This window comes from Cyprinodon tularosa, unplaced genomic scaffold, assembly GCF_016077235.1.
Source record: "Cyprinodon tularosa strain WSP-4 unplaced genomic scaffold, ASM1607723v1 ctg10, whole genome shotgun sequence".
Classification (NCBI taxonomy): domain Eukaryota; kingdom Metazoa; phylum Chordata; class Actinopteri; order Cyprinodontiformes; family Cyprinodontidae; genus Cyprinodon; species Cyprinodon tularosa.
This window is the reverse complement of record NW_024037782.1, coordinates 2788495-3076852: the sequence shown is the minus strand read 5'-3', so window position 1 is coordinate 3076852 and position 288358 is coordinate 2788495. Positions and strand designations below refer to the sequence as shown.

At 37.3% G+C, this 288358-nt stretch overlaps 3 protein-coding genes across 7 annotated transcripts in view; 1 reads left to right on the top strand and 2 right to left on the bottom strand.

Annotated features, from left to right (window-relative positions):
• The window catches only part of cbfa2t2 (CBFA2/RUNX1 partner transcriptional co-repressor 2), a 30322-nt gene extending 4710 nt beyond the window's left edge, over nucleotides 1–25612 (bottom strand). Inside the window, exons 1-7 of the mRNA XM_038303207.1 lie at nucleotides 25161–25612; nucleotides 6488–6646; nucleotides 6105–6346; nucleotides 5915–6004; nucleotides 3929–4113; nucleotides 3576–3829; nucleotides 923–1008 (exon numbers count right to left, since the gene is read on the bottom strand). Coding sequence (XP_038159135.1) covers nucleotides 923–1008; nucleotides 3576–3829; nucleotides 3929–4113; nucleotides 5915–6004; nucleotides 6105–6346; nucleotides 6488–6620 — 990 coding nt within the window. The 5' untranslated portion in view covers nucleotides 6621–6646; nucleotides 25161–25612. The remainder of the gene's footprint in view (nucleotides 1–922; nucleotides 1009–3575; nucleotides 3830–3928; nucleotides 4114–5914; nucleotides 6005–6104; nucleotides 6347–6487; nucleotides 6647–25160) is intronic.
• A 42044-nt stretch (nucleotides 25613–67656) lies between these two features.
• snta1 (syntrophin, alpha 1) lies at nucleotides 67657–122740 on the top strand. The gene is made up of 8 exons (XM_038303096.1): nucleotides 67657–68003; nucleotides 80088–80273; nucleotides 113930–114125; nucleotides 114391–114580; nucleotides 117678–117808; nucleotides 118436–118632; nucleotides 119156–119343; nucleotides 121579–122740. The coding sequence occupies exons 1-8, from the start codon at nucleotides 67721–67723 to the stop codon at nucleotides 121669–121671; spliced, it is 1464 nt and encodes a 487-aa protein (XP_038159024.1). The 5' UTR covers nucleotides 67657–67720; the 3' UTR covers nucleotides 121672–122740.
• Nucleotides 122741–143448: 20708 nt separating this feature from the next.
• tox2 (TOX high mobility group box family member 2) lies at nucleotides 143449–263355 on the bottom strand. Of its 5 annotated transcripts, none has more exons than XM_038302706.1 (10): nucleotides 262769–263355; nucleotides 224851–224943; nucleotides 201553–201612; nucleotides 179939–180226; nucleotides 162245–162514; nucleotides 159776–160018; nucleotides 150087–150167; nucleotides 146273–146680; nucleotides 146033–146181; nucleotides 143449–144296 (listed from the first exon to the last, which is right to left on the bottom strand). In XM_038302706.1, exons 1-10 carry the CDS (start codon nucleotides 263048–263050, stop codon nucleotides 144254–144256), a joined length of 1917 nt encoding a protein of 638 aa, XP_038158634.1. In that variant the 5' UTR covers nucleotides 263051–263355; the 3' UTR covers nucleotides 143449–144253. The 5 variants fall into 5 exon arrangements, with proteins under 5 accessions (XP_038158634.1, XP_038158700.1, XP_038158773.1 ...); XM_038302772.1 differs by having other exon boundaries at nucleotides 159776–160006; nucleotides 262769–263354; XM_038302845.1 differs by lacking the exon at nucleotides 224851–224943.
• Nucleotides 263356–288358: the final 25003 nt, after the last annotated feature.

Here is a 288358-nt window from a genome sequence, read left to right as displayed (position 1 = left end):
AATTCCTTGTCACATTGCAGAGAAATTATTTTATATCAAAGATGATCTGGAGAAACAGACATTCAGACATGGCTGCTTATGAAGGGCATTTGGCTGTACTCTGAAAAAGGTTTAGCATTGTTTATTTGTAAATATAAATAGGAAAAGAAACTGAATGTAGTGTGAATGTGAAACAATAGCAAATGAGGAGAAAAGCTAAAATTTGCTTAGTCTGATTTTTCCTTCAAAACAGCAGTGTAGTGGATACAATTTAGAGGACATCCAGTAAAATGCTTTCCAGTACAACAGCTTTCACTAAGGCAGCTATAACAGAATTTCTTTTTTAATTTGGACAATAAACCTCTAGCTTTTTTCATTTCCAACTTCGAGCTCACAGGGCCTTCCTGGTAATTCTTACAACTCAGAATGATCAACGTTTTTGTACCGATACAAAAGCATAATACAGTATCAAATCATGCAGTGATTGGACACGAAAATTTTTATAATTTCATGTTTTAGTTCATATTATGCGGTTTGTGCCTGTATGTCAAGTTTTTTAAGCTAAATACCCTCCGTGACACAACCAGGGTCAAACCCAGGTTCCATGGGTCACAAGACTTTAACCACTTTACCATTGGGTCTCAAAATATACTTTATTTGGGTGGTAACTGGGTGTTATTAAAGGACGTCTGAATGATGAAAAAGATGATCTTCAACAATTAAGGTGTATAACTAAGAAATGCTTTAAACTTAAAAAAATCATCAGCCTTACTGAAAATTTGATTTATAGCATTTATGTCTGTCGGGGAATGTCCCACTTATTTATCTTTACTGTCAAAGCTGGGAAAAGTAAAAAATTTCTTCTCAGGACCTTAGTAAAACAAATTATGTTCCTTTTGTATCACAAACCATTAGCAGCAGCGGTGCCTGCCTGCAGACTTACATGATCCAGATGCCTCCATTCATCAGCCCACTCTCTGTCTGTCAGTCTGTGGTCCACTGGCTCCTCACGGTAGCCCCCGTTAGTCCCTGATTAGAACACACACAAGACAGATAGCAGTCTGATGTGATTAGCATTCCTTTGAATGAGGGATTAGCCACAAGTGACAATGAGTGAGCAATAGATATGGAAGATCAAAAAAAATGTAAATGTTTAGATTATTTGTTCATCATGAACAAGAGCACAAAATATCCCTGTATGAACTGTAGTCAAAAACCAGAACATGTTTAAAAATCAAAAGGCAGTCTGACGGCATTGATGTGAGGATACAGCTTTGGGAAATAAAACTAAAAAGTAGGCATGGGATAGTGAGCAGCAGAGGTGGAGTGAAAGGGAAAACCTATGATGCAAAACAGACTCCTAGCACGCAGAGCCTGCACACATCTGGAAGTCAGCTGTCAACCGCACACACAAACTGACACACTCAGTACCCCCACAGCACCTCCCCTCCTACTGCTCACAGCATTCCAGCAGGGAGACACTAAGGCTGAGTGGAGTGGCTCCACTCCTAAACACAACCAGCCGCTCTGACACTCGCTGCGGATCCCTGCGTCCCACATACACACAGCTATGTGATTCCCATCATTGCCCGACTTAGGCAATACCTAATTAGAAAGAAGAGAAATAACAGTTTGCACACATTGGGTAGAGCTCACGCAGAAACCAAACAACATCTTGAACCAATGGCTACATACATAGGATCTGCATTTAAAACTCACATGAAGAACAAAGATGGGAACTGCCATCTCTTCAATCTGAGTAAAAAAAAAAGAAGGGCAGCAAGAAGAACGATGAGTGCACAGCTTCTCGCACACATACACACATGCTTCTGCCTTCCCAAAAATCTTCTCGACTTCTGGATCTCATCAGCGTTCATCAGTTCAAAGCTACGACTGGGGGGGACTGATGTGTTTATCCTTGTGTGTGTGCGCTTGTGGCGGCAGGCGGGTGGGAGGCTGTCGGACAGACTAAAGGCCTCGTAAACACAGCACCTCTACCCTGAACACATCTAGGTGTGTACGTATACTTGCACGTATATGTGTGTGTATGTGTGAGCTACTGCTGTTTCCACTAAGTGCTGACAAGCCTCAAATGGAGGGGCAGATATACACCAGAGTAGAACAGAACTCCCCCTGCCTGGACAGTACAGCTCTGTTTATACACATTTCTGGACCCCAGAGATATACCAAGATTTTAAACAAACACACAGACCACCCATTCTTGCATACAGATTAAAATATGATATGTATGCGTCTGTTTTTGTGGTGAATTTTGAAACTCAAAGTAGGGCTGTTTCCAACATCGTTCTGATTGTGGAAGGGATTTATTAGAATAGATATACATTTTATTTTTTTTGTGATTTGATAACATATGTAAAAAAGCATTTGTGAAGGTAAAACACTTGTAGAAAAAGTCAGGAAGTGTATCAATGATATCTTTCATTCATATTTCTAATGCATTTATTAAAACTTTGTCTGGAAATAAAATAAAAACCCAGCAGTAACATGTATTCACTTTAGTTCTCATTGTGCTCTCATTGGGCATGTAATGTCACCTAATGGTTCAAATGTTTTGAAAAGAAAGTACTTTCCAGGAACAATTTTTAAATGTTCCTGTAACTTCAGTGATTTCTTTTTTGATTGCATATAAATGCAAAGCTGCTTTGGGCTTTTAATAGCTATTAATAACTTTTATCTATATAAAAGGAAATTTGTATAGTCAGATTGCTAGATTTTTATTGTTAAAATTATAGATATATGCAACAGGAGTTGAAAGTTGAAAACAAGCTGAAACTTTTGAAGTTATTTAAGACACAACTCAAAATAATGTGTCGTTAAAGCAATTGGTACAAACACCAATAGTAGTGCTTTGGTGGGTTCCATTTGCTCTCAGAGGTCTAAATTTACAACTTCCAAGTTGCAAATTTTAAGTTTAAAGTTGGAAATACTATTCAGAAAGTCAGCAAAACAGGATGGTACCTTACTTCCTAATTTGAGATTGATGCTACTCTCACCAACGGTATTGACATTTTCATACACTGACCATTTTTGGAAGTTCCTTATTATATTTGTTTTATTAGGTCAGTTGCTCAGGCACTATTTGCGTTAATAGAAAGATAGGTTTTATAGTTGAGTATATGTGCAGAATATGATGTAGAGCAGAGTTTTTGTTATTGTTATTCGAGCAGTGGTCATAGTGACCGTAGAGAATACAAGGGTCTACAAACTGAACACTGGAACGCATTAACATCGGAGGTTACATCACTCCAACTCGTTAACTTCAAGTTCCAAGGATAATGGGACGCACCATTAGTCTGCCTCCAGATGTGGGAATGACATCAGGAACAACATGGCCGAGTTGCTGTACTGCCATTAGCAAAACCAGCTAAAAATTGTATATATTTATACATATACACATACATACATACATACATACATACATACATACATACATACACACACCTGCATCTATTACATTTAAAATCTGCAGTAAACAAGTCAGTAAATGAGTGTGTAGAGTACTGTTTATGTAAAAGACTTTTTTGCTGCTGCGAATTTTGCATTTGACCCATCTCATAGAGATGTCTGTCACCTACCAGGGAGTATGGGCCTGTCCTTAAGTTCACGGATCTCCAACACACGTTGGCTGTGCTCTCGGTGCAAGAGGTGTGGAGCTGCTATATCATCCAGGGCGTAGTGCTGCAAGGGTGGAGGAGTTGGGTGAAGCTGGGCGGCGATGGGGAGCGGGTGGGCGGGGCTGTGGCGAGGAGCAGGGCTGATGGTGCAAATTCGTTTTGCTGCAGGCTCCATTGCTACTGAAGGACGTTCGTGGAAGCCGTTTTCTTTCACTCTAAACACAAGAAAGTAGTTCTTAAGTGAACACTTATTTCAACAAACTTACTGTGGGTTGTGTTTACTTTGAAAAGAATGCCTGCCAAAGTCATCTAACCTGCTGGGGCTGTGTCGTTTAGTTGCTGTCTCAGGAGGTTCCATCAGCAACTCGGAGGAGTCTGGAGAGGAAGTCATGGTGGTGCTCAGCAGGAGGTGCTCATGCTGAGACAAGTACTGAGCTGGGGTCTGCTTGGCTGCTCGTGCACAGTGGAGCAGCTCTCTTTGCAGCAGGGGAAGGTTTGCCTATAATATAAGGAATAATATTGTTCCAAATTACTCCACGTAGACCATTGACCATAGCTCTTAAAATTAAAGCTTAATTTAGGGTAACTACTTTTTAAAAAAATGCAAAGTAAAGATGACAACGTTGCTGTTTTAAAACAGGCCAGGTCTCCCATAGTATACCAGTAGTTAGATTGTTTTTGCAGCTCTGCAGCAGAATTGTATATAGTAAAAATATATAGAGCTGGTAACTAAAATGAAAACAATGTATACGTTTACAGAGCCAGATGACATAAATTTGGCCTAAGATTTTCATACAGATCAGGCACCAAAGAAAGCAAAAACAGGGAGCTTGACATCTTAAGTTTCTGATACAAGGCTGGCTTTGGGTGTTGTTGCTGTGGCTGCCTCCATAGTGGCTGTGGTTTTCCTGATTCAAATAAAAAATGGCAGTGCTACCACGGATGATGATTGTTAACCTCCCACACAGCGGGCTAAGCACGCTTTGTGTGTGTTGGTTGCAGTAGAAGTATGTATGACCGTACTATGCCTTCAGAACCTTTTCAAAATAAAAGAAGCAAAAGCTCCACTTCTCTGTCCTCTCTTGCACCGTCTGGTTTTACATCCATATGTACATATTTATCCATGTCTCTCTGCTGAATCTTTCCATCTTGCTTTTGTTCCCTGTATTTCCCTAATTGGGAACAGACTCCAGTGTGTTTGCAATTACACTACTTCCTCACCCCCACTGCTCCCTCTTCTTGAGCAACCAAATAAATAACCATTGCCTTCTCATTTTATGACTGACCTCAGAGTATCACAGAGCACTGCCAAACGGTATTTAAAGATTTTTTTAAACTGCACTTTTTTCTGTTTAAATATGACATTTTGTTTGAGGGTCTTTGTAAGCTTAAGTTTGATCTTCTGCACCATTATCCTAAAAGATGCTCTGAAACACCCATGTGCCTATCTCTCAGGCTCATCTACATCTTCCCCTGAGGCCCCCAGCTAGCAGACACATGTGCGGCATGTAGGGGCTCTCAGGGGTTCAGTGAGGCGGATGCTAGTTTGGAGGCGCCTTAAAAGCTGAATGCTCTTTTAAAATAGGGACAGCAGCTGCATATGGCACACTGTACACCATAAAAACAGACGGGAACACTTTATAGGCATGTTTCACACTTCCCAATTCCCACTCCACCCCCCTTCTCCTCTTTTCCATGTGCTTACAGAATTTGTCCTATCTGTCCCATCTCTTTCTAAACCCTAAAAGAGTTTGGATTAAAGTTCAGTGGGATCCAAATACAATGTAATAAATTAGTGGACGGCAGTGAACAGAGAATTCTCCTCTCAAGAAGACAAATGGAGGGGCTTCAAAGGTGAGTAAGAAATAAGTGCGGAGGAAGAGATTTTAAGTGTTTAAAGAATAGTGCTACAACCGACTGAGGATTTATGGCCTGCTTTGCAGATGAGAGCTCTTTAAAGGTGTACTGTTGCAAACATAGTTGGTACAAAGACCCCAGAGAGGCTGTTTAACAAGACGTCATCTGCTACTTGTCAAGTCAAAGTGGAAGCTCTGATTGGCGCTTTTAGCCATTTCAAAGAAATAATATTAAGCCATCAAGGCTACACAAAAGATACATCTTCTAAAGGGATTTTTTTCTCATGTCTAGAAAAAAATTAACTTTAAATTAGGATTTGCTGTGTTTCTTAATTTGTCAGAATGGGGTAAAATAGGCTGACTGTGTTACTTCAAAAAAACAAAACAAAAAAAACCCCTGGAAATAACCCAAAAGAAAAGTCATTTGTGATAAGGTATATTTACCTTGAGAAAAGGAATAACAAAAGGCCTCAAGGGGAAGTTAGTGGCCTCCTGAAGCCGTGAATGAAACTCTTCAATTGTTACTGTTGAGTTCTGTGTAAAAAAGGCAAAGAGAAGCATATGAGAGTAGTGAACAGATGAATTTCTACAAAACGCTCCCCTTTCCCCTCCTCTTCAACATCAAAGGATTTACCACAAGGGCCAGAACTAGGCTTCTGACGCTGTCTCCAATCTCAGGAGATATGTCGTTGCCAAACTGCTGCAGCGTGGTCAGGAAACGTTTCAGCTTGCTCAGCTGGCGAGCTCCACAGGTGGCTGGCAGCTGTTGATTGGCCAACGACGAAGATGAAGAGGAGGATGGTCCATTACTGTAACGCTGCGGCGGAGAGGGCACTGCATTCAGTGTTGGTGGGGAATGATGATTCCCATTGGTCACTGGGAAGGAGAGATAAAGTAAACATAGGCTCCAATGAATGGTTCTAGATAGTTTTGACATAATTTTGTTGTGGAAATGACAATCCTTGTTGAAGTGAACTAAAAAAAAAAAATGTATAGATGGTGTGAAGGTTTTCTTACATGCTGTGGTGGAAAATGAGGCCGGACGAGGGCCACTGGGGTTGACAGAAGGCAGGGGTGGCATTGTGGAGCTGGCACTGCTGCTGGGGGCTGATCTGGAATGAGTCTTAGCATCCACAGGCGAACCGGGCATGGCAGGGCTCTTCTTCTCTCTACTGCCTGCAGTGAGATAGCAAGAGGTCAGATATGGGTCAGATCCTATATATATATATATATATATATATATATATATATAAAAAACTTGCTCTTTAATAATGAAACTTTTCCCAAGAAATATCACAATCCAAAAGTAACTTTTACTACCAGTGGGTAAAATAAGCCGGTTTATAGAGCTGAATATTGAGCAATCAGAAAACCGCAAAGTGAAACTTTAGTAGGAATACTGTCAGTTTAAAGATCACAAAACTAAATAGTATGAATACAAAACAAAAATACTAGTTTAGCATTTTAGATTCCTGCTTAAAGATTCAAGTCTTTATGGAAAAACCAGCCCCCAAATACACACACTTTTTAACCCATTTCGTAACAAATAACACATACAGCCAGCCAGGGCACCAACCACCCTGCCCCCCCATCAAAGAACCAGATGTCTAAAGTTTAGCCCCTCACTCTCACCCATTCAGATCAATAGCAGCAGAAATGCTGAAGAAATCTATTGTGTGGGAGTAGAATGCCCCCTCATTGAGATCCCCACCAAGCAGTGTGTAAGGGTAGTCTATGTGTGTGTGTGTGTGGGGGGGGGGGGGGGGGGGGGTTAAAGAAAGAATCCAGGCACATGAAGAAAAAAGGACAGAGCCATTTCACGCTTTACTAACAAGATCGGCAAAGCTTTTGAATGTTAAACGCAACTTCTCAATATGCTATTGATGGTGAAAGAGACCACCAGATAAGGGGTTTGGAGAGAGTGTAACAGAGGGCGTGGTTGTGGTCTAGTGGGGGACGTGGGATCAGAAGCTGTCTTTGTCTGGACGAGATCCATGAAGCCCGGGTCCTGTCTCCTTTTTGACTGGATCAGACTTTTCTAACTGCTTTAAGAATTGACGATTAATAGACAAGTAGGGTCTCATGGGTCACAGGTCAGGAGAGAGCAGCTTTTAAAAAGTGGTTTCATGGTTTTAGGGCTTCTGCTTGAATAGCACTCTTTATATCTTTTTCACAGCTATGAACTCTTGATAGCCTTGAGCCATAGCTTCCCACTTTATAGAAGGTTGAGGTGGAAAGTGCTCAACTGTCAGTAGCCGCCTCTGAAAGCCTATCTAATGATTATAAACCTTTGTATAAAAACATTGAAAAAGGACTTACAAGGGTTACTGAAAATTCAAAATGACAAATTTGGAACAAATATTCATATAAACAGTATTCTTAGTCTTGTTTAGATTTTGTGTACTATCTGCAAACTGTTTGACTCCCCCACCAACTCATCTGTCAAGCTTGCAACTCATTATGCAGCTTTGATTGCTCATCTTTCGTTTTCCAGTCCTCTTCAACCTCTTTTTTCCCCCCTCCATCATTCCTGTTCTCTCAGTTCAGCCCTCTGGCCTGCCTGCCATCGCTCCACCTGTTCACCGACACAGGGGACAGGATGGAGGGATCTACGCAGACATTTGGATTGCCATACCCACCACACACACGGTCTGCCAGCACACCGCAGGAAGCAGCCTGCGGCAGGCAAGCAAGCACACACACCAATTCCAAAGCCCTGCACACTCTGTCCGTATGGCCAGGAAATTAGACTGACATCTCAATAACAGAATCAACGGGGCATATGGCCTTAGTGTCAACATTGTTACCATGTAAACAATTTTATACAACACACAACATACCCAGGAGCAAAGACTCTGGCTCTCTTAGTTTGCACTGCAATGTTTTCAAAAGCTCTTTATGTAAAAAAAGGAAAAACAGTTCTACCATTCTATTAAAATTAAATATCCTTAGAAGAGTGTAACTGCGTTTGACTTATATAAATATAGATGGCAAAAAAGATCAACATGTAAAACAACTTATTTCATGACCTATTTTGGAAGGGAGCTGGGAAACAAGGTTGCAGCTGTGTTCACACAATCTTAAGACATGGCAGAGTCTGTTGTGAGCTGTGCCAGAGGTAATGGCCTAAACAGGAGACATCAGGTGTGTGTGCATGTATTGCTGACAGCCCACAGAGAATTGCCTCTGCTTGTCAATTAGATGGCACACATAGCTGGATGACTTCATCTGGATTGCAAGCACCTGAGGTCTGTCGTATATGGACGCAGGACTTTCAGAGGGGAGGCAGCTGTCGCCGCAGCCACAAAACACACAAGTGCCGAGCGCATAAAGTGGTCTAATGTTAACTCAGGTGAACATTGGCTCAAAGGAGGATGTGGGGTGTTTGGTCTAAATGCCACCTGTCATCCTTGCTCTAATGGAACAAAGGAAAGATACACAAAGCTCCTAAACACACATGGACAGTAGCATAATAAAAATGGGACATATTTTAAGGTGGTTTCACAGCATATAAAACAGACAGAATGATTTGTGGCTATTGCATCAAAACGTTTTCTTTTAAATTTTCCTACCAGTCATTGCTGTTCTTCTCTCTTATGTCTGTTTGGAGATAAATTAAACTGCTATAGACCCTAAAGGCTACTTCTTGTGTATTTCTTTTCTATAGCAGCTGTTAAGTGTCTTATAATTTCATGGCTTCCTACACTTGAAAAGGAGGACTTGAAGACATCAGGAATTCACTCAGTCTTTTTATTTTCACCAATGAGTGAGAACCAATAAACAGAACAGAGCAGGTGAAAAACCTACAAAACACATACAAAATACTTTAACATACATTTTAGACATTTGGTTCAAAGTTAATAATTATCTTAATGACTATTTCCATTTTTAACCTTAAACATACATTTCTTTTATGATTTTAACCATAAATTCAAGTGTTAAATTATTAATTTCCATATCTGGTTGAATTGGAACCAAACAAAACCAAACATTTTAGAATTACATTTTTTTTCTTTTTCTTAGGACATAAGTTTTAACATTAGAATTCTTAAGTTACATTTAGTGGAACCAAACTGTAAAACTAGCATTGCAAACTTTTACTTCAATAAATTCTGCATTTAATTAAATGAAATAACTAACCTGAAACTACAGTTAAATTGCAATCAATTGAGCCCAGTTAATGGCTTACCGGTAGTCCTTTTAAGTCCTTTCCCATGAAATGCTGCTTTGGAGGCTGTGTTTGCCTTCCTCAGCTCTGTTGCAAAACCAGTAAAGCTGTTTGTGGATTCCTTATTACCTGAGTTGAGGGTGCTGCTGATTGGGCCAGATTTCTTTCACCTGCTGAGAAGTGCTGCAGAGTGGCACACTGAAATGTGTGTGTGTGTGTGTATGTGCACACACAAATTTCTGTTCATGCACCTCCATCTGAACTAATGAGCAGATCTGCGCAACACCTCCCACTCGATCTTGCAAGGTTTTACCTGGGAAGATCGCATTTTTTAAGTAAGCTGGTTCCCTCTGCTTGGTCTTCTGCTGGGATGAGCACTACAAGGCGCCGGACGTCCCGATGGAGTATGGTGCCCTGAACCTCCTTCACCAATCCAGAACATTTCACAGAAGGTTTGGGTGCATTTCCTGAACTATACCCACTTGGAGAAACTTTCACATAAACATCCCGGACTATGCCCTTGCAATCAGGATTCACAGCAACAACTCTGCCCATCTTGAATTGCCCTCTTAGCGTGTTTTGGTCGCAGAGCCAGACCACATCGCCAATAGCAACATTTCTTTCAGCAGTATGCCACTTGCCACGGACAAACAAGTTGGGACCTGCAAGTTGACTCCAGGACCTCCAAAAGTAGTCAACTTGAGTTTGTATTTCTCGCAGCCTTTTAAAGGGATAAGTGGTATAGTCAAATGTCTTGAAATCTCCACTTTGTGTAGCTCGACCGAGCAACAGGGTGTTTGGAGTGATGTACTGGATTCGATCTTCATGACTCTGTACTCTAGCATCAATAGGTCTTTCATTGGCTAGATTGGCAGCTAGCTTAACTGTCGTAAGAAACTCACTGAAGGTAAGACCTTCCACTCTGCCAAGACTTTGTAACGCTCTTTTAATGATCTTGACAGCAGCTTCAGCTGCGCCGTTGCGATGTGGTGAATCGGCTGGAAGAATTTTCCATGTCCAGTCAGTCCCATTTTTTGCAGCATACTCTTCAAGTGAGAATTTGTCTTGCTGCCTCAGGTATGCATACATTTCTTGCAGAATGGGTTTTGCCCCAATAAAGTTCGTACCTGGGTCAGACCACACCTTCTGGGGATGACCTCTGATGGACGTAAACCTCTGATAGGCAAGTATGAAGCTCTCTGTAGATAGCGTGTTTGCCAGTTCAACATGAATGGCTCTACTTGACATACAGCAGAACAACACACCCCAAACTTTCATGCTCACTCTTTTCTTGACGTCATCTTTCACTTGGTAAGGGCCAAACAAATCAACAGAAATGAACTGAAATGGTGCACTTGGATTAGACCTTTCTTCAGGCAGATCCCCCATTATTTGCTGACAGGTTTTTGCTCTCATCTTTTTGCACAGTACACACTCATAAACAACTTTTTTCTGGCTTTGACTCGTCCTTGATGCCCCCTGCTTTTTTCCGCATACCAGCAAAGTTCCTGCCACTCTCATGTCCTTCACTGGTGCTGTGGGGCTGAAGGGGGGGAGATCCAAGTTTGGAAGGGCAACGGGGAATGCCTCGTGGTCCCCCTTTAAAGTCGAACTCTGCCGCCACACATCAAGAGCCCATTTGTTTCTCTTTGTAGACGACAATCTATCAGTCGTTGTAGTTGGAAATTGAAACCCCTTCTTGTGCTGCTGGGCTGGTCCTAAACCATCTTGTCTTTCCCCCAATGTAATGACCCCAAAATGAAAGGGACCGCCCCCCACTTTTCTTATCTGTGACCTTAAAAGCGGAATTTTTTTTTGCTGCTCTCCAAAATCCTGCAACTACCCCCTATCATTTTTCTCAACGCTAAAGGGGCTACGCCACTATTTGCTGGGCTACGCACTGAGGGGGCCTCCTAGAGATGACAGTTTACTCTTTTTTTTTTCAGTTGATTTCGGGTAAAAAAGTACGCAACAAATGTTTCTTCTGTATTTTTAAACTTTGTCTCTTGCCCCACAGCAACATATTTCAGATTTTTTTGGGCCCACTCAATTTCAGGGTTAAAGGAAAAACTTGGCCCCAACTGCCCTTGATCTTTTTTTAAGTAAGCGGGACCTGCCCCTCTGGTGTAATTCTGAAATATTTGCTGATCCTGGAATCCACCACCAGTCTTGGCATTAGGTGTTTTGGATCTCTCCAACCCTTTTTGCAAAGAAGGTTTGATACCATAACTCTCTCGCTGTATTGCACACAAGACATTTTGACTGTAAACGAGATGGGAACCATTCTAACTTTTTTCGGAAAATGTTTCTGGAAATAGGTTTTTACCGGGCTGCAAGACGCTCCGCTATCCGCTTTCACGGGGTCCCATTGCGGTTGAGAGGAGTCAGCTTAGCTTTTAGACTAACCCCAAACCTCACACTGCACCACAGTGCATTCCCAAGTGGGTACAAACAGCACCATATGCTGGTCCTGCCACAGAAATGTATCCAAATTGGACCTGAAAGTGGCTCTGGGTGGTGTCAAGGATCTGGATCTGAGATGGCTCAGGTAGCTATTCTTCTGCAGCTTTATGGATTCCCTCGTATTTTTTTTGACAGTGCAGCATCCCTGAGTCTTCGGGCCAATACATTACTTTGTTTCTTAAAAAAAAACCCCCCTTCGAACCCAGAATAGCTCCTTTCTGCTTTACAGGAGCACGGGGCCAAGTGGATCATAGAGAGCAGAGCTTGACTTAAAAGTTTCTCCTGGTAAGAGGATTTTGGCGTTTTTCCCCTTTATTTTTCTCTTAGCAGGTCCTGACCAATGGTATTTTTTTTTTCTTCCTTTTTGGAAAAGTTCCTGCAACCATGACATCAATTTGTATCTCCAACGGGGTTAACCCGACGAGGGCCCAGTGATCTTTTTCAGTGAGCGGTTAGGCAAGATCATGGGCTTTACCTCCCTGTTAAATTCTCTTGATCCTCCTCCCACTTTGACTGAGTAGACCCAGGGCTTTTTAAAAAAAAACCCCCAGCTTTAAGGTTTGCTCGATGTTGGATGGAGGAGTTTTAGGTGACAAGGTTTTTTGAGATGTCAAGATGTCATCGACGTAGACGTCTTCTTCCCGCACCGTTTTCCTCTTTTTAATTGTGTGAATTGGGGGAGGCGGCGTTCCCCCCATGGCAACTTGTGCTATACAGCCAGCGGTTTTTCTCCGATATTGACTCTTTTATGGCAAAATCTCTTTTTCAGCATCCTCTCTGTCCGCCACAGAAAAACCCGGCAGATTAATCTTTCTCTTTAACCCCACAGAGTTGTACATTTTTTGGGATTTTTTGGATGTCCCAAGGGCAGCAAAAGACACCCCCGGAACCTCAGGAGGATTCTGATCGGATTTTAAAAAATCAGGATTTAATCAAATGTCATTCAAAAAACAGACCTCTGTACTTTGGCTGCTGTTCCACACTCCTCACCCGGGGTAGATATGGGAAAGTGGATTTAGGGCAATCAGATGACTTATATCCCCTGGCCCAGTCCAGCTTTTGCGTACTTCTTTGGACAGTTTCACTGCAGCTTCGATCAACCATTTTTGAACTTGTTAAACATGGCCAATCTCCACTCTGGTCCTTTTGCCAACTGTTTTTTTTTTTCCCTCCTGAGGGGGTGCTTCTACTGCTTTCTATTGTTGGGGAGAGAAGCCAAATCTTCTCCATGGATTTTGGCATGCCGTGTGGTTCAGGAGTGGGGTGGTCCCATTCACAATGTTAAGCCTTTTCACCTTTTTCCCTCTCTTTCTCCTCAGCCAAAAACATTTCCTTCCCTCCGGGTTGGCAATTCCCCCAGCGACATCCTCCACATTTTGGCACCCCAGGGTGCTCCCATGCTTACCCATTCCCACCCCTTCAGAAAATCTTTGCTGGGTAGTGGCTGCATTGGATTGGTGAAAAAGGGTGACTGGGAGACTGACAGGAAACTGAAGATTGAAGGCGGGGGGTTTCACTGTACTTAACTGCTGCAGTCCTATTGATCTTGCAAAATGTGTTTCTGATGTTTTGGGCAATTAAGGTAACTTTTTCAAATAGGTCCGGATGTGTGCCTCAATCGTCTTGCCAAGTGGTCCCCCTAAAAATAGGTCCCCCACAGAACGAAACTTTCTGAGGTACAAGTTGACCTTTTTTTGGCTAATCAGGGAGCTGTATCTCTTTAGGTCTTGTAAAGGGCTTTCAAGAGACATCTGGAAAAATACTCTGAAAATTTGTGGCAGGAAAAGTCTATGAAATTTGCAATTTTTCAAGCCCATAGCAGATCATTGATGTGATTTGAGGGTCCCTTTTGGTGTATTTACACGTATCTTTGGGATAGCGCTTCGTTTCAAAAGACACCCGCATCCCCCCAACCCCATGGACCACAAGGTTACATCTTTCACTTCTAATTTCAACTTACTTGCAGCTTTATGAGTAATGTAGTTCGTATCTGATGCCAGGTCAATGAGGGTTCCAATTCTTTGTCCATCATTGGCTGTGACATTAAGAATCATCAGGATAACTGGATACTCATTTAAGCCATTCTCCTCTAGAAGGCCTGTCTTAGTAACAGTGGAGTTGTGCACCCTTGACACAACATTGCAGAAGGCATCCTTACATTGCTTAGCCAGCTCAGGTGGGAGTTTTGAAAGAAACTCTTCTTGGGCTTCAGTATGTCTTTTGCCCTCTGCTTTCTCTGAACCAGATCTAGGTGTTCTTTGGGACTGTGGTCTAGCGAGTAAACAAAGAAGCAAGTGGTTTTTGTCTTTACACTCTGGGTTCTTGCACAGGTAGTCAGTTTTCTTACAGTAATCACCATTATGGATTTCAAGGCATCTCTTGCAGGCACCGAGCTGCTGTACTATATCCCTCTTCTCTGATGGCTTTAGATTGATTCTAAAGGTTCAGCAGAAATACAGTTTCTTCCTGTGCTTTGGATTACCACAAACAATGCAGCCTGATATGTCACTGCTGTGCTTGGTTGTCTTGGTTCTGGCACATTTTAAGAACTTGGATTTCTCTCTGATTGGTTCAACGAGATCTTTCAGTTGATCTAGTTGTTCATATATGGATTCTTGTGATCTAAGGAACACCATAAGCTTGTCAAAGTAATTCTGGTGACTAGTGTTGTCTTTCTCAGTTGCATTATAGGTTAGCCAGTCTTTCTTTAAAGTTTCTGGAAGCTTACTTTCTATGGATTTAGTCACCAGTGGATTCTTTATGGCATCTACATTTCCTAGCTCATTTAAGTCACTAAGAGCCTTCTCCAAAGTTTGGATGAGTTCTATTATTCGTCTAGGTTGACCATTTCTCACTGGTGGAATTGCTTGTAATTCTTCAATAATCTCTAGAGCAATGGTAGCTTTGTTCCCAAAACGATTGTCCAGAACTCTGAAGATCTCATCTGATGAATTGTATGATGACAGGCGTAAATCCTTAGCCACTTTCTCATCAATACTATCAAGCAATTGAAACTTCTTTACTTCTTTCGAGCCAGATGGTTCACCTTGCTTCTGGAGAGCCTCCCATTCTTTTCTCCATCTGTAATAGTCTCGTTTATTTCCACAAAACTTTGGTAAAGCTGTGGCTTTCAGTTTTATTGCAGCTGCTGGAGGTAGACTGTAGACTAAGGCTTTTTCCTCTCTTGTGTCCTTCTTACTTGCTGCTTCAATGAGGACAGCCTTTTGGGATATCAGCCTAGGGAGGCACACCTCTAGCTCCCTTACACGATAATTAAAATCCTTTTCCTCGGCAGGTGGGGCCCAACGGTTCCAATTTTGGTTTGCTTCCTTTGCTTTCTGGATCAATTTCTCCAAATGGGTGAGCATAAACTCGTATGCCTCCAGAGTTGTGTCTGGCCCGATGGATGAAACATTCTTACACTCATTCTCTGCAACTTGTAGAGCCAGGGACAGTTCCTTCTCTCCATATGTGGCCCACATTGTCTCTCGGATAAGGAGTTTAGCTTCTTTAAGCTTTTGTTCACATTCTTTCTCCGTCTTCTCTATGTCAGCTTTCTGAAGATTACTCAGCTCCTCAGCTGCAGTTGCTTTGCACTCAGCCATATAGGCAGCCTCCACATCCTCATTTGCCTCCATAACTTTGGAGCTCTCTAGTGTAAGCTTCTTGTAGTTCTCCTCCAATTCCTCTTTAGACATCTCCATGTAGGTCCTCATAATGTTGTTTGCAAAACGGGAGAAAAGTCTTTTAACTATTGTCCTCTCTGCTTTGAGGTCATCAAGGGATTTTAATTCAGCCATTTTCCTCCTTTGGAAGACAGCAGATTTCAGTCTCTGGTTGCAGAATGGAATCTCCTCTGGTTGGAGCGGTTTTTCACTGTTAAGTGTCTTATAATTTCATGGCTTCCTACACTTGAAAAGGAGGACTTGAAGACATCAGGAATTCACTCAGTCTTTTTATTTTCACCAATGAGTGAGAACCAATAAACAGAACAGAGCAGGTGAAAAACCTACAAAACATATACAAAATACTTTAACATACATTTTAGACATTTGGTTCAAAGTTAATAATTATCTTAATGACTATTTCCATTTTTAACCTTAAACATACATTTCTTTTATGATTTTAACCATAAATTCAAGTGTTAAATTATTAATTTCCATATCTGGTTGAATTGGAACCAAACAAAACCAAACATTTTAGAATTACATTTTTTTTCTTTTTCTTAGGACATAAGTTTTAACATTAGAATTCTTAAGTTACATTTAGTGGAACCAAACCGTAAAACTAGCATTGCAAACTTTTACTTCAATAAATTCTGCATTTAATTAAATGAAATAACTAACCTGAAACTACAGTTAAATTGCAATCAATTGAGCCCAGTTAATGGCTTACCGGTAGTCCTTTTAAGTCCTTTCCCATGAAATGCTGCTTTGGAGGCTGTGTTTGCCTTCCTCAGCTCTGTTGCAAAACCAGTAAAGCTGTTTGTGGATTCCTTATTACCTGAGTTGAGGGTGCTGCTGATTGGGCCAGATTTCTTTCACCTGCTGAGAAGTGCTGCAGAGTGGCACACTGAAATGTGTGTGTGTGTGTGTATGTGCACACACAAATGTCTGTTCATGCACCTCCATCTGAACTAATGAGCAGATCTGCGCAACAGCAGCTGTTATTGGAGGGATGGAAAAGCAAGAATACATCTTTGGTGATGGTTGTTGCTAGCCAGGTGTTCCATGTTTGCTGAGCTTCAGGTGACGCTCGTTTGCATTAAAATATTCAGCCAGCGTTAATTGCCTCTGCTTCCGCAGGTGATGACTCAAAATGAGGATACAATTGAGAAGAGAAAGCAATTACTGCTGCTGAACCACATTATATGGAAGCAATGATGTGCTGAAATCAAGAAAAAAAAAGAAGAAAAGGCAGCAAAATCTCTAACGTATCTTACACCACATGAGATGGTGCATAATTTGAATATGTGGGTAAACATAAATCATGCGTTATATACTGATTAAACACATGTGCTTGCTCTTGGTTTAACTCTAAACTCTAGAAAGCGGGCAGCTGTGAAGCGTTGGCCTGCCGTGCACTCTGCTATCTCTGTACTGTCATATAGATGAGGTGAGAGAATATACAACACATGCATGGTTACCGGTAGTTTATCACTGAGAATAGTATAAATAAATCAGAGGATGTGGATTGGAAGGATACTTTGTGGATCCAGTTCAATATCCACAAACACATACTGCAGTTGTAACAAAGATCAACTTTAAAATTGTTGTAGCATTACTCTAAAATCAGCTGAGTATATTTTGTATCAGCAGTTGAACTGAAATATTACGGATTTTTACTTCAGTAATTTGGCTAACTGAAAAAAAAAACATTAATCTAGACACTCAACTGGAAAAGCTCTTCAGCAGATAAAGTAAGGAAGCAAAACAACTACTAATGCATTACAGTTCTTTAGCTAAAGAGTTGTTTTTTCAATCTAAAATACTTAAGATTTACATTTTTGAGCAGGGAATATTTTTACTAAATGTAGGAAATTTTTGTTTAAATGTTAAGGTTTATTGCAGGTCTAAAACTTATTTTAGACATCAAGGTGTTGACATTCAGCAAAAATTAACAGTACAAATGCATCTCTAACTAAGAGGTGGAACTATACAATATAGTACAATATAAAAATAAATGGGGTTGAACTACATATAAAACCTGTGATTACATCATCAAAAAAAATTATGCTGCAGGGATTTTCTTTTTTGGGGGGGTTTGAATAGGTAGTGATGTGAAGATAAATAAAGAAATCATATGACTTTCATGGAAGAAAGCCATTAAGCTGTGTTTAAGAATCTACTTTAATGAATTGTCATATTCTCTAGAGTTTCAACTCCAAGTAAATGCTAAAATGCATAAGACATAACCATTTCGTCTTATATGACTCTTATACGACTGGGGGAAGATTGCATTTTACGCCTGTACTCGGTTACTGTTTCTGCATAGGGAACAAAATACGAATAAAAAATCAGATAAAATTATATTAAGAGTTTGTGATACTGCCTTTAATTACTTTTATTGCTTTTTATATAGGTTTTTGTTCACCATGTATAATTATTCCACTATAAAAAAATTTTTTTTAAAGCTGTTATATTTTTATGCACTGTATATAATGTATATATCCATGCAAAAGTTTCTTCCTTTGGAACGTTCTTCTTCTTTGACTATTTGAGCTGATGTACAGTAACAAGTACATTTCTACACTGTGAGATCAATGAAAAGATCAATCAATCAATTTTTACATTTTGTACTGGCTTGGAATGTGTTTAGATATGAACTTGTTTTTAGAAAAACCAAAGTCTATGACTAATTGAGGCAATGTTAAAAGCATCTAACTTTGTATTATATTAAGGACATTTCGAGACATTCCGAAAAATGGAGGAACTAACTTTTACATTGAGATTAGAGCAGGATGGTTTTTAACAGTGATGGACATGTTTCACTTTCTTATACACTAGATCTAAAACTAACCAAACAGAGGTGACAACCATTGTTGTTCCAATATTTGCATACAATTTACATATGGAAGCATCATGTATGTATATGTATGTGTGTTGTGTGTATATATATATATATATATATATATATATATATATATATATATATATATATATATATATATATATATATATATATATATATATATATATATATATATGCTGAACTATAGTAACATGTATCTTGTGTATATTAACACTGCGAACTGGATAGAGGCTTGTAAAACATTGTTTCATCATGTGAAAAGAATATACATTATATATGTATACATATATATTTCCTTTTCAAGTTGTTAAATACAGATTTGAGTAAAAGAAAATGCTTCTGCTCTTTACAGAGTAAAATTAGGCCAACTCAAAACTGATATTAGTTGGCTTAGGCTTTCTGAAACCTATAGTTCATCTGCAGTCTGCTACTTTATAGATATACCAAGTGGGGGGTTAAGTCTTATTAAGAGTGGGTGGTACACTTTTAGTTTGCAAAATATGACACTTAAGCTTTTCTGTAAAAGTCACCAAAAATCCAAGTTTTCTTACTTTAGAAAATAAGAAAGGTGTAATCACCAAATGTTAAGCTTAAAATAGGAAAGCAAGTACATAAGGATTTACAGGAGAGTGCTGGGAAAGCCCAATCTCCTCAGTTATTAAAATAAGTTTGTAGGACTATTACTAGCCGATCTTTGCCCCAAAGGGGAACAGTGTGACATCGCTCACTAATTTATTTGCTTCTCAAATGATAAAAAGCAACTTAAATTTCAATGTCATCTTAAAACCGGACAAGAAAACCCAAAATGGCTTCTCTATATTATCTAAAACCCACAATTTATTTGCTTAGAATAATGAATTTACTCTATGCTACATGCAAAATAACAAATGAATATGGTTTTCAATGTATGTGTAACCTGTTTATGTTAGAAAAGTGTATTTTCACCTGTTGACAACCCTTGGACCAGGCACTAACTGTGATGCAAAAGAAAAAAAAAATCAACTAAAAGCACAGATAATGCCAATTGATTTGAACATTAACCAGGCTTTCTTTCCTCCTCCTGTACCATATGGATCTAATCGGCCAAGAGCAAGCCAGCTGGGACCTCCAACAGTCACCTGTGAGGGAGGGGGGAGGCATAAGGGGCGGCTAGAGCCTTCTCCTTCAGGCCAAGGCAGCCCCAGCCAACCCATCCGCACATAAATACAAATCTCTTCCTTGCCGTCAACGGAGAAAAGCGAAAAAGGCGGCGGGGTGGGGGGTTGTTAGGGTGTTGGGTGGCACGAGGCAGCTGAATGCGAGCGAGTGGACTTAAAGGCTGCACCTGGTCTCCGTCCGTCCGCGCACACAGTCACAATACAGCGCACATCTGTTCCTCTATCCTACTCTCCCTCCTGACCTTCACCCATACACACACACACACACCCACAGCACAAAGATGGGGCAACACAATCACATCCATTTAAAATAATTCAACAGTGCATGCATGATCTAGCAAATGTCAATTGTTGGAACCTAGGAGATAAATAACAGGTTAAGTGCCTGCATGTTAAAACATCTTTAAAAAAAATGTGTCCTTAGTTACTTTACTGAGTTCAAGCTTCTTCTCCCCAGGGACTGCAAGGCTTTTCAGCTATTTAGAGTTCAGCAAAACTCACTTTATAGAATGATTTAAATGTCACTCTATAGAGATAGACACATTTTCCTTTTCACAGTTATTTACTTTACATTTCTCTTCAATTACGTTCCAAAATATGTATGTGTAATTTCATGAAAATTAAAAAAATGTTACTGCGCTATCATACCAAAACCTTTGATGACCTTAAGAGTGTTTAAGCCAAGCTCTGACGGCGATGGAGAAATTAGTCAATTTAAAGGCGCCAGAGCTAGTGAAGGGAGGATATGAACTGTGAGGTAAATATGGAGGATGGGAGGGAATAACAGGGAGAAAAAATACTGTTTTCATTTGGTTTCATCAGGAAGACAAGCCTGGCTGTCAGACTCAGAGCCAGGCTGTTTTTCTTGGCTCTCATTACCACCTTCCAGGCCTGTAGACTACATATTTGGATAAAACCCAATGTCAACACTGGGAGGAAGGCAAGCTATGGGGAGGTGGCAAGGTTACCAGTGAGAGGAAAGTAAAAAAAAAAAAGATGTATACAGTGACAGAAAGGGGAAGGATGGGCAATTCTGGAAGATAATAAACAGAGGTAAAAACCCCTCCAAAACCTGAAGCTGGCATATGTGTATTTGAAAAAGAAATATCCCTGAAATAAATTCCTCCCAAGTCCTTTGACAGAGTAATGGTGGGAGAAGCCCTTGCATAACCTCTTTCCTCAGTGAGATAATTACAAAAACATTGCTGTAATCCAGCATGCCACATAGGGTAAAAGAAAAAGACCGATGGATGGAAATGTACTTAGTGGCAAACTGAAAAAGAAAACGAAAGAGGGAACGGCAAGGCAGACAGACGCTGTCCATAAAACGGAGAATGAGCAATAAAAAGAGGTTTGGTGAAGTGATGCTGGAGGGAGTAGGAGGTTTGGCAGATGTTGGATGCACAGTGTCCACGTGGATGTGAAGTCATGTAGCTGGTTCTGGAATGACAGGATGGGATCTGGAGGTTCCACCACACTAAATCTGTACTTTGCTAACTTTCATTTGCAACACATAGACTAAACATTTAATATTTTATAACACAGAAAATTACTTTTCTTAAGAAATTATGGAAATATCTTACTCAAAAATATGCTTCAGTACAATAACTTTTAAATTAAGTTTCAGATGAAACATACCACAAAATATTGTATTGGGTTTAAGAGCCATATTATTAGTGGGTCCATTTTAACTATAAAGCTTTAAAACTTCAAACAAACAAAAATAATAATAAAAATAATAAACAAAAAACATGAATAACTTTACTTATAATATTTAACATTGGAACGATCAAAATCACCTCAATTTGTATCATTCTATTAACATTTTAATGAATGGAGAGACCAACAGAGCAACATTTTTTAGCAAGTTTATCTTAATTTTTTTATGTTAGAACATTTCTCTCATTAAAGACATTGTTTAATTGATAAAAAAAAATAAAAGATCCAGTTTCCATGATTAATATGTCAAATACGAGTGAAACTAAAAAGAATAAAAAAGCTGAAAATAGACTAAATTTAACAGTAGTTGGGTTATTCATCAAATGATATAGACTAATACGCCCTGTCTAATGCCAGTCTGAGACATGTACACACACTGATCACCAATGCAAACAACAAAGCTCTCAGACCTATTACAGTAGATCATCCCTCCATCTGGACAGCATTTGTTGTCTATGACTGGTTAGCACCTGATTAGTGAATTATCTTTTGTTCTAATGAAGAAGTGAAAAGAAAACAATAAGCTGAAACATTTAGGCCTGACAAAAAAAGGTTTGCCTTACTGACCCTTCTCTTCTGCACATTTGAGATGCATAAAAAAATAAACATATATTTAATAAGCTGATATACGTATTCATGTCTCTAGATGATTGGGGGTAAGTGTTACCTTTATCCTATAAACCCAGACAATAATTCTACACTGCAGCTTTTTCTCTAAGGCCATAGTAATACATAAGCGCACTGTTTAAGTCTGCAACAAAATCAATAAAACTAAGTGCAGAGGAAACAGAGCTAAAGATGGAGCTATCCTGTACTAAACCAGGTGTGACAGGGTTTAGGAGCCAAGTTGACTAACTTGGCAAAGGTCCAAGCAGATGTGATCACGACGTACCATATTGGAGACTTTTCAAATTTTCATTTGTGCAGGAAGAATGTTCTAAAAAGCAAATCTACATAACTGGACTTAAACAGAGAAACAATCCTGATTCAACACTCTATAGCTTTGGTGATGCAATGAATTAAAGCCAGGCAAAATAGCACAGTTGGTTCGGAGAGTACATCAACAAAGCTGTGGGAAGGCTCAGAGCCCAGCTGCATGGAAGAGCAGAGCTCAACAGCCTCTCAGAGAGACAGATAAGTAAAACAAAGAGGCCAGCTGTGCTTAGAACAATGCGAAGAAAAAGACGCCGAAAACAGTGGAGGATGAGTCTGTTTGTGTTGTATATGAGTTTAGGTGCAAATGCTTCATAATGTTGGAGGTTGCATGCAATTTCTTTGTTTATGTCACAAAAACACATCCATAGAAGCAAAGCACTAAAGCAAGAGAACACAGAATTTTAGGGAACACATACGTTTTATTTTTTAATGCTGTCCCAATTCACAGAAGGCAGTCAATGAAATTTAATCTTTTCATGTCCAGGCTTCCTCATGATGACATGGGTAGAAAGAACATTGGAGAATATTTAACTCTATTCATGGTAGCAATTCATTAAAAAAGACAACACAATATCTTCTCTGCCAAAGTACAGTTTTTTTTTTTTTTTTTATTTTGTTGTTCCAAGCATGGAACTTTGTATTATTGAAGTTGTGTTCCCCCAAAACAGTATCCTATTGCTAATAATTTTATACACCCTTCAAGAATAAAACTCTATTACAATATTCTGTTCATAGCAATGTAGTAATTCATAGAGTGTAGCCAATAGATTAAAAGAGAAACAGAGCTGTACCTGCCAAAATCCCATTATATTAGTTTTAACCTGATTCTTGACTGATTTGATCAATATAGGAATAATCTAAAGCCTGTCACAGCTCTTGTTAAAAAGTGATTTTAGAGCCTTTTAAGCTTTTTAAACCATACAAAACCAGCGAATAAAGGATATTGAAAGGAAAGTGAAAAAGATATTTAAAGAGGCTGCACCATCAGATGGAGGGCTGACTGTCTGAGATGCATTTCTGCATACTAACCAACACACATTTTTTTCAAAAAGGTTGACAGCTGATAAAACTATCTTTTAAATCACCTCTATGTGAGAAGTCTATGAAAAGAATACAGACTTTAACCCTGGATAAACTTTAAAATACACAACCGCTCACTGAGCCCTGGGGCAAGATATCACCGCCCTTGCCAATGGAACTAATAGAGCACTTCCTGCAGCAAACTCTACAAGCAGCTGCTGTGTTCTGTGTGAGTACATGATGAAACAGACTGGGGCTATATGATGAATTCTTTAGAGCAACCGGGCAGAGGCCATTGTGTTCTTATTCCCACTTTATTCCGTCAAATTTAGCGGAGAATCCCACAACTGGGGAACAGGTCAAAAAGATAAAACATACCAGAAAAAAGGTGAAGAAAGTTATATGACAAGTAACCTTGCAGTCTCAGCAGACACAATGTCTGCAGTACACCTGGTTCACACATGGAGAAACACTCACACTTTAACAAAAACATGTGCTTATCATGGGTTAGATAAGAAACTTCAAAGCAATGCAAATCAAAAACACAAGCTACAGCAGCCTGCATTAAGTTATGTTAGGTACAATAATGTTTCTGAATTAAAAAAACAAAACAACAAACTAACTGGAATGGTCTCTTTACAAACCCACATGTGACTTACCTAGATGCAGCACAGAGACTGTTGTCAAGATTATGATGAAGTCCAGAAAACCAGACAGGGGTTTCTGCTCTGAGGCTGTGCAGTCGACAGTTAGTCGCTCCTATCTCCCTGATGGCCTGGCCAAGCCTTAAGTGACACTGGCCAGGTCTCCTTTCTTTTCTCTCCCTGTTTCTTCTTCACAACATCCATGTCAGACCACACTCAGAAAACAGCAACATGACTTATTTTGCAGAAACCTGTACCTAGGCAACGCTGAGAAAACAGGGGTGTAACACTCCTTCTTTCTCCTAAAACACACTTATATCAAGCCTCCATCTTTAGACACAGCATGAAAGTTATACAGACTCTCATGCAGTATCCCTCCTCTTCCCATATGTCCGGTTTACCATACAACAGATGCACATGTCTTTTTTATACTTTCTTCTGCTTTGCTTGCCAAGTGGAAAAATTAATTGCTTTCTGGGTAGATGAGAGCTAAAGAATAGGCTGATCACAGATTTAGATTACATTAAATGTTTTTAAATGAAAATAAAATCAAGGATATAAAAGAAAGAAACAAAACAGGGAATATTTTTCTTCACGAATGCATGAAAATGCCGCTGTTTGTCCCTCTAAGAATTTGAATAGTTTTCTTGAAATCTTTCCAGATAAAATAGTGAAAATGTCGTACTGTTCCTCCTAATTTACAATCAAGTTCAGTGTAACAAATTAGCCTGAACTACAAAAAAAAAAAAGGAATTTTATTACATGGTTATTAATATGGACCATATGGAAGGAAAAGCTGTGCACAATTTCAGAAAGCCTCCCTCATACCTGAGTCGACAAGGATGAAGAGATAAAGAGGAGAGGATGATGTACCATCTGTACAGTACAGAGCAGCTTTAGGAATTAGGACTAAACACACAGACACACACACATGCACACAAAGTGAACTGTTTGCCAGAGAGTACACTCTCACTGATCCTGCTGAGACATATACTGACATTACAAATACACCTTTTAGCAACACCAAAGTAATCTTCAATATTTGCTCCTACCTCCACTCTAGTAGAGTCCGCTCTTCAGTTCTTGAAGAAAGTCAACTGCAGTGACACAGTTTTGCTTTCTGGTCCTCTGCTTTTTGTCCTCCTTTGTGACTCCACGCCTTCATATGTCAGGCATGTGTTTGCATTCCCACATATGTGAGCTCCAGCGCAGCGAAGGCCAAAGCCAGAGACACAGATGGCACCCAGATGGAGATGGATAGCTGAGCAGCCCAGAAGACAGCACTTAACAAATTCAAATAATATTGCCTACTTCCCTCTTCTCCTTGGGGTTTTCATAGGTCTAATGTGAAGCGTTCTATCACTGTCTATCTCTGTTACTCAGTCTGCTGGACCAAAGTCACTCTCTCTGATGGAGTCCCTGAATATGCCTCCTCTCTCAGCTGGCTCACTCAAGCTCTGAGCTTCCTACTCTCTCACTCTCTGCCTTTCAGCTCAGGCTCCTCCTCAGTTTTCCCACATGCTGTTCTCTTCTCTCTTTCATGGGTCGAGTGCTCAAGCTACGTCACAAACTGCCTCCCTCTGAGCCCCACCTCCCACTCTCCACATGGATTCTGGCCAATCCTCCAGTGCAGACCGGCCCCATTCAACTTGCATTCACCGGCAATGGACCCTACAATTAACATAACTAATTGCTTTGGCACATAAAGGCTAAACAACAGTCTGTGCCAAAAGAAGACAATCATAAGTGTGTGTGTGTGCATCTGCATCTGCGTTAAGGCAAGTCTTTCATAGTTTTGTTGCCTGCCAGCCTGCCCTCTACACTATTGAGAAAAGTACGGATCTCCCTTTAAAGAGTTTTTATGCCAGAAACGCCACCTCCTCTTCTTAAGATGAAGTTTGCTTTTGTCTATTTAATGCAGCCAGCTCCGCTTTGAATCGCCAGTCAATGAAAAGGGGAGACACTTGAGGAGTGTGAAAGCGTTATTCTGCTCAATATCCACTACTCTCTGTCTTTACTAAGTTAAACCTAAATTACCAACTGATTTATGTCTGGCCTTGTGCAAACAGACACATTGCAAATCAACAGAATGGTCCTTAGTAAAGAGCAAAGGATAGGCTGCTTATAATTCACTCCTTAGTCCCAACACCTAAGTTTCTACTAATATTCTACTTATAAACTGAGATACTGAGATTTGGGCATGTTTCACGGAGGTTCCAAGAAAGCTCAACTGCAAAATGTGGATAAAACCCTCTGGGTTGGTTTTCAGTCTATAGCTCAAGCAGAAAAGTTAAAATATATAGAAGTTTGTTCAAAGGTGAGGGTAGGATAGATGGATTAAGGTCTTATTAACAGTTATGCAGACACAGCATGAGTCTGCTGAGCAAAGGAAAGAGATGAGCTGATAAACTACCATCATTATCTATAGAGATGGATGGATGGATGGATGGATGGATGGATGGATGGATGGATGGATGGATGGATGGATGGACAAAGAGGCGGAAAATGTGTTTTTCAGATTTTCTAAGTGGAGAATGTGGGTAAGTTAAACTCAAATATCTACTCAGTTTATTGAGATCCCTCCCAATTAAAAAAATTGGGAGGCCGCTGACCTCGGCTGCTATGAGCCAACCGCTGGGTGTTCCATCCCTCTCCTAGGGAAGGGGCCTGATTCCCAGGATAACCAGTTTTAACCTACTGCTGGTTTGAAGTTCTGGATGGAAGTTAAACTTAAAACTTATGCAGATAATATCGAGATTCAAATGTTGGGCTTGAAGTAGACTTATTTGTTGTTCTGAGAATCTCTACTGACATTAAAAGTCCCACATTATGCAAAATACACTTTATAAACATTTTTAATATGTGTCCTGATGCCTGCATTTGAGGTTCACAAATATAAAAAAACAAACCTTTCACCTCTATATTTGATTTTCTCCACCTCTTAGCTAATGTGTGATCAAAATGGTCGGTTTTAAAATCAACCCCTTTATGATGTCATATGGCGAAATAAGCTATCCAGAGCAGTCTGTAGCAGACCATTGTTCAAGCTCCAGCCTCCATCTTATGTATTAAGGTGTGCTCAAAGGCTATCTTTACGAAGTCTTGACGGTTATCATGGTTTGGGACGTGGAAAGCCAAAACATCTCGTCCAGAGGAGGGCTTAGTAAGTAGATTTTTGGTAAAGGCTGTCTGCCTAATCGGAGAGGTATTTCCTGCACAAATGAAAAAAAAACATGATTATGTTTTCCATTTATATCAGGATAAATGATATTAACAAAGATCGTGTTTAGACTTTAAAAAGCCTCATGTTGCTATGGTGGAAACCAAAGTTACAATGAGGTTATTGAGTGACTACTGCTGAAGACACAATTTATATCTCCTCTGACCTCCATCGTTTTTGGGATGTAGTCTGGGTCCTTTAAAAGATGTAGTCCCCGAATTAGGACACACCCTTTGTCTGGTTCTCAGGGTCTTTCTTCTGCAGGTTTACAGGTGCTGGTCATAAAATTAGAATATCATGAAAAAGTAGATTGATTTCAGTAATTCCATTTAAAAAGTGAAACTTGTATATTATATTCATACATTACATACAAACTCATATATTTCAGATGTTTATTTTGTTTAATTTTGATGATTACAAATGACAACAAATGAAAATCTCAAATTCATCATATCAGAAAATTAGAATATTACTGAAGACCAATAAAAACAAAGGATTTATAGAAATGTTGGCCAACTGAAAAGTATGAACATGAAAAGTATGAGCATGTACAGCACTCAGTATTTAGTTGGGCCTCCTTTGGCCTGTATTACTGCAGCAATGCGGCGTGGCATGGAGTCGATCAGTCTGTGGCACTGCTCAGGTGTTATGATAGCCCAGGTTGCTCTAATAGTGGCTTTTAGCTCTTCTGAATTGTTGGGTCTGGTGTATTGCATCTTCTTCTTCACAATACCCCATAGATTTTCTATGGGGTTAAGGTCAGGAGAGTTTGCTGGCCAATTAAGAACAGGGATACCATGGTCCTTCAACCAGGTACTGGTAGCTTTGGCACTGTGTGCAGGTGCCAAGTCCTGTTGGAAAATGAAATCTGCATCTCCAAAAAGTTGGTCAGCTGCAGGAAGCATGAAGTGCTCTAAAACTTCCTGGTATGTGGCTGCGTTGACCCTGGACCTCAGAAAACACAATGGACCAACACCAGCAGATGACATGGCACCCCAAACCATCACTGACTGTGGAAACTTTACACTGGACTTCAAGCAACGTGGATGAAGTGCCTCTCTTCTTTTCCTCCAGACTCTGGGACCTTGATTTCCAAAGGAAATGCAAAATTTACTTTCATCAGAGAACATGACTTTGGACCACTCACCAGCAGTCCAGTCCTGTTTCTCTTTAGCCCAGGCAAGACGCTTCTGACGCTGTCTGTGGTTCAAGAGTGGCTTGACACAAGGAATGCGACAGCAGAAACCCATGTCTTTCATACGTCTGTGTGTGGTGGTTCTTGAAGCGATCACTCCAGCTGCAGTCCACTCTTTGTGAATCTCCCCCACATTTTTGAATGGGTTTTGTTTCACAATCCTCTCCAGGGTGCGGTTATCTCTCTTGCTTGTACACTTTTTTCGACCACATCTTTTCCTTCCCTTCGCCTCTCTATTAATGTGCTTGGACACTGAGCTCTGTGAACAGCCAGTCTCTTTAGCGATGACCTTTTGTGTCTTGCCCTCCTTGTGCAAGGTGTCGATGGTCGTCTTTTGGACAACTGTCAAGTCAGCAGTCTTCCCCATGATTGTGTAGCCTATAGAACTAGACTGAAAGACCATTTAAAGGCTTTTGCAGGTGGTTTGAGTTAATTAGCTGATTAGAGTGTGGCACCAGGGGCCATCAATTTTGAACCTTTTCACAATATTCTAATTTTCTGATATGATGAATTTGAGATTTTCATTTGTTGTCATTTGTAATCATCAAAATTAAACAAAATAAACATCTGAAATATATGAGTTTGTATGTAATGTATGAATATAATATACAAGTTTCACTTTTTAAATGGAATTACTGAAATCAATCTACTTTTTCATGATATTCTAATTTTATGACCAGCACCTGTAAATGCCCCAATTCTACACACCTTATGCAAATCCAAATGATTCCCTGATTTTGGGAAACCAGCAAAATCTAAAAGAAGGAGGCATCCCCGCAACAACTGTGAACATGGCACAGTAAATCCTAATTATTCTTTAATACTTTATATGTTACTTCTTCTATTTTTTGTATGGTACTCTGGTTATCTGGTAGATGAAGTAACAGTATAAATAAATCTTTTTTCATTTTGGTCCCTGCCTAAGCTAAATAAAACTTAGAACATATAACTAGATAAAACCAATAACAGGTAGACAGCCAAAATGAGAAGCTGGACATCTAGGGAGACACTAAATGCACATGGACCCAATCTTCTGCAGCTCAGTAGAGCAGCTTACAAAGTGGATTTGAAATTCTTCCTTGAGCTTTTTTCTGCTAACTATACAACATTATGGTAGATAATTTGTTTTCATTTAAATGTTTATTTGCTCAACAAACTTACCAGGATATTTCTAGTTCTCTTTTTATGTATCTTATTTCTGCTTGTCCTCTCATATCAAAGCCAATTCAACTGTTCGTGATGTTTCCCGCTTTCTGTAGTTTGGGCAGAGTCTATGGTAGTAGTGCAGGGGGATTATGTGCTGCATTCATGCACACTCATATTTCTGAGTGTCAATGCAGCAACAACATTATATTTTATATCAGATTTTATCGTCCCAGCTTAGGGGGCTCATGGGGTGGCTTGAATGACTAGTGGGTTGGCATAATGCCCCCCCTGGGCATCCCTCTGGACATGCCCCTGTTGATATGATCAGGGGTAGGCTTACTCATCAGACATTTGTGATAAGTGCAAATTGCCTAAAAAAAGAAAACCGTTGAGAAGTAATGGAGAAATAGATTTGTTTTTCCAGCTAATTAAATATTCTTATACAAGACATTTTTCTTGTATAAGAAGACACAAATGTCTTATACAAGACATTTAAGCTCATATTGTCATAGTTCTGTATAATATTTGACTTCAGTAGAAAAATGGAAGCCAAGATTTAAGTACAAGAGTACCAAATATTTTAAATATGAACTAGAAGAAGGAGTGATGACCTAAAAGGTAAGTACTGCAAACAGCTAAAGCATGGAGGTGGAAGGATATATATTTAACTTGTAAACGACTGATTTTGAGAATTGAAAAGAAAATTCACATGAATGCCTATTACTTGATTCTTTGTTTTATTGTCACAGGATTGTAGCAGTCTACATTTGACAGAATGCTCATCAATAAGAATCACTGTCTCTCCTCTTGTAGGTCCGCTCTATTCAGGGTACATCTGGTCAGTCAGCAGGCTCAGAGACAAGGCCAGGTGGCCGAGAGGGGGAGTAAGGAAGGGGGTGAAAAGATGGGAAATCACAGACGGCCTAGCATCTGTAGATATGTATGGTAACCAACATGATATTGGAGCACTCAGAAGGTGGAAATCAGGACAACCTATTGATATGCAGTTTTAACTCAAACAATAGAGTTCTGATATTTTCAAGAAAGTAGTAGTAGAGGAAATTATCTATCAGCATACAGATTGGGGGCATCTTTGTGTGAAGCTTGTGAACTCACAAAGTGTATAGGTTGAATATGTCCATCCACAGGTCACCAGTCTATCGCAGGGCAACATAGAGACAAACAACCATTGACGCACACACTCACACCTAAGGAGAATCTAGAGAAGCCAATTAACCTAACAGGTCATGTTTTTGGACTGTGGGAGGAAGCCAGAGTACCCAGAGAGAACCCATGCATGCTCAGGGAGAACATGCAAACAACATGCAGAAAGACCCCAGGCCATGAATTGAACCCGGAACCTTCTCACTGCAAGGCAGCAGTGCTACCCACTGCGCTACTGAGCATCAGTGTGTAAGTAAATTATGCTTCTCTCTTTAAATGATTATACCCGAATTAATGTTTACTCAAGTACTCAATGTACTTTGGGTCAGAAGTTCCTACGCTGTTTCTGCGGATGTGACAAGTGCATCCATGTTAAATGGATCCAATCCAGCAAACAATTAAAGTGTTAGATTCAATATGGATTTTGCAGACAACTTGAACTTCACATGAGGTGAAAAAAGTGAAGAAAAAAAAACTTGTCAAGTATGAGCACGAGCTACAACAGTATAATTAGAAAACTCTGTTATGCCTCTTTTGGCCACTTATGGTCAGTAAAAAGCTACAAAATATCTATCTGGGAACATGTCTAACAAGGACAATCTCAAGGCCTGGTTCTCAAAAAATGGTCCGAACTTTGATGAGTGCATGAGAATTGTGCAAAGAACTTGGATAATTGGATTTTTTCATTATACTCATAATCATCAGCCACATTATCTAACGTTATGTAACAGACCTAACCAGTTTAAATATGCAAATGTTTTGGGGCATTATTTGATAGACAATAATTATAACTTACACTAGCTGTTTCTACGTGTTCCTGCTAAAATAAGATGAAGGGTTGTCTTCACATCTGGCAGAAGTTGAATAGCACCTGTTGTACATGTTTTTTTTTGCTTACCGTTGCAACAGCATCAGAGTCCTTTAAATTCAGTTCTGGTTTTAGATTCTGCTCATCCAAGTCTCTACAGAGGGACAATAAAAAGAGAATATTTGGCTAAGTGCATAATCATTTTTCTCTACTGGAACTGTGTTTCACACAGCTGTTTGCCATTGTCTGCATGTGTGTGAAAGATAAGGCGTGAGAGAGGGAGGGAACTAAAAACCATGCAGAGTCCACGAGTGTTCACACGGTCAATTTCCAAACTTCTATTATTAGAAAAGTAAACAGTTTCTTTTTATGGGAGATGTGGGGGTTTCATGATAGAGAGAGGACACTTGTAATAAAAATTATTCAAAAAATGTTGAAATAAAAGTTAAAATGCTTATTATCTCATTTTATTAACTGTAAATACTGTAAATCTTTTCCACCCTTGTTAAATATATAGCATAAAAATACTAATAAAAAAGTATTTTATTGAGGTGCTAGATTATAAGCAGTAATGGGAATAAAAGCATACAAATAAATGGTGTTACTAGTGACATAACTTTTTCCAGCAAATGAGTAATCAAACTAATACAATTTTTATACTTTTACAACATATTTATGTTAGTAGGAAAAAAGAATCAGGCAAAGAAATGTTAATGTAATTGAATTGTCTTCAACTTATCTGAAGCTAGGAGGTTTAAAACAATTGTATAATCTAAGTATTTCTGATTGGTTCATTAGGAATAAAGTAGTCTTACAATAGTTAGAGATGGATCATCGTGGAAAATCAGCAGCAGCACATGCCGGTTAGACTAATGTCAAACTAATCACTAATGTCAAACTGATGACTAATGCCTAAATAATAATTATTGGCCTTAGAAAACCTGTATCTGTCAATCTCTGGTCATGGTAAACCAACCATGGGCAGACTTGGACAGGCTTTCTAACAGAAAGGAATATACTCAATGAGAACATATGATCAAAAAGGGCAGATGGAGGACAAGTCATGGAGAGCTCATGTTACTCAAAGATATTTAAGATTTTTACAGATGTCATTTTTTCTTTTTCATCTTTTCTCAAAAAAACAGAACTGGACCTGGCATAAACAAGATATAATATCGGCCCATTTTTTACTTGAAATTACAATACAGTGAGATTAGCAAGAAAGCTAAAAAAAAAATAAAGCTCACTTATTAAAAAAAAGTGTTTATTTTTTTCTTATGTTTTTTTCAAAAAGTTCCAAAATAACTTATCTAAAAATGATTGCTTTGGAGTCATCAAAGAAAACATATCCTCTCTCCTACCATCAGTAATGTAAATGTGTGGCAAAAGGCTGCTGGGAGTTGACCCGAACAGTCATTACCGGTAACTGTCAGATCAGTACTAGTTAATATGATAATATGATGTAATAGAACCAGGACTTTTCAATGAATTGCATTCTTATCATAATCGCAGTTTGACAATACGCTATCTTTAAATTGTGAAGGCACTTTGTCTTTTTTCATGTCACATTCAAAGACACTGTCCTTCTCAATCCAGCCCTCTATGTGGCAATTTTACGATTAAAGTTGCCAACGAGTGGTTGGAGGTCGGTTGAGACACCAGGGGAGAACCGCCATGGGGAGCCAAGTAACAACAAGAAACCAGCAATGAAGTACTACAGAGGAGGTGTATACACTCCTGATCAAAATCTTAAGACCAGTCAAAAATTTGCAAGAATTCGCATTTTGCACTATTGGATCTAAAGAAGGTTCTAAGTAGAGCTTCACAATGTTAAAAGAAGAAATCAGCGTAAGAGACAAAAACTTTTGAGCAGGGAATTAATTGAAAACTTTACACTCAAACATGATTTTTTTCAGCTGATCAAAAGTTTAAGACATAGCTCAAAAAACAAACAAACAAAACCCTCCAAAACAGAAATCAAAGTGTCAAAAAAAGGACTCAGTAATGAGTAGCTCCACCATTCTTGTTGATGACTTCAAACAATCGTTTAGGCATGCTTGATGCCAGTGTTTCCAGGAGGCTAGTGGGAACATTGCTCCAAGTGTTGAAGATGGCTTCACGAAGGGCATCCACTGTCTGGAACTGATGTCCAATTTCGTAAACTCTTTTCTCTTGGAAGAACTGCTGCTGTTTGATGCCCCTGCACAACCAGAAGCTCCATTGTTCCATTGAAGGAAAACACACCCCAAAACATGATGGTGCCCCCACCACTGTGCCGTGTAGAAAACATCTCAGGTGGGATCTCCTTGTCATGCCAGTAACGTTGGAAGCCATCAGGACCATCAAGGTAAAATTTTATCTCATCAGAGAAGACAACTGTCTTCCACCTTTCAATGTCCCATGTTTGGTGCACCCTTGCAAAGTCCAAATGGGCAATTTTGTGGTGTTGAAGAAGACGTGGCCTTTGAAGACGTTTTTTGTTTCTGAAGCCCTTCTCTCGCAGATGCCGTCTGATGGTTATTAGGCTGCAGTCAGCACCAGTAATGGCCTTCATTTGGGTAGAGGATTGTCCTGTGTCTTGACGGACAGCCAATCAGATCCTGCGGTTCAGAGCTGGTGAAATTTTTTTTGGGTCTACCGCTTGATTTTTTTGTTCCATAACCCTCAGGATCATTTAAAAAATGCTATATGCCTGTCTTACTGCGTCCAACCTCAGCAGCGAAAGCACGTTGTGAGAGGCCTTGCTTATGCAGCTCAACAATCCTACCACGTTCAAAGTCAGTGAGTTTTTTTGCTTTTGCCATCAGGAAGGTCTTGACAGTGTAAAGACTTGACAGAAAATGACATGGAATCCAGATATTTGCACAGCTTTTTGGATTTTAAAGACTATGGTCTTAAACTTTTGATCAGCTGAAAGAAATTATGTTTGAGTGTAAATTCAGTTTTCAGAAAATTCCCTGCTCAAAAGTTCTTGTCTCTTGCACTGATTTTTTTCCTATAAGGCTACAATAGACCAATTTTAGATTTGTTGATTATTTGAACATTAAAAACATAAGACATGCTAAAATGTTGTAGAATTGCCTTATATTTGTGTTGTCCATTTTGCATTTATTTTTCTTCTTATCTAACTAACATATTATTTAGGAAAGCATATTTTAAGCTGAGATTAGAGAAAGAGAGTTTTTTTAATGTTAAAAATACTTTTCATTTCTTCAATATCTGTTATTTTTTTAATCCCCATAGTTTGGAATATTATATTGAGTATTGGATATGTCGCTGACTATCGATATAGAGTTTGAAAGTTTAGTACTGTGACAACCTCAGTTATTATAGATTTCTAATAATTTTAAATCATTATGGTTTGCTGATATTCTGGCTATGTATTAAGGTTTGACCAAACTATTATCAATAATAGACAAGACTGTTATTTAAATAAAGCAGCTAAAGAGTCGTCAATCAATATAAGATCTGGTAGTGAAAAGACTCTATTATAGTCTGTAATGGCATAATTAAACTGTCAATACTTGCACTCTCCTTAAACCAACTAGCTACAACATAAATACTGAATAAGCTAAACATTACATATTCAAATGTTGGTTTATAAAAACGAAATAATTTTTTCAACAAAAAGCAGCTTTGAATTCATAAAGAATGAATGTAACCTCAAGAGAACCCTGTAGGCTTCTTAAAAACTGTTGAATTCATTTTCATAAGTCAATGTAACACACATATGGTGAGATCATCTTGTTTTCAGCACTCCAAGAAGACTGAAATGTAACCTTGGCAGTTACATTTCACTGGAACATTTTATGCTGTAAATTAATAGCAAAGATCTTTATTAGTCAAAAGTGAAATTGCAGTTTTTTTTACCAACTTCAATTTTTTTTTTAAATGTCAACACGCTTTTAGTCTAACAGCAGCTGATCAAATACTACTAGTTTTGTCTTAATACGTCTCTCTTAAATGTAAAAGTAGCTTAGTCAGTCACTTAATTACCTTGTATAAGCATTATTACCTCCTCAACTTCTTCAAAGTTTGGGATATCTGTGCTCTTCACAAAGTTTAACTATGAAGTGGATTGAAAAAAAATAACTTTTTGTTTCCTGTTTAATAAATGACCACAAATGTTGTGGTGGCGTGCTTATATAATAATCAGTTAATTCCTCAATGTTATCCCCAAATTTATTCGAAAAAAAAACATTTGTCATCCGAAGTTATCAAATTAGCAAAAATTTGATCCACAACTGAGATGCAAAAGTCTGTTTAAAATTATGGAGACGTTCACATACTCAAAGACGGTAAAGAATTAAGCATAGAGATGAAACTGTACTTAGCAGGAACATCTGTTCATCCAAAACTAACTTTTCAACCTTCATAAAGTATTTTCTTAACTTTTGCAATTATATGTAGACTTACAACTAGTTGAATGACACCTCTATCATGGCCTGAGGGGTCTGTATCACTTTCCCAACACTAATCAGCTTTGAGGAGGATGGTAGTAACCCTACCACAAAAAATAGCTACAAATGTGCAGACTGCTGTAAGGCATAGGTCACTTCCCCCTTTCCTCATTCGTTGTCAAGACGGGAGTCAGTGTGACTAAATTTCCCTCAGAGACTGTATATTCATGCAAATTAAGCAGAGTTGACATTCAAGCAATACAGCAACTTCCTGTTGCGATCTATATGTGTGTTCACTGTGAAATTATGAAACGTGGCATTATATTTATTAAAGTGGGTTTGAACACATCAGCATTGTTTTCATGTGTGCATCTGTGGTGGTAGCTGTGGGGGGTTGTAAGGTTCCTTATTTTTAACCCTATTATACAACTTTGTTTTGCCACAATTAGATTCAATATAATAATAATTGAACTTTATGAATCTCATACTGGAGAAATTTATCCCTGCATTTAACACATCCCCTTGGGAAGCAGTGGGCTGCAATTGTGCTGCGTAGGGAAGCAGTATAGAGTTAAGAATCTTGCTCAGAGACCTGGAGTGGTGGCTGTGCAGATCGGACTGGATACTTGAAACCTTTTCAGTGCACAAGCGCACTGCTCTAACCCACTAGGCCAGCACTCTCCCACAATTCATTTATTAGTATCAAATTCAGTTTATTTAATCTCTATTCATCTTTTACATGGCCACTGGAAACACAATTGTAGTTAAAATCAAATGCAGGTGGTTAAAAACAGGATTTTACCACACTATGCACTGGCCCTCATAGGAAATGGTGTCTTGCTACAGGCAAAACAATACAGCTTCCTTCCATCGGGCGGAGCCAAATCAACCAAAACTGAAAGTTCTTTAGTACTACTTTAATGAATCTATTATCGCATTCACACCACCCTTTGAAAAACCATGCAGAGAACGGTTACGAGAATGGTAAACAAGATAACTGTTGAGCGTATATGGCACACAAACTGAACCGGATCGTGCTAGAGATGACCGAACCATGCTGAACTATTACTAGTTCAACAGTAGGGCTCAGCGCGGTTCAGTTGAAGCACGGTTCTCAGATAACAAAGAGCGCATGAGCAGACCACATCATCTCCTTACAGTCAGTCTCCGTAATTAGATTTTCATGATGAAAGAGGAATAGAATATCTTAAAAATGAGATGCTCAATAAAGACAAGACCATGTCTTCATAATGACAACATTTTTCACAGTAGCTTTAAATTTACAAATGGACATGAGAAATTCTAACTTTAGCTCCTTCTGTAGATTATTCCCACCCCCTGGTTGGCACATTTGAAAGCAACCACTTTGAGGAACAATGTGGATCGGTAACAAGAAAAAAGAAAGAATAACCGTCTTTTACAAAAAAATAAGATTTAACACCAGGTCAGCAGTCTAAGACCCCGTCCACACGAAGTCAAAACGAACACGAAACGCTGATATTTTCAAAAACGTTTGCCGTAAAGGCGGAGACGTAAAATAAATGTGAGCGTCCACACGAATGCATGAAAACGCTGCAAAATGTATGCCAGGCCTGTAAGTGGCGCTGTTGTGCCAAAGCAAAAATAAGCGACGAAATGTTGGGCATTCACTAATATTTATACATGGTTGCCCTGCGGGTCTATTTTCGTGGTTCAGTCAAATTCAGGTGCTGAACTATGTCGTCGATATTGCTCTGTTCTTCCTGGAGATATTCCAGAAGAAGAAGATTCTGTTGTAAGCCCGACAGCAGGGTGAGTAGCATTAGCAGCAACGGCGCCATTGTTGTTGTGATGTGTCGCGCATGCGTGTTTAGAGACGACGCTATGACGCATGCGTGTAAAAAAAAATATGCGGTTAGAGCGTAAAGATGGAAACGCGAAAACGGCGTTTCAGAATCTTCCCACTCTGAAGGCTGAATAAAAAAAAGATCGTTTACAGACCCCCGAAACGCCGGCTTCGTGTGGATGAGAGGCTGGTTTGGTGAAAAATTTGTGCGTTTAGGCCAGGGTTCGGCTTCGTGTGGACGGGGCCTAAGCATTTAGTGAAGCATTTCAATCAAAGTTTTAGAACAGTGATAAATGTCCCTGCAGCTCCTGATAAAATACTATAATAAAATCCTTAGTCATTGAAGTAATCAATTAACATTACTGGTCAATAGTTACCAAAGATTGCGGAAGAAATGACAAATTCATTGTCTTTTTTAGCTCTGTCCCAACAGCAGCCTTTCAAACTAACTGACACTGAGATGTGTTGGAACAATTCTCTCCGTAACTCTCTCTATGGTGCTGGTTTGCATCGATCCCTTTAATTCCAGTAAACCAAACATAATATATCTTCTTTCTCAAACGGTGTTAAAGTTAATCTAAACATATAATGCAAACACTCTGTTGATACTTTTGCTTTTTCTGTATTGATTTTATTGACAACATAATTAAATAATAGAAATGTGTAATAATTTTAAATAAGGTATTCTTTTAACAACTGTTTCAGTAACAGAGGCAGTCATAATAAAAAGAGATAATAATGTAGCAATACTTTGTAAATATTTGCTTGCAATCTGTCATTGACTCTTCAGCTGTCCCTCACACTGAAAATGCATGCAGTGAGAGTAGAGAGAAAAAACTTCCTTTTGACAAGAAGAAATCTCCAGCAGAACCAGGCTCCAATTGAGGCTGGCATACAAATGGGAACATAGAACCACTGATGCATAAATACTTTCTGTTAATAATGGTTCGAAATCTCTGCACATAGCTCTGTGTAGTAAAGAAACAGTTAGGCAGAGGCTCGTGCCACAAAGCGTGCTCAATTTAGCAGGATTATTTCAAGCCTATGCAGGTAATCCAATCCAAAGCAATTGTAATCACGATCAGCGTTACCATGAAGCTGATTATCAACTTCCTAACTCAATCCAGCTTTGACTGACTATGAATCTCTTAAGATATTCGTATACAGGGTTGGGTTCCATGTAGCAGATCAATCATAAATCATGAACGCAGAAGTGAGAGCACTGTATTTCTACTGTGAGGAACAAAAACTCATCTTACAGAATTAGTTAGTGGTATTGATAGAGCAAGCTGAGAAAAGACTTGAGATTCATTCACCTTTGTTCTATCTGTAGAGAGCTGATTACAAAAATATTGAAAACCATGTTTTTTCACCTTACAACTATATAATTTTTTTCAAAACCCGTCTTTACATTTCAAAATGTCAAAAAGCTAAAGGAACAGTAATACTATTGCATCACAGTGTTTCTTATTCAATGTTCAAACCCCTTTTTTAAGTCTTGATATACACTATATTGCCAAAAGTATTTGCTCACCTGCCTTGACTCACATATGAGCTTAAGTGACATCCCGTTCCTAATCCATAGGGTTCAATATGACGTCGGTCCACCCTTTGCAGCTAGAACAGCTTCAACTCTTCTGGGAAGGCTGTCCACAAGGTTTAGGAGTGTGTTTATGGGAATTTTTGACCATTCTTCCAGAAGCGCATTTGTGAGGTCGCACACTGATGTTGGACGAGAAGGCCTGGCTCTCAGTCTCCGCTCTAATTCATCCCAAAGGTGTTCTATCGGGTTGAGGTCAGGACTCTGTGCAGGCCAGTCAAGTTCATCCACACCAGACTCTTTCATCCATGTCTTTATGGACCTTGCTTTGTGCACTGGTGCACAGTCATGTTGGAAGAGGAAGGGGCCAGCTCCAAACTGTTCCCACAAAGTTGGGAGCATGGAATTGTCCAAAATGTCTTGGTATGCTGAAGCATTCAGAGTTCCTTTCACTGGAACTAAGGGGCCAAGCCCAGCTCCTGAAAAACAACCCCACACCATAATCCCCCCTCCACCAAACTTTACACTTGGCACAATGCAGTCAGACAAGTACCGTTCTCCTGGCAACCGCCAAACCCAGACCCGTCCATCAGATTGCCAGATGGAGAAGCGCGATTCGTCACTCCAGAGAACGCGTCTCCACTGCTCTAGAGTCCAGTGGCGGCGTGCTTTACACCACCGCATCCGACGCTTTGCATTGCACTTGGTGATGTATGGCTTGGATGCAGCTGCTCGACCATGGAAACCCATTCCATGAAGCTCTCTGCGCACTGTTCTTGAGCTAATCTGAAGGCCACATGAAGTTTGGAGGTCTGTAGTGATTGACTCTGCAGAAAGTTGGCGACCTCTTCGCACTATGCGCTTCAGCATCCGCTGACCCCGCTCCGTCAGTTTACGTGGCCTACCACTTCGTGGCTGAGTTGCTGTCGTTCCCAAACACTTCCATTTTCTTATAATACAGCTGACAGTTGACTGTGGAATATTTAGGAGCGAGGAAATTTCACGACTGGATTTGTTGCACAGGTGGCATCCTATCACAGTTCCACGCTGGAATTCACTGAGCTCCTGAGAGCGACCCATTCTTTCACAAATGTTTGTAAAAACAGTCTGCATGCCTAGGTGCTTGAATTTATACACCTGTGGCCATGGAAGTGATTGGAACACCTGATTCCAATAATTTGGATGGGTGAGCAAATACTTTTGGCAATATAGTGTATATTTCTAAACTGTTGCCATGGTGCAAACCACAAATAAACTACTAAATCTGAAAACCAAATTAGTTCATTATGCTGCTTCAAATTACCCAACATATTTATCCTGCCTGAATCCATTGCTGAGACAGAAGAAACTACTTATGAGATTTGAGTGTAGGGATGGTTGAGCACATCTGACAGTAACTACACTGAAAGACAAAAGAAAAGAGAATTATAACCAATGATATTGGGTTATATGGACCTTTTAAAGGTAATTTGAAAATATGTTTTCATTTTGAGTCTTTCCCTCATGATTATCTTGTTGGTGCTGCTTTACATAACCTGATTATTGTTGCCCCCACTTTCTGTATATATTACCAACATATTTCCCGTCGGCCACTCCACTCCTTAGTGTCCTTCCGATCAATTTTCAGACTCTTGATGTTTTCTAATCTGATGCAGCAGTAGATTTCCCTCTCTGATCTTACAATACCCTATTTTCCATTACATTTTTGAGAGCACATTTATCTAATAGGGACATGGCATTTTCCACGTCCCCATCTGTCTGGCCGATCGTTTACTGTTTAAAAAAAAAAAAATCTTTCATATTAAATAAGATCCTTTTTGGTGATAATTAAGGGTGATGTGGAGGCTTTTTTTCTCTTAATGTGCAGCTCCTAATAAAATATTGGGTCATATGAAAACAGATATCGTCTTCTGTTTACCGTATGTATCGGTTCTGGTTTGTGAAAAATTAAAGGGTATGATGAGGTTCCCAGAAAATCCAACCCATGTTTAAAAAACACATGATCCTAACAAAAACATGCTAGCTTGCAAGAAAATCGTCAAGCTTTAAATTTACTTTATTGATTTCAAAAGAAAATTAAATGTTGTTGCAACTCAAAGTTTTTGTTTTTTAAAGGTTATATAGCTTTAGGCAGGAAGGATCTTATGCAGTGGACTGTCTTGCAGCGGTATCTGGAGAAGGCTCTGACTGAAGACACTGTTGTTGTTTAAGTCTTCTGCAAAGAAAGCTCATAATTGTCAATAACATTCTTCATTTAATTCTTCTTTGTTAATTTGTCTCTAGAGGAGTTCGTAGAAAAGAGTCGGCCTTCTTTACCAGCGTGTTGAGTTTTTTTTAAAGTTATTTGCTCTGATGCTGTTAACCCAGCGTATGATGGAGGGAGAGATCACACTCTCCACAGTACCCTACTAGACGATATTCAGCATCTTGCCGTCTGTAGTCTACTCTGTCAATTCTTGCAGATGGCTTCGCAGTTGCATCTTTAGTTGTTTGTTTTCCAGAAATCTACAGTCATCTCTCTTGTTTTGTTGGCATTCAGGATCAGATGACTGTTTCCACACTATGCCACAAAGCAGTTCACCAGCTCCCTTCTTGTGTATCTTTGATGCACCTGATGACTGCAGAGTAACCAGGGTACAGAGTAAAAAGTGACTATGAGAGTATTCCCATGTAGATGCTGACAACCTGATTAGACAGTTAATCAGGTATTCAGACAGTTATTTAAATAATACTGTCACATTTTATGGAGGTTTGTATAGGACCCAAAGGAAGAAACGGAAGCTGAGGTTGTTCCTTGCAGATTTAATGACCACTGGTGGCAATGGAAGCATAAATCCAAAAATAAGTGAAAAAGGAACTAAGGACCCAGAACAAAGGGGAACACATGGGTTAAGGGGGGAATTAATGAATATAGATAATCCAGCAAACAGTAACTGCAGAGGAGGAGTATAAATGCCAAACAGAAAAAGGAAAGGAGTAATCAACTGATTGGGAGCAGGTGTGGACAGTAGGATCTAGAAGGGAGCTAAGGGAAAGGAGACTGACACAAGGGGGCAACAGAGAATAAACAAGAAATACATAAGAACTTAAATACAACCAGAAAACAACTAGAATGACACGAAATGGAAATAAAACCAATGAAAACTCATCATTTCTAAACACTAATCAGCAAATAGCTTATCAGTCAAGTAATGCATTTGGCTTCAGGTTTATTCATATTCAATTGTATCTATTAAATCAGATCATGCCTGCTGATGAAAATATCTGTCATATTAAAAGAACTTTTTAAAAAGCAAACAGCTTAAATGGAAATGCAGTGTTTTTTCTTTTGGTTATACTTATTTTTTCTTCTGGATTCCATATTTCAAAACTAGCTTATTGTGGAAAAATAAAGACATTTTTATTCTCTTCTCTCTTTGGATGCAGCTGCATTTTTTACATAGAAGTTAAAACAGATAAGCAGCAAGGATACACTTTGAAAAAAAAAAATACATATGCTGTATATAATATACATACCCTATATGTAACTCAGGAAAATAATCATTACCTCTCTCTTTAGTGCACTGTCCAAGTATATCTTCATTCGTCATCTACCATCCTCTTACCTCAAACGTACCACTGTCACATGACTTAAGTTAATCCATCAAGTAGCAAATTTAGTTTGTAGCTCAACAGTATTGCCTGTAGCACAGGAAGTATGGGCTAGGTTCCTCCTAGTTGTGCTAAAAGTTATTTTCATCACTTCTTTTAAATAAAATAGCACTCTTATTAATTAAATGTTTGCATTAAGCACCAACTACCATGACTTTCCATCATGTTGAGGAGTCATGTTTACAAATAACTTGAAATACAAAAAAATTACTTGGAAATAAAAGGTTGCCTGATACTGATTTAGTATATCATGTAACAATGCATTATGTTTCAGATTTTCTCTCAGTACTATGATTAAGGCTGCAATATTCTTTACTGGAAGAAAATGAACCCACCACTGTTTTGTTTTATTCAGTTTAGCTGATAGTGAACTATCAAGGCATTACAAGTATTTGTTATTGTGGGAATGTCTTCCCGAAGGGAAACTCCCACTGTGTGTAAACAAGCAACAACAGAGAAAGTCCAGACCCGGTGCTCTGCACATTCTCCAGAGATTTTCTGGCATTCATGACAGATTCAGGAAGGCTAGAAATTGTGTGAAAGCATAGATTTGTGCATAAAGTTTAAGCTTCTGTGTATATTTTGTGTTTATTGTAACTTAAATGATGAATAACTCTTCATTACTTAAATTGGGTAGCAAATAAGTGCAAAGCTTATTGATGTAAGGGGACTCAGAGAACTAACTGCTGTGCTATTACGAAGTTCAACATGTCATCAAACCATGTCAAATAAATGCTTGAAATTGAATCCGATAGTCAATAACTGACGGAATAAGACAACAGGATAAAAGGCAATTACAAACTGTTCTAGGTTTTAAATTATTCAGTCATGTTAATTTCTTTCATGCATAATTCAGTTTACACTTTCATCATTGAAACAGTTCTATTAGTTTGAAAAATACTATCAGTTCAAAGCCTCAAATTCCCACAAGACTCATTCGCAGCTCATCCCAAAGACATTAGGAACAAATGAGAGGCTGCTCAGGGGGTCCCACGGTGCTCTTACACAAAACAACCACTGACTGGTACTTTACCCCCTCCTGACATCCCACAAGCCGAAACACGCCTCTCCCCTCTCCTCCTCCCCCACAGTCTACTAACCTGCCCTTACCCCATTCTGTCCTCCCATTCAAACACTATTGTGCCCTTCTTTTCAGTCATCCCCATATCACCCATAACAAATGAGTCCCGTATTTTCTTCTCTATCCTCCTCTTTCTCCATCCCCCGCCTTTCTCCCAATTTCCCTGTCTCTTACTCTCTCTCTTTTTTCCTCCTTCACTCGGTGCCGATGAAAGGCAGGCATTGAGCCGGCAGTGGCATTCCAAAACCTCAGGCCTCGGCTCCAGTGTGTCTGGCTATTCAACACTGCTGGGAGCCATTAGTTTAAGTAAAGCCTGACCCGCCTACTCACCCACGAAAAACCATCAGATCTCTTATTACACTCTGCACATGGAGGGAAGACACACGGCTTCTTTTTGTGCAACAAGTGGGTTTTTACATGCGGACCAAATGAAGAGATGAGCAAATATAAGAAATGGGAAAATCATTTACGAGAGCGAGATGGTGAATAAGAGAGAAAGTGTCAGTGTGTTGGCATGAGAAAGTGGCTGCATGTGTGCTTAAAATTTATGAGTGGTGGGTCACACGCTCACTTGGCTGCATCTTCCTTAAGTTTCCACACAGTGAAGCCAAGCACTTAGCCAGACGCCAAATCCTCCTCACCAATAACTCCGCTTAAACGATTATCAACAACCACTCACTTTTCAAAGTCTCTGCAGCCGCTTGTTCATTTAACTTATGTAGCAGATCCACTGTCCGGGACATCCATCCCTCCACAGGGCTAACAGTTAAATCCTTGATTGCTGCAATTTCGCTAAGTGGAAAATGATACAGCAGACTAGAGATTGCTCTTCATTGCCAGCTTCACCTAATTGAGAGCACATAAACATAAATAGTTCTCATAAACAGCTCCATGTTTGGTAGAGGTCGTGTGTTAAAACAGTTTATACTCAGTAAGAAGCTGACAAGCCCACACACAGATATTACACAACCAGTGAGTAACTATGGACCCACCATCAATATAATAACAACAGGGTTTTTTTAAGGACGGTTATGAACCATCTATGTCTACAGTTGGATTCTATAAGAAATGACGTTGCAACTTAACAGCTTGTTCTAAAACTTGTAAACATATTATCTAAGTCAGCTTCTGTGGAAATGTGAAAAGATTTGCTTTCAATTATATTAGGCGGTTGAGGTAAACTTAGATCATCCTTTCGTGTTTTTTTGTGAAAATTCCGAAGCCATCAGAGTAAAGGTTTGTTTTTGCTCACTCTCACCACAAGTAATTCATTTTTCATAAGTAACTATCTGGTATTTTTGTACTAAATAAAACTCCTGATGTGGAAAATGGACATGTCATAGGTTAGGGTTTAAAAAGGGAATTACTCAGAAAATATATGGACAAACACCAAGAGAAAACATACAGTTTCTTGAATGATAACAGATTAAAATAAGTAATTTAAGTAATTTTTGTAAAGGTAGTTTGTTATGCGACAATGTTGACTCTTTAAAAATGATAGAACCATTTATCAATATATTTGACAGACTATGACAGTTTGTTTAGATTTTGTTCAGATAAACATATAATATTAATTGGCTGATCTGATCTAAAAAAGAAAAAAAGTTGTCCTCAAGTAGTCTTTATTTGTTTAATACAATGGAGTGCTAAGGCCAGACTAGAGATTTTTTTTATTTGAGACTAAAGTCATAATATTATGAGAATTAAGTCAAAAAATTATGAGAATAGAGTCTTAACATTACAAAGATTAAAATTGGCAATACATGACACTTAGCTGCTTAAATAACCAAGCAATTGCCAGCTGACTGTGAGAAGGAAAGTTGTCTTCACTGTGAGGTGTAGAAAACCACCTACATATTCATGTAACTTTCAACGGTTTCTTCTTGTATGATGTAAAAAGATTCCGGCTTCCAAAAGTGATTTCTGCTCACACCTCAGGCTGCAGCAGCTGTGTTGTTCTCTTGCCCGCTAACGGCCACACCTGCAATCTGCAGGTGGTTCATCTGGCAGCGGACTTGGGAACACCTGGCCATGCAGAGATAGCGCCTCTAGGCTTTATGTTCTACGGGCGTGTGTTTGTCTGTGTGTGTGTGTGTGTGTAAAGGTAAGAGTTTTGGGTATTTCTGAATGGCTTTCTTAAAGCTGAGGAAGATAACGCTCGGTTTTGCTCTTGCACGCCCACTCCCAAATTCAAGAACATGTGCTGGCATTTCCCACAGCCTCAGGGATGTTTGGGCTTGTCAATGTATCACAATACAATCCTTAAATGCTTTTGTGCAATTATAGAAAAATGGTGGATGTATTTACAATTTTACTTGTTCTCTCCTTCATCTAAAGACATAACAAACCTCATCATGGGAGAAATCTCTGCACTGCTTATTGTCGTGGATCAAAGTGAACAACAAAGCACTTTTGGAAGCACCTGCCTTTTTGGTTGCCTCCCTCACTACTGGTATGACATTTTTCTACAGCACTCTCTTTGGATAAACGAGAAAAGACAACAAGCAGAGCGACCAGCTGGGGACAAGATACATAAACAACAGAACCTAGAACACCATCCATGCTGAGAGCAAGAGCAGCCAGTGTGTGCACTGCAAGTTTGTTTGTGGTGAGAGAAGAGACCAGGCTCTCTCATCTCTGACAGCACAAAGCCCAGCGGGGGTGAAATTAGAGAGGGGACAGATGAGGTGAACTTGACTAAAGTCATAAAACTCACAAGTGCCACTAGAGAGGAAGAAAAGTGGTTTTAAATTGTGCCAGAAGTCTCTGCTACGTGTGTTTTGATCTCAAATTTATCAGGCAAGACCAAGAATTATCTTTTTTTTTTTTTCATTTATTTGTTATAATGTGAAAGACTTAATAATAATGTTGGAGTGTTTGTGACATGTGCTTTCCATAAAGGTTGTCTAAGTAACATTGAATAATCGTAGATAATTTCAGTTCAGAAAGATTATATATAATTGCAGTATTTCTATAAAAGTATTCAGAGAAGTAAATTTAAGCAGGAAAAGGAAGAAATGGTCTCATATTGTCTACATCTTGTCTGACATGGCTCTGAGACTTCTCAGACCAACTCTTCAATAATAACTCATAAGCAGCTGGATGTTGGCTTTTCTCTCCTCGATGACAGGCCAGCCGCAGTCTGACTAGTGTGGTCGCCAAGACAGACAAGTGCAGATTTAGAAGGATGCATAAAGGGACAAGGAAAATGAGAGGGAAAAGACATATAAAATGGGAGCATTGGGAACAAAGACGGGAAATAGATGGAGGGAGGCAGAAACATGAGACAGAAACAGGAGGCGAGAATGAAGCACTGGAGTTACCCTGGAAGGCGTGGAGAAAAGGGTAACCAATGCTAACTCCTCTTTGTTTGGGCCAAGTGGTAAATGATGGAAAGGGGTGAAAGGCAAGAGAAATACGAACAGAGGGACAGGCATTTAAAGAGCAAATACGTTTTTTTCAAAGACTCTTTCTCCCTCAAAGTAGATGAGGGAATAAATGCCTGCACACAGCCAACAGACCTGCCACCAACCATTCTGACAAATATACATGCTTTCTTTTCCCATGAAGATCGAAATGAAACACTTTTAACAGATGAACACACAAAAGGAGCTATAATCCCTCTTCGTTGAATGCTTTAAAAGCCATATGAAGAATATGCAAAACCACTCTCAAATCCCACTGACCGCCTTTTCGGAACAGTCAAATGTGTCAAAGCAATGTTTACGCTACTCTGAGACACCTGAATGTGAGGGTCATGGCGGCGGCCGCAGTATAACAAAATGACAGTGTTAACAACTCTCAGAAGCCATGCTGAGATCTGCAATCCAGTGTGAAAAGCACAGCTGGGTTATCTTTAAGAGGGGGAAGGCCAGCAGAGACGCTCTAATGTCATCTGTCTGCTGTATGACTAGTGTTTCTGAACTCTGCGATTGCTAGGCGATCACATCTGGATTCTATCCTTGCAGCCGCTCTGCCGGTACTGCAGAGCAACAAGAAACAGCTGTGCAAAACTGGCTTCAATTAGCCTTACATTTCTCTTGACAGTTAAAATCCCTTCACTCCAATTCTTTCACTGTTTTGTTCCTTTAACTTCTTGGTCAATTCCGTCCTTTGATTTGGTAAATCTTTGTATTAGTTTTATGTAATGTCTGAAGTCATACAAAGAGGGGAAAGCAGTTTATTAAATTAGAAACAGATACTTACAAACAACAAGCTCTCTAAACATTCGACATTAAAGAGTTTGTCTGTTTAAAAAATGCTGTTTTTTTTTTGCTGGTTTAAGCATTTTAGGTACTATTAGTTTTGAAAAACCTGGGATCTGATCATTGCGATGTCTGGGCTATATCACAGGTTTTTTTTTTGTTTTTTACATGTCTACTGAAAGCTACAGTGTGTAATAATTACAGGGATATACAGTCAGAAATGTAATATATTATACATAACTATGTTATTTTATCATCATCTATGAGCTCAGCCTCTTAACCTTAATATTTGCGTTGCCTTAGAATTCGTTATTTATAATTACATAGGAGCGGGTCTCGCAGCCATGGAGGCAGACATCTTTGCGCTACGGCAGCGCAGAGCCAACAAACTAGTGATTGCGAGATCGCCAAAATGTGACAACGATGTAGAAAAAATAACAGGTATATTTATTATCTTAAGTCTATATGAAATCTATACCCTACACAGACTAATGAAATACTATCTGTAAAATTATCTATGTAAACAAACCTCATCACTTGAGAAGGTAGGTGATGCGGACGTCGTGGAAGACATTTTGTCCCGTAACGCTCGCCGTACTGTTGGGGGGGAGAAGCGGTGTGGGGGAGATGTTCATGTTGCTGCAGTCTGCAGTCTGACCGCTAGATGTCGCTAAAAGTTACACACTGTAGCTTTAAGTTATGTTTAATCTGACTCTTCCTGGTGCCAAGAGAAACCAGATAGGGACATTTTGTACCAGGTTATCTGTCAACAAAGAATATTTCACTCCTACTTTGATACCTGGTGACTCAATAAAATTTCATATGAAATAATTATGCTCTATATGGGAATGTTGCTACTTATAGTATGTGTCACCAGTGAATAAACATCTATTGATCCTTTAGCCACCACCTGTCTGCAATGGATGTAATGGAGTGGAGTGTCTTGTTGCCATGAGGGAATTTGCAATCTCAAGTGGAAAGTAAAGTGTGTAAAAGTGACTGTGCAGAATGTGTTAAGATGCTAAAGACAGCAAAATGCCAACTTGCCCCCCCCCCCGAGGAATTTTAAATAGGCTGCAAATGAGCACAATGTAAAACTTTCACAATTATTAATTTTAGGCAATTGGAAAAAAGTTCAGTTTAGGCAACTGGATGTTAAGTTATCTGGAAAATTTTACTTCCAGTTGTCCAAACTGAACTCTATAAGGCTTAGAGAGTTCAGTTTGGACAACTGGAAGTTAAATTCCTACAGTATAAAGCTTAGAGTCTACAGTAAGCTTTATACTGTAGAAATGTTCTCTATATGAAGAACTATAGCCCCATTTACACTACCCTTTGAAACCGTGCCAGGAACGGCCCTAGCACGGCAACCAAGATAACTGTTGAGTGTAAATGGAACGCAACTGGACTGTGCCAAACACATTCAAACCACGCTAAATCTAGTTCTAGTTCAACTATAAGGCTAGTCACAGTTCAGTTGTGGCTCGGTTCTCTGATAACAAAGAGTGCATGAGCAGACCGCGTCATCTCCTACCATATTTACAATCACCTGACCCATTTTGCGGGTTTTCCGGCGTGTCTGGGTTTGCTGTTCAAAGCTCTCTACACCTGTACACAGCACAAACTTCTTCTCATCATATTAACAATAAAGGGCAGCAAAAGAACGTGGTGCAACCTGGGGTAATGCTGAAACAGAGGCTCTCATTTAAATTTGGGCAGGGGATGCTATCCAGGCACATAAATTCCTGAATGTTATGAGCGCCGCCATTTTTTTTTTTTGCGTAATTCCTGTCTTGACAGCTGTAGTATAGTGGACCGCCAATAGGAGGCGATGAACCATGCTAGCGTTATATATAAATGGTCGTAAGAAAAATGGTTAACTGATCCAAGCTCAGTCTGAACTTGGCATGGATCGGTTTCACAGGGCTAGCGTAAATGGGCGTTGGACTATATTTCGACTGGCATTAGTTTAAGGCAGGGGTCACCAACGCTGTGCCAGTGGGCACCAAGAGGCCCTCAAGGACCACATGGGGGGCCCTCTTCGTCTTCTGAAAACAGAAAAACTCACTCAGTGGGTTAAGTTTAATTTATTTTTTTTTTTATTGTGTTGCTCTTTTTTGTTTTATTTCATCATGTTAACTATTTCATCATATTTCTGTGGTTTCAAAATGACCTAATTAAAAAGAAAATTATAAATGAATAAAAGAATAAAATAAGAATAAAATGAATTTCTTATGGATGAGATTGACTGTAGGTGAACACTGATCCCTCCAGTTCATAGGTCAGTATTGATAGCTCTTCCTATGACTCGGTAGCCTTGAGGTAGCCCTCAGCCTTAAAAAGGTTGGTGACCCCTGGTTTAAGGTGAGCTGGAATAGTTTCCTTAGAGCAGCTATGTAATGATGTATGAATGCCAAATTTCTCTTCTTAACTTTTATTGTAATTCATTATTTTTCTAACTGGAATGTTTTGTGTGTTAGTTTTGTATTTCTATATCAAAGTTTGTATGATGTTTTCATTGTTTTATATAACAAATAGCCCAGCTAGCATCAGACATGAAAGTTTGGCTTAATTAAGCTGATTATTTTTAGCTCATGATGAGTAAAAATCAATAAGACTAAGAAGTTTTAATCTGAAACAGTAAATGCAGAGTTCTAAGTTATTGTTGTGGCATTAGGCAGAGATGGCAAAAGTACTCACTTTCCGTACTTGAGTAAAAGTACAGATACTTGTGTTAAAAAATACTCTGGTAAAAGTGGAAGTACTGATTAAACTTCTTTACTCAAGTAAAAGTAACAAAGTACAGGCTTGTAAATTTACTTAAAGTATAAAAGTAAAAGTAGAAACCACTTTTTTCATGCCATTGCCTACATTTTAAATGGATGTCTGCCAATAGGACTAGATCTCCGTTGTGTTCATTTTCAATCATCTCGTCGTCCATACTACTATGCTAACGCCACCGCCACCAAGCTGCAATGATTTGCCGCGAATAAATACCGCAGAATCTGTCGATTCAAATGCAACGTAGATTCCCATCCAATTAGATTGAATTTGGTATTGATGACGTGAAAAATAATAACGGTAACTTCATTGAAATGATTCAAAACTAAAGTAACCAGCCAATTTTTTAAAATGTAAGGAGTAGAAAGTACAGATATTTGTGTAAAAATGTAAGGAGTAGAAGTAAAAAGTCGCCATAAAAATAAGTAGTAAAGTAAAGTAAAAATATCAGAAAAATCTACTTGAGTACAGTAACGAAGTATTTGTACTTCGTTACTTCCCATCTCTGGCATTAGGCAAAGCAAGGATGTTTGTCTAGCCTCATTCATACACATGCTAATATAAGGGAAGAACAAAGGAATAACAAGGGCATGACTGGGTAAATAAAAACTAAATATTTTACCTAAAACCTAAACTTGATAAGTTTAAATGGTATCTAACAATGCAGCATCCCAAACAAAACTTTTATCACTCATGAGTCATTAATCAAACTATAAACCTAAACTTGTCCAGAGACACATACTCTTGACTCAGCAAAACAGCCACATGAAACTAGTTTCAGATTAGTCCCACAGTAGAGAATGTCAGCTAAATTTTAGGAAAAGGATCCAATGAGCTTGATAGGCAATTCTGGAATTTTCTCGAGACATTGTAGCCCCAATGGGCTGAGTAAAACACTAACAGGTGGTAGTGATGGTGGAAGAGACCCACGCATAGACCAGAGGGAGTGAGAAGGAGACTGGGCTTCCAGCCTGACATGCATAAACTCACAGCCAACGGCACACATTTCACGAAAACATGGCCAAACTCATGCAATGACACATACACATATATATAGGTGCACATGGAAAACAATTTCAACTTATCTGGACAAATATTCCCATGCATGCAAACACATCCTTACAGTCAGCAAAGACTAAAAAAAAAACAGTGACACAGAAAAGATCTGAAAGCACCTTTCTACCTCTGATGGGGAAATTCTCCCAAATGGCAAAACACAAAAGGGCTCAAGTCTGGCAATGTTAGCAGCTCACTCAAGCCAAAACCAATTAAGACTCTAATGCAAACCTGCAGGGGCCCTTTTGTCGTTTATTTCCCCTTTTAATGTCAGAGGATTGGAATCCGAGTCTACAACCCACCCGAAAGAAAAGAAGAAGGCAAAAGCAAAAAATTATCAGGGCTTCCAAACTGTCCACATGTTTTTGAATAGAGCTAATTGAATCAAGAAGGAATGGAACTGATTGACTTGTGCAGCAATGTTGAGACTGTGAGCCTTATAACACATTTTCTTCTTGTGAGCACGAATCATACATGCTTCCCAGCAGGCTGTTTGGCTTTCAGCACTGAATTACTAAGACTAAATGGAAATTCTGGTAAAATAGAAGAATATTAATATTTGATCTGCTTTGAGCCAATGGTTCCAAAGAAGGGTGTTTCTATTTACAGTTCACAGCTCACTTTGCTGCTCCCTGCTGGTCATTAAATCAATTATAATATAATATAATAATCATCAACATCATCATCTGAGGTAAATAATTAATTCAATAAGAAGTTCCTTTTAAAATTATAAAAACTTCAGTTTCTACTGAACCCATTGCAACAAAAAAAGGAAGAATTTTCTCATGATATTGATCCACTATCACACATCAAACAGAGAATGCGTGACTTTTTCCCATATATATATATATATATATATATATATATATATATATATATATATATATATATATATATATATATATATATATATATATATATATATATATATATATATATATATATATATATATATATATTAACATATTTGCCTCCTTTAAAAATCTCTCTAAGCTGACAGTAATGTGCCCCAAGCCCCTATGATGTGTTGACCTCACTTGTATCACAGGACTGTACTATTGACCCCTTATGAAAAGCAGGCAAAAACTGAGAAAAAAAAAAAACTCCCCCTGGCATCAAGCATCAGATCCAGCCTGGTTTCACACCGCCTGGTGTTTTTGTCTTGAAAGGCTGTAAACTCCAGATGGTGGAAAGGAAAAAAAAACTTAGCCTGGTGGATTAAGGCTTCCAAATCCTCAATTGAAAAGACACATAGACCACAAGCTGCTATTCAGTCAAATAGGAGCACAATAGCAGGTGTGTAAGGGCTATATAAGAGATAATGCATCTAATAGAGTATGTGTTATACATAGTTTATTCTTGGGACTTAATAGATTGTAATGAGCGTAAGATCTCAGCGCACAAAGGGGTGGCAGGTTTTGAATGCAAAATATAAAGCATTTTGTTTCTTTTTTAATAGCCTTCTCTGTGGGATACAGCTCTCAAAAACAATAAACCTTACTGAAAAATAACACAGAATTTATATTAAGACTGCTTTATTTTCATTACTTAGCTAACTCTTGGATGCAGATGGCGCCCCCTGATTGATGGGGATATTAAGGCTAAATCCTTAATTGATTAAAAACATTATCCTTAACAGTACTTAAATATATATTTATATATATATATATATATATCAAAAAGTTTTTAAACATTACTCACAAGTTGTAGCGTTTTGCCTTCCAACCATGCCTTTGTTTGTTTGAGAAGCTCTTGTTTCGTGCTTTCTGCTTTTCTCACTCGCCCTGTTTGGCTGTGCTTCCCTGTTATAAACAGTATCTGAAGCACTTGTTCTTTAAACTAACAGGGATTTCAGCCCCAATATAACAGAGCCAATCAGTTCTATTAACTGTTAGGTTTCAGATATGTTATGGAGAAATACAGATACAGTTTCTTTGTGCAAAAAAGACAGTAACCATTATGAAGAAAGCTTCTAAAAGAATTCAAATGTCTCTTTCATGATTCCCTCGGCATTGGCAGCAGTTTAAATATCCTCCCTTCAGACTGCCTTCAGCAAAGTCATAGACAGAGTTACATTTTGTTGTATTGATTTAATTCTTCCTTGTTTAAATAACCTGAAATTCCTCAACAAGTTTCATTTCAGGTTTTTCATAACTTTTGTTTTTATTTCTAATTTTCCAAATCCTTGAAAAAAAAAATCTTTGTTACCACTTGAAATTGTTGACTGTGTAATCATTAACATTAAAAAAAAAGGTGTGTCATCTGTTGCTTCTGACTGTGAGCCAGAAACCTAAAGCTCACACAGTCTGGATCTGGATTCAATCCAGAGTCTCACGTGTTATTCTTCTTTACAAGCATAATATTTGGATGCTGGCAAAGAACACTGTGAGCTCTAGCTCCCACAATACATATATGCGCACAAACAGCCGTCCACACTGCTATCTCTCCATCCTCCCCTCCTACAGCCACCCACATATGCCACATGCTCCTGTCCTCCCCCCCCCTCCTCCGCTTCCCTCCAGCTCCCCCCATCCTCCTCTCCTGCCAGGCTGCCACCTGCTATCTGCAGCATGCCGCACAGCTGCTCAGCTACAATAACAAATTAAGGTCCACCGTGGAAAGCAGGAGTCATTACCTAACACTCGTGCAAGGGAAGATATGAGGAGCTATCAGCTACCACCTTTGTGTGTTTCCCCCAATTATGAAGAACTGGAGGGAAAGGGGATGAAAGCCATAGTTTGGGATCATATCAGCCATGAGTCACTGTGACGTGTTAGTCTGTATGGGCTTGGCACTGATATTTCTGCCTTCTATTATTCTTAAGCAATTTTTTTATCCTTTTGGATGACTATGACATCAATAAAATAAAAAACGCTGCTGCTTTAGAAAAGAAAATCAGTCAACTGTTTCCCTTATGCAACCTGCTGTTAACTGCAGAGATTTATGCCCAATATTTTAAAAAAAATTGTCCCTAAAGAAATGTTACAAAAGGCTTAAATTTGTAAAAATATATTTTCTTAATGAAGACAAGGAGGGATTGCATTTGAGCAAATGAGTCAATGTAATCAACTGCAATCAACTGGTTTTCCTTAGATAGAAAACTTTGAATCAATTTGACTGTATGGTCTGGTGAACTGTAAAGTGCCTTGAGATGACTTGTGTTGTGAATTGGCGCTATAGAAATAAACTGAATTGAATTGAAGGTAAATCAGCAGGTCTGGTTTTCTTAACCCAGATCCAGCATTTCCAAAGTGGAGATCAGGTTTCCAATGATGGTCATCAGACGACAAAGGAAGAGTCTTCAGACAATTTCTACAAGTTAAATTCCATCTATAAGCTGTTTTATTACAGTGGTGATAAGCGATAAAAACAGTTGAATGAAATACAGACATTTCCATTTTTTTTGTTTTTTTGTTTTGTGTTTTCATTTTATTTTTTTAACACACTAGCAATGTTTATATGTCAACATACAACAGCAGGTGTCAGACATCTCTGTCACTCTCTCTGAGTTAGAAGATAAATAAGGTTAGGCAAAAAACAGCATCTGTTAAAGTTACAGTACTTTTTTATGTTACATCAATTAAGTGAACAAATAGGGAAAAAATGCAGTTCCCTTATTCATCACATTATTTTTCAATTTTATTTTAACTATTGTATGTCACCTGAGAACCAGGAAGGATGAAACCTGGACACTTAGATCTTAACTGGCTGAAACACCCTTTCAGAGAACTACAAAATACAAATAACTGCATGCAAAGAGTAATTAATTGTTGTTAAGTTATCACATTTCAGCTCCAATAACTTCTCTCATAAGTAAAGGAGAATACAGAAAAAGGAAAAACAAAACCCTGATTCTATCAATTCGTCCGAGAAATTTCATAAAATCCCAACTAAGCATCTTGCCAACCACCTCTGTGACAGGTTAACAAAGAACTGACTTGTCAGTTAGCAGGAGGCTAAAGTCCGTAAAGTAACGGACTGAGCCGACGGTGGGATTTTCAGTAACCATTATGGTCCCTCTGGGTGACAGCTGGCCATTGCCCCCCCCTTTGTTGCCTTACAGCGTCTTTGTCACAGACTCTTTAATCACACCAGCAGGGCTGTTACACAGCAAATAAGCTGACCTGACCTATGAGCTGGCTGAATGGCAATCTAAACGTACAATCCACCAAGGTGTCACAAAGTTCCTTTTCTGTTGCCATTATACCATTTCTCTTTGCCCTATTAACTTCAACCATTGGCTTCAATCATTCTTAAGGTTTACCTTTTTTCCAGCATAAGATTCTTTAACATCTCACAGGTTTCTTTGAAATCTTAGTTTTACTGCTCACTTTAAGAATAATAGTCCTGCATAACGGAGTACATTTATTTGAGTACTGTATTTAAGTAAATTTTTTTAATATCTTTGCTTTTTTTTTGAGAATTTATGATCTTCACTACACTACATTTCAAAGACAAATATTGTATTTTTGACTCCACTACATTTCCAGGAAGCTGTTTGTTGCTTGTTTCATTTTCTATCAACATAGCTTTGCAGTCCGCTGTTGTTGTTTTTTTTGTTTTTTACTGAAATAGAGGAGGCCACATGCTAACCTCCTCACAAGAAGGAGTAAAGTAGAAACCAATCACGTCATTTCTTGATCTGAGCCCTCAATTTATTTCCAACAGAACAAATGCTAGAAGAAAAGCTAGTGCATCCATGGCCATATCTGAGATGGCCTAGTGATGAGGTAACTGAAGATGGTCTGACTGGCAGACCCGCTCACCAGGTCATGTCACCATGTCATGACCTGGTGAGCAGATAAATATAATCACCTCACTGTTGCCAACTCAGACACTTTCTTGATATTTATTTAACAACATTTATAACAACAACAACAAAAAAATCTATATCTGCCATTAAAGCTACAGTGTGTAATTTTTAGCGACATCTAACGTTCAAACTGCAGACCGCAGCAACATGAACATCCCCCCCCACCGCTTCTCCCCCCCAACAGTACGGCGAGCGTTACGGGACAAAATGTCTTCCACGACGTCCGCATCACCTACCTTCTCAAGTGATGAGGTTTGTTTACATAGATAATTTTACAGATAGTATTCTCAGGCATAATACTGCCATCTATTGTTCAGTACCGTCTCAGTTCATCTCTCTCAACTTGCCGTAGTTACTTTCGAGCGTAATGGGCGATCTCGCAATCGCTAGTTTGTTGGCTCTGCGCTGCCGTAGCGCAAAGATGTCTGTCTCCATGGCTGCGAGACCCGCTCCTATGTAATTATAAATAACGAATTCTAAGGCAACGCAAATATTAAGGTTAAGAGGCTGAGCTCGTAGATGATGATAAATAACATAGTTATGTATAATATATTAGATTTCTGACTGTATATCCCTGTAATTATTACACACTGTAGCTTTAATGGACTAGTATGTCAGGCTTTTTAATGTATCATTGTCCAGAAAACTACAATCAAACTGCTTTGTACACCAGTAACTTATAGTTACTGATGCATATTTTCTGTATTTTTATTTAGGTGGATTGGGTTGATGGTTTAAATAAAAACAAAAGATATAAATAGCTGCACTTTTATATTGGATTTTAGGCTGAATCTTTTACGGATAATGTAGGCCTTTGTTTTGCATCATCAGGTGATTTAAGCAAATTACAAGGTTCTGTAAAAAGCACTCAGAAAACTTAGCATCAATGTACTAACAGTCAAAATAATAACCTCTATGTCTGAATACTTAAGTATCTTTAAAAGTAAGTTTTTCAGTACTTTTACTTGAGTAAACTTTTGATTGAGCAACTTTTATTTGTAGTTGAGTAATATTTGATTGTGTGTCTATCAACACTTTTACTTAAGTACTAGAGTTGAGTACTTTGTCCACCACTGCCTCCAAGCCACTTCATGAAATGTATATTTTATATCTCCTGTAAACTGAAATATTGAATTATCCACTCAAATTAGAGAAACTCCATTATCAAAGTATACTGAAGATTTTCTTGTGGGAATTCCAACCATGCAATTCGATGGAAAAAATTACCAACCATCTCTCTGGGTAATTGATAATAGTCTAAATGAGTGAAAAGATCCTGTTAGTGGCAGTGGTGTGGAGAGAAATGCTTTGTTGCTATTAGAGGTCAGACAGAATTGGGCAAACTGGATTTAGATGAAGGAAGCTTATTGTTCAGTAATCACAGCCACTACATTCTGGGCCAATTCTATTTCCTCTAAATATATTCTTTCACTTGATAAAGTCTTTAGAAACAATAAGAAGCAGCTATGTTGATAAAACAATACTAGATTTGTTCATAGAGCTTGATGAATCAAATCAGTTAATTAGATACTAGGTATGCAGACATATAAAGGCTGGATGACTTTTATTTATTTTTTCTAATTTTAGAAGGGATGCAATTTAACCTCCAGTAATAATGAACAGAATTATCATCTTTAACCATGATCTATCCTTTAAATGGCTAAAAAAGGATTTTTAAAACAGTTATTTCATTTGCACAACGAATGAATAAATAATTTATGTCAGAACATCCTGATAAAATTACAAATTATCACATACAAATATTATGTATATTTAAATACATGTATGTACATTATGGGTCTGATCTTCAGAAGTAAAACAGATGCAAACATGTTTAGACTTGCAGAGCAGGGATTCAAAGAGGCGCAAAGGCATTAGCGAATGTACAGATCTCTTTGTAACAGGGATTTTCTTCCTCAGTTTAATAAAAACTAACTGTGCAGAAAGCAACATCATAGCCAGCCTTATGTCCTACCCTAAAGGCTCTGTTCTGACATGCAGATCTATACTTTCTTTATGATTGTCAAATAACAAGAATTTAGTTTTGTCTAGATTCATGACTTGTTTTCTCTCTGCTTTTTTCATTGCTATCATCCAAGAGTAAGTCCTCACCTATACAGATAATATTAGTATCATATCCAAACGAAAGAAAATTTAATACTTTTGAAACTTTACATATGTCATTTACATCGAGAATAAACAGTATCAGTCCTAATACTGACCCCTTGGGGAGACCACAGCAATTTCCAAGTACTCGGTCTGATAGCCTTCCATTTTGACAACCTGTTTCCTGCATATATAGCTCTTCATTCTCTCCAGAACTACCTCCCGTACACCATATTAGTCTAAGTTTCTAATTAATATATTTAAATTAGTTGTTGCAAATGCTTTTTTTTTAATCATCCACAAACAAACCAATTGCAAACCTCTTGTTATCTATGGAGCTATGCGGCTCAATTAATTCCAGTACTCCAAGGCTGTGAATCTTTTTTATCTATTTCCATGTTGACTTACTAAAATAATTTATGTTCATCAAAGAGGTTCCCCAGTATGCTGATAACTTGTTTTTTTTCTAAGATCTTGTAAAAGTGGAGGTAATAAAATAGATTTAGACTTTGGAAATTGGTGTCTTTACAAGTTTTGTAAAACTGTATGATTCTTGACACCTGCCCAACATGACATGTGTATGGTAGGGCAGGTGGTAGCATTGTTGCCTTGCAGCAAGAAGATCCTAGCATTTAAATCATTGTCTTTTTGCTCAGTCATGGTCTTGGTTCTCTTACCTAATGGACTTGCATCCTATGCAATGTGTAAAACATCTCTATCTCAATGGTAGAGAGCACAAACAAGTTGGCATAAATGGATGGAAGACAAGATAAAAATGAAACAGGTTTTTGAGGTTATTCATAATGATGCAGTAAACATGCAGAAGAAAAACTGACATCCAAATAAGCACTTTCCTCTCTGACTGCTGGTTGTTATAGTATAGAATGAGATTCAGATCTTTAAATTATCTGGCTCCTCTTCTGTAACATCTAATGTTTTTTTGTCTATGAGCCAGACCCGATTCCTTTTAAAGAATAATCTTACAGCCTTACTTTCATTAAAGCTTATAGTTAGATGGATTGGATTATCCTTAATTATCTCTGTAGTAAGGCTCTGTAGCCTTGTTCTTAATCTGATGGAGGGCATAAGGCACCTTTACTTACTATAGTGTTTTCTCCTACTTTATAGAATATCTACAGTTATTACTAGTGTTAACTTTAATCATTTACTTCCCTTTATAGGAATTACATTTGGACAGTTGTGATTAGATTTCTCAGCTTACAGGAGGGGAACATCAGCATGGCTTTTGCTGACCTGTTAGTAGCACTGTGTTCTTCTTAAATACCCAGATTTTTGTCATATCCTACTGCTTCTATCCTTTGTCTTTAAAGGAGTGTGTGAAATGAGTGACATTTTCAGACATCAGCGTCAAAACCATGACACAGTAGGCCTGCAATCAGTAGAAATCAATATAGACATGCACAGCATAATGGATTTTAACCTTTTTGAAATTAACATAGTGCTGTTGTACTATTCAAAGCTTTCAGGAGCAACAGTTAAACATGTCTTCTGTCCATATAAACATTTAAGTGCCTTCCATTCTGAGAGTGTATATTGCGGCGTTTCTACATGGAGATCGCAATTAGATGTAGATGTGGTAACAGGAGAGAAAAAGAAATCCCATTCTTTATGCATCTTTTTCATGTGAACAGGGAGACATGGATCTACTACTAGTGATAGTGACCAGCTCAATTGAAATTAAATTCCCATGAAAAACAAAATTGTCCGAAATCTGTCTTGGGTGCAGTCTGACGGTGCCAACAATACTTTATGGAGCTCAATGAGTAAATGAACTGCCTTATTCATTCACCTTGTGCAGCCCTGTTTCACTGTACAGTGGATGACTGGACAGATTTTAAATCCTCATGTGTGAATGTTTTCTCCAATTGTTTGGCAATTGTTTCACTTCCCCATACAAAGTCAGGAGAGGGCACGTCATTAACTGGGACTGTTTACCCTACTTTCCCAGCAGTCATGCCATCTGCGTGTGCTCCGTAGGTTGCATAAGGCCTGGCAGATATGACACCTCCGCAAAACCTGTTTCTTTCCAGCCATTGTTTGCTTCTTTCTTTCAAATATTATCCTTATTCTCTGTGTGCCTTTATTACTGTCCCTTCTGTTGGTTTTTGAACATTTCCAGCTTCTTGATTATTATTTAATTAATTGAATTTTAAAGTCTCAATGTCTTTAAAAAATTCTCAGTTAGATACTTCAGGACCATTCCCTCTACATCTCTCATCTTCTGTCCTGTTCTCTCTCTCAGTCATCGCCAACAGCTGACAGACCAGACCCTGCCTGGTGGTGACACTTCACCCACACTGACACACGCCGACCTGAGCCAGATCACTTGTTCATTGTGGAGCCAGAGCCAGGGCCAAGGCCAGGATGGAGGATGAGGTTGGGTGGAAGGGGGGTGTCGATACTGAGGCCAGCAAGATGGCCCTAGTCATCATAATAATTCATTGCCTGCTGTTCTATCTGTCCCTGTACTCCTCCCACTCCTCATGTTTTTTTGTCTTCCTCATGTCAGGGCCACAAGGCACAAGTATCAGCTGAGCGCAGGACGGTCAGAGTCAACGGGGTCAGGTGGCAGACGCCTAGTTAATTCTCCAGGGGCTGCAAACTGCTCACGTCAGCACAGGCAAACGGACACTGAAAATGCACAGATAAAGATAAACCCGCTTGCGATCGCTTTGACGCATATGCCCAGTTCTCCTAATGTGGGGGTGCGGATCAGGCACAATATTATTAGAGAGGTCTAAAATGTTGGAGGATGGGGAGAAGCTATGTGTCAAGCAGATAGATCAGCATAAAGTAGGAGGAGGGGAAGATTATGAAGACATGGACAGATGGAGAGAGAGATTGCCCTATTATGTAGATCCTTCCAACCCTCATCCTGTCCCCTCTCCGCCGCTCTGATCCCTCATGCATATATACCTTTACATTATTCAGTAGGTTATAATGAGTAACTGAAGACTGCTGCGGTTAAAAATGTGGTCGCGGGGCAGTTTGGATGGCAGAAGGTGGGCCACAGGTGTAGGAGACTGATTCGTCAGTTTGACCTCTCATTATCACCCTTCAACTTCTCCTTCATTATCATCCTGTGTCCTCTGGTTTTCAGGAGGCAGTCTGTTCCCTGAACACCCTGTTATTCATATTTCTGGAATAAATTATTCAATTCTTATAATTTGTTATTGCAAGATTCATTTTTTTCGTTTGCTTTTTATGTCCTAGGCTGGGACATTTCCTTCTTCCTTCATTGCGATATTCCAATTACAGTTCTTACTCTCAACATTAGCAACAATTTTTTTTAACATTCCTAAACTTCACCCTCTGTCCGTCAGTTTTGACTGATCTATTTCATTCTAGAGGAATAAAGATGCCATACTCTGACTGTCGCTTAGCGGAAGTTTGCCATCCCCTAGGCTGCTTTCCTTTTATTTTTCATCAGCTCACCCATCTATCTAGCAGCCTGTCATGGAGGGCCTGCGGATGAGAGGTCTGGTCTGTTGTTAGAGAAGAACAGGTGGGGCAGGCTAAACAGTCAGGACAGACTTGACAACCACACACACACAGACCCACACACACACACACACAAGCAAGCTGCAGGGAGGGATGCAGACAGATAGGCAGTCAGCCGCTCAGACCCTGGCCCATATGGTGGACCTCTGGAGCTTGTTGCCTCCGCAGATAAGGGAGGGACGGATGGAGCAGAGATGTTTGGAGGAAGGCTTAGAGGAGAAGGAGGGGAGGTTGAAACTAATCAGGCAACCCCAACTGTCCACTGTCTTTGGGGAGTTTAGAAATGAATACATGTGGCTGATAGATCTACACAAGTGGGGGGTGTAAGTCTCCCATCCGTGCCATTTTTAGATGGACCGTTTTCATTTATTATTCAATAGTTATTTGGATTCTCAACATATTGTCACCATAATTATGTTCGTTAGCAAACCGGTATATATGATTAATTGTAGCGCAGAAATAGTTTAGTTTTTTATGTTTTTCAGACTCAATAAGTGTTTTATCTAAGAATATCTATAATGATGATCTGTAAACAAAGTATTTATTGATTTGTGAATTTCTATTTGTAAATGCTAAAATATTTCATTTATTTTTATTAAATCACAACTGTCACATATCTGTTTCCTACTATCTCAGAGGCAGATATGCCACAAAAAAACAGAAAAAAGAAACAGAGCTAATGACATTTTATTCCTGAAATCTCAATCGTGATTTAAAGATTTAAAGTAATTTGTTTTCTTTGAGTCTTTGTTAATCAGATGTCTTAAACAAAAGCATAACACAATAGCAAATGTCTTTTTTGTCTGTTGTTATGGTCTACAGGTTAAATTCCTGATTTTCTTTTCTCTGTGCGTATTAAAGACAGATCATTGAGATTAAGCCACTTCGTCTGTAGGTGTGTTTGACAGAAAATATAAAAACTAACACAAAAACCTGGCCAAACTGTTTTCAACATTGCAGCCACAAATTATTCTTGACAAATTGGAATAATTACAATTAATGAGAAGTGAACATTAAAAGCAAGAAAAAAAATTCAGGCATATTCTATCCAAGCACTTAGGATGATAAAATACTGGAAAACTCAAAATCTATACAATCATTGGGAATCCTGAAACATCCATCTCACATAAACACCTTTAGAAACCAGCTTACAGTCTAAATACTTACACACTATTTAGGCTCAAAGCAGCTAATATTGAGCAAAAGTAACAGAAATACATGATTTAAGAAATGGGAACACAAATTATTGTAAGAGCACTGCCACCCTTTTACTATAAAACATCCTGGCATGATTAAATGATAGGGTCTCTCCCCCCACATATGTAGACCTTTATTAATCCTCTTTAGAGTTTTTAAAACACATCAAGCCAAGCCTCTGAGGGACCTAAAGGCTGGCCACCTGCCACTCATAAGACAAAGTAATAGACAGATCTATAGAAAACTGGTCAGATGGTCAAACCCTTTTGTCATAAAACAAAACATAATCATGTAGATGCACTGTTTAAGTCAAACGCTGCATTTAAGGTAGTTTGTCTTTGCTGCTGAGTTGTTTATTGTGTTTAGTTTGTGGAGATACATACAACCAAAAACAGAGGGATAGAAGGCAAACTACAGATTTATGAGAAGAACCAAAATAAAATGCTTCATATGAAATAGGAATAAATAGTAGTTTAAAAACGGTGCAATCACAGAAATATTTGATCCATGATTTATTACATTACAAATTCACATTTACATTTTTAATATAACATTTTTAAAAATCTATTAAATAAACCGTACATCATACAAATTCATTTGTATAATATAGCTTAATTATTCAAAACAACATAATCATCAAATTTATGTATCTTGTATTAATTAAATATACTTACTCAAAATGAACACTAATAAGTTTTAATTTCAAATACACACAGTTTATTGTTGAAATTGCATGAGGGTAACCTGATTATCATGTAATTCAAACAATAAAACCTTGTGTATTTTATAAAAAAACACAGAAATGAACATACATTTTCAGTAAATATACTTAATTCATATCAAATGCATAAACCTGACGCTTAGAGGTTTTTGTATTTTTAATAAATAAGCAATTACAGACTAATGAATCATGTTAGGTCAATTTTATAGGTTTGTGTTAAATTATTACAAAAAAGGAATTGAGAATTTGTTATGGAACAAAATGACAAAAATCATAAAATTTGGGTGAAATATTTGTGTGTGCTATATGAAAAATTCAGTACTAATGATTGAGTTACTCTAAATGGCCTCTAGAGGGCACAGCAACGGTATGAATCATGTTTACAGCATAATATATAAATGTTACTGTTTCTGTTCAGACTTGGAACTAATAACTTTACTGTGAGACAATATATATTTCATTGAGAGTCTACGTTAAAAAAAATCACATATGACTGCTTTCTGGTGCTAATAAATTATTAATACAAGAGATATATTTGTTGGAAGCATTCCAAATGATTACTCCTCGTGTTAGACAAACTTCGGACTTTTATTGGTAGTTTTTTTTTTTTACTTTTTTTTTTCATCAAGTAATTTTATTTTTGTCTGATGTTTGCTTATATAAAACTTTTGCAAAGCATCACAAGCCAAAAATTCTGGGCATTTTGCCTTTTTTAATGTAATAAGAATATTTTACCAGTAGAGGGCGACAAAAGATTGCCAAAAAAAGTTTACAAACCAAAAATTCTGGTCGAAGTTACCAAACTGTATGTCAATAATAATAATAATAATAACAATAATAATAATAATAATAATAATAATTAAATAAATTAAAAGAATAAATTAAAAAGCACAAATAAAATATAAGTTTTTGGAAGTAAAACTGATAAGCTGCTTTAACCTCCTAGGAAGTTGTCATGGTAACAGATGGTCATCTATAAACCATCTGTAAAGGTTTAAAGCAATTTATAGTCAGTGAGCCAAACTTGTTTTCTTTCTGAGAGCAATTGGCCTAAAATCAGCCCACCCAGAAGCAGGTCTTTAATATTATGTACTGGAACCACATTGGTGTTTCACCTGCTGTGAAGCAGATGCAACACAGGCTGCCACACACACACCTACCACACACACATAGATTAGGAGCTGTGAGATCACTCGCAGATGCAAAAGTCTATTGAAATTGCTGGCTGCCTCATCAGCTTGTATCAATGACTCATGTTTGTTTTCAACTGTGTGTAATTAAGTGTGCCTCTGCTGAATCAGTATAACGACACAAGATTTATCAATGTTAAGTAGGAGTCTGGACCCAGAATAACTGACTTGGTAATGGAGTGTTGAAGACATAGTTTTAAGATATGAATCTTTACAATTCCTATAACTGACCATAATCTTTTTAGAAGACTAATCACCACAAAAATATATTTGTTCATAGATTTATATTCACAGTGTTTTTTTTTTCATATGCATGTTTTATTTTTTTTATTATTTTTTTATCAATCACTAAAGACTGTTGCCTGCTTGCCACTGTTAGGAAAACCACATGGATTCCTTGCATTCTGCTTGTAGTGATCCAATCGTTTATCTGTCACAGCTCTAGCAACAGCTGTTTTAACTGGAGGTTTTACAACTTTACTGCCTCTTATCCACCAAACACTCATGGAAGGCTACTGAGTTGGTTTTGTATGGAAGGATTAAAGGGAACGATAACACAAACAGCTCAAACAATTTTTTTTTTTAATTATTAGTACCGGTTTAGTTATAATCAGTTAGAACCTTTAGAGTATTAATATATTTTACAATTTAATATCTTATTTATTTTTTTATTTTATTTTAGTAGAAACCTTCTCAAGTCAAAGTTTCATCTTACCCCAAATTTAGAGGCTGCTGGTCAAAGCAGGCAAACATTTTTTTTTTCTATAAAAAAAAAATCCTGAACCAAATCCCATACATTTTAATACATTTGAAATTTAAAAAGTTGTTTTAATTATTAATCTCAAATTTGAGTAGGCCTATATAATATCTGACACAGACCATGAATTTAATTTTGTTTCATAAAAGATAAGACAAACTAAGTTTTAAGACTGTGCAATCGGATTGGTCCAGGTTTCACCAGTTTATGGATTGTATGTTTCCACTTATCTCAATCTAATTATCTCTGCTTCAAATCAAACCCCAACTTTAGCATGAACTCCCATTGTGCAGCAACAACTGTACAAGTTGTTTAAAGTTTCCACATCACAGATGGATGCTAGCCTGGCCAACCATGCACTGAACTAAAATCAGTTTAGTAAAGCTCAAAACACTCCTCTCTAAAATGGACCTGGCCAATCACAGCGCAGCAGGCGGGTCCAAAATGCAAAAGGGACTTTATATATCCATAACTGTCATATTGCCACAATGGAGCAACATTTTATTGATGTCCTTTATTATAAGGTGGAAAAACGGTTAACATCATTAAAACTTTAATAACTGGCTGCTGTAAGAGCTTTTCTTAAAAGGACAACAACAACAAAAATAGTTTTTGCATCACACCCGATTGGTTATCCGATTGGTTCTAAGCAGTCTCCTCTGAGTCCATTAGTCTTGCCTATAAAAACGGGCTCTACCTGCTCCTTTCAAGATGAATATACTGTTTACACTGTGTACATTAGTCTGGTTGACCAGGGTATAGATGCACATGCAAATACACAATAAAAACGCTGACCATTCACTGTTTCTAAAGGTTTGAGGCGCCCACTAGGCAGTTCCGCCCTGGGTTGTGAGCCATAGCCCATATCTAAAACCAAAAGCTTGGGAATCAAGGATAAGGGATTGGATTAATCTTGCATGCAGATGGTATTTATGAAAAAAAAAAGAAAAAAAGAAAAAGAACTCAGTGTACTAAAATGAAACTTCACCAAAGTTCACCATACTTACTGAATGGATCAAACAAGTTATTCAAACTTTGTCAACTCTTTTTATTCACTTAAAAACCTACTCCAGAATAAACTTCTCTGGAGAAGGTGAAATCAATCTGAGAGGGTTTGGTTATGTTGGGTGTGTGTGTGAGTGTGTGTGTGGCTGCATGCCCCCTACCCCAGCCCTCCACCCCCTCTTTACAGGACTGCCAGACCGTCTACAGTTATTCCAGGAATGTGTTGAACATGGCTGCCGCGATGAAGGCGCAGAAAACGGGACTGCTGGAACTTCGAATCACCGTGGACCGCTGGATCCGAGTGCTGGCCACGCTTACCGAGGACACTCTAAGCGTAAACCCCGGCGAGGGCGCAGAGGAGCGCGCAAAGCCAAACCCGAGTCCCGCAGGTGCTGTCAACGGAGACCCTCCGAACCTCAGCTCGTCCCCGGTCCCGGAAACCATCACCAATGTGAAGCGCACCGTGAGAGTGACCAAACAAGATGTGGGAGGACTTGGAATTAGTATCAAAGGTAGGGCGACATTAAGGAGGGACTTCATAATAAACAGAGGATCACTGTCAGTTAATAAGTTTGACTGGGAGTTTGAGAAATAAACACAGCAATCAATCAGCCTTTAGAGTCTAATTAACTCTTGAAAACACGCTTCAAGTTAAACCAAACACAACTTCTGGTTCTTATAACTATTCATGCTGATTTTCTGAGTATTTTTGTCCAAAGAAAAAATATGACAGCTGTGATTATTCTGCAGCCTTGACTCACCTAAATGGAGAAACCCTTTCTGTCTCAAAGTCACAGGAAGCAGGTCCTATAGTGGTTGGATCAGAGTCTCAAGCTTTTATGATCAGATAAGATACATTTTTATCCTATTTAATCTTAAATTGAATCCCTGCTGTGAAAGCAACGCAAAACTATGCAGGTATGCTGATCATATATGTTAGTATAACTGGAGAAATAAACACCTTTCACAGGACCATGTGTTTTTGCTTGCCTTTGTTCTCAAAATGACTTTTTTGTGGCTAAAAAATAGTAACTGTGAGAGATTGAGTCAATAAGTTGATGCAATCAACTGATTTCCCTTAGATAGAAACCTTCTAATTGAAATTTGACTGGAAGATCTGGTTGAATTGTAAAATGCCTTAAGATTACATGTGTTGTGAATTGGCTCTATATAAATAAACTGAATTGAATTGAATTAACTCTCCGTAGATTTGCAGCAGACTGCTCTGTTTTGCAGACCTTCCAACTACCATAACTCAAAAAAGCTCGACTAAAAGCTTATTGCTCTATATTTGTGCATTTGTGCATCATAAATTTAACATCTTCTTTTGCAATATGAATCAGTTAAACAATATTATGCATTAACTGACTATAAAATTAAAATAATTTTAAATGATCTGTTTTCTACTGTAGCAAATGGAATAGTAGTTGTTTTTTATACTTATAAAACTACCTATTTAATTCTTTTTTGGAGAAATTATTGTGAGGCTTATACTGGCAATGGAGTGAATGAACATTGCCAAACAGAATGCTCGTTTATATGAGTTATGCTTTTGTAAACTCTTGAGAGGATTCCAGTGCTCTTGGGGTCCTCCTCTGGTGTGGAGGCCGTAATTAGCTGATGAGGTTACTTGTGCTTTGGGCGACACATTTCATAAAAAAAAATTAATAAATAAAATGTCAGTAATTATTAACCAGAATTGTTCGTTGAATGCAGAAAAGTTGTATTCACCATGAAACTATAGCTCCCTTTACATAAGTGGGTATTGCCCTTTAAATCTTTGGATTTTTGAAATTGAAAAAGCTTCCTGGATGGGAAGCAAAACATCTTCAAACTTGGAAACAAAGTCCAGTGGATTGTTTTTTTTTTACTTTTTGGAATGACTATGACCTGGATGACTGAAAATCTTCAGCAGGATCTGTAACTAATTGGTTAATTATACATTGGTTGGTTCTTTTTTTATACCTTTTGTTTGTTGACTTGTGTTCCCTGTATTAGTAATATGACTTGATCAAGCCTTTCTAACATTCTACAATATAGAATAAGCAATAAAAGCAAGTGCTAACATCGTATTGGGTCAATATCAGTGTCAGCCAATTCTCAAATTTGCAATATCATTATCGTGTCGGACATTAAAAAGTTGTATCGGGACACCTCTAACAGTGGATCCTGCAAACATAAACCCATCTGTCTGTCATTATTTCTTTTTACAGAATTGTAGGTTTTTGTGAGTTTAGTCACTTTCAAAGCAGAAGTGTGCTTTTTGTCACTTTATGCCAGCTTGTAAACACTTTGATTGGATGACATGATTCTATCTGAATTGTAGAGACTTTTTTAAACATGGTTGCTACCATTGCCAGTGATGAGCTAGGGTTAAGTGTTTTTTGAGAGAAATAGCCCCATCTCATTGCTAGATGAGAGTTATTCCTACACAGTATCCCTTTAATTATTAAACCCATTAACCGTCCATTGTCCACTGGTAAAGACTTAAACTTCCAATAGTTTTTAGCTAAGACCAACTGTTAAGGGGTTAATTTCAGTGGATAGAAAGGCATCTGTCTAAACATTCCCAGCCAATTCTATTGAGTAGACCTCCTCAGCCCAAGGATGCATGTAACAATCCGGGAGAGGAACCTTTTCCTTTCAACAATAAAAAAACCTCAAACAAAACTAACTTAGGGTTAAGAGGCCAGAGACAGGCTTAAAAAACAGCAGAAGAAGTAGTCTTACATCTGTTAGAAAAGAGTGCTTCAGGTAATTAGAGACATAAGCTCAAAAGGTTTTTCTACTTAGAGAAAAACTCAGCTAAACAGATTCAGCTTTAGTGCTATCCATGGAATAAAAAAGTAGGAACAGAGCAGACAGTTAATGAGAGCCCAGGTAAAGAGCCTTTTTAAGAAAGGGGATGAGATATGATTTATTTTCAAGCAAACAAACCAGTGCACAAGTTGCCTGACTTCCATCCTTATTTTTGCCATTAATGCTTTAAAAGTTATTTAACTTGCTGAACTGTAAATAATTAATATGCAAAACATATCCATTAGATAGAAAAAAAGAACAACTATAAAAATTAAAGTCTTGTGTCTCTTTTTTAATTTCTTGTGAACAGAACTGGAACGGATTTGAATTTACTGACTCTTAAGGCTGATTTATACTTGCAGACCAGGTCGTCTTCTTAGATGTTGCAGTTAACGCAGATGTGCCTCCGCCCCTCCTGCAGACACTTTGGTGCACCTTTCCAAAATTGTAGGTGACCGCAGACAGTGCCGCAGACAGGAGGCCTCTGGTTCGTCAAATCTACATCCACTCTACACTATGCGTATTTCCTGTTTGGTACCTTACCGGCTTGTTTTGTTTGTATGACCGCCATTGTGGAAAATGACTCATAAAGTTGGACCAGCTAGAAGAGCGAGCTGCACGGGAACGCTGGGACCCTTTTTCCACCTGGATCCCTGCTCTTTTTCATCCTCATGTGCCTCTGTTGTTGGACAAACCCACTTCCTCACCGCCGTATCTAGACCCACAGCTAGTTCATGATTGTCCCTTTTGTGTTGTGGAGTGGAATAACATAATACAGACAACACTTCAAAATTGAGCGTAAAATAAGAAATGTCTGCGTCATACCTGCGACAAGCTCACTGTGACACACTGCTGTGGGAGCATAACCAGCCTGTTACTGTCACATTTCTTTTTACTTGTACCACTTTACTGTGTATAAACATATTAAGGCGATTGCACACAAATGTGACAACATTTTAAGTGTGGTTAACCATAAATTCACACAATATAACCATTTCTGGATTTTTCCAGTTAGACCATGCCTTTGGATGTAAGACATCAACTGTCTGCAGTAACAGTAAGGAAGCAGCTTGCACACAGAGAGAGCTGCTGCACAACAACATTGACTCACAGAATCAATGCTGCTTTTTTAACTTTTTAGTCAGATAAGTCTGACCTCTCTGTATCTTTCAAGCCAAGCTAGCATTCTTGTGTTGTGTAGCTCTGTGATGCCGATAAAAGTCTTTTCATCATCCTGTTTCTTCGACCTGCATTAAAGGCCATTATCTTTGAGGCACGATCACAATGAGAAGAAGAATGGAGAGGTGAGGTCTGAAAGACAATGTAAATAAAAAGATTAAATCATAGGGGTGTCAAATGGATAGTGGAGAAATGATTACATTTTATTTATTTGAGTTCCTGGAAAGGTTTGCCTCTCATAAATGCAACATAGAATCAAACCCTAAAAGTACTAGGAAGAAAAGAAACAGACCTGATTTTTAATGGATGTGTTTGTTAAGTTTTCTTGCAATTTTATTAATAATTACAATTTAATGTACTTTATATCTATTTGGACCCAATTGAATTAGGTCAGTTGGTTTGCGACGGTACACTTTAGTAGTGTTGTGTGCAGTATTCTAACAATGTACAGTAGTATATGTGTGATAAGAGATGTTTTTCTTTTGACTGTATGCAGTATGTGTTTGAACTTGCATTGAAGTGAGCTACATTCTCCTCCCCCTGGAAGACTTTATGCACACAGGTAATCACTTGATTGTTGGTTGACAGCCATGCGTTGAGTTTGCTTGATGGCCTGTTGTCAGCTTGCACTACTGTCGTTCTGCAAAGATGGCTCATCATTGTAAAAATGCTAATTTAAACCCTCCACTATTGTCAGCAGCGACAGAACAAAGCTAAGCCCTTGTGACATAAACGCAATGTCCGTCTTTTTAGAAATGGGTGGTTATGAAAACAAGACAGCATGTTATTAAAATAAAGTCATGGCTGGCAGCCTGTAGGATTGACATTGTTGTGATGCTGGCTGCTCCAACGCAGAGAAGGAAAAAATAGTGCAACAAAGCGGTGCAAAGAGCATGCTGCAGATGAGATGGGACGTGGATTTAGCCAAATAAGGTAAATCAGAAAGGAAGAAAAACATTGGGAAAGGTGTCAGACTGAAGCACGGGAATGCAAATGAAAGACGGCAGAAGTTGTTGCGGGATAGCTGACACCACATTGTGAACAGCTGAGTGGAGAGGTCCGCAGCAGTCAGTTGTCATTGGCCTCAGATGAAAGCTATGTGGCTGGGAGTGGAGTACTCCACTGGTGTTAATTTTAGGGAGCCCACCCTAGCTTGCAGAAGAGCATGGAGGCAACCTTTAGTCATATGTCTAAATTTAAGAGTGGAGGCTGGGAAGCTAGACTTCTGGTCTCTGGATCAGACCACTTTCCTGAGTGAGAGGTAGAATGGTTTCTGCTGACCTTTTGTTTTTTTTTTGTAAGCTCCTCATTTGCATGATTTGGGATTTCCCTGTAGCAGAAATAACAGAAGGCAAATAATTTTTTTTTTAAAAAAGATCATCAAAACAAGCCATCATGTGTGTTGTTTTAGTGACTTTGTTTTAAAAGAAACAGTGGCTGCTGCAAATTGTTTTTAAGTTTTGTTCTAAACCTGTTGTTTGAAGTTTGTGATATTTTTTAATAATGCTGTAAGAACCTTTCCTCATAAAGCTCAAAGTGCTGATTGTGTAACATATGTGACAGCGCTTTCCTAACAATTGCACTGTTGGCACAAAATTACCTAATTAGGCCCATGTCAGTACTGTGCATGTCAGTACAGTTCAGTTACCTGTCATGAGTAGCTCCAGTAGCTCCACCTTATCTCCACTGCTGCCACCCACTTGTCAGCTGACTGACAAGCCACCAGCCAGAAGGCGCTGAAGTATTTGATATGGAAAGTTGTAGAATGGAAAGTAATAGGAATGCAAAGAGGATAAGTGTGGTGTTGGATTGGAATCATGATGATGGTTATTTTCAGTCAAATATGTCAAAGCTGTTCATTCAGAAGTCATTTTAATGAATTATATTTCAGACTAGAGGAAAATGTCAGAGTATGCGACAAGAGGAAAACAATGAACATCAAAATGGGAAAGGGTTCAACAGTGACATACAGAAATAATTGATCCCTTACAGATTTCTTTATGATCTTAAAAGAAAATGTATTTTAACACTAGACATATTTACACTGAGCAAGGAAAAAAAACTTGTTCCACCCTTGCAAATTCCCTAAATTATCAATTAAGCTGTTTTGTTTGTTTGGTATTTTGTTTTGTCTTTTTTTGGTACAACTGATTTCAATATAATAACCACAGTTGGTAGAATGAGGACATCTCTTAAATAGAACCACTGGGGAACATTAAGTAATGTAATATAAATCCCTTTACTGTCCTACAAATGGGAAAATTGTTCCCTGCATTTTGACCCATCCCCTTGGGGAGCAGTGGGCTGCCATTGTGGGGCGTCCAGGGAGCAGTTAAGGGTTAAAGGTTAAGGGTTTTGCCCAGGAACCCAGAGTGGAGGATGTGGGAACCGAACCAGGTACTTGCAACCTTCTTAGAGCACAAGCAAACAGCTCTTACCCACTAGACCAACACTCCCAAGCAACACTATGTAAGTTTTAGTCCAAGTTTTTACTTAAGTTAAGATATATTGAATACATTTTTAGGTCAATAAACAGCACCTAACACATGTCACTGCTCACTGCATGCAATACTTCTCAAGAACTCATCTAAGTAACTCAGAGGATCAGATTCATCACTGAAAACACCCATCCATTCATCCTTTTCTGCTAATCCAGGGTCGGATCATGGGGGTAGCAGCTTCAGTAGGGAGGCCCACACATCCCTGAACACCTCACGAGTGAGGCGTCCAGGAGGCATCCTAACCAGATGCCCGAGCCACCTCACCTGGCTCCTCTCGACATGGAGGAGCAGTGACTCTACTTTGAGACCTCCTCAGATGTCTGAGATTCCAAAACTTTCTCTAAGGAAGAGCCCAGACACACTGTCGAGAAAACTACTTTGGCATTTGGTCGTACATCCAAAGCTCATGACCATACATGAGGGTAGGAACGCAGATCGACTGGTAAATCAAGAGCTTTGCCTTTTTGCTCAGATGTCTCTTTATCACAACGGACCTGTACAGCACCCGCTTCACAGTGGATGCCGTACCAATCCGCCTGTCCATCTCCCGCTCCATCTTCCCCTCATTTGTGAACAAGACCCCAAGATACTTAAAAGGCACTCTATCCTTTTCCGGCTCAAGACCATGGTCTTGGATTTGGAGGCACTGATCCTCATCCCGGCCGCTTCACACTTGGCTGCAAACTACTCCCCTGAGAGCTGTAGATCACACCCTGATGAAGCCAATAGAACCACTTCATCGGCGAATAGCAGTGACACGATCTTAAGGCCACCAAAATAGATTCCCTAATTACCATAGCTGTGCCTAGAAATTCTGTACATAAAAGTTAGGAACAGAATTGGTGACAAAGGGCAAACTTGGTGGAGTCCAACTCTCACTGGAAACGAGTCTGAGTTACTGCGTTCAATGTGGACCAGGCTCTGACACAGGCCATAAAGAGACCTAAAAGCCCTTATTAAGCTGGGCTTACACTGTGTGATTTTTTGCCCTTTTCAGGCCGACTTTCCGGTCATGCGAGAATTTTTCGATCGACCTGACTTTCAGCCTGATCGTGCGTCATGTAGTGTATAGGGGGTAACAAGCGGCGATCAGCCTCTCACGACCACCTCCCGATCAAGAATCGTGAGGTCAGGAGAAAATCAAACATGTTTGATTTTTAGTCAACCGTCATGGGCAAATCGCTCAGTGGGCATGCGCAAAGAAGGACTCCTCTTCCTTCTCTCAGATGAAACCACAGAAGCATGGTGGGGTTGCGGTTTCTTCATACAGTTTGAGCTGCAGCTGCGTGCAACGACTGAAAAAATTGTAAAGTGTATGCCTGCATTTAAAGGGCCAGGTATGCCATACTCCCGGAGCACCCACCACAGGACCCTGTGGATCCAGGGGACATGGTTAAATGCCTTCTCCAGATCCACCAAACACATGTAGACTGGTTGGGCTAACTCCCATGCACCCTCCAGGATCCTGCTGATGGTGTAGAGCTGAATGTTCCACGGCGAGAATGAAAACCACACTGCTCCTCCTGAATCTAAGATTCGACCATCAGATGGACCCTCCTTCCCTGAAAATATATTGCCCTCAATCTACAGAAATCCCCTAAGTAATGTGAAAAAAAGTAAAACGCATGTATTATCCTGGTAAAGGCTGCAAAACAATTTTTTAGGGTTTAGTACTAGAGCACAGAATAATTAAACTGTTTTTTTACCAAAGTAATTGAAACATGATGGAAAAGTTTTTCAGACCAAGTCATTCTAAAAACACCCTGCTGGCTAGGCCAGGATGTCACATAAAGGCCCAAACAAGGTGTAATGCACTATAGGTGTCAGTTTTCTCTAGTAAAGTTACAATTTATAATTCCAGAGGAAAGCGATTGTAAAACCTAAGCTTTAGGGCAAAGGCACTGCTGACCAACAAGAATAGAAGGCACATTTAATGAATAGAATATTTCAACACACCAACCTTTTTGAAAAACTGTGGACTGATAAGACAAAAGTTGAACTTTTTATTCTGTTATATTTATGATGAAACCCAACACAGGTCTTAACGGAAATAATTTGATTCTTAAGGTCAAACATGATGAGGTCAATGGGATGATCTGCAGCAGCTTTCCTCCTTTTGAATCTGTAAACTTACAAAAAATTATGGAAGCATGCAAACTCTAGCAAATCCTTAATTATAATGTCTCCCAATCAGTTAATGGGTGTAAGCTCAAGCACCATTGATTCTTAGAAATGTATGAAATAAACAGGCCATCCATGCCCAAAATATTGTGACTGAAATCAGTCCTGAGAAGAAGATTTGCCAAATGTACATTCACAGCAAAAAGACTTAAAATCAGTTAATGAAGTGATGGAAGGAGTTAGGCTGTTACTAGGTTACAGAGGCAGTTACTTCTTAACTTGGACCAAGTTTAGTTTTACAGTTATTTTCTCATTTGAAAACTGTATTATGTTGTTATTAAGTTTGTCGATGTCTGATATGAAAGTTTATTTGCTAAAATCAATCTTTTGACAAAGAGCTAAAAACATAGGGCTTTATAAAACTGTAATCCAAATTGCCATTCACCTTTCTATACTGGAGCTGTTGTCCTGATGTGCCCTGCATCCATTTTGATGGTGACATTAAATTATTTTGACAGAAATGACATTGCCCTGTCACTTCGATGCCCATGGCATTATTAGCTCTCTTGTGGGCTCTTAGAAGTAAGATGTGTTTTCCTCCTTGTCCAGATGAAAAGAGAGAGGCAACCTACAAAGTGTGAAGTGCTGTCATAATTACTCTAGTGGCATAAGATGCACCAAACTTAGCTTAGATAAACATGAAGGTCCAGTCACTGAGTCTGGGTCAGTTTGCCCCTTTTTCATTTTGTTCCCCTATCTTTCACTTATACATTTCCATTTTGTCCCTGTTTTTCATTTTTACAAAAGGAACATAATTCAAAAGCTTCTCAGTTACATATATTGTTACATTTTGGATATCAAGAGGTTCAAATTTAATATATTATTTAATTGAGATTTATTTTGTTTTGATACAATTTGATATCAGCTTTTTTTAAAATTAGATTATGGATGTGATGATGTTTGGGCCAGTTGACTCATAGGAAAAAATAAAAAATTGCCAAAATAAGTTTAAGACACAGATGATGAGTAATAACATCCTGAAATTCTGAAAAAAAAACATCCCATGCAAAATGGGCCACAGATAGGCTAAAGTAAAATGAAGATTCTTTTGACAGGATCATGTCATTTTAATGCTTGAATTAGCTAAGGGAGTTTGAAACTCAATCAGTCCAAGTTTCTTTGCTTCCTTTACCTGGTCCTCCATGTGTGCTACTATTGGCAACACAACAATCATAAGCGCATTGAGACTCATCATTTGTTTTTCCATCTGCAGAGCGAGCTGTTATATGAAATATTAGCCCAGTCAGCATTAGTCTAAATACATCTTTCTTTTCAATGACTGACCACAGTACTACGATCTGTTCTATCCTAAAAATACCTGTGGGCTAGTGGAAGCCATTGTTTACATCACACTAAGACTCTCCTCTTTGCGATTTGATTGGCACAACTCATTCAATTCATTTCAGTTTATTTATATAGCACCAATTCACAACACATGTCACCTCAAGGCAATTTACAAAAACAATTTAACCAGATCATACAGTCCAATTGGTTCAAAGTTTTCATTCTAAGGAAAATCATCTGATTGCATCGACTTATTGACTTGAAAGCAATACCTCAAACCAAGCACACTCATCTACGGTGAACCAGCCATGCTTTGAATGGACAATAGCTTGACATTCCAGGGCTGGAAAAGCCATTTGCTCTTGCAAGTTGTAGATTTAAGGGCTAGAAAGCGGGTGCTTCTGTTGGGGGTTTATTTTGGTTCATTATTTTCTCATTGTACTTATCTCTTTACAAATACAACCCTCACTTGTCAAGTCCTGTCTTAGAAATGTTTTTTTGGGGGGAATTTTAACATGTTTTGTTACTTTAATTTTAGTTCTATAGTGGCTATTCATGTCATTGTAACTGACATATGCATGTTACAATAAAGTGACTTTCAAAGCCAAGAAACATTGTAAAGCAGAGTAAGGAAGTGTGATTTTTCTTTATCTAGCTTAGGGCTGTGTAACTCTTCTCTTTTATTTGGCATTAACCCAAAATGTTCCCACACTGCAGTTGTGAAGTGATGCTTTTAAACATGGACCATCTGGTCCCACCATATTGTGCCATGCTTTTTTTTCTGCTGGGGTGAAGCAGTCTAAGGAAATAACTATTCTGGTGGAATGTATATTCAAGGCTTCTTTTTTTGCTTCAGTTTACTACCATAGTTTAACTTATTTAATAATTACTCTACAAGTGTTTAATTCGAGGATAAATTTTTTGTTTTAATTTTGTTTCTGAGTCATCGTGGTTTTGAGTTTGTGTGAAGGAGTTGTGCCCTCCCCAACAGTTTACCGCCTACTCATCTTCATCAACTTTAGCTTGATCCTTTTTAGGATACAATAAATACTGGGATGAAAACAAGAAATATTGCATAAGCCTGGAGAAATCTGGCAGCAGGCAATTTAAGAAAACTACAGTGTTGTGAGTATTTGCCTCTTAGTTTTGCTCTGTTTTAGTTTGTTTACACACATCCATGTTTAAGATCACTCAACAAATTTCATTGATAAACTGAGTATATATAAAAAGGTATAGGTATAACGGTATAATAGCCAAGGTGAGAAAAGGCAACCCAGTTCTTTTTGTGTGACAGAAAATAAGTGTCTCTCAACCACTGGTGGAAACAACAGGTGTTGAGCATGTGCAATCAAAGGCAATGTTTTAAATCATTGTAAAGGAATGTTGGCATATTCTGCTTTACAGACTGTTTTTAGAGACATTGAAGTTTTTTTTTTATTTTTATTTAGCTTAAATGATCTATTCAGTATCAGATCTAAGTCTGGAATGTAACCGAGTCAGGTGGTGCACACCCTCCTCTCGGCCACTTCCTCCACTGAATCCAAAGCACAGCCCAGGATAGAAGTGGCCCTTCTCACCAGCTTGTTTAGTCTCTTTATGTCCCACTCTACGCTACCTGGGGCCCAGCAGACGATGGCATAGAGGAGGGCTGAGGGATACAGAGTCATCGAAAGTTTTTAGCAGGGGCGGGCTCATTAAAAGGGACCTTAGCCTCAGCAGGTGGAGGCAGCTCTGGCCCTTCGTGTACAGGGTGACGGTGTTATGAGTCCAGTCCAGTTTATTGTTGACATGAACACCCAGCTATTTGAATCTCTCCACAGTTACTATGTCCCCCTGGAAGTATGTTAAATTATTGGTTAAAATGTTTTTGATGATCTGAAACATTTAGTTGTGACAAAATAGTTAAAAATGAAGAAATCAGAGACAAAAACTTCTTTCATACCACTGTACATGAATATCTGTATCTTTTGAAACAAATTCTACAGGCACAAATGGCGATTTAAGACTTTTGCACAACAGTCTGTTGAATAGATTTAAAGGGATAACTATGGAGATACAGATGGTTTTAGGTGTATTGAAAATTTAATGGAATCTAATCCACTTTTTAGATTATTTTTACTAGCTGGAAGGCTAGACTGCCATCTGGCATTAATAGAGACATTTCTTGCAACGAATGGCAGCCCACAGCAACAAGTAGATGTACTGACATACTACGTGACCTTCAGTTAATGACAAAGGGAGAAAAAGAGGGCGAGGGTGTGATAGGTGGCATCTGAAATTAGTACAGGCGGAGTAATTGCTGCTAAATGTCTGCCCTTGTCTGCTTTTAACCACATTTCACATACATTCCCTTAATTTAGAGGCTTAAATATGATGAATGCAGCAGTCAGAGTAATAACAGTTGTAGGACTTACTTTACAAGGCACTTACAATCCTTGTTTTCTTGTTCGATAACTCGGCCGCTACAATTTTTCAAAGATATTTCCATATTTTTTATTTACTTTTCTAATAGATAGTATTTTTAGAAGATGTTTTAATATATTAACACTGTTTTCAAATTTGTAATCATTGCAGTGTGCCAAAATGAATGTAGGCTGCAATTATTTGAGACAGTCCTGAAGGTAAAACCATATTTTCTCTTTTGGTAAACAGGTGGTAAGGAAAACAAGATGCCCATCCTCATTTCTAAAATTTTCAAAGGCCTTGCTGCTGACCAGACTGAGGCACTTTATGTTGGAGACGCCATTCTGTCCGTCAATGGATTTGACTTGCGAGAGGCCACGCATGATGAGGCCGTGCAGGCACTTAAAAAAACCGGCAAAGAAGTCATCCTTGAAGGTAAGATATTTATGACTCACAGAGAGATAAAAAACTGAATAAACCCTTTGCTTTCTGTCTGAGAAATGACAGGAGAATAGAAAGAATTAATTGCAAAACAAATGTTGTCAATAAAGCAGGTTATTATCCACTGCATGTGAAATATCCTAATGCATATCCCGAGCGTTAAAACCTGTTAACACACCTCACCACTGATTTAATCTTAATAGGTTCTTAAAGTCTATGACAATCCTCAGGAAATAAGCAATAATAAGCTCAGGTCTCAATATGTTTCTGTGCATTTGTACAGCCTTTTGCTTCCATTAGCACCAGTTTGTTCTGAGCTGAAAGAGACTTTATTTCAACCTCCATAGAAACGGTTGAGATTATCTTTTGAAAAAAAGATGTAAAGACTTGTTTTGTTTTAGCTCTAAAGCCTGAGAGAAGCTGCAAGTTGCCAGAACAAGCATGTTGAGCCAAATGTGGCTCGCGAGCTACGCAAAGAGTGTCATGGGTGTAAGATATAGTTGGTATTTTCATCTAACCCTGCAAAACATGGTTTTATTTAAAAGATACAAATGAGCAAATACTTATATAACCAGGTCATTGCACCTTTTTTTTTTTTTTTTTTTGCATTTTTCACTCTGACAAATGTGTTTATAACTTATATATTTTTTTCATTATTATTATTATTTTAATTTTTTATTTTTATGTATTTTCTTTTTTCTTTTCTTTCTTGTAGTACTTTGATGTCTTTTTGATGAAAAGTGCAGTATAAATTAAATGTATTATTATTATTATTATAACTTACTATGTTCTAAAAGTATTTATTGTGGAGTCTTTTTCACAACAAAAAAGCTGACAACTCCTGTACTAGAGCCGCATGATTAGGAATGGATGTTACAGAAGATAACACAAATAAATTTCATGATAACAATATAACAAATTATAAATCAATACGGAAAAAAAGTATTGATGTCTTTCTGCTTTGGCCTTAAATAAAAAGTCTATCAAACATCTGGAGTAAAGATAGTAATATTTTGCTTCGATCCTCGAAGATTTTGTCTGCCTGACTATTGCTGTTTTGGCAATGTAACAACTTAGAATTTGTTTCTTACTGACTTACCTCCTGTCCATGTCTTTTCCTTCTAAAAGATGTTCATGCTACACTGACCAATATGGTTGAGAAAAAAAAAATCACAGGCAGACAGAAACGCTTTGTGTGGTACTTTAATAATTATATAATATTTATTGTAGTCCAAGCAGTTCCTCTGAAATGTGATGACAATAAATTAGCAGTTTATTGCACAGCCACATCTTGCAGTTATGTTAAACAAGCTTCTTTCTCCGTATGAATCATAGCTGACCATGCCATAGCATTTCTATTAGGTTATTTTTTAGTTGGCCAGCATCACTGGCACACAGATGCAGACAAGACACAGCTAGAGCTCCTGTCAGCCCAAATCATTGCAAATCTCTGATGTGACATGTCCACAGTCAGGCAGAAAAGTGTTGATATCAGACATCTCAGCTGGCACTGCTCTCTGATCCGTAGTGTCGGGAATCATTTTATGGGTTTCCCTTCCCAGCGGACCAGATAGTGGAGGGAGGAGAGGAATGAAGCTTGCAGGCTAGCTGAGCCAGTATGATGTGTGTGTGTTTGAATCCAGATCCAGCTTTTTTCTTATTTTTTGATGTTAGATGGGTCCATCTGACCTGTAGATGACAGGATTACTTGATGTCTATCTGTAAAGTGATTTTTTGGGCATATAAGGAATGCAGAAATTACATTCTTGCCTGGTAAGCCTAGAACCTTTTAAACTCCAACTTTAAAAATCTGTGTACTATTTTATTTCTCCTAGACAATCACACAAGTATGTGTAAATACAGATGAGAGAGAATGTGCATATTTAGTGTTCTCCTTTGCTTTTTGGCATTTTATCAAGATTTTCAGAATCTAACTCATTCTTGTAACAGCTGCAGTGTTAAAGTTCAGATCTTTTTTATGTACCCAACAAGAAACAACCACCTCTGTTGTGCTGAAGGCGATTGTCGGTGCTCTGGTGAATTCATTGCACAGACAGCCTTGACTGAGATGAAGGTGAAACAGCTTTCATCACATTAAAATATCTGGAAAGTGTGAACAGAAGCACTTGAACATTTCAGATAAGTGCTTTCAGGAAGATAAATTAGCCTCCCTGGTTTCTCACCTGTGCCAGAAAAATAAATGCAAAAACACTTGTAAATTAAACTTTTGCAGCAATCCATGCAGGGAAGCTGAGTTAGCCCCTCTCATGACATTCACATGCTATTATTATCTTATAATAGAGATTCCTTTCATACAGAATTGTCTGCATCTGATTTAAACATTACAGAGGGATATTGGAGGGATTTTGATTTCCCAACTGCATATGTGACACAGTTGGAAGTATTTAACCATTGTACATTATTGAGTTTTATTAAATCATGTGAATTCAATGTCCCACACGGTTGCTTAGCAGCCAGAAGAGCTTGGAAAGGGCAGCACTGACCAGCTCTCTGGTGTAATGTGAATTTTTGTGAAACTTTTTCAGCATTTGCATTTTTGAGTTGAAAAGGAAAAAAACTAGCTTACCTTTCGACCTTAATGTTACACCTTCTATCAAAATGGAGAATGAATAATCAATGTGTTTGTAAGAGAGGGGACATGGGAGGGTCAGATAAATATAACAGACCAAATGAAACCATAAAAGCACAGCTGCCCTCATTTCCTCCCAGTGACATTTACTGCCCCACTCACTGTGTCTGTGTTGGGTGTGTGGGGTTATATGTGACTGTAAGAAACCATGTTCTGTGTACATGCTGTGTCTGTGTGATTTTGCTTTTGGTGCAACTCTCTAGCTAGATTAAACCATTTCTCTAGTTACAGAGAAGGGATGAAGGTCAACTGCACTCTCACTATTTTCTTTCCAACTTACCTATTCATAAGTTCATCTCAGGGTTTGCCAGCCAAGTCAACCTTTCTTACTTGTGCACACATTCACTGTTGCACAGTAATAGAGAAATAAAACATTGCATTTGTCCTTGCTTGTTAATGTGAAATATAAAAAGGGTGGTCTGGAATACCGTAGTTGTAAAGCTGTTCCCTGGGAAACCAAGATTTGAGAAGAAAATAAGCATGGACATACACACTTTTACACGTTGTTATCAAGGAGAGGAAGGAGAATATATAAATGAAAACAGGGCTGGATGATGAAATAAGTGTGATTGATTACAAGGGTCCAGGTTGAGTTTATTTTTCCCTCCTTTAATGTGTGTATGCCTTATTTCCTTGTTATTTCCATGTGTCTACTTAGTAAGCTACTGCAAAAGCTCTGCCAACGAGAGAATGGATGGAAAATCCATTAGGATTTTTTTTTATGCCAGTGACCTTTACCCCTGTTCAAACCATTGGATTTTGTCATAGTTGTTGTTGTACTGAGTTAGTTTAAATCAAGAAAATAATCAGAACTGAATCCACACTAAACCTCTTAGAATTCTGATCTTAGAACCATACCATGCCAAAGTATTCATAACACTCGAACTGTTTTATGTTTTGTTATATTGCAACTATAACAATACAAAGCAGTGCATAATGGAGAAGTGGGCCTGTTGTTATTCATTTTTGTGAATAAATAACTGAAAGTGTGGTTTGCATTGGTTTATAGAAATAAATAAAAAGGATGCATCTGCAGCAAAAAGAATAATACAAAACATCAGCTTCTATCTTTGTGGTTGAATTATGGTTATTATGGTGCAAGCTACAGCTTTATTGAAAGTGGTCATAAATGAAATGGTGCATTAAGTTTTCATTACATATTGTATTCTAGATTTTGTTTTTGTTTACATTGAAAGCATAGTTCTGTTCAAATAAAATAGAACTCCTCATATTGTCTTTGGTGCAAAACAGACTTAATAAAAATACACATTCATCAAAAAGGTAAACTACTGTTTCAAATTATGATATAATACAAATTCTGCTCACAGCTGCACCCGCCTGAACCCTCTCTTTGATTTTACATAACCATCCAAAAAGTTCTGTTGAAATCAAAGGTTGGGTGTAGGGTCGAGTATTTTTAAGGATTTATCATTACTTTAGTTTTAATCAAACAAAATGGTTAAAATTTAATAGTATACAGTATTAAAGATGAGGTCTAGATCATATTTAGATTGCATTTTGCCATCTAAGGTGGGATTAGTCGAAGCTTTGCTCATGCAACACGACTCATTGTTGGAAAACAGACGATTAGCTGTCTTCCCCCCTGACTCCTGCTCAGCGGGGCTGACTAACTGACTAACACCTTTCTGAGCCTTTATAAGCAGGAGAGGCTCAGTCCTGCAGTCACTGAAGACAGTAAACGCGTCACGGTTAATGGTTCTGACTTCTCACATAAGTTTCAAGTAACACAAATAAGCTAGTAGAATCATCACTACTAACTATTGGATAAAAGCAAAAAGTAAGTCATTCTGAAATGTCGTTAAATTTACAATAGTGTTAATAAGATCATAAGCAAGTGTTTTCTGAGCTGGACTGTCCATGAAAAGTGAAATGGCACCTTAATATTTACGACTGAAGCTTGTTGCTCCATGAGGACGGTCTGAAGGTGTCCCCGGGGCCGTTTTGATACCGCATTTCAGTGCCCATTCCAAGTAGGGGAACAAGCAGAGTGTGAGGATTCCTGAGGAGTGCTGAGAGGTAAAGTTGAAAGTGAACCTGCACCTTAATTACTTTATCTATTTCTCTACACTACTATCTGCCCTTTGTTTCTCTCTCGATTGCTAATGAAAGCACATTGCCTTCCCTGTATCAGCAGGGTATCATTAGTGGTATCCACCCACCCAGAATACAGTGGCTGTATCATTAAACAAAGTCTTGATACAGATGATTTGCCTCGAAGAATCAGTGTCCTCGAATCATTTGATAAATCGTTACAGAGATATGTCTTCAGTTTTATTCATAAGAGTCTAGAAAAGGTCTTAAAATGTCTTGATTTTGAGTTGGTAACTCCTGCATGAATCCTGACATTTCTTGTTGCCATATACTGGACTCTGACTGGTTAATTGTCAAACACTTTGCTTTGGTCTGAACCATCAAGCCATTGACTACCTTCCCTGGATCTGAAAATTTTTTTTGTCCCCATAGCATAATGCTGCTTTCCACCATGATGCACAATGGATGTGGTGTGTTAAGCATGATGTTTGGTATTTCTGTATTCAAGGTGTGTGCTCTAAGCATCTGTGGATCAGGTCGCTAACACGTCCGACTTTGACTGCTGCCCAATTGTCTTAGCACCGGTCCCTTATGGTTCCCCCTGCAGGCGATGGGCCCACTGGAGGAGGACCTTGTGTTAATTCTTCCAGCTTGGTCTGGTCAATTCCCATGAGGAGGAACCCGAGCGGCAGGCGCTTGCCTACAAACCTCCATCCCATGCCTGGCTCCATGGTCAGATCCCAGCTACGCTATGCAGATCGACTCATAGTCCCCCCACAGCCCAATTCCAGATAAGGCCAAAGTTGATGAGTTCAAATATGAGGACATCTGCTTTGATTTGGTTGAAAAAATGAACTACATCATCCAAAACACTTTTAAGTAATGGTGTCTTTTTTCTACTTTCACTATTTCCCTGGGCAAGAAAGTGCATAGACTCACATTCAGGTAGAACTTCCTTAATTCAAACAGTTAAACCAGACAACTGTCTGGTCATGGCAGCAGCTGTATCCGTGTATGTCGATAAATGTCCATTTAATTTTTTCACTGATATATAATTTTCCAGCAACATGAATAGATCTGCAGCTGTGGTTCTTGTTGGCAACAATAACATATCCTCATGAACATCCTCCTGATAAACATATTTTAAATAAACAAGTATTGCCTTGTTATCAAGATCTGTTGACTTGTCAACCTGGAGGGCATACCATGGTAATGTGTTAGTTCTCTCCCACAATTATATCTCACTTTCCTCTGCTGTTTCTCTAATGTGTCAAGTAGTGTTAGGAGAAAGAGGCACCTTTGCTTTTTTAACCATAGCCTCCCCTAGAATTTCACTGACAAATATTTTTAGTGACCTTAGGATCAATTCTTCACCAATAGTAAATTCATTCTTAGCCATAGCAATACAGCTACTCACCAAGAATGATACTATCAGTGCTCTCTAATTTGTTTATGTGGTGGCCTTCAGGAATAGATTCTCTCCTTCTTTTTCATTCTTGTTTCTTTCAAATACCCCAAATTCTTTTCTTTTAATGCAGCCCCAAAGTGACAAAGCACTTTTGATGTCTTTATTATGTCAAATGAAGCATTGAAGCATATTACGGAGAGTGGGCATGTACACTGGTAACCTGTTGCAATAAAGCCGTATTTTAACAAGACCTGCTGGTATTGTCTACAAAATGCAGCTTTCTTTTTGTTTAAACTTGAAGGCTCTACTTCTGTCTCCTTGTAGACTCTCTTACCATGCACAAAGAAACTTTCCAAAGACATTTGTTTTTGTTTAACTTAGAGAGCAAGATTGAAAAGTGATTCATGTGAAAGAAAGGATTTGATAATAAAAACAAAAATAAAACATTACTAAGACTCAGATTCTAAATAAAATGAGAAGTCCATGGGTCCATGGGTCAAATACTCTGTGGCCCTAGGGTTTGGAAGGGCTGCTCTAAATGATGGCTTTGGAGGTTTTAAAACTCTATATTTTGTGTTTAACTGCCAGTTTTGAGCATCAAACACAGAGGGCCACACCTATATGTCTGGGCTTCGTTTGGTTGTGGCACTTCCTTTTGTTACGTGTTTGAGCCAATAAATTGCGTGCTTGAAGTAAGCACATGGACACTTATGCCAATAGGCACCCCGCACATGGGGCTCTGCTTACATCTTTTCCATACAGCATTCATATCTGACGTATGTATGTGTGCTACTGTTGCAAGTTGCAGCTGGCTTTTAGGATGGGCAAAATAATGTCAGAAAAGTAAGGAGTGCACTTATTTGCAGATTTAACAATAAATGTTTTTTGAAAAGTGTTGCAAAAGATTAAGGAGACATTAAAAACTTGAACAAACATTTAGCAAATTTTTGACCAACAATGGTGCACACTTTCACACAAGATCATTGTGTTTTACCTCTGATGTAGGAAAAATAAATATAGACAAAATGCACATTTAGGAGGGATTATAACTAGGAAAGAAATGAAGTACATGATTAAAATGAATGCTAATCAGAGAAATGCATTTATCACCAAGCCCCAAACTGTTTTTTCAAAGCAAATTATACCTTCTGTTGAGTGATAAGTTAAGGTTTAAGTTATGATGCAACTTGCAGACACAAAATCTATGCAAGGATAAAATTAAATGGTTGACCTTCATCGGTTTTGTAAATGCCAAGTTTTTTTTTTAAGTTTTTAACTTTGATGTGTATGTTAATCTTGATTTTAATGTTGTTACCTTTTTGCACTTCTCAAATATGTTTATCTGTGCAATCACAGATATAACACAAATATTGTAATGCAGTGCTGTTAATTACCTTCACATATATTATAGTGTAGTTTGTTGAAATGAAGCCTTTGTTGACAAGAGGTATTGGAGCAAGTTATGCAAAGGTATTTGAATGAACACTTTTTGCAACTGCTCAGCAAAATTGGTGAACCAAAATTGATGTGTCAATGCCAATACAAGCAAAAAAAAAAAAGCAAATATTTGCCCAAAATACCAGCCAGTATTGGTATACCTCTATTGATTAGACAGAATGGATATAAGTCACCTTTACAAGATTGTGTACCTAAATTCAAATCATTTTACCTTCAATTGGAGTGCACAGATGCGCAAACGGAAATAAAATAAAAATCTAGAGTTGTAAAGGATATATCTATTTTTTTAATATTAATAATACAGGTTTTAATAATTGTTTGAAAGAACTACATTGATTATAATGACATGACTTTTAAAACTGGCCTTAACAAATGTATCTTCAGTTTTCTGTCAGTGCACATCAGCAGTGTCAAACACACTTAAAAAATATCTATTTCATGTTATGTCAAACAGTCCACACCAGCTGCAACTTGTCTGATTCCAACATACTAAGACCAGGCAGCAAGCAAATTATTTTCAAACCAGTTTCATTGAGGGGTGTTGAAGCTTCTTATAATACTCTGCAAAGCCTAAGTCAACTATCTGGCTCATTTCTGCTTGACTCAGCCAACATGTGTTAAAAGAGGTAATTGATGTGAGTTAGTTGAAAAGATGCACTTTGGTGCTCCTCAGGGGTTTTAAGTTGTGAGATTAGATTTGAATGGTTCCATTTGTGCTGGTTTGGAATGCTTCGTCAGCATTCAATGGCTGCTAACATGAAACCTAATACTGTATGTGTGCATATCTCTATGCCTTACATACTGTATTGTCTCATGCCTTCATCTAATCTGTTACCTACCTCATTATAAAAAAATAGTGCATCCATAACTGCACACTGGTATTTATTTGTAATACTTTTTTGAATTAACTGAATATCTTCTGTTTAGATATAGGTATTGCTTATCCTGTTAAGGTGAAAGAGAAACGTTGATGATGAGCTCAGGGCATTTATTAGGCTCGCTAAGTTGAATACTGAACTCAAAGGACTGCATCATGAACATTTATTCATGCCTACTTAAGAAAATAACAAAAAGAAAATAGAAAAAAAAATAGCCAAATTCAAATTAGAAACATTTGTTTCCTGTAAATGAAGAACTAATTAAAAAATATTCAGACAGTCTTATAGAGCTGGCAAAGAATTTGAATTACATTCTGCTTTAATGGTCAAAAATCCTATTTGTTATCTAAAAATGAGGTTCTTCAGGGACATTTGTGAAAAGATGCACTATATAGTCTTTTTAAGTAAGATCAGCAAAGAAATTCATTCTCATCTTTTCTTCCCTCACTGATTCAAATACGGTTATGTTAGTGATTTATGTAATATCATGAATTCAGAGAGCCGACTCTAAAGCTCCACAGAGGGACACAGCATGCCCCTGGCCAAGTCTACGATACTCATTCTCTGTCAATTCATTTTTCACAACTTTAGGTTTTGTTACTGTGGTGGCATATAACTCATTCTTATCTTCTCACACATCATTTTTATTTAAAAAAAAAGAAGAAAAAAAACAAATGGACTAATGCATGCCAGCACATTCACTTGCAAGTCAATTTACACTTATTTCTTCTGATACATGTGGTTCCAATCCAGAGGATTTCTTTTTTTGATATGCCAGAGAAGTAGTAAGCCCAGAGCAAGTGAAATTTTCTTAATTTACAGTTTGTGAACATGGTTCTTTCAGTTTTTTGCTTTTGATTTTTGGGGTTTTATTTTTATTTATTTATTTATTTGAGGTTAGCAGCGCTTGTTTCCTGTATATTGACTAATCTGCTGATCTGGTGGGTGGAGGCAGAGGCAGCATCGCCCTGATCTTTGAAATTATATTCCCAAATGCCCTGTGGTTTCTTTATCTCCTGTTGTTGGTGGGTTAAGGAATGCAAACCACAGCATTTTCCTCAAAATAAAGTGTATAGACAGTGATATATGAAACCTTGAAGAATTTGGTTATAGCCTTTTTTTGTCACACATTGTTTTGAAGGGTTCAAAACACAGAAAGGACGAAGTATGCAAGCGTACTGCTGAATAATAATGCACTCTAATAATATCTAAATATATTATGTATACTGAAGCAAGACAACATGGTATAAACTGAACATCTAAACAGAATAATTCATCACAGACTTAAACAGAGGCTGAAATAATTAAATCTATACTAAGAAATGTTTACCCAAAAGAACTCTAGTAGTACAGTACAATGCAGTGCAGTATAATTACTGAAGTATTTATATTCCATGACCTTGCCTGTGTGCATAGGGTTTTATCTCATTCTAAAAATTACATGTAGATTCACACTTTGCTGTTATCCAAATTAAGTTGAACATTTTTGTCCTCTTTGCAATATAGACTGAGGTCCGGTTATATTAAGAACATCAGTTAGAATCAATCTTAAGTCATAAAAATATCATTAACGTCAATCAGTTTCCCAGCAAATCATCAAAACATAAGAATAATCACACAAAATCATAAAAATCATAACAACCAGATACACTTACATAAGATATTTTGTTTAGAGCAGCTTTCCAACCACATTGTATGTAGATTACTTATCATAGTATTTGGATAATAAAAAGGCAGTTCTGAACAGGTCAGTCTTTAGCCTTGATTTGCTGTAAAGGAATTTAAATGTAGGAGTATGTTCCAAATTGTTTTGTATTGTGCGCATATGTATAAAAACTGATAGTTGCTTCTCCATGTTTGGTTCTGGTTTTGGGATATAAATTAGACTAGAACCAGAAGACCTGAGAGTTCTGAAAGGTTGATACAACAATAGTAAGTCTGTTCAGCAATTTATAGACTATTAGAAGTATAATGTATTCTCTGAGCTACAGGTAGCAAGTCTAAAGACTTCAATGCCAAAATGATGGGCTCATTTTTTCTAGTTTTAGTGAGAAGAAAAGCAGAAGCTTTTTTGGGTTAGCTGCAGCTGTCTGATTTTTTTGTCAGGAATGTGAAGATACTGTGGCAGTAATCACTGCGATCAAAGCTAAAAGCAAGGATGAGTTTCTCTTGTAATTGTTGTGACATTAGAATGGAAACATTCTTTAGGTCGCAGAAAGCTCACTTTTCAAAATGTTATCATTCGTTTCTGAAGGTTCAGATCTGAGGCCATAATGAAGAGGATGTTTAATTGGTGATTGTACACACTCTAATTTTATTTTTTATCTTCTACATCTAGAGCACCTGTAAAGAGGCTTACAGTGATCTTTAACAGCAGTTTGATTTGACAGGGCCAGATTGACTGATCAGGGGCCAGATTTAATCCATTATGTCTTTTACCAAAGGTAAAACAGTTTTAAAACTGTATTGATCTTGAGAAAACTATCCACATATTTTTAAGCTTGAATTGACAGATGGTATGCAGTCTATGTCGGTGTCTTCCTGTCGTCAATCAATCATCTTCAGTTGGTTTAAAAAGCCAATGCCTGCTATTTATCCAGCTTTCCCTGATGACAGCACTCTTTTATTTCTTTACTGGCTTCGAGTTTCTTTTTTCAAATTTTGCTCTTTGTCTTTAAAGCCCTTAATGCTCTTGCCCCTCCATACTTGTCTGAACTGTTGTGCATTTGGAACCCAACTAGGGCCTTAAGGTCAACAAACCAGCTCTTGTTAGAAATCCCTAGAGCGAGGTACAAACACGGGGGTGATTGAGCTTTCTCAGTCACTGGGCTCAGGCTTTAAAACAAATTGTCTCCTGACATTCACACCAATACTGACTTTGGCATTTTTAAGCAAGGCTTTAAACCTATTTGTCCAGACTGGCTTTTAACATTTAGTAACAGTGTGGCATACTTCCTACTTTATTTTGGGCTTGTTCATTGTTTTTTTTCCTCATTCTGTTTTTTATTCTGTTTTATATTTTATGAACATAACTTTGGTCACCTCATGTGTTTTAAAGGGCAAGGTAAACAAAAGTTGATTGATAGATGGATTGAAATGAGATACATTAGAGTATGCACCAAATATGAGTTTTAGTCACAGAAATACCTGCTAAAAGAGCATACTAGTGCTAAGTAAATGGTGTTTTTTTTTTTGTTTTTTTTTTTTTTTTTTTTTTTTTTTTTACAATTATTTCTCTTGTGTATATGGTAGAAAGCTAAAGTATGAACCCAGTCGGTGCTTATGGCAAGATCTCCTACGTAATTGTCAAAACCCTTTGATAGTATTGTATGCGCTCTGCTTTTTACAGTAAAACGACAGGAGGAATGTTTTCCTGAGGAAAAGCAGAGCCAGATACATGGATGTATAAGATAATTAAACTTTCTGGATTTTCCTTTTCTGACAGTATAATTAGTACTTGTGAAACTCTTTTACCCTCATACTCTGAAGCTGTTTTTCCACATTGCCTGAGATCCTTAAGGATTCAATATTTTTCACAGTGTACTTATTGCTTCTTTCTCTACTCTTTGACTGATGTACATAAAAGGACAGAAATTAGATATTTTTTGTGATTTAAGATGGATTGTTCTGTTCTTATGAAAGTCTTTCGAATAAATTGTAAACAATGCAAATTTTATTGAGCGTCTCAGAATTAAAAGAAATTTCATTTTTCATGAATTATATGTTTATTTAACTTATTCATATAACATATTCACATTAAAAAGACCATGTAAATATTCGGGTTGTGTGATATCCATGATGAAGGTTTGAAGCTGCACAGTTCTAATAGCTGAGGAGCATCAGAAGTCATTGTGTTTTATTATTGATTTACTTTGACATCTCTGAATTACTTTAGGATAAACTGTTGATGGACTTTAATATGTGACTGCTGCCAAGATACAAAACCATATGCTTTTAAAATCAATCTAGCAAAATCTTAGAAATTATTCCCTCCAGTCATGAGTATTTTAGCTGCCAGGAGACAAATTGTCTTTATGGATTTTATTTTTAGCTCTTTGACAATTTCTGAAAAAATGATGAATATGTGTGTTAGTTGTCTAAAATTTCCTAGCGTCGTACCACAAGAAAGTGCAGTGCTTCGAGCTTGCTGTGTCATTAATCTTTCAGAAATATTTCAGAGTATTGTTTTTTTATTATATTATTATTTTATTATATTATTCTATTTTATTATATTGTTATATTATTATATTATTTTAGATGAATTGTCTGTATTTTACAGTAGCTGTTGAGTTACAATATTAATATCTACTGTTGAACCTATTTTACAAAATGCTTGATGTCTTAGGGTTGCAAACTCATTGCACTCACATTCGGCTTATTAACTATTATTGATTAAGATTAATGAATGGATAAATTTCACAACAGTTTTTAGTATAGTAGCACACATTTAGAAACAGAAAATTGGGAAAAAGACTCAAATTAAGCTCAAGTCATTCTATATGGATCTAGATTGGTCTCAATTTTCACAAATACACACACATGATTCATACATGCACAAAAGAATCCAAACACAGTACAAGATCCACAGACACACAGCAAGATTCAGGCAAGCACACAAGATCCACACATGCACGGAACAAGATCCAACAATTAAATTACAAAGTATCAGTGGTTTTTAAACTTCACTTCATGTGTGTGGATTTTTGAGACTGCGCTGATAGCCTTGATACACAAATACATTTTTTAGGCAGGCAATGGTTTGCCAGCAATCACAAAGCTCTCTTGTACAAGCCAATTACAAGAAAGCACTCCACATGGGATGACTAACCCCCAGATTCCATATGCTCTGTATCCATCCTGCTCCGCTCCAGACCGCCTGCACAAAGCAAAGTCTACATACTCCACGGTTCCTCCCGTCCTGCTCCGCTCCGACTTCCTCGGAGCTCGAGGAGAGCATGCGCTATACAATTATTTAATTCACTAGAGAAAAACATGTATTAATGAATGCTTAATTTAATATGATATAGTTAAATCTCACCATCAGCATCAATTACTCACATTTCTGCCCAAACATTATGTTTTCGTTGTGGGTCTTTGTAATAGGAATAATCACACAAAGTTGGTTTGTTCTCTTCCTCCAAACTCAGCATCTCTTAATCCATGCCACCCAGGCGCTCTTGGAAGCTGTTGTGACTGGATTTGATTAAAGTTTTAAGCCTCACAGTATAACATAAATATTTTGATGGAGATGAGAAATCTGCTTCCAGGTATGTTGAAGAATCAATAGTTTGCATCCAATAATTTAATTAAATGGTCTTAGCTTTTGGCAATATATAGAAATTATGCTCTAATTTGTAGTTACCGATCTGTCGTTACCATATTTTAATTTGATAAACCGGATGTTCTTGCCGTTCTTTTTCCTGTCTGGTGTGATTGCAATTGCAGATCTTGACCTGGCCAGACTGGAGCAGAGCGAAACATAGCTCAGCTTCATATTTTGAAGTAAAGGACAGAGAAGACATATATGGATGGTGACGTTTGAAGGATGAGGATGAGGAAAAGTTCTCATTGACAGACAAGTACTCCGCACAACGTACAGTGGAGCGCTGATGGAGTATGTAGAATCTGGGGGTTAGTCATTCCACGTGGAGTACTTTGTTGTGAAAGGCTTACTGTATACAAGGGAGTTTTGTGATTGGTGACAAACCCTTGCCTGCTTAAAAAAATGCATTTGTGTATCGAGTCGCATTAGGTCAGTCTCAAAAATCCACAAACATTTGCAGTGAAGTCTAAAGACCACTGGTACTTTATCATTTTTTTCAATTGTTTTAGGACCATAAATACTTTGGTGAATCTTATTCAGTGCATTGGTGGATTTTGTGTGCTTGCCTGTATAATTTTTTTGTGCTTGTGTGAATCGTGTTGTGCATGTGTGGATCTTGTCCTGTGCATGTATGAATCACATATGTGTATTTTTGAAAATTGAGACTGATCTAGCCATTATTCTACAATTAATTTCTGGCTGTAAGTTATCTCATCAAGGTCCCATTTGAACCCCTCTACCCCAAAACCGGGCCTCTGTTGAAATGGTGACCAACTTTTACTGCCACTCTGGGTCACATTCCCCTCAACACTCTCTCAGTATTTTGCGGCTGCATGTGTGCATGCTGGAGACAGAAGGTAGTTTCCTTTTGCTGAAAAGTTTGCAGACTTTAATCTCACTGCTGTTTTGCTGTTCTCATTTTCTTCAAACTTAGAGTGGAAGTTTAATTCATAATTTGAAAGGAACTTAACTGGTTTAGGCCCCTCAGAGAAAAATACCAATATGAAGAAAAAACAGAATAGAAGAGAAAATAATTCGAAATTTTAGGAAGCCAATGAAAAGAGATAAAAACTAAAGTGTGACTGTCTGAAGTTGAAGCTTTATCTTAACTTATCGTCTCTTTTTCTATACTTGACTCTATCCAAGTTGTCTTCACTTTGTTGAGTTAGGATAATTAACTCTCCTGACACACTGCAAAGTAATCAAATCTGTGCTTTGGCACTGTATGAATTATTTTAAAAGTCTGATTCATTGGTCTCTTCTCCCTCTCTCTCTCTCTCTCTCTCTTCACATCATACATCCCTCCCATTCTAAGGTTGGCATTTATCCACAATTCTAATTAGATTGGCTTCAGGAATGATGGTTGTATCTAAATCATACCTAACATAGGAAATCTTCTCTAGATCTCTGGTAGAAATACATGCATAGAGGCATATTCATAAGGGAAACACAGTTGACACCTAAAGCTGAGATATGCAAAAATGCTGCTACAAAAATGAGCATTACAGAAAAATGTTTTTGACATTAGCATTTTTGTACCTACACACATCGCAAAAAATTTTCACTTCTCACACTGACAGCAGAAAGCATGATGAATGTTGTGAATGTTATACTACAGTAGCTTGCCTGTTTTGAATTAAACAACAAGGAGCAGCATTCACTTCTCATAATAATCAGCCTTAGCCTCAGAATCATTTGCTAGTTCACCACTGAACTGACCAATGCTGTCCAAGACTACATAAGGGCTTCAGTTATGGAGATGCACTGCCACCTTCCCAGTCAGGTTATCAAAAGTGTTGTCTGAATGTGCAACTAGAGCATAGGTAGGCCTAAGTCTAACTAGTCTAACTAAAACAGAACTGGCTCCACAGTTAAGCTTATACTAAAAGCTATAAGAACAATGAGGTGAGACAATTCTTGATAGTTACAGGATGTGAATAGGCAGTTGTTCTGAGTCTGCATAACAGGGAGAGCAAACTTGCTGCTAATTTATATATTTTATTTGGCTCAGAGAAGGCTTCTGTTATACTGTATATGCTGGCCGATAAGCTGAATGCTAAAGGTACTACTTATAAAGATGGGCTACTTCTATTTATAAATAGAAATTTGTGTTTCTTGAATTTTGTTTCTCTCTCAACCCCCTCAAGCCTCCCCAAATGTTCTCAAGCCCACCCAAATTATTTTTGTTTTTATATCAATTTTTTGTTGTTGCAAATTTCATGTGTTGAGAATACAGGTTTAAATAATTAATCATGTAACCTGTCATTATTATCTCAACTGCGCCTATTGGCACTACTAAAGAAGGGAGTCTGCTTTAGCTTGAGTGTGTGTCAGTCTTTCCCAAGTAAACCCCAATGTAGACAGTTTTTTGTTGTGTTTTAAGTTCATAATAATGCTCCAAAACACAACAGCTCGATCACTGAAATAAAACTCTCCCTCAATACAATAATCAGATAGACAGAACCTGAGCTCTGTGATCAGGCTGAGAAAGGAGCTGTAGGTGTCAGGGTTGGGTGGTGGTTGGTTAAGGACCCAAATGCAGAGATGAGTTCTTGTAGGTTTTATGAAATCAAAAAAGGGAACAGAAGCAAAATCCAAGAACAAAATATAGGCAACCAAAAACCAGGGGAAAACACACATGAGGAGCCAAGTAATGATGAGAAACCAGCCCTGATGAACTGCAGAGGTGTATATATATGGGAGAACAAAGAATGGGCTAATGAGCTGATATGGAGCAGGTGTGGATAGAAGTAACTAGAAGGGAGCTAAAGGAAAGGAGACTGGTACTTTAGAGGACAACAGAGAGCAACAACAAAAAAAAACAACACAACCCAGCTTAGATAAAATACAAAATGGAAAGAAACCAAAAATCAACAAAACAGAATGGCCTAGATAATTGAAAACACAAAAAGAAACTCAAATAGAAATCCAAATGGGGAGAAACATAAGAGTAGGTAGATGTCTTTTTATATGGATGTGTGTTCTTTAAATGCTTTTTAATATTTCTTATGTTTATGCTGTTTCATGAAGCAGGTTTACCGAAAACTCTTAAGATGTTTGAAACTGAAAACAGGGAAATATCGTATTTTTCCAGTTCACAAAGAGAGTTTCCTCAACCTCTGTTTCAGTCACCGTAGTAACATTCTTCCCAGAGCTACCCTGTTCGGTAGCAGATTTTCTTCAGTAAACTCGGTGTCCTCTGTCTCCACTCTCATTACAGCCAATCATGTTGTCATATTTCCAGATATAGTCAGATTTTTGTCATAGTTTTGTGCATAGTTCCAGTGGGGTGAGATAGGCACCTCCTGTTGTCATGGGGACTTGTCGAATCGGTGCTCCACTGATAATGGCTTTCCGTACTTATTGCACATGCGTTTAAATGTGAGTGCACATATTTGTGATAGAACATATTTGTGATAGAACTAATTCATAGCCGTTGTGAAACCGAACACTCAGAGTTTCTGCCTTTTGGCTAGATCAATGTAGAGTTGCGGATTTGAATCTTAATTTGTTACACCTGCTTTATGAAACGGACCCCTGCATTGTGATCAGACATACACAATGACAGCTCCCAAACTGATGTCTTTCAGAATACTGTCTTTCCTATTGAACGGTCTATTGCTGAAAAGCAAAAATAAAAATTAAAAAGAGTGGAAATAATAATCTAACCAATATGTTAATTTCAGACCAAGTTGCAATTATGACGCAACAACAACAAAAAGATGGAAAGATAAAACACTTCAATATTTGACAACGACCAGTTTTGTAAATGTCAAGTTTCACTCAGTTTTTTATTTTATTTGTATGTGTGTTTGTACGTATGTGTGTGGGTTCCTCTGCCCATGGATGTTTTATCCCTGAAATCCCTGAAATTTGCTATATTTTTGGGACTTATATATATGGGGACCAACAGCTGGTCCCCATGTGAAGAAGTTCTCTTTTTGGGGTGTGTTTAGGCTTAGGATTAGGTGTGAAAGAAATTTTGTTTATGTTAAGGTATGTGTTGGTAATGGTTAGGGTAAGGGTTAGTGTTAAGCAATAAGAATTAAAACCAAATTTTCTAGAAAAATAGCATCTTATGGGGACCGACTGCTTCTTGTGGGGCCCGATGCCTTAAACCCACACGGATTTACGGAAGTTAATACACCAGGCCAGCGAAGTCTGATTCATCAAGCCGAAACATCTCTGTTTACATTTAATAAACTTGACACAGCTCTTGTGAGAATGATTCGGAAGGACAAAAGAGCAAAACAATAACGTTCACTTGCTATGCTCTGGCTCCATTCCATGTTGCTCTCCATTTTTTACTTTTCTGATTTATGTCACACTGGTGACTTCATCAAAGCTAACCCAGCCTGATGGTGTCACACGACACACAGCTTTGGGGGGAAAGAGACCACGCAGCTTTCAAGTGGGGGGTCAGACCCAGCTTTTTTTGCCAGTGGGAAGGGAGCCAAATGCCGATTGTTTTTTGATGCCTGTTTTTTTTTTTGTCTAAAGTACTTTGAAGGAACCACCATTCAAATGGTCATATCTTCATTTCTCTTTTGAGTTTGACATCATTGGAAAGTTAGACTCCACTCTTGACGGATCTGAAAATAACTCAAAATGACCCTTGGTAGAACTATTCATGGTTTTGCCACAGTCTCCAAAAGTTTTCTTCGAAGCTCAAGAGTTATGTCAAACACTCATTGGAATGCTTGGACTTACAACCTGTAGAGTATATGCTAAGTAAACCTGGTTTAAGGGTCAGTTTTGTCTCTAGCTTGACATGTTGTCACAGAGAAAAAAACGCAACAATAAAATTGAAAGTTCTGGTAATGTTAGTACTGTCAGTGAATCTATATAACTTTATTCTGAGTTGTACTATTTTAGGCAGCACTTAATATTTGAGCTGCACTCTCCCCACAGGACCCTTCAAAAATAGCACTGTTGTAAACACTTACTGCCCTCTGTGTGCCCTGGACCCCACAACAAGACTGCACTGTCATTCTCTAAGTAGCTGGAAGACCAATATTGATTCAAAATATCTGAAGAGGTAGGCAGTATTGTATAATATCTAATTTAATATAATGTAAGCCAGTACACAGCAGCTTTTTTGCTGCAAGTTGTTACTCAATAAATATAGATATAACTGCAATAACTTGTACAATAATTAATGTGCAATCACTATTTAATACCCTGTGCAATAACCAGTTTTATATTTAACACCCAGAGCAATAACTATATATATAAATACATATTTATATAAATACCCATTTAGAACCTTGTGCAATAACAGTGTGTAATGATGCTGTTGAATAAGAGACTTCAGCTCACCCCACCCATGCACCTTTTCCTCCTTTTTGGCACCTTCCTTTTGACTATTGAGCCGATGTAACAAGTACATTTCTTCACTGTGAGATCAATAAAGTCTATAAATCAATCAATCAATATCAGTTAAGTGCAAGTCTGCCTCTTGAGTAAATGTCCTAATCTAGTGCACTTTTCCTGTTTCTTTCCTCTTTGGACAGAGATTTCCATTGCCTTTTTTCTTGCTGTCTCTAGAAGTGTTCTATGATCACCTGTGAGTAGCGCAGCAATGGAAATGTGGCTCTTGATGCCAGTGGGTTACATTGGGCTGCCATAAAGCTGCAGTTCACTGTGAGAACAAGAACAATACTGCGAAAATGCCACTGTGTTGATGACATTGAAAGTTTCAAGTGTGGTTTTCTGGCCAGAGGCAGAAGTAGTAGGTTACAGACCCCCTCAATCATTTCATAAACACTTTTCATAAACAATTGTCATACTGAGGAGAGGATTTATTAAGGTAAAGATATTATATAGTGCACCTTTAAAATCATAGTTCGGCATGGCTACAGTACTTTTTAAAAGTAATTTAAATAGCTTTTTTTTAGGTCCTGGTTATGTGTTGAACTTTAACTCTAACGTAGTTTCGACACGAATTAAAGCTTATGTTAAAGCTTGAGGTATCTAAAAATAATCTATGATGCATCAGACTTTTTCACTTAAGCGAACATGTTTACACTGATACTTTTCTAAATTTGCCACCAAGTTTGTCCAAACCTAAGCCTGCTCAAAACACATTTTCGTAATTAGTATACTTACAGAATTTACATACATATATTCTCTTTTATTTTTTCCTGACCCCAGTGCATATATTAAAAGCACGAAGGGTTCTGTTGTTTGTGGAGTTATTTATGCTCTTGTTTTGGCCCTAGACATATTCCCTCAGGGAAGTGACATCGTGGCATTCTGTTCTTGACATATTTAACAGAGACAACAACATGTTTCTGAGGTTGTTGGCTGGATTTCCAGATTCCATCCACTCCCACAGTAACCAGTGGTGGGAGAATGAACGACTGGTTTTCATGTGTATTGCACTGATTGTTTTCCTAGAAGAGAAGGCCCCTTTTTGACTAAGAAAAGTAGAAATGTGTTAGAAGACCTTGCAACAACAACCTGCTTCTGATGGACCATAGAGAAGTTTTAAAAATATGTTTTAATGACTGTGTAAAGTGGATTCTGTGTAACTACAGTAGTACAAGTGAATTAGCATGTGGTTTGTCAAATTTAGATAATTGTCAGTTTGGGTCCATTTTGTCTCTGTTGCTGATTCAGGGATTTTGCAAGAAGGTTTTCCCCTGATATTTATAACTTATCAGAATTTTTAGGTTCCAAGAGCAGTTCAAAAAAAGCCAGACGCAGGGTTTCATTTTATCTTTTCATCCATCCATCCATCCATCCATCCATCCATCCATCCATCCATCCATCCATCCATCCATCCATCCATCCATCCATCCATAAGCAGATGCTTATTTGCAGTAGTCATGGTACCAGAGCTTGTGTGAATTAAATTATACTTTATATTATACTTTATTTATTATACTTAATAAAATTATACCATATACAGTTATCAAGTTCTGATAATTATTAACAATAAAAACTCCCGTCTCCAAATAAGGCTTTTTAATATATCTGAAAATGGCTTTAAAAGTGCAGATGATGAGTTTAGAGGTAAAATAAAAAGTTGAGTAACTTTTCTAAAAAATATCTAAACAGTTCTTATGAGGTTCAGCGTAATAGTGGGGAACCGAGTAGGAAAAGCTAAGTGACAGATCCTCTGCAAGAGGAAAAGAAACTCTGTGACTCTCACACAGTGCAAAACTAGTTTCGCTGGCTGCCAGATAAGCAAAGTAATAACGGGTCCATCTCAGCTAATTTTAGCTCTGTATTGAATGTGCTGTCCCTGGTATTTACTGAACATATCCAACCGAGCTTGGCTGTGTAATCTGTTTGCCTGTTTTGTCCCTTTTACTTTTTTACATTCTGTCTTAACATAACTCCTTAATTCAACTTGATTGAACTTTTTTGAAAAATAAAAGAAAAAGAATGTTTGACATTGAGGTGTACTTGTCAATTAGAAGACATAGAAAGGCATGAAGACCTTGGGTAACATAATGTAGGCTTAGATATTTTTCTTTTTCTTTCAGTTTGACTAATAATATGTAGAAAAGGGTAAAAACCTCATGTCTTCTTAAAAGTTCAATTATTAGTATTAACTCTCTCCAGAGTTTTCCTAAACAATTTCCATGGCGGTGCACTTTAGACTTAGACAAACAATATTGTAATTTTGTAAACACAGTATGTATACAAAACAATATTTCTATATGTACAGCTTTCAACAATGAATGAGCAGCTTACAATAGTATAATTAACATTACCATTTCTGAAGTGCAGTAGTGATTAGAATGTAAACAGTGCACGAGGAACGGAAAAATACATTTAAAGTCATCGTGCAAAAGGCATTGACGGAAATGTTCAGTGCAGTGCAAAATAAAAAATTAGGTGCAAACATTGAGTTGTGTTCTATTTAAAGGGATTATGAAAAAAATCAGCTACGTTGGAATTGCAATATGTTTTCAAGTATGATGCAGAGAATTGATTAGAGTTTCAACAGTGCAACATTTCAACAGTTCAACATGCAGCGGATGCTTCGAAGCCTCCTCCCAGAGGGCAGCAGAGAGAACAGTCCATGGTGGGGGTGTGAGGGGTCACGGATGATGTTATGGGCTCAGGACACGCAGCGCTGGGATGAAATGTCTTTAATGGAGGGAAGAGGAGCCCCGATGAGTCTCTCTGCTGTCCTCACCACTCTTCTTACTTTCTGCCAGTCTGAGACGCTGCAGCCTCCACACCACACAGTGAGACAGCTGGTCAGAACGCTCTCTATGTTGCTTCTGTAGAAGGTGGTGAGGATGGGTGGGGGCAGGTGGGCTTTAGTTTGTGTTCTTGTTAGAATTCAAAGTTTCCCCTCTGCTTTAGATTCAGAGTTCCTTGTGATTCCTGTGTTTTTATTCATCAGCCACTCTCATTATTATGATGTTGGTGTGCTTGATGCGATTTGTTTTGATATGAATATAATATTTACAACTGATTGCTAAAATAAGGCTTGACAATGCAATCTTTGACATCTTTTAGTTACATAGAAAAAATCCTTCTCATAAAACAGACATTTTGTAAAGGTTTTTAGAAATGCTCAACGCTCTATTTATTTCATGTTCCTGTTGTGTATTAAGATACTACCAGCTCAAAGCAAAAGCATACTTGCTGTTAAACTGGAAGTTTTCAGTGAAAAAACAGGTTTTAGGACGATATTTTGTAATGAATTTTTTGGAAGAGACTATGACCACAAAAAAAAAAGTAGTTTCGTCAGTCCCATGTTGTAAAAAAAAAAGAAACAGTCATTTATTATATAAACATTCAAATTTCAGCAAGTTGATTTAAGTCCGCATTTACTGACACTTATTGAATTTATTGCTTTGTGACAAAGTAACTGACAATATTGATAAATACTTTCAATGTAGACAATGTGATTTTGGTAAAAAAAAAAAATTTGCTTATCTATTAAGTGTTTTTTTTTTAACAATATGGCAATTATGTTTATCATCTTTAAAATATAAATCTGGGTTTTGTACAGGTTGTTATTAGCAAGGAGGCAGGCTACACTCTGAATTCCTATCACTATACAAACATATCTAACACTGCATGCTCACTTACTCCAAAGGTCAGTAGAGAATCACCATCTTTATTGACTGTGTGAGGAATCGGTAGATTGGTCAAATACACACATGAATGGGGAAAAACTTATTCCATGCAGAAAGTACCCTAATTTAAATGAGATACATTTTTGCTGTGATATGACAGGTCTTTCACAGAAACGAATATACATGCATGTTCAACATTTTTTATTTTTATTTGTAGGTTTTTTTCTAAAACTTGCATAAGATAAACTGAAGTATCTAACAGAACCGTTTAAAGCCTGTCTGTTTTTTCAAGACTATACATAGAATTAGGAATTTTGGTCAAATTTTTCAATCTTTATTTCATCACCTCAAAGGATTTTGGACATAAGGATTTAATCAGTCGAGGTAAACTCTCACAATAATGAATAACAGATATAGAATTTTCATTTATTAGAAATCTGAAAGCTTTAAAAAGTATCCACAACTTTAAGTTGTTGTGTTCAAAGTTCATATGCGGCCTCTTCAACTTGAGGCATTAATAAGCAACTCTATTTTCCAGAGTTTTGCCTGGTGCAATGAGATAAATCTTGAATGACATAAATCTTATATGACTTCAGTGCACAAACAAGAACCAGTTGTCTGTCCCAAAGATATTTATGCTGGCACAGGAACAAATAGGCAGTTGATTTCCATGAAAAATAACATATGCAAGAGGACATTTACTTCAAAGCTCTTTGACTGGATTCATACTCCCTCTCTACACATGCCTAATAAGTAGGAATTTGTCTACTGAAGCCTTTTTTGGATTTCGTTATTTTATTTTGAACATTTGTTTGAGGCATATAAACTAGAAATATTTTTTTCTTTAAGTGAATAATGTTAGAATAATATGAGTATAGAGCTGCACAGAGCTCATTAATACTTGAGATGGATATCAACACTGGTCTTTTAGTGTTATAGTTAAAAGTTTGTGTATAGAATTTTTACAAATCCACTTTTAATTTCTGAGAGCTCCTGTATAAAAAAAATGATAAGAAGGGCTCAAAAATTACCTTATATTATTTAAACATCATATAACTGAAAATAGTGAAAAGAGGATAATTTAAGCATTATGAATCTTAAGCCAAATTTGGAAGACATATGAACTTCACATGGACCACCTGCTGAAAAACCTCCCCCCAGGCTCCTACCAATTGACATGCGAACCTCACCCTCTCCAAAGCCAATCATGCTCCAAATCGCTCTTCATTAATCTCCTGGCCCAGCTGCTCTCCTGCGCACCAGCAAAACCTTTACCCACCTCTGCCTCCCTCACTCCTAGACTATCTGAGTCCCATTCATCCTCCAGCTTATTCCAACAACACCACTGCTGTAGTCCTCCTCCTAAGGTATTCATCTGACCAAGTCATCTTACAGCATAAAAGCTTTCTGCCGGGGTCAGAGCGCCAAAGAATTTATTTCAATCATGTCCATAAAATCTTTCTAATTGCATCTTTTCTTCATGTGAGTCTCTCCAGGTTGAATTCAGAATGTTCTAAAAACCCTTTTTTTTTTTTTTTGCCAGAACTTTATGTCTCGAAAAACTTTTTAGTGAATCTTTATGAGAAAGGACTATTCTTTATGGGTCTGTTTACCACTCAACATCCAAACAAGGACAGAAAAATCATCTCTCTTCGTTATTGTTGGAAGCTGGAGAAGTACCTCCTTTCTCCAGCAGAGTCCGCCGTGGATCCTCCTGAGCAGAGCCTCCTGCACAGCTGCTGCTCATTACCATCATCAAGAGGATCCACTACTTAAGCTGCCTTCAGACCTTGCCTCAACGCCGCAGTGTTGAGCCAGTTGGTTAGAACCTAAACCTAGAACCTCTGAGAACTTAGTTTGCTCTGAGTCCTGACTGGATCCTAATCTTGTCTCTGTCTTTCCAGGAAAACCTGATCTTCCCTTGCGAAGCTCAGGAAGAGCTTAACCTGCCGAGCCTGCCCTCTGAGCCAAACCTGAAGATTACCTCTGGATTCACATGCAGCTCTGGACCAAGAGCTGGAAACCCAAAGTCAAGGTCTGCTACCTTCCTAGAAGCAAGACGCTGAAGCAGCTAACGGACTCTGCTAACCAGACTCTCTCCAGTTCCAACAACCTTCCTCTCCAAGTGCTATTCAAGGACCCTCAAGGTACAAACCAGAAACTATCTAAGGACAGTCCTCTAAGAACCCAACTAACTAAACTGTCTTCCTCACAGACTCCGGTGAACCCGTTTTTCCCAGGACCAGAACCTGAACACATTATCTCTGAAATTGTATTCAATAAACTCTGTGAACTTTTCAACTGTTTCCTGCCTCGTGGTGTTCTGCATAATTGGGTCACATTCGTGTACCGATCATGACAGTTATTCTCCATAGGTTTTAGTGGAAAAGATTATTTTGTTTCTTTTTTCTATAATAGAATTATTCTGTGAGTGGGAAGACTGGGCAAAAAAGACAGGGCATGGGGCATAAAGTGCATCCTGTACAGCAAATATGTTTTTAGTTTTTAATGATAATTTAACTTTCATAAACTAACTTAAACATAACTTAAAATTTCAAAACTGTGCCCCTAATGAATCGCATAAAAATTAAGCATGCAATATTCTCCATAAAATGCATCTCTAACAAAAGAGGCAAGGATCTACATGGATATTTATGTTATTATGTGGATATTTATTGTTTAAAAAAAATCAATGAAATTTTAGAACTGTAAATAAATAAATACAGTCATATGTTTATGTCACTGTTTTTATAATTTTTTTACTGTTTTCAAGGTTGTACTAAAAAAAATGAAATTGTCTTGAGAGCTGTTCTTAAGGAAATGTCTTTTTGTTTACATTCATGTATACAAAATGACAAAATAAATCTGTCCAAGTCTCTAAGTCTTAGACTATTTAGAGTCTTCTAAATATGAAGAAAGCAAGATTGTTTAAAAAGTTTTTTCACTTAATTATTCCTCTTATTGCCATCTTTTTGAAGATTTTAAGTCCTTATTGTGTCACTATAAAATGCTGGGCATATAATTATGCTAGATACATAAAATCTTAGAATTAGACAAACTTTATTTTCATTTTGTACACACAGTGTATAGAAAACCAAATTTCATTCAGTACAGCTCTCAAGACATTTCCATTTCTTAAAATGCAACAGTGATAAAATGTAAACATGGTGATCAATGTAAACATAAGACTGAGATGATTTATAGTTTTTCCAACATTCAGCGCATTTTTTTGCATTTTGTTCAAAATTCAGCAGTCTAATGGCAATGGGGAAGAAGGTGTTATGGAATCTGCTGGACCAGCATCAGATGCTTTCGAAGCCTCTTCCCAGAGGGCAGCAGGGAGAACAGTTCATGGTGGGGGTGTGAGGGGTCATTTATGATGTTACGAGCACGGGACACGCAGCGCTGGGATGAAATATCTTTTATGGAGGGAAGAGGGGCCCCGATCAACAGCTAATGAAAAGATAAATGTGAAATTTCATGTTAGATGTCAAACGTTTTTTTTCTTTTGGCTTTTTACAAGAAAATGAGGTTTTAAATGAAGCAATGCTATTAACCTGGTTTACTTCATAAACACTTTACACTGAAGTGTCTGCAAGCCTGTTTGCTGCAGCTCTCTATATCTCCCTTTTGCTCTACATATTTAAGATCAAATTTCATAAGTAGCAAGAAGCACAAAAACCTTCAATAACATCCCTTTGTCCCAAATTAAATGTCATCAATAAGCTCACCTTCTTCGTTTCCTGCCACTGCTTGTGGAACAAAGCACTTCAGGATATCTTGCTGTACATAGGCTTGCGTCTTTAACTAGCATGGTTCATTTGGAAAAGTCCTTCTGCTGTAGAAAGACCAAAGCCACAGGGAAATAAGGCACTGAGAAAGTAAAATTATCTTTTTAAATCTGTATTGAAATGCTACATGTGCTTTTTTAGAGGTAATGGAAAGAGGTTTATTTTGTGCACAACTAGGGATGCCTGCCCTAAATTATTTAATTAAAGATCGAATCCCAATCGCATTTAGCAAGATCATCATGTTTTCATTCCTTTGTTTATTTTGTAAGGATTCTTGATTCAGTTTTTGGGTCATCAGCAGATATACAGGTCCTTTAACATTGAATTATTGTTTCTTCCAAAATAGTCTTTCTAACAATTTTTTTCTGCTGCACAAGCGCAAGCTTATCATAGGTAGGAAATAATCAAACTGATCAAGTAAAGACATCTAAGTCCCTTCATAATGATAAGCTAGGCAAGGAGGGTTTATTTGTGTAGCACAAGTCAGTACAAAGACAATTGAAAGTGCTTTACATGAATTAAAGAGAAACAGAATAAAAGCAAGTGAAGATACAAACATGATAGGCGCAGGTAGTTAAAGGTACACTATGCAACCGGTGCTGATTTTCCAGCGAGGCTCCCCCAGAGGGCGAAAGTAAAAGTGCACTGTCGTAAATATGCACAGCTGTTCTCCTGGTTTCTCCGTCAAGCCAGGCGCAGTTGTTTTGAGCTTAGCAGACAGGCGAACGCAACGAATGACTAAGCATCTGACCCGCGTGACGCGCCGCAAACGCGCTGCTGCTCGAGATGAAAAAAAATTAAATTTTTGCTGCTCGACGCGTCGCGTCAACCAATCAGAGAAGCTCATCTGGGAGCTGGCAGGGAGAGAGAGACAGCGCTGATGATCAGAGCGCTATGATCACTCCTTTTAAACAGTTTATTGATGCCTAAATTAACTTAAAATGCAGAAATCTGCCGGCAGAATATGTTCGCTTTTATTATCCTGCTGCCTGCAGTTTAGATTATTTAGATGAAAAACACCTACCAGCTGCCGCGGTGAACCGCGAGGAGGCGATCCTGCCAGAGGCTGCTGATGAAGGGATTCCTACTGTCGGCACACCGCTGGTATGTGGGGGTCTGAGCGGCTCCGACAGAAAAAATATTGTAAGGCAGGGTGATAATCTGAATGAACTGACGGCACTGATTACATTTTCAGGTGTATTTTTTCACTTTAAAACATATTAAAACTACTTTATTCCCACTGATCACAGCAAATATAGCTGCAAGGCAGAGAAAGGATAGAGTAGCTCCGCCCAACGCGCGTCAGACACACTTTTGCACTGCGCAGCCAGAGCAGCAAAGCTGCTTCAGCTGCACGTCAGAACTAACTGGTACAAGCAGTAAAAATGAAGCAGCACTACTTTGCTACTTTTGCTGCGTCCGGTGTGAAAGCAGCACTGCACAAAGATCGCCACTGTGCTAGCAACGAGCATGCTTTTAACTGGGGGGTGTAGCAGTTCTCGCGTAAAGCAAGACCGACTCTCGCGAGACTTCTGAGCCTGTGGGTGCGGGTCGGTGCTCCTGCAATTGCAAGTGCGGTATTTCCCCCACAGACCACCAGGGCGGCCGAGAATACCTTTGTTCAACCTGAAATGACTCATTTAATCATCCAAAACGTTATGGAACACATTAATTAACTGAAAAATGTTGCATAGTGTGCCTTTAAGCAAATAAAACAGTTAAAATTAAACTAATGATAACTTAGTTAACAGTTTAACTCAGTGAGTTCTAAACAAATGGGTTTCAAACTTTGATTTAAAAGAAGTCAGGCTTTCAGCACTTTAATAGTAGATTTCTAAAAAATCTAAATAGTTTTTGCTAAAAAAGGAATCAGCACACTGACTAACGAGATAACTGATTAACTCTTTGCTGGGCCATTATATTTAGATATAAGAGGCATCCTTCTCTCTCTTCTTGTCCAGTGCCGTGACTCCTCTGCTTGCCCTCTGGCTACTTGCCTCTTGTACTGTGCAAGGAGAGCACTTCACACTTCCCCAGTGAAACCAGAGCCTTACCTTCTGACTTACCATGTCCTTTGGGCTATTTTTACTCCAGCAGAGGCTACAATTGCTGAACCCATACCACAGCCTGCTGAGCCGGAGCTCCAGTGTGGCGGTGGTGTGTAGGTGTATGTACTTGGGTGTGTGATTGAACTAACTGCAGAAAAAAAATATATAATTTCTATAAAACTGAATTTTATCGTACCTAATTATAAAACTCTGCATGCTTGCAAGGATTAGTTTTACCTTTATTTATTTTTTCAACAGCAGTTATAGTCCAATTACTAATATAAAATATTTCTTTAGCTTATGGTCCTAAGATTTTAAAGGCCCAGATGACACTACAACTAACATGACATTACTTTAGTTGTTTGATCCTCCACAGAATTGAGTCATCAGTTTAAATAGACATAAGGATGTCACAAAAAACATAATCAGATTGGCCAGACAGCGTGAGTCCAACATTGGTAACAATGAACGTAATGAAGTGAAATTCCTGAATAAGCTGAAAGGTCAGACAGAAGGGAGGTTAGACTTGATTCACTGGCATAATACCTCTGATCCAGCTTAGGAGGTACTCAGAGAACCGTAATGAATTTGAGGGATGACGGTGTGACAGGTTGGCAGATTGCATTGTCTGAATGCTCACATAGACCCTGATGTACAGTAATATATTTGCATCATCAGGATGTAAAGATAATCCATAAAGGGAAGGCTGATTGTAGGTCTAATCAAGCACTGACCTAAAAGGGGCTTTGGTGAAGGAGCAAGGCCACCCTGTGCTGCCCCTCTAATCACACGGCAAGCCTCTTACTATCGGCTCACCAGTGTAGCACATTTTATCTTCTGCTCTTTACCCCACCCTCCTGGCCATCATCCACTCATCCTAACTGTATCAATACTGCTTTTCTTTCCCTACCAAATCTGCTTTTGTATACAATTCATCTTTAGATTAGTTTTTCTTATCTGTTATTTTTATTACAAACCATTTTTGTTCACCTTCATGTAACGTTTTATTGCCTCATTTCATCCCACTCTGCCTTTTCATCTGTCTTTGACCCTGTTCTCTTCTTCATAAAAGAGCAAATACTATCATCCTTCCTTTTGTAGAAGTTATAATATACAGTTAAGCTTTTTACTCAAGTAAAAGTGTAAAAGTATCATTTTAAAAACTACTTAAAGTATAAAAATAAAAGTAATGCAGGGAGAAATGTTAAGGACAGATGCTTTAAAATTTTTCTACAATTCTGGATGATAACTGTCTTATACTTAATTTACCTTGTTTTATAACTAACAACAACAGTATTAAATTTAACTCTGCATCATCTTGAAAAACGATTTATTTTGGTTTGTGGTAAACAACAAGTTCCAGAAAGGAAATTGTCTGGATAAGTTATTTAAATAACAAGTTATTTTGAAAATGTTCCTTTTTGCAAGGAGTAGAAAGTAGAGATAATTTCAAAAAAAAAAAAATGTAAGGAGAAGAAGTTAAAAGTTGTCTAAAAAATAATTACTCCAGTAAAGTATAGATTGGCAAAAATCATAAGTAAGTAAGGAAACAAAGTGTTTCGCATTTGTTACTTGACTCCTCTAGCTGCATTTAATGTACTGTATATCAGGCTTAATCACAACAGACTTATTTTGGATGGTCACAAAAAGTATCTTAAGAAGAAGACACATTTAGGTTAGCTTTAATCTTATTTAACACCTTTACAAGGGGTCCTACGTTTTACCATGTCATTTGTAGACTAAGGTAGTGTTCCTACTCAGAAGTCCCTGAACCTCTCTCCATGCTCTCTTCTCTTTGACTGAACCATCAAACTCCCACTGTTGTGGTGTGGACCTTGTAAGATAAATCAGGTTAAGTCAATAATGAGCTGTGTCTGTTCTCAAAGGTTAATTGATTGTTCAGCTGTTGAATACAAGCAACAAGACGCAAGAATGAAGACAAATGAATAGAAGCGTTCCACCATGCACTTTAAGCAAATATTACTAATTTCTTGTTTTTATTTTTTATAAAAAATTCAATCAAATATATAAAAATGGGCTTTGATATTAGGCCAAGATAACCCAAGTATACACAGAAATGTAGTTTTAGAGAAAAAAGCTATCCAATCCCAATTGTCCCTTTATTTGAAAAGTAATTCCCTGCAATGTCTATTAATTTGTTAATTTGTATAATACTTATACATGAATACTACCAGGTCTGTATAATTAAGGAATCACTTAAGAGTATGTTGATAATAAAAAGCAATACATCATTGCCTCATAGAAGGAAACTAAAGAATAAATGAGAAACAAAGTCACTGACATCTGTTGGTCTGAAAAGGTAGTGGCCTTACGATTATTACACCAGGAGAACCAAAAGCATCAGAAATCCTGCAAACCATTGCTGTTGCCTCAGTCACAGTTATTTGACATGATTTAACAATGAAGTGGCCAAAAGTGTCATCCACGACACGGGAGACTTCCAAGGTCAAAGCTACAGCTGGTCGAATATAAAGCAGCTTTTTGCATCAAAACTTTTCTCACATTTGATAAAAAAAACGACATCTGGAGAATCACCAAGACTATGGGGGAAATATGCAGGCTAATGAGGCAATGGAGGGGCTTTTCAGAAGGAGCGTTTCACAAAAAAGAACATCTTTCCGACTTAAATATTGGAATGATGGTGTTGGTCTGCGGGCTTTGCTGCTTCACTTTATCTATCGGCAAATTATGTGGGAGAATGTCATCCTAATGTGGCAACTCTAGATGACCAATCCACCGGCATATTTAAAAAACTATTGCCAGTCATTTCAAACAGCAATAGCTGCAAATAGTGGGACAAGTTTTAAGGGGGTTGTTTTTATTTAGGACATGACTTAGAAATTATTTAAATTGTCTTTTAAAAACTGCTTTTTGTATTTATTCAGGTTGTTTGTTGTTAAATTCAGTTTTCTTATACAAAGTATTTAAGTTGAAAAAAGCAAAAACTTATTCTCAGCTCCATGTAGGGTAAATGGGTCCATGTTTTTTTCCCCCTGTGACTGTCATGGTTTTCTTTGGTTTGGTTTTCTTGTATTGGCAGTAACGTTTTGAGACCCTTGTTGTTGCTGCCCTTTACTTGGTCCATGACTTCCCCAAATGACCCAGCTGGCCTCAGTCACCCATAGTTTAATGTTAGTGAAAAACTAAAGTTGGTTACATCCTGTCAGGTGAGTGGAGGTTTTGGAGGCTCCAAATGCAGAGACGGATGCTGAACTGGTTCCTTGCAGATTTAATAATAATGTAATAATGCCACCCTTTTGAATTTAATAATTCAAAAGGGTGGCAACTGAAAAAAAAAAAATCTAGTGATGAGGCGAGGCTTCGAGGCATGTGTCGAGTAGCGCAAAGCACGTTTTGAGGCATGATTCATTTAGGGAATGGGCCAAAATTGATGATGTCCGAAGCCTCTCTACCGTGATACCACGTGAACACTTCAGGAAGTGGTTTAGCCCGCGCAAGAACTTCGACAGGCATAGCAGCCTCACTACTCAGTCATGATGTGGGAGTTTGTAGAACAGTTGCAGTCAGTTGGATAGAGTTTGGATGTATTCTAAGAATAAATTGGTTGGAAAAACAACCAATCTATTTGGTTAAAACTATTTTTGTTAGATTAAACAATGTAAAATCTGAGCAACAATCTTAGTAATATTAGTCTTAAATAGTATTGCTTTCTGGTGAGCAGCTATCAGTAGCATCATCTGTAAGACATGAACTTCTACTCCGGAGGTTGTTGTTTCGAAACCTTCCTTAGACTTTTGAAAGTTGCGATAATAAATAACAAGTATTTTGGCTAATGTGACTAATTTGTATGGTTTGCCCTTGTACAAATATAGATTGTGTAGCACACTGCCAAATTAGATTAGTTCGTTTAACCAAAAGATTGATTCAACACAAACTTCTCACCCGATTTAAACAAAAAACTGTGGAAAAACTATTATGTTTGAATAAAAATAACTCACATCCTTCATTTTGCATATCTTTGTCCAATTTGCAAACACTTTTACTGTCTGCTTGAGCTTATTTCACTAAAATGGCAGAAAAACAGTGTACCCTAAAGGATTTTTCTCTTCTAAGACATTTTACACAAACAAAACTTGAAAAACATTTTATTATACACACCAATCATTAACAATTTCAGAGGGACTTAAAAGGAAAAAAAACAAGAAAAACAACTGCAAAACAATCAAAAATCTGATTTTATTACTGACTGTAGTTATGTTCTTCACCAGTAGGTGGTAACATGTTCACATGGAGCCTCACGAACTGTGGGGATCGTTGAAGCAATTAGCCCAAACGGTTTAATGCCTCATGAGGCTTCATCTCACTATCATGACAAAAATCCCCTAATAACAAAATACAGAAAACCAAAAGCTAAAAGAGGTTAGGAAAAACACACATCCAGAGCGAAGAAACTACAAGAAACCAGAAAAGAGTAACTGAACAGGAGGTGTATTTATGGGACAGAAACAATGGGAGGACTAATTAGCAGATGAGGAACAGGTGTGGACAGAGGAATCTAGAAGGGAGCTCGGAGAAGGAGACTGACACAAGAGGGCAACAGAGGGTAAACAAGAAATACATACAAACTCAAATAAAACCAAAAACAACACAAAATGAAAATTAAACCAACCAAAAGAAAACTTAAACAGAACCAAGACCATGACACATCCACTTTATCCTCCAACTGGTACTCAAGGATTCACCATTTTCAGTAAGAAGCTGAAAAAATTATTAAAATCATACCTAATTTGCAATATTGTATTCTTCGTGTTCAAGTTGCTTTCATTAAAGGGGCTGCCATGTTCTGTATTCGAGTTGTTAGAGACGGGTTAGGGCACAATTTAAGACAGCTCACATATTCAGCACCTTTCTCATATCACAGTTGAAGGCTCCATGTTGAAAAAAGACTCTCTTCTTCTTATCATGCTTCATCTTGTTTAGTATCTAATTCTCCCTTTTTCTGCTCTTTTATAGTGAAGTACATCAAGGAGATGTCTGCATTTTTTAAAAGCTCTGGTTCCCCTGGGGCAAACCTCCCGTGGGACTCCCCCCCTTCTACACCTCAGAGGGGCACTGAGGTCTCCCCCACCGAGGTAAAAGAGCCTTGCAGCATCCCAGTGAAGATGTGTCAGGTGTCACGGAAACAGTGCCCCCCAGACACAGAGAACAGGTACCACCATGTTAAACGTCCTACACTTTTCATGTTTAATTCAGTTAATATATCTCACAGAATCACTGACAAGTTACAAAATGGCTTTGAAAGATTATTCAAAAAGGGATTTTTTTATATCCTACTTTGATATTCTCTTTAATATGCGAAACTTTCTATGTAGCCTCAAGCTTTGCCCTTTTTGAGGTTTTTCTTGTTTTTTTAAGCAGCCCACTTTTTCCATCTTATTTCCTCCCTCCCCTCCTTTTATCACACTTCTTGCCAGGTATTTTGAGGTGATTTCATCCAACAGAAAGAACTCAATGTTCCTGCGGGCAAAGGACCCAGCCATGGCTCAGTCGTGGTACAATGCTATCCAAAGTGCTGCTGCCGCCCTTTTACCACAAGTGAAGGAGGAGATGAAGAGCATGCATCCTGGCATGGACGTCAAACATTTGGGCTGGCTTACAGAGCAGGTATTGAAGGATATCAATGTACAGGGGAATCAGAGAATAAATCACATTTTCTATTCTTTTAATTATTTAATTTTCATCTTTTGTTGGCATTTACCCTTCTTACCTTCTTTCCAGCTTTTGTATTCAGTTGTGTACTGTGCTTCTCTATATGGAGGTTTGAGCGAGTTTGCAAAAAAAAAAAAAGACTTCAAGGGTTAACTTATGTTCTGGAAACAGCATTTACAAATGAAAACTGTAATGTTGGTCAAAGAGTTTGTTAATACATTGCCTTAAGAGTTTTATTTGCCATTCAGCCTATTCATATTTGCTTACAAGAACAAATATTACACCACAAAGTAGTTCAGGATTCTTAGAATAAAAAGAGTGCATGGTTTTTTCGTCTTTTAAGTCTAGAAATCTGAAGAGTGATGAGCATTCATATCCAATCTTGCTTGGTTGATACTTTGTAGAACCATATTTGACTGCTGACAGGGGAATCTCTCTACCAGCTTTTCACATCTACAGGCTGAAGGTTTGGCTGTATTGTTTCCCTCAATAGCTTAGTTCAGTCAGAGTGGATGGAGGGTATCTGTGAACACAGATTTTTAAATCTTAGTCTTAACAGGATTTAAAGGTATAGCAGAGAATGTTCTTTTTGCAGGTGGGTCATAAAAATAAGTGGTCCAACTTATTGTCAATCATTCTGCTGATATGTTTACGTAATTCCGTCCTACGTGCTTGTCCTGTTAGCTATCTTTTCTGGGCATGCGCACTTAAAGGCATATGTGTGGTAAGCTACGTTTCCTGAAAGTCATTGAAGCTTGCCTTTGAAAAGGGCCGAGGGTTGTAAGAGAAAAAGTGTCTATGAAGTGTATGAGAAGAAAAAGGCCTCAGAAGAGGCAGATATATCCTGGAATACTTTATGCGGAGAGCTCTCTTCTCAAAGCGTTATGTGATTTGCTGTCCGAGCAGCCTGCTGTCACCATAGGCTGTCACTACCCAACAGTGGTGACTAATAACAAAGATGGTACAGGCACAGTGGTGAGGAATTACGTGACCAACAGGGAGCAAAAAGTAGTATCTGTCCGAACGGTAAGTTCACTATAAAGTCCACTATATTCCCCGCTCTATATAGTGAGGGATTTAGGGGTTAGGATGGACATTCGGGCACTGTAAGCTTGTAGGAGCTATGAGAACAGCAACATTTAAGCAGAGGATGCAAGAGAAGAAATGGGCTCATGCATGCTCTTGCGCTCGTTTAATGGACGTTCACTCTCGGGAGTGGGTTCAGAGTTGTGCATGTGCAGTTTTTTTTTAAGGTGGAGAGGGCGTTTGCCGTTGAAAGAATTCATGAAAATCCTCCACTACATTTTTGAGTTCAGATTTCCACCTGATTTGTACTTGCATCTTTTGCAGTTTGTAATCATTATTTATCCAGGATTGCACTGGATTTAGCTCAATCCGTTTTCCTCAACTCTTTCACTGCATAATTAAATGTTGTTTTCATTCTCTGGCAGACAGTTGACTGCTTTTAAATTTTTCTTTTCTGACACAAATTTAAAATATCACAGTAGATAACTTTTGTATTAGTGAGGGATTAAATGAAAACTAGAACAACTGTTCTAATATTTTAGAAGATATAGATTCCTTTGAAGAATTGGTCAGGAGATTAGTTATTGCATCAAGAGAGAATCATTTTAAGGATATTAGGATAAGTTCTGTTTGGATCAACATAATAGAAGATTTGTAGATGGTCTGCAAAAGTTTTTACGTTTGTAGGGACACAGTACCAATGCACTTTATTGTAGGCAGGCAAATGTAAGGTTTTTAAATTAGAGATACTGTTTCATAAGATTGAGTGGTGGTTAATTAAATGAGGTAGAAATCTCAAGAAGATACAATTTATTTAAAGGAGAATTCCGGTTTTTAACACTTTTAGCCCATTTTCTGTAGTGTCCAGGATGAAATCGAATGATCGACACCAAAATTTTGACAACTGGTCCTGTCTCTGCTTTTTGGCTCATTTAGAATCCACCCCTGGCTGCTTCAGAACGGCTTCCATAGTGCATGTCCAATAATGTCCTTAAAACAACCTTAAACTTTCTTTTTTTAAAATATGCTACTCACCGGGTCACCAGCGCTGTTCAATGACGTTCCAAAAAAAGTTTCGTAAAGAAAAAACGTTCCTGTAGTGTTTTATTTAGCATTTTGTAAATCCCATTGAGTTCTGTTGGAATAGTCAATATTCCGCTGCCACCGGAAACGGAAATGGGGCCTGTTTACACAGTTGTAGTCTTTTCGCTTCACTCTGTGTACTCCGACGTCGAGGTTCTAACGTCTCTGTTAAACACTTTAAAAAACTCTGAAAATGGAATACGAAAGGTGGATTCTTGATTCTCGACGTCGGAGTACACAGAGTGAAGCGAAAAGACTACAACTGTGTAAACAGGCCCCATTTCCGTTTCCGGTGGCAGGGGAATATTGACTATTCCAACAGAACTCAATGGGATTTATAAAATGCTAAATAAAACACTACAGGAATGTTTTTTCTTTACGAAACTTTTTTTGGAACGTCATTGAACAGCGCTGACGACCCGGTGAGTAGCATATTTAAAAAAAAGAACGTTTAAGGTTGTTTTAAGGACATTATTGGACATGCACTATGAAAGCCATTCTGAAGCAGCCAGGGGTTGATTCTAAATGAGCCAAAAAGCAGACACAGGACCAATTGTCAAAATTTTGGTGTCGATCATTCAATTTCATCCTGGACACTACAGAAAATGGGCTAAAAGTGTTAAAAACCGGAATTCTCCTTTAATTGGCAGAATGACTGGACTTAATTGTAGGGATAGGACAACAAACGTAACTATTCAGAAGAACACAGATTAAAGCCATGGTTTAAGGTGGTCCATATGATTCATATATGGGCTCTGTCCTATAAAGGCGCTTCAGATGCTTTAGAGCTGGAGAAGCATGATCTGTGAGCACAACCTAGTCTCAAACAAAAACCAAACACATCAGGGGATGGTTTCTTAGAAAACAATAGAAATGGTAAACCCAACCTGATGTAACTTTTTAAAATTTTATTTCACAGTAATACAACTGTCTGTTTGTGCAGATGTCGCAGGGTCCAGAGAAACCTGTCCTCGCAGTGTTGACAGAGAAGGACCTTCTTCTTTATTCCTCCTTCCCTGAAAGCAAAGATAGCCTGAGGAACGCCACCAAGAGTCATAGCCTCATCACAACCAGGTTAGAGATCTTTGAAGACACATTGCTCTACATCAGATGTGTCCAAATTACATCCCGGGGCTTATTTTGGACATTTGAAAAAATTTTCTGTGTAACCTCACAGATCTTTTTCCATCAAAATCTGGTTGCTTTGCTTGTTTCATTAAAATATGTTTTTTTTCATTTACTTTTAAGCTGGGAGGAAAAAAAACACAAATTATTTTCTGTGATTTGTGTTTAAAAATCTATTTTTATGGTAACTTAATACTTTTTGATTCATGTGGCAAAATGTTTTGACCTCCGAGTAGGCGCCCCATAGAATAATTACTTTTTAAATAGACACATATTTTCTTATATAAGCCTACCAAATGTATACCCCTCCCTGATCAACTCATGTTTTTCCTCTGACTTGAAAGCTCCTGCTCAAACTTTCCGTAACTCAACTGCTCAACATTTTGCGTCATTCATAGTTGGAAAACATTACTGTTAGCAGAACTTTTGAGTTATGTATATTTTCCATTTTATCCCCCCTGTGTATTCCACACCTCTTTTTACTCATAGGTAGCAGTTTCTCCCTTAGCCACAGTCTATCCTATAATTCCTAATTATAATCTATTCAACCACAGTTTCCTTCTTTCTCCCCAAAAGATTGGTCCACTCTGGTCCTGGAAAAAGCTCCCCTCTTTTGGACTCTGAGCTGTCGTTCGGACTGCGTTCAGGCACCAAGCAGGGCGTAGAGACTCACGTGTTCAGAGTGGACTCTGCTAAAGAACTGTCCATATGGACTCATCTGCTTGTAGAGGGTTGCCACAATGCTGCAGAACTCATCAAGGAGGTTACAGCAGGTAAAAAGATCCAAATTACAACTATTTAAAATATCTGTTTTTTTTATTGCTTAGTAGAAAAAGATCTTTTATCAAGTTTAAATGTTAAACTGCTAGAAGTTTGAAATTCATAAATTGAACTCTTACATTATTACATCAATATTCTTTTTAATTTATTTATTTTATTTTTATATAAAGCATCCTGAGTAATGAGGTCAAAGGCTGTTTGGGGGTTTTGGCCTACTAGTTGAACATAAGCACACTCAGCACATAATGTTCCATCATCAGATAGAGTGATATTATTGCACTGCCCTCTGCTGGTAATCTGAGGTGCTACAGAACACCTAAAGATTCATATGTAAAATAATGTTTACATTAAATAGAATGTCAAAAATAATTGTGATTTCATGGGAACAAAGAAATCTAATCCTCCTTTTGTCCTCTCGGCACAATAAGGTATCTTTGGAAACTGCAGGAAAGATTTGATTTAGTGGCCAGTAATAACATTCCCTCAGCTTTCAAACTACCTTTTGTGTGTTTGCAGCCTGCAGCTGGAATGGAAAGGAGTGTATTCTGGGAGTGCACATCGATGACGGCTTCACGCTATTCACAGAGGAAATGGGTGTCAGGAAAAATATTCTCTTCCAGCAGCCTTTCGAGCGCCTACGAATGTCCTCAGATGATGGAGTCCGTATGATGTTCCTCGACTTTGGTGGCCCTGAGGCTGAAATTGTGAGCAACACTTTATAGGTTTTATTGGAGAATTAGAACCGAAAAATGTTCTGTATGTAAGAGGATATATTGAATGTACCAAACTTGAAAGTGGGACTGTGATTGGGGGCAATATACTGAATTGATTAACACAGTCATGTGAAAGTTGTGCATATCAAACGGATTGCTGGGAGTGTAATATGGGTGCCCTTCTGTGTGCAGGGAGGCAACATGGTTTCTGGGAAACATACAGACAGAAAACGGTTGTTAACAGTTATCTGGAATAAAAAAAAAATATTTGTCAGAAGAAAAAAAAAAAAACAGGCTTTGGTATGTTATCAGCAGGGCTACAACTTTAATTTTAAGGATTGCAAATATGCTTTAAATGCTCGTGGAAGGAAAAGGAAAAAAATGTTGCAAGGGCATTTAGTTGGAATGTTGCCGGTGATCTACAAAGAGTGCGTATAGAAAATTCTTAAATTGTTTGCACTGTCCTATTTAGATTAGGAATGTTGCATGTGTTAGTGGCAGTTTTGCAGTGGGCCTGAGAGCAAGATGAAGTTCATAGCACTGAAGTCAAAGGTAATATTGATGATAAGTTAAAATAATAACAATAATAGTAAAGATAAATATTTATAATTATGTTCACATGTATATATCTTAAGGTGAAGCAGAAAAAAAATTGAAAAAGTTCAAATAAAAAAAGTAAATATACTGTTAATGATAAAACATGGAAAAGCTGACTTCTTCAGCTACCCCATGTCAGACAGAAATTAGTCCAGGAAGGAACTGCTCTGAGATTTATTGCAATATTATGTTCTGAATATTTTTTACATCTGTCACCTTCTCTGCAACCTTCTTTGACCTTAAATAATGCATACCAATGTATGTCCATAATCACAAAATAGGCTTAAATTAGCAAAGAACTTGACTTTTGCTCAGCTTTTTTGTCTGAAGACGTTTTGACACTTATTAAGGAGTCTTTGTTAATTCTCTCTGGTCATACCACACCAAACTGTAGTTGGAGTGCTGATGTATTTAAGCAGCATGGAGGTCCATCCTCCCAAGTCACATGCAGATCAAATAGTCACCCCTTATTCTCCTGGATTGTTAAAGTCTTTTGTTGTGCACTAGCTATGTGATGGGCCTTTTGAATCATGTGTGTCATCATGTAATTTCTTTGGAGTTAGTTCCATGACTGAAATGTAAATGCTTGGATGTTGAAACCTCAACCCTCCCCCTTTGGAAGATGGCTTACTTCATCCCTCTTTGAAACAATCTGTCCTCTCTGTCCAAAATTGGCAAAGTTTGACATTTAAAAGCGTGTCCTTTGTTCTTGAAGTGCAAATGTACAGTAGAACCTTGCCAAGAGTGGCTGGCCCATCTATGCTGTGCCATGGGTTTATTTAGTTGTTGTTTTGTTTCTTCAATATAGAAGGCTGTACAGTCCTCACTGCAGTGGACCGTATGCACAACGCCACTCAGCTTAGGTTTGGGTGTTCTGCCTTTTCAGTTTCTATCTGTTTGTACTGATTGGTTTAGAAAAAAAATATTTTAACTATATACAACAAGGACTTGCAAGAATTTAAGTTTGTTTTCCACAATAAGGATAGACAAACAAATGAAAAAAACAGCCCCACACTCCAAATTGTTTCAAAACATAAAATCTTTCAGACATTACCATGACAACGAGGAGAGCCTATCTACTCTTTATACAAACATTTTGTTTTGGAGGCCTACCAGGAACAAAGCTTCTTCTGTACTGCTATCTTAAACACATCACCTTTTTATAGGAAATCGGTGCTTTAGTCAAATGAGACTTGAATTAAGCTTTTGGTTCATAAACACATTCATTTAGATGTTTCTGGAGTAAAACACTTGATGAATAAATAGAATTTATTCTTTAGTATTATAATGCATAGTGGAGGATCTATGAGGCTGTGGACTTGTTTCTTTTATTATTAGGAAGCTTTGAAGGAAAATCTGGTGTTGGATGCATTGGTAACCTGGGTTTCATTCAGACAATGATTCAAAATATATATTTTAGAAATATATTTATAAATATATATTTAAATGTACATAAAAAAATCTATACAATGTATTTTTTTGTGCTGTATATAGATCATTCTGTGCTTGATGGCATATATTGCAAGTTCAATGTTAAATATGTAGTTTAAATCTATTTTTTAATAACCTAGAAATGACTAATCTATATACAAACATCCTGATTTATTACTTGTCTCTCTCTGCTACCAGCAACTGGACCTTCGCTGCTGCCCAAAGACCATAGTGTTCATCATCCACTCTTTCCTGTCTGCTAAGGTCAAGCGACTTGGTCTCCTGGCATGATAAAGGCCGGCCATCCATAACATCAAAACAGGAATATTTAGTGATAAATACACCAGCCTGTGAAGACCTTCGAGATGAGGGCCAGAAAGGTGTTTGTGATAAGCTCACCTTTCCAGCCTTTCCTCTGCCTTTAAATCTTACTGTGTTTGGTCAGAATCTCTCTGGGCTCTTTGGATAAATGAAGAGAAAACTGGAACATTGATGGACATTTTTTTTTATATGTAGTCGTTAGATAAAAAAAATGTTTTTACAGATAATTGAAGTTGGTAATCATTTAGTCTGTATCTGTCAAAGTTTTCTAAGTAGGTCAGGCTACTTTATGATGGGAAACTGTAAGAATGTGACAGGCTGTATTTAAATGTTTTTAAGCTTGAATGCAACCATTTTTTTTTCTTAGTTGGATTTTATGAGTCACAGCAGGCTTTTGTCATAAACGTCTTTTCAACTTTCAGTCTCTGCTTCATGGACGTGGTGAGTGATGTTGGACAAACAGTTTTCAGTTTCAGAAGAGTGACAGATTGACGCGGCTGATTGTAACAGGATCAATAGCTTGTACTAAACAGAGTCATGCTGTTCTCTCAGAGTTATTTATGAATTTATTGAATTCGGTTCCCCTACTTTAACTATAAACTATGGCCTGTCATTGGAAAAAAGCATATCTTTATTAGGTCCTAAGTTATAAAAATAGAGACCGTTTTAAATAGAACAGATAGAAACTTCTATTACAGTAGGTGAATAAACTGAGCTTACTTGGCATATTTGCCACATTTTCATTGACATGCAGCAGACAGCTTTTACATTACATAAATGATTTATATTTTGTTAGTTTAAATAAAAAAGATACATCATAAAGTGTGTGATTATTTTATTTTATGTTTAAGTTGACTAAACATCTTTTTGTAGTTTTGGGGCCTTCTCTCATATCTTAATACTAAACACATATATAGTAATATATGTTCTAAAACCTGTTTGTCTGAGAAACAAATGTATTGTATATTCTTATTTAAACGGAAGTGTGCCTTGCAAGGTTGTTTGTATATAAACATGTAATAAACTTTGTTAACTTTTACTGATTCATTTGACTATCTGTAATTCATAAGACTCTCTACACTGAAATACTTCCATTAGTTAAATCTTTGACCATTTGTTTTCTTGTTTTCTTTTTTGCTCTGGCTAAATGAATAAGATTGGGACAATCTTGGAACATAAATTTGTTCTTTCTGATGACGTTAGATTTTGGTCAGGCCTATGACTTGGCCGTTCCAATTCATTAGTATGTTTTGATTCAAACCTTTCCATTGTACCCTATATGTTAAAGGACATTATCTTGCTGTAATGTGACTCTCCACAATGTCTTAAGTCTTTTGCAGCCTAAACCAGAGTTTCTCTCAGAATCTAGGTGCAAGTTGCTCATTTGGTTTTCCCATCATCTTAAAAGGAGCACTAATGTTTCTACCACCATGTGTCACTATGGGGATGGTGGATTCAGGCTGATGTGTAGTGTTACAGCAGTGTTGGCGTTACAGTGTGGGGCGTACTGTCACCAGCTTGTCCTTTTAGATTTCATAAGATTTCAAAATAAAGCTTAACAATTTCTTACAATTCCCACGTTTCTGCAGTTTGTTTTTACATATAAGAAAGCTCTATTAAAGAATTTTAACATTTCAGTTTTTTGGGTGAGATCATGTTCCTGTTTGTAGTCATAATAAAGGATCATTTTGCAGATTGAGATTCCTAGAATTGCGTTTAGGCCAAGAAAGTTGCTTATTTGGTGTCATCAAACAGAAGTACCTTCTTTCTTATGTTTGCTGTGGCTCCTGCAGTGTTGCAAACTATTAATGGGACTTAAAGGTCCTTTTTCAGGATTGGTATTCTTGACACTCCATAGAGGATAGACCCATTGAGTCAACAATCTAGAGTTATCTTGTTAAGACATTCCTTCAACTGAGCTGTAGTTCACTGCAGTTCATCTAGACTAACCATGTACTGTACCTATTGAATGCTACTCTAATGAATGATTTTCTTCTTGTCAGGTTTACTGTTGTACAATTCTCTTTATTTTTTTTTTTATAACAGCTTAAACGGTGATATACTCAAACCTTTGGATTATTGAATATGCCCTCTCTCTTCTCTAGACTTGTTCACAGCTACATCACAAACCTCTCTGATGCTTATCCTGGTCTTCATAAATCAGTTTCTTCACAAAGGTTCTTACAAAAAACCTCTTTACCTTCCCAGAAGAGCTATTCATACTGATAGGAAATTACACCCAGATGTACTCACTAAAGAAGTGATATTTGAAACAAGTTGGTTCTTGCTTTGCATGTTTGAGCATTAGGTTACTTGTCTTAGTTTTTTACCTCACTACAATTGCATCTTGGTCTCTCAACAACTATTTTTTCATCTGGCCATTGATTTACGTTTTATAGCAATCATATTCAAACTCCTTATTATAAATAATCCTTTATACAATCTCTCCATATCAGAGCCTGCTGTCAACTGTCCATTCTTGGCTCCTCAGTTGTTTTTTTAAAACCTTTTAGTTCCCTACGCTCTTGCCATCCTTGTATTTCCATGTGAGTGCCAATGAACATCAAAAAATCTAAGCATAGTATATTTTTTGTTCCACTCTACAGCCGTGCAGTAGGCCTACCATGTGTTTGTCTATTACCTAAAAGCCTTAACAAAAACATGGTGTTCTATATTTTGGTGTGCTAGAGGGTGTTGATACATTTTCAAGGCACCATAAAACCAGGTTTTACTTGATAAAATCTGAAACAGTATTCTTTTCAGTGATGCTTCATTCAGTACTGCATGCTGTTTTTATTAATAGTCCTAGTTGGTAGTCTCTTACTTTCATTAAGGTTCGAATAGATTTGTAGAATGGACAGAGCAAAGTGATGATGAGGATGATTATAATTATTTGAGGCTTAAGTCAGCAGGGTGGGTAATTGGAACAGTTAGTCCTGCTGCTAGCCATTGCAAAAAGGAGCAAACAAAGACTATGCTCTCATCTGCTTTTTATTGGCATTAAACGGTGTTATCAGCGAGAAGCAGATGCTGTGTCAGCTTTTGTGTGTGCTTTTAAAAAACCTGTTTCCTTCTGTGTGTGCCTCAACTGCAAATACAAGCAGGACAGTCCAGTAATAACAACACGAGCTGGATAACAAATCACAATATACTGTTCATATTTAATCATACCCCCTCTTTCATTTCCACCCCACCCTCTTGTTGAAATGTTACTATAGTAACAACAGGGTGCACTCACCCTCACGGCATCTTTCTTTTTTTTTTCATTGAACTATGGTTTTGCTGTTGAAATTGGCAATCAGCCCCTCCGATCCAGTTGGTATGGAAGGAGGAGACAGTGTGAATATATTTTGATTAACAAGAGTGGAAGGACACTTTGGAGGGAGATGAGGAGGAGAAAAAAAATGGAGCAGAAGAAGACGTTCATTGGAGGAGAAGGAGAGAGGATGTCTCATGAAATAACGCACATGCTGTGATCTTTTGTGTTGCATTTTGGAAAGCTAACAATATCACATATCTCTACATAAGTCTGAGGAAATACCTTTCCCTGCTGAACCATAAAAGACTAGAAAATATTGATTGATGTCATTGAATAAATTCTGATAATGGATATTTAGTGTTAGCTGTTTTATTTTTTGACTTGATCCAATTAGAGAATTTCATTACAAATATGCATAATCAAAATATACCAATCTCAGTGTATCATAAAAATTAAGTCATTAAGTCAAATTAAGTTTTTTTTTTTTTTTTTTTTTTTTTACATCTCTTTCACTTTTGTTCTGGGTTTATTTTTCATATTTATCATCTTGGGAACACATAGCCAGTCTCCCTCCCTATGATATCTGGGCATCCCCATTTTGATGTGTTTCATTTCCTGAACATGATTAATGAGGAACCTCCATACATCTGGACATTGGACCAATCGGGCTTATGGGAATCTACAATTCTTACTTTGTTTTGATTTCCCTATAATGTCACACAAGTGAGGACGCCATGGAGCCAAATGTGCCTATATTAGAAACACATGATGTGAATCAGAAGGTCACCCAGCTAATATACAAGAAAGTAATAAATAAATGTCATACATAATTACGATTTAGCTATTACAAATGACTTTAGGACTCGTAATTTAATTAAAAGAGGGAGAGCTTTAGGCTGCTTTAACAACAGATTGAAAAAAAGATTATGTGTGATAAGGTATCGGGAAACTTGGGTTAAAAAAAGAGGACACTTTAACCCATAAATGTAAATCAATCAAAATAGTACAACTATGTGAAAAGTTCACATTTTGTAAACACATAACACACTAAAGCTGTCTTGCTTCCTCGTAAATGAGCATAAAATTATGGTAGCATTACACGTGATTCTTATGTCACAGAATAAAATAACAGTAAGATTATTATAGGATGTGAAATCATCAGTTTATGCTTCCTATCCTCTTGAATATTTAAAATATTTATAACTTGTAATATTTGTTTATTCATTTACACTCATACATTTATATAGATGTGTTTTTTCTTCTCTGATTTTGCTAAGTTTGTCTGTATGTTTCTTTGTTTTGTTTAAATATGCACAACATTGTTCTTATTGTTACATCTTAAAAAAAAACATAATAATGCTTGGTTTATAATAATAATAAGGTGGGAGGTTGATAGACCTTACTGTTTTGTTCTATTTTTTCAACGTACTTTAAGCTGAAGCTGTCTAGTTCACCACATTCAAGGTTTTATTAAACAAACAAGTACTTTTTATTGTTAGTACTCCTTTTACATTTTAGAATTTAGCAGGAAAAAAGTATAGTATTATTTGTGCTCTGAATAGGCAAACAGATGCTAAAATTAAAAAGGTTTTAAGATGAAAAACCAAAGCCTATAATAGAAATTAAATAGCATTACCCAATACAAAAAAAAAAAAAGAAACATTGTGTCACTAGCATTAGCACTTACCGTACATAAGTAAAAAACAAAGGTTTCTTGCTCTGAGAATTTTAAGAATCTGTTGAAAGTCACGCTATATCATTGTATTTTCCCAATTGATTTAATAAGGGCAAAGATAACATAGATAAAAACAAAAACAAAAAAACATTTCCATTCTGTATTAATGACTATAATAATGGGTTCAAGCATGAAGGCCAGTACAGTCTGGGGTGATTATAAAACAAAATTACATTATATAAGAAGAACCCTGCAATAATCCATCTAAAAAATAGCAAGTATAACAAATACTCTTTCACCTCGTGTTTGGCCACAAGGTAAAAGTCAGGCGAACAATGAAACACCTTATGCAAACTGTCAAGTACGGTGGTGGAAGAATGATGATCTGGACTTGTTTTGCAATGACACAGCCCTTTACTGAGCTGACCGTAAACTCCTCTTTACACCAATTTATTCTGGTGTAAGATATAAGGCCATATCTCAGACAATTAAAACTAGGTCATGAAACAATCCTTTCCTAACCATAGAAACTCTCCTGCAAGACTTGTCAGGTAAGGTTCTGAATCATCGAAGTCATGACAATTATTTAACTATTTAAGCCTGCTGCCTAGAGCAGCGTGGCAAAAAAATCTAATTTTTAAATCAGACAGAAATGCTTTTTAGCAGATGCATAAAGCTATATATAATCATCAAACTCAAGCATTTAAACTGCTTGGCAATATGGCACAGCAAAAATTATAATACATCTTTATAGTTAAATCTAAAAAAAAAAAAAAAAAAAAGGAAAAATATTAACAGGACACATTTTTAAATCATTACATTAAAATCTGGTTTTACAAGAATTTTGAAACCTCCTTTTTATTAAGTCAAATACATACATTTGGTAAAAGTAGTTGATCTGGTTCTCTTCCAAATTGCATTCATTAGTATTATTTATATAGGCTTCACTAAAACATTAAATATTAATGAATGTGAGATGCTCTTTCGTGATGTGAGAATTGGCAGAAATTGTGTTTAAGATTATATCTATAGCTGGCAGGTGGCAGTAGAGCATTAGACAAGAGAGAAATAGTCCTGCTGTTATTCTCTGCAGACAGTAGGGGTCGCTATGTCTCCACAACCAATATCTTTTAAAGAGAGTGATGGTGTTAAAACAGGGGAAGGAGACTGACAGCATTACAGCTTTTATTGGTTCTGACCAAATTTTGAACAGGACATCTCACAATATCCCTAACTGTATCCCACCTCCACAACAGCCTCTCCACAAACACAAAAGAATAGGAGAAAGGGAAAGAGGACAAGAGATTAATACCAAGGCTTTCTCTGAGCAATTCATATTCCAACTGGAGAAGTATGTTATCTATTTTCTCACACTCATCCATTGTACTCCTTTTCTGGAGAGGCATTCGAGCAGAAGGAGGATCCGACATGAATCAAATAGGACCTTTAAGGAACCACACAATGGTGGCAACACTTAGTACAATGAGAAAACATTTCAGACTCAAACAGAATCCAGAGGAATTGTATCACTTTCTCAATAAAACCATGTCAAATCTGTACAGAAGGGATGGGCCAAGGCTGCTGCTGAATCCTCTGTCATTGGAAAGTCATTCTTCCAAGCTTAATCAATCTAGGTTGTTTGATTCAATTCAAACTCCCTCCCAGGCAGAAGAGGGGAGAGGAAAAAGCAAAGCAGAAAATGAGTCGACTTGAGCCGACTCTCTCTAACTTTGACAAGGATTCTCACCATCTTTTGTCTACTTTCTGTCTCACTTTTTCTCTCATCGTCTGCCTGCAGGCAGGAATTATGGCTGCTCATTTCATGCTAAGCCATATTTTGATTTATTTATTTATTTTCCAGTCACCACTATTTAAAAAAAAATTTTATTACTGCTGTATGTCTTAAAGACTAGGTTAGGGTTATTAAATATTCCAAAGCGAATAGTATATCCTCTCAAGTAAGCTCCTTGGAAATTTTCCATCAGGGCACCCTTTTATTCTTTCCAAATGTAGTTATGAATTTTAAAGTAGACTTGTATTACTTGGGGAGAGAGACGTGTGATCAGAATACAGAACAAAGCTTAGATTGGACTTTCTTCCTCTGCGAACATTGAGAATGAGACAGCTGAGGATAAAGAGAGGAGGACATTGTGTTTATCTTGGCTAATGACAACTAATCATAATGTTTTTTCCTCTTTCCTCAAATTACAATAATAACATTGAGCCAAATCACCTTACAATCTCTGTTCTAATCAAATGTAAGTTATCTTTAGTTTGTTTTTATTTCAGTTCCAGATTTCTTTTCCTTAGCATTTCTGCTACAGTATTAAGCAGACAATCAGATTCAGCACCATCAGCCATTCCTCTCCTCCAGACAGATTTTTTATTTTTAGTATTCATGAGCATATGCTACTGTGTGAAGTCTCCTGTCAATAAATATGCACCGTCTTAATTGTTCCCATCATAATTAGACTACAATTCTGTTCTTTTTGGCTCAGGTGTGTTAAAGCCCTTTCTTTTGTCTGCGACTTGGCACGTCTAATGATTTCCATGACAATCATTTGAGTGAGTGAGGAAGTGAGAAGGAGAGAGAGCGAAAGAGAGAGAGATGAGGTGAGAAACAGTTGCTGGAATAAAGCCCCTTTCTCAATCTGAATAGCTTATTAATAGAGTTGGTCCTGGGCAAACAGATGGCAGCTGCCAAAAAACAAACACAGAAATCACAGAAATGAAAAACCCTAATTCAATTAAGCGGGAAGCATTCCTCTCTGCAGCGGTTATTGAGCAGTTTCCTTTAATTTGATAATCCATTTTTCAAAAGAAATGGATGAAAACGTGTGTTCCTGTAAGCACACTCTTGTAGTTTTCATCGGAGACTGACAAGCAGAGAATGCAGAGGCTGCAGGCTGCATGTGTGTGAATGATGGGGGGAAATCTGGAATTAAGCCATTACATGACTCATAATTAACAAATCTAATTAAACGTACTAATGAAGATTTAAACTGGAGTTGCAATCTGAATTAGTGTTTCAGATTAAAACAGTCCATATGAATAAGTGAGTTCAAGTAATAATTACATATTAGAAGAATATATGTTATTTTATCTTAAATAACAGACTAATAGGTAAAGGGGGGAGGAAAATATTATTTTCTGAATGTTCTTTATTTTGAAACACAGAAACTAGCTTTTCTAATTCCAGCAAACAATAAACACTCCAATTAGGTGACACCTATTAGAAAGGAGTGATCGAGCTGGAGAGCTGCAGCCCCTCTTTTGGTGGATGAAATATGAGCTTCCTTGTGCAGAGGCTTTTATCATGGCGTAAAGAAAGCCACACTCTTTATGTGTTTTCATAAGTAAAGATGCTTAAAAAAAAACACTTTTTTTAACCACCACAGCTACAAAGGAAGCCAGAAGCAATAATACCGCAACTAAACCCAAATTCTACATAGTCTCTGTTGCTTATGTTAAAGCTGACATCATCTCAGCCTTACAGCTAGATGCTTTGGGGTGTGCAAACCAGCTGTTTAAGAGCTCCATGATTCTTTACTTAAACAGGTTTGGACTTGTTAATGATGTGTTATTTCTGCTGTGCCATACTGCCAAACTAATGATGTTATTCTATCCAATTACACCCATATATAAAGTTCAGTGCCTAGTCATACAGACTTCTCCAATTTAAAGCACAACTTGGTCATACTCGGGGGCTTAGGGGACCCCAGAGTGGTATTTTGATAAAATGCCACCAGTATAATAAGACATAGTCATGAAACCTAAGATTTTGCTGTCTACTTTTAATGGTGAATGTCCTGCAATCCTATAGTGACTATTCAAGACAGTGAGCCCTTAAATGCTTTACCCTGCATTCAGTCATTAACAAACACTAATGATGGCTAGCTACATTGTAGCCACAGCTGCCTTGGGGCACACTGAAAGATACATGGCCTCTGTACACAGGCACCATCAGCATCTCTGTTCACCAACAGTACATAAGGTAGGATAAGCGTCTTTTCCAAAGACACAACTTCGGACAGGTAACCCTCTAGTAGAAGCACAAACTCCTGCATCCCATGCCGGAGTTAGAATGTATATTACCAACCTTCTAAACAATCAATTGTTATAGATCTTCAAATGTCCTTAGACTTAATTTTCTTAGTTTTATAACTAATGGCAACACTGTCAAATTTAACTTTGCATCATCTTAAAAAACTATTTATTTTTTTAGGTGGCGAAAAACAAGTTGGTGCAGTACCAAAAACAAAGAAATGAATTGTCTGGATGAAACAACTTATTTAGATGTTTCTTTTTTTTTTTTTTTTTTTTTAAATACCAACAGGCATAACAAAGTGAGCTTAAATGAAACAAACACACCTTTTTTTAAAATATCATTCAGAAAGTAGAGATAATTTAAGGAGTGGAAGTTAAAATTTGTCTAAAAAATAATTACTCCAGTAGAGTATAGGTAGCCGAAATGTCTACTAGAGTAAGATAACGAATAATTTGTACTTTGTTAATTGATACGTCTGTGTAGGACCAACAGTGGTATGATTAAGAATGCACACAAAAATAAATTAATTATTCAATTAGTATTTACTGGATCGGAAAGTATTTAGTTTTTCTTAAATAATGATTTTCAATCCTACTTCTTCTTTGAATTCTATATATTACATTTGCTTATACCCATTTTATTATTTTTCCTTTATTACCACATAATAATAATAAAAAACAAATCCTCAACAATATACAGTATAATTTTTCTAATTATTTTACTGTCCTAGTCTCTGTGTTACCAATAGAAGCCTATCTAGTTGATGTGGTAATTCACACTGGCTTTGTGGTGCAGCAGCCTGATGGTTAGGCTTCATCCATCAGAGTCTTTTTTTGACAGATGATGGAGCATAAACCTTTTAAAGACCAAATTAGCCACACAGGAGGACAAACATGTGGAAAGAAAAGGGAATACATTACATTTAAAGTAAGGGTCAGGCTCAAACATTTGTTTGTACTAAGACCCCTTGGTCATAAAAGCTTAGCGGATGTGTCTGAGGCAACACCTCCACAGAGGCTCTGGCAGGTGCCTTCAGAGCTGAAACAGTATGATTTGGAACTCAAATGTGCATTTTGTTCAACTAAAGTTTTTTTACATAATAGTTTGAAATATATTGTAAAATAATCAAAATTTGCCCAAAAACCTGCAGATTTTTAAATAATGTGAAGCCAATAAACTAATTGTACATCTACAGCTTTAATCGCTTTAATAGCTGTTTCTTTGTTTATTTACTGATCGTTAAATAATGTTGATAAGAATGAGGGTTGTCCTTCTTGCGTTTTAGTTGCTGATTTTTATTTTGGTTAATCTGTAGAGAACAGATGCTTGGTGATTGATAGTACATTTGATAACAGTGACTCTCTGCAATAGTTATAAATCTTTGTTCTTTTTTCAGTGTGTGACCTAGATAACTCTTTCTGAAAGGGAAAGATTCAGGGTGATCAAGGCAGTTTTTTAAAAGTGTTTATATATATATATATATATATATATATATATATATATATATATATATATATATATATATATATATATATATATATATATATATATATATATATATATATATATATAGTCTAAATTCTCTGCTTTACTATAACAATTAAGCACCAAAAAAAAAAAAAAAAACCCTTTTCACATATGAAACTAAGACCAAAGCAGTATTTCTAAGAAAAATAAATAAAAATCTATCCATGTAGCTATTTGAGCCAATCCAGAATATACTGAAGAACAAATCAATGCCTTATTTCTTATCTAATGCTTTTTGGGCTGCAAATGATCACCTAACGTTTCTCATTCTCAGGTGATGCTCTACAACTTTGACAGAACAGAAATAAAACACTTTCATCACATTCACTCTTTCAGCCTTGTTTTCACAGCGTAACCTTCATCAGGATTTGTATGGAGGCACCTCAAGCTCTCTGTGAATGACTTTCACCAGGATGATTTTTTTATTTTTTTTCAAATTTAATCCCAAGTTAGAATTCAATCCCCATTTTTCACTCGCGCTATGTCTTTGAAGTCAATTTCTCTAAAACCTTGGAGACTGATTGAAAACACTTTGGAGTGATAGAAAGTACCATTACTTAGAGAAGACACAGACAGGGATAAGACTAAAGCAAAGAGAGAGAATACACTCAGGTAGATTTGATTCTAATGAATGCAGATGCATCTGACGAAAATAAATGTCCCATGGGAGGAAAAAAAAGTTTATCACACAGACCTAAATAGAAAGTGAGGGGCTTTAAAGATTAAGCGATTTATTGGATTTGAAATATGAAAATTACAATCATGCACAAAGCATTCTGCATCTGCAGGTACATAAACACTGTAATTGATGAGAGTAGAAAACTGCTTGGGCATAACATACCATGTGTCAGATACAATAGAACTTACAATACATAAACAAGACAATCTTATTAGTTTGCACTTTGACTTTGGGTGAGCTCACACTGAAATCAACAATGAAAGAATTGATAGTTTTCATATTTTTCACAGAAATATCCAAATATGTCACAATTTTCAAACAGAAAATCTGGTTGGAGTTTATCAGTGGTGACATGACAATCATTTAATTTAGTTCATTCTTCCTAGATGCTGTATTATCCTCCAGAAAATGGCCAAGGGATCTGCTTTTTCATTCCCAGTAATGTATTCAACATTTTTTTGATTGTTGAATCTTCCAACTTCGTTGTTATATATAATGTGGTCCAAGGCTTTTTATTTGGGCTTACTTTGGTGTTTTCTTTGAAAAGGGGTTCTGATTATTTTATTGTTTACAAAAGATACTTTTATATTGTACTTTACAAGATCTATTCATATAAAGAAAAATAAAAGTGGGATTTGTATTAAAGTGCACTAGCAATGATTATTTAATAATCATTCTCTAAGCAGCTAGAAGACCAATATTGATTCAAAATATCTGAAGAGGTAGGCAGTATTGTATAATATCTAATTTAATATAATGTAAGCCAGTACACAGCAGCTTTTTTGCTGCAAGTTGTTACTCAATAAATATACATTCACCGGCCACTTTATTAGGTACACCTGTCCAACTGCTCGTTAACACTTAATTTCTAAGCAGCCAATCACATGGCGGCAACTCAGTGCATTTAGGCATGTAGGCATGGTCAAGACAATCTCCTGCAGTTCAAACCGAGCATCAGTATGGGGAAGAAAGGTGATTTGAGTGACTTTGAACGTGGCATGATTGTTGGTGCCAGAAGGGCTGGTCTGAGTATTTCAGAAACTGCTGATCTACTGGGATTTTCACGCACAACCATCTCTAGGGTTTACAGAGAATGGTCCGAAAAAGAAAAAACATCCAGTGAGCGGCAGTTCTGTGGGCGGAAATGCCTTGTTGATACCAGAGGTCAGAGGAGAATGGCCAGACTGGTTCGAGCTGATAGAAGGGCAACAGTGACTCAAATAACCACCCGTTACAACCAAGGTGGGCAGAAGAGCATCTCTGAACGCACAGTATGTCGAACTTTGAGGCAGATGGGTTACAGCAGCAGAAGACCACACCGGGTGCCACTCCTTTCAGCTAAGAACAGGAAACTGAGGCTACAATTTGCACAAGCTCATCGAAATTGGACAATAGAAGATCGGAAAAACGTTGCCTGGTCTGATGAGTCTCGATTTCTGCTGCGACATTCGGATGGTAGGGTCAGAATTTGGCGTCTACAACATAAAAGCATGGATCCATCCTGCCTTGTATTAACGGTTCAGGCTGGTGGTGGTGGTGTCATGGTGTGGGGAATATTTTCTTGGCACTCTTTGGGCCCCTTGGTACCAATTGAGCATCGTTGCAACGCCACAGCCTACCTGAGTATTGTTGCTGACCATGTCCATCCCTTTATGACCACAATGTACCCAACTTCTGATGGCTACTTACAACAGGATAATGCGCCATGTCATAAAGCTGGAATCATCTCAGACTGGTTTCTTGAACATGACAAGGAGTTCACTGTACTCAAATGGCCTCCACAGTCACCAGATCTCAATCCAATAGAGCATCTTTGGGATGTGGTGGAACGGGAGATTCGCATCATGGAAGTGTAGCCGACAAATCTGTGGCAACTGTGTGATGCCATCATTTCAATGTGGACCAAACTCCCTGAGGAATGCTTCCAGCACCTTGTTGAATCTATGCCACGAAGAATTGAGGCAGTTCTGAAGGCAAAAGGGGGTCCAACCCGTTACTAGCATGGGGTACCTAATAAAGTGGCCGGTGAGTGTATGTATGAAGTAAGTTTCCAATCCTCAAGGTCTTACTTACATTTACATGGCAGTTCATCTGCTGTAGACAGCTTTTTAGTTAAGGATAATACTTTTTCTTTACACACAGTACAAGAGGTAAAACCTAAGTAGTTTCTTGTATCTTAGACTGTTTTAAGGTAATTCTGTCTTTGGTTTTTCCATTTGAACCCTTTTGAACAATGACAACCATCTCTGCTTTTTTTTGGAAAAGGGAAAATGCACTACAGTGATAGTTCATTACAACCAAATAATTGAAAAATACTTTGACTGTAAGACTCAGGCTGACTCCTTCTAGCAAACACTTGGTGAAAACATTTTTCATTTAAGTAAGAAATGTTTAGACTTTTATCAGAGTACAAGTATCATTATTTAGCTAAGTGGTAGACCCAGCTTTCCACATTGCATTAAAAATATTTGTCAATGCTTTTAAAGCTGGCTTGATTATTTCTGGCCTACACTCAAAGTCATGTTGAGTCGTCTTTGGTTTTGAAAGTGGAAACATTTTTATCAATGAGTATTAGAGGAAAGGAAGGGAAATAGCAAAGCATTCATTTTTCATATATGTGTTTGTAACACAGTTTTAAAAAACAATACTTTGTTTTATTACACACATAAATAGTTTTCCAAGTTGTGCCATGTGTCATACAAAATCCCAACTGTATTAATCTAACATTATTCATTTTTAAAAATAAACATTGAAAATATCCAATCACCTCTCTTCATATACTATTTCTTTAATTAAAAAGTAAGGTGTGTTAGGCTGATACGTTATACTTGCTGTATATTGGCAAAGCTGGTTCCACAGCTTGGTTGCTATGGTACTGATTTTAAGAACAAGGATCTTATTTTGCCAGCCAAATGGTAGGACTGTCTATTATAAAACATGCCAACACGCTGCACTACATTCAGCTGAATCTGTTTCCAATCTGATCTTCAGGCTAATTCAAACATTTTTACATGCGATATGCATGACAGAGACAAAAACCTAACTTCCCAAGTAACTAACAGCGTTATCTCATAACAACCCTTCAATCCCAGACATCTGGAGCAGAATCTCATTTCAATAACAGAAACGTTTGTTTCACAAACTCTCTCCATCACACACTTATCAGAGGATCTGAGGTGCAGCGTGTGTGGGCGATATTGCTAAAACAGAGCAGCTGTGGTGTATAAAAACATTTAAAATGACTACGTATGGCCAGTCATGTTTCTGCGGCTCTACTGTGAGGTGATCCAGAGCATAACGAGACCTGCCTTTCACAGACGACTGAAGGGGGTTATGAGAAAATGGTTATGTGTGTGGTTCTCACTCTGACTCAACTGCACTTTAAGTCTAGATTTAAGAACTGCTGAGGTGTGAGAAAAGTGTGGCTTCTTTATTTTAGCTCTTAGTCAGAGAGGTTCTCTGTGGGGATGAGGACTCCTGTCCCATTAAGCCGCCAGGCAAATATGATGGTTGACGTGTAGAAGGGGGGCTTCACTTCTGATTAAGAAGTTTACCTGCATGACACCCTTGTCCTCATACTCACAACCACAATCTTCCTAAATCTGCAAAGAATATAAAGCATTTGATTATATTTATGACTTGTGTCATTTTGAGAGGAAAACTACATGTTGAAATGTAAACAGCCTATAAATTATATGACTGAAATGTCCAAACTTACATGTATTTGTAACTCACAATTATACAACTAAATCTGTACATATATCGCTTCAGAGAGGTGACTCTAAATGCACTGCTTCATATGATTGTACTTATCTTACAGTGTTGGTAGTTTGATATTGAGAAATTTAAATTGGGTTGGCTCAAGTCATAGAGAGAAATTCTCCATCACCTGATGTTTCACAATGATTCATGGAGACAATTATAAGCTAAAAAAAAAAAAGAACAGCTAAGTTCTGACACTAACCTGAAGAAGTTTAAATGTTTTATCACTAAAGTAGGAGCTGCTTATAGTTTGGCCACCAAAAGGAGAAACTAATGGTTTTAAAAGCTGACACGGCAAGTACTTGGATTACGTAAATATCTACAGGTGTGAAACCACAATTGCTTCTGCCAAAACAATGCCTATGTTTGTTGTGCTTTGTTTGGTTGCTGTTTTATTTTGTGCAAGAAAATGAAGACAGCAAACAATTCCAATAAATTATGACCGTTTGTTCCTACTGAAAGGATTTATATAGATTTACTGTCATTTAATCTCTTGTAAGGACCCTATCTTGTATTCTATTCCAGAAACAATGCCATAGATTACCTTTGTTGTGTCTGGATTATTTAATGTTAAATCTTTTAATTATATGCTGTACATTCAGCATAAAAAAGAAACCCTAACTGATTCGGAAGACAAAGCGATACTCGTTTCTTGTCACAACCGCCCACATTTCCTGCCGTTTGGTTCTCTGTTGCGCCATCAAAGTTGCAACTTAAAGGTTTTGGGTGAATGTGATAGCTTTAGTGCATTTAGAGTTCAAACTGTTGACTTACATTTGGTTTAACAATTTATGCGCTTACCACCTGATATTTACAGTTTTTTTGGATTGCTTACACACTAAAGTTAAAAGTAGTACACTATTAGCAAAACCTTACACCCAAGAAGCAAAACATCAGCCCTTATTTGCACAACTATAAGCACATTGTCAACCTCACACTTGTTGCAAAACTCTACACACAGTGATTTGCAAAACACTAAACACACTTAACATACATTACACACAAAAATCTATTATGAAGTCTCTTCCTTGTAATACCAAAGCACTGACTGTCAAATTACCACACCTTCCAACCAATTGATTCAACACAGTCATCAGGTGTGCAAACACTTGTTTGCTTAATTGTAGACACACCAATCAGGCGTATAAGCACTATAAAAAGCAGCAGGTGAGTTCATCGGTCTTCAAGCACAATGGAAAGAGTCAGAGAAATAGTAAGATGAGGTGGAGGAGAAGGAGGAGGAGAAGGACAAGGAGGAGGAGAAGGACAAGGAGGAAGAGGAGGAAGGGGAGGAAGAGGAATCAACAGAGGAGGAATCAACAGAAGAGGAAGAGATGGAGGCCATGCTGGAGGTATAGGTAGAGGAAGAGGAAGACAAGAACGTGCTCAAAGAGGACCGAATCTGACAAATGAGATCCGCGCAACACTGGTTGACCACGTTGTCAACCACGGCCTGACGATGAGGGGGGCTGGACTGAGAGTACAGCCAAATCTAAGCCGATACACAGTGGCAAGTGTGATAAGAACATTTCGACTGGAAAATAGGTATTGTAAAAATATCATCATATCAAAAACATCTGCACGGTTTCAGCAACTGCCTACAGTACTGTATTCTATGCACTATCATCACTTCTGTTACCTTTTCCTGTGAAATTACTGTACTATTGTTTACTGTTTTTTTTCCTACATAGGATTGAGGGTCAGGAACGACGAGGGGGAAGGCCTCCTATGTTCACAGAACAGCAAGAGAGGGAGATAGTAAACATGGTTTTGGCCAACAATGCTATAACCCTCAAACAGCTCCAAGCTAACATTGTCAATAACCACGTCGGTTTCAACAATATCCATCAGGTCTCAACATCAACACTGGCACGCATCCTAATAAAAAAACATATTCAAATGAAGAAAATTTATCGAGTGCCTTTCGAGCGCAATTCCGAAAGGGTGAAACGACTGCGGCATGATTATGCAGAGGTATGTATTCACCTTAGCATTGTGATCTTGCATACTGTCTAATAATCTTTTACTGTACTGTAATATGTATACTAGATCTACACTGAACACAATTTTGCCTGACACTGTTCTTCAGAGAGTTTTACAAATGGATGGAGAGGAGATCCAGCATGAGTTTATCTACGTAGATGAGGCTGGGTTCAACCTGACGAAAACACGAAGGAGGGGAAGAAACATCATTGGCCACAGAGCTATAGTATAGTCAATGTCCCAGGGCAACGTGGGGGTAATATAACACTCTGTGCAGCCATTACACAGAATGGGGTCCTCCACCACCATGCCCATATGGGCCCTTACAACACAGCACTCATACTTACATTCTTGGACCAATTGCACAACATAACAGCAGCAAATCAAATCGATCATATGCAATACATTGTTGTCTGGGACAATGTGTCTTTCCACCGCTCTGCTCTGCTTCAGAACTGGTTTCAGCAACATCCACATTTCACCGTCCTATATCTTCCACCATACTCTCCATTTCTCAATCCTATAGAAGAGTTTTTCTCGGCATGGCGGTGGAAGGTATATGATCTCCGTCTCCAGGCTGAGGTACCCCTCATCCAGGCCATGGAGGAGGCCTGTGACCAGATGGAGGTAGCAGCAATGCAAGGATGGATTCATCATTCAAGACGTTTCTTTCCAAGGTGTCTTGCTAATGACAACATTGCCTGCAATGTTGATGAAATTCTCTGGCCAGATCCAGCTAGGCGAAGAGACAATGTCTAGTTTTTGTTTCGTTTTGTTTTTTACAGTAAACTTACAGTACAATACGTAAAGTGACATTTTGTTACAATATTAGGAATCTCCATGTCAACATTTTGGGCGTGTTGAGAAATAAATGAGTTTCTTCAGTCTGCAACATTGGTCTTGTGTAGTGTTTGGTGAATTTACATTATATTTGTACTTTGTTGATGGTAACCAACTCTAATCATAGGGAAGTAGAAGTGCTAAAAGTGTTTTAGGTTTATCACAGCAGAGTGTAAGTCGTGCAAACAGAGTATAGTAATGTGAAACGTGTGTGTTTCATATGGTAACAAAGTGTGGTTTTTAAACAGAAGTGTATAGTTTTTACAAGAGTGTTTAATTATGCAAAGGATCTGTAGTGTTTTGCTAATTGGGTGTGTAGTTGTGCTAATTGTGTGTAGTGTTTTGAAAACACGGGCCCTGTTTTGAAAATTGTGCTTAAGCAATCCAAAAAAACTGTAAAAAATAAATAAATACATCTAACTATGTTCATTGTTTTTACCTCTCACAAGTCCTGGAAAGAGAAAATGCTGATTACAGGAGATAGAGATTTTTATTCCCATAATTTGGTGAGCCGATTTTATATAATTGCTTCTCGGCTGTCCATCTTTCCATTTTGGATCTTAATCTGAAGAATACCTGACTTTCTTCTGCAGGAAAGTGATGCAGAGCAATCTAGAAAAAAAAAGAGTTTTTCAAGTATAATGATGTGATTTAAAAACAAGACTACACTATCTTATGTTCCAAAAGAACTTTGTCTTGAATAGTTATTATTTATAACCCTCTAATCCCGTGGAATGAAATATTTTCCACAGAGAGTGGTATGCAATAGCTTATTCCCACAATCTAAAGGTACTTTTTTGGCAATTATTGCAATTGCTTGATGATAATAAAACAAAAACTGTAAATTACTTTAGAATGCAATTTTCTTCTTTATACATGTGCGCGTTATAGTTTATGTAACTATATCCCCACAGTTTATGGAATTAATGAAAAAATGCCTTTTATTTTTACTCTTATCATATTAAGAATAAAATATTAGGATTAGTTTTGATAATGCAATTTGTTTTGTGTATCAATTTTTAGCATGTCAAAAATTTTAACTAAGGTATTAAAAATTCTGGGGAAAAAAACATGTTTTTACTGTACAGTAAAAAATATCCACTATAATCAGTGTAAAATAGTCAGCGTTGAATGCATCACATGGCCTATCTTATTTAATCCTGATGTAGAAATTAATAGAAATATTTGTTTTTCCAATATCCCAAAATTGATATAAAAAGTTTAATGAATTCAAAGTTATCTTTAAAGAACATCTGGAAAGTCAAGAACTGTACTGTTTAGGTTTGGTTGTTTCTGTATATTTTTCATTTTTTAATAGGAATGACCAAATGGTGTAAAAATAGAACAGAGTACAAATTTCTTTGAACAGTACAAGCTGTTCAATGTAGCGCCATATATAAATCAGAAACCAACTTTACTGTCATTAGCTAGGCACAGTGTGTGTCAGCATTTTCCTGTAATGCTGACACACATGCACAACACAGGAAGCACCCACCTTCAATTAACTAGACATGGAATTAAACAACAGAAAATCAGTTTGAAAAAAACAGACGATAATTGTTTCTTTTTTTAAGTGCTCAGCTCATGGCGAGCGCATAGCCATGCAGCCCAAGGCAGTAATGAAATGTTGCATCAATATTTATCTAATACTAGCATTCTTTGACTCTTAATGTAGCCTACTCATGTTCAGGGCAGCATATTTAAAAAATAGCAAATAAATAAAATAATATTTTCTACATATGTTTAAAATGTAGTATGGCACTTTAAAATTGATACTCATGTACTTATTTATATATTATATACTTATTGTAATTCGCTAAATAAATCTGTCTAACAACTAACTTAATCTATCTGAGCAAAATTCCTTTTTTATTATGCTCAGCCTCATGACTTCGGCTTAGGGTTGAAGAAAGGCATTAAAGATGCTTTGCAGTATTTACTAAAATATTATAGACAATTAAGGTATGGCTTGAGATGGTGGAGCACATATATACATTTTTGTAAAATAAGTAAAAACTTTTGGTAACCTCAGTTTTTTTTTTATACATAAAGCTCAAAGAAAGAGGCTACGTGCAAAAACAAAAAACACTCAGATTCACATAGGAAAATATTCATTTATGTACATAAAAGGCACAGAGCCGAGCCTGTGTGGCTGTGTCCAAACCCCTTCTTATTTGACACTGCATTAAGAATGTATGACTGTGATTTTCGTATAATGTGTGTCATATCACAAAGTGGTGGGTTTTCCAATTGTCCAATAATGATCTATTTGCCAATTCAATGCCACCGAAGAAGAGACGGCAGGCAGGCGTAAAATGAATAAAACATCGAATGACATGATCGCGACAGTTTCATTTCAATCTCTTCAGTCTCTGCTAGCTTTCTTTCATGAAGTCTCTAAGAAGACTCGTGTGCATTTGGGGTAAAATCAGCACTTGGATCCTTGCCTGAGTTTGTATGTGCATTGCAGTTTTTTTTCTGTTCTCTTTATCTCAGACTAGACGCCTACGATGCACTACTTTCACAAGCATAAGCACAACGTCTCCTCGCATCTGCTCCCATTTGTTGAAATAGTTTACTGGCAATATCCATGCTGGCTGGTGAAGATTGTATACATCCATGGTTAATTAGCTAATGCCAGTAAGTTTAAATATAAATATGTGAGACAAAATGTGACCCCTCTTAAGTATGGATATAAAGTGCAGATGAGAGTTGGGGGTGAATCTCTCCCTTTACGACAGCTATTATCAGGTCTTCAATAAAAGGTGTGATTGTCTAATTGGAGAAGAGGACAGAGGAAGAAAATATGTCTGTGGGGAATAAAATGACATATGTCGGGCTCACTTTTTGAACTTTTTTTCTTTATTATGCAGGTCTGAAATAAAAGAAGCATTATGACAGAAAGTGATGCTGCTGGCAAGGAAAGACAAAAAAGGCAGCATCTAAAATATATATATATATAAAAAAAATAACCAACAAAATCAGCATTGTGATCGTCATCATTATTATTTATCAAACCAAAGCAGGAAACAATAAAATAAGAATAAAAATACACCTCCATTGTAAGAAGCAAAAGTGATCTCATTTCTTTTATAAATAAGAAAACCTGTCAAACAGCTGATGGCTAACGCGCGCAAAGAAAACTCCAAACAATGTAGGAATAACGATTTCAAATATTTATCATTACTGGTTTTACAAATAAAATAACTACAATTGGCAGTTTGTTTGTTTTTTCTTGTTGGTTTTGTATTTTTTTTTACACAACTTAAAATGTTATTGTATTGCGGCGACTAAAACTGAAATTCTGCTACACGAAAGGAGATCAAAACGAGATGTCTTTGTCAGCAAAATGCATTTTCCGTTAATCACACAAAAGTTAAAAACACAACCAAACACGAACCAGAAACTTATTAAAAAAAAATCACTTGCGGTGTTCACATGTTGGAGGTCTCCCCCTCCTGCATGGTTAGGGGACAACATGGACATAACAGTGGGATAGCTAAACAAAAGATGGGAGGGGTGGGCATTTTGAGTCAATAGCCCCCCACCTCCGACTTCCCTATCTGAAACTTTACATCTCATTTCATCTCACAGCCTTTCTATCCTGCCTCTGCGCTCTCTGTTTCTCTTCTTGCTCCGAAAGGAGCAAGAAGGTTTAATGATCTGCAGGACATATATTGTGTATTCAGTTTCAGATTAAACTTTGTCTGTAAAATAACAACACAGACGTGAGCACAGATTTAATGCACGAGTGAAAGTGTGAAATAGTCCTCTGAATTTCAATTGTATGGGATTGTTAAAATTGACAAGACTCAAAGACCGAGACACTCACACTTACTAGTCCTCTGCTCGCACACTTATGCCACGTCATGAATGGGGTACATTCTAACGTCCAGACGCACTCATACACACATACAATAACATACATGTACTTTTAGAGGAACAAATCTATCTGGACTTTTAATTTCCAATTCAATTCCACAAAAGTGATATTTACAATCACACTGTGACAGCTCAGTAGACCTCTACAGGTCTTTATTAATAATAAAAAAGATTTTCTTCGTTTTTTCTGTCCTATTCCCCACCAAGCTTTTAATCTGTCGCCCGTAAGCACAGCTACCATAACATCAAGGCCTATGCTCAACATACTAGGAGTTAATATTTCTCTATGATACAGGGCCCATTGCTTACTAGAAACAGAATGAAAAAAAAGAAGACGGAAAAAAAAAAATAGCCAGCTTGAAATAAATAAGACAGAAACATCAACAAAAAGGAAATGAAACTACAAAATGGGTGGAAAAAGGAAAAACATGTTTTTTCTTATTCTACTTAAAGCTGGATGGGATCCCTAGCGGTTCGTTTTGATGGTGGCACACAAGAGGGGCGCTCCACAGCCCACGTCGGTGAAGGCTCAGACATATAACTGAGGAGGTGATGAGCGAGGGCAGGGAGGAAGAGGGAGGGGAGGCTTTATAAGTGCTTGGCAAATTTAAACAGCAAGAAGACCATTAATACAATAAGTTGTACAGACAGTAGTCATCTAGTCAAAAAACTGCTCACAAATTCTAGAAACTGCGAAAAATAATGATTACATTAATTATGAAAAACAAAAACGTTGTCGGTGACAGTTTATAGGAATCTGAATGTGTTTGTTTATGTATCTGGCTGTATGTCAAGGTACACTGGATGTAAGAGGGAGAAGGTTGGGGCTGGGTGAGGAAAACAGAGCGGGTCGACTCCTCGATGTCATCATTTGTCAGCAGAGGATAATCTTCAGTTTCAGGTGAGGTAGAGGGGCTTGTCCCTGCCTATCATGCTTCCACTGTAACACAACAAGAACCAGTGGAAAATCAATTAAATCAGAAGCATAACAAAGTCGCTAAGATAACTAAAGAGAACATATTTATAACAAAAGAAAATAAAAATACTTTGATTTCAATGTAAAATCAGGAGGTTTTTTTTTTTATATTGTTTTAACACTTAAAGCTTACAAACATGCCAATAATTTTGGTCTTATGAGCACAAAACAACAGATTTTGTGTTTATCAAATCCCCAAAAAGTTTCTTCAGGTGATTTGTTTTTTTTTTCTTTTTGATAATATAAACCCATTGGAGCCTTTGGCTTTAAAGCAAATACTGGTACTGCTGGTCTGAGCATAAGTGTTGGTGGAAAATGAAATAATCTCCATAAAACCCAAAGGGAGGGAAGCCTTTTTTTCTGGTATCATTGGGTTTCAGGACTGGCTTAATAGAAGGAAAGCAAGAGTTTTAGCCAACATACTGGATATGTCTGCCTGTAAAAAAAAATAAAAATAAAAATTAGCCCTGACACCATCCAAACTATTTATTGGCCTTTGCTTTACCATCCTTAAAAGTCCTGTAGTAATGTTTCTAACTAAATGCGATGGAAATGTTGACCAACCCTTTAAAGCTTTAAAGAAAAGAAAACAAAGAAAATGCAATTTGGACATGTCTCCATCCAATGGAGCGATTTAACGTGGCGGTGCAAATTGTAATGTTTTGATTCGTTGATGTTACGCTTGCTTTTAGTAAAAAGGAAGTAAAGTCACAAAGCTCAGCAATGGAGCAAGGTTTTAACAAATGTGTTCCAATCAGGCAAGTCTTACTCACTTTATCATGTAGGCTAATATTAGCGATGGTTCATGCAATCTGGAGACAATGAGAGAGAAATATGATTCTAATTCTGCATTCAGGAGGCCAGCCAAGGCGGAAAAAACTCATGAGTCATGTGAAATCTTGTTTCCATCTCCTCATTAGCACATTAATGCTTTTTTTGTATAAAGTAAAAAACCAGCTTAAGTGAACTTAAAAACTTTTCTAGAAGATGTTTGTAAGTTAATTCGAATTTTACCAATTCTATCAAGCTCCTCTGATGGGATACTTCAAAATTAACAAAATAAAAGGGTGATGGAAACACTTATTCTGGGTATCTCTGAATGCACAGACCTTCTTCAAACACTTCCAGCACCCCATTATATTTTCTAGAAATATTCTTGGATAAAGTAGTTTGTGAAGCTCCAGCTATCCTGGAATGGATTCAATTAGATATCCTTCAGTTGTCAATGATCTTTAAGTAAAGTTACGTTTATGACTGTGCAGGCTTGGGGTCTCCAGCTCTCAGTTGTATATATATTAAATAAACAATTTATTAGATTAAAGTCTCTTGAAGAGGATACAGATATACAGCTTTAAACCATTTTTTATCCCTCTCATGTAACATTAAAATTTTCTGATTAACTAGATTTGAGTTTTTATGTTGATATAATAAGCAATGATCATAAAATTAACAGAAAAACACATGAAATAATCAGTGTGTAATGAATGAATGAATGCATTTATATGAGTTTTCTATTTTGATGTGAATTATAACTTATCCATTCAAAATATTCCAATTTATTGTAGTGTCTGGATAACAGACTTTTGGTGTACAACTTTTACTGTAGAAAATTGGTAAAAAATAAATCTGCTTTATAAAAAGTTCTTGAGGTGGATCATTGTAAGATTACCACTTGCATCAGCTCCTGTATCTACACTGACCTGCAGTGGTTGCCACACTCCCGATTGCAGTATTCTCCATCCCACTCGTGGTTCTGAGCCACTCCAGGACCTGGCCCAGAGCCAGGAGCTCCTGGAGACTGGGAACCTCCAATACTCTTCTGGTACTCTGACTGGAGGTGAGAAAAACCCTGAAGGACATAATTCAGAAAAATTGAAGCAAAACCCCTGAGTAGACACCTCATCACACTCACATCAACAAATGTCTCAATCTATTTCTACCTGCTGCCCTGGAGGTGGAGAGTGAAGAGAGGCCTGTAGCCCCATCTGGTGGGAGATGATTGGCTGAGACTGGACCTGCTGCATGCGGATGGGTTGGTTGAGGAGCGAGCTCTGGTGCAGAGAGAGCTGCTGGTGTGGGTGAAGTGGTGGGCTGATCTGGAAGGAGGAAGGGGGAGAGGCACTAATGCTGGGCAGCATCGGCGACTGGCTGAGCGTCTGTGACAGAGTGTGGCGAGGGGCGTGTCCTGCGTAGCTCTGCAGGTCGGTAAGAGGGAAGGCCCCCGGTCCTAGGTATGGCGATGACGGCTGTGGGGGAGGTGGCACGCTGTACAGCGAGTTGGTTGGCATCATATGAGGAGAAGCCTGACTTGTTTGGGCAGTTTTAGTCTCCCCAGGGTCGTTATATGTCTGAAAGGAAAACAAAACACACTCAATCACAGTGATTACAACCACTGTAAAAATACTTTCACAATAAAATAAACAAAAGGGTTTTAGTCAGCCAATTTTCATGTATATATTCAGAAACTAGAAGGTGTTAGCTTTCAAATAACTTATCACACGAAGCAAACTATATTTCATTACATATAATTTACTGCAGGAGATACTCCTTTATAAGCGTATAATCTAAGTTCAGATGCATTCTGCTGACTGAATTAACATTATCATCATCTCTGCATTGTGTTATAGTTACTGCAAAAAAACATATATGTATTCAGAGTGTGTAAAAAAAAGAACTATTCTTGTGTATATCCTTATCCAGTGGTTTGTTCAATCTATGCAATTGCTTTTTTTGTTTTACAAGTAGCTGGCATTCCTGTTGGCTACATAATAGCAGCTATATCAGCTACTCATATGAGGTTATATAAAACGGGAAAAAAGAAAACTTTATTCTGACTCAGTGCAAAGACGTAAATTTTTTTTAAAATAGAAGAATCTTTTTACCCCCTTTGAAAGAATCCAGACCAGCATCATAAGTGACAAAGAATTTAATGACCTCATCATTTCAAAAATTGCCTTAAAGTCTTTTAATTCTTGACAGGAGACTCTAGACAGACTTCTTTTAAGCAAAAAATTATTACTCGAAAAAGGTCTATTTGTTTTGTTTTTCCTTAATTTAGTACTTGATAGCTAATTTAATTTTGATAGCTTCCTGCTACCCTGATAAGGCTGCAGCTGTGACTAATTAGACAAACTCTAATTACTTTTTTTGGTTAATTTTAGATTTATCTGCTACAAATAATTTATATGATGTTGATTACAATAACTTTTAAAAATAATCTATTTTTGCACTATTTTTGAAAACAAACTATATTTGTTAACTCTGGACAGGAAGAATCTGCTAACCATTACACTATCAGCCAACTGTTGCTTTGTGGTCATAGTGTTATTAAAGTTTGAAATCGAGTCAGAAGACACACAATGTATTAAGCTAAACAAAACGAAGCTGCACTCATCATTTTATACGTTTTTATGATTTTTTCCCAAACTGTGGCTAATTATTTCCCTTCCCCCATTCTACCGATTTTCCTTCCTCCACAGCTGTTCCTAATTCCCCTGATCAGCTCACCTGCATCCAATACCATTCTTTACAGTATAGATATTTTTTTGCTTTTTAGTGCTCACTTTTGTTTTCTCCAGATCATGCTCCATGTCCTGTACTCCCTTAATTTTTAAAGGTCTTTTTTTTCTGTCAAAATCAGTCGCTGCATTTGAGTGCTTTAGAAATCACACCATGAAATTTTTACTTTAAATCAAGGAGCTCACAGTGTTAAGTTCTGTCCTTTTATTATTTATATATTCTTTATTTATTTACTGCACCCATCTACCGTGGCACTGAGCTGCAAACATACACATTCATTTGCTAGGTCTGTCCCTCTCCTTTCCTTTGCCTGTGGAAGGTGCACGTGTACGTATGAAACACATGGACTGTTTCTCATTAGTGTTCAGACTTGCTGGAGTGATGTGGGGTGGTCTGTTATTTAGTAATGGCTCCCATCCATCCAGCCAAATCCCTCAAATAATCAATGGAACGATATGAAGGAGCGGATAAGCAGGGGAACGGGTACATTTTCAGGGGTCAAGTGGAAAATGAAATAAGGAAGAAAAGAGGTGAATGGAGGAGGGGAAGAATGAGATGATGGGTGTTATTTGTTGAAGCTCATTTTTAAGTGGATAGACAACGATTGTGTATTATAGTAGATGGACTCTAGATTGTCTACACTAAAAGTCAGGCAGACTGAAAATGTTTTGTCAATGTCTCCTTTCTATCTCCTCTTTCTTTCATCTTTTGTTCTTTTTTTTTTCTTTTTCTGTTTTCTTCTTCTGTTTTTCTGCTCTACTTACATTGCAGTGTCCATATAAACTGTAAAACTCCCTGCATAATTATAATAAAGCAATTTATATGCATGAAACAAGTGGAGCAGTATGGTAATTGCCATACCGCTACACTTGTGAAAGTAAAATCTGTTGGGCTCCTTTTGGCATCAAGACAATTATTCTTATTGCCACCTTGCCAGACAGGACACTGTAAAAAATAAAGTCAGGTTATTTTTAAAATTCAGTCCACACTTTCAATGTTACCCCTTTATTTTTTTATTTCCCTACAAGGGAAGGGCCAATGCTATTTAGTGAGTTGCAATCAAACTTTCTTTTTTTCTTTTCCTCTTATATAAACTAACAAATGTCACAAAACAAAAGGGCAACAGGTGCACACACAGGATGTAAATCCTTGAAATGATCCTCTAATTACCTCCAATTCCACCAACTCCTATTCACTCTGAAAAAAGTCCTTCATCTATAATTTCTAAAAAAAAAAAGTCATTTTGAAGGATGAGCTTCAGTCATTCAGTTAGAGTGGCTTCTCCTGAATGAGAGACAGTGAAGGTTTGCATGTTTATTTTTGTCTGACAGGTTTTCTTTTTCTTTTGACTCTCCAACTACCATCATATGGCATCAATCAAGCCTCTGCATAGGATACCCTGAATATGTAATCGCACCAAAGACAAGAGATGAGAATAGTCTTTTGAGAAGAAAGTATGGCAGAGTGAAGAGGCTGATGAATTAACTATTCATGCCTTAATCAAGGTGCTTGTTTTCTGCTCATGAGCGAAGGAGGAAGTGTGGCGTCCCATTCGGGGGAGGAGGACTGGAGAGCGCGAGGAGGAGGAGCTTGGCATATGCTAATGTAATTAAGGTTTGAATACGAAGAACAATATGGAGACAGATATGAAATGAAGTTCAGAGAGCTCTTTAACTGCTTCCAAGCTTTGTATATGGGGTTGGTATTTTTCAAACAAACAGATAGAAGAAAATCTTAATGGTTTGACTTTAAACCGCTTCACAGTGAGGGGATAGGATGTGAGCAAACCTCAGCCAACACATTAGCAGCTCAACAGGGAAGAAGCAAGCACCAGGAGGATGGCAAATGACAGGTAATGTCCACTCCTGCTCTTACACATGCATGCTGATAAGCAGGCCCGTAGACTTGCACTATTACTTTTTATTTCTCCCCAGGTTACAAATTGAGGTGTGTCTTAGGCCTAATTTACCCTGTTTTCTTTTGAGCACACATACAGCCTTTCTTTTTTTTTTTTACCTCCACTCATAAATTTATTTACATATTTACATAATGACAGTAAAATCTGCATTAGATTCATATCTATAATCATTTGTATATGTCTACAGGAAGATGCACTAAACATTCTTTGGATTTCGTGAAGCTTTTTATAGGAATAAGAGCGGAATTCTGTCTAATTTATTATCCCTTATATTGCAGCTGACCCATGTATATCAAACATGTGACCCCCGCTGTTACCTTGGAAACCAGACTGGCTCTGTAGGCGGCCAGGGCTTTCAGGTACTCCTTCTTAGCAGCCTCTGTTTTCCTCTTGTAGCTCTGCAGGAACAAACACAACAACAATTTTTGATTATGAGCTGATACCAAAGGTTGCAATGACCCAGCTTTCCACATTGACTGATGCATTTGAGACTCTGGGAATCATGGCTGTAATGAAAATAAAACAAAAAACAAAAAGCATTTCACATGCATTTGCTTCACAATCTGCACAATTATCAGGTCAAGGGGATTTTTTCCCCATTCAATGATGCCGGTGCATATGAATCATTTGCTTCTTAAAAAAATCCAATTCAGCCCAAAATGAAATGTCAAGAAACATTCTGCACAATAACATGAAAATAGAAATTAAACGAGGAGTGAGAGCCTGTTTGTCACTTTGCACACTGCTTTTTCAGTGTTATTCTCTATTAAGGCTGTTGCTCATCTCTTAATCAGAGCTGATGTCGAAGCAAATCACTCAGACGAGAGAGAGAGAGAGAAAAAAAAATAAAAGAACTCAAAACAGCTTTAGCAAAAAGGCAATCTTGAACCGTCTGAATGAACCTCAAATGATGCGTTGAGACAGGGAATTCAAGTTAATGTCATCACATGTCACTCACAGCCTGTGTGCAACTGCTGCTGCCTTTTTCACACAGCAAAAAGTGAAGGATAGAAAGTCCAGCCTCAAATCGATAAAGGCTCAGATCTCAGCATTTTAATACGAAGGAGGGCACAGTTATTTTGTGAGTGATTTCAGAGGGTAATTACTGATCTTCTATGAGATACTGTCAGTGGCAACATGGGCAGGGTCATCTTTTCTCAGAGAGGTGGGGTAGAATAACCATTAAGCATTCATGGGTTGCCAAGTGAGCATAGGCTGGCAGCTGCTGACGTGCATACACTCAATAAACAAACAAGCAAACAAACAGGACAGCAAACAAAGCGGGATGAAGCCGGATACAATCTCTTGTTCAAACAGCTCATGTTTATCCTCTCTCTCACCCATATTTACAGTATTATCATTATTGCTTTGACATACAGTGGCTTCCAAACCTGAAACTTCACATGCCTTTTTTTATATTTGTCATCTTACACCATTAATAATAATGTAATTATAATTTATTTAAAGTTAAACAAAGTAAAAAAATGCATTTGTATGCAACTCTCTTAACTATCATACCACTACATAATATTTAATGTAGCAAGTTATGATTAAGCTATTGTTCACCTGTGTTCAATTTGATTAAAACAGGTTTTATATCAATATGTCAGGGGTTTAATAAAATCTAAAAAATAAGAATGCCATTTTAAACTTCATACTTCAACATATTTAAATATTAAAACTTTTTTTTCTAAACAGGTTTGAATAGGTGGTGTAGGATGCAGGAGAATGTCCTGCAACTGGAGAGTTGCCGGGTCAAACCGTAGCTCTATCTGTCTCAATTGTTGTGTCCTTGGGCAACACACTTAACCTGGATTGCGTACTTCTGTCAATGAGCGCCAGGGTAGCTGTGGCTATGACATAGCTCACCATCATTTTGTGTGAATGTAAATGACTAAATGAAGTGTAAAGTGGTTTGAGGTCCTTCAAACTGATGAAGCCCTAAACAGGACTCACCATTTTACCATTAAAAACACATGGGAATCTGCCCAAACTGCAGACAAAGAGAGCAGTAATGAGAAAGACACACAATTATCCCATGGTAACCCAGGAAGAGTAAAGATCTACAGCTTTGGTAGGGTGTCGAAAGGAGAATTAGAACTTCCAAATTATGGCCTTTGAGGTGAGAAGAAGCCAGGGTTGCAATATGTTTTTTTTAATTTATTTTTTGCTCTTTTTTTTTTTTTTTTTTTTTATATATAACTGGGAAAACCAAAAAACCAATAATGAAACATGATGGTGGCAGCATCAGGCTGTGGCAATGCTTTTTATCAGTGTTCATGAAGAAGCTGGTCAGAGGTAATGTAAAGGAGGAAGGAGAAAATTTAACTTTTGCATAACACACTTTTAGGCCACTTTCAGACTGAAAATCTGTGTTTTTCAAAACCGGGTTGACCCGCTAACAATCAGATTTTGGCTATTTTTCCATTCAACCTAAAAGCTGGGTCTGACACCCTGCCGGCAAGCTGTGTTGCCTCGGTCTCCCAACACTGCGTGTTTGATGACGCCATCATGCTGGGTGCGCATTGCTGATGTTGCTGAAATCTGTGAAGTAAATAATGGAGAGCAACATGGATGGAAGCCAGAGCGTATCCAAGTATTCTTTATTGTTTTGCTCCGCTGTCTGTCCTCAGAACAGTAAATTTAAACAAATCTCCACTTCTCCTAGGATTATTAGGAGCTCACATATCTCTCTATCTTGCCAGTGCTGTGCCATGATTCTCGATTACAAGCAGAGTTGTTTGGACTTGTTATTTAATAAGCGACCAGCGTGACCAGAATGTTGTGACATACATATGCTGCACTAAACGTCATCGTGTAATTTAGCAGGTCAACCTGGGTCTGTTGTTCCCAAAGCATGCTGATCACAACTTAGGTGATTTTAACGTGGGTTGCTTGCCGAGTCGCTTGACCCGGGTAGACTCGTTAGTGAGCTGTTCCCATTGCCACTAAAGGCCGATTTTTCCCGGGCTTAAACAGGTTTTTTGGTGGCTCCAAATAACTTGACATTCATGCAAAGATTAAGTTTGACTTGCTGCAGTGGTTTTAGCTAAGTTCTGAGGGAAAGACAAATGCATGCCACACTTTTTAGCTGTTTCTGATAAAAATGTTGAATCCCAGGTGTCATTTACCTTCCACTTTACTGATATGCAGTGGTTTGTGTTGTGTTATAACAAAAACCTTTGTGGCTGTAATGTCAACACTCTATGAAGCAAGTCTCCGAACTTGAAACTACAGTCAATAATCATCAGAAGAACAGCTCCCAGAATAAATCTTTAAGTGACTACGCACATCTTATAGACTCGTTTTCTTTGCATTTATTAACCTAAACTACTCCCAACAGTCTTGATTTAGAATTAATTTAACACAACTAATGATCTACACAGAGACAGATACTTTTAGGCAAATTACTATGCCTAAGGATGTCTAATTATTCTGAAGTGAGCGGATTCATTACTGGTTAAAGCTGTCAAAGACTGTCGGTCACTATGAATAAAAAATAACAACGCTGCTAGGGGGGATAGCATATGCCTCCAAAGTAATCCCGGCACAGAGGTGTCCCATCTGAATTAGCCCCCTAATTGTACCTTAATGAATTGTTCTTGTTTGATAACCAGTTAATTACAGGAGACAATAACCCTGCGCCCCACTGACACCGATGGGAGTGATTACCCTGCGAACGTAAAACAGAACGATTGGTGAGAAACAGAGGTGAGGGTGGATGTGGGGGTGTTGCCAACGGTACTGTAGTTAAGATAAAAGACATGGTATGCAGTAATGGAAAAGAGGTTAAAAGGGGGGAGACAAAAAACTAACATAAGGTTTACAAAGGGGGAGAAATAAAAGAAAACAAAAATACACTGCAGGTAATATCTGAGCCAGGAGTGTAATATCCAAACATGCATCTTAAATGAAGTGACAGTGTGTTTTTTTCTTTAGATCTCTGACCTTTCAAGAGTACACAAATCCAAAACACAGACTCAATTAAATAAAGCTAAGGTTTCCCCTTCACTCCTACGCAAATCCATTTATCATTCATCCCCCTTTTCACTGCTCTAAAGACTGAAAATTGATCTTAATCTCAAATAACCAAAACAAGAAAAATTTTCTTTTGTGTTTCTGGGGCAGCCGTTACATGAAGTCATGTTGTGGAATAATGGAGCCCAAATAAAGCATTGATCTTGCACTTTAAAGCACAGCCCTTTTGAAGCTGCATAACTAGAAAAAAATTATAATGAAAAAGAAAAAACAATGAACATAAGTCTTTGTTCTGCTGTGCCTTTGGACAACACAGAGAAGGCAGAGAAAACACAATAAAACAAATGACAATAGTGAAAATGCTCCTCATTTCTACAGAAGAAGACGATCGTGAGTTTCTTTTATTGTATTTATGTGAATTTTTGCAGCATGGTATGTTTAAGGAGTGCTACAGATAATTGGAAACAGGAGCCTTGATTTAGTTAAAACAAAGCTGAGCGTAGGGGAAGGGTTCTGTTTACATTCTGGTGTTCCTGCAAGGCTCCAGAGGGTCTGACTGAGACATTAAAGAATACACCTCAACAATCCTGCAGAGATGATGTGACAGGCGCATGTTGGAAGAAAAAAGCATTTGGACATATATGTAAACACATCAGGAAGAGTTAGCTTAAAAATTAAAACTGAATGTTGAAATGTTTTCAGGAATAAGAAATTGCTATAAACAGCTTTCCTTACATATGCATGTTACTGTAGTGTTACTGGAAAAAATATAATTATGCATGTATGACACTTTCAGGAGCAATTGAATATACAATAATGACTTTAATTAATGGTAGATATACCCCATTAAACTTCTTTACATATGAACATGTTACAAACACAAATCTGTGCATGTTATTTGGACCTTTTTTGGTAAACATATATAAGGCAACACAAAATTATAAACCTCCAACATCTAATAGGAGGATACTGTTTAATTAACTAAATGGTAAGTGAATGGCACAAATGCATCTCTTCAAGACATGGCAATACACACTGACTAACATGTGTAAGAACGCTATCAGTCAAAGAAGCCGCCAATAGCCCAAAAACTCTGGAGAAGCTGCAGAGCACCTCTGCTCGGGTGGAAGAGGTTGTATTTTATGAATTGTTCACTGAACAAAAGTTGTCCTTATGATCAGTGGCAATAAGCTGTTCGACTTGCAGGTCTACAAGACATAAGAAACGACAAAAGCCCAGCTTTTTTTTGCCAGCAAGCAAAAAATTGTGGGTTTCTAATTAAGCCATAGTAATGGCAGGCTTATGTTCTTGGAATACTCTTCTGCGTCATGGAAAGGGAAGGTAAATCTGGGATGTAAACATACAGCTATGGCTACAATGGAATGCTTAAGATAAAAGCATATTTATTTGTAGAAGGAGGTCTAAAGCACTCAGGAAAAAAGTTATTAAGGAAGCCATTATTGGTACATAGCTAATGTGATGAAAATGTGGCAACATGTTTTGGCTTGGAGATAAAAACACTATGGACATCAAAAGAATATTCACCTTACTATATAAATGGGATTCAGAGAAAATACATTTAAAAGAGAGAATGTGAGTGAGAGTAAAAACTGCCATAAATCCAAAAAAAAACATTGATCTACAGGATACCAGACAGAATGAGGATAATTGAGACTACAGAAAAGGGTGGACAAGTCAAGTTCGCCATTTAAATCTGCTATTCAGTAGCTTTTAATGTGTAGTTCCAAAATTATTCTCTTTGCAGGAGTCTTTTAAGTCGATTACCATCTCTAACTGACTTTTGTGCTCTGTACTCAATATTTTAAGGAAGTCATAGCTAACATGATTTACATCTTTTTTGTGGACTGCGAAGCACTACAGTACTGGGGGGTTTCCTGTAGTCTCTTATCTTCATGCTACCTGTAGAGAAATGTTTTCTTTGAATAATGACAGTTTTTACCCTCAATGTGGTAAAATGATTTTTTTCCTAGTCCTATTTATATAGAAAGGTGTATAGTTTTTATCTGTCTGGATAATGCTCTCTTGTCATTAGCAAATCATGCTGATCATGTGACCACTTACCTGCACTAACTAAGCAGCTGTCTTTAATTGTACATTTAATAAAACTTAGGAAAGACTGACAAACGTTTTGCCATTGCCCTGACGAAGGCCCCTCTACCCGAAATATGTTGGCACGTTTTTACTCCTTCAGCCATGACCAAAAAAGGCCTTTTAATAACTTTTTTTCCTGAGTGCCTCAGACCTCTTAAATTTTTTACTTGGATACTTTACTGAAGAGCAACATAGGAACATACTCGCACTCCCTACAAGTACTCCATGCTCAGTTTCTTTGATTTCATATTTATTTGTAAAAATGGCCTAGTCAAAGTCCAAAATGTATGTTCTCAAAAATAATCTGGCTTGAACTTGGCTTATTATGAAGAGCTATATTTATATATATATACATGTATATGCACACTACACATGCACATAACACTTTTTTTTCTTTTTATTCCTAAAGAAATTTATAGTTGTAATGTTAAGACAGTCTTAAGACACTTTTTGTTACCCTTTACAATCATATTCTCCATTGTGTTGATCTATCACATGATGTTGTAAGGTTAAATGACAGTCGTAGTCTTTTGCAATAATTAAGGCAATCACAGGGTTATTACCCTGACAGAGAACTCTATTTCACTTGATAATGAATCATTAAGTAAAGTTCATTACGTGTTCAGTGGAGTAACACGTCTAATTAAACACATGATGCACAAATAAAGATAATAGCTGTGGAGTGACACACTAAATTGAGTATTTTTACTGGTGTACTACTTGTTTGCAATTCTGTTCCTTTTTTTTGTCTTCCTACGAAGGGTTATGCATTTGCATTATGTGAGATAAGAACAGAAAATCTAAAGAGTTTAAAAAACTACCAGGACACCAAGGGTTAAGAAGCACAAACAATAACATTTCTGGAGCAGATGTCCTTGAGGGAAAACCAAGGACAAGGCAATTGCTAATCTTGTATTCCCAGCATGATCAAATCACCAGGCAACAGATATAAATAAAAGGACAGGAAATGAGGAATTCACATTCAAGGGTGTCAGTGGCGAAATGAAGATTCATGGTGAAGAGCCCTGGCGAAGGTGGCAAAAATTAACTACAAATAAAAGGGACAGCCGGCCTCCAAAGTCCAGCGTATAAAGCAGTTGTGGATAGGAGAGAAAAAGACATGCTGGAGAGGGGCGCAGAGGAGAATGGGCTGCACTTTGTCATGAAGACAGGTGCTTTTATTTGACATCCAATAGGATGTTCCCTTCAACTGGATATTCTAAAAATATGAGTCTGCGCACGATCATCAGACTGTCTCGTTTTCCGTTCATTTCACACTATCATTTGTTACCACAAAACACACAGAAACCTATTCAGCTCTATTGGCCTGGAATGTTTAAATGAAATTGAAACTGAGCTCCATTGTGGGAATAAATAAAATGCAGTAAATGTTAAGGCAGTTTCATATGCACAGGTTGGGATGTAATAAAAATGAATTAGGATGATTACACCGACGCCGCTGATGTCTAAAAACAATGTTTCGCTTCCTTCAATAAGAACATTTGAAACCTCACTGATTGTGAATGCCTGATCAATAAATAAACATATGAAACAAGAACGAAAAGCTCAAATGTGACTATGAATAAAGAAATGTGTCAAGTCTCATGGTTCTGCAAGCTGTTTTAATGCACAGCAGTTAAAATCTAAATCGGTGCAAATGCTGCTTGTTAGTTTTACTTCAAAAATACATTACTTTGTATAGTTTTAGCAAATAAACAACTGGCAGATTTAAAAAAAAAATTGAAAAATGAACCGTAAACATTCTAATTATCTTTGATTCAGTGGTAATAGTAACTAGTTAGTAAGCTGAAACCTATATGATGGGCCTACTATCATTAATGTCTATTCAATTCTAAGCTTAACGAGTTCATCAAACTAAAATCCATAACTCGCTCAGGTTTTTCACATTGTCAGGTTACATCCACAATTAGAATTTGTCAAGTCAGGTTCACATTTTAGTCTGATCTCCTCTAAAAATCCAGAATGAAGGTATCTAGTACCTAATTAGTAAAAATACTTCTATGTTTAATTGAATCACAGTATAAACATGTCTGTTCTGGAAAGGTGTTAGACAACATTAGAGAGCGAAGAGCATCATGAATGCCAGAAACGTGGCATGAAAAAGAGTGATAAAGTTTTGTCCTGTTGCAGTGCTCAATCATTCGAAAAAAGTTGTGTTGCACCGATACCGATACCAGTATCAGGCGGGGTCCCAATACAGCCCTAAAATGGTGCTATTGGTATAGCAAATAGGGCATCGATACCATTTTGAGAGCCAAAAGTTTATTGAACTACTGTCACCCATTCCAGGTAGGCAATAAAAAGTTCTACTTGATTCACTTTATGTTAGTCTTTTTTTTCCTGCTTCACAAAGGTAGGCAGCAGCTTGACAAAGTCATGATGGCAATTATTTTACATCCAAGTAGTAAGCCGTTCCTCATATATACACACACACGGATAGGGCTGGGTACCGAACTTCGGTTCTTTTATGGTACCGACCGAAATGCTTCGGTTCTACAGAGTATCGAAACATGCCTCGTCTTTCGGTACCAAGTTTCGGTGATTGGCTGTAACACTTAACATGATTGCGTCATCCAGGAAAAATACATAGGAGGTCACGCCTAGAGCCAGGGTTCATGTGTATCTGTTGTGAACTGGTTGCGAGCGTCGTGGAACCCCTTTAAAATGCCCCCCAGGTCAAAAGTGCGGCTTCACTTTATTAAGACTGATGCTAATAGTGCGCTTTGCAATACATCGTGCACGAAAACAATTTAAGAGCAGAAAGTTGCACGGTGTTTGACTGCAAGAAGAGCGGACCGCAGCCAGCGCGACCATCCTCCTCTCAGCAGCCCGTGGGCAGAGAAAAGCCAGAGCGGAGTGAGTCATGCTGCTTTCAAACTGGACGCAGCAAGAGCAGCAAAATCGCGTCTGCTGCTTCCCTTTTGCTGCATGTACCACCTTCTGACGCGCGGCTGAAGAAGCTTTGCTGCTCTGGCTGCGCGGTCGAAAAGTGTGTCTGACGCACGTTGGGCGGAGCAACTCTATCCTTTATTTGCCTTGCAGCTATATTTGCTGTGATCAGTGGGAATAAAGTAGTTTTATTATGTTTTTAAGTGGGAAAATCCACCTGAAAACTTAATCAGTGCAGTCAGTTCATCCTGCCATCCAATATTTCTGTCGGAGCCGCTCAGACCCCCACATACCAGCGGTGCGCTGTCAGTAGGATCCCATTCAACGGGCTTGTTTGTCAGACATGGTAATTTTTCTAAAGGAAAACTGCTAAGTAAAAAGGTCCTCACAATGTAACAGTGAATATTAGACACTGAATTTTTTTTTTTTATGTAAGAGGAAAAATGTAAATGGAAAAATCAGATCTTAAAATAAAACTCAAGATTTGTACTTTTTTATGTTGTGTAACTTTCTTTTTATTTTTTTTATTTTATAAAACTGGTATCGAAAAAAGTATCTTTCAGGAACCGGTATCGAAATGAAGGTATCGGTATTGGTACCAGAACCGAAAATTTTTGAACAATACCCAGCCCTACACACGGACATCAATTTTAAACAGATGGTATCGATACAGTATCGGCCAATGCTGCACAGCCAGGTGTCGGGTATCAGGGCCAAATGGCATTGCGCTAGAAAAAATTTTTACCCACAAAGACAGGGTCTGTATGTGTGTAGGAAAACCAGAGCTGCACATCAAGCTACAGATAAAACGTATTGGTGGTATGTGAAATGGTCAGTGCTAATTAGAAAAATTATGCAGCTTCTAATAAAAGGAAGATCCTGGAAGAAAATCTTTTAATGGCTGCAAAAGATTAGAAACAGGAAGAGAGGCTTTATCATCTAGCAGGAAAGTGATCCTAATCATACCACCATTTCTAGTGAATAGCCATAGTTTTCAGATTTTTACCTGTTTCTGCTCCTCTCCAAGTCCGTCCCACATGGAGGCAACTATTTTGGAGACATCTCCAAAGGTTGCGTTTGGATTCTGTCCTTTGATGGCTGCCTGGGTGTCTCTGAAGAACAAGGCATAGGCCGACACGGGCTTAGTTGGCTCATTAGGGTCCTTCTTCTTCTTCTTCTTCTGGGGCTTGGGCTTGGGTTTCATCATCTCAGAAGATGGTCGTTTTTCACCAGTTATCTGGAAGGCAATCAGTGCACACACAACCAAGAAATAGCTTATTGACACTGAAACTATTTCATTTTACCAATTTCTTGTAAAAAAAAAAAAAAAAAAAAAAAAAAAAATCTTCAGCAAATGAATAATTACACCTCTGATGAATGGCTGTAACGCTGGGTCCAGGTGAAGCATATAAACCTAATTACCTCTATAATTTGATTGCTCAGTTCAATAACCAACATTTGAATATTGCAGTAATGATTCACTGACAAGAGCACTTTCAAACGGAGGCGCTAGTTGACAGCAAACCGTCTTTTCTTTTTCTCCTATGACACTCTGTCAGAAATATCATGTGCTAGTTGAATTTATCAGACCTTTTCAAATCTTTATTTTGCAGTTGCTCAGCAAGTCATAAATTCAGACTTTTCATGCCTGGGCTGAAGGGAATTTTAAATCGTCTGATGTATCTGCTCTGGCTTTGATGTGGTCTCAGAATGAATTGGAGAGAGCAAATGGAATTACTTACTGATAGAAGAGATGGTAATCATTTTTATTCGCATGCGCCCTGTGAAGCCCAGCAGAGATGTATAGGACTAGAAATATATTTCTTGAACTAAAGCATCCCCTTTACTTACTTTACTTATATTGTAGCACTATGAACTGGCAGCTAAAATGAGATGAATCTGAAACATTGATGAGGTGGAGAAATTAGTGAAATACTAATCTGAATTCCTACTTATTAAATTAATCAAATATAAGTAAAATAGGATGCATAATCAAGTTAAAGTACAGCTTGCATGAAGACATAAAAAAAAAGACTATAATTGAACATGGATTTAGAGCAACAGTGGAGATCAGAACCGGGGAAAATTGATGATAAAAAGTGATTGATTTAAAAAACAAACATTGTTCACATTTTGTGCTGTAAGAAAAAATAAGAATAACCCACTGAATATCTAGTTCTTTATAGAAAGATTTACATTCTGATCTTTTATAGCTCTAAAAAGAATTCAATTGAATTACAGGTTGTGAGGAATATATAGATTGTAACCCATTGATCCAAAGATACCAAAAAAAAATGTACTTTGAAGTTGAGCAAGAACTTAGGACACCCCAACATATAATAACTAGTCTGAGGATCTTAACTTTGACTCAGTAAGGGACTTTCCTATTTCTCAATTCTGAGCCAGGGCCCAGTTCTTTTTCAGCTTATTTTTTTTTTTAACAGATAGTCTACAATTTTCTTTAAGTTCACCCTGATAAATGGCAGAATTCTATTGTGGTTAAAAGGCCTGGTATACAGCAATGCATCTCCAAACCATGACACATCCACCTCAGTGCATCACAGTTTGCGTGACAATCTTTCACTGCCAACGCTGTACTAGGTTTATGTGAAACTTGTCCTTTTCCTTCTAAAAAAATATATTTTTATTTATTAGTTCTGAAATGTCTTTTTTTATATTCGAAAAATCTCACAATCTTTGCTACTTTGTCTTTCGCCTACTTTTGTCTGGTCTTTGTGTTTTTTTTTGTAGGGCAAAGGTTTCCTTCTTGCATATCTACAATAAAAGTTAAACATGTGCAATCTGTTTCTGATTGTATAGACATGTAGCAAGAGCCTTCTGTAAGCCAAAATTGCATTTGAGTGTTTTTGAAGAATTCTTTTAGCAGTTTAGGGCCTGCTTTCAGGCGAAGTTGCATGGATGGTCAGACCTGGTAATGCTGGAAGTTGTTTTAAATGTCACATGCTTGTAGACTACTTTTAATACAGCTGGATATCTATTTTTTTATTTGTTTGCAGACTGCTTTCAATCCAGTACAAGAATCATTAACTGTAAAAGTCTAACTGGCTTTCCTTTTCAACATAGGGTTTAACAATGAAGCCTTTAAATTTCTAAGTAACACCTATCTTCCACAACAGATCACTTTTATCATGTTTCACAGGTAAAGTATTTTCTTCAAATATCCAAACATGTCAGAAAATCTCTCAGGGCTCTTTTTATAAAGAATATTAAGTGTGTGTTTTTAAGATTTCACCAACAACCAACCAAACATGGAAAAGGGGCTGAACCATGTCAAAATAAAACTATGCTCTGTAAAACAGTTGGAAACATATAGAAATGACTTAACAGTTTTAAATTCAGCTCCAGGGAAACTATCAAAAATCCCTGACAATTTATATTAGAATCTAACTGTAGTTGTCTTTAAGCCATCTCAGACAAGCCCCTGCCTCCATCTTCAGAGAAGCCACATCAGTACCTTCGAATGAGGATCTGTCTCCTCTTCCTGATTGGAGCTTGAAGGGGAGGGTGTGGCTGATTTACTCCCAGGAGGCGAGGGGGAACCATGAGGCAGTGCGCTCCGGCTGACCTGAGGGTTTAGCTGAGACAGTGCACTCATGGGATTGGGCAGTATCGGAGGTGAGCTGTTTATCATGTGGTGGTTACGGGCAGGATCATAATGAGCGGCGTCAGGGTGCTGGTGATGGTGTTGCTGTTGGTGGTGGTGGTGCATAGCCATCTCCTGCATCTGGGATGAGAGAAGAACACCAGCTTTACTATCTTCTCTGCTCAAAAAAATAATTGTTGCCAATTAGCCAAATTTGCAAATATTTTTAGGTGGAGATGACATTTCTTATTTGGTATGGTTTGTGTTGAATAAAAACCATTACAGGCCCCAAATTCTGCCAAAGCCTGCAATCTTTACTTGTACCATTTGAAAATTTGAAATCAATTTCTTAATCTGCAGTAGAACAGCTTCACTCAAGTTCTCCTAACTTTGGAGGAGACTAAAATTCAACAATGCCTTAAATATTGACATGTTTTTTTTTCTGATGGGGAAAAAATAATTGGTATGCACAAATCAGAAAATATGGCCCATGTAGATATTTACCTCTTTAAAACATTTATCTAGTTCTCTGAAAACATGTATTACAAATTCTGATTGAAACAGCATCGCAGCCACCCATAGAAAGCAGTAACTTTTTTTTTGATTTCTCACTTAACTAGTTGGTTTCTGTGCCTTTTTTGTTGTTTTTTCAGTTCCTCACACTGAGTTTTGCTTTATTTTACTCTTATTTTGTACATTAACTCCAAGTCTGTTGTTTTGGATGTACATATCACTGCAGTAATCCTGAAAATCAAAAATTGAAAATGTCAGAGCTGTTTTATAAGCTTACAAAGTCAAACTAAAAGTCATGACAGGAGCTATTTCAAAGCCTACGTTTTCAGTTATACAGGCTGAAATGGAATGAAGCAGACCAGAGGTGATACAGAACCTATGCTGAACCAGCACTTTGCAAAGAAGATATTTTATAATGGGCTACATCAATAATATTGCATGTAGTGATTGCAGTGAATAGATTGACCTCCTAAACCACACATTGCTTTGCCCATAATTAGCAGCTGTTGCCCAGAATTGCAACGTGTTTAATCTCCTTTTCCTTTTTGCCTTTTTACTTTAAAGCTATAAAAAAAAAAAATGACATAGATACCTGGTATATAAATGACTTGTATTCAGCAATTATTCTACTTGGCTTCATTGTTAAACAAATTCACTGCAATGCTGTACATGTGACTGCTATCTATACATCCAAAAAGGAAAGGTAGCTCTAACAAGAATAATTTTTAGTGAATCTAAAGAACTTTCCTTTCCTGAGCCTCTTCATTAGTCTTTAAGGTAATTCTGATTCCTTTTTGTCATATCGATAAATTAGAGTGTTGAAACCTTTTACTGTATGTCAGACGTTCTAATATTAAAAAGCATCATTGCAGAGTCGCAATGATCAAGAACTGAGCAGTTAGCATCTTTTGGTTGTTGACTATGACATGTTTACAGTCGCAGCACATCACTATGTAAACATGTTTCTAGTAATCAGATACTTTTGAGTACCACTGAGTTTATTTAAACAAACTAATCCAAATGCCTAACTGGCAGTGCTTTCTAAGCAGCAGTTCTGTTTCAACCGCAGTAAACACTTTCTTTGGCTCAGTTCTGCTGGTTCTACCTTGGTGCCAACCTGTAGTTGGTCCAGAGGAAATATCTTCCTTTTTTTTTTTGTAAGGAGAAGGTAAGCTCATGACAGCCAGAAGCAAACTTTAACTTGTATCAGTCCCTGAGTAACCTTTGCTTCTGATATGGAGAATTTGTGACAAAAAAAAATTAAAACCCCGACCTTCAAACATCATAAAAAACGTAGACATCCTCTAAACATCCCAATAGATTCAATTTAGCGACCTTGAAAGGCTACACGGATGCAGGATTTGATATCAATTTTTCCAGCACTGATAGTCTTTCTTTGGCCTCGATCCTTTCACAAAGACACCAAACCTTAGAAGGTGTTGCGAAACATTTTAGTGCTGAAAAAGAATAAAAGCTTTAAGAAATCTTGTCTAAATCATAATCAATAATTACAATTACTATAAGAATTTTTTAATACTAGAGAGATCTTCCGATGTTTTTCTTGTTTATCATAAGCCCTAAAAAACAGAATTAAAACTAGAATAACAAACTCTATGCCTCTCATTACCACTCTTTGTATGGAAATAACCTTTCACTCTAATCTAACACTATTTTTAGCTTCTTACCATTAAGAATTCATTAATCCTATTTTTGATATTGTGAAACTCCCCAGATGGTATAGATCAGACAGTAGGTGGACGGGACCTAAGTCAGCACATCTTTTGTTTTTTCTTCAATTAAATTTGTGATATCAGGACATCAGACCAGAATCATATGATTTATGTACATAAACCATCTCCTAGCACTTCAATCCTTAAAATTAAGAGAAGCTCATGGTGATGCAAAAATATGACTTTAACCTAGTTCTCTATCCCTATAAAGTCAAAGATCTGCTGTAGAACCAGCAAAGACTGGTTTAAGAGAAGTACTAGAAAAAAAAAAAGAAAAAAAAAATGTGGTTGGATTTATATGCTCCTCAGATTCAAAGAACAATTCACGGTAAATCAAATGATGTATTAAAATATAAGCTTTTCAATCTGTTAAATCCTGGTTGTGGTTATTCTTTTTTTTTCCCAACACAATTACTCACCCAATAAAATGTATCCCTACACAATAATTGTAATTCTATTTGAAGATTTATCAATCAAAATTATATGTCATTTTTAAAACCATTCTCTTTCACAGCTATTAGGTGTATTTATGTTGAATATTTGAGGCAATAAATGCAGCATTTTTACATATAATTGTAAGTGAAGAAGGACTTCAGTTCCTGCAGCTAAAAACGAATTCTTGAGAAGCTGAAGCTTTCAGCACCTGGTGAAGCAATCACTGAGCCAATGATATTGATCAACAACCCCATCAGCCCCCTGTAGGTACATTATGCTCACCATGTGCAGTGAAGTAAGAAAAAAAATACTTAGTGGAACGTCAAACAACATCTCTTTGCACTAACTGGGTTTTACAAATAGAAGCAAAAGTGGTGCTCACAGCTGGAGAAAGAACCCTGCATGAAAAACACCCTGCAATAATTACAGAGTCAGCCTTTCACAAAGTTCTGCTCTTAGCTATCTTTAATCTTCAATAATAACTGGATCAAAAGCTCTTCTCCAAGATTCATGTGGACATTACATGAGCACGGAGCAAAGGATGCTTTTAATGCAGGCATAAATGGGAATGTTTGGCAATTTACAGATCAGAAAGTGATGAGCTAGCATTTGTTAGCTCTTTTAAACATTTATGAGTTAAATAATACATTACACATTAGTGCAGTGCTAAAAAGATCAAATTGAAAGAGCCAGAGCATATGAGTTCTTGATAAACACGAGCAGAGGCTCAGAGATGAAGGCTTGGTTCTCTAATCATAATTGGTCCCAGTAGATCGCTGGAATAAAAATGGACTACAAAGTAATGTTGTGCACTGCTCTGGCCTGCTTTGAAAACTCATAATATTCACACTACATTAGATTCAGTATTTGCCTCAGCAGCTGCTCACAAAAGCCAGCCCTGAACAAAGACATTCCTTATGCATTTCAAATAACAAAGCCGTAACCCCCCAATGGAAATCTCTGACTTCTAATCAGGATTTAAAGCACAATTACTATACTCCTTAAAGCGTGAGAAAGTAGTTCAAACAAAAATAACAACAAAAAAGAAAACAAGGAAAATGAGTGAAAGTGGTGAAAATGAAAGTAACGTCATTAATTCAATTTTCATTTTTCATGTTCTTTAAGGATTCTCCATAACCAGGAAGCAATAAAAAAAAATAATAATAATCAAACAAGAATAGCCTATCCTATCATTGATGTGGCAGATGCATTTCCATAGCAACAGCCTCCTAGCAAAATTGTCACCCTTTAATCTGAGTCACACCATGTGTAATATCAACAAGAAAGAGACATGCAGCGCAAAGAGGTTTAGGAAAAGGAGAGCAATGCTGCATAGTGGAAAAGTTAAACAGGAAACAAATGTATGTCAGCACAGAAATACTTTCCTCTTGGAGGTATATCAGAAATTATTTTCATTTAAATAAAAGACTTTATCTTTTATATGAAGTAATTATTTTCATTGATATGATTAGGTTTACTTTAAATGTTACAGTATTGTTGCCAACCTCTGAGAATCAGAGGCTTTCTCACATTATATTTTATGTCACATTTTTGCCTCTTACTCAAAGCTGGCTCGCTGTATTAATTTATTCCTTGTAAGTTTTAGTGTCCTTAGGTCAACTGTTTTTAATTTGTGCTTTCACCTGAATGAGGAACAAACCACAAAAGGGTTATCACACAGTGGCATCAAACCTGGGCTGAATAAAACTGGCTGCAGACGGTTGTGCAAATATTATGAAAGAATCTGATAAAGGTTGCCGGTTGCCATAGGTACCGTATGCTAATTCCTAATGATGTCTTACAAATTGCAAGGTAAAAGTGCACTATGAGTAGCCCAAGTAGGTTTAATTGGTCTTTTCTCCATAGTGTAACTATATAGTGGCTGAAAACATTACAGGGACAAGAGCAGGAGGTACTTATACTTTCTCAGTCTATATATTCACAGCTTTTTTAGCAAACAGAAATATATTTAACTAAGGAAGAATAATTTTACTGCATTGTAAATATTGTAAATTGTGGGATATTGATGACTGGAAAATAAGATACAGAGAACAGGCAAATGTGGTTTAAGGTTTCAAGGTCCGCCAAGGTTTGGAAAAGTCCCAAACTAACATACAATTCATGAGGTCAACTTAATAATGGACCAAGCACTAAGGGAGAGTAGAGAGTAGCTCTGGGTTTCCTCTACCTTGTGCTCAGTGTTGATCAACTCTGTTAGTCGGCCTCAGCAGATGGCCGCTCACACTGAGCCTGGTTCTGCTGGAGGTTTCTTCCTGTTAAAAGGGAGTTTTTCCTCTCCACTGTCGCTACAAGCATGCTTGGTGTGAGGGATTGCCTTTGAGTCAATGACTCATTGCAATCAACTGGTTTTCCTTAGACAAAACTTTGAATCAATTTGACTGTATGATCTGGTGGAATTGTAAAGTGCCTTGAGATGACGTGTTATGAATTGGTGCTATATAAATAAACTGAATTGAATTGAGTTTTCTATCATCAGTGCCTTTAATAAATAAAGAGCAACTATGGATTTATTCACATAACAAAATAAATAAATAGATAAATAAAAATAAAATCAGAAAACACAGACGTGATTGTTTGTATACCAGAAGAGAACCAGTCAGTCATATATTAAAAGAAATAGTAAAGATTTTTTGAACTGTCAACCTGACCCTCAAACACTGGCTAGAATGTTTTTATTTATAATTATTTATATTTATAAAGTCATTTAGTCTGCTTGTTTGGCGTGGACAAAAGGTGGACTTATTTTTTTCTTTTATTTGGTCCAGTTTACATTCACTTTTTGCAAGTGAAATATAACACACAAAAAAAACATGATCTTTTCATTGGTCAGAAACGGCTACGGCAGGACAAGGCACATAACCAGAAGTGGATGCAAACTGGTACAGGAGAACTGTAGTTCTACTACAGGAGAACTGTAGTAGTGCATGCAAAATTTCTGTTTTGCATATCTATGTTGTTATAACATCTGCAACATCACTGAGTGATCTAGAGCAGCTTATCCTCTGTTGATTTCGAGACCTTCAATTTTCAGTTTTGTAATGATGTTGGAGAATGCATCATAAAAGCTGAGGTATGATTTTAAAGCTGCGTTTGGTGGCTTGCTAAGTCCAAAGAGGTGCATGTTTTCTGTGTTTAGGTTGAAGACCACCTCAAAAAGCAGGTTTTAGTCCAGTTGATTGGTTCCGACCAGAGTTCACTGGACTTTATTCATACATGCACAAAAAGATGCGGACCAAGGGGGGAAACAAACCCTGGTCTGTTTGAAGTGAACAAAGTAAGTCACCAAGATATGAACACCACACAGGTCATGTGTGATATTTATTTTGAGATTTAAAGACCTCAAAATAAAGACGTTATTGAACATTATTGCATAAATTTTGTACTGTTTTTGTAAAAGACAAGGGTAATTATGCTCAAAATTATCTAACAGATACAGAACATGATACTTGCCTTGGTTCAACATCAGACACAATAAAACGTTCAAAAATTAGAGAAGAAAAAAATATTAATCTAAGAAAATGAAAAAAAAAAAAACCTCACCGAAGTCAGCAATAAGATGGTTGGTTTTTGCTTTAGGAGACAAGCAGCTAGGCAAACCTTAAGTGTGATGTAGAGCCAGGAAACTCAATGTGAGCTCCTTCCTCTGCCTTCGTTACGCCTGTCGTGTTTGTATTCACATCTTGTACATCATAGTCAAATGGGAGTCAAATAACAAAGGCTTTCCAATTACGTGTAGCACAATGTGTAAGAGATGGAATATCACAAAGCCATTGTTCCCTCTCTGCTCCTGCTGACCCTACCTCCGAAATGGTTTCATGGCCCCTCCAATTGCCTGCACCATTTGATTTAGCTAAAGGGTTTGACCACCAGCACTGAAATCTTATAAGAAAGGAAGAAAGCCCTGCACACAAGGAAAGGAGGTGAACTAGGCTCCACAGTTGAGCCCAGTAGCTATCATACAACTTTTTTTATCAGTTGAATAAACCATATAAGAGCATGCAAGTTGTTCCGTCTGGCATTATATTAAAACCAGGCTATTATGTTTAGATATCTGTAAATGTTTGCAAAATAAAGCCTAATTAAATGTTTTAGAGATGTGAAGAAAATCTGCCTTTTAATTTAAGGCTGGTGACTAAAATATGCTAATGATGAAATATTTTGTCCTCAGATGTTATTTGATATGTGTCTGATATGGATTTCAAAGAGAAATTACCTGCTGATTCTTTTAATCAGCAGTATCAGAAACTTCCCCATCCCGTCCTACCCTATAAGCTGCACCATGATCAATGCCTCTGTGACTCCAAAGACTTCCTCTCCCTACTCTCTGCTTGACTGGAGCCATCTTGTTTGGAGTGATGGCTCACTCACACAGGTTCACGGCTGCTATTGTAAAATCAGCCAGCGTTTAATTGAAACAAATGACTATAATAATAGAACATTATCCCTGCAGGCACCCGGCCATGACAGCTTTAATTAGAGGCACGCTTGAGACTGATCCTTCAAAAGCACAGCCGCCATGCAACAAGGTGGTAAACACGCCTTTAGGTTGGGAACAGACCCAGCTCCTCGCAGCCCTCAAAGCTACTTCTCATTTACCCTGAGGGCAAAGCACTAACAACTCTGTTCCTCAAAGAGCCTTCAAGCCTCCCACCTTCCGTCGTTCCTCTTCCTCTCTCCCTTTTCCTCTTTCTCTCTCTCTCCCATCATGCGTGTCTTTAGTTTATCAAGCTTATATATGCCCTGGAGGGTCATTTACACAAGCTGAGGAGAATTAATAAGCGAGTGGATTCATGAATCATACGCTACTTATGTATGAAAGCAAAAGCAAAGCGCTGTGTCGGCCTTCTTGGGACTTCAGACAGATGCTAAGTAAGGAGATATGATGAACAGTCGATGTCTGATGTTTAAAACTACTGAAAATACAAGTGTTCACATGCTGCCGCGTGTGGCAAAAAGCTGTCAAAGTTTAGCTAAACATTATTTATTTGCATAGAGTACAACATTGTGTTCTAAAAAATGTTTTTTTTTTTTGGAAGTAGATAGACAGGTGATATTACAATATTTAGATTACAGAAAAGTAAGCAAAATTGCTTCAAACATCATATTATTGGTTTCCAGACATTAAAAGTAGACCAGTGCTTGCATATAACTGAGTACAACCATTGATGATAAATCCTTAACTAAATGTGATCAAAATGATGAAATAAATGATGAAATAAATAACTTAACAGCTACTATATTTTAGTTTTTTGTCTTTCTTTCTGACAGTGTTGTACATTTTTTATAGCGGTTATGGCAAATAACTGCTACTATTTGTTTGAACCTTTCAATTCAACTAGAAATCTGTAAATCATTTATAAACATCTCAACTATTATGATTAATGACCTACATTGAGTTTACAAACACACTATCAGGGCAATAGCTGTTAATTTTTCCTACTCTTTACTTGCATTAACAAAAATATCAGTTGTCTTATGCTATCTGCCCACAATAAAATGACTTCTTAGAGGTTGTAATTGGAAGATTGATCAAAAGTTTATTTGTAAAATATTCCCTTGATTTTGAAACTACTTTGACAGAGGATAACTGTAAATTATGGGTTTTCTTTACTTAAATAATCTTGTTACACAGTATATATTTTTGACTGTGACAAGATTTTTTCTGATTTATCTTCTCAAAAGTGTAAGCTTATAATCTCTTCAAAAAATATATTTCTAAAATTTAAACATCTGCAAACAGAGGATTAAGCCTGAAAATAAAAATTATGGCTAACAAAGGAGGCGTGGATTAAGGAACGAAATTTGCTGTTTTATGTGTGAGAAAAAGTACGAGCCTCTTAAACATCTCTTAAAGTGAATCCGAGGCAACACGAAAGCAGATGTTGATTTGCAGATAGTAATGTCATGATGCCCCCCTTGGCACCATCCTCCATGTTCCTCATTTCCAATTATGTGGGATACAGCCTCCTTTACTTTTAAGACCCCCCCCCAACAGATACACACACAAACACACATCCACTTCTTTTTCTTGTTCCTCAGATTTTTCCTCCCCCTTTCTTGTTCCCTCTTGTGGTCCCTCCAACTCCCCCTCACCCCCCATTCTTGCCCCCCCGCCCCCCTTCTGCACGGGTGTGTCTCTGAGCTCACCTCACAAAGCACAGCATCAGAGAATCAGAGCCTTGTTGACATGACATGTAGGAGATGGTTGTGAGGAGCGACGGGGACACATACTCATGACACCAGAAGGCACGGCTCCTCTGCCGCCACTAATGAGACTCCTGACTGCCGTGTCAAACACACTCACACTGTGCATTTGTGTATGTGTGCTTGTGGGGAACAGAAATGCAGAACTAATGACAACAAAACAACAAAGAAAAAAATTTTTTTTTAAACACAGTAGTCTGTGCCATGGAAGTGAAGGTCATGTCAAAAATAATACGTGTGTAAAAATGCTCTTACAGAGAATTTTACATATCTGGCAGAGGGCATCTTCATTTTATTGTCAAGACCTGAAGTAATATAGCATCAAAATGCTTAATCAGTTAACTTCAGAATTAAATTACCATTAAAAATACCGAAACAGGTTTGATCATTTTAATGGGTTTTCCACAAAAAATGAAAAACTATAGTGAAAACAAATAACATAGTCTACCTAAGGTCTTTAAGAAAGGTCTTAGAAAAAAAACTGTAAACAAAAAAGTAGACTTGGAGTGATAAGAGAAGTCTTTTTTTTATCTTATGAAAATTGATTTAAGTCATGGCATACTGTAGTTCATCTCATTAAAATTTTCAAGAAATAATCTTAGCAATTCTGAGATATTATACATGGCAGCTGTGTTCTCCAAATTCAGCCCGCACTCTAAGGGCTGTGCTAAGCAAATAAACCAAGTGTCTTTTTAATTACCCTGCCTCAAGCCACTCCAGTGCACGTTAACCAACCAAAGTGGCGGTGTTGTTTTGAAGTGGTGGCTGGTGACACAGCAGGAGGTGGGTGTGTTGAGTGGGGTCGGGGGGACGTCCCAATGCGAGACGACACAGCTCTCCACCGCCACTGAGCCTGAACACTCCTGCCACCAGAGGCATAAGAAGCTGATGGATAACTGAGATGGGCCGCGGTGCAATATGGACATGATTTCATGGCATGATAAATCTCAGCATGGGTGCGTGGCTAAATGTAATATAAAATTCCTTATCTTCGTATCAGTTTCTCATACACCGTCTATCTGCTGTGACTGAAGCTGTGTTTTCTTTAACTTCTGTTCTTTGCTTGAATGCTACTGTTGATCACATCAATGGTGGGAATCACCGGGAAAAAAAATGTGGTTGCTTATTATTTACTCCTCTGCTTCAAAAATGTGATTACAAGTTACCCCTGGAGAGATGCTATTCTCCTTATTTTAATCACAGTGAAAAACAGGATTATTACTTAATTTCAAAACAAAACGAGTTTGTGTAACACCGCCAGAATGAATGAGATGAAACACCATGACATTTTCTCATTTTTACATAAGAGCCAGAAATTAAGTCACTTTATCCTTTGACAATATTAATCATGCAGGTTAATTGACTACATCAGGGTGGAAAAATAGATGAGCTGCCATTCTAGCAAGCAATACAAATCCTTTCAAAATGGTAAAATTGGAAAATAACCTCTACTTCTTTTAAAATATTTCTTAATATACAACTACAGTTTCATATCACATTGCCAGAGAAATAAGGCACTTTCTCCCAGGAGATGAGAAAAGAATTGAATTTTTCCTTATCGGTCATCTATTTTTCCGCAGAATGCTATTACTTGCTGCCTGCCGTTGCCAAGCAACAGGAAATATTAATAGGACCTTTTATTAGCTCGGCTTTACCCATGGAGTACTAAAATGAGAAAGTGGAAAACATGAATGTGTTACATAAATCTTTGAACCTTTCAGGATTTGCACAAGTCTCTGTTTGTCCAGTGATTTATAGCGCTGATGGTTCATTTATAGGGGAGGGAGGTGTGAAATACCAAAATGGAACATTAACCTGAGGGACAATTTGAAAATAAACAATCACACAAAAAGTGAATGGGGGAACAAAAAAAAGGGAGGAAACAAGTTTAAAGAGCAACCATCCTCTCTCTTGCTGATGATTTCAAGAAGCTATCAAACTGTCGTCAATAGGGATTTTCTTTCCACTAGAAACATCTAAGAAAAATCATCTATGCCTGAATCAACATTGGAATAAGTAATACAAGTCCCATTCTATCACCGACCGGGCTTGTTGAACTGTGGTGAAAGCGACAGACCTTCCATCATTTATTTTTCAGACACTCTAATCCCTTTTAAAAAATGCCTGAAAATGAAGGTCTTTCAGAGAAGAAATAGGTTTTCTTCATCTGAATGAAGGCTACAGTATAAGCTTCAAACAGCAAAAAGTCTTTAAAGACAATTTTAAAGTTCATATTGCCGAGAACTATAAACACATTTAACAGCATGACTCGCAAAATGTCATTTTTTTTTTTTTTTTACAAAGTTAGAATTATAGAGATTTTCTTCTTCCTTGAAAGCGTCTTTTCTGAAGCATCTCCTTTTGTTCCAGGTTTACACAGAAAACCAGCAGGTGTACAGCTGGAGATAATACGCTAGCTGAGAGCCTCCGTCAGCGAGCTAACACATTAAAACACACCTCTACTCTCTTATCATTTATTCATCCCAGCTTGTCTGTGACAAGTTCAGTTGACATTGCAGCTCATATTTCATTCACACAGGCTTAGGGAGTGAGCACCTGCCAGGAGCACTTAATACCTTGTGAGGCAAAACAAAAGCACAAGAGGAAAACACAAGCTTCTTCCAAGTTAACATGACAGTTGGAGTGGGATTAATACCTGATAATTAACCTCAACGACCAAGAATAAGGAGCTTGTGTGGAAATTCCTTCTTTCAAATGTAAAAAAAAAAAAAATAGGGAATGAATTTGAATATGAATGCATTCAGCAGCTCTTTACGGTGAAACAATGCTCATTAGAGATGAATGACCATTTTCTAACACATTTACTTTCTATATTCAAGAAAAACCTGAAAATAATATACCATTAGAGTATCTGATGGTGATCAGCATACTTTTGTATATAGCTCTTTCTGCTCTTTCTCTGTTGTTATGCATAACATTCCCTTCCTGATTATACATTCATCCTCTGTTGCATATTCAAAAAAATCCCACTCAAGCCAGTCTGATGATGGCTCACATTGAATAAACCACACAAAAAAAAACTTGATGAAAGATAATTTATTCCAGCTGCATGCATTTTTAAACACCATATAGAGCTTTTCATTTGAAATACATTTCAGACACGCAGGTGTCAGGCTCTCATAAAGACGTATTCAGCCAATGATTAAACAGCAAGTTCAGGAGTAATTGAAGGTGGAAAGTGACTACAATGTGGCCACTCTGCTCATGAGTCCAAAAAATTATTCAGCGGCAACAGAGATGTGTATCTGGAGTTGCATTGATAAGATCAATGCAACCTGAGCAAGGCTATTAAATTTCTAATGTGTTTTGGACTTGTAGATGCTATGACAGTGGGGGCATTAACAGAGAGAAGCATGAAGAGGCTTTGCAAAGTGCAGTAGAGCAGCAGAGAAAAAAGGGCTCTCTGAAAGATATCAAGTTAGTCCACGAGCAGTTTCAGACCACAACACAATAACGCACAGAAATAATCATGATCATTTAAAAAAAAGGGCTCTTAGCAAAGTGGTTATTTGGGTCTTTCAGATTGTAGGGAAATGGAAAAAAATGCTTTCTATTAAAATGAATGGTTTAAGCCAACAAAACCCTTACTTTCAAAAGAACATTATAAGTACAAGTCAAAAGCATTAACAAGAAATGTGTTGAATATTTTAATTTAGCTAATTAGTTGATGGTTTTTTGGACTTATTAAAAGATAGAAATACCCTATTGTGTCACTGAAGAAAAACTTAAATATAACCCTTTTTTAAAGAAAATAAAAAGATGAATTTGATGATTAAAAGCAATGTATTAATGGAAGCTTAATTTTATGTTGGTGTTAATAAAATCTCTGCTGATATATTTAAAGTATGATACTGTTATCTGCTGCCTTTCTTTGCAAATATTTATATTAACAGAATCTGATTCAGTATTGGATGACCAAACATTTAATGGCAGACTTTCAAACCCTGTGCTCTATTAGAGGCTTTTACAGAGGGGAGTTCGCCTCTTCCCTCTGGAGGCACTTGTCTCATGTTTAAAGTGTTGCATTTTTTCTATTTTTAACTTTGCGTGTTATCCCTTTGTGAGTGAAACCTGAGCCATCATATGAGCTGAACAGAATCAAACAGATACAGAAACAAACATTAATAAAAAGGAAATCTATTGAACTGAACTGGATTACATATTGTGTGTTAATAGATTATGCAAGGGTTGAGGTTAATACAAAATGCTCAAAACTATTACATGCCGAAACATCTGAAATGGACCAAAACCTGTATGGTACAGAAGATCTGAAAAAGGCTTTCATCGATAACGGATTCTGCATATTAGCAAATGATTTTGCTTCTATCATCCGTGGATTTGTTGGCATTTAGTGCAACCTGCTATTATTTAGAAAGTGAATCACAAATATGTGGACTAAACTATCAGTGTAGGCAAATTTAAGAAATGAAAAAAGAGCAATCTAAGGAACAGAAAACAACCTATAGCTTTAAAGATTACCTTAAGAAACCTGTTGGTCTCCATAGAACATTTAGCTTTATATCAGTAAAGGCTTAGTGAGTGGAGTCGTTTTGCATCTAAAAGGTTGTGTGTTCGATTCCAGTTTCCCTACTTGACCAACATTTGCCAACCAATCTTTGTATCAATATATAAATCTGTACATGTGATTTGGTTAATGTGGATATAGTATAAAGTACCGGTACTTTAAAGTATGACTAGAAAAGTGCAATATATTCCATTTATTACTTTTTAGTAAAACGATAACTTTATTTTAAGTCAGGCTTAATATTTGCAACCAACAAGGACCCTAAAGTAAAACTGAAACACATCATATTCAGAAAATTCCATTGCTTTTTTTTTATTATTGGACTAGTTTTTACAGATCTAAAAACATCCATACCAAAAGCCATTTTCAACATATATCTTCCATCAATGAATTCATCCATTGTAATCTTTAAGAATTGCATTACAGAAACAAAAAATCCTGCTTTAAATACCAAAACTCTTTGTTTGTAAATAGTTGGAAAAATGGAAATAAATTGTGTCTTTGTAGCAGTCTGCTAATAACAAATCACCTGCAAAATAACCACTCAAGCAAAGCCACATATCTAATCTATCCAATATGATTATGATCAGCTACCGCAAAAAAATCTACTTTGCCCCAATTATAGTTAGATAAGCAGCCAAATTATTATTGTTGCATTTGTACTGAAGTAATTAAAATATATCTGCATACAGTACTCCAATCCATATGGATCCACATAAAAAAACAGCAGCTTTCAGCTCTTTGTTGAAGTCAAGTAACCTCATTTCACTTAACTGAATTATGTCTAAAATATCTAATAATGAAATCCAGACGGTACAGAAAACTAGAGCTATACCCTCGTTTGAATAAGATTTATCTTTTTATTCTTTACAATATCTACTTGCCCCCTACCCCCCCACCCCCAGCATCACCCCAAACCTCTCCTCTCCTCATCTAACTCTATTTCACTCTTTTCATTGCCCAGCTCACGTATTGAATCTGCTTGATGAAAACAGATCTCACTGCAGCACCACAATAGAATGGCTGATGCAGGAAAGATGAACCCTAATGGATTTTTTTTTCCAATGTGCTCAAGATTGAATATAAGGCCTGACCTCCAGATGTAGTGGATCCATTTCGACTGCACCGATATTGTTTATAGTGAAGACAAAAAAAAAAAAGTATGAATATACACATTTGGACACTGACATAAAAGTACAATGTCAACACAACAACCAGATATTGAGGGTGATGTTTTTTGTTTGCAACCAGAAACATGAAAAAAAAAAGGTAAATTAACCCAGACTATTTATCCACCCATGTCAAGTGAGGAATTCATAATGATACCGTCTCATGTTTGAACTGCAGAGTTTGCTTAATTACTCTGTTCAACAGACTGTGTCAAGGTGAGGCACCAATTTAATAGACACTCGGTTCTCAGCACAAATGAAACTGCTACGGTTTGGTAGTTTTTGCCAGACAGAGTATTTGATTTAGAGAGAGTTTGCTTTTATATGCTGCGTATTTCAGGGTGAAGTTGAAGCAGGGCACTAAAAGGATCTCCACGCTTCTTTAGGAAAAGTGCAAATAAAAAAACCCCAAAAAACTTTGTTGAAAAGTATTCTTAATACATTTTACTAACAACTCTTTTTAGAGTTTGTTAGAAGTAGATCGAGATCTAGACATATATCTATAATATTTTGTTGGAATTATTTGTGGCATATAAATACAACTAGAGCACAATGTGACGTTGAAGAATAACCATACATGGTTTCGATGTGTCACCTAAGCCATTACAATCTCCTAGATAGATAGATAGATAGATAGATAGATAGATAGATAGATTGATAGATAGATAGATAGATAGAAATATATAGGTATAGATATATATAAAATCAAATGTTTAAACAGTGTCTTTTTTGTTTTTGTTGTCGTTTATTTTTTTGGAAAACAGCTCATTTCACTCAGCAAGAAACAATGACTTTCAGATTTTGAGTCAGATTTAGGGAATGGGACATGCAAGCATATTAAACTACACATCTTCCTATCAATTCCGATGAGCTGTCTTGTCCTCACCACAGCATAATGTTACCACCACTTTGCATTGCTTTTGTCCAGTCTAAGTTTTAGCAAACTCAATGTAGTTTGCAGGAATGGCAGATTTCATAATTTAAACAACTAACAGAGCAGAGTTTTGGGAGATTTCCAAACTTTGGATCTGGTATTATAATCTAAAAGGGATATAAACATACTACCACCTTTATCCCTAACTTTTCTGATGTCTTATTTTGTTTATGATGATGTTTCTTCAGCATGCCATTATAGGAAGACTTTCAGAACACCTCAAATTCATACTGAGATAAAACTGTTAACACCATCAGATACTCTGAATTCTATTTGGGCCTATCAGAGTAAAGGGGCCTGAAAAAAGAAATAATTTAATAGTGTACATCATGCACAGACCAATCTTTAAAGTACTCTTGAAATGAACCATTATTATCAATGCAAAAATCACAAGAAGAAAAAAAAAATAACAGCAACTGGCAATTATTTGTTCCAATTTGTACAAGTTCATGTTTGGTGTGTTGCGTTTACTGCATTTCGAGACACTCCTACATTTTTATCATGCAGTCCATTGTATTCAGCTCCATCAAAACTAGAGTCGTTTTCTACTACAAACAAACACTCTGATGGGGGAGTGAAAGACTGGCCAATCAACCAATGTCTCCACAATAAAGGTCATGTCCAAAATGTGAAATGAATATAAAGATAGATGACATGTGAAGCTAATACCTTGGGGGAATATTTCTGCATTATATATAATGCATAACATATTTGTATTTCAGATCTTTAGCAAGATCTATTTCAGCTGTTGTTTACTCTTCTCCTCTGTTTGTGATGAACATGATACATCATACTTGACCTTGATATACCTCTGTATATATACAGTATTCTCTAATAAACAGATATTCTATCAGCTTAAATAATTTCCAAAATACACAAGGAACAACTGTTATTTTTAATTATTAAGAGCAATGAGAAATAGCTATAATCAAAAATGTTTTTTGGAAAAGATTACTAAAAGAAATCTCAGTTGTCAAATATAACTATTCCTGTGCCATTGTGTGATGTTTCTGTCAGTGTCTAGGAAATTAGGAGGGCATGAAAAGTTTGACCTTCAATCTCTTAATAAAAAACTGTCTTTCTCATGTTATGTTTGTTTGCATATAATTTGTTTCAGTTGGATCTCAGGGCTGCAATCAATAAAACCCCATAAATCCCTTCCCCCTCCAAACGAATGCATTCAGATATGACTGTCAAAGTTAAAAGGAACAATTTTCTGTTCCATTCTTACATGTTTGCTGCACAGTAGGGAACAAAGGAATAATCTGAATAACTTAAACTTCAAACTCGCCACCAAATTCAACAATAAATCATACATTTAAGGCTGCTTCTACAAAATATAAATAAAAGCAGCAGCATGTGTGTAAGATTCATACTTAAACCTTATACAGATGGTTGTGTTGTTCTGATAGAAACCTGCTTCTTGCAGCAGTTCCCATAAAAGCAATTATGGTTTAGAGATGCTAATTTGCAGACGAGCCATTTTTTTTTCTGTGTGTGGAGCTGAGGGAGTAATCAGCATGTATTCATGTTTGAAGGCCTGACAGATTGACCGATGCATGCTGTCGAGGCAGATTTGATGCTGATGGATTTACCCACAATCCTTTTCTCTATGCATTACAGCTGACAAGGCAGCCCCTGAACAATCACATGTTCCCTGAGTCCACTTGCTATTAAGATTACATAAATAGTTTTGAAATATGATCTGTTTCATTGCAGAAATCATCTGTTTTCGTGGTGATATTTTTAATGGATTATTCCTTGGTACATCAATCAAACATCAATCGTTGCAAATTGTATACATTTTTCTTTGATTTAAAAAAGAAGGTTATACTGTTCCTTAGTGTATTTCAGATCTTACCTCGAATCAAATTTAAAGGCTTGTATTTAATGCACTGAGGTTAAAAAGGTCTTTCAAAATTAAAATATCTGTGACCAATGCTGTTTTCTGACATTGCCCCTGGTCCAACCAAAGCACAGCTTTAAATGCAATATGAAAGAAGTTCTACTCACCGAGGGCATTTGACTGGAGACAAGGTGGCTCTCCTGCGCCAACATGTTGGACATCATAAGCGTTGGCAGCTCAGTGTAGGAGTACGGGTTGATGAGGCCATTGTGTGGCAACGAATGACAGAGGTAGCCCGTAGAGTCATGCTCCATCAGGTGAAGAAGAGGTGGCTCGGGGTGGTTGGGTGGAGTAATCGGCGGGATCTCATAGTCTTCGTCTCCGGTCCCGTTTCCACTGGAGGTACCGCCACCTCCACCTCCTCCCCCGCTGCCTCCTGTCTGACCCGTGTAGCTCTGATTGGAGAGATAAACATGGAAATAAATAAAAGAAGACAATAACCATGTGAACAAGTAAAATGTGTTTTTTAAACAATTACTAATAGTGTCAAATGTAATAGAAAATTATGAGTCTTAAGTGAAGACCAAGTTTTTCACCAAAATGTTGTTTTCTTTATACCACTTGGAATTTAATGTGGAGTTCCAGGTGCAATTATTCTTTTATTTGAATTAGAAAGAAGCAGCGATAACATTTTACACATTTAAACTGACATATTAAAAAAATTGGCTTCAACAGAGGAAAAATCTACTGTAAGCCTGTGATGTTCACAGTTATAAAGGTAAACCAAAGATCAATTGCATTGGTATCATTTAAAGCTGTTTAACTCCGTTATCAGAATGACTAGAAATTCTTCTCCAACCCATTTCCTGTTGCTGTGCACTGCTACAAAGCTGGCTGATACCCTTCTCCTATTTATTTACAAAAAGGCAAGTTAGTCTGTTGTAAAAAATGGATGTTGTTCCTTTCCTGAACAAGTCTATGTTTTGAAATTTAAATACATCAATGTTAAAGACATCATTAATATTCCCTTTGATACGCTATATATCATATACTATTTTTATTGTGGCAACAATAGCAATAGCTGTTGTCTTAACCCTAAATTTTTTTAATTTTAAAGATCCAAATTGTGACGTGGAGCTTTTTTTCTTTTTCTGAGTGAGTAAAGGTGCTAAAAAAAGGAAAAAATTGTATTCAAGTTTAATAGTTTTCCTAATAACTTCTGATAAATGGGGTGAAAATAACATCCAAAGATATATTAATATTATTTAATATTATTTATTGCTTTAGACCAAAGAACAAACCTTTTTACCTTTAACTAACAGCTGCACATTTAGCAGATTAGAGTATAAAAATCCCACTATGGCTTTCAGAAAGGATATTAACATCAAGGTTTATCATTTTACTAAGAGGATCTGGATCAGTGACAATATGCAATTATTGTTATTATTTTATTTGTTAGCGTAAATGAACAAATTTATCTGGAAAATAATAAAAAGAGAAACATAAAACATGTATCCTTATATACATACATTTTAAAATGATATCATTCTTTTGGTAACAACACTGCAGAGGTGTTAAACTGAATAAAAAATCACTGTATACATTTCTTTAAACATAATATACTTGAGAAGGCTCAATGTTGCAACTGGAAAGAAGGGGTTTTTCTATCTACTTTATTAAAGAAGAAAACCAATCTAAAAGACCAAACATCAACATCTGATTTTAGATGCAAACCCATAGCACTCAACCTTGTTGATAAAGGAAAACTCATGCTAGATACATGTGGTAGCTGCTGTGCAAACACTCTAAGTCCAATCAGATCAGAGTTCTGCACAGAGCAGGAAGAAAAGAAAAATAGCTGGGAAATTCAACAGGGAATGAAAAGCAATTTTGTCTGAGACGATCCAACTTGACTCCCATTGTAATGACTGAGTCAAATTAATCATCACAAATAATATTCTGGTGTCAGCCATTCAAGAGGTTTTTAATAGAATTTTTATGATTCATGTCTAGCGGTATACATCAAAGAGTCAGTTCTGCAACATTTCTGAAATCAATTCAATATCATCTTTGTGTAGGCTGTCATCCTCGGCAGCCGAGTGGTCATTTATCTCTCAAACAGATACTTTTGGAAAATGAGGAGAGAGATGGAGAAAGAGAGAGGATACAGGGTACATTTTTTCATGTTTCTCTCAACATTGATTCAGTGTGAATGGATGAAAATAAAAGCATTTTTTGCAAACAAAATTTGATTAACCAATAAGATGATTTCCATATTTGCATATTACAAATAAACATACATAATATTTAAAATATACAAATTATGTTCTACCTGAGTTATTACATTTACTGTTAGGACTACTACAGAAAAAAGTATTAAAAACTTTCAGATGCCTATTAATTTTGCCACTTTGACACACTCTCAGATCTTTAACACTATATATTATCTATAGACAACCTAAGTGAAAAATAATCTCGATTTCATATATTGATTTATTAAATTAAAAAAGCTTTCCAAAACAATTCTACCATGTTAAAATAAAATTACCTTTTAAACCAGTAACAATCTGTTCCTCCCCATCGTATTGCTCATGAGTTCTTTTCATTATTGTGGATAAATCGTTGCTTTCCCATGTTACATGACTTTTGAAATTTAATCACCACTATTAAGTTTTAAGTTGTTTTTTTCTTACTGGATTTATGTTGAAAACCCTCATTATGCTTTCCGGAAGATTTCAAAAGAATCAGTGATTTTTAAATTCAGAAAAGACAGAAAATGATGGCCAGATATTCTTCTTCAGGATTTCGTCTAGCAGAGCAGAACTAAAGTTATTTGATATTTAAAGTATAGAGAACGATCTTTTATTTCCGGGTGGATCATCTAAATAAGTGGTCCTCCTTAAATTGTCAATCATTCTGGTGATATGTTTACATAAGGCTGTCCTATGTGCTCGTCCCGTTAGCTATATTTTTCTTCGCATGCGCACTTTCAGGCATATCTATGTGGTGAGCTATGGTTTCAGACAGGGACGCTCACCTAGCTCACTGCGGCTCTTTGAAAATGGCCGAGGGTCGTAAGAGAAGCGTCTACGAAGTGTATGAGAAGAAAAGAAAGGCCTCAGAAGAGGCAGATATATCCCGACATAGCTCTCGAGGAGAGTTCTCCTCGCAAAGCATGATGGGATTTGCTGTCATAGCGGCCCGCTGTCGCCATATGCTGTCGATAACCAAAAGCAGCGACTAATAAGAAAAGTGCCAGGCAAAGTGCCGTGAAGGAGGAGTTACATGACCAACGGAGCAAAAAGCAATGATCATTTGACCGAACGGTAATCCCTGCTGTATGTGGAAACAGTAAGCTTGTATGAGCTATTAGAATCGCATATTTTAAACAGGGCGTGCATGGTGAGAAATGGGCTTGTTCGTGCTCTTGCACGCACAATTTTTTTTTTACGTGGAAAAGGCAGGTCTTTTAAAAAAAAGCCTCCACAATACTTTTGGGGCTTGTATTATTTAGCCATTTCTTTATGCATATTAATGTTAATGATTGGTTATTACAAGTTTATTATTCTTATTGCTCATTCCGGTTCAAGAGTTTTTTTAATTTAGCTAAATGTTTTCTTGTTTTTTTGTGTTCTGTTCCTCCTCATCAATTATTTATTTCTCATTCAGTGTTTTTCTGTCTCTGTTGCAGTTTATTTACTGTGATTAGCTCTTCTAGTTTACCTGTCATTGCTTTACCAGTGCACCCATGTAAATATACCTTTCTGGTCCTTTCGTTTTCCACTGGATCCTTCCATTACCATAGCCATTTATCAGCTAACTGTTTTTCTTGTTCAAGCCTATAATTTAAAGCTATTTATATTTCTGTGTATTAAGACATTGTTCTGCACTGCATTTGATTCCTTTATAAGAAAACATGACTTTTTGTTTCTACAAGTTATGAAAAGGCCTGTTGTCACATTATTTAACAAAGGGGTTGACAAATACTTAATCAGACAGGTTCAGGTTTGTTTTGATATCTTAATTCCCATAATAGGTTTTATTATTTGAAAACAGCTTTTTAGATATCACCAGGGTATCATTACTAGTAGTAGAACATTTTGATCATCTAAAGCTTTGAAATGTGACAAATTACACAAAGACTTCCACAAACAATTCCACAGTACTGTAAAACATGTAATAAATGGACATTATCTTGTTTTTAGTATTACTGCAGAATTGTCTTTTATTTAAATAAATGAATTTAGCTCATAACTAGTTATGTTACTATTCACTCCAGCAATAAAGATCCTTTATCTTACTTTCAAAAGTTTATTGACAAAATTTTTTTGCCTTCATTTGATTTAATTTGTGCAAACATAGCCTGGAATCAAGCTGGTATTTATGTCTGGACAGTTCTTTATAGACAGTTGTTTTTGTAAACCTTTGGGAATGGTGTTATTGTGTGGCCTAATGGACAAGAAAACGAGCATTTCCTGAGATTCAATTCCCCTAATAATTGTTGGAAGGAAATTAAGTACTCTGCTGTAAATACTGTTTACATTGCATGAATTTTGCCCGGTGTGTGTCCCCGTTTTACCCATTGTCTGCTCATGCGTATGTTGTGCTAGAGAGACAGGTAATCTAAGAAAAGTCATGCTGAGTCATCATAAAGCATGTTAATCAAAACATAGTTTTATCTCATCCTTTATCAATAAACGTCTGAGCTTCAGAAACATTTTTAGTGGGTCTTGTCCACTGCATTTGATTGTATAAAAGGGACGAGTGGGGATGTGTCATGTGGTAGATTGCTGTGACGCCTCATCCAGCGCTCTTGATGATAAAATGTAAATACCAAGGACATTCCCAGTTGGATTGTGGCAAGATAAATAATTCATATGCCACTGTTCAGAATAAAATTGTAAGCAAAAAACCTTATGTGCAGCCTGAGTAATATATACTTAATTCTACTTTAAAATCAAAATCCACACAAAACAATTTAGATAGTGTGTCACATTGTGTATTTTTGAAAACAGTTCTTTTTTCTTCCGTCTTTTTTTTAATATTCCTCCGAGTTTAATTATAAAGAAAACACTTTTCCCGAAAAGCTCCACTACACAGATTTTAATTCCGCATTAAACCATCTTTTATTAACCTCGTCTACTCTCTGCAAGACACTGTGGGGAAGGTTGTTTCCAAAGCACAGTATGCTGTCTGTACAGCCAGAGAAACACAATCTGCAACGTTTTAATTAAGACACAGATCTCTCGACTGTAAGTGTTGCATACCAGCACACCTTTCATTTTGAGAGAAACAGATGAATAGACAGTTGGTCTGGGACTGAGAGAGAGAAAAAAACATTGATTGGGGAGCTTTCCAGCTTGTCTTTTACTTGGCACAGATCTCCAACTCCCTCTGTAACACTGCCTGAGTACTCAAGGCCTTCTGGAGATGATATTGACTGTGGCTAATGGCTCATTATCTCTATATTCTCCTTCTTATTAGATTATTGTTGTGGTGCCTGTAGAAATCAGGATTTAGGACATCACCCAGTTCATATTAAATTGTATATCCATTATAAAAATGTTTCACTGTCAAATATAATTAATTTGAGCGATAAAAGGCTGAATGCCGCTTTGTGGAGGTAAGAAATATAATCTTGGTCTGCTGTTGTTGTACTGTAAGCTGTAAATATTAACCAACAAGCTGGCTGATATAAAAATAAAACTGATATCATTTAAATCTGAAGAATTATTTTTATTTTTCAATTTTTTTGTATTATCTTTAAATATAATGTATTATATCGCACATATTTTATTAGGATTCTATCAGTGCAATGCTGAAAGAAATTATAAAAGGTTTTCTCTATTTTTCGGAAAAGAATACAAATGTTATATACCCATGTACACATCTATATATCAACAGCATTTTCTCCACATTTTTGCAATGTGGATTGCATCTGTGAGCAGAACTTTTCCCATCTTGCAATAGATCTTCAAATGGATTTAGGTTTGGCTTTTGACTAGACCATTTTCAAAAATGAGCATGCTTTGGACAGAACCCTTTCATTGTTGCTTTTGCCGCATGTTTAGGGTTGCTAACCAAATGAACGTTGAACCCCCACCTCTATTTTAAGCATAACATTGCTTTTTTTAAAGACATGGTTGACAGGCTATTAAAAGGACAAGGTTTATAGATTGGGATGTAATTATTTTGTTCTTCTTATCTCTGTCCAGCTTTTATATGTTTACCCTAGAGAAGCATCCCCGGCAGAATACACTGTCATTACCATGTTATATTGTGATGGTGTGTTCAGGGTAGGGTTGGCTCACAGCTAGACATTAAATTTACATGTATGCCAAAATATTTGATCTAAATAATTCAATTTGAGCAGAGCACCTTCTGTTCTTCTGTTAACATACAGGTGCTGGTCATACAATTAGAATATCATGAAAAAGTAGATTGATTTCAGTAATTCCATTTAAAAAGTGAAACTTGTATATTATATTCATACATTACATACAAACTCATATATTTCAGATGTTAATTTTGTTTAATTTTGATGATTACAAATGACAACAAATGAAAATCTCAAATTCATCATATCAGAAATTTAGAATATTGTGAAAAAGTTCAAAATTGATGGCCCCTGGTGCCACACTCTAATCAGCTAATTAACTCAAACCACCTGCAAAAGCCTTTAAATGGTCTTTCAGTCTAGTTCTATAGGCTACACAATCATGGGGAAGACTGCTGACTTGACAGTTGTCCAAAAGATGACCATCGACACCTTGCACAAGGAGGGCAAGACACAAAAGGTCATCGCTAAAGAGGCTGGCTGTTCACAGAGCTCAGTGTCCAAGCACATTAATAGAGAGGCGAAGGGAAGGAAAAGATGTGGTCGAAAAAAGTGTACAAGCAAGAGAGATAACCACACCCTGGAGAGGATTGTGAAACAAAACCCATTCAAAAATGTGGGGGAGATTCACAAAGAGTGGACTGCAGCTGGAGTGAGTGCTTCAAGAACCACCACACACAGACGTATGAAAGACATGGGTTTCTGCTGTCGCATTCCTTGTGTCAAGCCACTCTTGAACCACAGACAGCGTCAGAAGCGTCTTGCTGGGCTAAAGAGAAACAGGACTGGACTGCTGGTGAGTGGTCCAAAGTCATGTTCTCTGATGAAAGTAAATTTTGCATTTCCTTTGGAAATCAAGGTCCCAGAGTCTGGAGGAAAAGAAGAGAGGCACTTCATCCACGTTGCTTGAAGTCCAGTGTAAAGTTTCCACAGTCAGTGATGGTTTGGGGTGCCATGTCATCTGCTGGTGTTGGTCCATTGTGTTTTCTGAGGTCCAGGGTCAACGCAGCCACATACCAGGAAGTTTTAGAGAACTTCATGCTTCCTGCAGCTGACCAACTTTTTGGAGATGCAGACTTCATTTTCCAACAGGACTTGGCACCTGCACACAGTGCCAAAGCTACCAGTACCTGGTTGAAGGACCATGGTATCCCTGTTCTTAATTGGCCAGCAAACTCTCCTGACCTTAACCCCATAGAAAATCTATGGGCTATTGTGAAGAAGAAGATGCAATACACCAGACCCAACAATTCAGAAGAGCTAAAAGCCACTATTAGAGCAACCTGGGCTATCATAACACCTGAGCAGTGCCACAGACTGATCGACTCCATGCCACGCCGCATTGCTGCAGTAATACAGGCCAAAGGAGGCCCAACTAAATACTGAGTGCTGTACATGCTCATACTTTTCATGTTCATACTTTTCAGTTGGCCAACATTTCTATAAATCCTTTGTTTTTATTGGTCTTCAGTAATATTCTAATTTTCTGATATGATGAATTTGAGATTTTCATTTGTTGTCATTTGTAATCATCAAAATTAAACAAAATAAACATCTGAAATATATGAGTTTGTATGTAATCTATGCATATAATATACAATTTTCACTTTTTAAATGGAATTACTGAAATCAATCTATTTTTTCATGATATTCTAATTTTATGACCAGCACCTGTATGTGCTCACCTGAGCTCCAGCTTTGCCACCTAACAATGCACTTCTTGCCCAGCCTGTCAGTTTAGGCAGGCAGCAATGTCTTGGTAGGTTTGCAAATATTTAGGTATCTTAAAACTGTTGAATGATACATTAACAATGTCTAAAACCTGGCGTATTCTTTATAACCTAATGCAGTTTTAAATGTATCCATAAAACTATCACTCTGACATTTCTGTTATGTTTAGATGTAGTTTGTCCAAAAAGTGTGGCTTCATGTATTAGCTGTATTAAGAATACATGAGAAAAATGTAGTTTCTATCTACTAATGAGTTGATTGCTGGAGGAAATTAGATGAATTTAACCTATTTTTATATTTAAAAAAGAAATAAAATATGCTAAACTTACAAGTTTAAATTGCAAAGCTTCAGTTAACACTATGTGTTAACTGAAGCGTCTTTCCACAAACTTTTAGATAATGAGTCAACAAAGAGAGTCTAACAGCTGTTTACACCTGGTTGGTGTTTTCTACACACAAATAGAGCTCAAGAGTCTTCCCATAGGACAGAAAACTAGAAGCCAGACAATGGCATCTGTCTTACAACCAATGTGCACTTAGCTGCCTATTGGAGTGCTTTTGTCACAATGGTTATTTATCCTGAAATCTCTAGCACAACCACAGCACTTTCATCATTTTTGACACTCTTAATCCCAACACCCTCCTTCATATCCACCATTTAGCCCTTTTCAAATAGAGTAAAACACTGCTATCTCCTCTCCCCACGTGTTTGTTAAGAAACTGTTTATTTTTCTAAAGAATCATCATAAAAGCTTTAATCACTTTTATTTATATTACCTCTTCTTTTAGTAATAATATTGTAGTCAACATTTCAAAATTACCCTGTTTACAAGAGATCTTGTTTGAAAATTGAATAGCTGATATCTGACTACAAAGCTCTTCTAATTTTAACAGCATGAGAGCTTTTTTTGTTGTGTCTGTTACTCCTTTTCCTCTTCATCTTCTCCTCTTATCTGTCCATCTTTTCTGTCTATCATCTCTGGCTTAATTAAAGCCATGGCTGTTCTTCTGCTTCAATACAAAGTCAGAAGGAATCAACACGCCACAGAACCCAGTGAAGAGAAGGGTAGGGGGAGCACAGAGGATCCAGTTGCAGCCACCCTATACCTCCATCGTTTTCCTGCTTTCTTGGCTATCCCACCACCGGCCTGCTCGGTCCGATGTAAACCCAAAACTATTCTGGTCCGTGCTCAGCTTCAAGTATAACCCTGCTTACCCTCCTGTGAACCATACCTTTCTGTTAACACTTTGCTCACAAACTGCCAAACTACATTATTTATCTGTCATCATTTTGCTGTTTTCAAACAGAAGCACTTGGATCACATGTGAATAAGTTGAAAATTTGCATTTTGAGATGGAACAATGGGAAAGAAAGGGAAGATAAAGCCCTACTGGAATGAAAATATGGAGGGGATCAAGTGCATAGTTGCTGTCAAAAGCTGAAAATGGCCTAATTCCCCCTAGTTAATCAGCTGATTACTAACTAATCCTCGCTGACTAAAAACAGCCTTTATAATTGCATAAATCTCCCAACCCCTCCTATCCTTTCATGTTTCTTTCCCTCGTTCTCTGCTGTGTATCTTGTTCCCAGTACCTGTCTCACTTGTCAGTTGGGGTCAGTGGGTCATCTCCATCTGATCGCGTGTCAAGACAGATTACAATCAGAGCTTTTGTGCAATGTCATATTTCATTATCTATTTGACTCATCTTACAGGTCCAAGGGTCAGCATGATTTGATTGGATGACAGAAATGATATAATTTGTGTTTAACCCTAGGCTGCGTGAGGCTCTGAGTGGTGTACTAATGCATTTTGTAAAGATGGGGCAGGCCCTCTCTATGAGCGACTAATTTGAAGTGGCCCACCGCAGAATTGAAGGAGAGCCAGAGCTGTTGCACAACATGCCGAGGTTATAAGGGCAGCTTTATCAAATAATAAACACAGCCTCACTTTAAATCCCTGATTCTCTCATGCTTTCCTTTTAAATCTGCAATTTGATGCAAGTAAATAAATACTAGTTGCTTTTACTGACAAATATCTTTCTTTCATTTCTGTTTTTTTCTTATTCCTCCCACTGGAATATATTGAAAATATATAACTTGCACTTCACTTTTCGTTTGCCTCTAATCTGCATGTTAGTAACACTTCATTTTGTCAGCTGCAACAACCCCACTGCTTTATCCTTTTTAAGACAAGATTAGGTCTTTCAATGAACCAATGTAAAAGATTGTTTGGGCATTTAATCAGCGTGTCAAAAGATGAGATTCCAGTTCATTGTTACTGCAAGGAAATGAAAATGTAGCAATATCAGTGACAGTCATGATCTCTAGCAAAAGGGTGTTGGTGGGTGGATGGGTGGAGGTGTTAAAAGATGGGTGCTTAGGTTTCCCAGTAGTTATCCAGAGTCAGTGATGCCAATATTGATACTGGTGTATGGAGGAGGTAGCCTGGGTGCCATTCCGAACTTAGTCCCGCCCACAAAGTTTGAGGTCGGGAAGTTCGGTCTGGCTCTGCTCCATAGTAGCGCGAGTATTATCGCCCACTGTCAGGCGATCCAATCAAATTGTCAGGGCGGGGTTTATACGATGATGGACAGATGACCATCAGTAACGTAATCAACCACGTGACCAATGCGCGCTTGGGTGACAACAACAATGGCTGCCGCTGGAGAGTTTAGGTGAGTAGATTCTGCTATTAGGTCTGTTCTAGAAGATATCGACAGCAAATTAATTTTAAAAGAGGAACAGAGAAACGCGATCAAGTCTCATCTTCTTATTATAGGCGTGCAACTGCACGCTTTGATTTTTGTGGACAACAACTATGCCTCGCTTAACATACGTCACGCACTCCGTTGCTCTTATTGGTTGTAGGTCTATCCAATTGAGTGCAGAGGCATTTTTTTGCCTGGTTCGTTCGAAACATGCCCCATAATCACAGCTCTATGGAGCAGTATCAGACTCATATTCTGACTAGAATTGAGTCGGACTACGTCAGGCTATGGAGGAGGGGCTGAGCAGTGAAAAAGATGAATAAGGGATCTAAAATTTCAAATGAGGACCCTAATCAAACCTATTGCCTGACAGGATGAATCTAGAATTACAGTGTTGCTTTGGTAGAAATAGAGTAGGCTATTACTTCCTCTCTGTCCCTTCCTGTAAGGAGGAGCCCTGTCTTATTAATGGGGGGGGACCTTTTAAACCTTGCTCATCGGTGTTTCATTGTCTGCTAAGCAATGCTCAAAAGGAGCCACTGTTTTTGCTGATTTATGACTTGACAGAAAATGCAACAAAGCCAACAAACAGCAGCTGGTAAACTTAACTGCACAACTGTTGTCTGTTTGCACCCCTGTTAGAGATTACCATTTGTGTGGAGACAATCACGCCACTGTGTCTGAATGACAAAACTAATTATTGTTATAAGAAGAAGTAAATGGACAAAAACAGCAGAATAAACGGGTGGTGGATGAGTACTGACTGATTATCACCATGTTCAAAGGGACAAAGGGAGCGCTGATGGTGCAGTCATCCAAACAAACATGCATTATTCTGAGAATTGTTAGGATCCTGTCACCCTCAAATAACACTGCTGATAACTCTAAGCTACACCCAGAAAAATAGGGTGGAGGCATGTAGATAGGGAAAGTGGGTCATATCTGCACATTTAGGGTAAATGTGAGTGTGCAGAATTAATTCTCAGTTTTTCCTGCAAATTCCTGCTATTCCTTAATAAAAAGCATTTGTAAGACAGTGTGTTCTATCTGGCTGTGCATCTCTGTGTGTGTTTGCTGTTGTGATGTCAGCTCTTCTTCTGTTTCTGCTTCAGAGTCAATGAGGCTGTGTATCAGAGGCTGGCACAGCTGGTGGGAGCAGGAGACTAACATCTGGACCCTCGCACTCCTGGTGCCATTGTTAATAAGAGGTTGGTTGTGAGTGGAGGGGAATGGAGGAGACAGCTCTCGAGTGTCAATGAACCTCCCTGTCTCTCACTGGTATTGTGCTGCAACTTGTACTTTGTCACAAAAAGAGGTTCCACAAACAGACCAGAAATGGTTCACCGAAAGTAGAACTTTCTTGATAAGACAGTTTTAGTGGAATTACATGTATTCCTAAGTTCAGGAATTTATCTAGTCAAATTTAACTCAAGATCTCTGTTTTTTCCAATATTATTATTTTATTTTTGATTGAGGTTTTGTTTTTATTAATTTAGATATCTAAAACTGTTGGACAACATGCTCATATCTTTCCTTATGATGATAGCAACCTTTTCCAACCTGCAAAATCAACTGACTTAAATCCAACCCTATGATGTTATTCGGGTTTGAGCGTCAGAAAATACTTAAAATTTCCAGCAAGCAAGTTAACCTTTTTTTTTAGTGATAATTTTAATAAACTCATTATTAATGATTAGGGGTGTAACCGATTCTTAGAGTGGTAGCAGATGTGTGTTTCAATTACTTTAGGCCACTTGAGCTGTAATCTTCTAATCAGGTGTGGGGCAGCATGTTCTTTTCTAGTAACTCACTTTAAATGTGTCAACGCTTGTTTTGCCCTGTTCCTTTTACAACACAGAACTAAGTAATTTCCCTTTACGAACAGTATAATATTGAGGGAACAAGTTTCAAACAAATGTTGCTTTTAACTTATCTTCAGATGAAACCAATAAGTTTTATTTATTGCACCAGTCGTATGTAATGATGTTGGTTCACATATAGATTTGATGCTGCTCTTGAGTGTAAATCAGTATTTTGCAACTGATATTTCTAAGCATCTTGCCACATACATACTTCCTTTGAAAGTTACTGCTATATTGAAAAGGTTTGATGGGAAAGGATCATTGCAGTTTGAAATCAGAGACTTTTAAAAAACTAACAACATAAAGGTTTTGAACTTACACTTCCTGCCATTGAACAAAAAAGAAAATATTCCATAACATAAGTTACACATGGTATATAAATTATATCTTTAAATCAGGGAAAATTGTGATTTTTTTTCCCCTGTTATCCAAAAGATGCTATGAAAACTTGCATTACTCAAACTGCTGTGTTTAAATGGGAAACAGGTCTAAAGTAGTCATTGTTAAAGTAATTGCTTAAGTCTATTCTTTGCAAAAAAAAAAAAAAAAAAACTCTAAAAGCATTCACACCAATTAAACTAAGATATTAATAATAAGATAGAAAAGGTGCACACCATTTCTGCCACCATCAGGGCGTTAGTACTCTCAATGAAATAAGCTGACATACCGGTGTTGGGAGTGAACATGTACTTCCAATTAGGAATTAAAATTAAATAGAATTTTAACTCACATGAGGTAAAGCTCACCTCACGTCCTTTACATGGTGGGCTGCTTGAATACCCAGTTATAAATATGTTTTTAATGTAAAACAGAAGAAATGTTTGGCCCTAGGCTCCAACATCCCTGCTTCATGCTGTTTAACGGCTTTATAAAAAGAACTTATATAACCTAATTTCAAATTTATGTGGGCTAAAGAAACAAGTCAGCATAAACGGTTTGCTTTGCATAGTTTTCACACCTTCAAAATACTGCCTTAAAAGATTAAATAAACAATTTGTTAAGTGTTTGTGGTTCAGTTTAACACTCTAATTTCCTCTTACTTTATTCTAAACAGTGTTGGGCATGTTACTTTGAAAAAGTAATTAGTTATAGTTACTAGTTACTTCTCCCAAAAAGTAACTGAGTTACTAACTGAGTTACTCCACAATAAAAGTAACTAGTTACTAGTAAAAGTAACTATTGCGTTACTTTTGCGTTTCTCGCCCCCGTAAACCTCACCACCCGGCCCCCACCTTCTCGCCGTGTGTTTCCAAAGCCAGCTGAATAGAGTGGACGACAAAGACAAGAACCTGCAGACAGTTTAGCATTTATTGCAACTCAACGTAAATGACATCAGGGGAAACGCGATGTGAAGTTTTATAACAGGGCGTTCAGATCCGGTGAGTATATGAAATAAATAACTGGGGATGTCTAATTCTGAAATCCTGTGTGTTTGGGTTGTTATAGATACTGCAACATCTATCTATCCATCTATCTATCTAGATGTATACTCTGTGTTTGACATAAAATATGGATCTCCATCCCTGCCACAAAGGCCATCAAATAATGTTTAAAATAAAAAATACAGTAGGTTGAGAAGGCAGAGTATCCATCCATCCATCCATCCATCCATCCATCCATCCATCCATCCATCCATCCATCCATCCATCCATCCATCCATCCATCCATCCATCCAGATTTCTCCCTTTCTCCATATAGGCTATCATTTCTGGCTGTTGTCAGGTTCATTTGATCGTTCACGCTCTCCATAGTTCTCCTGTGGCGCGAGCACAGAGCGACTGTTGCGCGCCTTTAGCGAGCATGCGCGTTTCCTGTCGCTTGCGCGGTGACTCTTGCCGCCTGCGCTGTGTGGAGATGCAGAGGAAACCGTTATGTGATGGGGAAACGCAGCTCTACGTAACACCGGTATTTCCATGTGGAAAACGCTGTTTTGCTGCTGGAGTCATCCTCACTCTCCATCTCTCTGTGTGTGCTGTACGTTAACACCCCCCAGCAGAAACACCCACCTATTCAACTGACAGACGGAATCTCATCCTCCCCTCTTTCATGACAAGGTGCGCACCTCTGGATGACCTAAAAAAATAATCTTTAATATCTCTTAAACAAAAGTAGCACAAACAATATTTTTTTCTGCACAAATCTGCACTAACGTTGCACTAACCATTCAGTCTATTTGCAGAGTTTTTTGACGTGGGTGGGGTGTCAGCTTCACGCAGCTGCGCACGAGTCCTATCATGAAAAAAGGTTCATTGTGCGACCTGAGTAACGCGCAGTAACGGGGTGTCTGCAATGGTAACTGCGTTATAGTTACAGTCAAAGTAATTAGTTAGATTACTCGTTACTAAAACAAGGTAACGGCGTTAGTAACGACGTTACTTTCAACGCCGTTAGTCCCATCACTGATTCTAAAGGAATTAAGGAAAAACTATCCAAGTCAAAGTTCTGATGAAAGTAGTTAGCTCAATATGCCTGAGTAGTTTTCATGAAACTTTGACATGCAATTGAAACAAAGAGTGAAAAGTGGTAATTGATTGAAATGGTCAGAAGGCCTTTGCAAACAATTTAAGGCAGCATTATTTATATCTTTTCTACTCTGGCAATTGCTGGGTGCATTTATTTACAAACTGCCATATTGGTTGAGTGTTCCACTTAGATGTCAGGCATTTAAAGTGAGGAGTTTACAAATGGCTGCTAAAATGCAAAGGTGGAATAGAGCTCTCCATAATCCTCCTGCTGCAACAAATTTGCCGGCACATCTTTTTGCTTTGTCTCTGGTCTATGCTTCGTCAGCGAATGGGCTTTAGAAATATTCTGGCAGGCTGCTCTTTGTTTTCATTTTCCCAAAAGATGTAGTGAGGGAGTGAACGAAGTCAGAAGGAGGGAGGAATAAGGTTGCAAGAGGGAGAGATGCTGAAGGTGAAGGGATGTGTAGAGGTTAGAGGAACATGCAGGAAAATAAATTGGGGGACAAATGTGAGGGGGGGATGATGGGGAACAAGGGTTAAAGGGAGTTGTGGAAGAAGTTTTGAAGGATGAATGAAGGTTTGGGGTAATGAATAAAAAAAGAAAGGGCAAATGGAAACAGAGAGGGGTGGAGTTTACCACTCCAGAAGTACAAGCTGTGAATCACACTAATGTGACCAAGCTGTAATTCAGACCAGCAGGACTGAGGCGTGAGCAGAGAGACCCCCGAATGGCAGGACTTCACAAAATGCCACCACTCTGCTTTAATCAGAGCAATGGTCAAAAGATACTGTCTCCACCAATCAGCTGGCTTCCTGTCAGTCACACACGAATGAACTTGACCAATCAGGCTTCATTGAGATCCCAGACCTGCTGGCTGAACTTTGGGCTGTGGCCAAAAGAGAGAATTACTCATCCAAACAGGAAAGGTGGAATGACTGTTTAATTCAGGGCACAGAGGGAGGAGGCTATAGATTTGTCAAAAGGTTAAACATAAAAGACTTTTGGGTCATGTTCTACAATAGCTCATCAAAAACATATGAGGTGAAAGATGCCAGAGTGCTTTAGGAGAGGACATAATTAAACTCATAGAAGCAGACTTTCAAGAAGTTGAGCACATCAACAATGTTAAAATCTGCTAACAAGATGTTTCACATCACTAATTCTCTCACTTATCCAGAGATGAACAGAAATAACCAACATTAGTGGATCCTTCTTTCAGGTTGACTGAAAAATCTAACAATACTGATGTTTCGCTTACTTTATATAAAAAAGATTTATTGAATGGTTTGAGTAGTACTCAAACTCCTTCACAGGGCAATATGTTATCTCAGAAAAATGCTAATTTACTCTGTTACTTCTTGTCTAACAGGCCGCTTGAACTGAGCATTCCATAATATTTCAGCTTTGGTGATGACAAAATGGCCACAGCCCAATGATCCCGCGGAGCTGGATTCGGCTCTGGAAGTGTTTTTGTAGTACGGCTGTAGTTTGGCAGGGCAGCATACACACACACACCCACAGCACAGACACTGTGCATGTTAAAACCACATGCAGCGTCTTGGCAGCAAAGACACTAAGCAGCAGCCAATCAATAAAACCTTGTTACGCTAATTGCAAGATCATAATCTCCGTTCCTACTTCTGCTGAATATCCAAACAGTCACTCCATTAGTCGAATTATTCCCCTGTGCAGTTTCTCCATCTCTACCATCCCCCCGCCCCATCTCCCAGTTTCCACCCCTCCCTTTCCCTCCTTTTTATTTTTTTTTCCTGTGACACATTTCTCTCAAACAGCAGTTCTGCTAAATTAATTCATAAGTCAGGGAGAACGACATCAAAAGAGAGCATTGTCAAGGTAAAGTGCTGATGAAGTTTCTTTTACTGAGCCGTGGAGGTATGAGAAGGCATCTCCATAGTGCATTATCTTTGATCGTGTTTCTGCGTGCTCTTCTTCCTAAAATCTGGCAACAGCAATTCATAGTGAAGTAAAATATTAGATAATAGAACAGATTTAAATATCAGACAGATACCTTGAACTAATTATTTTATTTCTTTAGCTCCAGACTAGGATACTAACTTGAGATGGTAATCTAGAGAAAGTTTTTTTGTGGCATCTCTGCTGGTTTATGGGTGCAGGTATTCTACTTGTATGAAGTAGACTAACAATATCAGCCACAGGATAAAACCATCAATACCATCAAAACCACAATCAAATAAATTCAGTCCATTATAGGCCAGTGTACTTTCATAAATAGCCTTAAAGTCCGCCCAAGCACTGTCCAGAACCTGTGGAGCCTCCAAAACCGTAAGATCTTGTTTAAGATTTGTCTGCTATAAATCTCATAGTAGGAAAATCGATAATAAAGTAATCTTACGAATATTTCTGTTTACCTTAAACACAGTTACACTCATCTATTAGCAGTTTGCATCTATAATCGTTACTGTTATGATTTCTTACTCGATACATGCGCACATGCTGCTCTCCTGTGGATCAAGAAAAAAATCTGCAGTAGACCTCCCAACACGTTCATATATTTTTTTGCTGATTCTTTATGTGGCGCATCTCAACAGGAAACTTCATTTATATTTACTGATTAGTCAACGTAGGCCTTTGCACCTGTCTCACTGTGAGATGCTCATTCAAGACATCAAACACGAAGGTCACAGGTTATCTTTGGTTGCAAAGGCCATCCTAGAACCAGTCTAACAGTGTGATTTAAGAGCAGAGATTTAGAACCCTGGTTTTCCCACAGTTATTCTGTAACTCCACAGAATATTTTTGCCTAATGTAATCCTTACTCTAACTGAGGTGAGAAAGGTCTGACATGGCTGTGATGTTTTTTTTTCTGACTTCCTAGATGATGTATCAATGCCTCTAATGGAAAGGTCCAACACTGTTCCTTGTTTCTCTTATTGTTATCGTTAATGGCTGTTACAGCGGTTCACCACAGTCTCAAAGCCTAAGGAATGGCTTTCTAACCTTTCCTGGACAGATGGATCTTAATGAATTCACTTCTAATATATTTCTTTAGATTGCTGCAGGATGTGTTGCAATTTAAGATATTCGCCAGCTTTAATAAGAGGGACTAGTTCTACTTTAGCTTGTTGATTGGTCTGGTGATAAAGTGTGCATGGAAACAATGAAATCAGCTTTAATTATTTAGATCACCTTTGTCTTGTATATTTTTTTATTTGAAATATTTAAGTTTGTCGAAAAAGAACCAGTTGAATAGACTATTAAGGCGTTGCTTTATCTTCTTTTAATTTAATAAGGTGAGAAGAAATTGCTACTAAACCAATGTCACGTTGGCTGGAAAGTCAGGGGCCACAGGGGCAGACAAAGAGCTTGTTGAGGGTTCTAAATCTTATTATTGAATCAGTAACATTTTATCTCTTTAATAAGATGAGGGGGTGTAAAATGAAAAACAATGTAGAGAATTAAAATATGCCCATGGGAACGTTGAAATAACAAAGACTGACCCCGTTTTTTTTGTTACTCATCACCAGATCATACGATATAAGAACTATTTCATGTGGTGTCTTTGGCAGAATTACCCAACAGCACCAACCTTATGACCTATATGAATATAATTTATGTATATACAGTGTTTTAAAATAGTTGAGCGACATTAAAGAGAGCAATTACATGTAGAAACTAAAGATAGAGACAGCAAAGCACTTTCATAAAGTTTCAGAGCAGAACTACTGACCCAAATACATTTAAATGCAACGAACAGTAAGAGAAAGAAATGAAAATATAGAAGAATTAGTCAAAGAGTGGGAATCAAAAATGACACAGAAAAAAAGATAAAAACGTAAAGTGAGATACTAAAGCAGTGAGCATAAAAAGTCAGCTTAAGGCAGTATGATTTGTTTTCATTCAAGAACGAATATTGAGAATAATGTGGCGACTGTTTGGATTTGTTTCAAAAAATCCACTTAGAAATAAAAATCTGCCCTGCAGCATTTCTCTGTTTGTCTCTCGCATCAAAATAAAAGTTTATGTCAAAAACCTGCTAAAAATATGACCGTAAACGGATCCATGCATCTTTGATGTGTTTTTTTGACCAAGCACACAGCATATAGACCATAACCTGTTGTGATATACAGTTATCTAAAAGGTCTAATCTATGGCAAAAATAAAACAATTAAATCAGTAAAATGGTTACATTGACCTGCCTGCAATACTGACATGGAAGAGTTTCAAAACTAAAGTGTGCTGAATAAAAAAAAAAAAAAGGGAAAAGACTGAATTGTAAAAAGTAACTAAAAAAAAGCTCTCTCTTTAAATAAAGTATTTACAAAGACCAGTGGTGTGAAGTCTAAGTATAAATACTTTGTTACCTTACTGAAGCAGAAATCTATACTTTACTGGAGTAATTAGTTTTTAGAAAACTTTTTAGTTATACTCTTTAAATTTTGCAATTATCTATACTTTCTATTCCTAATATTTTCAAAAATAAACTCTTTGTTATGCTTCATTAATGTTGATTTTCATGATGGCCTTTGGTGTTTAAAAAAACGAAAAACCATCAAAGTATTTTGTTTTATCCAGACAATTTCTTTTTCAGGAATTTGTTGTTTACCACATACTGCTTTACACTGGGAAATTGATCAAATTAAGTATACAGATGGAAATGTTCCTTTAACAGACTAATGCAGTATAGTATATGTCCTTAACATTTTTTCTTGCATTACTTTTACTTTTATATTTTAAGTAGTTTCAAAATTAATACTTTTTACACCTCTGACAAAGACCACAGTATATATAAATATTTTTTTATCATCAATTTCCTCCCAAACTCATTTGAATAATGTTTTGAAGATTAAGTCGTTATCTTTTATTTTTTGTTGTTTTACTTCTAATCCAGTTTATAGCTCACCATAAAACTGCGGTGACCTCAGCATTATATCAAACTCTTTTTGCTTTAAAACAGAGCATCCTATCAGTTTGGGAATATTGTTAGATGAAAATCTTTCCTAACCTAATTTACCACATCAACATTAGCACCTTTTCACGGTTTGTCTTGTTTGCTATTTTCGAGAAGTTGCACAATTAATTCAGGGACACAATACAGCGGAATAGTGCGTGATCATTAAATTGAAATCTCTTTGGTAAATTTATTGTAGCAGCAAGGAGTTCAGTGGCTGTTATGTATTTTCTGTATTTCATTTTCAGAGTTTGTGTGTCCACCCTTAAGGCTTCCCTGATTTGAGCTGTCAAAGGGAACGAGAGGCTAAACTTGGTGAAGCAGAGAATAGAGCAAGGCACATGTCAAAAATTTGAAGATCTAGAGTAAACAAAGTATAACACGAAGCAAAACAAAAATCTTCTCTTATCACAGCCTTCCCTACTCATAACTCTTCTACTTTTTTCTTTCTTGCTCATTTAAACTCTAGCATGTCATTTTTTGTCAACTGGTCCTTCTATAATGCCAGGCGTAGTGATAAAGTATCCTGTGCTGAAAATACAACACTTTGTGCAAGAAAAACTAATGTACCTTTAATTGGGTATTTAGATAGATAAAAAAAAGGGTAATAAAGGATGATTTTTTTTTAAAGAGTGGTTGTTAATCTTGGAAAACTGCCACTGAAAATCATTTATAATGAACAAATGTTGTTAAAGGCATGCAGGTAAATTTAAAGCTATAAAACCAGGCATTGTTGCATCTGACAATGGGCTGCGAGACAAACTAAACGCTTAGAAAACAGCAAAGAACTACAGCTAATGTGATTTACAGACTGGCTTTTAATAACTGCAATTGACAGGGACAAATTTCTTGCTTTCTTGTGTTTGTCAAATGGGCTTATTCCTAAACTCCACAAATCCTCCTGTCCAAACACAACCATATGGTCGCCCAGCTGTTCATGACCAGCTGTGCTACAGTATTTCTGGAAATGTCGCCATGTCCTGTTGCATCTCCCCTTCATTCCAACTCACTAAATCTTCTGCAATGAGGCCAGAGCAATTTCCATGTGGGCTTGAAATGCAAATAAAAAAAAACTGTGCTAGTATAATTGTAATGCAAAAAAAATGGGAATTCATATGTTATAGTGGAAGAGTTTGGCTTACTGTATTCACAGTACACTGAAAATAATTATGCAACCGCTTTTGGCATTTACTTAATCATATTTAGTTACTTTAACGTAATTGTTTTATTTCCTACCCTTCTATTGTGAAACGCTTGTGTTAAAGAAAATAAATATCATCAAGTAAATGCCAAAAGTTGTAGCATTATTTTTTTCAGTGTAGGATGTAACCAGGAAAGTTTTTTTCCTTAGAAAGCTGTATTCAAATCTTTCTGTTTATTTCAAAATCAATGATATAGCAAGTAAAAAGCATACAACGGTCTATTTCCTTTGAAAAATTACATCCTTCAAAATCTAATGTGTTCTCAAAGACAATATTTTTGGCAGTTTCCGGCTTCATTTCAATCTATAAAATGACAGTAAGTAACATGTTTTACATGCAATATGCCATGCTAATAATGTCATGTAGTAAATGCTATTCCCACCAGATTTCTCAAGGTGAATCAAGATAGCTTAAAGATAAAGAAAGTAAATACAAATACTGTTCAAAATCTATCATACCCATCTTACTTTGGGCTTTCGATTTTATCAAATAGTTAGCCAAAAATAGGACATTTGTATAAAGTATGTAAGAAATTAAGACTCACATGGTTAGGTGGGAGGAACTCGTGGTTGTTTTCATTCATGTACATGTTTTCACCATCAAACTGTAAGAGAAAGAAACATTTGTTAAAGAACACAAACCTCAGTCAGTCATTGGAGATGCTAAAACAATGTAACACCACAGCCTAATGACTGCAAGTCCTTGGCTTACAGACCCTGATGCTCTGGTGGATGTCAGTAATTACAGTTCATTAGAGACATATATAATTAAGCCCTGTCAACGTGTGTAACTCACACTCTACGTCTTTTTTTATGCCCACAGCTTGTGTGTGTGTTTGCATAAAAGTTTGCGCACCTGACTGTAGTGATTCCCACGGCGTCACAAGCAACAAAAGGGGCAGCCGTGATAATCACAACACTGAAAGCTCAACATCACTCCAGCAGGATGTCGAGTCAACAAGTCAGAAACGTATTCACTCATTGTTGAAGGACAGGTCTGTATTAAATCAGGGAATTTTACAAAGTGTGTCTCCATTTGTGCCATAATTGCATCAAGGTATAATAGCACCTAGCAGATGTAAGTATGTCAAAAATATAAAATGGTCAGCAAGACATACATTTTATTTTTTCACCTTGAGCATCGTGTATGCGTTGTCATTGCTGACACTGTTGCTTTCTGAGACGCAAAACCTCAGTTACTTTCTGCAGATTCATAAACTAACTTAACAGCAACACTTATGTTGAAGTATGTTTATAGCATTTGACAGACGCTATACAGCCACTCGGTACGTTGACCCAGATAGTGATGATCTGTAAGAATTTCCAGTACACAAATTTAACTCAAAGACACATTTTTTAAATACTTTCTGAGCAAGAGTAAACATATTCTGTTGTGAATCTGTTTATTTTGCATGCAGCACAGTACACCTGGAATTCGCAGCTTCATGGGAAAATGTGTCAACAGGACTATTACTGTATTACACTTCACAAATCTGGCCTCTTTAGAAAAGTGTCAAAAGGCAAACCATTGCTCATAGAAGGTGTAAGGATTTCCAAGAGTAAAATTAGTCTTTAAAAATTTGCTCCAGGGAGGATGAGAACAAAGCTGAGCTTTTAGGCCTACACAGGGATGAAAGGAGTTTGAAATTATTGCTGATTCTATATAAGTAAAAGCAAACCAATGTGCTCATATTTTATTCTAAATCCCTGCATACATTTTAATTTAAATTTCAATTCAGTTTATTTATATATCACCAATTCACAACACATGTCATCTCAAGGCACCTTACAGTTCTCCAGGTCATACAGTCAAATTGATTCAAAGTTTTCTATCTAAGGAAAACCAGTTGATTGCATCGACTCATTGACTATAAGGCAAGTCCCTCACACTGAACTGGCTTGTGGCGACAGTGGAGAGGAAAAACTCCCTTTTAAGAGGGAGAAGCCTCCAGCAAAACCAGGCTTTAGTGTGAGTGGCCATCTGCAGAGGCCGACTAGGTTTCAATTTTTTTGTGGTGTGCAGACCAATATAACCTCTATATAACAGCTGAGTCACACTTTTGTTCTTCAGATTTAGAGCCTTTAGCTTCTAATTTTTAAATGTTCAAGAATAAAAGTACATATAACAAAATACATTTAGAGCACTCCAATATTACTGATTAATTCAAAAAAAAATTCTAGATAGATGGATTTGCTTGATTGATAATATTGGTAGATTAACTTTATTGATCCCAACCTGGGAAAACTTTTTTATTTATGAATGGATATTAGAGAGAACTAGTCAAGGAAATGTGCCTTTTCGTGTGGCCCTATCCAGAGATCTACCATAAAACAATGAAATATTTATTCTGGATAGAGTAACAGGGATTCCTTTGGAAGGATTTGAAGAATGTTTTGAATTGCCTATCCTAAGCTGGAAGAAACAAAATCCTGAAAGTTAGACAAAAGCATTTTTTACACTTGGCTGTTGGTGTTGTTCAGGTATAGAGTTTAGTCGCAAGCACAGAGAAAGTCAAGCACCCAGTGCACGGTGGCATAGCTGATGGAGCCAAGGTTGTCAGAGTTGAGCACGCACAAGACATGTATTGAACGAGCGTGTCTGAGAAACTACACACCTCTATCACTGTGTGCTGAAGTTAGAGGCATAAAAAAGACTTTATTGCAGGAAGCATGTCTTCCCGGTACTAAATACTGCCCCTAAATATTTGTCTGGGGGTCAGAACCTGACTGCTCCAGCGTACTGTCACCCATGTTCGTACTAGGGCTGCAAATAACGATTATTTTGCAAATCAATTAATCTGTCGATTATTTTTTCAATGAATCGATTGATAATCGGATAGCAAAAAAGTCCTTAAAGGAGACTTTTTCTTAATAGAAATTAAACCAGGTGAAACTGAAACATTCCCCCTTTAGGAGTTCTGAATAGAGTATATTAACAGAAGAAAAAGACCTTTCTCTTAATTGCAAAATGTTTACATTTATTTTTCCAATATAGGTATAATTGCTGCTCTAAGTGGGTTGCTCTGTCAGCTAAAGGCATGTTTTACAGTCTATATACACCAGTTAATGATTATTTGTTTACTAAATTAGTTGACTTATTATTTCGATAATCGATTGATCGTGATTAATTCGATTAATTGTTTCAGCCCATGTTCTTACATACAAAGTGTCTTCAGAATGTAATTTTGTCAAAAAATGACTTCTACAACATAATAGCTATGGACACCTAACAACAATTGTACAATACTCTGTGTAAGCCTCACACATGATATTCTATAAAATACACAGGTTCGAATTACTAAACATGTGTATTGAATTAATATGCATGGAAGCAGGCAATTTATCAACTCAATATAAGAAATGATTATGAAAGGTGAAGTGGAGGATGTTCTTTTTCCAGGAGAAACATCAAAATAAGTGGCCCTTAATTTGTCAATTATTCTGGTGATATGTTAATGCTAGGCCATCCTACGAGCTTGTCCCGATTTTCACTTATGGGTAGTGACTCTGACGTAGTGGAAAAATTGCAAATCTTCTTTTGGAAAGTAAGCTTCTATGAGCCATACAAACAGCAACTTTTAAACAGAGCGTGCATTGGAGAAATGGTCTTGTGCATGCTCTCGCGCACGTTTAATAGACATTCCCTCTCGGGAGAGGGTACAAGGTTGTGCGTGTGAATTTATTTTTAAAGTGGAGAGGTATTTTCAAAAATTCACGTAAATCCTACACTATACCTTTAAGAACCAATTGAATTGAATAGAATTAAAATTAAACCGTTTTAACCAGCTGATATTACACACAATGCAGACTCAAATAGGTGAAAATAGTTTCAGAGTAAGGAGGACCGGGAGTCCCCTATTTGAGATTGTAACAATTCCGTGCTTAGGAGCCCTATAGTAGGTGATAGTCTGAGAGAGATGACAATGTATTTCTAATGGTGAACAATTCAGCCTTATTGTTTAAGTGGGAAGTGAGGAGGGTAAAGATAGTGTAGGCATGGGGTGTGAGGAGGGAGGGAACAAATAATAGAGTTAGCAAAGAGATCATGAATGAGAGAAGCCTAGATGAAGAGGAAAACGGCTGTAACAGCAGCAGTGGCAATGGAGCCTGTGGTTGCTGGAGCTGTAGAGTGATTAACACTGGGGTCACAGCCAAAGACCGCAGCTTGAAAGACACAGCCATTTAAACACACACACCCAAACACACACCAACATACTCGGAGACCTTTCCTGCCTCTCTTGCTGATACTGTTGGGTTGCAGCCCTTTATGAGAAAACACAACAGACTTCAAGACAGCTTGTAGAGGCTGAGATGAATGGTGCTCGTGTAGGGTAAAATAACTGGATAGATATGTGCCTCCAGGAAGATATTTGTCAAGCTTTGTGAGACGACAGATAACTGAGCAAACATTTTTGCCTTCAACTGGCCACATTTAATAAATGCAAATTAAAAATAATTCTCACAGGTTACTTGCATTTTTATTTCTAGATGGATAACGACACAATCTGAATGGCAGACCAACTCCAGTAAAAAGGCAATTACTTTGAAAATGATGCATTTCAAAGCACATTATCATTCAACCCCTGATGGAGCTGTTATTTTCAGTGCAATGATTTCTGTTTAATAGCACTATTTGTTACTAGGACCAATCATTGTATTTTCTATGGAAATGAAAATGACTGTCTTTATAACTCTTGGCAAATTATTTCTTAAAATGCCCTAATATGAAAAATGTGTTGGTGTCTGAAATAAAAAGGTTATTTTCACACCTATGAACCAGATCTCTTTTTGCAAAATAGGCTAAGCGCAAAACAATTAAACAGTGTCAAAGTGCAAGCTGGTATGTAGCAGTGCTTCAGCAGCACAATGGGAGGGAGTTGCTGAGAACAGACTGGTTAAAATAACAAACAGCTTTTATATCAAGGGGAAAGGTAAAAATAATTATTTTCTGGCTCTCCGTGGTTCAAAAAAGGTTAAATTAATATGAATGTACTTTACAAATGCTGGGTAAGGAATACAGCAGGTATTTCTTAAAAAGTCAACATATATTTTGTGGTATTTACTTTAATGATGACAAAAGAGAGAACAAAAGCTGCTTTCGAATTTGGCAACAAATTTCTCAAAATATGCATTACCAAACAGAGGTGGGCACCTCCAGTCCTTAACAGATTGACCATGTCCTCTAGGTTTTAAATGTATCCTATTCCAGATCCTCTGTATCAAATTACCTATTACCTCCTTAGCCTCTCAAACACTATAGAGGAGCCACGTAATTACCAGTTTGTATGAATCAGGTAGGGAAATAAAAGAGTCAGGACATAAGTCCTTAATGACTGGTGATTTTTATCGAAAAAAAAACATCATTTTTAATCACTGTTTGGAATTTGCAAAGGACTCCTGGGCCTCACAAAATACAAATATTGTTCAAAAACTTAAACTCTGTGATCAAAAAGACTACTTCACAATTTCAATTCCAATAAGTGGTACTTCTGCCAAACAATACACAACAGAGATTTCAATGAATCATGCTTTCAAATGAAAACACTAGTTAGCAATGTTGCACTGCAGAAAGGAGGTCCTGGGTTCAAATCTGGGCTTGGTGTTTAAAGGTTTTTTCCTTGATACATGAGTTCTATCCAGGTTCCTTCCACAGTCCAAATACAGGTTGATTTTATTGGTTAGTTTATATGATGCACTAATGATGTACTGGCAATGTGTCCAGCTCCGTAAACTAAAGCAATGAAAGTCAACATATGGTCTTCACTACATTTAACAAGACGAGAAAGTGTACGACCGTGTGTGTGTGTGTCGACCATCAATACTGTTGGCTTTGCTGTTAGCTATTGCTAGCTAAGACCATGCCTTGTTACCTACCTAAATACAATACTGTTTGCTAACATTTTTCAAAATAACTTGTCGAGTGGCCTGAAGAGAAATGACAGTACATTTTGCAGACTGATTAAAGTGAGCTAGTCCTTTTGGGGACTCCAGCTAGTTTGTTAGATGTGTTACACTGGTTGAAACACATGCATAGTGAAGAATTACATTTCAACTTTAATTGGATGGGGATGTTCCTTATCCAATAGCACAGTGTCTGTTTCTGATTACAAAAATCTGACAGAAACCTGTGGGGTCTTTTACTAATCGAGAGCACACAATGTGAGCTAAATACTCTGCAGTGGGAGATAAGTTTGATAGAGTGAAATAGAATTTAGGAAGAACGATTTATTTGTGCAGCAGTGACAAGATATTCCAAAGTGCTTTATATTAATTGAACGTAAGAAAGAAAACACATAGGGAAGTACATCACAGTGGCGACATAATGGTGGTAAAGAAAGGTTGGACTATAACTGATGATACTTCGGTTAGCAATTTAAGCAAATTATTTTTTAACCTAAGTTTATTTAAAAGAACTGAGGCTTGTAATTATTTTATAGTTTTACAGCCTTCTTGGAGTTCGGTTTAGATTAGTGGAGCATAAGCACTAAATTAGCATTAAACTTCTTCATATTTGGTTCTGGTTGTTCTAATGAGATTTGAGGCAGAAAACCTGCGACTTCTGGGTGGTTGATAAACAAAAAGCAAGGCAAGAATGTTTTTTGGTGCTAAGCCATTGAGTGATTTATAGATTAACAAAAGTATAAAGTCTATTCCCTGAGCTACAGGGAGCCAATGTAAAGTCTTCAGAACTGGGCTGATGTGCTCTACTTTCTTAGTTCTAGTGAGAACATGGATAGCATCCTTTTGGATCAGCTGCAGCTGTCTGATCATTAGCCACATATGTGAAGAAGTCTTTGCAATAATCAATTTGGCTAAAGATAAAGACATGGATGAGTTTTACAGGTCTTGCTTGAAAATGTGTCCTTTAATCGGTGAGGCAAACAGACTAATAAAATAAATAATAGAATAGGGAAAACAAATAAAACCTTAGTTTGAATAAAAACCTTTCGGGACATACAGGCATCTGACAAATGACTAAAAAGAAAGGTTTGAAAGAGAAGACCGAGCACTTCGTGTCTCTCCATGTTTGCCTTCCTGAGGGTTTGATGTCATTAATCATAGCGGTCAAATCTACAGCAAAACAATTGAGCAAAGGGAAACAAAGACAGGGTGGGGTGGGATAGTGGTGGTGAAGGAGGAAGGGGAGTAGGTGAGCGGGGCTTCAACAGTAAGATGAAGGAGAGAAAACGACAGAGAGGAACTTTAAAATAGATGGCAGTCTGAACTACAATAGGTAGAAGAAAGGTTTGTGGAACTGATACAGTTGACACCACAGTAAGGTTTGGTGTGGCAAAAACCCAAATAGACAAGAAGGACAATTTAGTGTAGGGAGAACAAGGGGAGCAAAATGAAGTAAAACAACTGCTATAAATATCTTTGCGTCAAGTCAAACCAATGTCAGTTTGATACAGGAAGTGCACACAGTCATTGAGGTTATAGAACAGTTGACTAGATCATATCAGATAAACAGAGTTTTCCACATTCTTTGTACTTTGGGACTTAACCTTCACTTTAATTTGCCTTTATTCAGTCGTTCAGAAATGTTAAACAGAAAGAGGAATAGAATATTTTTTGAGTTAATATGTCTATTTAGCTTTTTTTTTTTTTATATACTTCATTTTAAGCATTTCTTTTTCATCATAACCTATATTCAGAGCACTGGGAACATTTGAAATGTGTTGAAATTTCTAGCTTAAGTTACGTGGTTTATGCATACTAGTTCAAAATGCAATTATCATTTTACATTCTTGTCTACGAGACAGTTTGAATCTGTGTCAAAGCAGTTTTTGTGCTTTCATGTCAATCCAGCAATGGTTAACTTCTTGCTAGTATTCCAAAGGCATCATAGTTATGCAGTGTTGGGCAAGCTACTTGTCCAGTGTAGTGAGCTAAGCTATCAGTTACTCAACAATAAATTAAGCTTCACTACACCAAAGCTACCACCTAAAGAATTATAGCAAGCTAAGTTACACTAATGTGTTAAAAGTAGCTTAACTACATCAGAAGCTACTTAACGTTGTACCAAGCTAATGTCAATTCAAAATGAGTCTGATACACTAGTTAAAATATTTATTAAAGGTCAGCCAATGACATAACACAGTGTAAACATTGCTTTATGATCAGCATATTAAAAAAAAACTGAAGTAATTACTAGTAGACAAACTAGTAAACAATCTGCTGTTATTAGAACCAAATGAAAGGTACTGTGTAGTGTTCTACACATGGAGACATGGCTATGAGTTTGCATTCAATGGACATCTCTAGGGAAAACAAAACCCTACAAAAGGCATCTTATTTCTTTAGGGTCTCCCTTAGAGAAAACTTCTTCAGACCTCAATTAAACAGTCGATTCAAGGAACAAATGAAACTGTTTACAAAAAAGGTGAAAAAATAAAGAAGCTAATTAAGTGATTTTTAAGTGTAATTTAATTTCTACCTACATATTTATTCATTGTATTTTTGGGGGCAATTAATTAAATGCTTATTTATTTATTTATTGAGCATTTATTTATTTATGTATTTATTTTATATACAGTAGAGCTGTTCCTTCATACCTAAAAAATCTTATCCGTGCAAAGCCTAAAAACAGATTTATGTAAACATCCTGTCAGGTAAACTAGGCCATGGAAATACAATATGGAAGTTTCACTACTGCTCTCTAATTAGAGTATCTTAGTGGCACATATGGGAGAATTATCCTGCCATAATGCAAGAACACATCATTTCAATTTGAGAAAAGAATTTCATCTTCTTGCACTCAAAACTTATAATGCTCACACCCAAAACATGCGCTCTCTCTCAAATCTTTTCTCTTCTCTCTCAAATCTTTGTTTCTTCTCTCAGATTTAATCCTTCTTGCACAGATATTTTCTCCTCTTGTTTGCCTCCTTTTCTTTGCGCACAAACCGCGCTCTGCTCGGGTCTCAGATACGCTCGCAAACCCGTAGGCTCTGCTTGCGGATTTTTTTTGCTCACTCTCAGACTGCAGTTGGATCGTCGCCTAGCAACCTTTCCAGCCAATAGAACGACAGCCTCAGAAAGGGTGCACTTGTTTAACCCTACTGGGTGTGCCTGTGCTACTACTCCACTTATAAGAGCGTCAGCTGAAACTGCTATTTACAGTAGTTTTGTGGCTGATTGTTGTTTCAAAATAGAAAACCTGGTTTCATTTCTTAGTTATGCCCTGGATTTTGTAGCGTTTGTGGACGCTACGTCGCTACTTGATAAAAACAATAACGTCACTACAGGAAAGTTACTTGATAAATAAAGCAGCGACGCTACGCTCAAGCTACTGGAAAATGTAGTTAAACTAATAGCTTCGCTACATGTAGCGGCGCTACTGCCCATCACTGTAGTTATGCATATTTTAGCAGCAATAGTTCTACTGGTTTACAATTTCTAAAACAAGTGATGTAACTTTTAAATGTCTTCATAAACCTCCAAACTACATCTTAGCTACATATTGGCTGATTTCAGTTTAAAATGAATTGTTTTTCATTGATGGTAAAATAATTTTACTATCCTCCTAATCATTATATCGCCTACTTGATAATGGACTGAGTTGACCTTGTCAGGTTGTGTGGAGGTTTATAGAGGACCCAAATGCAGAGACGAAAGCTGAGGTGGTTTCTTTCAGATGTAATTATCCAAATGGTAGCAAGAAGCGCAAAAGTCCAAAAATTAAATACTGAAAACCAAAAACCAGGGGACGTCAGGGAAAACACACATGGGGGGGAAAAAACGACAAGGAACCAGCAAACAGTTACTTAAGAGGAGGAGTTTATATGGGAGACTGAACAAAGACCAGGATAATCAGCAGATTGGGAGCAGGTGTGGATGGAAGAATCTAGGAGGGAGCTACAGAAGGAGACTGACACAAGAGGGTAACAGAGGGTAAACAAGAAGTACTCAAATACAACCAAATTCAACTAGAACAGCACAAAATCAAAATAAGGCCAAAGGAAAAAAAACAAAAAAAACTTAAACAGAACCAACACCATGACATACCAGGTACAATTTGTTTATTTTGTTTAAATTCCAACATTTCTTAAGCTTAATTTAATCAAAAAATGTTATGGAAAAAATCACTTAGCATCCAAAATGAATTTTTAGGGAAAAATCAGTTTATAAGGACGTTTTAAATGAGAAAGCTATGTACGAATACGTCACCACAAGCTTCTTATAGCCCAGTAAAAAAAGATAAAAACACTGTGTCTTTATTTGGTATTACTGCTCATTCTCAATCTACCAAAGCTCAACGTTTGGAACGGGCTTGGACAAAGATGATATCTATTAAGAGTGGATTGGCTGGGATGGGTCAGAGCCTAAATGACTTAGAAAAGTCCTGTTGAGATCAGTTTCCCACAAAAATATAATCTTACAACAGCACAGCAGTTTGATTTGCATTCTGCTCTGTAGTGCCACTGACAGCACTGATCTAAAGAAGAGGATTTTCTAATAATAAGCTGTGAATCCAGCTGTTCTTTGCTGTATGAACTCACAAATCACAAAGCTTGAAGCTGTGGCTGGGGATGTTTCAGATTTCAAGAACGATGAAGCGGGAGAGGCGTGGAGAGGAGGACTTAAACCTCCCCTCTGAATCTTTTTCATGGTAACAGCCCGCCCCTCCTCAGCTTTTTCAGCCCTCCGTAACTAATCACATGTCAGTCAATGTGGCGATAGAAAGAGGCAGCAGTCAAAATACCTGTGTCAGGACTGTGGTCATTAGAGCATTCAGTGACTCATAGACAGACACACATACACAGAGAGACAAACACATTCATACACAAAAAAAGACCAAAGCAAAAGACAGAGTGGGGGATGGTAAGTAATAAAGCAGATATGGTTAGTATGAGGGCATAAATTTTCTCCTGCATATGCATTCTCCCTTTATGTGTTGCTAATGTGCATACATGTTTGCATAGTGTATAACTACAGCTTTAGAATATCTTTAAGCATCTGGATTTGTACATATTTCATTCTAGCCAACATGTCTGTGTAATTCAGCCTGAATAATAACACTCAAATACACATACATGCATACATTGATCCCAGTGCGATAAAGATAACAAAGTTAGACCTTCCATAATATTTATTTTCCCATAACAGACCAAGTCTGCCACGCCCGGTCAAATAACTCCATGCAGATGAAATATGGTCTTCATTACCTTTAAACCTCACGCAGAAACTAGCAAGAGAGACTGAATTGCCCTTCTTTCTCGACTGAAAGAGCACAAAATGAATTGGAGCAGCTATGATTTCTTTTTGCATCGCCATGACAAATGCAGCAAAATGGGGAGAGGGAGAAAAAAAGAGAACAATAGTGACACATAAAAGAGACACAAAAGGGCACAAAAGACAGAGGAATATATGTAAGACAAAAAAATGTAAGCGAAATTTGTGCTTGACTGTAAGATCTGGGATGAAAGAAAAATTATGAAATAGGGTATTCAGTTAAGGATCATGTTAAACCATGCAATGAAATGAGTCCCAAAGGAGGAGGGTTTCTCTCTGGCATATAATGTCCTTAATTGCATCTATTGGTTTTTAGATATAACATTAATCTTAGGTTTATAGGTCAGCATTATGGTCCTGTCAATCATGCAGAGGGGCTTTAAGCAGCAAACTGCTCTTCAAATAGCACCTTAAAATAATACATGCCAGATAACAGAACATACAAATATATTTATAAAAATGTCAGTCAGCTTAAAGCACATTGAATCTATGAGAGAGTCAGTGATTCTGAATTGTTTTGATGGGTTGCTGGATGTATCACTTTTCTATTTTATTTTTTTTTCAAAATGCACGGTTCATTTGGCTAAAGGCACAGACACCTCCCCCACCTCTGACCCCCAAAGCTTTGAGTAGGTGTAGGATTTCAGATGGCAAAATAATTGCACCATTGTGCCCCTGTAAAGACAATGAAAACAAACCTCACACACTGCTGACATTCAACTATGCCTATTCTGCCTAACCTTGACTTACAGCACAACTCAGGTGGAACATAAATATGGATATCCAAATAATACATAAAATATGACAAGCAGGAAAGAAAAGCGTGTTTGTTTGTTTTTTCGTAGGGTAAGTACATAGGGAGATTTAAAAAAAAATAAAACTTACAGTTAACAAAAAATGAATACTGTGATATACTAGACTTTTGTATATGTCGTGCTCCCGATAACTTAAACCAGCACACTCCTCATCACATGTAGGCTTCAGAACCCTGTCTGGTAGTTCCATTAAATCTATTAAATCCACTTGCATTATATCATAGTACTTATAGTGCACAATAGGACCCTTTCAAGGGCAGTCCCAGAGGATTCCAACAAAGAGGCCACTCTTATAAAGACAAGTAAACTGATTCATGAAAAGCCAAACATAATTTTTTTTGTATGTGTCCCTATGTCTACTATAACATAATCAAAAAGTATAATTTTATCGAGCAAAATATAGTCAGGAAAATATTTGGAAGTTAATAAACAAAATGTACTGCTTCAATTGTACAGAGAATTATGTAACTATTGTAGTGTTATTACTGTGTCATGAGGTTGTGCAATCTGATGATTCTCATTCAGGAGAATAAATTACCATTAGAAAATACCTTCTCAAAAGTCATTAAACATAACCTTCATTTAGCAAACATTTTTATATCTAAAATGCTGTTTTATTGGTGTAATGTAACTGTCTAATCTGAAATGTCATGTTTTCATTAGCTGTAAGTGGAAAATCATCATAATTATTATCAATAATTAGCTTGAAAACATCCATCTGCATGTGATTAATCTATTTAAATGGTTTTACTGAGTGAACCTAGTTACTGAAACAGGTGACCTTTAAAATAATATTCTATGCAAGCATGTTTTGTATACAAGTCCTAATTAATTATTATTATTTATTGAACATTACAGTATATATGTGGTTTGCTTTCTGTAATGCATAACAGAATATTTTCTTTATTAGAATTTAAGAAAAGTTGATCACTGGTATGTAAAAAACACAAAGTTCTAGTCACTTTATTGTCTTCCTATTTACTTTAAGTTGAAAGATCTAAGAAAAAAACTATATGGGTCTAAATTTAAGGATGTTAAGCACATCTCATGATATGTTTGTTCTCATAAGGTGTGAAGTATATGTTTTGTCGGTGATGTACCCGTTTTATATGATATATTGCACCTACTGAGAGCAAGGGTATAGAATGTATTAGCTACTTTTTGTTTTAGGATGAGGTTTGCTTCTTTTCCATCACAGTTTTCTCTTCAGACATAAATTGTATTAAACCACTCTATTAGATTAGATTTGTAAGATTAAGGTTTTTTTCAAAACAATAAAAAAGAAGCATATGTTCATCTCTGCGGCTGCACAACTAATAGGAAACCATAATGTTTCCTGCATTGTTGGCAAGAACAAAACAGTTTAAAACCTAATGATGTTCTTTAGTAGAATCCAGACAAACATGTTTGCTTTATTTAGATGTAAAAATCGTCATCCAGCACCCTGATGGCATATTTAATTTCCGAACAACTCAGGATATGGTAGGACATCCCTTCATTTCAAATCAACCATTTATGATCAAAACTATGAGTAGCAGTGAGTTGCTTCTGAGACATTAGGCCTCCTGAGGTGAATCTGTGTCGGCTCTTCTCATGGCAGAAAAGGAACCTGGGTAACGTTATTGTCATCTTGTTGTTGCAGCCTTGTTGTATGCTGGATTGTTTACAAAAATCTCTAATTTGAAATATATTAGAGGGTGGACCGATAATAATGTCATATTATGTATGCATATTGCTAGTTAATTTATTTTGCTTGCTTCCAAAACTTTTAATCTGCAACATTTGGTTATCATTAGCAGCATGTCCAAGTTAACTCAAACCATGATGGTGTCTAAACTAAAGTTTAGAATCATAAGAATATTTTCTATAATAATTCTTGTAATTAAAAAAACTTTCATTCAAACTACAGACAAACAAACATTGGAATTCCAGATATACCTTTTTCTGGTTATTTCAAGTCCTTTGCAGAGTGTGAGGAATTTCAAAGTCAACATTAGTCATAGGCCAAACTATTATAAATAATAAAAGCCAAAAGCTCCATTAATTATTCAGGATAGCAAACATAACTTTTGCTTTCACTTACTGGTACCTCTAAACATGTTTCTAAAAAGATTTGTCAATAATCTGTAGAAATTGTTAATAAAAAACAAAAAAACAAAAAAAAAAACAGAGTTTTCTGTATCAGTCTATTTCCTGGATTCTTTATTTGCTCAGTTATTGTTTTGGTTCATTTTGCAGGACTAAATCAAAGCATTGGGCCTTCATCAACTGTTTTCCTAAAAAAAAAAAAAACACACAAAAAAGTAAGCATAAGTACAGTAATTTGAAACTACACAATTCTTCACCAGAAGGAACAGAAAAAAAAATCCTTTTTCTGCATTTGAAAACTCAACATGTATTTAAATCTAAATGCAGCAACCAAGAGCTGTCTTCGTCTGTCAATGGGCCTCGAAATAATTTGCTGTTCTTTTATTCGCTGCCATGCTGACTTCACATCCAGCCTCTGCCACTAGTGTTCAGGCAGAATTTTCTATTACCAATCTAATTGCACATTCCACCCTGACAAGAGCTCATTAAACCTTAATTATACACATGTTGTTTTCTACAAACATCTCCATTTGGGTCTCTCTGCCTTGTAATTGTTCAACAGGGACAAGCATTTGAGATTTTTTGCAGACTTTCACTGGAAAAGCATAGAGACAACAGGAGTAAGAGAAAGAAAGAAGTGAAACTGAAAAGAAAATACCAGAGAGAAAGAGAGGAGTGTATGGAAGTAGGTCATGCCTCTCCATAAACAAGGCATGGTTTCTAAAATAATATACCCATCCAGTGGAAGTAATGCCAAACAACTGAGTGAATGTGGGGCTCATGTATTATTTACAGAGCACTATTACCCCCCCTCCTATTCCAAAGTCGCAGGATTTTTTTTTCATGTTTTTCATCTGCTTTTGCCATTTGAATTTCAGAGAAATCCAACTACCCTGATACATCAAGCAGGGAGGGGTGCTGCTAAGTGTTAGGATGTTGAGTTTCCCTTACTTCCCTTCACACTTGTTTGCCGACCTTTCGAACCAACCACCGTGCACCACACTGGCCCTTTCATGTTGGCTACAGTTCTGGTGTTTTTTACAGATTTGTTGTATTTTAGAAAGGGCAGAGTACAGCTCCAAATCCAGACACTTTGAGGCCTGGGCGTTGGTTAAATATTATGGGGAAGATGTTTTATTGAAATAGTTCTTTTACCACGCTAGTTTCAAACTTAAATCTTGGAGGGCAGATTTCCTGCTGTTTGACGTTTCCCTCTCCCTAAACACCTGATTCAAATAATTTAACTGCCTCACTAGCATGCAGACACACTCTACATAGGTCTGCTAATGAGCTAATATTTGAATCAGGTGTGGTGAAGCAGAGATGGCTCTAAAAGTTGCAGGATGTCAGCCCCAGAGGAGTGGAGTTTGAGAGGAGGGCAGAGTGTTCCTTTTAGCCCTAAAATGCCAAATCATTTTGAATAGAGTGACCTAGTTTCTCAAGTATCACGATACTTATCAAACTACCTATTAATTAAAACTATTTGGGAAATACTAAACTGAAAAAATGTGCCTGTATTCTAAGGAAGACAAACTTACTTACTGATGTCTAGCTTGTGCATATTGTATGATGTTTAATTATTGGAGACTTTACAAATAAAACCCTAAAAAACATAAGAATAATTTCTCTTGCATGATTTTAAGAAACTTCTTTACTTCAGGACAATGGAAATAAGAAGTGACACTAAACTATTTCACTCCACATTGACGACTTGTAAAATACTATAACTATAGTTGCAATTATTATAACATCCTATTTTATATCAGACAGATTAGAAGTTATGAACTGACTGAGTGACCAATTAAATAAATAACTAATTAAGACAAATTGCTCTTAATGTTGCATGATAAACATCTTTCTAACCAATTAAATGAGTGAGTGAGTGAGTGAGTGAGTGAGTGAGTGAGTGAGTGAGTGAGTGAGTGAGTGAGTGAGTGAGTGAGTGAGTGAGTGAGTGAGTGACCTATTAGTTGTTGATCGACTGTTTAATTGATTTACATATTGATGGATTGACTGATTACTTGCCCTTTGTGTTGTTTTTTTCTTTATCTGATCAGGGGCACAATGCACAATTATTATTACAAAGACTTGGTGATAACCCATTCAACTGGCAGAAAAAGATGCTAACTTTTTCTGAATTCAGTTGGGCAGTTGTTGCAGAAATAATGCTAACCATCCACCCTGCTACTTTACTACACATGTCCATATATGGACTCTAGACATGTACTTGTTATTTTGGCATTTAATCATTTTATGTTTAATATCCAGTTGAGGATTAATCATTATCATCACCTTTGATCTAAAGATCCACAGTCATTGAATGCTTTGCTTTTACTCCAAAGTTTAGAAGGTAACCATGGCACTGTTTAGCAGATTTTGCATGCAGCTAATTGTGGGGAGAAAAAAAAAAAAAAGAAAATACATATATATATATATATATATATATATATATATATATATATATATATATATATATATATATATATATATATATATCATCTAAATCACATTTTTTCAAAACATTTAGTGGCTGTACAATGCAGTGACAAAGTGTAACAAGACTGAAAAGTTTTAACCTAAGCTGTGTGATCCTTCAAAATATAGATCTTTAACCAACTCTTTATCTTTTTTCCTCCGGAGGTGGAAGGTGGAAAAGTTACAGTATAAAGAGATTTTGTTACAAAAAATGTCAAATAAGTGACATTATGCTGTCTTGTTCATATTTGATTATTTAATTGTGTTTTTGAAAATTACTTGGTATTTGAGATGTTAAGCTAACCAAACTTTTGTAAAAGAGAACATACAAATATGACTTTTAATGTGCCAGGTGGTACATTAAAAAAGTTATTTGCAGCCAAACACTTCTGAAGTTGCTGCCTAGGTACTTTATTAAAGTAGATTATAGTGACACAATGCCAAATGTCGGGTCACGAGTATTACAACAATATAAGGATGTTCTATAAAGGTGAATATCATGATATCAGTAATTTATTTATTCAAAGTTCTGCTAGTTTATACCATAAGATGAACTACAGTGCTTTAAGTCCACCATGTTGATCCAAACGCAGCAACGTTTGGTAAAGTATCTTTTCATTACTGTTACAAAATGTCCATAAACACAAAGTTTACATCTACTTTAATTATGACTATAATCAAATGTATTCAGAGAGTTTCTTTTTTGTCATTCTTATGTACAATCAAGCTCAACATAAAAAGTATTCTTTGGTTGCTTAAAAGCTGTACCATAAAATTGCCCCTCAAGAGCCAGTGTCCACACTGAGCATCTCAGTCAACACTCGGGACATTCTCATCCTGTCACTGTTGACACATACTGCATGCATCATTGACAGCCAATTGGCAGCTGGAAATACACATGCTGCTGTCAGATCATTCCTGCTCTGCGACATGTAATATTGCAATTATCAATAGTATTTTCATACCGTGTACAGATTTCTTATCAGTGGGTTGGTTAAAATATTCCAGTCTTTGCACTGTTATGGTGAATATCAGTCAATTCTTACTGACATCAAACACAATAGCTGTACATCGTGATGTGAGTCATGTTAGAATAAACAAACATGACATATTAAACATGAAAATGATTCGCTCTTAATACTCCTCTATATGAAATCAGGAAAACACTAATCAGAACAACCTGCACTTGATCTAGCCTGATTCAACCCACTTCTCAGACTCTTTTTGTGTGCGAGTTTGTATCTGTCACATTCTTCTCCTGCTGCCGCCTTAATAGGCACTGTCTTAGATATTCGCTACAGAATAGTGCTCATGCAATATTAATATCACACCAAAATATGGAAGCGAAAGCCCCCCTCTCCATCTCTGACTCCCTACATAATTGACTATGCAAGGCACCAAATCAGCTTGGAGAAAGAGAAAAAGACATGTAGAGAAACAAAGCAGCACGGAGAGTGAGAGATGTAAAAAAAAAACAACCAAAAAGGTCCTGAAACGATGCTGTCATCTTTGTGTTCTAGCAGATGCTGAACCTTCACCCCTCTGTGCTGCTGTCAAGGCAGGAGAACTAAACAACAACAGCAGCAGACAGAGAGGCAGCTCAAACTATACAAAGAATTCACACTCAGGTAAAAAAGCCCCGCCTTAAGCTTGTTTCATAGTTGGTTTTCATCACCTCAAACACTAATTGCATCTGTTGGAGTTAAAACCAATTTTATGTTGCATGTGTTTGAACTTTTGCAAATAAGAATAAAGAAAAGTGAGAAGTTTTTCCCTTAATGCACCACCTATGTATGCTGTCAGACATGGTGGCGGCAGCATCATGCTGTGGGAATCATTTTCTTCAGGAAGGCCAGCATGAGCTGGTTGAGGTTCTTGGGATGAAGAAGGGAGATAAATGCACTGTAATCTTGGAAAAAAAAAATCTTTTTAGTGGATGGAAACAACATGAGACTGCTAGAATGGTTAATCCACCCTAAACCTAAACACATCGTCAAAATGACAATGGAAAGGTAATAAAATCCTCTTTTACTGATATTCTAGCTGAGCTTGGGGGTGTTTGCATAGTAGAATGTGCAAAAATTGTATTACTTGTAAAATATCTGCAAAGATAAAGTTTTTAATGAGCATGGTATCACATTTTTGAGTATCACTGATATAACAACTTGAGTGAACAATCAGGAGCACATAGTTAAGTTGTTAACAGACATCCTGCTGGAAACATGCTAACTTTAGACCAAACCTTCCCCCTCTGGAGTTGATTCTAAAGCCCCTGTCACACCTTGACGATTTATCCAGTGTATGCCTTTCGCAGAATCTTCTAAAACGAATTTCAGAGAATACGCTGAACTTTCTATGTATTTCTTCAAGTTTGGGCCTATACATAGAGTTTCATAACAAGTCCAGAGCGTATGTTGAACAAAAGCCTAACTTATGCATAACGCATGGCAGCTTAATGCCCATGATATGTCACAAACCAGTGTCCTGAGGGGAGCAGTGATGCACCCGGAGGCGCCCAGATTGTGGTACTAACCTAGCTGCTTTTTACCGCCTGTCAAAAAAAAAAGAAAAAGAAAAGAAAAGAAAGAGAGAAACAAAGAAAGAAAGAAAAGAGAAAGGGTTTGCACCATTATACAGTGGCTGTGTGTTAGAAGCACTTTAAGCGGACGTCTGAAACACGTCAAATACGTCAATATGCGTTGGAGATAAGTTCTTGACAAGTTATGCTTAGGTTATGCACACGTTATTGGTTTTGGATAAGTTAGACACCACGACTTATGAGAAACTTACAATTAAAGGTATAGAGGACAAACTTTTATTTCTGGGTGGATCGTCTAAATAAGTGGTCCTCCTAATAGTAATTCATTCTGCTGATATGGTTACGTAAGGCCGGTCTGCGTGCTCATCCCGTTAGCTAAATATTTCTAGGCATGCGCACTTTCAGGTGTATATCTGTGGTGAGCTATGGTTTCAGACAGTCATTGAAGCTCACCTTTTTCAAATGGCCAAGGGTCGTACTGTAAGAGAAAAACTGAAAAAGTGCTGAGGAGAAATCTCCTTGCAAAGCATTATAGGATTTGCTCTCACAACGGTCCGCTGTCGCCATAGGCTGTTGCTTCCCAACAGTGGCAACTAATAACAAAGATGGCAGAGGCACCGTGCAGTGGAGAAGGTGTGACTTGACCAATAGAGAGCAAAAATGAGTGATCACTGCTCAAACGGAAAGTTAACTGAATTCGCTATAAAGGCCACTATATAGTCCCCACTCTATACAGTGATTGCGGGATTTAGGGCTAAGGACCGACATTCGGGCACAGTAAGCTTGTATGAGAACAGCAACTTTTAAACAGAGCGTGGACGAGGCAAAATTGGCTCATGCATGCTCTCGCACACGTTTAATAGGCGTTCGCTCTCAGGCGAGGGTAAAGGGTTGTACATTTGCATTTTTTTAAAACAGGAGGAGGACTTTCTTTTTAAAAATTCGCGAAAGTCCTCCACAATACCTTTAACGTAGGCCAACGATCAAATAACTTTCCTGTAACTTATGGCCCCATATGAGCATACTTTAAGAATCAAAATTTCTCTCCGTACTTGCCATATGTCGACGTGTGCCAGGGTGCTCATAACTTATACAAAACTGACTATACCATAACTAATCCAACGTATGCTAGCATTTTTGCCAGATTTTTCTTAAGTAAGTAAGGCAGAGGAGTGACTCCTTCTTTCAGACAGCTTATTATCAGCGTGTTGCATCAGGTAGGGAGGGGCAAAGCTGCTTCACTGATTTACTCCATAAGGACATTTTCTCTGGGTTTTCCTTTAAGGAATTCAAATACATGGAAGAAATATAATGGGCATAGTTTCAGACACCTTACCAACCCATAGTTGTTATATGCTGTATACTAGATAAGTTTTACATTTGTCAATTGGAGATATTTCTGTTTTCAGAAGGAAATCCCTCTAAAGTCAATAATAGCACCCTTTCCTACACCGATCACAGCAGAGTAGTAAGATCATGGCCTCTGCACTGTGTTTCAAAAAATAAACTGTAGATACTTAGCACTGTAATAGCTGTGAAAAGAAATAAAGGTTGCGGGGGCAGAGCCGGAGGTTGGGGGTGGGGGTGGGGGGGTTATATGGAGTTGGGCAGTGCACCTTGACAGGAAACACTGAGGTGAAAGGCAGGAGTTGGAGGTTAGCTTGACAGAGAGAGAAGAACTTGTGTTGGTGGTGAAGGAGGGGGGGTGAGGGGATGAGTTAGCTGGTGCGGAAGTGCCGAGCCCACTTTTAACTGAACAGAAATGAACATAGTGAGTGGAGGGATGAGATGAGGGGATGGGGGTACAGAGATAGAAATCAAGGGGGGAAAAAAAAAAGGGGGGGGGGGTATTGCAGAGACCTACTGCACCTTGACACTTGCTCTAACCGCAGCACCTGATAAGTGCAATGGAAAAACGTCTGGTTTCCTTCTGCATGTTAAGTGGTTATATTCTCCTCTCCTCTCCATACAGCCTGTAGCTACAGTGTGCTACTGTACAGACTTTTACACATAGGTAATAACAGACAAAAGGAAATGACAGATAACCAAAGAGGGGGGGATAAAATATCACACAGCTTCTCCTTTTGCAAATCTGCACCAGAGATGTTATCTTTAAATCTCTTCTGTACTGTAAAACAGACGATTTAGACGCATTTGTTGTATTGCACAAATATATATATATATATATATATATATATATATATATATATATATATATATATATATATATATATATATATATATATATATATATATATATTTTTTTTTTTGTTATCCATAAATTTGCTTCAAAAACACCATCCACATTCAGTTTTAGATGAAGTGTAATTTGCAGAAGGGGATATCAGATGAGGGTAGATTTATATCTTCACTGCCTCAAAATGTCCTGACATGGAGCTCATTCCCATGATTTGTAAGTAGGTCTCTTCACTGAAAAACATGAACAATATTCACTGCAGATAACATATGATTCGAGCCCCTGTGAGATGGAGGACTTTGTGCTTTGTTAGCAGTCTCTCTCTCCCTTTCTCGATAAATGATTTAGGAAATGTAGCCAGAGACATCAATACAATCTGGGTTGTAATTAAAAAAGGTGCACACCAACAATATTACATTGCTTTATTTTAACTTTGCCTGTCTGTCTTCTTTCACTCTCTCTCTCTTTCTCTCTCTCCTGCCCCATCCCCCCACTCCCCAGCACACCCACTCTTCCTCTCGCTGAGCCCTGGAGCACCCAGGAGATAATTCAAAAAGCACTTGTATAGAATGAAACATGAAAAAACGGGGGAAATTAAATTCCCTACTTTTGCTCCATTGTTCTTCCATTTTCTCTCCTTTGTTACATAAATGCATAAAAGCAAGGCGAGCTAGATTCTAATTATGATTTTTTTTCCTTTTTTTTTTTACGATGCTAAAAGATTTTTTTTATATATTTAAAAAAGAATGAAAGAGAGGTTTCACAAACATCTGACTGCTACAGCACTTTGTCAAAGTCAAAGAGTTGCAAGTGCAGCAACTTCAATAAACGTTAATTTTTTCGGTATCTTTGTGAACACTTATTTATCGAGATAAGCGAAAATGAGGCTTTGATGTTCAAATGGAGCTATCATAAAACGGTTTTGCAAAACTAAAGAAATTGTGAAAAAAATAAAAAATAGATTGCTTTGCTTTATCTACATAACCCTATTTTATATGTTGTGCTCCAATCATGCCTGAGGCAGCAGATTGTTGTTGGGGGGAGGGCTCTTGCATCAAATGCATTTCGTCACCTGCATTAAAGGTCTTTTTGGAAAGCAACTCTGGATATAAAGCACAAACTAGAATGGAATTGTAAGTACAATTGAACAGATGAAATTGTCATATGGGACAGAATTTTTCACTCAGACACATTTGTGCACAGTAATCAGGTTAGTAAATAATGGAGGGAAGATAAAAAAAAAACTATCCAGTGCTTTACATGAATAATTGTTTGCCTTGGGACTTTTTTATATATAAATCATATCATAAACATAAGTATGATTCTCTTCGGGATTATGCGTATTTCATGGCAGATTTAAATATTGCATAGATGTGGAAAGACATTAAAATAGTTGTATTTGGCAAACAAAAATCTGAAAAGTGTGGAGTGCAAGCTGTCATTTTTGATAATGTCTTTATCGGTATTAACAGACCAAATCCTTTTTTATTTATTTTATTTTTTTACGTTTTTCTGTGTAAAAGAAAGGTCAGCCAGGTTGGATTGATTCCATCTGCACACAGGACAGTTTGGTATAGTTTTATAACTAGGTTCTGTGTCATGTCTAGGTGTCGACAGGGCACTGCTAACATAGGATTGGCTTTCAATCTAAAGCATTCAGGAAATATCCACAATGAACTGAAGACAGTGTCCAAAATGAAAACTCTGAGATAAAGATGAAATCGCATAAAACCAGAGCAGTCATAATAAAAACCGCAATGCTTGTGCAATGCCAATGAGTGGAGTTTTAAAGCTGCACTCACTGGCATGTGAGTGCAAGGTTTACTGAATAAAATATTTTAGGTCGTGAAAACATTTGAAAACCCTCTGAGGATTAATTCATGAAACATTATCTAAAGCTCAGACAGCAGTGTTGAGTTCATTGTCTGAAATGGGAAAATGGCCTACACCCAGAATGGATGTGGCGGAAAACTAACACAGCAAAACAAGCTGCTCATGGCCTTATGCTTAGGGGATGCTTTTTATTAGCCAGAAAATGGAAGCTAATCAGAACTGATAGGAAGTTAAATAGAGAGGAATCCTGTATGAAAATCCCATCACAGTTTGCCAAAAACATTAAACTATGGCAAACTTTCATGTTTAGGCTGCACAACACTCTGAAATGTAGACTAAGCTGGCTCTAAAACACATTGAGTCAATGGAGCAAGCTTAGAATTTTATCTGTACGGTTTACATTTTGATTTGATATACTTGGTGTTTGTTTCCAAAAGAAAATACAGTTTGATCAAGTTGTGCAAGCGGATGTTTTTTCCTGTTATTTGAATTATTTTGATACAGAACTTTCCTATCAACGATAAAGATTTCCTCATTAGAGGTTTCATATCTGCAAGGTTAAAACATTTTACTTCATCTGTGATATCCAGGATTATACTTGACCAAAGGGTAAAGGGGGGAAGGGGTGGTGGAGAGGCGGGGTAAGAGAAATGACTCATACCCCAGTAGAGGGCAGCCTCTTGCCATCAGGGTTTGGGCGCATGGGCAGGGAACTGTAGAGCCTCACGCCTCTATCTCCGGCAGGGTATCTGTTCTGTGGAGGCAGAAAGACAACAATCTTATAGATTCTCTGGATTTTATAAATAGATGTCTCAATTACAGCATAATCTGAAATAGATAATTTCTTAAATGTGATCATTTTCCAAAGTTCCCAAAAATCTTTCCTTTCGAATCAGATTTGCAGGAATCTTCAGATAAGTTCAGTATTTTTCACCAAACCACAGAGTCTCCACTTTGATGGTTTTAAATCCCTTCAGATCATGGTGATCTACCATGCATAATAGCTGCATATGTCTGGCCCATACAGCGGCACTAATTTCTCTAAGCTGTTGCGTTTCGGGGTTTTTTTGGTAGCCAGGCTCCTCTTGACCGACTCTATATTTTCTATATGTTGCACAACCTATAATTAGAGTGAATGAGGTTTTAGTTTTTCTGGCTCCTCCCTGCCATAAAACTCAACCTAACAAATGGGGCAGAAGGCTCTCACTAGTTGGGAAGCTAATTATTTAGCAAAAAGAAAAAGGGGGAAAAAAACATGGGTAGCTCAGCATGGTTGACAGCGAGGACCGCAGCCGCAGCATAAGTACCTCCTAGGATTCAATTCAAATCTCACCTCCTTTATCACGTTCCTTTCTCATTATCTCCCTCCTCACTTCCCTCTCAAATATGAGCACCTCACTGCACCTCTGAGACTCCTTGATATTCTGTTATTCTCACATTATCATTGCTCTTCACTCCTTTTCAACTGCTTTTACCTGATTTGCAGCGCATCAGTGTCCTTTTATACGTGTTAATTGACAAAATTTGTTATCCTCTATGGGGCAAGTTTTGCTCCTTTTGGCTCCTTGGTTAAAACAGATACTGATAAGTTATTCTTTTTGTCCATTATTGGTTAAAACAACATTAAAATGATGAGCTTGATGTAAAAACAAATGGTCATTAATACTTAAATTCTAATTTCTACCCATACTTGCTTCACTTTCATTCATTCACCTTTTGAAATATATATACATATATATATATATATATATATATATATATATATATATATATATATATATATATATATATATATATATATATTTTTTTTTTTTTTTTTTTTTTTTTTTTTTTTTTTTTTCTCACCTTGCACCTCACATGGACACAAAAAGCAAACTACGGTAATCTGCATGTAATCATACATATAAATGAAATATAATTTCCCCCCCCTTACTTTTAACAGCTAGGTAAGAGAGAAAACTATTAGACCATTTCAGGCTTTGCCTTTTATCCATCATTAGTCACATGACCCAGGCTTCATTGCGTCTTGCTTATCGAAAAACATACTACCAAAACAAATACAGTCTACCACGCCTAAGTGGAGTTCAAAGTAAAGCAGGAACCCGAATGATCATCATTTATAGGATACTACCGGTATTTATTCTTTACAGTGAGTATATATACAGTATATATATATATATATATATATATATATATATATATATATATATATATATATATATATATATATATATATATATATATATATATATATATATATATATACAGTATGCTTAGTTTTGTGAAGTTGTACAAACTTTTTATCTCTTTTTTTAAGAGTAATTTAATAGTCGCTTAATGGCATGTTACTGAAATTAATTTATAAAATTGCTCCCTTTTCATACAATGGCAGTATTTTAGTTACTCTCTAAAAATAAACGTTTGATTCCAGCCCAGTATTGTCCTCTGAAGGTTATTGTGAAAAGCAGATTTAGAGTGCTTGTTGTACTCTATTTTGATTTCCTGTGTTCATTATAATTTGAAAAACAGATGAGTAAGCAAAAGGGACCATTTTGTCGATATAGGTTGCATAATAATGACAAAGCATAATCAAAAATAACCCTGCAATGTCCTTTCAAGCAATTATGCAAATCTACCTTTTTTTTTTTTTTTTTTTTAATAAATTTTACATATTGAAACTCACAGAGGATATAGCAGCCAATCATCATCTGTCATTATTTATTTTTAGGCTTCTTGGTTAAATGGTTAGAAACTGCTAAATGAAGGTCTTTAAAATAGCTACTTTAAACAGTGAAGAAGCAACAGTGATTGAATGTTTGATATTTTTCCTGTTTGCCAGCCTAATCCAGCCCTATGACATGCTGCACTACAGGGCCAATAACAGCTGTCTGTGGCCTGGAGGAGACATAAGCAGGCCAGGCTGTGCTAACTGGCCCTGACAGACTCATTAGGTGTGTTGGCAACCAGAACAGGAGTAGTATAACTCCTTGCATTTCCTTACTGAACAGTTCACATGTGCAAGAACTACTGTTTGCTTCTCTTTTGTCCTCATTTGAGGGGAGCTCACTCCTTGTCAGTTTTTGGGTGACTTTTTTTTCTGGTTTCAGTAAGAATTCTGCCAAACCACACTCTGAGTCGTTTGCCATGTCTGCTCAACAGCATGCTGAATCTAACCTCTCTTTCCTTTCTTAGGCCAGCACACCCACAATCTGGCTCTGACTAAAATAGAGTGGATCTGAGAGTTCACTTGTTGCTATTACTTAACAAAGTGGCCTATATGAGAAAAGAAAAATCTTTACGGGTAAAAAAGTGACCTGCATTTCTGACAAACGCATGTGATCTGTGACAGGAAGATGCAGCACCACACCAGGAAGGCGTGGGCATCCTCTGAACTTTGTGTTACATACTGTAACTGGACCTGTTTGAGACGAAGAGGGACTTCCCCAGGCAGACAGCGAAAGCAAACAATCGTCCTAGAGCCCAGCGGGGGCCAAGTCAATCAGACAATAAACACAAAGGCCCAATAAGAGTCGCCTATTAACAATAGCGAGAGGAATTCACGTTGCTGCCAGACCCTAGCAATGTGACCATCTCTTAGGGCTTTAAAAAGTTTACGTTAGGTGAATTATTCTAAATTGCTATGTATGAAAACCACATTTTCATCATTTAATTAATGTAAAATAAAAAATAAGAAAAAAATCCTAATATTTGTCTGCTAATTTAGTACAACCCACCCACAGCATGGGTTATCATTATTATTTTTAAATTTAATGGTCACAGTTTTGAGGATACACAGGATACATTGTTTGTATGCAAAGATGTACAGAGAAATCGATGTGCAGAGGGATCGGTTGCTGACTAGAATCGGATCATTTTCAGCTTGTCAAAAAAGCAAACAATCATGGCTCGAACTGCTAACAATTGGCATTTAGCTCCATTCCAATCCGCAGAAAATGCATGGTCTAAAACCACAATGGCAATCTGTGTCCTCTAACTGCCTCCACTGCTGTGTGTCCAGTGATGCCATCATGCTGGGTTAGCGTTGATGATGTCATCAGTTTGAAAGAAATCAGGAAATTAAACAATGAGAGCTACAGGGAAATGAACCATCGAGTAGTAAGTGTTCTTTATTGTTTGGTTCTTCCCTCCGAATCTGTCTCACCAATGCGGCAGCATGTTTATCGTATGTTACGCATACATTAGCGGGTAGATGTTCCCACTGTATGCCGATTGAAGCCGGGGCGTTTGAGGGGGGCTTTAACCAAGTCGCTTGCCAAGTAGTTTGACACAGGTCGACACGGGTCAGCCGTTCACACTGCCACTAAAAGTAGACTGTTCCCAGGTTGGAAAAGGGGTGTGAGACTCCTAAAATAATCTGGATGCCCAAAAACAAAAAGCGAGCAAGTTTTAGCCACCTAAAAAATCCATAGAAGGAGTTGTTGTGGTCCGAATCCTGAATTGCTCACTGCCTTTTAATGCTAAATCTGTGCATGCTCCTCGGAGCTCGTGTGGGCATTGCACCTCTGCAGAGCAGACATAATATAGCCCGGTAAACCAGACTAAATGGGAGATGAAAGGTGTTATTTAATCTGGCCCCGATGAATGAGACTTCGGAAAGTTGTTGATGAGAACAACCCGATGTTTTTCAAATAATGCCTGTGCCTATTGGCCAACGCTCTGACCAATGAGCGCAACTGACTGTGACGTAGTAAGCACGACATGAAGCTGGTGGGTGAGTGTAAAAAAACAGTCTGTTGATAAAACGGTGAATACGTCCTTCTTAAAATTGAATAAGCGTAAAGCCTCTTCCTGCTCACGTTTCAACGAAAACTCCAAGTGTAATCCTTTCAAAACTGATTCCAAAGCTGAGTCAAAAATCGGCATTAGAGCCAGCGGTCCTTCACACATGACTATGCCGAGAGAGGGTTGCTATAGATGGGCTGCGGTCAGCCCTGGCTGCCCTTAGCTTTGGAGCTCCGCTGGTTGCCGCAATCCTCTCAACTTCAATGGAGCGCTCCATTGAAAGCTGCTGCTGAAGCAGTGCATTCTACTGTTGTGCTTTCTACAGCGTCGTGCAGCTTCGTTATCACGCCCTCGAAACCCCGCCCGCTTTGCATCCAGACATTTAAAACACATCTCTGCGTTGTGATTGGCCCGCCAGATTTAGTGCCTTGGGTACTGATTGACGCTAGACCAGCTCGCAGGCAAAAATGATTTTGGCCGCTGGCGGGTGGGGCTAGTTTACTAGGCTAGACATAATGTAAATTAGGAGGTAGAAGTATGCAATGGAGCGGAGCTGAACAAAGAGTAAATTTAACGTAGGTATTCAGGTGGGTATTTTTAATGAGTTAAAAATATTCAAAATTAGTAAATTCATCTTCAATAAACAGTTCTTAAATAGCTGAATGATTGTGTTCAATTTAGGGTTTAAAAAGAGAAACAGAGAGAGAGAGAGAGAGAGAGAGAGAGAGAGAGAGCGACAGAGAAAGTTTTTCAGAAAATAACAGGAAGGGTGAACATAATACAATATTGTTGGTCTGGTGTATCCTTGGATATTGTTTCTTTTGTCTATCATTGTACGCCATGAATTTGGAAATGCCTGTAGTTTTTTTTAAATATCTCAGAGTTCAATTAAGGTTCCACATAGTCATAGGGAATGCATAAATTCATGTTGTGGTTACTAAGCTACTGTATTGGTTCAAATAGCAAAAAAGTTCTTAATAATGCTGTAGTGTTGTAAAGCACTCTTGTTCCTGATATAAATAATTGACTATTTACTAGAGGTGGACTAGGAAAAAACCTAATGTTGTTCACATATCTTTTATATTGTTGTTTCTCTCAGAGAAAAAATAATCAGGTAAGATTGATATCAGCGGGTATAATGGTGCGTTCCATTTGTCATTAGAAATTTCCAATTTCCAAGTTGTATATTTTAACTGGAAAGCCCCCAATAGCAAGAAAGTAAGTGCAAAATGATGGTACCAAACATCAACATTCAAGATGGATGCTACTCTCGTCCACAGTAGTTAAGCTATATTACTCTTTTGGAACAGTTTTTGATGTATATAGCATTGAGTCAGTCAATCAGGTACTACTTATATAACCATATGTTTTAATTCAGTGTACATGAGCAGAATAGTGTATTAATCATTGTTAGGGTTGTAACAGTGGCCATAGTAGTCATGGAGAAAACAATATTTTACGAGGTGAACACTGGAATATTTACCCCAAAAATTATTTAATGTATTAAATTTGAGTTCTGGGGATAATTAAATGCACCTAAAGCTTTGCTAAAGTGAAAACTGTATACAAATATACAAAAATATACTGTATACAAAAAAAGGTTGTTAGTCCTCAAAATCAAATAATTTCTCAAACAAATAATAACTGTTGTTATCTGAATAATTTAACAATACACTGTTAGAACAAATAAACTGTTTGAACAAAGCACATTCGGAGCTGCCATACATCTTCTCATTAAAAATCAAGAGTGGCTTTGTCTTCTTATATGCTGGGCAGTTAGAGCACCATAAAACCAAGTCGCAGCTGTGGGATTATAGTTACCTGCTGTAATGCTAGCTGTTGCATGTTATATTATTTACACAGATCTGGTCTTAATAGAACACATGTGTGTCTGAGGCCAACATTCTTCCCAGATTAGCTGAAAGGCTGCACTCATCACACGCTGGCAATGAGAGGAATGCAGGGCCCAGACGGACTTATAGGGAAACACTATAACTCATCAGTAGTATATGGTGCTCTCTGTGTATACACACACACAAAGAATGTACACCAAATACTGATCTGCATATTATGGGGACTGGTTCCCTATTTTGTTGGAATTATCAGCACTGGACCTGCCTGTTTAGTAGCATTAAATACTATGAGCAGAAAGAAGTAACTTTACTTTTGTAATTTTACAGACATGTCTGCAGATAAAGTACATGAGCTCAGCAGCACAAACGTGCATCGGTCGATTTTAAAGCTGCGGTGGTCCGACAGTCAATAACAGACTGTGAATCACTTTTTCAGTGGTTAAACACACTTATAGTTGCTTTAATCTAAGGGCAGCAAATTTATTCTGCTACACTGGTTTACATATTACATTTTGATTAATCACTTCCCTGTACAGATTAGCAATAATTGTGATATAATTTAGTCTGACAAGACTGGTGCATAATATGATAGTACTCTTTGCCTCTTGGATATTTACCCTATGCTGAAAAATTATATTCCAAAAATGCGATTAAATGCATCTGTATTGTAAATGTTGTATTAGTATCTAAAGCCTACTAAACCCTATTTTGATATGTAGTAATCATCTTTCTTTCATCTAAGCAATTATTTTTTTTACAGAGAGAAATAAGGGATTTATGTACATTGTGTGATGTTAATTTGTTCACACTATCTATGCAAATGTCTGCAATCTTGCCTGTAGAAATCAAAGTTCCCAAATCTGTTGCTTACTTTAAAATAAAATAATAATAATAGTAATTACAAAATAATAAAAGGATATGGAAAAATTAAGTCTCAAGGTTCTGAAGTAGACATTTACATATTTTTGAAGTGCAGCGTATTTGATCACAGCCACTGTTTTTGAAAGTACTAAAAACACAGTATATTGTATTCCACTCAGCCTCACTGAAGTGCTTTACTTCAAAGACCTGCTGCGCTGTGGAAAGCACATCTCTTTATGCGTGAAAGAGATGTAAACTGTGGCCAAAGCAGCTCGAGCGTAACCAGAACATGAAGCCAGGGGCAACCTGTCTTAGGCCAATACCGACACTTAAACTCTGGTCCTGCTGCTGGAGATATCCAACAAATACCAGTATCATTGCTGGATCTATTTATATATAAAACTCTAGCTTTTCAGCCTTTTTGTTACACTTTTAGACAAGCCAACGGGTCTCTACATTGAATCCTGACCTGTTATACAATAATAATTTCAGATGAAATCAAACTCTTTTCACTTATTTCTTAATGCTATATAAATAATCTCTCTTGCCCTATTTTCACTTGTATTTTCAGATTCTGTGCTCGGACTCCACCCTTCCTCTCATTGCTGTATCTCTTGTTTGTATATTTCCAATACCATTAGAAAACACAGATCCCAGTTTACAATGATGTACACACCAAGATATATTGAACATTTCCATCAACCAACATAAAAAGCTGTATTTTTGTGAAATAGTTTCATATGCCTTCAAAAACAGGATTGATTTCCTCTGAAAACAAACCGCAGAATAAACTGCATATACTAATCTGCATCTTTTTATGAAACAACATTAGGTGAACTCTGATCTAAAGCAACAGCAGCACCACAGACCACAGCTGCTGGTTTCTTACTTTCTGACTGCGGTATTTCTCATATTTTCATAAAACCGTGTTGCTTTTGGTTCTGTTTAAGGATTCTTTTTCTACTCTCTCCGAAGTGACAGATTCTGTGTCTCCTGAACAGCACTGCAAAGTTTGGCTGCATGTGGTAGAAAGAAGGCGTGATCGACAATTCAGCAGCAGCTTTTTAAACCTTATGCAGTCCATAGATAGTGGCGTATATTTTAAATCTGCACACAGGGATGTGGAGGAAAAGCTGGATGTGTATTCAAGATTTCTTCTTTTCATTTAAAATCAGAGGGAAAGTAATTTGGTTTTATGTGCGTCGGTAAAGCTGAATGCCAGAGACAAATTCAGAAAATGTTTATTAAGAGTGCAGCCTTTGGCAAGGTTAATATACATTATATAATATACAACAACTACTGACAGCAGAAATGTGTTTACGCTCTCTTCAGTTAGATTCTTTCTCACAGACACATACCTGTCCTTTGCATTAGGTTTGACACAACACAAGGAAGATGAAGTGCATCGATAAGGTGCAGACAGTGCCCTTGTTTTGTCCGACACAGATGGAGAAGAGAATTTTCATTTTATCTTTCTCTTTTAAACAATGTCCTTTTACAAGTGTTTCCTAAAGCCCCCCAAAATGTCAGAAAAACAATACAACTTGCACCAACAGCAGACAAGCAGCGCCTGCTCTTGTGTTCTGGCCACAGACAGTCTGTTACAGGCTGAAAGCAGATGGCCAAGAGAAGCTTAAGCTAAGAGAAAAAACTGAGGACTTTGGTTTTCCTTTTCTTATTTCATTAGCCAAACATGAAAGACCAAGGATTACTTGTATACAAAACAAAAGCTGGAATGAATTATCCCTAAAGTGATTTGTGACACTGAAAGGAGAAAAAAAAAACCTAACAAATGTAGGGTCTCGTGAAGGAAAAAAAAACTGTAGGACATTCTTTTATTGGATAGCATTATAATACTCTAACATTTATTATCACAACATTACTATTTCTAATTACATAAAACAATCAAACAAAGAAAGAAACAAAAACATTATTCAAACAGGAAAAAAAAAAACAGAAAATAAAATGGTTTAATGAAATTAACCCACAAATCTGAGGTCAACTGATCTTCGTGTCGTTTACAGATAACAAAATGTTATAGTTTTCATTTTATTGTTAAAATGTCTTGTTTTGCCTAATTAGGGCCTTTGTAAAGTACACCATCAATTACTGCACATGCAGATAATGGCTGACCTAACATCAAAATTCTCAAAGCTACTTTAATTTCGATGATGACAATTTTGCTTTAGAGCATATATTTTACTCACAAGCATGTTTTTGCATTTGTTTTTACAAATAACACATGCATTTATTATATCAGAAGAAAACAACGGCACTACTACATTTTAAGGGGCAGAGGGAAAAAAAAGAATTTCCTATTAAATACAAATCATTAAAAATTGTTGCTTCTGACTGCAGATGTAACTTAATAAGAAAGAATACATTTTCTTTAGATACTGTGAGAGTTTTTAAATGTAAAAATGAACTATGTCTTTTTTGAGGGCATAATTAATTATATCAATTGTATGATTAATTACACAGAGAAAAGATTGAGAGCAAGAAAAAAAAACTGAAAATGCAGTCATGATAAGTCATAACAGAAAGCGAGTGGAATGGAAGAGGCCAGAAGAAAGGAAAAGACAGAGATAAAGAGAAAAAGTTGATATGCTGACTACAGGCAGTTGATTTGGTTTCAGAGAGAATTGTTAGGGTGCTTTGAATTAATGCCTCCCAAAGAGTCCAATTGTAATTCTGGGGTAGTGCTGACGGAATATTTGACAGCCAAGGGTGAGCTGCTGATCTCAGCCGAATCCTCTGTTCTCACCGTGCACGTGTGCAGGCCTAACACATCCAAACACCTACACATGTTTGTATGCATGTTCAAAAAAAAAAAAAGATAGACAATTTAGGAAATTAAGTAATAATATAAAATAACAATTAAGTAAGCTCTATTATTCACGTGTAAAAACTACCAGCATATTCAAGAAAGTATTTTTTTTTAGGCAGATAAAATACATTCAGTTAAAAATGGTGGAAAAGTTGGACAGTTTTTCTGTTCTTTCTGTCTCCTGATAAAATAAAATAGCACAAAGAAGCCCCATGCATTGTTACGATTGAAGAGAGAAAAAAAAACACTTTATTAAAAAATAAAGAATGTAATTAAATGGAAATAATATTAATTTATGTCCTAATCAATGTCTCTGATAATAATTGCAAGAGGCATTTTCCAATTGCCCATTGGTGGCACTGTTGTGCCTCTTTGTCTCAATTTTTATTTTATCATGCAGAGATGGAACAGAGGTGGTCAAGGCTCTTACACATACATATATGTGCGATTGTGTTATTGTTTGTGTGATTGCCAGGGACAACCATGGTCCAGCAAACAGCTTTCATTAACCAGATGATTATGCATGGTACTGGAAAGCAGTAAATGTGGTTTCAGGGCTTTCTTAATCCCTAAGTATAACTTTTTCTTAGTAAATCGTTTTGTTTCAAATGATTTCATAAACACCTACATGTAGAAATGTACTAGAATTATGTAACGTCAGAAAAAAGTGCATTTGAATCTCTTTCAAATGTACCTCCTCCAAAGAAAGCGCTGGCTTTAAGATCATCAAAATGAATTTGCCTTCATTTGGCCACTGAAAGCTGTTGATACATGATCTTTGAACCTGCTCACACTGAAAATATGGTTGTAAACTTCTTAAAGACATTTTATTTGAAATGGTAAAACAAAATCAGCTTTATCAACTAAAAAGAGACAGAATCCAGGCAAATTTACAATAACTAATTAAAATTAACCATGGAATAGTAACTGTATAAAAATATAGAAATATATTACCGTCATAATTTCCCCAAAACTTAAAAGAATCATAATATGTATATATAAACATTGAATTTTTTTTCTTCAGCATTGTGAAACTTATAGTTAGTTCTTTCATGGTGCCCAGGGCAATCCCCTGTGTGAAACTCCCTGTAGCAATTCCTGGCCAGAATGGCCTCAGTTATCTATGCATGAATCAATAACAGATTTAAATGCAAAACATATTTATATTCTAAATACAATTGGATGTTATAAATTTTAAAATCCTTTCAATAGTAAAAGTGCATTTTTTATTTTTATTTTGAGTTCATCATCTCTACTGAATAATAACCTTATATTTCAGTTTACCTTAATTTGGTCAGCAAAGCATCAGCCTTTCTTTTCAGGTCTGTTTATTTTGAGTGAATGTATGAATCAACACATGAAAAAGATAAACAGAAACCCCAGATTTTTTTTTTTTAATTGTCTTTTTTCTTTTCAAAGCACCCAGAAAACAATGGAAAACAATAACCACAATCCTAAGAATGCTCATTCAGTCTCGGAGAAATAATTATTATTTATCATTATCATTGTTATGTTTTTCACAGTAAAGCAGTAATACCTTTCATGCAACTTCAAGGAGGCATAACCAGTTTCTTTTTAGATGTACTGCCTTTCTGAAATAGTCTTTAAATTCATGTTTGATTATCCTAAGGCGAGTTTTTATTTCATTCTGCTCATTCTGAAACTTTTTTCATGCCTGTTTTTTTTTTTGTTTTGTTACGATGTTACGCAGAATAAGTTAAGTTACGTGTATGAGCATTCAGGTGGAGTGTCTTTATTTCATGTTGTATAAGCAACATCAGCAGTTGGCCAGTCTCTTACACAATAGGTGAAAAGCAGCAACACTTACTGACTGCATAGTACAGTAGTTGAGTCGCTGATTGTTGGAACTGTGGTAAAAGCAAGGCAGGCTAATTTTAGCACTCTTTAACATACAATGTAAATCAAAAAGGAGGACCAAAAATCCCGATCTATGCAGAGTGCAAACTTTTCTGGACTTTTATGGTTTGACTAAGGAGCAAGGAGCAAGGATCAAGTCACTTTCTCAGATTGTCTAACAGCTAGGTTCCCTAATGGCCAACACCAACACATGTTTAAAAATAAAAAAACTATAAATGTGACAAATGGCTGTTTTTCTGCATAAAAAAATTATTAGGTTAGACTGCAGTTCTCCAAAGCACTCATAATTTTGATGATTATTGTGTTCTAGTAGGTATTTTGTCTGAAAGATATATTTCAATTCAATTCAGTTTATTTATATAGCGCCAAATTCACAACACAAGTCATCTCAAGGCACTTTACAGTTCAACCAGATCATACAGTCAAATTGAATCAAAGTGTTCTATCTAAAGAAAACCAGTTGATTGCATTGACTCATTGACTCAAATACAATCCCTCACACTAAGCATGCTTGTAGCGACAGTTGAGAGGAAAAACTCCCTTTTAACAGGAAGAAACCTTATGTATCAAAAATTGAACTTGACAATTTAATGACACATTAAACTTATGACTTCTTGCCACAAGAATCAAAGTCAGAATACATATCAGTTTGTATATATTAGATAATTCAAGTTTTAATTTTAGACCTGGCACACATTTGACAAAGTAAGAGAAAAACAATGATGACATCATTGGTAAATGAGTCATGTTAAAAAAAGACATTAATAGTATTAAAACCACTTCCTTTCTCCCCTATGAAATATTTACTTTGTCAATTTTAGAACTTTGCTTAGTGAGTGCAGTAGCGTGTGAATGGAAGGCTCATTTAATCCCATGTTGAAACAGAAAGATTTTTCATGGTTTTGCTGTTAACAGGAGAAACTGCTTGTTTTTCCTAATTTTTGAGAAAACAATTGGTTATGCAAAAAAACGAAGTAACACAAGAAGAGAAGCAGATGAGACTCAAATCCAGCTGAAGAGTAAAATTGTGATGCAGGTGTGGATTTTGTGGATGAGTAATTCTCATCCAGCTGCTTCACTCTCAGCCTCTTTCTCTTTTACCTCTGCTTATCCATTTACGGCCCCTCTCCACCTTACTGTCTCTCTTCCTCTGCCTTTACATATTTCTCTAAATCTTGAGAGCCATGGCTCACCCTAATTAGAAATTCCCCCTCCGACCAACTGAAATTGAATTGCCCATCATTTGCATAATGATAGCTCACTGGGCTGACGGCCGATTTACCATGAGATGAAATGTAGCAATCACTTAAGAGAGTGACCACGGGGGAGTGTAGGTAAAAGGGGCACATGAGGAGAAAAGGAGAAGGGTGAAAAAGTAAGGATGAAATGAGATAGAAAAGACAGAGAAGAGAAAGAAAAAGCAAAGATAAAGAAATGTGGAAATTTGACAGATATTTAGGTTATTGTCTCCCACAGCAGTAATGCTGGAGGGAGTCATTGTCCTCGATATAAGAGCAAGGGGACACAGCAAAGACACATAAGGACACGTACTGTAGCGATGGTACCTTTGGGTAGTTTTTTAACAATCATAAGTGCCTATGATGATCATTTGCTTTTACTTTAGCTAATGTTTAAATTCAGATTTTCTGTTTAAGTTTTAACTGCCAAAACTAAGATAAAAAGAAGGCATATTTAAAAATATATATATAAAGTATTAAAATAGTTCATAGGAGTAGTTCCAACTTTTCTATAGTGGGGTTTTTGATCAGTGTCTTACTTGCAGTGTAAAGCAGTACTGAGAAAAAGAGATAAGATTTTCATAGAGAGCCAAACCAAGTAGCATAAACTGTCATCATGTTTGCATGAGTTGGTATTTACTGAGATTTCTACACTTATTTGCACTCAATATTTTTTGCTTTGTGTTCTTTTCCGAATGATGTCTGGTGTCTGATCCTGTAACATAAAATGTGTTAAGTGTAAGACCAGGTTTAACTATTATACCTTAGTTCTTAAGTAATGCATTTCTAAAATAAATAAGTGTTATATGAACTGCTGCTGTATCTTTTTAGTTGGACTTTGGACTAAAGAATATTGCTTTTAGAAGAAATGTTCTAATTTAAATTCGAAAAAAGTATTAAGGTTTATGAAATGTAATTAGTTCACATAGCTAAAAGCTATTAAACAGAAGGAAAAGAAAACTACCACCTAGAAGCATGCTTTATTATTCAAATAACTTCAAAGTTGAAAAACGACATGTGCATATGAGTTGAAGACTGTGACTTGTAACCTAAAAGTATTTTGAATAACTTATAAAGCCGTAGCCACCAAGATGCATGATTAGGTATCTCCACATATGTATTTTGCATGGATCCAGTGCTTTAAAAGACCATTATCAATCATTTCTGAAACTAGATGCCAGGGTGGGGATATAAAGAAAAAATGAGTCCATGTTTAGGTGCGCTCTTCGAGCCGTTTCTGAGTAGTCATTAACACAACTCTGAGTTACTTTTCTCTGTGGCAATTATTTTGGCATTTAGGCCAGCAAACAGCTCATAATCTCTACACCAAACCCCTGTTTAATATCTCCTGGCAATATCTAACTAACACTGTTTGAGTGTGTATCCGTTGTTGCTGTCACGTTCAGTTGGTTATTTTTCTATTCTCAGAAAGGGCGTGAGAATTCTTCTTTTTGTTTCTCATTTGCTTAGCAGCAGCCGACTTTTGAGCAGAGGTTTGGCGCACACCGACTTTCTTCCTGCACATAAGGAACTCCTTGCCTGCCCACAGTTTATAAGAAGTGGCCACATAGTCAACTGTGTACTTGACAATGAATGCCACATCTGATGAACCACTGCCTCCCCAGGTACAAATTACTGTAATCAATGATATGATAATCATCTTGTTAGCTTCCCTCCTTCAGGCCATCAATCTCTCGTTCCACTACATGCCTGAAAATTTGATTTGTAAAAAATCCTGATAAATCTTGTGTCAGTGATTGCTACTGCAGGCAAATCGAATAAAGCAGCATGATCTGTGTGCTGAAGTGACAGTGAGGAAGCACATCAACAAGACTCATGGATGAATGCAGGCTCAGATCTGAACACTTGGACTCTTCACTGACAGTCCTGCCTACAGAATTAGCTAATTCACTCAAATGTGTTGGTCATGTTTCTAAGAGTTGAGGTGATCATGTTGGAAGCTCTGCCTCCAGTCTGATAAGACCACTGTTTATTGTCTGACTTCCACTCTCTAACCTGAGAAACCTCACAGACACGGTACTTTCCACTAGTTTGCCATTACTTCAGCATGTGCATATGTGAGTGCGAACGTGTGTGTGCACAAAGCCCTCGTGTGTGCGGAGGTCCCTGCATTTCATCACGAGCCCTGACCTAATTAAAATGTCCTGTCAATGCTAAATAACTGACAAGTCATGGCAAAAAATGCAAACACACACACAGCGGCACGCGGCAGCACTCGCATCACTCATTGCTTCAATTATTTATTCGATTCTTCAATCTGCTCTTCCCCTCTCCATCTCTGCATAAGTGATCTGTGATCACATGTCGCATGTCGAAGTCAGTTGCCCAGACAGGACGGAGTTAAGTCCCTTATCTCTCCTCCCCAGAAGAAATTCCTACTAGAGGCCTCGCTCTGCTGGTTTCCTGCCTTCTTGCCCAATGCCCTATTTTTACTCATCGGGGCTCTTGAATACCAGGGGCAGCTTTTTCCTTGTCACTAACATATTTCCTGCCATTCTCAGCCTGACATTTCGCCCCTCTGCACGCTTCACTCGGATCATTCCCCCTCTTTATGGGTCATAACCTTTCGGTCGGGGACTCTTCATATTCAAATGTACCTGCCGACACTGGAGCTGCTGAGATCTACAAGATCACTAGTTTGGCCTTTTTTTTTCCCAACAGAAAAAAATCCTGCTCACTAGGTTCCAACATCAGCTTTCAGAGTGTTAATTTCAGATCATTCTGTGACCTGCCAGAGACAATCAGTTCCACTCCTTTTGTTACTGTCAAGCCAACTCAAGCATGTAATGATTCATGATCAAGATGCTAAATATTACAAGGCTCTTCTTCACTTTGAATTTCCAATTCTAAAAGTTCTAGTCTACATTCCCTTAACTTGAGAGTGGCACAGTTTTATGAAGTGAAAAAAACATGATTCCCGTGTATATAATACCTGAACAAAGCAGCAGGTTTTGTTTTTTGTTAATTTTTCATACTAGGCTCCTTTTTTCCGATACCGCAAAATGCAATTGAGTGCAACAAACTGCCTTCAGAAATTAGCTTTTTTTATATAAGTTTTCTTGTGTGTAAATTACTCTAAAGATAAAACATTTTGTGGAAGTCTCAAAATTTGTTAGAACAAATTAGAGAGAAGTACAAAGTAGAAAACTGTGATTGTAAGAAAATCGTATAAGGTCAATTTTCTAATTCAATATGTTCCATGTGGGAAGGCACAGCAAACATATGGAAGAAGTCCTTCTGGTGGAACAAGACCAACATTTTTACTATTTGAGTGCCCATAACTCTGAAAACACCACTGCGAATTGGTAAACAATCCCTGCTGAGATTCCTTTCTTCAGCAGGGGCAGGGAACCTCCTCATCTTTCACTTCACAATAATGCACCGGTAAAATGCACTGAAGTATGTGGTTGTCTGACAAAATGTGAAAGTCTTCAATGGGTATGAATATCACTGCAAGGCACTCTAACATTGCCACATTTAGCATTGCCACATTGCCTACCAGCTGATTGCTCAAAACCAAGTCAAAGAAAGTGTAAACAACTTGAGTAACTGAATGAGTTCATATGATCTAATTTAACTATTTCAGAATGTGAAGCCAGAGAATTTAAATAATTGGAACGCATCTGAATTTATAGAAGCATATATTATCGGTGACTGGTTTGCACAGCAGCTTTCATCCTATCCATCCTCCAGCTTGGTCAGCATTATTTGGATCAATGTTCGGTTAAAACACAAATGGCACATACGGTAAAGTGAGGACTCTTAGCGGCAGAATTTCACTCTCATCAAGGTCTGAACTCTTCTTTTAAAGGAATAAATCAGCTCTCAAAAGGAAAATATTCATGCAATTGCAGAGGGCTGCTTCTCGACATAAGTGTGATATTGACATTCTAGATGAAAACACCTTGGATTCTCATTCATATATACTGTATTAAATGTGCTGATTTTCAATCTATTGAGTGAGATATCATGAATATGAGACGATGGACACCTGTGTTCGCCTCACTCTTTAGAGTGCACAGTTTTATTTTTTTGTCCTTTTACCGAGTACATTTGTGAATATCAATATTATTTTCCTATAGGGGGTAAATTGCATTGAATAGTTGCCAGGCTGCAGGAAGAGAGAGACTGTTCAGTTGACTAAAAGAGCTATTCTCCATTTTATCTCTCAATCAGTGTTCTTGTGTGAGTGTGTTCCTGAATGCCGTCCTGCGGCCGTGTGAGTCTCTGTACGAGCAAATGTGGGCTTCATTTTGACGAGAAGCAGATCGAGATGGAGTTTGCTGCATGACCAAAGCCATGAAGAAGTAAAAAAAATGCTCCCAATATGCAGACCAATGTAGCCTGACTTCAGCAGGATGCAAGTACTGTAATCAAACCATAAATCATAAATCACTGAGGTCACAACCCCACTCTCTCTTTTGGAAAAAAAAATTTTTGTTTTATTGGTTACTATTCCTGATCATCTTTACTCTTCAGAGAGAAATGTTGATGAAAAAGTTTTATACAAGTTTAACTCTTTGTACCTGGGTGACTTAAACCTGTAGTTAATATAAGCTTTCTGTTTAACTATTAATGTGTTAAGAACAAATCTATTGAATTGTAATGTGGAATGAAAAGCCACTGTAATAAACAATCCAAATGATTAGGTTAACAGAAACAGGAGTAACAATTTAAACAGAAATTGCCCTTCAAAAAAGTTGTTAAGATCTGTCACAATAAGAAACACTTCTGACAATAAAATATCCCAGAAAATTCAATAAATAATATTGTTTTTTTATACCAGTTTTAACTTATATAACAATAAAGGCAAAGTGATGTGAGTACTCACTCAATTAACCTCATGTTTTAAACATCACTGGAACTGGAAGACATTTTTAATGTCCAAAATATTTAGACACAACCAACAACAATGAATTAAATCGACTGTTAGTCTGTGAAGAGCAAAAGGCATTTGCATACAAAGCACAATAAACCCAAACCAATAAGAAACATATAAAAACCCAAACAATCTTTGATCACAAGTATGTCATCTTTGGTGCTGTTGAAAAGCTGTGGATTTGCCGTTTGTAACAGATATGTTTTCCCTACAAATTTATATTGGGAGTCAGAAGTTTGCTTTGCCTGACTTTAGAGATGAAGTGAACTACGATTTAATTTATAACCTGTGTATATATTCTGTTTGGCGACTAAATGCTCCAGTGACAGTGGATTATCAGGAGGTTTGAAACAACCCTCTGGTTATAGTTTTATACCGTTTTTTTAGTCACACTCATTGCAGTGCATATATAGAGGCCTCTATGCATAGAGTAAAGATATCCTGAACATATCCTGATTACCAAAAGACTAGCTATACTCAGCAGACATTTTTAAATGTAATGACAGCAAAACCTGGAGAGCGGGATTGGCTGTCATTTAAAATAAAGAACAGTGGCCACTTAATGACCAACCTGCTCTTAAAACAGAATAGGTAAAGGATTTCCATATTAATAAAAATTTAATAGAAACTATGTTTAAAGAAAAGAAAATACAGCCAAAGGCTGTGGATCGTGGTCTATAACTGGGTGAGCATTGTGACAGTACACTCTTCTCAGACAACAATTTTTTTAGGTTTTAAGTTTGACTGAGATTTTTTCATTCTAAATTAATTTTTATCTGTTTTTTAGAGGCTCAAAGAGCATTGCTATTTTACGTAATCTGTTTTCTGTCCTCCTGAGCTCCAATCATGGGTAAAGAACACTGTTTATTATATTTTGTATTGATTGTGTGTGTAAGTCTGTCCTGCTTGCTGAATGCACTGTGTGTTTCCAAATTCGGTAACCTGGCTATTTTACCTTGCTATTCAAAGATTTTACTCTGCATTTTCCCCACAGTGGATGTGGTTTTGCTCTGCCAGCGTGTCCTGTCTGACTCATGACATTGAAGCCGAATTGTTATGTAGGTTCAACCAATATAGACTATCTCGGTCAGAGCTAGGGAAGCACAGTTGCTGAGAATTGTGTGCAGTCTGACCATCCCCATGCATTTTCAAGAGCTGCAAACTAGAGAATCATACCTTTCCAATGACATATCGTACATATTTTTCCTGATGATGTCAGGTGATGGTTATCAGCCTTTTTATTTGACTAAACACATTTGGAACATTACACTCAGTTGTGCATGGCACTCTATTTACTAAACCCCTCTGCCAATATTTTAATATGCTTAAATAGTGAAGAATTAATGAGTACAATCTGAGAAGTCTCTTAGATTTTCAAAAAGGGTTCATAGTGTTTTGCACTTTCTAGAAAATTTGTTTTAGCCAAAATCTTGTTTTATAATAAATAAATCGGACAAAGTAGCTGTTGTGACAGTGGTTCCTCTGAAAGCATTTCCTGTATCTTACCTCTACACTGATACTAAAAGTTTGCATTTAGAGCTGATAATTTGGCAGCTAGTCTTGATTTATTTCTGTTGTGTATTTTAAGGTGGAGATTGCATTTTAAACTAGTTTTGAAGTAAAAAAAACAAAGAAGTTCACGAGTTGTCCTTTTGCTTCTATATATGCAAGCTACCTTACAGCCCTTGAAAACCATATAAGAAATCTTCACCTTTAATATGTGATGTAATGAATCTAAACAGTGTAACTTGTTAGCAAAGTAGGAATATCTTTAATGGCAAGCTGTAAGCAGCTAAATGGTATCTGCATCAGGGATTTCTATTGATGCTAAGCTAAAGAGCTTGTTTATGGTTTTTAATGAGTCAAGCTGCACTTCAGTTTTTTTTTTTTTTGGACTATGGAGCTCTTTAAAAGGTGAGATAAGCATCATTAATACATGAACTAGAATGGCCTGGAATTCATACTGATCATAGAAGCCTTTATTGTCTTGTTCTGGGAAAGGACAAGATTGTCTCATTTCATTAAATATATTGGTAACGAATAAGAACAAGAAATCCTTAATTTTATAAGATTTCTTTAGATTTTTAGATCACATTTTTTAACCTATAGACACAATTTAAAGAACAGAGCAATGAATGTGTTCTTCTCCCGCTGTTCCCAAAGACAAGCAGTCCATATTTGCCAGGACTAAGACTTTCATAGTGAGCCACCTGGTGTGCCATAATATCGGGGGAACAGTGGTGTCATTGTGAAGTAGCTGTGTGATATCGAGTAGAGTGACCCATTTAGAGCCCTGCAATAGAGCTGACAAGCTACTGTTATGTCCAGGACATCTGGAAGGCCACAGAAATCCAGAGACAAGAGGAAAAAAAGGCACCTGACATGGATATTTCTCACAATAACACATAAGTCCTATTTGGAGGAGAGGGCTGCAAAGTGGCACTGATACTGCTGAGAATCTGTTACAGTGCATAGTAAGTAATTTGGAAACGATCCAAGCATTATCTAAAGCTCCTCTGGTCATCCTTAGCAGAATTTAAAGGATGGGAATCAGCTTAGCAACAAGATGTGTAGCAAAGTTGTTTTGTAGAGATGGAAGAGTTTCCTCTCATTGTTTAAATTGCAATTTCTTGCTAAGTAGCTCAAATCCAATCATACCTTTTAATGTTCAAAAGGGGAGTTTGCACAGTTTGCAAAATAACTAAGGTAGAAGAAACCTATCGCTTGAGGAAAAAGTCAAAATCAAAGAAGAAATGTTGTGTATCGTGCACAATGGTGTTAAAAATGACTTTGAGATGTGTCCAATGTAGCTGCAGGTTTGCACACTGTATAAGGAATACATGAATGCAAAATGAGAGGCCAAAATGAGCCAAATAAAGCACACTAAGCAAATCCCTCAAGGGAAAGGAAATTATTCAGAATAGCGAGGACACACTCAATAATATTTGGAACAGAAACTTATTTCTCCTTTTTCTTTTATTTGAAATCCTTGCTTAACATACAAAATTGGAACAACCAAAATGAAGTATGCATGCTTTAAGGGGAAGATGGGGGATTTTAAACTCAAAGCCCTGCTTTCATATCATATCCAGGAGTAATTTAAAAGCAGATTTCCAAGCCCGTTCTGTTCAGGATGTTTCAAGCTCACGTGTGAGGATGCACCCAGGCAGAATATGTGAATGTGTGACCTGAAACAAGATATAAAAAAAGAAAAATGATGGCTAAATTTAAGCCTTTGTGTTCACTGCAGCTTCCACAATACTGAAAGACTTTTGAAACTCAAACAATAATTCTGTATCAGGAGGAAATTCATTCTCGTATCAAGAGGCTTTTGGCAGAAAAGATTGAATCATCAGCCCTTGTTTCGTTTTCCATGTAATTAAATCAGCTATTGAAAAAACACAATGTAAGCTGGCATGTGATTTAGGGAAAATTAGCATTTTTAATCACAGTACATTACTTTAATAACTCAATAAATCTGAGGCAGCTGGAGCATCTGAAAATGTTGTCACAGCTACTTAGTTCTGCATTTTCAACTAATATAGTCTGATGAGAATCACCCTGAGAGACAGAAAGTGTTAGACGTGAACAAGGGAGAAAAGGAGGGAAGAGATTCAGAGGAGGAGAACCCATGGAGATGGAAACAAAAGCATGCCAGGTGAAAAACACGGCTGAGCAGAAGCAGGAAGGAAGACATAACTGCACCATGTTTGGCACAGAAAGAACGGGTGGAGGGAGGGGGGGTTGGCACTTGTCTCCCCTCTTCCAGCTAATAGCAGTTAATCCCCAATTAGCTCATCCATCACCTCTGTCATACACAAGACCTGCTTACCCCTTGTGTTGCTTTGTTGCTCTGCTTTGTTTGTACAGCTTAGCGATGGCTGTTGTCGGGGACACGAAACAAGTTTGAGTAACTAGAGAAAATCTCATTTAATTATACAGGATTTCACAAAACAGGGATAAGTACAGCAAAATGCAATTAAAGCACAAACGTCTCCACATTTTAAAGCCAGTTTACAACATCTTAATTCTGAACAGAAGGAGTAGATTCCTGTAGGTGAGAGCACAGCAGGAAAACCTGGTGTAAACTGGAAGCTCTTTAAAGTCTTTTTTATCTAATCCATCTTACATTATAATCATTTTATTATTAGAGACAATCCTACGATTGGTCCATAACAGCGACCATTGTTAAGCCATTTAACAACCTCCAATATACGTCGTCCCTTTAACAGAATACAGATTAATGTTGCTTATTCTAAATGATGAATGGATCTAATAAATTGAATCCCTCCCCCATCAACAGTCCCTTGGAAAAACAATAAGAACTATTTCATCCGTTTCCCCCATTACAACCACAAACCTGTTTTTTTGTTTTTTGTTTTTTTTAGTATATACAACAAAGATGAGCATGTGTGCATCTCAGCTGAGAGGTGGATCAGTGGAATTGAATAAAGGAGGAGTTAAGGTAAAGCACAAATACTAAGCTACAAGATTTGGTCAAAAAAAAGATACAAAACATACATTTTTGGGGCTACAACAACAATGGCGCTGTACTGTGTTGAATGGTTGCTTCTCATGCTACTCACCCTGCTGTCGGGCTTACACAGAATCTTCTTCTTCTGGAATATCTCCAGGAAGAACAGAGCAATATCGACGACATAGTTCAGCACCTGAATTTGACTGAACCACGAAAATGGACCCGCAGGGCAACCATGTATAAATATTAGTGGGCATGCCCAACATTTCGTCGCCTATTTTTGCTTTGGCACCACAGTGCCACTTACAGGCCTGGCATACATTTTGCAGCGTTTTCATGCATTCGTGTGGACGATCACATTTATTTTACGTCTCCGTCTTTAGGACAAACGTTCTGGAAAATATTAGCTTTTCGTGTTTGTTTTGACTTCGTGTGGATGGGGCCTAAATGCCATAGGTCTAGAATTTGAGTGGCCCAATCAAATGTAGGTATGTATTGAGTTAAACCATCGATGTCGCTCGGACTGCATGTTTAGGGTCGTTTTTTTCAGCAGGAGGTTATGCCTTTATTCTATCCTTAGGGGTTGCATACACTGTACAACATTTTTAATTTTGTACAGCTCAAACTGTATGACTGGAGGGTATAAAGTTCACAGCTCATGATACTGTACAACTCAATGCACTAATGCCATCTAACTGCTTACACTGTAGGTCTAAAAAACACATATCGCCGGAACTAAAGTCAGAGAAGAAGAATTCCCTCGTTTACATTGGTAGTGTTCTATGGTGATATAAATCTGCTCATAACTCTGCTTCAACAGCAGGATACACTCATTATCTCATTTCGAGGGCTGGCTTAATTTCAGACATGTTTGATTGTCATCCAACCATACGATTCTCAATCACGAAATGATCGTCAGAGGCCAATCGACTATACGACGGAGGACGCACCATGAAGCTGAAACTTGAGCCAATCCCAAAAATTCTCGTGACAGATAAATCAGACCAAAAAAAACTAAAAAGGGGACATGAAAGCACGTGCATGCTTGCGAAGGGTGTTTATCTGCATGTGCAAATTGTGGTATACATCAACTTTATTCCACTCTTTTATCTCTGCTTAAAAGTTTGCAGAATTGCTCAAATTCTATCTTTCTGACTTTCTTTCTGACAAAGATTTATCACTCTATCTCTTCACCTCCTCTTCCTTTCTTAACACTATCTTGTTTGTGTAGCTGCTTGCACAATTACAGAGCTGCAACTGAAAACACACGTTGTTTTAAAGCTTAACTGTGAACCTCCTGAGTATGAAATCACACCTAAATATTGAAATGGAAAACAAGATTCAAGAACTTCAAAATGATTGTTAGGTTGCATTCAGTAAGCAGACTCCACGATTCTATTGTGTTATAGCACATTTTTTGATCCCTGGCTCTCTCTTTGTAGGCTCATTAAAGAGACTTGTTAACGTTAATACGCACACTTTTCATTCACTTAGCAGGCTTTGTCATGTGCTTGCTGGATTAAGCCTGTCAGCTGTAGAGCATGAGCACATGCATGCTACTGCAACCGCAAACCCACAAACAGGCATTAGCACGGCAATTGTACAGCCAACAAATTAGCTCATCATCTCAGCACCTCTGTGTCTCAGCTCATGGTTTTGGTTTGCAAAGATTACCAAAAGAATTTTAATAATGTCACAGATTATGAGAATAAACCTAAAGGAATATTTCAATTAACCACTAGAAGAAAGTAACACTGGCACAGAATGTGTTGCTTCTTATGATGACTTGTTAAGTACCACACAAAACTGTCATAATGCTATAAAATACAGGTTCATCTAGGTGAGTGTTGTTTTGCTGTACAGATACATCAATTTACATGTCCAGAAATGATATAAATAGTGGCAGCTGGGTTGTTCTGATACCGATCAGCAAACACAAAACAAGCGCAACATTTACAGTGCTCTATAGATTTGTCAACTCCTTATTATCCTCTGTTATTTGATTTTTGAGACCAACTCCCACACCAAACCAATTATAATTCAGAGCAAAAACCACAAACATATTTAACTGAATCTTGAGACCTTTTTTTTAATTAAACTATGCTGTTATACATAAAAAGCCCGCTCCTATCAACACTTCAGGATCTGTTATTCAAACACCAGATAAACTAGGCTCCTTCAGCAGTTTTTTTTTGTATATCTGAAAAATCTCATATGTCATGAAAGATTACCACTGCTGCAGAATCAATGCAACTGATCGGATATCACAGTAGTCCCCAATAGTAACATTATTTAATCCTGTGCATGCTTTTCGAATCTTTTTCATGCACCTACGAGGAATGGGAGATATCTCAAATTAAATGAGAAAATGATGGAATAGTAACACGCTTATCATTTTTTAACTACTTAGGGGCATCTTTAAAACACCAAACCTTCATTGACTGATGAAGAGTTCAGTCTTTGATATGTAAAAAAAAATTAACAAGATAAAGATAGCAATGCAAAATACACCGTGTCCACACATGAATTTCAAGCTCTTCATTCTACTTAAAACAAGAGCATATCAAAAATTATCCACACACTTACAAGGCATAATAGGAGTTGATGCTGCACAAAACCCACTGAATTTCCTGGCCTTTAGACCTGCACATGTTTTCCTTAATGCGCCAACACACATGGGAAGTGGAAACCATGTCAGCAGCTTTACAAACGTTAAAAGAAAATTTATCTCTAACTATAACAGTACCATTCATTGGTCTGTATTTTAATAAATATACCTGTTCAAATATGGACAATATTTCTTATATTTCCTATAAAGCTGTAACTTTAGTGACTCTTAACTAACAATTAGAGTGCCTGATTACAACTGTCCCTTTTTCCAAGGTAAACTGCTCAGAGTGAGCTATAATAGATCAGGTTTAATAAGATGCACACATTCTATATGATAACTATAACTCCTGCTGGAGTTTAATGCACAGAAAGGAACATCTGGAGGTCTACATGCAACTGTGTATAAATATTATGATAGAGTCCACATCACCAAAACAGTCTTTTAGTTTGTAATATAGCAAAGCCAGGGAAATGACAGAGAAGCCAATCTACAGTTTATAACTCAACCACACATCGATAATAGAAAAAATAGATTACAGTAAATCCATGGTTCAAAAGCTACATACCTTTGAAATGTCAGAGGGGAAACCACAGCGGATAACTCATCTCAAAACTCATTTCAGCTGCACAATGCAAGCTGTATTACAAATATTCAACAGTCTACTGTTCCCTGCAGGTATTTTTTACCAAAACACTATACATTTTCATTTGAGAGAGGAAAGACATTTTTTTTTCTTTTTTTACTGGCAAGCATCCAAAGCAATTTAATTACATTCCAAATGGGCATGCAATCTTCGCACAGCAACCAGCTCGTCTTGTATTTCTCAAACTTCAACAGCCCCCCTTGACTTTTTCTGAGTAATTGGAATCTTCCACTCTTCCACCCTTGTCATTATGCAGAGCAGCAGAAAGGAGAAAAGACAAAAAAAAGCAACAAGGAGATCTAACAAACACGGTCTGAGGTCTTAGCCAGTTTCTAACTTGATCAGCTTATCTTGATTTAGTTTCTCTAAAGTTAATTAAACCTATATCACACAGCCTGTACCCTGAATAATAAGCTCCTTTAAAAAAAAAAAAAAAACATGACTGATTGGCTAAAAATTATTTTATAAAAGATCACAAATTCCTTTTTTTAATATCATGCCAAAATAAACTATATTAATGCAGAATAAAAAAAAACTGTGATGCATCTGCACTTGCAAGACATAAAACATGTAAGACCCCAGACTGTAATGCTAAGAATAACAATAGCTAACACCTCCCCGTGTAAACATTCATGAATGTTTCTTTATAAATATCAGTTTCTAAAAGTTTTCCATTTATTTCCAATCTTGTTGCATACATGCTTATCAGGGAATCATAAAAGAATGTTTTTTTTTTATTTCTTTTCAGGGTTTTTTTTTTTGCTGCAAAGACAAGCTATAATCTCAGAATAACCCTTCAATTTATCCATTGGGTAATTATGGTATGGAAGGGAAAAGAAATCATCCATCCATGACTGACAGTATGTTTGGATTTCTGTTTATAGTTTAACCCAGAGTTGGGACTCAAAATGACCAAAGTTCCAGGCATTGCATCAGTCATACAACTCTATGGTTGCTGCCCAAAGGCCTAATAATCATCTTTGATGTTTCAAGGCCAGGGATATCCCTAAAAAAAAGTACATCGAAGTCCAGATTAGGAAAAAATTGATACAAATAAATATAAAATGCTTTCTAAATCTGAATTACTATTTCTATCCCTTCACACAGCCTACTGCTCAGCTCTGCTCTCTTTCTTTGTCACTGAATCAGTCTGAGAGCCTTGCCACATGCCAGTGCCTTTGTGTGGAAGATTAAGTGAAACCAGGAGTGCCAGCAATGCTGTGTTTGCACAGTGAAGCCGCTCAAATTCAGCTGCACCCGCATATCACATACCAGTCAACATACCAAGGGCCTAGTAAGGCCGCTACTGTGGTACAAATATTTGCAAAATCAAGTGCAATATAAATGATATGCAAAACAAGGAGCAAAGAACAATTTAATGTGCGTACTTGGAAAGGCACTTCATGTTTTCACCATTATTATTACATGCCTGTTAGAATTCTTGGAAAGTAAAAACTCGGCTAAAGTGAGGATATGGTGAACAAAGCCCAAAAGTGCCAGAGGTGGTTTACAATACTGAGGAAAAGAAGGGCCTAAGGGGACTGTGGGTTTGAAGCGATAGGGAGGGGAGTCTCACAAACACACGCAAACATGCTCACGCACACACACATGCGCGCACACACACACACACACACTTTGCTAAGGGCACAGAAACAAATAACAGAGAACCAATCCGTGGTGACCCAACCAGCTAGCTTAATTCCCTGTACAACCTTGAACTAACTCAGCCATGGAATATTTACAGGAGGAAAAAAAACATCTGGAGAAAGAACCAAGCATACACAAGTAAAGGAAAATTGCAAAAAAAAAAAAAGCTCACTTAAAAAGAAAAGAAGGTTGATAAAAACCGTGGAATAAGAAAGCAAGTCTGCACTAATTAAATATACATTAAATGGAATAAACAAACATCAAACTATAAGGTACAGTAAAATGTGGGCTGCTCTGTTGCTGCTGCACAACATGATAACGTTTTTGTGGTTTGTGAGCTAACATGTGCACTTGTGTTTATTTATGGTAAAGTAGTGCAGGCATGTTTGCATCTGCATGCAAAATAATGTGTCTACCTATGAAGGAGAATATGCATTGGAGAGAGTGCGCTCAGTGGTCCCGCTCTCTTTGAATGTGAACCTGAACCAGCCATCTCCAGTGCTGTTTGCACAGGACATGCCTCAGGAAGCTAAGACAACTGTTCATGTTTGCCCAGGCTTGTGGGCCTCCCTTAATACACACAACAGCTGCAATCTTTAACATTGCCATGTATCACTGTTTTTGTACATGTTTCCCATACAGCCTGTTTTGGATTATGGCATCCTCTCGCTACCCAGCAGGAGGATTAATGTAATCACAATATAACATGTTGCAAGTGCAGCTCTGAGATGCAAAGCAGTGCAATGCACAAGCATAATTATCTCTTTTCACATTCTGTCACATAAGAACAACAGAATTCCAAATATTTCAGTGATTTTTTTTTTTTTTTTTTTACAGTTCAACATAAGGCAATGAAGTTTTGAAGTAAAATAAAAAAGATGCTATCTGAAAGGTGAGCCATGCTTAATGGACTAGAGAAATAATAATTGATAATATACATTCGAGTTCAACAATCCATACATTTTCTATTTCCGCTCAGTCCCTCCGGGTCACTGCTGCCTATCTCCAGTGGTCAATGAGAAACAGGCAAAATGGACATGTCATCAGTTAATCACAGGGCGACTCAGCACTGGACAAACAACCATGTAAGCACATGTGAGCAAAAGAATTTCTGACAGTGAAAGAAATATAGAGTACCCAGTAAGACACCTCACATGCAACTGGAGAAAATGCAAACTTTATGCAGAAAGATCACAAGAAAGACTTATATGAACAGAGGAACTTCTCGCTGTAAAGCAACAGTTGCTAACTTTAAAATTACATGGAATTTGTGAAGAAAATCTAACAAGACATTCTTTTTCAACCAGTTATTAGAGAAATAACTGTTTACTTTGGAGGAGATGCAGATATTCAAAGCAGTGGCAAGAAGTGCACAGTTGAAAGAAATCCTAATGGTCCATTACACAGCCAGCAGGTTAAAAAAGTCCTCTGGTGCTATAATAAAATGTATCAAAGGTCTTCTGACCTACATGCAAAATTTTGTTTAAAACCAAATATTAAAACACATCACAGATATGGTAAAAAGTTGTGTTGGTAACATCATGCTCTAGGAATATTTTTCTTCAGCAGAGACATGAAAGCAGAGACAAACCGATACTTAGGCAGTTCAATATTATTGATCAATATAGCCGATACATCTATGCATACCTTAACTGATTAGTGCATTCAGCAGCCATGCTGTTCCCTCCATCTGATATTTGTTATTGTTGTGTTATTGTTATTGTGAAACATTTACAATCATTGCATAATTTTCATCGTGTAAATTGAGTGAAGAGAAAGTAATATCCACTACAAGAATCGGTAGCATATACTCAGAATCAGTTGCAAGCTGCAAGAAACTCAAAACCTGAGAGTAGGTTCACCTCAAAAACCGTCCTAAACATACATCCAGTGGTACAGAACAAGAGTACCTATGAAAAGTATTTTAATGTGTTATAATGACCTAGTCACTCCAGAATTAAATCTAATTGGGATTTTTGACAATCCTAATGAAATAAAAAAAGGTTATTGGTGTAATTTGATTAAAAAGTCAAAATGTTCAACAGGTATTACAGCTTTTGCAAGGCACTGAAAGTAATTTGTGATTTGTGTAAAGTTTCTGTTTTGCCTTTATATTTATGAATAATTTTCAATGTAACATGTGTCAAGCCCTTAAACAGCCAATAGAAAAGCTTGTCTCTTAAGAGCTGATTCGTTATGAGCACACCCTGTCAACATCCTGACCTGTCATATCCCACAAGAAGTTATTTATTTTTTTGTCAAAGTTGGTTTTAGACTAAGCTTTCACATAAAAAACAAACAAAACAAACAAAAAAAAAACACTTGTAAAATATCCACCATGTGTTTCTCAGGGAGACGAACCAAAGAAAAACATATTGTATAAAGTGTTTCCTCTTTGCACAAACATAAAATATGTAAGTGACAAAGATAAGCTCCAGCTGTCCTTATTTGAAATGTTAATTAAGTTTTCTCGTGCAATGGGTTCACTAATTTATGTACCAAAGGAGGCTTGACACACAAATCTGGTAAGGCCAATAGCAGCGCTCATAAGCTCCAACATCGAGCACAATCACTTTGTGGTCTATTTGTTTATGAATGACACCAAGCAATTATTCTGATGAAGATCAGCTTTCTTTCTCTCTCTGGGAAACTGTAGCTGAAAATGTTTTGTCTTTACTGCCGCCACGTTGGCATGCTGATGCCTTAATCATAAAATAATAGTAGCAACAAAATGTTACTGTATGATGATTAGAGACATGCGGGTAACAGTAGAGCTTCTAAAACTGTTGCAAAAAGAGTCAAGTGCGCACTTCCTGACCTACAGACTAAACCACATGCATGTGGATCCAGCTAAATGTCAGCAACAATATTTATTCTTGAACCAAAGACATAAAGCTGTATAACAAAAGATAAAAGCAGTTCGAATTTTAAGAACACAGACCTCCTGTAATAACTGAGAATATTACAAGTTAACTGTTCCATGATATACATACTTACGCATAAGTAGCATGTTACACTTTTTGTTTTTTTGTTTTTATGTTTCATAAAAATAAAAAATCAACCCTGTATGCATAACAAAAAATGTTTTCATCCACAAATCATCAATATGAAAAGCGGTGAATCAGTGCTTGTATTTTTTACATTTTGGTGCTGATGGAAAGCAGAAGAATCTGCTTTGAAATTCTACGGTAGCAAGGAGAGAAAATACAGTCAGTATTCTCTTTTCATCAGCATACACAATGCAGAGGAAAGACACAAAAAATGGTAAAATAGATCAGATAAAGCAGCTATTTCTCTCTCTCTCACTCTCTCTTGCTCTCATACACATACGCACACATACTTTAGTGAAATCCATCAATCAGCATTTCATGCAGTTTGGGTTTGAACCACACCAAATACACTAAAACAATAAATGCCTGTCTTTCAAGTTGCTATCTGGACTGGAACACATCTGGTGGCATTGCTCATTTTGGTTTCCACATTGCTGAATGACATTACAGACTCAATGGTAGGCTGAATAATAAAGCACCCCTAAAAATCTTTTTTTTAAATACATTTTCTCTCCAGCTTCTACCCCTTCACCTTCTTTTTACTCCCTTCCTATCTTTATGTACCAACCAAATCTACTTGCCCCCTCCCTGCTCTAACCAGCTAACCTCTCAAACACTATTCCCCCAGCCCATCCCCCAACCAATCAAGAAGTGAATATAAAACAGCACAAGGAAACTGGGCTGCATGAGGGAGGTGGTAGAGGAAAAGGCAGACAGACTGAAGAGAGAAGACAGTTAGTCAAGGCGAATGCTACTGAGGAACCGCCGGCCTCCTGAGGTGAGGACAGTTTAACAGCCTTGGCTCAATGGACTCAACTTCACTCACATCGCAAGTGTGTGAAACACATACCCAACATCCAGCTGAGCAGTCAAGAGTCAAAACCAGATAGTAGCGCTTTGGCTTTGAGGAGCTGTGATGAAAATTAGGGTTAATGTGATTTAATGAGGGGCACGAGCCGGTCTGAGGTTGGGCTGTTTCAACTCCCCATCAACGTCAAATTTAGAATTACTTTGACACCTTGTGATGTGGTGGCTTACAGCTCACTGTGAAGTCTACTAAGTCTGAAAACCTGTAGTAATTTATTGTCTTAAATAACACTAACAATTTCTGGTAAATATAACAGTCACATGACAGATTACAGTGTGATAACAGCATTGATATGACTGAAAGAGCTGCTAGTGGAAACTTTTTTTTTAAGATGCATGGTCATAATTTAATCCTTGTTATTTCCTTAAATTAGTCATCAGCATAAATAGTCTGTTATTATAGACTTTGGTGAATAAGTTGCACACAATTCAGGGTAAACCATAAAATCTATTTTCAGCCATTTGTGACTTATGACCCTACTAACACCTCTGAGTCATTGCATATGGTCTAGATGGTAAAGTGCATAGCACAGTTATGGCACTGCAGCAGTGCATGACTTGTTACTTTCACTGTAAAATGCAGAGTAAACCCAAGTCCGCAGCTCTTCTTTTCTGATCTAAACAACCAAATAAATCACCACTTTTATCTCCTCACCTGATATTTGTCAGAAAAATGTCAGACTGAATCCTGCACAGATGCACTATAATGAAAGGAAAAAAACTATGAGGAGATGGCAACATTTCAGCCTATAACCCCCACCTTCAACTGAGCTTTTCTTTTATATACTGAGAATAAAATGAACTGATATCAGGTTGTTGAGTAGCCAGAATATCTCTTAAAGAACCCCACTAACATTTGACTTTTTAAATGACGCAACAATGGTTGCTTGGCAGTTGCGATTTGCGGTCATCTTAAATCTGCAGTAAAGAGATAGAAATGGCTAGTGCAAGGGCATCACTTACTAGCCAGGAGGAATTGCTTTGTTAACCTTTATGAACTGTGATGAGCAGCACTCCCGTAGTTTCCAAATCTTAACTGTAACTTTTTCAAAAAAGTTTCCAAACAGACAAATTTGTTGCTCTCCAAGGAAAACAAGAAAATTGCCTTAGTTGCCTTTTTGTCAGCCAGCTGTCTGGCAGTGCACTGCAAAGAGGTGGGTGGGAGGCACTTCAAAGTCACTCTGCTCCACATAAACAGGGAAAACCCTTTTTCTAGAATTATACTAGAAAGACTGGATAATATAGGAAGAATATGATGGAAAGATTTTTACAGTTAAAAAAAATAACTTTGCTGACTTTTCCAATCAGCCCATGCCTATTTGTATTAGCAAAATGGAAGCAGACATGACAGATGTGGCTACATTTAGCTTTATTTCTCGATTTAACAAGAAACCGTAAATAAGTTTTGCATCAAATCAGTAAATAATATTATAGATATTTTATTCTGTGTCAAATATGAGAATAAATTCTAACTATTTTTTTTTAGTTTGAATAAATTCAAACAAAAAAATGTTGTCCACATTTGTGCTTCCTTTAATGGTTTGCACCAGAAGCCCTGTGAGCTTCACTGCACCAGAGAACAGTGTTGCTACTTATCATTAACTCAGAGACACAATCAGCCCTGGGTGATCCAGCTTCCCTGCATAACCTTTTGACATTGCTGCTGGGAAGGTAAATGAGAGAAGGAGTTCAACACTAAAAGGGGAAGAAGTGAAGAAACTACATTATGAGTTGTGCCAGAAAGTCAGAAGACAAAAGAACAAATACACTGATTGTTACCAACATCAAATTACTTTATTAAATTGAGAAAACATCTATTCCACGTCGCCATACCATGTTTTTCTTTTTTTTTTTGTTCTGAATTAACAACCTGGAACTTGATACATAAAATAAACCCAGCTTTCCCAGTTCCACCCACTTGGTTAGTGTTCGGTGTGCAGTAGAGGCATGCATGGGTTAACATTTTCACAGAATGGTGGGGCTACTGCAGCTGGGACTGACCAGTCAGCAGAATGTTATGAATGGGCACAATGAAAAACAAAAAAAACCCATAGTCCACGCTGTCGACCCAAGAATGCTTGCCTCCATGTAATTAACTCCTATCTATGTACAGACTGAGGTACCACTAAAATAACTTTTTTTCTTTTTTCAGTGTCTGTTACGGTTATGTTTCTGAGAGAGCGAGAAACAAAAAAAAATATTCTCAGAATTCAATGTGATTTTTTTTTTCCCTCCCCATACTTTGAAGTATCCCATGACTAATACAGTGATTTGGATAGCATATGAAATGGAACAAACCACTTTAGAAGGGGTTTTACATGCACTGCTAAAGCTGGTCGCATTGCGTTTTGGACACACGTCAGCTGCTTATTTCTGTCCTGATAAAAAGAAGCAAAATGTTCAAACTAAAGAAAAGACAAGAGTTATGGTAAAACTCATTTGTTACAAAAGGGAATTGATCTACAGCACTGCAAATAAACATACTGATGTAGTCCTTCACAAAAAACTCAAAAAAAGGTATATAAATAACAGCGTAAGTTGGAACAGATGGCTGCTATGCAAAGAAAACATCTGCAAACCATTGGATTATAAACCTACAGAATAACTACAGTGTAATTACATGAGAGGCTCTCTCTTGGGCACTGTGCAATTAGAGTGGAGAGGGATGAGGAGAAAGTGGAACATCTACAGCAATCTATCTAACTTCATTTCACCGGAGTGATTCTGCCTGAGGGTATGCACAAGTCATAATACATTTGACAAATAGTCTCCTGCTAAAAACAGGCATTTGCGAAGAAGTGGCCTTCAGCGCTGGTGTACACAGCTGAGTATGCACTGAGCAAATAAGCCTCCCACTCAGCCAGGGAAAAGATACAGAGAGGCTTCAAAAAGATTAGGAGAAATCTTGGGTGAAAAGTAAAGATGACTCACGGTTGATTTTGCAAGTGCAGGACAATGCAAGCTGGATGGTTGAGAGGAGCAACAGAGCCGTGGGGCTGTTAGCCATACACAAATCGATGCTCTTCTCATGTGTCTCACTTAGCATCGCTCTAGAAATTGAATGTTTCTTTATTTGTGAGAATGAAAAAGGATTTTTGTTATTTTCTGCTTCCTCTTTGAGGATCCCATCATGATTGTACTCATCGAGAATCATATATTCTTTAAAATGCTGAGGTATTTTACTGACATAAAAAAGTCTGTTCTATATAATTCTGTATATAATGACAGAAAATTCACTTAGGAGCATAATACATTCTTCCCAATAAGGATAGAAATGTAAAAAAATTTAAAACTATAGATGCAAGACATAATAATCCAGAGAACAAAATCAGCATATATTTTGTCCATCGGCTCTAATAGATTTAAGGTCAAACACTAAAAGAGCTTTTATTACCAGTACTAATTACATCAAACCCAAGAACTCTGACTACATAAACCATAAAAAGAGCATGTAATTCAATATGCTTTGTTTTTAAACTACTAAAACTCGATTAGATTTATACGACTTCATGATAATAAGAACCATCTTATAATTTAAATATGACTCATCTCGTTTTTTTTATTTATACTACTTAGAAAATGATTAGTGATTAATAAAAACATAGTCGATTTTGCTGCATAGCTGTGTTTCGTATTGTTTTTTGTTTTTTTATGAGCGTTTTCATATATGTGATTGTTTAGTTTCAAACTATAAGCAAAGCTTTAATTAAAATTCACAGCATTTGTGAATTTAAATTATTTGTGGTGCTGAATCATTTTGTGAGACATGCATCAATCAACCATGAGTGTGGTCAATCAACTCCAGCTGGTTTCGGCTAACCCTTTCTTTTCATTCTTCCCTAATAACCTCATTTTAGACTTAAGAACAGCTGCACATAAACTCATATCTATGGCCAACACAGAGCTGTCTTTTTAGACAGAAAAAAAAGATGCAGATGAAGAGTTTATGCAGTTGTACACAGGAAACAATGTATTTACATACTTAGTCCATTTTAATTACTGTTATGTACACTTCTTCGTTTGTGCCTTCTTTTAGACTGCTATGTATGTTCAATCAGTTTTAATGTAGAGGAAAAACAATAAAGATAATTAACATCTGTGATCATCACATGCTTTTAGGTAATGTACTTTTAACCACTTGCTATAACAAGAGGACAGCTCTAAAATTAAACTTCCCACATAAGTGAAGAAGAACCAAAATGCACAAGCATCATTATACATGTGTTCATGTGTAATACCAAGAGTACAGTTGCAATAATGTGTCACTTTACATTTTAGTCAGCGGAGTTTCTTTAGTAATGAGAGTGCTATATGCTTTTCTGTGGCCTTTGTACTTGCTGTATTATAGAAACCAGAACAGGCCATTATGTAAAACTCTCAAATCCCCTTATGTAGCCACAAACTTAATGTGAGCATAATTTTAGAGTGCTTATTGAAGTTTTTTACAGTTTGTAACATTACAAACATGATCATATTTGTTGTTATTTTGCTGTAGCAAACTAAGAACTGGAAAAACAATTAGATATTGTTTTCATTTTGCTTTGGAAATAAGAGTATGACATTCATATCTATTAAGCCCAATTTCTTTTTAAGGCCTTACAAACCTAGTGCAACAAGCTGCCTTAAAAAGTCACATTATTAATACATAGAGCTCATCTGTGTGATTCCAATTGAGAATAAATGCAGCTGTTTTATGAAGGCGGCAGCAGTTTGTTAGACAGCATTAGAGACTAGTCAGCATCATAATGAAAGGGTAAAACCTCACTAGACAGGTATATATATATATATATATATATATATCACAGTTTGAGCAGTTAAAGAGCACCATAAAAATTATTGTCAAACCTCTAAAGCATGGATCCCCACCTACACTAACAGGCACAGCAATAATCAAACTGATGGTGGAGCTGAAGACATCCACAGACTCAGGAATAAGAATCTGTAGATAAGTCACTGACAAGGTTTTTCAATTGTTTAAGTCAAAATAAGTGCTTCCTGTAATTTGCTGCAAATCATGGACAAGGCAGAACAATTTGTGTCCAATAACCTGCCCAAATAAATCTGAAATTAACTTTTTAGGTTTTTTTTTTATAAGTTAAAACACTATTTGAAGTGAATTAGCATGCTGTGACAAATAATTGTGAGAATGCTTTGAGGAGCTTTTTTGTACTAGTACAGACAACAAAGCTGATCAAAGATAATGGGAAAGGGATCAAGAAGAGCGAGGTTCAATCCTACAACAAAAACTGCGAGTTCATTTTAAAAAAGAGATCTAACAGAAGCTTCTGTATAATGTTTTAGATGGAATCATACTTATTGGAGTGGTCGAAATATAACTACAGATTTAGGCAAAGGCTTGAAATGTGATTTTGACATACAGGCCACACTTTTCAGATTCATGACAGTAAAAAAACTGAAAACGATTAAAAAGTTTAACTACTTCTACATTTAAACTATGCTACATGTTGGTCTATCACAAACATACCCAGAAAATACATTCTAGTGGTTATTTCTGGACAAAACATGACAATGTTTAAAACTTTTGCAAGACATTGTTACACTGTCTTTGACTGCTTTATATGAATGTGTCTTAATTGATCCATATTAATAAGCCCGAGTCAACAAGTTAAACATAGAGACAGTGGAAAATAATTTGCCAAGTACTAATAGAAACATTTTAGATTTCAGCCCAAGTAAGGTTAGGTTACATTTACATTAAAGGATTTGGGGTTGGTATTATAGATGGTTAGTAATTTATATAAATGATTTCATCAAAGTTTGTATAGCAGTTAAAAACCTCTTCAGGGTGAGTGTTTGTGTTTGAACAACAGCGTTCAACTAAATGTATACAGGCAGGTGACCATGTGAATGAATAGGGGACAATGCCAATCCAAATATTGCACTGTGTTTTAATGTTTCACATGTATCACCTTGTCATCAGCAAATGTTAAATACTGGCCTGCTTTCCCCCAGGTGCTAAGGCAAGCAAACACTATGAATGACTGTGGATGTATATCTGCATGTTACTGATGGTTGTTTGCAAAGCAGATAATCATAAACCTAAGAAAAACTAATTTCACAACCATAACCAATTCAAAAAAAATGAAAACAAATATAATTTTCTGCCTTTATAATTGTACCCTGTGTTTATATAAACCACCTCTATTCAGCTTATGTCGAGTTTCTTGTGTAAACACTGCTTATTGCTGTCTTGAAAGTGTAACAAATCCAAAAGCTGACTTTAAAAGGAAAAATAAAACAATATTTTTTTTTTCTTTTACTTACTAAATGCTGTTGGGCGTTTAAATTGTTCCAGTTAAGAGTCCAACTGTTGCGCTAAATCAGTCTTTTACCCGAAAAGGTGTTACAATTTGCTATTTAATTGCACTGAATTTAACAAAGGAACCGAAAACAATCCAATGTGTGAGTCTTCTTATATGATTTAGATGCATAAAATATTGGTAACCGTTTATTGGGTTGTGCGCAAAGCATTGCCATTTTTGGAACGTTCATGGCGAATAAGGGGTCAAATTTACGCACTTGGGATGAGATAAGTTTTGATCATTCAAGAAAGTTTGCAGAGCTAAATAATATCAGTTAATGTGCAATCACGCACACGTTTCAATAGGTTGTTCTGTTTGTTCAGATTAGCAGCGCCAGAAAAGTGGTGCGCTCTAACTCTGCTCACGCAGTCCAACAGTGATATCCTATATTAAATATAACTGCAGGTTAGAGAAAATGCAAGCATCTCATCTGAGCAGGTGTCAATGACAGCAAAGATGCAAAATAAAAGTTAAATAACAGCAGCCTCCTGCAGCTTGTGGACTCTTTACAGGATTATCCGTAAGGAAAGAGAAGTGCATGTGCATGCCTAACCTAAAACCCTATGCTTCTTTACCCAACCAAGTATAACCAATGCGCGTCTGAGCGCCTGCACTTGAAACTGACACATCTCAGTAGACTTTAGCGGAGATAATTGTTTACCTTGTTGGAATGGTAATAGTCCAGCCCGGAATCGGTCGGTAACGTACAGGAACCCACGCTGGAAGGGGGAGCTGGATAAAATCTGACGTCCATCTCAAAGAGCGCAAGACTGACGGCATGAAAGCGTAGCTCCAAAAGAGAGAAAAAAAAAGTGTGCAATGTCTGTCTCTCCTGCACACGCTCACACACACGCACACATAAACGACCTCTCACCCTTCTGTGTTGTGTGTCAAAGCGAGCAAAAAGTACGACAAGAGGCAGAAAAAGAGTCTCTCCTGACATGCAGGTTCTATATCCGTCCTACAGAGGCTTCAGTACTATGTGGACATTCGGTGCAATGATGCTGTGCGCTATCTAACATCTCTATTAAGTTGAGTTGGGGAAAGGGGTGAATTTATGGGAGCGTCCCTGCCACAGTGGTCTGAGGAACTACGCAGCGGGACAGTTGGTGAAGTTGTTGGAGCCACACCGAGCCGCACTGAGCTGCAGGTAAAAATGCAGGAATGAAATAGTCAGCGGTGGCCCCTAAAGCGCCAGTTCTCCCTTCCAGCTTTCCCGACGCTCTGAAGGTTTGTCATGTGGGAGCGCTCTAATGCTTTTACGCATCCATTGGTTCCTATCCAGTCAGTCGCTGCTCGGCTGCGACCTCTACCGGTCAAATCTAAGAATAAGCGTGAGACGGATGAGCGGAGTGACGGGATGCTGAGGATGAACAATAAACTATTTTTTCTTCTATGTTTTGTCAAGATACTTTTTCTAAACTAGTGAATAACATAACTTTTCTCAAGTTCATCAGAGCTGAAAAACAGTAGAAAAAAACGTGACTACTCCTACAGCAATTACTGAATGAAATCTATCTATTAAACACAAAAATAAACATTAAAAACAAATTGTTTAATGCGTCCTCCATTCTATTCATTCAAAAATGTGAAAATCAGTCTAAATTCATACATTGATAAATATCAGGCTGAAGTAATATTTGATTCTAGGACAGCTAACTACTGCAGCACCGCCTGGCAATGTCCTGCTTCCATTAGGAAAGCAATTCAGGACCATTGCATCAGAAACATAGGTGGGTAGTAACTGGTTGGATATACTCAGTTACATTTACTTGAGAAACTTTAAAAAAAAAAAAAAAAAAAAAAAAGATACTTTTAGAAGTAGTTTTAAGGCACCTTACTTTTTACTTTTACATAAGTAGAAATATAATATAGTATGACCAGTTGTAGGGCTACTCAGTGGAGCAGTGGGTAGCACTGCTGCCTTGCAGCAAGAAGGTTCTAGTTTTGTATTCTGGCCCGGGGTCTTTCTGCATGGAGTTTGCATGTTCTCCCTGAGCATGCATAGGTTCTCTCCGGGTACTCTGTTTGTCTCTGTGTTGCCCTGCGATGGACTGGCGACCTATCCAGGGTGTACCCCACCTCTCGCCCAATGACTGCTGGAGATAGGCACCAGCACCCCTTGGAATAAACGCGTAAGAAAATGGATGGATGGATGGATGGATGGATGGATGGATGGATGGATGGATGGATGGATGGATGGATGGATGGATGGATGGATGGATGGATGGATGGATGGATGGATGGATGACCAGTGGTACTTGAGTAAAATATCTGGCTGCTCCATCCATTGTGAGGAAGTTCACTTAATGAAAACAGGTCTGTTTTAAAACGAATCTGCACCATTAAGAGAAACACTCTCTTTTGTACACAAGGCTTATTTTTTAGATGTTATTTTCATTATGCTGAGTTTGTCAGTATAAACTGCATACTATAATTGAGCCTATTCTTACCATATTATAACAGTTTATTTTCAAATCTTATAAATAAAAAAAGAGTGTTCATTCTACCTAATTTGTTTATTGTGTTTGTAATCACTGTATGTTACATTTTTAGCTTATTCTTTGAAATATCACAATTTGTATTTCACATAATATTTATTAATCATTAGTAAAATATTAAATCAGCTTTTAGGGTCATGATGAAAACAGTCGCTCGCCACATGGTGATGCTACCACCATGTTTTGCCAAAGGAAAAGGGTAGAGTGCCTTCTCTGTGTTGGGGAGGATGTACTGCCCCTAGTGGAGGAGTTTAAGTATCTTGGGGTCTTGTTCACGAATGAGGGGAAGATGAAGCGGAAGATCGATAGGCGGATTGGTGCGGCGTCTGCTGTGAAGCGTGCACTGTACTGGTCTGTTGTGGTAAAGAGAGAGTTGAGCCAAAAAGCAAAGCTCTCAATTTACCAGTCGATCTACGTTCCTACCCTCATCTTTGGTCATGAGCTTTGGGTCATGACCGAAAGAATGAGATCCCAGATACAAGCGGCTGAAATGAGTTTCTCTGACTGAGGAGCTCAGTTATCCGGGGAGGACTCAGAGTAGAGCCACTGCTCCTCAACATTAAGAGGAGCCTATTGAGGTTGCTCGGGCATCTCATTAGGATGCCTTCTGGACGTCTCCCTGGTGAGGTGTTCCAGGCACGTCCCACCGGGAGGAGGCTCAGGGGGAGACCCAGGACATGCTGGAGGGACTTAGTTTCTCGGCTGGCCTGGGAGCGCCCTGGGATTCCCCCGGAGGAGCAGGCCCAGGGACACCTGGGCCTCCCTACTAAAGCTGCTACTCCCATGACCTGACCCTGGTTACAGTAAGTGGAAGAAGATGGATGGATGGATGGATGGATGGATGGATGGATGGATGGATGGATGGATGGATGGATGGATGGATGGATGGATGGATGGATGGATGGATGGATGGATGGATGGATGGATGAACAAGGTGTGGAAGAGGATATGCACTGCTATTTACCTCAGATATAGCCTTTTGCACAGAAGGCTGGGAATTTCATCACATTTTTTAAGAAAAAAGTATGAACACCATAGAAATGATAAAGTGAAAATTGATGTTACAAGTTTAGGGTAAGTTCGATGCGTAAGGCAGCTTTTTTAATGCAAAAGGAAATGATAGGTGCAAACGGGAGAGTCAGAAAACAAGAATGGGTCCGAAAATTTGACACAAGAGAAAATTCAGTAATTTATTGAGAAAATAATTATGTAAAATGGGAGTTTTCTGAAGGAGAAAAGCTAAGAAATGAAGCCAAGCCAGACTGACCAAACTTAAAAATCGAGCCACTACAAGGTGGAGTTTATTTTTTTTTTTGTCACAATCGCCCACCCACAGACCTCCACCCCCTCCTTTCAATGTTTTTCTTTTTCATCTAAACCAAACATCACTGCTTTTAGAGAAATGCTGTTCTGTTTGTGCTGATGCATGCAAGTCTTGAAAACACAGGGGCACAAACTTGCATTTTAAACTAAACCAAAGGTGGAAGTGTCATGTGGTAATGTTTGCTACTAAATGGAACAGTAATTTTTTTTCTCTACATTATAGCTATTTTCGTCATTAGATAATCAAAACATAAAATTTATAAATTTATTAAAAGAACTTAAAGTTGTAAAGAATTTTTTTTTCAAAATATTTTCCATAATTCAAATGTAATAATGCATTTGTTATGCAGTCTTACTGAACTAATATTAAACAAGTTCCTACAGTATATTCCTTACCACAAAAAAGAATGAGAAGTTCTTCCACAGCTCAGTTTGACACATTCTTTTAACACTTTTGCCTACAGCCATTTTGTAAATGTTCTTTATGCTTGTTTTTAGTGATATGTATGTCTGACAGCAGGCAGCAGAATGCATGCTGAGAAGAGATGTGATAGCTTAGATAATATGCTTTGCAACTCTGCTTCAATTTTGATCCTCGCACACACAATCACATTCGCACACCTGGATGAATACAAAATACACTTACACAGCGGCCAACACAACAGGAAGTGCACACAGAACAATGTCCAACCAGAGCTGCAGAAAGGTATCGAAAGGGAAAATATAACCTCCCTTCCAGAGAAAAGTATCTCACACTGGGTTTAAGAATAGGTTGGTGTTATTTACTCAGTCATTTGTGTCTTTAAAGTGTTTTTACACAGCAGAGCTACATGGTAGTTACACACTACCCCCCAAAAAATGTGTGTTTTTTCTCTTTCTGTGCTCTTGGTGAATGTCTGGACATGTGTGTTATATTGTGTTTGTGTTAACAAAACTGCAATTGTCATCCCAGTGGGTGACTCGTTGGCCCCCTCAGGACTGAGCCTTGGTGTATGTAGCTATTACACGGCATGGTGGCTTTGGCCTTGGGGTGTGAGCCTGCTTTAATACAAGGCACAGATGGGTTGCACCGTTGGTCTGCCGTTGTACTCCACCATCAGCTGCTAGTTTAGGCTCTTGTACCTCAAAGCGCATAAGGTCAACTGACCCTAGGATACCGATTTGTTATCTATTTGATCAACTCTAGGTAGTTGTTTGAGTGATTCTCAACTGTCTGCTCATCACTTTCCATCACCATGTCTCTTGTTCAACCATTCTCCCTCTCTTTCTCTCTCTTTCCATGTCACAGCAGAAGCTACAGTACATGGGGGTATTTGGCACACATAGACTTGTGGCTTCATTGGAAAGGAATGTGTTTAGTTTTGTGGAGTTTTGAAAACTGGCCAATGACAGACAAAATTGTGCCATGGCGACAGAAAATTGTGGATGAAAAACTTGCAAATGCAAAAGCCAAAGTTACAGGAAAAATAAACGTACGGACGCATTGCGTTTTGAGACGGTAGTTATGTCTGTAAAAGGAAGATGACAGGACAGAAGCAAGGTCATTTACTTTGAAAAAGTCCATGGCAAATTTTCCAATGTCATATGCAAGTTTAATTATTTTAAAATTCCATCACCAAATATAATCATCTGTTCAGAGTAACCAGCGGAAAACAGTTTTTATTAAAATGGAAAGCACTCCTGCTATGTCATTGGAAAAAGAATGGAAAGTATGCAATATTATTTCCTATTAAATACTATAACCCTGCCAATAATTAGACCTTGTCAGCAAGGGTTAGCTTTATTACTTCCAAAGAATGAATTTGCAATGAACATGTGACTAAATAAAAACGATTAATAGGACATGATTTTACAAAAGCAGAAGAAATATTAAGAAAAAAACAGTTCAACTTCAACAAAATCTACTGAAACTGCAAACTCTCATGGATTTTCCCCCGTTATGTATTAGTAGAGACATCTTTATTCACATTACCTTCATATAATCAATGACAGGGTTTTCACAGTTTTCCACTTTCTCAGAATTGTCTTTGATAAGCCTTATTGTTTTTAGGTTGGATAGATCTTTAAATTCCTCTCCATTCTTAAACATCCAGATAATTTGTAAGTAAAATAAATTATTATTTTTTTAATGCTGTTTCTGAGAGGGGGATATAAATAATTCTGTGCATTATTCTACTCATTAAAATACAATGATGTGATTACTTTACATTTTAAGTAATTATACATTATTTGATGGACCCTTTTTTTCTCTACAATAGACTATGTTGTTAATATTCACCACAAGCTTCATGTTCTTAAGATTATTTGTACAAGAACAAAACAAAAGTGTACATAAGTGTGGAGTAGAAAAAAGTGGAATCAAAATGATAAAACTGTTTCCAAATGTTTTCACAAACTAAAAGCTGAAAAGTGTGGCAGGCATTGGTATTCCCCTTTATTCTGATACCATAAAATCAAAGATATCATCCTAATAATTAAAGAGAGGGTACCTACTATATGTGGATACTCTGTGAATGCTTCAGAGGTTTCTTTGAGAATATTAGTGGACAAACAGTATCATAAAGGAAAAGGAGCGGATCCTGGATTAAATTGTAAAGAAGTTGAAGAGTAGGTTTAGACTAAAATCATATTCCAAGGTTTGGGCCCTCATCAGGGACTGCTTAATTTCCATTTATATGCTCCTTGTGTTTGGACTATATAATGTATCTGAATAAATGATGAAGCAGTTTATTGTTGTAACTTTATAAAATGTGTAAAACCTTAGCAAGTCCAAAACATGCCTGTATTTTGCTTCTAACATAGAAAATATTAAGATATATGACTATATACAAGGAGCAAATTGTTAACTTACCATTCTAATAATTTAGTTGAGAAAAGAGAATCGGTTTTACATGCGGTCGCTTCTTTCAACCTGCACCAACAAATAAACTCCTTTCCAAGATCTACTCTTGTTTTTCCTTAGGCATGATCCAATTCACGTTTTCTCTTTTAAGCCTCCTTAGAAGGTTTAAACCTTTTCCTTTCCTCAGCCATGACCAGTAGTCGAGCAGGCAAACAGTTAAAATGGGAACAGGCAGGCACAGTGGTTGAGAGGCAGAACAGGTCAGGATCAGGTAAATGAAACACAGGAATGCTAGAAACACTCTCACCACTGGCAGGAGAGAACAAGATCATCTGGCCCTGATAACTGGATGCAATAACCTTAAATAGAGACAGGAGCTGGTGGATCAGATGAGCAGTGATTAGAAACCAGGCAGAGTTAGACAGCTGAATGGAATGAATAATTAAACCACTCATCTGCTCCAAGATCATGACAGGTCAAAGGTCAAATAAAAAAACCAGAAAGGCTGTTTTAAAGATACTTTTTAGTAAAGACTTACATAATGTCTGTCATACAGCACTAGCAAGTTTCTACTCTCTGTATAAACTCTGCAAATGTTTTGTGTAAAATCTTTCTTTATTTAGGAGCCATAACAACAAGTTTTAGCAGAAAACAGGGAATCCTTTTGACATTTGTAGTAAAGATGAAAGAAAGGTACTATAACAATAATAAAACTAACAAACAAACACCAAAAGCCTGTTTAAAACAGAAAACAAAGTTGAATGTTCAAGTTCAGTATGCTGTGAACCCATTCAAATACCCAACTCTCATTATGTGGGCTTTGCTTTTTTTGAATTCGCGACTAACCTGAAAAACCAGATCATTTGAAACAGCAAACCATCTGGGAAGTCATCTGCAGAAAGAGTAAAAAAATGAAAGGCATTTTTGAAAAATTCTTGGCAGGTGATTGGACAAACCATCTGTGTAGCTCCCATACCAGCTAAGACAGTTGGTTATTCAGTCTTTCCAAAGAAAAAAAAGGAAGAAAACTTTTTATTTAATTATCAAGGATATGGGAAATAAAATCATATTCATCTATATTAGTGACTGTCCTACTATAAACTAAATTCATCTTTTCTTTTGAGGCTTTAATTTCCTCTGCATTAGAAAGGGCACATTAAACTACTCTTTCATCTGTGCAAATAAGCAGCAAATGAGTTATGCAAGTGTTATTTAATGTCACTCTAATAAGGGCTTTAGTTGCTCACTAGTTATGGGAAGTGAAGCTGTCAAGGTGCAGTTTTATCAAAAGTACAAGATGTTTGCTGTTGAGCACTTTAAATAAAATATTAATGCTTAATAAAAACTCAACGCTTTTGGTTTTTCCACCAGGACTCTCATGGATCAAATACTTTGTTTTTAAATGTCTTTTCTCGGTAATGTCAGCGTTTGCTGTTTTTTTTTTTTGTTTTGAAACTATTGTGATATATATATTAAGTCCTAGATTTTTACTCATTAAGAATTCTCTTAGGTAATACAACTACATTGCCTTGATCCACTGAGAGCTATTCCATATAAGGTTGTCCTGAGCACTGCAAGCATAAATCTGATGGTAAACAGGAAATAGTTCAATAGGTCCATTCAAGCAGAGAGATGACTCATTAATGACCTGATTTTAAACAAAAAAAGCACACTGTTTTCCCCGTTACTCAGAAGCAGCCTGTTTGTGGGAAAATGATGAAAAATAATAAAAGAACACTCAGAAACTGTTTATGCTAAAGTACGATTCACCTTTGCTTTGATTTGTGTTATTTGTGTTTTGTGGATCACTTTGTTAAAGAGAAGCCTGTGAACAGGCTTTATAAATGCCTGTATGGATGACTTTGCCTTTGACTTTGCCTCTCATACAATGAATTTCACTTTATGCCAATTTAGGCTACATCAGAGTGGTGCAGAGGTGATTAATTTTCCACTTTCACATTTCCACTCTGCTTCAGCTACATAAAAATAAGCCCATTCAGGTCAGTTTATTTGGCTTTTTTTTCTCCATAACATGTACATAAAATGTTTATCTTTTCCGAGCTACACAGGTATGATCATAAACATAGGATGACAAAATGAATTTAAATAGGACACAAATGTCCGTACAAACAATGTAAATTGTAATGACATGAGGGATTAGTGGGAATGTATTCTGGGTAACAAATGACCATTACTGCTCCAGATCCGACCACTTATGTCTGTACATTTCCGCCTGTTTCAATCTAGATTGTTTTTACCATAAATAAATCTCAGTGCTTTTTTCTGTATTGCCTTTATATAAAAATACAGGTAGAGTTGTATAGTTCCTGCCAGTAGTTTATATGCACTTAGCACTCATATCAAGTTACTTTCTGCATAACAAACTCTAATAACGTGTGCATGTCTGCTCTTTCACTATTCAGGATGAAGCCTGTCAAGTGTGTGTGTGCGTGAGCCCTGCTGACCTTGGGAACAGTTTTGTTTAAGGTCTGTCCTCATCACTCAAAGACATTAAAAATATTTAGATTAAGCTATATCAGATTTGCCCCATAAATCTTAATCTGGATTCATAAACACTAGAACAGATCAGACACAGAAAGAGGTAACCAGCAAGGAACAAGCATCCACAATGGTGTTAGATTAGCATGTCACAGAGATTGGCATGTGGGACAACCAATAGATGATATGATGAAAGTTGATCAATTATCCCTTAAGCGGAATACTAAGAGCACTATACCAAATGTCATGCAATGGTGGTGATTGCATTTTGCTGGGTACATTTGATTGCCAGTGGCGGTGGTGTACTGCCAATATGGGTGGAGTAGTGAGGAACTGAGCCCTGAATTCTTCAACTGCAAATCAAAAGCTTGTCTTGGGGAAATAAAGAAAATGTTTGAACTATGGTTAAAGTTGAGGTGTTGTCAGTAAAATAACCAATTTAAGTAAACACTGCCAACTCTGTCCTAAGGAAGGGGAGATATTTTGCCAAAAATTATACCAATATTTCATAATAGGTACCAAATCAGTTTTTTAAGGTGTAACTCAAAATCTAACATTAAACACGCAGATTAGGAAAAAAAATTAAAGTCAGATGTATTAACTTTATTTATTCTTTCAATTCAACATCCTTTCACTTCAGTTCATTTATAAATTGTCATTCCCAAGACATGTTATCTCAAGGCATTTGACAGATCATACAGTCAGACTGGTTAAATGTTTTCTATTATTATTTGCACACTGCTCTATTTGCACTCCTTGTAAGATGCTATTTTACTTTTTATATTTTATATCCATATTTTTATCTTAAAGCTACAGTGTGTAATTTTCAGCGACATCTAACGTCCAGACTGCAGACTGCAGCAACATGAACATCTCCCCCCCACCGCTTCTCCCCCCCAACAATACGGCGAGCGTTACGGGACAAAATGTCTTCCACGACGTCGGAATCACCTACCTTCTCAAGTAATGAGGTTTGTTTACATAGATAATTTTACAGATAGTATTTCATTAGTCTGTGTAGGGTATAGATTTGATAATAATAAATATACCCGTTATTTTTTTCTACATCGTTGTGACGTTTTGGTGAGCTGCTTTGCATGGTGATATAAACAGACGAATTAATTGTAGTCATTAGTTTAACAGCGAGATTGTGTTCGCTGGAAGAATACCGGTATATATTCCCCGTTTACAGAGTCCAAGTCTTGTTTGTGGCACGGGGGTTACAACGCGAGGAAGAGGGCGAGGAAGAGGGCAGAGAGGCCGGGGTGGGCGTGCAGCCAGGGCCAGGCGAGAGAGAGGTGCCAGCGGGGGTTGACTAGAGCAGAGGAGGAAAGGCTTGAAGATCTCCAAAGGAGCCGGAGAGAAGTAACCCAGGTATATATCCGTAGCTCGCTAATATGCAGCTTCATATATCTGTCTCTCTCACACTCACACACGCCACTATCAGCTGTGGTAATTTTATGAAGCTGTGGCCTTACCTGTCCAACAGAAAACTGGCAACTTGAGCGTCACTTTGAAAACCTTTTTCCTCCATCAGTGACTTCCATCGTGTAAATGCCGTGCCAATGTTGATCCGTGTTTTTTGCCGTTTCTTGTCACGCTTGCGTTTATTCTCGTCGTGTTTCCGCTTCTTAGATGACGGGGGTTCGGTGTCCGCCGCTTTTCGTTGTGATACAGAGTAGGCATGATCCTCCATTCGTCTGATGTTTGGCCACACAGTGCCAAACAGTTTGCAAAGTCACTCACGCCTGCCGCCTTGTTCACCTTTCTTGTTACTTAAGCGCCGTATACCTGCTTCTTCTTCTTCTTTGGTTTCAGGCAGACTAAACGCATCTCAGGCATAATACTGCCATCTATTGTTCAGTACCGTCTCAGTTAATCTCTCTCAACTTGCCGTAGTTACTTTCGAGCGTAATGGGCGATCTCGCAATCGCTAGTTTGTTGCTTCTGCGCTGCCGTAGCGCAAAGATGTCAGCCTCCATGGCTGCGAGACCCGCACCTATGAGCTCAGCCTTTTAACCATAATATTTGCGTTGCCTTAGAATTCGTTATTTATAATTACATAGGAGCGGGTCTCGCAGCCATGGAGGCAGCCATCTTTGCGCTACGGCAGCGCTGAGCCAACAAACTAGCGATTGCGAGATTGCCCATTCCGCTCGAAAGTAACTACGGCAAGTTGAGAGAGATGAACTGAGAAGGTACTGAACAATAGATGGCAGTATTAAAATTATCTATGTAAACAAACCTCATCACTTAATTATAATTATATAATTAGCTTTTTTTCTATTTGACTTCCGTTGTAAACATTTTTATATTCAAATAAATCACACTCTTAACACTTTCGATGCAACATTCTAACACCTCTAAGGATAAAGCAATGGATATCTACTTCTTTGTTAGAAAGCAATCAAATTTCTCCTTTTTTGGACGATTACTAATGAACGCATTGGTAATTTTAATTGTTGTTTCCACAAATCCATTATGCTCTCATTTTTTATACCTCTCTGGGATAAACCCTCCTCTTTATCATCCTCTCATTCCCCGACCTTCTACTTATGTTGCACATGAGAAATAAGAGGGGGGATGGGGCTGAAGATGAATGAAACAGAGAGTGGGGAATGAAAGGGAGTTAGAGGGAGAAAAGAATTAGAGGAGAGCAAGATTGGGGCAAAATGCCCTTTGACTGGATTTAAAAGTCTGTGGCATTTCATTTTCTGAGAAAGGGGAGCTTCATCTCCTTCAGATCCTTTAAGGGCCAACCTAATTGATTAATGTTTCCATCTCATTTCAAAATGGAGGGGAGGGGAAGACGACTTAACTGGAGCCTTTCACAATCTAAAGTCTTAAAAAAGAAACCAGCACAAAGACAGACGTTGACAGAATGAAAGCGATGAAATAAAGTCTAAAATTCCAGCGGATAAGTAAAATATGTTGAAGGTCAACATTTCCACGGCAGTACTCGAAACATAGAGAGAGATTACCATGTTTTAACAGCCATACTGTACAGTTTTGTTGTAATTAAATTAACTTGTGGGAGATGAACATACCAGTATAAATATATGCTATATATGTTTCTTTGCAATTCACGAGGAGCTGGCATGCACACAATTATTGGATTTCACAATTAAATAAGAAGGAATGTACCTTCTCAGCTGTGGCATTTTAACAGGGAAACATGCACTTCTTGATAAGGAAAAAGTATCAATTTTTTTACGCTTCATGGCACGTGATACATCAAGTCTTATGCTAATTTCAAGCTTCTCCTACTCAGGACCTGAGGTCACAGGAACACAAGGCTGATCATGATGAAATAGAAGTAATGGAAACTAATGTGAGTTTACAGTCAGAGAAAATTATGGAGCAAACTGATCAGACTAGTGTGATCAAAGAAGCTCTGCATTCCCTATGTGGAAACGTAACAAAAATACTTGTCCTTTCTGCATGTTTCTTACATGAGCACAACAATATTTAGATATCCTGAACTCAGTCAGCATTTTCTGTTCACAAACAAAACCAGTGGAAAGAAGCCAAAACAGTAGTGACCTTTCCCCAACATGGTATATTAAATATGAAAGGTCATGTCGGATTGTGGGGGAGGGTAGCAGTGGAGTCTTGCACCAAGCAGACACAGACAAAACACTGTAATATCTTCCAGACAAATCCTGGTGGTTTCCTTCGGAGGACATTTCATTGTGAAGAGAAAAAGGCTACAAACAAAGACAAAGCACTATTTCTTTTCTGCTTTTAAATTTGAGATCTGCACTCCGCACTGCAGTACAGTAGACTGGCTATTTTCATAAACCCTTAATAATCCCTCCGCTCTTCTTTCATGCCTCTGCTAACATCTGTCCCCCTTTCTGAGAGAGAAATATTGTTATTTAATATAATTCATGCCTATTTGTTAACTGTAAAATGCAACTTCTGCAGTTGTGGCCATAAAAATGATTTCTATTCCCTATAATTAACACCCTGTCATATGATTCACATGTCCTCTGAAAAGAGAGTCCGCTATTTAGCTGCCAATCGCTCCATTCAATGCTGGAATGCCTGCAGCAACAAAACAAAACAAAACAAATAATCATCCTTTATGATTGTAGATGCTTTTTAACTCAGAATTAATGTATTTATCAAGGGAGACACTTTCATTAATGTAGTATTTAGAATGCGCGGTATAATATGGTTGTATTTTAGATGAAAATCAGTCAAGTTTACTGAAATGGAAAATATTTTTCTGATATCATAAAGAAATCCAAATTTTGAAAGGGAATGCTAATGTAAATGATAAACAATGTTTAGAACCAGGGAGAATAAATACAAATGCAACACTTAACAAAAATTGCATTGCATTACATTTGAAAATACATGCAACCTTTTCCTTCCCCTTTACTGTTACTGCTAGACTCTGTGTTATTCAGAGTAGAAATGGAATTTCACAGTGGGTGAATATTTTGTGAGGCTTTGTAAATGCTGAACACAGTCTACTGCAATGAAATGGTAAATGCATAGCTCCAAAAAAAGATCAAAGGAGTTCATTTACTCTGAGGAACCCCTTTTACTGTGACCCAGTTTATTAAGGTCAGGTTAAACCTGCCCCTTTTATGAAAATAATTTGTAAACATTTAAATGCTATACTGAGGGCTTTTGGGCTTATTTTGGTAGTCTAGTTTTTGTTTTTCCTTTTTTGTTTTCTAGTCAATTGAATTGGTCCGTCTCCAAGCGCTGGCTGCTTTTCTAAAATAGGCGGCTGTTTTATTTTTGCTGCAACTCCAGGTAGCAACTCCAACTTTTTGGTGATAAGAAAATTAAGATCATACAATTAATCGAAAGCCCAAATAAATATGAAAATTAAAACCAAATAATAACAAAATATCTGAACTCATCCATGATGGGAGAAAAAGAACCTATGGTGATTAAATAATAAATACAAGTTCTAATCTTTGCATGATGCAATCCTAAGGTGATCTAAGTCCAACGCTTCCATCGATGCTTCCCTCAGAAAATCACATAATGAGATGTAAGATGTTAACCTGGCAAGCCAAATTAATATGTACAGATGCCTTGCAGCTGACATCACAGACATTGGAATCCAACCTCAGCCATATTGAGTACCTGCTCTGGTCCCCTACACATCATTTACAGACAGCTGACTCATTTTGCCGGTTTTCCGGCGTGTCCAGCTTTGCAGTTCTCAGATCTTTTCACCTGTTCACAACATGAAGTTCTCAGCCTATTAAGAATAAAAGGCATCAAAAGAGCATAGCGCGACCTGGGATGATGCTTAGACACAGGCTCTCATTGAAAATTGGGCGGAGGACGCTGTCCAAGGCACATAAGTTCCTGAATGTTATCGGCTCCACCATTTTTTTTTAGGAATTCCCACCTTGAGGGCAGTAGTTTCGTGGACCACTGATAGGAGGCGAGGAACCATGCCAGCGGGATGTATAAATGGTTGTTAGAACCAAGCTCAGCATGGTTAACTGATTCAAGCTTGGTCTGAACTCAGCACGGATCGGTTTGAGAGGGGTAATGTAAATGGGGCAATTACAGACATTATAGTTGCGTTTAGCTTTTAAATAAAGTAAGCATAAAGATCATTAGAATGCAACTTACATTCACTTTACATGCAAACATCTTCTATCTTTCTTGTTTTTTTTTAATACCATATTTTCGGGTTAATAACGGAGCTAGTTGGGAATTGCTGATAGGAATCCATGCTTTTAAAAGCCTTCAGACTTTCAGTGTATAAGGATGGGTTGTGTATAAGATATTGTAAGGATAATTATCATTGATGATGTGTGAGTTTATTACACCTTAATATTAGCTGCCTGTTGCATGTTAGAACTGATGTTGTCCACAATAGTTTATCTAATTAAGACAGTTTTCTGTCCTGATATACAGTTATAACCTTCATTCTGTATGTGGCAAAGATTTGGGAATGGAATGAGAGCGGTGTCCTTCAGCTAAGAGCAAAGTGTAATATTTTGGTAAGGCTGGAGTCATGGATGTCTAATCATCTGCTAACGTGTATGATGTAATGATGTGATTATGTGGCATACTGGAGATGTATAAAAGGCCTCTTTTACTCTTTATTGGGGCTACTTCCTGAGAGGTGTGCAGCTTCCTTCTGTACATTCTAAGCAACTTCTCTAATCTGAGTAAGATTCCAATTTCTATGAAGGTATAGACACACAGAGCCTAATTTCTAACAATATATATATATGCCAGGAAAAATCTGCATGCCTGTCAGTTGAAGAAAGATGTTTAAAAAGTCTGCAGGGACTTCGTATGGATCAGATCCAATGACAAAGACTTTCTCTGTGTATCGTTTAAGGACACATGGATTTCAATGAGAATGATCCATTCTGGTGAAAGGGAAAGTGCTACTGATATAAGCTAAATGTTTGGTAGTCAATGTGGCGGTCTGCACGTTATCAATCTGGGACTCCTCCCAATAAATCTGTTAGGTGAAGGGAGGGACAATCAGCAGGACCTTTCCAGCTGAGTGGATGACGCGACACCTTATGCCAGCCTACTAAAGTTTGGTTTTAGCTAATCCCAGTAACAAATGTAATAGCAGCAGACACCAGACATGGGCAATGTGGAGTCAACAAGTCATCTCCATGTCATGTATTTAATCTACCCAGCCAATTAACCAGGTGAGTCCAATCTGCACAGGTTAATTCACGGTGAAGATTGGACTCATCTGCTTCAGTGGCTGGGTAGAACAAATACATGACATGGAGATGACTTGTTGACAGAGATGGGAAGTAACGAAGTACAAATACTTCGTTACTGTACTCAAGTAGATTTTTCTGATATTTTTACTTTACTTTACTACTTATTTTTATGGCGACTTTTTACTTCTACTCCTTACATTTTTACAAAAATATCTGTACTTTCTACTCCTTACATTTTTAAAAATTGGCTCGTTACTTTAGTTTTGAATCATTTCAATGGAGTTACCATTATTATTTTTCACGTCATCAATACCAAATTTAATCTAATTGGATGGGAATCTACGTTGCATTTGAAGCACCACTACAAGATGAATCGACAGATTCGGCGGTATTCATTGGCGGCAAATCATTGCAGCTTGGTGGCGGTGGCGTTAGCATAGTAGTTTGGACGACGAGATGATTGAAAATGAACACAACGGAGATCTAGTCCTATTGGCAGACATCCATTTAAAATGTAGGCAACGGCATGAAAAAAGTGGTTTCTACTTTTACTTTTATACTTTAAGTAAATTTACAAGCCTGTACTTTGTTACTTTTACTTGAGTAAAGAAGTTTAATCAGTACTTCCACTTTTACCAGAGTATTTTTTAACACAAGTATCTGTACTTTTACCCAAGCACGGAAAGTGAGTACTTTTGCCATCTCTGCTTGTTGACTCCACATTGCCCATGTCTGGCAGACACCACAAGAAACCAGAACAACGTACGCTAATATGCTCTTGCAGTACATAATTTTTGTTTCAAAGACAAAGTTGTAGGTTCAGACAAAACAATTGTGATAGCAGCAGCTAAGTGGACATCCTCCTGCTGTGTTTATTTTAATTCAGCTGTGGGCTCAGCAGCTCTTGCTTTCATGGCAGCTATATGTCCCACCTTAAACCAAATCACTGCAATGTAAATGGCCTACCCATTTTGAGTTGGTCTCAAAATGTATAACCAGGTTCGGAACAAGACAGATTCTTGTGTGATTGTTAATGCACAAATATCACAAGAATTCAGTAGAATGCAAACAAAGTGAGTTCATTGCAGTGTCTGAGTAGTAGCCCACCATGTGAAAGCTGCTTTTGAAAGCCATTATCTAGTTGTCAGAAGTTAGATGTTGAGGTGGCGATATCATGGTTTGAACAAAAAAACATGCATAGGATCAAAACCGAATAAGTAACCTTGAAACACTTCTGAAACCCAGACTGGTTTCCTGCAAATTTTGCATAGAAGTGAAATTATTTCTGATATATCTAAAGCCCACTTTTCAAATCATAAGATGTGGTCTTATTTCAAATTTTAGGAGTGTATTAATGTCTCAAGGGCAGAATATGTAGTTGAACAGGTGCTGAAACTGTCTGCTCTTTATTTGTCAAACTTTAACATGTATTTTAGCTATAATAGAGCAAAGATGAAACATAAAACTGAAGAACTAGGTAAGACTAAGGCTGTACAAATAATACTGAGACTAAAAAATGATATAGAGTTAAAATTTTGTATTAAGTGATGATCAGGAATGTTTATCAACTCACGTTAAAAAATGTGTCGCCATCTGGAGAGCTTAGAATTTGATGTTTTGCTGACCTGTGGCTCAGGCAACTAGCCAGTTTAATATAAGATGATTTTTGAAATGCCATACAGGACCTTAATTTGACAGACGGAGAGGAACAGGCTTGAAAGCTTTTTGGATGGAAAACATTAGGCACAGATTGAAAGGAAACATTTCCATTAAAATAATATATTTAGAGTATATGGTTAGAAAAAAAATAGAGAAGAATTGTTAGTTTTAAACCCAGGGCTTTTTCTGTTAGCATCAACTTTCTGACATGAATATTTAAACTTTACATTTTGAAGAGAGTTCAGGTTTTAAGAATTGTATTTACTTACAGTTGGCTTGTTCTGTGATACAGAGAGTGAATGCATCTGATCACACACACTCACACTGCCTGCAACATTTCTCACTGTAGGAACCTTCGAGATAAACTTCAGATGTGAAAACAATTAATACATTCGGTAAAATATCATGTCCTTTTAATATATATTAATTGTTTGATTTGATTTTTGAGGTATTTTTTTTATTTATATGGTAGATGTTTGTTGGGATGAGGTGTATGACAGTTATAATGCTTGAAATTGCTCATTTGTTGTGGTAACAGTTTTTTTCCCCTCTAAATGTTCCTTTTAAAGCACAGCACAAAGCTAAGGTTTTTTTTGTATGAATCTTTTATTGGTCTAACTTTTTTTTTCAATATTATTGATGTTGTAGCGGATGTTATCATGAGTTGTTAGAGGTAAATTCAAACCCAGGGCACTGTGGTATCATTGTACTCCTAGATTCAACTGCTGTATTTGACAAAGTGAATTAAAACATTTTCATGTCACATTTCCGGGGGTGGTGGCCTAGTGGTTAGGGCATAGAGCTTGGAAATCTGAGGTTCTGAGTTTGAGCCGCACTCCCACAGATTGGGGCTCGAACTGAGAAAAATTTCTCCAATGTGAGATCAATAAAGTTCAATTATTATTATTGGAGCGCTGTGTGGGTGTCAGTGCTATTGCATTGCAGTGGTTATTTAGAGGAGCAAACCATTTCAGTCAAACTTAGTGATTTTTTGACCCTTCAGTTTTGCCGTCTCCCCAGGGGTCAGTCTTAGGGACCTTGCTTTTGTCCTTGTACTTGCTTTTCCCTGTTTTTTTTTTTAGAAAACATGGGGTGTCCTTCCACGGTTATGCTGATGACTACCAGGTATTTTTCCTTCTTTAAAAGCCAAGGGCTTCTCATTTCTCACATTGTTCAGAAATCTTATTGATATGAACTCGTAGATGGCTGCAAACATTTTACATTTAAACAAGAAAAAACGAGTGGTCATGGTTTTTAGTGGCACAGCTGAAATCTCCAACATATACTGATTATCTGAATTGATACATTAGGCTGATAATGACAAGTCTGGGATATGTGATTAATACAGATCTTAAACCTGATGGCAAGATAAGGGCAGTTGTAAAATCAAGCTTTTTCATTTGAGCCAACTTGCTAAATCTAAGCCATGTAAATCAAAGCAGTCTTTTCAAACAGTAGTTAATGCTTTTGTTAGATGTATGCTGGATTATTGTACCTCTCTCTATTTTAGGGTGAGTGATGCAGGTTGTGCAAAATGCCTCTGCAGAAATTTTAACTAGAACGAAAAACCTAACAACATTACCCCCACTTTTTATTCTCTTCATTATCTGCCTGTACGTTTTTAGAATCCGTTTAAAAGTTTTTTCTCATTCACTTTTATTCTTAATGGTTTGCCACCTGGTCCATTTCCATACACCTTCCCACTCTCTCAGGTCTGCAAACTAGCAGCTGCTTACCCTAAGTCCAAATGGAAACTCAGAGGAGATTTTGCCTTCAATGCAGCAGCTCAAAGCAGTGGAATGATTTCGTATTCCATGTCACAGAGGCCTCATCTCTTTCAGAGTTTAAGACCATTCTTAAAACACACCTATTTGCAGAAGCCTTTTGCACATCCTACAAATAGGATGACTAAATTTTTTATTTTATTTTCACTTATTTTATGTCATTTTATTTCATTTTCATTGCTTTTAGAATGTTGTTCACCGTTACTTTTTGGTGCTTTATAAGTAAAGACGGTGTGGCAAACTCACTTTCTCTTTGAGAGGTAGTCTCATAAGGTCTGATCTTCAGAAGACTTGTATGTCTTAAATCAAGTGGAAACATGTTTGTACATACAGAGCAGATCTTTGAAGAAAGTGCAAAGTGATTTGGGATTCCGCAGATGTTGTGTTTAAACCATTTTTTTGCATGTGTGCCTTCATCAACATGCAGGTCCTATATTTTTGACCAAACTGCAAAAATTTACACTTAGAAGATATGCAAATGTAAATAATAACCATTTGCAAAGCCATTTTCCAAATCTGAAACTCAACTGCACGCAGTTTTGCGTCTATTTTAGTACTTCTGAAAGTCGGTTGTAAACTCATACGCAAACATTTCTACAGTCATCGTGGCCACAAAGGAGACATTCATATAATGCCAGACGATGGAGAGAGACTCTGTGGGCATATCAACATGTTTGGACCATCAAAAAAAAAAAACAATAATTGGATAACTGGTCATTAAAAAAGAAAAGACCTCTACACAGGCCAGCACAAAGGTAACTGAACAGGAGGGCAGATAATCTTTGTACAATGAATCATAAATTACTTAAATTGAATATCATTGCATGTTTATAAAATAAAAACAGAATACCAAAAAATCCTGCAAAAAGACATGGGGGTGGGGAGTGGATGAAAGTGAGCATCTTTTACTCCTTGACAAAAGGGATTTTCTTCTCGCTCGACTTAACATAGAAAAAAACGCAATTACAGTATGTTTTAGGACAAAGACTACTTTCTTATATTTCATGATCATTTTTTTATATTTAAGAATTATTTTAGTCATATATGTTTTACTTTTGTTCACTATGCATAGTGCTCTATGCATGATTTATTAGTTGTATTATCCATCCATCTTCTGACATCTTTATCCCAAGTGGGGTCACGAGGGGTGCTGGTACCTATCTCCAGCAGTCAACGGGGGAGAGGCGGGGTACACCCTGGTAGGTCGCCAGTCCATCACAGGGCAAGACAGAGAGACAAACAGGACAAACAACCATTCACACACACACACACACACACCTAAGGAGAATTTAGAGAAGCCAATTAACCTAACAGTCATCTTTTTGAACTGTGGGAGGAAGCCAGGATACCCAGAGAGAACCCACGCATGCTGAGGGAAAATATGCAAACTCCTTGCAAATAGATCCCCGGCCGGGAATCGCACTCACAACCTTCTTGCTGCAAGGCAGCAGTGCTTGACACTTGTTGTATCATTATTCTTGAAATATTCATATTTATAAATATTTATAAATGTATTATATTGCCTCTGGTTACATGGCTTGGAACTTCATCTTTCTTTAGAAACCACTGTCCCAAAGCCTAGCCTCTCATTTTAATGGGGCATAACCAAACGAGTTTGCTTTAATCTTTGTAGATCACCTTTAACATGCTGACTGATTACACTAATTACATAACAACATTACATTACATTACAAAAAAAAAAGTTGTCAAGTTGTTTGTCATCTTACTTCGATTTTAACACAGCGCTTATTCTGGATGATGAGGTATACTTTAAATAATTATTAGCTGAACAAGTTAGAAACAACATTCAAAGCATGCCATAAGATGGCGAGAGAATCTTTGTTAGTAAGGTTGTTATTCCAGTAGCACACTCTAACTATACCTTCAAAAAGAAACATTTGAATATATGTATTAAAAATTTTGCTATGTCCTCACATGACACAGATAGTCGTGGGGGGAAAAAAAATCAAGCTCCTCCACTTCTCCCCATCAGAGCCAGGAAGAGGGTTTTAGCACTTTGCTCACTCTTTGACACGGTGTAGGTACCAGCGCATCAGAGTAGAGGTTACACATCTACAAAACAATCAGCCAGGCTCTCAGACAGTTTTGATTTAGTAACCTATAATTATTTATTCCAATACAACCTGCGTTTGACTTTGAATATTTCTTTTTTCTTGACATTATTTTATATCAGCAATTTTGTGAAGTATAGGAAAACAATTATATATGTAAAACTTGACTGAATACTGCAAAAGTTTTGTTTTTTTAATGTTTTATCTAAATTAGGTGACATTTCGATTCAATTTTGGCTGATGGGTGTTGAATTTACAGCTAAATCAAAAAAACAAATGCCATTCTGTGTGGTTGAAAGTGATCGGTATCAGCTAGTGAATAATTTTTTTTTATTATTGTATGCACAAAACTACGACAAAACTCTCCTGACTGAATCAGGGAAAAAAGCAGCATGATTGGCTGAGCAGAAACAGAGTACACTGAGTTAACAGAACAAAACCTGCTCCTGACCAGGTTAGCCCTGGGGATAATGTTACTAAAGTAACAGAAACAGAGGCTATGTAAACTTTCTGTCTGAAACCTGCTTTCAGTAAACCTGCTTTTTGAAACGGGCCCCATAACAATTAATTAGCACCGAAACACAGCATATCCAGTGCAGATGTCCTAAATCTGTGGTTTCTTAATTCAGATTTTAAACAACACTGTGTACAAACCAGTGTTTTCTGAAATTAACTTATTTTTTGATACATAGCATATTTTATAGGTATGTCCATATTTGTATTTCTTTATTTTACTTACTGTATTTAGGACAGTTTTTGGTATACCTACTAACCTTTTAAGGACCAATAGACCCCATGTGGCCAAAAGGCTGGTGTAATGAGGTGAACCCCCATTTTTAATGTTAGAGATTTATTTTAGAGGTATGGCATGATTTAACTGCAGGTTGAACCCTAACCTTTAAAGGTTAGAGCGAGTTTTAAGGTTTGGCATAAATTCAGTACCTAAAATGAATGTAGGTCAAGGTAAAGTCATAATATGGATAGAAATACAAGCCTGTGTGTGTGTGTGGGGGGGCTACTGGTGATTTGTCATATCTGACTCTGTCAGGAATATATATTAATATATATATATATACACACACACACACACACACACACACACACACATATATATATATATATATATATATATATATATATATATATATATATATATATATATATATATATATATATATATATATATATAAAAAAAGAAACGGGACAAATTGTATAGTAGAAAACCTAAAGCTTACTGTAAAGCAGCTAATTGAAGAGAACTACTCTCTAGAACAACATCAGTGCTGAAATAAACAATGTCCTTATCTGTTCTTGGGCTGAAAACCAAAAATAAATAAATAAAAGTATTAATTGGGTACAGCTTTACAATACATTCAGCCATTCACCCACTCACCCACTGGTCGTGTTAAGATACGTTGTAGCCACAGCTGGCCTGGAACTCACTGACAGAAGCAAGGTTACTGTACAAAAGCAACATCGGCCCTCTGACCACCATCAGTAGGAAATGCAGGTGAAGTGTCTTGCCCAAGTACACAACGGCACTGAAAGCCAGAGATTGTACTGACAACCCTCCGCTTGCAGAACAAACTCCTTCATCTGATGCCACTTTCACCCAGATTTAAAGGTCCTTCTCACAAACCTTCAACCAGCTTTTATAAAAACTCTTTTTTTATCAGACAGAGTTATACAATAGTTTCTTGCTAATGTGCGTTTGACATTCCAAATGTTATTGTGCCATCATTTAACGTCATTGTTCGGTTCCTTTAGTTAAAAATAAAACTCTATAGTCATAATAAAGTTTGCTTCTTTTGTGATTACTTTAATACATTAATTATGAACATCTGAGAAAACATAATAATCTTCATTTTCCTTTCTCAGTATCTCACTTATGACAGGAAACATTTGCAACCGCAGCACATCACTTTAATTGAGGAGAAACCAGGGCTTTAGCAGTACTAATCTCATGCAGTATAATCAAGGGCACTTTCTCGCTGATTTTTTGAAAGCAGTTCCCAAAAGCACAAAAGATGTATCTTGGATTTTAGATAAGTGGAAATAGGAGAGGTTCTACAGATTTATACCATCTTGTAAAGTTACATAAGCCACTCTAGGCTCATGACATACTTAAATAAGCAAGGTTATGTAACTGCTCTATAACTGCACTTTACAATTGAGTCACAAAGCAAGTTAGGTACAAGCAAAGGAATTTACAAGTGAAGCAAAACATTGTACCAGATTCCTGCTTTTGTTCTCTGTGCGCTTAAAGCACTTTTTTTTTTCACATAAAAAAGGTACAGCTGTAAAGTACCCCTCCCCCCCACCCTATTGGTGGTGAGTCACAGGAAGTTAAAGGGAAAAGTGAAAAATAAGTCAGAGCTGCACCAATACAAAGCATGCATATGCATTGGGACACACACATACAATGTAGTGCATAAAAGAGGGATACAGATAAGACTCCCTCTGTTGTGTACCCATCTAGTAAATACAGAGGGACATAGAGGGTGTGGTTGTAGAGGAGAAAGGTATTTATCGCAATTCCATCTAACCGCAGCCCCTTTTAAATTCAGAATAATGCCTACTATGAGTAAACCCTTTCATATACTCATTAATATTTGACTAAAAACATGGCTTTTTTATTAGATGCACAATTTTACCATTTCTTTTCCCTGGTCTGATGTGAGCCTTGTGTCATGGTGCATAACAGGGTTTTGCTTTTATCCTATTTGGTTCAACCTCTCATTGTCCTTCATCAAGATGATTGGTGTGAACAAAAAGGAAGTGTTTACCTGTTTTTTTCCATTGTATGTGTTTTGTATTCCTTTATTGCCATAGTAGTTAAGAGCACATCTGTTTCCTTTTCAGGCTCATTTTCATTTGTGTTGATGTGCAGTGTCAGAGATTTTATGTTTTCCCATTAGAGCTAATGGAAACAAACCATATTTACAACCTTTTTAGTAATAGGGTTGCACAGTGGCACATTCGGTAGTACCATTGCCTTGCAGCAGATGGCCCTGATTTCAAATCCAGAGCTGGAATATTTCTGAATTATGTTTGTTGGGAGTTTCATGGGAAAAAATATCCCTCTGGGTGCACCAGCCTTCTTCCAACAGATCTAAAAAACTGACATGTTAATGGGCTCTATGGACAACTCTACTACTTCCTGAACTTAAGGTCGCTCTTTTGTTTACTGCCTTTTTATACTAGATGAACTGATTAATCCAGGTGTGCCTGACCTCAGTAACCATGGCGATACACACCTGGATTAATCAGTTAATTGAGTAGCGAAAGACAGGAAACAAAAGAGCTGCTCAGGAAGTGCTGAAGTTGTGCATACAATCTATTGGTTACCATTAGTGGTCCTGTGTGTCTTGGACGGAGTGGAAACTGCTCCAGTTTTAGTGGTCCTTAATGACGCATACAGTCATAAAGGTAAAGAATGTTACAGATGTAAGTAACAGGGTTAGGAGGTACTAAGCTAAGCTTTCTGGTTGGAAGAACACAAATTACCTTAACTTAGATGGTCTAAGGTTAACGTTTCTTTGAAATACCCCTGTTTGAAATGTTATGCTTTCATCCTTAGCAGTATGGTGTTGTTTCTACTACACCTCTCTGATGTTTTTCATCTTTTTTTTGCTGTTATATATACTTTCTTGTTTTGTTTTGTCAAAACTGTCCCTAGGAGAAGCAATAGATAGTGTTTGCGTCATTATTCCGTTTGTTATAAAGCAGTCTTGTGATACCACAATGTTTGCTGGAGGACAGGTAAAGAGAGTGGGTGGATTGGGCAAAAAAAAAAAAAACTTACTTTGAAATGTTCTGCTCATTAAATGTTATACACTAAATGACCTTGTTTATGTTTAAACAATGTTCTGGTAAAATAACATCACTAATGCTATTCTTTTGTAAAATGCTGCTGCATCCTATGTGCTCTAAGGAGCATTTTGCAGATTTTTCCTTCTTGTTAGATTTCATGACAATTACTGCCTTAAACAAACTCAATTTTTCTTTGTCTGTAGTCTGTTGCTGTCTTTTATACAAGATTAAAAAAAATTTTTTGTACATTTTCAATTAATTCTATTCAGTTATACATAACTTTTGATCTGAGTAGAATGTTTTTGATAACTTTACATTCATTTTATCTCGTTTACAACTTTTCCCTCAGTTGCTAAATTACCGGTACCCCAAACTTTGAACGAAAAATTATGATTCTATCCTATTCATTTCTAGTCTATTCTATTAACATTTCTACATAATGTATTTTCCCCTATAATGGCATACTTTTTGTTAAGTGAATCAGCCTGTTCTGCAGCAAAACACCCACACAACATGGTTCTGCCAACGCCGGTACTTCACAGTTGGGACAGTCTTTGTAATGCTGGTCTTTATAGGGAAACATTTCAGTTTACAGGAAATGTCGCTTATGTACATTTTCTGTTCCAGATACATTTACTAATTGCAATCTGGCATTGTTTTTTTCTTTAAGAACAGCATTTTGCTCCTCACAATGTGTGTCATTATAGCCCATGTTAGTATAGTTCTCATTTCAATGAGGGAAAATGCATCTTATGCTCTTCACCTACTATTTTTGCAAGGTCTTTTGCTTTTGTTCTTTGACTAATACTCACAAATTTTACTAAAATATGTTTATCTCACAGAACCTTTCTGAAAAGTGTACTGTTCATATCATGTTTTTTATTGCTTCATATAACTGAAAACATAAAAGCACTATTTTCTGTAAGTATGTGATTAAACTAATTCACCATATGAGTTAGAGAGAACCAAACTTATTATAGCATGCTTGTTGGCAAAGCTTTATGCAAAAACAAGGAATTTTACTTCAGTTTTAAGCAGTAACAGCATATAGAAATGAGTATCAATATTAAAACATTGCACT

Excerpts from the sequence above, each read along its gene's own strand:
- snta1 (XM_038303096.1), top strand. The coding sequence starts at position 67,721 with ATGGCTGCCGCGATGAAGGCGCAGAAAACGGGACTGCTGGAACTTCGA. Across the intron at positions 80,274-113,929 it reads CAAAGAAGTCATCCTTGAAG|TGAAGTACATCAAGGAGATG; the intron begins GTAAGATATTTA and ends GCTCTTTTATAG. Across the intron at positions 118,633-119,155 it reads CATCAAGGAGGTTACAGCAG|CCTGCAGCTGGAATGGAAAG; the intron begins GTAAAAAGATCC and ends GTGTGTTTGCAG.
- tox2 (XM_038302706.1), bottom strand. The coding sequence starts at position 263,050 with ATGTCAGGAGAGACTCTTTTTCTGCCTCTTGTCGTACTTTTTGCTCGC. Across the intron at positions 180,227-201,552 it reads AGTTCCTCCCACCTAACCAT|AGCTACACGGGTCAGACAGG; the intron begins GTGAGTCTTAAT and ends CTCTCCAATCAG. Across the intron at positions 146,681-150,086 it reads GAGCCAGTCTGGTTTCCAAG|ACATATAACGACCCTGGGGA; the intron begins GTAACAGCGGGG and ends TTTTCCTTTCAG.